The sequence below is a fragment of the Fringilla coelebs genome (genome assembly GCF_963513975.1).
Source record: "Fringilla coelebs genome assembly, chromosome: 7".
Taxonomy (NCBI): domain Eukaryota; kingdom Metazoa; phylum Chordata; class Aves; order Passeriformes; family Fringillidae; genus Fringilla; species Fringilla coelebs.
Window position 1 is genome coordinate 17,910,262 of NC_140035.1, and position 227,824 is coordinate 18,138,085.

Below are 227,824 nucleotides of genomic sequence, written 5' to 3' on the forward strand. Positions count from 1 at the left end.
GTCTGAGATGATCTTGTGCTGTCTGTGAAGACTATTACATGTCCAGATAGAGCAGGAATAGAAAAAAAGAACCTCTTCACCAAACCTACAGCTAGAGCCAAACAATTTAAACTCACATCATGATTCCTGGGGAACAGAAGTTCTTTGCAAGAATACTGTACAGAGGTACAGTGTATGGACAGGTCACTTTGTTTGTTTTAAAAAGAAAAAACTGGAATTATTGAGTTTATTTGATATTTTGAGCCTGTAGGCAAATTATGCATTTTTAAAAATAATCATCTGCATTATGAAGTTTGTGACATCATGAATGATTCTATAGCGCACTTTTTAAACTGTCCCAGTTATATATGTGAAAAGAAACTATAAAAACCAGAATGAATGAACAATTCTTAAATTAGTACAAGGGCAGAGCAACAGCTTTTTTCAAAAATGGCTTTTATGCTGAACATGTTTGCAGTTTTCAAATTTATGGGTGTAGCTGTCAACATGTATATTCACTTTTAGAATATCATCCTGGCTTAATGAGGTCTCCTGGAATTATTTATTTTAATAAAATTTAACATGCTTACATATGTGGTTTCCACCTTTCTACATTTTTTTTAAATATCTAAGCTACTCTTCAACAGAGACACCACAGCAAAGTTTAAAAGTAAATTTCACAGCACATTCAAATATTTCAACACTTCAAAGTCAGCTTCCAATAAAACTTTCAAGTAACAATTGTCAAAACTAACTCCTAACAAGGATAGATCCAACTCTTCAACCAGAAAACTAAGCCAGAATGGAGTCACAAGACAGCTGCATTTTAATTACAATTACATAGCATCACACCAAATGATGCCAAATGAGTCTCTTCTTCTTTGCTCAGGCCTCACAATTACAACCCATAGGATGTGTACACCTCACTTCTGTCTCGCCATCTTTCCACCTGTCTCCAGTTTATACTGTTTCTGTTAGGCAGAGTATAAGATGTTTAAATTCAGATAATCCATACAACCCCCTCAGAAAAAAACCTCCCCGACAACATCCGGCTGCCGAGTGATGACTGAGAATCATCCAGTAAAAATACCAGTGCTTCACTAATTCAGAATTGCTCCATGAGACTCCACAAGTCACTGACAGAGTGGATTTCAGATTCATACACATCCCTTCAAGAATGTCTCAGTTATGGGTCAAACAGATTAAGACTCCTCTCCACCCCAAGCAGCTGAAGTAGTTGTTCTTCTCTAATATATTCTAGTTCATCTTCTCATTCACTTTTCTCCTTTTTAAGGTTCAAACTTCTGGAGATCACTTGGCTAAACAGCCATAGTTCTCTAGCTTTACTTGGAGATTGTTTCCTCTAGATCCCTATTTGTTTAGTTTTTCTTCTCTTGTACACCCCACAACCACTCTGATACACTAAAAAGGCAAACCATTCCACTATAAAAATGTTCAATTACCTGAAAAGTGATTTTTTTTTTAATTTGGTCTGTATAACCTAACATAGCAGAATTTCTCCACCATCATACCTATTTGTGAAGAGTCTGTATTAGATCAAATACACATTTCTCCTACTGCTACAACTTTAAAAACATCCTGAACAGTACATACACATTAATCCAAAAAAGTATCATGCTTTCAGCACTAGATTCAGCGATTACAGAACCAATACTGTTTCCAGCTTACATCAAAAATTTGTTCAGAGAACAAAAAACCTCTTTTCTAATGAAAAACAAAAAGGAAGATAAATGACAAAAAATACTTGAGAAATTAATTTCTGCAGCTAATAAAAATATAATTATAATTATACACACAAGACAACATAAGTTGAAAGCTGAGAAGAACATCAGTAGTTAACACTCTCGCAACTCCTTGGATAACTGTAATGGCAAAAGCATATTCATTCTTCCCTATGTTTCTAAATCCATGCTGAGTGATATGGCCTGATTTCAAGTGGAAGTAGAAGCAGAAGTGGAGCACACATTCCTGCAGACAAATAAGCATTTCACTTCACCACAGAACAATCTAGAATTTGTTTGTTGCAAACTCCCATTACCTTTACAAGTGGTAATACAACTGACCTGTACCTCTTTTCCATGGGAAAACCCTTTTAAGCCCCACCCGTACTGCTGGTACTCTGAATCAGCTTGTTAGTTTTATTTCTAGCAAAGCAACAGAAACAATTAGATCATTCCTTTACAGTGATGAGGAATGAAGAACTTTTTCTTTAAAAGTGTCACACATCTCACACTTTCACAAGGCCAAGGCCACTTCAAATATAGATTCCTACTGCAAATTCTTTCCTTATGGGACACTAAGGGCCAGCATGAGAGAGGTTTGGTTGGGGTTTTTGAGTGTTTCTTTCTTATGCACACACAATGCAGGATAATGAGCATAAAGAACAATACCAATGTACAAGAGAAAAACATTCTTAATTTTTAGTTCAACTTCATATACTGCTCTTCATTTACTTCAAAAATAGAGATGGATATTGTTCAGTCACAGTGAACCCAGTGACCACAGTCCATCATTAAATATAATATCAGCTACAATTTCCACTTCAGCACCAATTGAAGTATCACCTTATTACACTTTGTAAATTTCCACAAGCCCTCCAAGTTATTTTTGACATCTTTGACTCTGATCCTGCCAACACTTACACACATTATCTTAAGCATACAGAAATCTGTAGCATTAGTCACAGCACACAAAGATGTACATGCATAATTTAAAAAGTGAGGACTTCTAATTGTTTTGTACAGAAGCAAACCCCTCCAGACGTGATGTGTACAGGTTAGGAAAAATCACTCCAATAGCGTATCTATTGTTGTTCCAAGTGTTAGCATCTCTTAAAATTCTCTCAGTACCCTTCCATCCTCCTACACATATCACCTCCTTTACATTCTCCTTAAATGCCTAAAAATAACTAGCTATGCATATGGTCTGAGCACCACAGCCCTATACCATATAGCTGGGAAAAAAATATTTTAGTTTGCATAGTTGACCTCACATCCATCATCAGAAGACATTTTTCCATGAGTTATTTCTCAGAACTTGAACATTTAGTATAGGCTGCAGATTTGGCAATTGCCAAGTTCCACACTATTTAGCAGAACAAGTTTTTTTGTTAAAAAATTACCACATCAAATGAAAAATTAACAACAAAATAAAACAAACACACAAACTGTGAAAGCTTTACATGTTTTTTCTCCCACATTGTAAAGGGACTTAAAATTCTATATTTCATTTCCTTCAGTTTAAGGACTTTTTTCATTTTAGAAAGTTTTCACTGACATTAAAAACCAGTCTAAACTCATGACCTCAGAGAACAACACAGCATTCTATGCCATATTCAGGAATGGGGAACTAAGCACTCATTCTTTGTTCAGCTTCAGCCACAAGGAGAAAAGCAGGAAGCACCTCGGTCAACGTGCTCTCAACATTTTTCTATCAACATCCTTACTCTAGCAAATGCTTTTTCATCTGCTCCTTCCCTGTCCCCAGGCAGGTGACTGGTACACTAGAAGGGGAAGATGAAGTATCTTTGTCAAAAGTGGTGTTTTGAGTTAGTTCAGAGCAAGGACATCCAAGTACAATGCATCTCCGGGAGCACTGCAGAAATGCTTCCCAAAGACTGCCTTCTGCTAAGGAAGTTCCTAGGCCACAGTCTTAATTTCTCACCATCAAAGAGGCACACCTTCTATTTTACCCAAAGAACAGCCATTTTTACTTAGAATTATCCTCCCCAGTGAGCTTCTAGCCATGCAAACTCAGTGGGGACAGCAATGCAAACACTATTGTTGGGTCTCACAGGGGTAAAGGCTTTGCTGCAGTTGCGCTGCCTTCTACAGCCAGGCCTAGCAACACAAACCGCACTTGATGGAACTAAGGCCTAAATACTGCTACACAGAGCTCAGCGCTTGAGAACAAAGGCTTCATAAAAAGAAGAGAAAAACAAAAAGGGGCAACACAACAAACACGTGACATGTGTTTGTTGTCATTATTTCCCTTTCCCACCCCAAAGCCACAGTCTAAAAAAAAAAAAAAAAGACCAAATAATTTTACTCACTTTTCATAGCACCTTCAACCCAGCACACACCTACTGCTCAAGCCCTGCTCACACATATTTTTTTAGGGCAACTCATAAACTCTGAGAGTTTCCAGCTGGTGGGGCTCATCAGCATCACTGAGGGGCAACTGCTGGTGCTGTAGGAGGTTGGGCAGCTCCAACCCCCCATGTCCAGGCCCTCCAGGAGAAGATGGGGCAGGCCCTCACCTTCCTTCGAGCCTCGTCCACAGCACCGCACTCCTGTGGTGTGCCTGGGGCCACCAGCTATGGCCTTTGGTGGCACTGCACCAGGCAGAGCTGGAAGGAGAGGGAGAGAACAGAGAACTTGGGCTCTCCCTGCTGCAGAGCGCCAAGCTGTGCTCTCTGCCCAGCCCTGCTGGGATGGCAGCTCGCAGCTCACCTCAAAGCGTCCCTCACGCCCCCGGCATGCTTCAGCTCTCAGTGCGGGGCCAGGGCTTATTACCTCCTGAACCCTCTCACAGAGGTGCTACAAACCAACTCACACCCCACTGCATGTACCAGCAGATGCCAAAAGCCGTGTCAAGTCTGCAGCCTCGGCTGGCATCAGCTCCCCGCAGCCACAGCTAGTGCCTTGAGGGCTCGCTTCTCTCAGGAACGTGGGAGGCAAGAAGCCTGGTCCCAAGACTGACTTCTGCTCCAGCTACTCCTTGAGGAGCTGTGAAATCATTTCTTTTCTCACCCCCTTGGAAAGGAGGACGGGCCCACCTCCTGAGCCAGCCCTGCAGGTTCTACAGAGCAGGCCGGTCCCGCTGCCGGCGGGCTCGGGGAGCCCCCGCTGCCCACCCAGCCCCGGCCCGGCACAGCCGGGGCCCGGCGCCCCTGCCGCCCCTCGGAACCACGGCCCGAGGGCAGCCCCTCCCTCGGGAACCCAGCCGCGGCTGGCCGCGCTGCCCAGCGCCACCCTGGGGCATTGATGCCCCTGTGCCTGCCTTCCCCTGGGCTTCTTCACATGCCTAAATCCAGCATGTGCTTAAATGTTGTAATTGTAAAGTTTTGGGGAATCATCTGTATTAACAGTGTTCGTTGCATCAAGTTCTATTTTGAAAATATGACTCGCTAGTTGATAAGAGTTTTCCCAAATTGCTTAAAAGATTAATAAAATAATCAACTTAGCAGAGGGGAAGAAAAACCACAAACTATTCCTGTAAGGAAATCACTTTATTGCCTATACATGTGAATGAGCCGTTTTAATGCTCAGGTTCACTGCCTCCTCTGCATTTAATCTCTTCCCTTTTATGTCCTACTCTGAATTTTTTTAAAAGACTTTCAGGCTTTTATGAAATTAATTATACAAATCATTAGTATTAAAAAGGTAATATAATGGTTTCAAGAACAAGCTTCACAGACTATCTGCATATTTAATCATCTCTGCTAATAAATTTTTAATCACTCATTGAGTTCAGGTTCTTGTCTTGAAGCTTAACTTGATAACAAACCTAGCAACTGGTAGAACTAATTGGTACAGAGTAAGTGAATAATTTATAAGAGGAAAAAGCACTGGGTGTTCTGGAGGTGTGCAGAGACCACAAGTCACAGATATTTCTGGGAGGAAGCATGAAAACAGTGGCTGATTGCAGGAATTTCGTGATACACTGCTGACATCCAGAGGCCAACAGTCAATACTGTTCACATATGTGAGCCAGGCTGTAAAGCGTGCTGTAAAGTCAGATTCATTAAGTTTTAAATATTCATGCATTTCATTAAAGTTAACATTAATTGCACTACCATACACATTGATTATGCATAGACCATAAGTGTTTAACCTTTGAAAGCTTGCAAGTATATTCAAGTAATGGGGTATGTCCTATCTTCGATGATTTCAGCTACAAAGTTGAAATTAGAAATGGAATGCATTACAGTGTGAGTATTAGAATAGTACTCTGAAATACCAGAACAGTTATAAAAATAATTGTTTTTTTAATCAAACAGAAATGCTGATGTAAGCTGTATATTGCTTTGTCTTTTTCTAAACTAATTAAATAAAGGTGACAAAAATTATGTGTAATATTTCTTACAGACAAATGCTAGATTGACTTGCAAGCCACAGCTAATAAATAGATTTCAACAGTTAACACTAATTGATGAACGAGTGGCTTCTGTTTAAGTAAAGATGAGTAGCTTTTAAACAACAACAAAAAAGGCTATTTCTCTTGAAATAAGCTGATTTTAACTTAAAATGAGATACTGCAAGCCCACTATGCAATAATTCTACCCACAGGGAAGCACAAAATGCTACAATTCTTAAACCAGGCTGTAACAGACAACATTTGACAGAAATTCAATTATCCTTGCAAGATCCCACTTGTAGTTAGTTACATACATAATCCTCTTTTATTTAATGGGTTAAAGCTCTCCTTCAAAACATTTAGTTGGATGACTCGAAGACTCACTACATTTCAAAAAATTCATCAAGTGACTTAATAAGATTGTTAAGTAAAAACACTCAGAAGTTTAAAAATGTCACTTAATGCTGCCCCTGCAACCTTAATTCCGTCCGTGTATGTATATGCCTTATGAAACAGCAGTGAATTAACTTTTAATCTCCTTTGAGCCAAGAAGATTTTTAGATTGGAAACTAAGGCACAAAGGGCATGCCAACAAATACAATGCTGAGCTTTAGCACAATCTCTGCACTAGCTCACATCTCACAGAGCATACCCCTGCAGGGCTAATTACCCCAGATAGCAAGCAAGGCTTGTGCACTTATACTGCTTTTGGTGCCTCTACATGGCAAGCTCAGTTCTCTCTTCCTGGCAGTGCACTACACATAAACACTCAGAGAAGCATAAAATTTTTAATCTGAAGAAAACATGAAGAGTTTTTCAAATACTATGCTCCATACCTAGGTGTTTTGGCATCAAGTAAAGGTAAAAACATGTCATTTAAGTATTAAAAAGCCTTCTGCAAATAACACCAGTTTCCACTCTTCTGTTGTTTGCTTTTTTAGGTTTTGTTTTTCCTTTAAAAGCAGCCCATAAACATTCAGTGAGGTAGATATAAAAGTTTCCACATTTTGTAGAGAAGCAAATGTTGAAGACAGATAGACTGGCTTGCCCAAAATAGTACTGACTTCTTCCTAAGCTGTTAACAGCTCCTGATTAGCCAGTTCTCTTTGTGAAGGTGGGCACCAAAGTGTAGTATTCCTAATTAGAAGTGACAATTAACACACTGAAATTCTGTCTAAATAGCATTGCCTACACCCCCAAAGAACTTTATGGTCAGACATATCCTGGCTGATCTCACAGAAATTCCTTGCTGTTTTGTTCTGACTGGTGGCAAGCAAGGATCTTGAAAGTCATATATCAACCACTTGCACCATTTAGGAAGAAGTCTGGGATATCAGAATACTTGAGTTTTGACAGGTGGTGTTTGGTTTTTTGCTTTACACATTAAGACTACCTCCTTCATGTTTGTTTCTTGAGTAATATTTAAACAAGGAGGTAGCCTGTGAAGTTATTTAAACAGCAAACTAGATTTTATTAGTTTTACTGGTTTGTTTTTTTCTGGCATAGTCACAAACAACAGCAGAGTCCACAAAAGGTATACGCATCATATAAATAGATTATGTATTCCCAGCAACATTTCAGTTTAGATTTTAATTGAGAGCTGTCAAAATGCAGGAGGAAATGCTTTGCAATTTAAGAAAGTTTTGAATACTTGACAGCTCAAATGTTCAAATTCCATGCTCATTAAGCAATACTTGATTTTACTTGGGCTTTATAATTATTATTATTGTTATTTTGGTTTAGTTTTGTTTTTTGGCTTCCTTCAATTTCACTTGTGAAACAAAAACTGAAAAAGCAGGCAAAGCTTCTTGATGGTTGATGCCTCTCCACCATGCGATATAATCCCTACATTCTTTTCTTTTCTGATAGGTCCAAAGGTGACAGGTACTCACTCACTGAGCAGGTGGCTTCTCTGCCAAGCGTGCATACATAAATACAGATAAAAATTACAGCAAAGCTTTCACATGCCCAAGTAGAAATGGACTACAATAGACAATAGAAATTTGTCAAGAGATGATTAAAAAAAGGGATGCAGCGATTGTTTCTCCTTATTCTACATCAGCATCTGAAATAAAACTATCTGAGAAGTAATCACATTATTAAACCAAACCTGAAGAGGTTTTAATTAATATTATTTTTTAAGTACAATTTGAAATTATGTTTGAGGTTTAAGAGTTAAATTTATTAGACTGTAAAGATTTTTACAAAGCTTTCCTAATGTAATGAGCTTAGGCACCACATATGTTGCATCTTTGGTACACATTAGGAAGAGTTGCTTTTTTAATGAGCTTTAAAAACTGCATTTGCATACCAGAGGAAAAGGTCAGTGATGTGTGGATCAAGTTGGTAAATTAAGTATCACAGTATTATGTTATTATGCTTGCCTTCCAGAGACACACAATAACAAAACCACAGGCTACAGTTACCACACTGTTCTAATGCCTCCACGTCCATGACCTTGTCAGCTGACACATCCCAGCTCCGTGGTGCCTCGGGCCCCACCGGCTCCATCTCCCACCCGGGCCTCCCTCACCTCCTCCCCACCTCCTCCTGCAGCAGAGCAGCTGCTATGGCTGGAGTCATGGAACTCAAGCAAGCATGGGAAGGGGAGGCTGCATTCAGTGTGATGGCCCATCTTCAAACACTGATTTTACTCCAGCCTTTGCCCTTTGTAAAGATACCCAGGACAATGTCCTGAATCCTCTTAACAAGATCAAATCTCTTGGGCAGCAAAGCATCAGGATGGGGACGCCTCTTTCCCCAGTCCCATTCCACTCGAGTTTTTGTTCAAGGATACAACTTTCAAAACACAAACACCCAAATTACTTCTAATGCTGTGGTGCAAAATTTGATTTGATTGACCGGCAGAGTTCTTTTTAGCTGGAATGTTAGATACTTGGTAATCTCTACAGATTGCTTAACTGGTAGCTAAATTGACATTTTTATTTTATAATAAATAATAAAATGATCTAGGAACTGACTACAAATACACTTTCATTAAGTTTTCAGCAAAGTCCACTGGATTTACCTTTATTTGTAAGTATTGTAAATTACTGATAATTTACAACTATTATAACATTACTTTTATTTTTTAAGGGCAATTGGAATAGATTCCTTCCTCAACTGTGCAAAGATCCACAGTACTTAACAAGTCTTTCTGCCTCTCTTTGTGTCAGAGATTATAGGTATACACTAAACCACATTTTGTATTACATAATAATTATGCATGTTCATACATTTCACAGCCAAGTAAGTGACAGTCCAGCTCTGTATGAAGATGTAGATTTAGTCATTAGATTAGAAAAAAAATCCTTTAAAATATTACAACAAGAATAGCACAACTCAATACAACTGAGCAGTTATAAGTGGTTTTAATGATTTTTCACTTTTTGGATATGATAATCCTCAAAGTAGCATTCAAAAATATAGTGCAAAATATTTATTCATTTTATTTACAAATAAAATGTGCAGTTCAGCTTCTGATCCTTGCCACAGTAAATGTTATTCTTTTATGTGATGAACAGAAATTATGAGAAACATTTATAGAGAAAAAAGTTAATTTTAAATCTTAGAACAAAGATCTTCCTTTAGTTTTATTCTTGTAGGAGTTACACAATATTTTTCAAAACTGTTTTCAGATGAAAAGAAAACCCAGCAAGTCCAAGACAACACTAAAGAATTACATAGGAAAGAATGGTTTTTCAAAACCATAAAGTTAATTTTGCTGTGACAATCACAAAGCAAAGTTCTTATCTACATAGAATATAAATTATTTTTTTTTGCAGCTTAAACATAGAATCTTTACAATGTAATGGGTTTCCCCCCCTTTTTGCTATACAAATTGCCTTTGGGGGAAAAAGTATACTAGTATCTTCCTTTCCCTCTGATGAAACAACAAATGCTTTGGTTAAAGAGCAATCCGTGCACAATAGTGTTTTAACTTGCAAGGCAGCACTCCTTTATTAAGTTGATAGAATTCCACTAGCTGGATGAGATCAGTAAATCTGGTATGACCATCATCGAGGGTATAGAATAGCTTCCCATCATCTTCCAACTGTAAAAATGGAAAAAACAAGATTCAATAAAATCCTCTTTTGCCACGGTATTTTTTTTTGACTGGAATACTTGTTTGACGAATGTTCTTACAGACCAAAATATTCATAATCTTACAACTACTGTGAGCAGAAAAAACACAGCGATCATTTACATGTCTTAAAGAAAAGATTTTAAGATTTTTTTTAAAAAAGACCAATAGGAAAACAATGTATTATTTGACTTCAAGTACACACCTAAAAGGAAAGAACAGTTAAATAAGTATAGGAATACTCTTTCTGCATTAACAATACTACTTCATGCCTCTGCTTTGGAATTATAGCTGGGGTAAATACCAATCCTGAGTTCTTAAGAGCAACATGAAGCAACCGAGTTTGAAGTTAGGCATAGATTTCAACTTTTGTTCCATTCACTTCCATGATTTTCTATCACTTTTGTAAGGTGTGATGAGGCTACACACCAGTGCAGTGGTGTGCTGGCTAGTGTTAGCTACACAAGACACTACCCATCACAAGAGTGACATGCTTGTTCTAGCAGCTCTTTTTTGTAGGGGGAAGAATTGCTGCAGCTCCAAACATGTATTAACACAGAGAAGAGAAAGCAGAAACTTAACAGATACCTTGAAAGATTCCTTTTGACTATTAGATGCTTAAAATTTTGCAATCACTATCTCCCTCTTGTAAGTTACTGAATGTTAGCTCTTGCACAATTGGTATTGCACTGCTGACTATATAATTTCTTCATTTAGTTCCTCTACTGCTGATATGTCTAATATCAAGGGGAATAGTGAAATAGTGACTAATTGGTATTCATGCAAATACAGGGTGAAAAAAAATCTATTCAAACTATTTTTAAAAAGAAAAGAGAAAAAGATACAGGATTGAAAGGGTATTGAACAGAGGATCCTTTAGTAGGGCTAGCACAGAGTAGCAGATGGTGTGCTAGGCAAAGATGCAACTACCCTACTTGAATACATGGGAAAGGAGAAGATATAATTAGCTGTCTTACCTGTAATTAAGAAGTTTTATCTGAAGCACCTGTTGAACTGCTTATGACTCCTGGATTATTCTACCCCTTTCTACCATGACTGGAAGTAGTTTGTAATTTCTTTATTCTCAGACTTTGGTCAAACCAGGTCAAACTCTGCTAGTTAAGGAATTACCAATGTGAGAATGTGTGAAGTCCTGTGCTCCAGCCAAAAACCTGAAAATGGATTATCATTCATTGGAATTTCTTTATGCATGCAATTTTCCTGCCAACACACTGCAGGCAAGGAGAGTTAACAATTCAAATGTCTGTTATGTTTCTACTAAGTTGATTCCTTGAAATGAATACCAGACAGATTGCTAATTTTAAAGCTATCAATATTTTGCAAAGTAAAAACTCATATCAAAGTTCTGTTGCTCAAGAACCTAGCCTGCAAGATAGGAAGGCTGTTATGAGAAAATATTTATAAGAAAAAGACAGTTCCAGAACTGTATATCAACTCTTCATCTTTCATATGGATGAAATTTCAGGATAGAATCCATTGAAGTGAACTTGCATCAGCTCAGAATGTAAAGGCTGAAAAAATACCTTTAAAATAACAAGCTCTCCAATTTTCACAGTAGATGATCCCAAATGTAACCCAGAGGTTTCCTTCTGAACTTTTTACAATCAATTCCCAACTGCCCACCTGCAATACCTGTTGCACAGGTTGCCAATGTTAACACAAGGCACCTGTTTACATGGGTGAGGCATGAACAAGCAAGCTGCATACCCTGTCTAAAAGGAGACATTTTTTAAGTGCAGCATAACCTGAAGCAACCTTAAATACAAGAGAAAAATAATTCATTTAGAGATTGGATTGTTTTTACCTTGTAAAAAGGCTTTGTAAATTACATTTATTTGTTTACATTTAGTAAGAAAGTTTGCCTTTACAATGGCTGGAAACAGGTAAGTGTTTAGAGCAGTAGAATTTGAAATTCAAAGAGGTAACCATAATCTTCAACTAATAAGCTATGAATTTACTACAGTAATATAAAATGCCTTGTTTCTTAGAAAATCATCACTACATTTAGATCAGCAGCAACTGGAACCAAAACCCTTCCTCCCTTAAAAAACAATTTTCTGAAATCTGTAAAGAGCACTGTTCTAGCAAAAACAGAGCACATTTAAGTCAGGGTATTGAGAAAGCAATGAGGGTACTGAATGCAACCAGAAACTGACAGAAAGGAACTGAAATATGCCAGTATTTGGGGGACAACAGCATCCATGCTGACACACTCTCTCTGAATTAAGCTGTTTTCATCATGATTTATTTTTTCTGGCTACTATCATAGGAGAAATTGCTTTACTTATAGAACAATTCAAAAACATTTCCTTCAAGTAAGTCAAGTTTTGCAATGAAGTGATACAGGTCTTCTTGATGAACAGCATGGCAAATGTGACCCAAGTCTGTAGACAACTATATCAAAACTAAGAATTCCTGGTTCATCCAAAGATTCCACAACAGGAGAGCAAGGTTTTAGCACATTCTTATGAAGGGAAGAAGAGAATCATCTATCTGGGAAGAAAGTGAAGATAACTGCAGCGTCCTGCTACACCTGAGCGCAGAGAAGAGAGGGTCTGTTTCGTGATAGGGAAAGTGGTCTCTTAAATGTGAGACTTAAAGGACATTCCAATGAACTAGAATCACATACTCTTTGTATGGGGTTCAGAGGATTTTCTAAACCACACAACAATTATACCAAAGTAAATACTAGAAGTGACCACAGTCAATGAATGCACAGAGATTTTATACCTGGGATTCTTATCAAGGATTATATGTTGATGATCCCATGGGATCCAGTCCATAACTATCGCTTTTGGATGAAGGAATCCTCCATACTCTGTACCTAAACACAACAAAATCCTATGCAATTCTTATAGTTAATCTGATCAACTTCTTTCCTCCTCTCAAAGAATGTTTTTTTATTCTACATGAACTTTTTAAGTAGATAATATCAGCTACAAGCCCTAGGTAAGGCATACAGAAATTTGGTGAATGATCAGAGAGAATCAACAGACAAAGACAAAAAAAAAATAGTGCCACTTGACTAATTTCTACTGAGAAACAGCAGAATCTGCAAGAAACTTCAGCAGGAAGATACATGGAAGCTAGAGTAGTATGTGGTCTGGAAGAAAGGTTCTTGTAAAGAGAGATAAAAAAGCTCTGGGTCTGCTCAGTTATGTCAAGCATCTGTGGCCAAAACACAAAATGCTCAAGTATTTTTCAACTCAAGAGATGCAGCATGTAAAGAAATCCACATAAACCACCTTGTGAGAGAGTGGAAGCAATGAGGATGGCTAACCATCTCACAGGATAACCAGACAGTATGTTCAATGAAAACTTAACAGAAATATGATTTCAGTTTAGTAACTTCCAGCTTACCTATAAAGCAGCTGGACTAGATAATGATTTTTTTTTTTTTTGTTCCTCTGAAGAAATCTGTACATGAATATCCCACAGTAACAAGAGAGGTCAACAAAATATGTCTGACTACAAATATTGAAAATATCCTTAACAGAAGACTCAGTGAGATAAGGATGCATGATGGAGGCAGTCCAAAGCAGATGACTTAGAAATTGTGTACATACTGAAAAGTAAAATGAAACATTAACTCTATTAATACACGATTTTCATGTCATCAGGGTTGCTTCTATTCCAGTTGAAACAGATTTGTTTAGTTTTTCAAGAAACTTTTGAGGATTTCATAATACTAGTCAAGCTTTAGAACAAATCAAACAGCAAAGCTCAAAAACGTTCAACTCTACTAAAGAATACTAATTATATTTAGTGATACAGGTATGATGTTTACATCTCCCATAATACAACAAAAGAAGAAAAAAATCCATCCATATTCTACCACAGTTCTTCAATTTTTTGGCTTTACAACTCCATATATTAACTGACAAAACTTACTTACTGGTACAATTTGAAAATGTTTTATTTTTAATCCATGACTCAGTGACAATACAAATGTTTTGGGGTTACTTTGGCTATCGCGTACCAGGAATACCCTAAAAGAGATCGAAAAATTTCAAAGTAAGAACATTTGAAATCCTTTTATAAACATCCAGTTAGAACTGTTCTAAATTCATTACAGCAGGTATTAGTGAAAAGCATAAATAATATCAATTATATAAGTTAGGCTTTTAATCAGTATTTCTTTGCAAATGTGTCACTGGGAATACTTTCTCTTAAGTTCTTCTTCACCTTGTCTATTATGTGAAAAACATGCATTCTCAGAATAAATGACACTGTAGGCGTTAGTTTTTACACTGCATAGAATTACAATACATTTCTTCAGACAGAAAAGCACCCTCAAAGTTTGTGCTTTGAACAAAATTTTTCTTTGGACTCTGACTAGAGAAAATTTGAATTTTCTAAATCACAAGCATTATAAGTAAAATTCAAAAGGTAGTTCAACAGGAATTTTACAGAAAAGATAATGCAAGGCACACCAGAATGTTCTTCACATCTGGCCAATCCTCATAAATGCACTCTCACTTCTGCACAGCAGCAAAATTCCCAACAAGACAGAGCTACACTCTGCTTGCTTTATGAAATGATTATTCAAATCATGACACTCTGAATGGCCAACAGTGCCACTGCAACTAAAATTCACTGATAACTAATTCCAACCAGAACATGGACAAACATAACTTTGCCATAGTCCTGGTAGAATAATTTGGTAAAGACAAAGGATGATTACCAGCATGAGACCGTTTTCACTGAATCACCTGGCTTGGAATATTGGCAGAGAACAGTTTGGAGGACAGGGAAGAAACTGGTAGATAGCTTTGGAATGGAGAGAGTCTGAACTGCTTGTACTGAGCAGGTCTGGAACAGATATAGCCGACCAATGTACCAAAGAAGAGACATGGAGGGACAGCCACTGGCAAGCATGCTCCTCTTTCAGGACAGAAAAGAAATTGGCAAAATGGACTTGCAGGTTTCAATCAAGCGAGCATTAGTGACCACCTAATCATGACTGTTTGCCCCACCACACACCAGAAATGAGAGCCCCGGTACTACAAGAAAAGAAAGAATTTCAAGGGGGAAAAAAAAAAAAAAAAAAAAAACAGCCAAAGGTTTGCAGTGGATTTTCACTGATTCCAGCATGCATTCAAAGTACTAACTTCATCCCCAAAGTTTTTAAGAGTTCTATTTTCTCATAGTAAGAAAATTCCTGGAATTGATAAACTTGGAGTCCATACTCATTACCGTTTCTGTCAAAATGCCCAAGCCCCGTTAGTGACGCAGTTCCTCCCGAGGGCTGCTGCCAGCCCAGCGCTCGGCTCGGCAGGGACAGGGACGGGACAGGGACAGGGACAGGGACAGGACAGGGACAGGGACAGGGACAGGGACAGGGACAGGGAGAGCCGGAGCGCCGGCAGCGCGGCTCCGCACGAAGCGGCTCGCTCCCACCACCTAGCGGGCTCTCCCCCTCCCCGGGACACGAACGGCGCTGCTCCCAGCGCTCAGCACAGATCCCGTGCACTAACTCCCGTATTTTACATGCTTGTCATCAATGACTGGCACTTCATATTTTTTTTTCAGAATGTAGGAATGTGCCACTTTGTAGATATCCAAAATGGGGTTTCTATACCCGGTTACGAGGATGCACATTAAATGATACACAATGTAATAATTTTTATTGGTTCTTATTCATCAGTTCTTTTAAAGTACATTTTCTTACTTCTTTCCTAGTTTTATCACAAATATAAGGAACATTTCTTCTCCTTCAGATAAAAAGATCATTATTTTCTAAAATAATCACAATTACCTACTTTACCTACTTTAGTTGTCAAAGAACCTTTAAAATTTGTGTTATGACAAAAGAACTGTAGTTCACAGAATCTCAGAAATGTTAGCTGGAAAGAGCTTTTTAGACATGCTGGATGAGCCCAGTCAACTTCTCCCTCAGGAACTTCTCTGAATGACGAGCTGGACTTTTTCAGGAGCCTTTTGGTAATGCTCTTATCCCTTTCATCAACTATTTATCACTGAAAAGTCTTCAAATATACTTTAGGGGGTAAAATACAAAATCTACAATATTACCATGTGAACTGTTTTAAGAAAGTTGGTTTAACACCAGATCCAAAAACTTTCTTCCTTCGTAACATGCCTTAAGATTGTTGCTGTCCCTAATTCTGTTATTGGGTTATCCAAATTCTAAAACTACTGCAGCTAGTTTATATAACTGTCTCCTTGCCTTCTAAAAGCCTTCACAAAAAACATATTTGTTAGTACATATAATATTACAGAGGCCCTACTCCCTTGTCATATATGCACGAGAACTACTTGCTCAGGATCACCCTAAAAGGCTCAATATAGATTATTTTCTCTGCCCTCACTCCCAGAAATGAAAGTCTTATTTTTCCTATTAAAAATGGCTGCATTTCTGGTGATAATTCATGCTTTCAGCTCATCAAAAGATGTCACATGATGTCATATGTTCATTACTTCACTGTAACTCCTGAATATGTATCTGACAGCATATGAGTACTCCTACTACCAGTGTTCTAAATAATTCTAGATAGTCCACACAAAAGTTTCATCCTCCTCAAAATCCCACTGCACAGCTATGAATGGCTCCAAGAATATAACAAACAACACCGTACTAAACTGATGCTGGCAAGGTATTCACTTGCTCATTTCAGTGTGTGTGTGTAAGAAATGCACTGAAAGATACATCAGGCCTAGACTGACATCCTGTTCAGAAATGTATCTTGGATTCAGCCCCATGTCCTGTCCCACTCTTCTAACAAGTGCAAAAATAAATGCAGAGAACCAGCTTCAAGATGATAAGCCAGGCATAAAAACAAGACCCAAGAAATTAAAAAAAAAAAAAACTACAAAAGTGAAAGTTCAATTAACCATCCCTGTGCACTTTTTTTTTTCCTGGAGCCCTTTCTGTGGATGTAGAAAACAATATTACAACATACTTAATCTAAAACTGAAGGAATTTAACCAGCAATCTGATGTTTCCACCTAACTGGAAACAGACTCAAGGAAACTGAGATTTTTATGGAATTACTCATTGAATGAAGGAGGCCCAAGTTTACATTTAATACACGACTAAGGATAAAATTGCAGGAATGAAAAGCAGGAGAACATAAAATACCTACTTGCTTTGTCATTTTTTAAATTATTATTTAAATATTTCATTTAAAGTATTATCCTATTAAAGGATGACAAAATTTTCAGTCAATTTATGAGAAAAAAACATACTTTTTTTCAATGTCTTTCCCAGCACAGTTCATCTTAGAATACTGTTTTCAGGCTTTCTTTCACTCTTTTATCACCAATAGAGATACAAAAGAGTGGTGCCAAGGCTGACAGCTCCAGAGACTCCTGTGCAAAGACACAGCTCTAGTGCTTGGCTCTGAATGGACACAAATAATCGGTCAGTGACAGAACCGAAGTCTTAGATCACCACTTCATGGTTTCCAAATGATATCAAATAGGAAACAACTGATCCCCAGATAGCTCTATATAAAAGAATTTTCATTCCTATTAGGCAAGTGCAAACTCCTTGCTCCACCTCCCCCCAGTAAGAGGCACATGAAAACAGGAGTTGTTGGCTAGAAACATGTCTCAGAGAAGCTATGTAAAGAATTAACTTACCCATCTACAAGTCCATGCTGCAAAATAAGTCTCTGAGCCTCTTCTCTAGAGATTTTATGATGAAACCATGACTGAGATCTGTGTATAGCTGTAGAAAAAAAGATCAGTGAAAAAACATTTTCCCTTTATTGAAAGAACCAGTTCTTGCATTTCTCTGGCAAGGAATTAAGTCACACATACCCATATTAGACATGGCAATAGGACTACCATGTGAGTTGAGTCGGAGACACCCTCTCCTCTGTATGAGAGAGAAGCAAAAATGTGACTTCAAAGCTCTTTTGCTAAAAAAACAAACAAAAATAAACCCCACCAAAACAAAAAATACTATTCTGATAAATCAAAGGTATTTTACCCGCCACGCTAATCCTTCTTCAACTGCAACTGAAAGGGCTTCTGTTGGATTTTCTATAATTCTGCTTCTGTGTCCAGAGAAATCCATTGCTACTAAAGAATTTTCTGAAATGCTTCTCTGCAACAAAGAAAAATAAATTTAGTTTGCTCACTTTTTACAAGATTCATCATTTTAAAGCGAGCTTCTTAGAAAACATTATGTTTTGTAAGTGATATTTCAAGTATTGGCAGTGTTTCTCATCAGAGCCAAACTCATTTTACCCCAGGGAGCATTTATAATTCCACTATGCTGCTGCAAAGCTCAACTTTACAGTCTGGCTGGACAGACCATCTTTTTGCATTACTGCAATGGATGACAAATACATCACTTTACCATAAACTGTATTTATATTTTTAACTATAACTAGCCCTTTCCATGTCAAAACAAGGCTGGAAACTGTTATTAAGATGTCCAAGTAACAGGGAAAAAAAGGTAAAATACAAAATTATTGAACATAATGATCCAATTAAAAATATTCAAAATAATTCATTAGAAATGTCAGATTTATATGTTTTATACATAAATTTGCATTCAGTTTACCATATTTAAGCATTGAAAACAGCAATGGAGTATAGAAAAACTCTATGGAGTAAAACTTCTATTTTAATATATCCCTTCTAATTCCTGTTACAGACTCAATAACTGCAGAATCTGTTACCTAAAAATGCTTGTGTTTTTTTCTCTCAGTGAAGATCAATTTTGTAACAATTAAATAAGAACATTGAGGTTTGACAAAACAGTTCTAAAAATCACCAAAATGTTTCTCAGAAACCAAGGTTTACACATCAGGTTTTATAAGAATTGTGATGGCTCAAATGTTGGCAAGCACTGGAATATCTAATAAATAGAAGAGCATTCTATAAGTTAAAGCAACATCTGGACACAAAAGGCCTGAAGGGTTAGAAAAGCTTCCCAGTCCAAAACCAGAGCAGCTCTGGTTTTTTGGTGGTGGTTTTTGTGGATTTTGTTTTGGTTTTGGTTTTTTTTTTTCCTTGCTTGGTTGCAATCATGAATATAACTAAAGATGGAAGACAGCAATTCTGTAGTTTACTGTACACTGTAGACTAAGGTCTATCTGAGTAACTGTAACCCGTAAAGAACTTTGCAAAAGTAAAAAAATAAGGGCAAATTAAGAGAAAATGTTTGCCTCTAGCAGGGTGGAGAGAACTCTCTGTAGCTGACATGGTTGAGAAATGAAGGAATGTGAAACGTGGAAGCGGCTTCCTTATGAAGTATGTTCAGCAGCATGTGCACTTAATCCGCGATTATTCAATTTGCTGTTTTATTCATGAATTATACACGAGTAGAAAAACAGTGCCATTGTTAGCAGTGGGGAGAGATTCTGCCTGTTAGCAGCTATGGGAACTAAAATGCACACACCAGTAAAAGGGGAGACAATCAGTAGTGACTCCCTGATCCATCATAAGAGCAGCAGCTGGCTATTGCAGTAGCTTCACATAACACAAGCTAAGGCACAGGCAGCATATTAAGCACATGCTTAATAAGCCATGCTTATTAGCAAGATCACTGAAAACTACTTTTGTGAATACCTGTGATAGCAAATGCATTTTTTAGGCATTTTATCAGCAAAAACTATAATAAAAGCTAAAAAAAATTCACCATAAAATCATTGCCACATTGCAACAGTAATTTTTATCCAATTTAGCCAAAAACAAAACACAAAAGGGATATAAATCATCCATGAAAAAGTCTGAAATCAAATTACTCATAAAGAGCTGGGATAACATAGGATATTAAGAAATGGACAACCTCATCCAATCCCAACTATCCTACTGAGAAGATGGACATGATATCTAGTATAGGCTGTTTTTCCTCCAAAACAGGGCAGACCATCTGCCAAATTATGGTTTTCCCCCAAAGTCCAGTCATTATTACACCAGCTCAAATTAATCTCAAGTACTTAATATTTTATATATTTTTTTTTTTAATTAAAAGAGGAAGTATACCGAAAAGGATTTGTTACAACCTTCTTTTTCATCAGCATGTGTAACCTTAAACACTTTGCTTTGTTTTTAATGCATTTATGGTCCTGTTGCTTTGTTTTCAAAATCTTCTTTCCATTCAGCAGTAATAACTCCCAAAATACTGACGATTTTACCAAGAGAAAGCCTTTTAACTCATTTGTTCTAAGAAAGGAAATTAATTATTTAGCTCTCTAGTAAACCCTGGCAGCCCTAAATATTTAGGCAAGCGTTGGCACATGCAAGGTTTTGAAGGAGCAGGTCAGTAGTGTAACTGACACAAGTTACTTGAAAATAGCACAATGGCAGAAACATTCATGGAGCTACTGTGGGACATACCATAGGTGTTATATTCAAAGGGCTGCAGCCACTTCTACCTTGATATGGTTGCATGTAATTCTGATACAGCTGCATCCCATACTAAAACCAGAAAATAACATGGTTAGCATTTTAAATTATAAACCTAAGCCAAGTAAGGTTTTTTCCAGATGAAAAAGATAGCACACGCTTTTTTTACCATTAAAAACCAGGGAGAAAAGCTGTTAGGCTAAGGAAATGTACATCATCACTGTTGCTGCTGCCTTTATAAATGTACACTTTGCATTAAATACCCATTTCATATACCAACTGAGTTGTTCCTATTTTGTCACAAACAGTCACATTTTAAAAACATTAAAGTTCCCTTGTTTTGTATTCTTGTTGCTTTGTTCAACATTACTCAGCAATCTCACTGAATTCAACATGGTTACACAGAAGCACATGCTTAATGTTAAATATTTTCAGGACTGAGGCATCATTCCATCCCATAAAATGATTCCAGGACTTGAACTCTCTCTTCTTGTGGTGATGAAAAAAAAAAGATTTTGAAGTACAAAATTGATACTGCTACTGCATGGGAACCTAAAATGATGTTACCTCTCTACTCACAGCATCAAAATATCACATAGCACGCTTAAGCAAGAAGTTAACTCCACACAGAAAAATTACCTTGAGTAACCTAATTGCTGTCATCCAACAGGTCCTACTTTGTTCATCATCTGCACAGAGCTGTTTCAGGTCTCTGGTTCCTCCTGATTTGTTAGGCTAGAAGGCCACAGCACATTTTTTTAGCATTAAAGCATATCTTGAAGATAATACCTGTTGAAATAAAAGCCACTAATTCTCCTATTTTATAATAGACAGCTGAATATTGCTTTCAAAGCCTTAAAGAAACTTAAGCTTACCTAAAAACTGTGGCTTGGTTTAATATGTATCAGAATAATAAGCTTGTACCTTAAAGCAGAATCCATAGTTTGTTGGTGCTCCAGAAATCTTTTTGCCTGTTAAAGACATGTACATATCACTATTGCTGAATTCACAGAAAAACTGCAGATGCCTTGGCTCCTAAAAAGAAAAGTAATGTAATACAGTTAGACTACTTTTAGCCAGCCTCTCCAGATAAGAAACTTGGAAGAATACAGTAGTTATCCTGTTCCAAAATACAGTCTTACAAACTGCAGTTTTAAACATGACATCATGAAGTCTAAAAAGAGGCAACTCAATATTCATTTCATAATGCAGAGGAAAAAGAAATCAAATCAGTTAAAGAGTTTATTCTTCCAGAGGGGAAAAAGCCCCCAGACTACAACTTATATAATTTCTGAGAAAACTTCCACTAGATTCAAGCAATAATAAAATTAGAGTAGGAGGCAAGTTTTGAGAGCAGTGTGCATTTCAAACATCAAAACAAAATAAACTTTCATAAACTGAAAAACAACATACTGTTATAATTATTGCCCAGTACTATTTCTAACCATTATCTCTACTCACTAAGTTAATTATGTCAAGGAAGCAAACAAAAGAAATTTGCCAAAGGATACAAAACAGCTCAATGAAAACTCTGGCAGGTAATTACAGAAAATCCAAAACATGAATAAACATTGGTTTGAGTAGTTTATGTAAAGGCTTTCTCAACTCCAATGTTTAATACGATAAGGCTTAAAGTACCACCACCAAAAATTTGAACTAGTAAAATGAAAAGGTGTCCAGGGACAAATTTTGAGAATTCCCAAATTAATCTGTAAAAATTATTATTTTAGGTAATTAATTACTATATCCACTTTTCAGAACATCTACTTATACTTCATAAATTTAACTAGTATTTGACAGTTTGTTTTAACAGGTACTCTGTTATGAGAAATACCAAGTAGAATGAAGCAAACTTATCAGGCAAAAAGAAACCAGAGTTTCTAAGACAACACCTTTCCAGTTTTGGATCTCCATATATCTCTAGATTTTATCTATATAAAGTAGATTTAATTTATATTTTTATCACTCTAATTTTAATTATTTGGTTATAAAATTTGGTTGTTATTATTACAAAAAATGATAAATACATACATATTTGCTCTGACTTGACAGTTCTTGCTCTCTGTCTTCTTTTTTTCCCCCTTACCTTAGATGTACCTTTAGTGGAAAAATAAAGGCCAGATCTTCTCAAAAGAAAGTACAATTTTTTCCATGATTTTTTCCCCTGCTCCTTTGCATGCAAATAACCATGAATCTCAGGATATGTGCTGGAGCTAAGGAACATCTGAAAGAAAGTATCAGACATGCATTTTTCTTTTTGTCAGAAATCAGCTTTGTGTTTCATTAACATCCTCAGAGCTAAGGGGAATAACTCCTAAATACACTATCACACCACAGTAATTCAGTTATGATCACATCTAATCTCATCAACAGCACCTCTCATTTAAGGCATGTAAGAATGTTACATAACTCCAAGGTATGCTAAGCAAGTTACATATTTATATGGAACCATATGGTTTGAAATGAGAGCATTACTTCTGCAGTATGTGAACTTCTGCAACTAAACCAGTGTAAGAAGTACTGATCCCATGCCTCAGACCCTATTTATATAAAACTGCTAATCGGTGCTAACAACAGAAGAAAAAATTACGTCCCTCCCCTCACCCACCATGTTACAAACTAGAGAAATTAACTAACCTGAGTTAAAATTAATTCAGCAAACCACAAACTCTGAATTACAAAACCATGCATGTTGGGCAGATATTAGCATTTTCAAAAGTAGGGAATAAAGGGCTCTGCACTTGAAAGGGGCTTAAGGAGGAGCTTTAGTTGAACCAAAACCAGAGAGACTGGGCCAGTCCTCAACAGAGCTCCTGCCTCTCCTCAGGATATTCAGTGACTTCTCTTCAGCCATTTCATCAGACATAGTCAGAGTGCAACACAGCTCTTATCTTGCTGAGACTTTGACAGTTCTACTCAGTCTTGCTGCAAAACTACCCACTAAAAGTGAGCAACCACGCTAACTTTACCCTAATTCCATGTAATGCATTCATTTTTATCACTCCTCTTCCAACAACACTACTCAGAACTATGACTCTAAACATATTAATCCAGAATTCTTCTATTTCCATATACACCACAGAATCTGTTATTTCTGAGCTCTTCTAGGAACCTTGCCCCAGGACTGGTCTGTGGTATCATAAATTCTGTCAAGGCTTACGTACAGGTATGGCACAAAGTATTTTCTGGTCGATATCTGCAGTTTTCTTTGCTGAATTTTCCTCCTACACACTTCTATTTTTAGAAAATCTTATTTGAGGATTACAAGGCAAGAGATGCACTGGCCGGTACTGAACTCTAGCAGAATGAAAGACTGAACGTTATTTTGGAAGCAAACCGAGTTCTCTGACCATTAAATACTACTGTCCAACCAAGAGATACAAAGTTTCTTTGACTTTTATTGTTTTTCTGCCTTGCTGTGAGATGCATGAGTCCCAGCTGCAGACCAACCAGAGCTGGTGTGAATGCAATAACACGAGCAGGGCTCCACTGGCCAGGGCAGTGCCCCAGCCCACCACCAGGACTGCATTATGAGCAGCTTCATTGCTATTCACCTGACCAGCTCAATTACAGTAAGCCTAGGTACATCTAGCTACACACACATCTGCTGGCACACAGCTGTGTGCAAATGCAGTTAAAGCTATTTTAGCCACACTGAAGCAGGCGGGTAGGTCTTGGTACATGTTCCGGCTGTTCAACTTCCCTTTTGCCATGTACTAACAGGTTCACTGGTGGGAAATATGCAGGCTCAACTGAAAAAGTATAAAATCCATAAACAAAGTCAAATTAAAGCCTTAAGAAAATCTAAACAAGCCAATGTATGCAAAAACAAAAGAGCATCTTTTTAGGCTTTAATGTCTCTGCTGAAACTAAAAGGAGTGGTTGGCTTCCTGCCTGCACAAGTGTCTTCCCCAGGATTTCTGCCATAAGAGCTTCAAACCAGAAATGTTGTCATGAAAAACATTTCTCTTACTCAGCAGACCAAAGTGGAGGAGCAATACAATGCTAAGCTTCGACAAGTCACTGTTGTACCCATGCTATCAATTAAAATAAAGTAGCAGTAATGCTAGGGAAAAGGCAATCTTAAATCCATCTTTTCCTTTCTAAGGAAAGACAGCTGAGGACTATGTGAGAAAATAGAACATGAACAAGCTGTAGTCAAAACCATTAACTGTCAGAAGGATGAGCAGTAAAAATATTTCAGAGTGAGAACTGAATGTCTGTAATAAATGCCAAAAATGAATTATAGCAGGAGAGAAAATTTCCTTGGGTTGTTTTTTGTTTCAGCTTGGTTTTTGTTGGGGTTTTTTTGTTGCCCCTTGTTTTGTAGGGTTTTTTTTTTTAATGGAGGTACATACAAGTTTGTTATAGAAAGGAATGGATCCCTGTTTATGCAGATAAAAATAAGAAAAATCCTTAGTACTGGAAGAAGAGGGGAGAGCTAAATGACAGTACACTGCAGACAGGGACTACTAGTCACACAATATGCAGAAATAAACTTGCACCCTCTTTCCCCACACAGTGAAATATATACCCTGATAAGCAGAGTGGTGTCAAATGCCACCATGTCCTTCAGATACTGATATAGACAGCACTAAGGAGTTGTCACATATGCAGTGTTTCAGGGAGTTAAAGAAGCCATCATTATACTAGACTTTGTGAATCATGTTGATGACTGATTTCTTCTAAGATGTGATGACAGCTAGCCATGATCCAGACCAATACTACTGGGAATGAGTTGGATTTTTACCTTGAACTTGCTGAAAAATTTTGGGAGCACCAAGTAATTCTAGTGAAGAATTGATTCTAAATCTCAATATTGTGCCCTACAGACTTCAGTCCACCTGAAAGGTTTAGACTGGGAGGCCAACAAAACCTAGAGTGGAAGACAAAGTAAGGCAATGGGGAGATTAAAACAACATCCAGGAGACTGGCAAGAGACTGAAATGCAGTGCAGGTCTGTTTCAGCCTGAAGCCTGGAATGGCATCATTTGAGAAACCGGTGAGGGAAAGAGGGACTTGCTATGGCAGAGAGATTAAAGAAATTAAAGCCTGGCTCTTAATAATGATCTTAAAATTGTTCATTTTTGACATCTATTAAAACATCCAATCTGCAAAAATAGCCTAAAGCAAGTTCCAAATGACCCAGACTGCCTACACTACACATGCACATTGTGTCTCAGAGCTGCTACGCCCTGATCAATACAGACACACCTCCTCTGTAGGCTAATTCATGGCAGCAATTAAACCTCCCTCTGGTATACACAGACACTCACTATATCCCAGACCTAGAACTTTTACTTAGCACGTGCTAAATGGATAGGAGACTCATGAACTTCTCTTTTGTTTTTGTGGCACTGTTCTACAAAGATGTTCTGATTCAAAATCATCAGCCAAAATACTCACTCTTCCACTTTCAATGAGAGTTAAGAAAAACAGACCTTGAAAACATTTTACTTGCTTACAGCTCAAACCATAAAAGAATGTAAAAGTATCAGAAGTGATTTTTTAATCACTTGTAAGCATTGAATTGTCAAACTAATGTCTCTTTTGATACTTAACCAAGCACATCACAAATAATAATGCAGCCCATTAACTTGTCTTAATGAAAGTTTCCAAGGAGATAGTGACTCACTGTAAACAATTTACCCAACAGTTTCTGCTGAAATGTGCACAATGGCTGCACAATCCACCAAGGTATTCTCTACTTTGTGCCTATTCAGTTTTATTTGATGAAATACAATTAAGCATACAATGCAACACAAAATAGCAACAGAGGAGAGCTTGTAACATGTTTTTCAAGCTACCAAAATGACAAGTAACTAGATATATATTTAGAATGATTTTTAAGTTTACCTAGCAGCTTTGAACATATTCTGGGTCTCACAATATGGGCTTAAAGAAGTTTTGCACAAGAATATATGACAAACAGTTCTCATTATTTTTGAACTACTAAATTACATTTATGAGGAAAAATATTATGTTCTATTAACATAGGGGACAGTATTTTCTAAATTAAATGTTTATGCTAGACTGCAAAATCTGTATTATGTAGGTGGCAAAAGGGAAACAACTTTCATTAGATTTGCAGCACTTCTGAAATCACAAAAAATTTATTTAGGTTTGTAAAAATTACTTACAGAATCAAGTGTCAAATCTAATTCACAAAAATTTTTACTATATTTGGGATAATCTTAACAACTTGATTAAAATCCACTCTTATTAGGATACAATTATTTAATATGAAAGAGTACTTTGAGAATTAGTTACTTAAAATGGTTTTCATTTACTGGTGGATGCAAAGGTAGACCTTATCATATAGATTGTTTAAAAATTGTAATTTCTGTGTTTCTTTTGCTTCTGCCCTAAATATCCTGTGTTATGTTGGTTTTCCAATCATTCTTTATTCCCAAAACTCATGCATAGGGTTGCTGTCTTAAGACCAGTGGAAGTTTTTCTTCTATTATTTAATTTTTCTAGTGACAAGCAAACAAGAGTGATGTGTATGTTTCCACCTTTATTAGTCATTTTTCCCCTCTTTGAAAGTAAGACAATGATCCCTGATACGGTCATTTTGTATTATCATTTTATTATTCCCACTGTAAATTAGAATCTTGTGTCTGCTTAAAAGATGACTAACACTGAGTGACCTACCATAATTTTTTTTGAAGGCTACAGTAGCCTTCAAGCTAACAAATCATACTAGTCAGTCTAAATTTTCTACTTGTTACGTTTAACCATTTAACTCTTCTTTTATATCCATTTGTGTCACATCACCAATATTTTGGTATTCTACCACAGCACTCCTCCACCTATTTAAGGAAAAAGTGTCTTCCACCTGAAATACCCAGTAAAGGCATTTAATGTTTTCACTCTATTTCCTTTGTTTTGGTGCTTCTTGATTCTTAAAGGACATCCAAGTTTCCAAGTGTGGACATATAATAGCTGCTAGGAAGGGACACATTGTTTCTTATCTCTTGAGGAAAAAAGGTATTAACCATGTCTTGAGTTATTCAAAACCTAGCAACAGATCCAACAGCAATAAGGAACTATGCTCACAAAGCACAGGTAATGGGAAATTATGATTTGTGCTGGTTCATCTTCATTCAAGGATCACATACCTGTAATATCCCAGAGTGGCTTAGAGCTGCATTGGTCTCACTTGGAAAAGATATCATATGGTCTGGAAAAAAGCTCTGTAACAACAAGAACTTGTATCAAAGTTCTGTAGAAAAAAAATAAAAAAACTTTCTCATTTGTATGCGCTATTTAAGTTCTCAGTGCAGTGCAAGACACTGAAGATTCCCTGATCCAATAATTTAAGCTTACCTTAATATCATCCCAAAATTTGGCACATGCTATATATTATTTGCTGAAAAACACAGAATTTTGAGAAAACATCAATAGTCTCTGGAACAGGATTTCAGACACCAGTGCAAATCACATTGCAATATTTGGCCCTTAGTGTTGTTTCTGTAGCAGTAATTTCTATTGCTGTTGACATACAAGACTTGCCTGGGGAGTTAATATTCTACAAAGTAAGGAGGTTATACACCAACATGCTGAAAAGTGTATTGTTTTCTATTGTTTTCATTACACTAGAAACCCAGTAAAATATTTTGGAATATCTTCCACTAACACAGAAAGAGTTCTCTCTTTTTTTTTAAGGGTTTGACCATCACAAATAATGTTTTCTCAAGGCCTGGAATAATTTGAAGTTAATATTCCCTTGGCCACCCAATGTCCAGGAATTTCCATTTTTAATGAAATTGAACTTCTGGTAGGTAACTCATTGTGATAAAGCATTCTTGCTATAGCTGGGAGCAGAACACCCAGAAGAACCCTGCTTAGCTATAGCTGCTGAAGCTGGTGTAGCTGCAGGTCCTCCATGCTCCACACCAGCTCCCCTCACTGGTTAAACAATCCATAAACCTAATTTTTGGAGGTGACAGACAGAAACTCATGCATAGAAAGTCCCCCCTGAATATAAGGAAGAACTTCTTTACTACGTGGGTGATCACATCCTGGAACAGATTGCCAAGAAAGGTTGTCAAATCTCTCTCAATGGAGATATTCAAGAACCCTCTGGAGGCAATCCTGTGTCATGTGCTCTAGGATGACTCTGCTTGAGCAGGGAGGTTGACCCTGTGATCCTGTGAAAGCTTCTTTACTAACTGCAGACCATCTCAAGCTGAAAAATTTTTCACTGGTATAGTGATATCTCTATATCTGGGACAAATATATCATAATTTGTCCAGAGACAGTTCAATCAAACAAAAAAAAATCCCAAAACTTATATTTCTTATTATCTTTATATTTACCTTCTTATAATTTTCATACATAGATAATCTGAGTTCTCTTTCACTTTTTATCTTTTAAGCTCTGACACAGTTCTGTTATTTCTCCCTTTTATATCTGAAACAAGCTGGTTTTATAAGAGACAGCATTAGGAGTTGTCCAAATACACCATGGAGCAACCAGATGGTAGGTTCCTTCTGCTGAGCCAGGACTGCTTCCATGGCCTTTGCCATCAGCCAAGGTCTGAATCAGCAGCATTAACCTTTGGCAACGGCCCTGAGTTACAAGATATCTGTGCTCTCTTTCCACTCCTTATGTATGCTAACTTTGGCTTCACTTTCACTTACCCCTAATAGGTTATGGCTGCTCATGGCCTTTTGTGTCAGTTGTCATTTAGCTACAGCTGGGAGAAGCTGCAATTTGGCAGTGCTGGGTCAGAACATTCAATTTTCACTTCAACAATAAAATCATCTTTGCTACAGGTGCCCCTCCTCACACTGCTTCATTTTATATTATGTTGTCACTTGATGAAAAGTTCACTGAGTTGCAAAAATTTGATTTTCTTTTATGTCCATGTGCAAATTTCAATACAATTAAACCCAGCTGTTGCTCCCATCACCCCCAAAATTAAAAAATTAACATGGCTGTTTTACAACTGCAAGAAAGAGACCAGCCAATGATGACATGCACTACAATACATTGCTGTATTTCACATATTCCCTCTTGATTATTCCTTTTGACTCCTGCTACACTAAAAAATTTAAATTCTGACTATCAGTGTGCACCAAAAACTTCTTTTTTAGAAACAGTAACTGCACTACTTCACAGATAAAATGTTAGGACTTACCAGTGGATTTTTAAAAAACTCATACTTTGCATAATTTTTTCTAAAATACAGTTTGGTTTCCTCTTCCATTACCCAATTTGACTGGACTTCCACCACTAATTCATGGTCTTCTATAGCTCTTCCTACAAGAAAACCAAAAAAAAAAAATTAAAGAAAATGCAAAAGCAAATATCAAGCTCATGACTAGCAAAAGCCAAAGAACTCTCATGATCTACAGAAAAAGCAGAGCAAAGTTAAACTTCCATTGAATTTAACTCGCTCTTCATTGAATTTAATCAATTTTTGAGTCCAAAAAGACAGAGATTAAGGATGCTATATGAAAATCCCATTTTGTAACCAGATTAAATGAAGCAAATAAAACCATAAAGAAATTCAGAAAATAAAAAAATACCCAAAAATAGTGAAAGGAAAGTCAGCCTTTTGAAATCTTGCACAGGTTGTTCTATTCCAAAACACATTCTTCAGATGCAAGGGCAAAGAACTGAAGCTCTGAGTTAAAACCAGCATTTTTTTTCCTTCAGTTTTATAGAGAGAAAGTGCTCCTCTGAGATGACATTTAAAACTCTTAAATGCTTGGCATTGTGACATTTAAGAAAACACCATTTCCTCAAGACTTACTTCTTGGTAGAAAAATATGACATTGTGCATCACCCCAAAAGATGGGTAAAGGTGCTGATATTTCTTTATTTTTAAGGTGTCACAGCAAAAAATATTTTATAACTGAGTAAACTGACTTTTTTGAAGGAACTGAAACACTGAGTGCCCTCCAAAAACACAGCCCTGTAATCAAATCCTTAAATGCTGACATGAAAAAGCGGCCCTTCTGTTTAGGTACATCCTTTTTGTCTTCCAACTAGACTGGAGAATATCTACCTACCCTTCTATCATCTCTTTATTATTACTATCTCTAAAATGAGGAGCACCTGCTACAGTCCACAACAGCCTCCTTAGCTATGGAAAATATTTAATGCACATGAAAGATTTAATATTGGAGTACATGATAGAACACATTTCAAAAAGCCTCTTCTCCAGCCACCCAGCGGGGAAAAAATTTAAACTAAATAAAAAATAGAAAAACATTGCTCAGCACTATTACACAGGTAGTGCTTTATGAATCCTCACAGAGTGCCTGAAAGAATGCAGAGTGAAATCAAAATGAGACTGAAGGATACTGATGTGCCTGGCCAAGGCACTGCCCTCTACTCAAAAGAGGAGCCTTAGAAAATGTGTGTTCAGCTGCAGAAGCAAACAGAAAACTGTTTACAGCCAGCAGAAACATTTCTCAGTAGAAAAGGAAAAATTTCTGGATGAAGATAGTACTTCCCTTACAAAGGAGAGCAGTTATGGATAACTGTTCTGTTTTCAGAGCCTGCCTTGCTCAGGGGACTTGCAGTGGAAGCATGGGACTTAGAGCACCAAGGTACTTGGTGGTAGGGATGACATGGCATCATCCTAATTTAGGCACACTTCAGCTGCTTTCAATGATCTTAGACATTGTGAAAACCATTCCAGTTAACAGAACATGTACCAGAAAGACACGGTTCTGAAATATATTGATTTATGGAGCTGCAGGAATTGCTGAACTTCAGCTATTTGAAATAGAACCCCCACTGCTGCAGAACCTGGGAGGTGGGGAGGAAAGCTGAGCGTCCAGGCTGCCAAGGCAGCAGCAGCGAGGGCACAACCATCCTTAGTGCTCAACAATAGAGCTCTGCACCCAAGGGCATAGATGTTTGTGAAAACTGAAATACAGAGACCGTGGGTTTATGCTTTGCTCTAGGTGGGAGTTTTGTTGGGATTTTTTCCTTTTTAAACCTTCTCAGCAGATACCTCCACACAGCAATGAAGGCACAATCCAGCAATGTAATTAATGTCTGTCTTGATTAAAAGTAGAACACTGTGCTCAGCTCACTGAGATTCATGCAATTATATCTAATTTGAGAGTATTCAGACAGCTGTTAGATTTTAAAGAAAATGTTCACTAATTGATGGATGAATTATTAATCCACCTAATCCTGGAGTTTACATAGACACACACATTTGCTCACAGCACTTCTCCTTTCAATACCAATTCACTTAACTTATGAGATGAAAAAGACTTTCCAAATTTACATGGGTAAAACATACAGCAGTAACAAACAGAAAACAATCCCAAACTAACTCATAATTTGAAAAGTATTTGTTCAAACTACGCTTCCATTGCTTAAGAATATACTTAAGGCAAGTCAAGATGAATACCTTAACTCCTTCTAACAAAACCAGATCCAAAGCAGCATCATTAAAATAACTCCATTATCATTCAGTACTCTAAAAATACAGAGGGGATATCTAAAATTGTTCCTTTCCTTGGCCAGTAATGTTGAATTTCCAACCTCATCATCTAGGAAATTATTTTACTTTTAAAATTAAGCATTCACCTTTTTCTAGAACTACACTGAAAGCAGCTGGAGCAATTATAAGATTGCAGAGTGAATGAAGGTCTTCAGCAATTTCGAGAATATCAAAATATTAGGGAAAAAATTTTCACTAATTATTTGATATTGAAATCTTCCAAGAAATTCTCCAGATTGAAGAAAATGCACTACTTGTCAAAAAGTGTACTGGGCCACTCCAGAAAGCTGGAGAAACAGTGCCACTATTGTTCTGGCATGGTTGCTCAAAGGCATCTTCTTCAATAGTTCCAACACTACTTGAACACCAGCTACACTACAAAATACAGAAAACACTTCTGCTGTTTATATAGCACTGCTTTCTAAAGCCATTTTGCTACCTCTTCTATAGCAGTCATTTTCAACCTCGACCCAGATTTAACTCTGACCTTCCTCTGAGTTGGAAGCATCTTACAGTTGATACATTCAGTGCAAAAGGTTACAAATATCTTTGATATTTAACAAAGCAAGAAAAGAAATTTGAAAAACGTTTGTGTCTACCTTCATAGGATAAAGGAGTATAAAAGGGCAGAAAATAGTTTTAGCTTTTGTAGTTCATCCTTAAAATACAGCTGATAAGCATAACTGAGTCAGAGATGCACAGTCAAGTTTATTTTCAATAAATGCACAAGGCTGGATTCCCTAGATAGATCCAGAGGAGGAAAGGGACTCTAACAATAGCTTTTAGCCACATTTAAATACACATTGAGGGGGATGGAGAGAGTGGCCAGGGAGAATGTTTGTGGGGGTGTTTGATTTTTGTTCCTGGTGTGTACATTTTTTTTAATCAACAGCACTGAAGTTACCAGGTACCAGTACAGTCTCTTTTGAGAATTAAGAACTCCATGGAGTTTTCTATGTATTTTAGAATGCAGGAAGGCATCCAGAACATCCTCTTTTTCAAGCCACACTTTGCACTAGCAGATGGAACTGCCCTTGAAGTTGCAGAAGTACTACCTTTTTTAGCTCTAGTACAGTGCCAAAGTTCAAGAATAACATGGAAATTTTGAGTGATGTGAAACTATAACCATATTTCTTTGGCATTTGTCTTCTAGTAGATTTTTTCTAACATAATTTCCTATCAAAAGCATACACAACCCAGTACTGAAACACCATGCTCTAAAAGCAAGTAAGATTGTCAAACTTGAGATTCAGTTCACTATTACTTTCCAGCAGTGGGCTTCTAAACTCCTCTCTTGCTAAGGAAAGCCTTTCCTGTATTCTACATTTTTTACATCTCTGCAAACATCCCCTTTCTCCCTACAATTAATTTGCTTTATGTTTTTTATACAGCAAAAGTACACCTATACACATCAAAAGAGAACAGAGATCAGATGTTATATTTTGAAACCACAGATTACACATTTTGAACTGTATAATAGAAAAAGAGAAGTCTTACTACACTAGAAGAACACTGACAAAGTGAAAGAATTTCAGAACATCTTGTTACCAGCAACTTAAAGTACTACACATGGCATTGCTTCAATACAGTTCACTGGTCCTGTGTGGAAGTCTGGAGGAATGGTTTTGTTTTCCTTTTAAAGTAGAGCTGTCCCAGAGTCTCCCATAAATCTAGCCAAACTGAATGTAGTGAAGGAAAACACTGACAGTATTTTCTGAAGGAAAATACTGACTATACCACTCTGATATTATTTCTGAAAACCAAATTCTATAGTAAAGATAAAATAGTACTGTGTAACCTCTTTCAGTCCCTGATGTCAGATATTTCACTCAGGTGTGTTAGGAACTAACAGGATTTTATTTCCAATGAAAATAACCCAAGTCTTTCTAGAGATAAGCAGGAAATACCACCCAAAAAAGAGAAAGAACTGCCAGATAAAAACAAGGGAGAGCAAGGAAGAATTTGCAGTGAGAACTTCAACTGTTAGTGTCTTCCAAATCCTTCTCACAGATGCAGATCAAGCAGTGAGAAGCAAATGTACCATGAAAAAAATCTAGTTTATACCTATGCTTTCAAAAATAATCAGAAGCAACAAGCCCAAAAATAAAAAAATCAGGAGAAACTTCCCATCATTTTGCTTCCAAGCCTTTCTATTAGAATTGTACTCCCATGTGAAAATGAAAACCAAACACCTCATTTACCATCATTTCATTATATATTATTAGTCTTACCTAAACCTGTGTGGGTAAGTTGTTCAAAGAGAGTCCAGCTGTGATCATCAACATAGTGGTTCTTCAATATCAAGAGCTGACACACATCCCTGGCTGTTATATCGCTTGGTACTTCCAAAGCTCTGCTAGTATCATCTTCACTATACACTTTGATTACCTGCAACAAATAAAAACTCTAAAATATCCACAAGTTTAATCTTTGCTTCAGTTACTCCATGTATGTTGCTCTCTCAGTTTCATGACTGAGACAAGAACCCACACACACAGAGTGCAGCATGAAAGACAGCCATTCTTCTCTAGTGCAATGGCATAATTGAGAACAGAACAGCCAAGCAAAGCATATTCCACTACTAAATTTGGCCACTGGATATCCCTTACCACAGGACACTGGCCAGATTGGTACATTAGCTTAAAAAAAAACAGTGATGGAGAGATAAATAAATGCAGTGAAACTGTACATTCTTAAGTAAGCTGAAAAAGAAACCACACAGCATAAACAGTGAAACTCAAGAATTCTACGACTTCAGAACTGTAGAAAGATTTGATAAAGGAGTTAGCTCAGAGAATGGCAATCAGACTCAAGATGCTCACAGTTCTGTAGACAATAAAACAGGAGATGTTACAGAGCGGCTTCAAATTTTGACAAGCAAGAACTGGAATTCTTGCACACACATCCTCAGTTTAAAGGGTGCCCAAGATACTTTTAACTGACAAAATACTCCTCTCAGTTTATTGAATTTATCCATATTCATGAGAAAGCAAGACAAAACTCTCCTGAAATTTATGCACAAAACCTAAATACCATTGTAAATCCCTCATTAAACAGCAAGATACAAGTTCTCACTTTAAAGACAAACAAGCCTGTTACTGTCAGTCATTCCTAAAGAGCTGCCTTACCGAATACACGCTCATTTCAAGCATCTAATAAACAAGCAGCAATGTATTGTGCCCTAACTTGACAAGGCAGCTCCGTCTCTGGTTTGTGCTGAAGTTGGTAGGAAAGTGAGCAGGAAACTCCAACTGTATCTCCTACCACCTGCATCTTCCCAACAACAGAAAAAATCCAAAACTAATTTTTTTAAAAAACAGGTTCTCTCACTCATGTTTTCCAATCAGATCAAGCAAAAAGGACTCAATTTGTAAACCACACTGAGATTTTAAAGCAAACTGATGGCCTTACTCCTCTAAAAAAACCTATTTTTTCAGTAGAACTAAAAAGATACAGAAGTTTGGTTTCAAACTTTGGCCCTGTACATTAAATGAGTATGAAGCCCATGATAATTTGCTTTAATCAATGTTGACAGTTCAAGAGTTCCACACAATATTCAGCCATCCTTGCCACAACACCAATCTTCGGGATATGGCAAACATTAAATTCATGCTCCTAAAGTGCTGAAAAATCTCTCCCTACTCATGAATCAACCACCTCAAAGCTGAGACTTTCAGGGGAAATAGCAGACCTCGGAGAAAGAAGATCCAATGTTTCCACAGACCTAGGATGCAGCCCAACATTTCCATTTAATCCAAAAGGCAGAAAGACCACATTGCTACTGATTTTAATGCTGCCAAAGCAGCCATGGGGGATGGCTGTGGTTGGTTTTGTAAGACATCTATGCTTTGGCAGTGTTCTCACTGCTAAGCAAGAGAGACCAGCAGCAATGCAGCCTGCCTGCAGCAGAGCCTGGCTCCACACACACAAAGTCCCACTCCAGTCACAGAGAAATTTTGTTTGGCCATTCAGGATAAACCAGCATGAATTATTTTAATTCCTGCAATATTTACAATGATTCAAAGATGAAATCAAAAGATGTGTCTGGCAGGGTGCACTGTGAATGGGATAGAGGGCTGTAGAGGTGACTAGAGGAAACAGCATCCCATCACCTTAAAAGAGGTCCTACTCTGGGCAGCACTGAGGGTCACAGACAGCTTCATTAGTCTGTCCAGCAAGTCTATGTCAGGCTGAACCTAAAGGATTTTACAGGCTGAAATGCCAGAAAGGAGAGAGACAGTGGAGAAGGTGAAAGCAAAGAATTGAAGTAACTTTCCAAGTATTGACAATTGTTCTAAGTCCCTTCCAACTGAAATATTCTGTTCTGTTTCCTAATATTCTCACAATAAAGGCAGGGTGGGAATCCACGTGAGCATGCTGGCTAGGGACTCTATGGCACAGAGCAGCAACTGCAGTTTTCCCCAGGCACTCATCAAGTTCAGTGATATGCTTATTTTACAGCAAGAGCACGTACAGCCCATGCTGAGGCTCTTGACGGATATTTTAACAGAAATTCTTTTTAAAAGGGTTAAGAGTCGCAGTGCAGATGACTTCACTCTTATTGCTAGAGAAACAGAAAAAGAGTTTTTAAAATGCTGGAGACAGCAACACAAGTCATGATAATGAGCTGCCTGTGGCCATTCAGCTCAGGGAGTGGGAAGCCTTGGAGGTGGCCTTGGACTACTGGAGCTCAGCTAAAGCAAAATAAAACAACACAACAAAAAAAAAACAATGAGAAAAAACCCAGTTTATATTCTCTGTGAGTATTCTCACTCAGTTTTCTCAGTATAGGGAAATAAATCCTGCTCAAGTCTAGGAGAACACATCACCCCAGCTCACAGCTATGATGGTGTACCTTACAAAACATAAATGCTGTGACCTTTTTCTCTTCCTTGTAAGGGATTCAGATGCAGCAGGAGACAAGAGTCACCTAATAGACACTCATCAAGTTCTGTCACACATTTTGCTTAACAAATTGGTGTAAATCTCATCACTTAGAGTGATCTTTGAGGGTTTTTTTTAATTAGAAGTTGCTCAGTATGCACTTGGTGCTGTGTTTGAAGCAAAGTCTCCTGTAAGATTGGTGGGAATGTACTTATTCCAAGGGGAGTGGATTAGATGAAAAAGGATAAATTCAAAATCCCATTTTTCCTTGGAAATATGTTGCAATACTTCTCTTCCTAGAAGGAGAGGATGCTTTGAGAAGTAAAGGGTGGCAGAGTTATGCTAAAGATGCAGCTATGCTGACTTCCTATAGAAATGAGTAAGCTTGAATGATCACTTTACTTTTTATTAGGTCCTCTCACCATGTATTTGACTGGCCAGTCATCTCCACTTTCTTCCATATTTTTTTGCCCTGAAAAATTTGTCTGAGAAGTACACAAGAAAAGAGCTGCTAATTGAGAAGAAGCTCTCATTACAGTTTTCATTACCCTACACTCTCAAACTTTGCTCCAAAGCAAGCTGTTTCACTTCCCTTGACTATACCTATTAGTAGGCAGAAAAACTTGTCTCAGCAGCACTGAAATCTTCTTTCCAGTCTAGTTTATAAATACAAGGAGATTTTAGTTCTTCTCAAGGCTAGAAAAAGAAACACCTCAATAGCTTCTATTTAAGTCACTGGAAGTAAGAAAAAAGCAGCTCCAAGATTTTCCTATAAGAGGAAAACACCAAGCTCAGCATGACAAGCATTAATCATTTTCACTGCCTATGGGAGCAGGCAAGGAGGTACAGCATTCCTACATGTTCTCTTTCAGTTTTTCAATATATTAAAAATCAGCCAAGATCCCAGAAATATGTGCAATGCATCTTTATCCCTCCAAAAATTATTCTTATAAGAAATGCTGCTTCAAAATGAAATATATTGTTTTTTATATTTCACTAATCAAATGAACTCAGAATGTAAAATAAATGGTGAAAAATACAATCAAATATTTAACAAAGAAAAATGGAAAGAAGACTATAGTTTTTACATTAAAAAGTAACCAGAAGAAGCAAAACCCCAGCAATTGTATAAAAGAATAAGTAACAGTGCACATAAGGTAAGCAGTGTGGGAGGAGGGAGGAACAAGAGAAGCAAAGCTGGACTCTACTCCCCCGAGTCTTCTTCCCCACTCAACCGTCATCTCCACTACAATAATTAAATAAAGTGTTCATAGACTTTTAAGAGAGGGTGTCCAAGTCTGATTCTTCAGAATCTTCATGCCATCTGTTTCGGAAGTTCCAATCTGCAGAAACAGCACAAACATATGCCCTGCACTGAGGAATTTAAAATTTCAAACCAAAGTCCTAACGTGTGAAAAAAGCCAGGTAGAACCCACAGAAAAAGAACCCCTAGCACACAGATTCCAAATTTAGGTGCCTACACCAATATGACCTGACATTTATATGATTCCTAATGCTTCTGTATAGCCATTGACACAGTGGGTAGTCAGCACCTTTAAAAAAAAAAAAAAAAAGCCACTTTTATTTATAAAATAAAAGCCCCTAACTTTAGCTTATGATTTCTAAAATTATTTGGCCCTTTCCCCCAAATAAAACTGCACATTTTTGTAATTACATTATGATTTCTGTCACATTTTTGGTAAATACAGAATTATTGTATGCAAAACCAGGCTTTGAAAAATGTTACACTCCAGGGTGTCATACTTCTCCTGAAATGCTGGCCTGATACTCTGCTAACCCCTCTCTATAGTTTAACAATCAGGCTTTTTGCCTGCAGCATTTGTTCTCCAACTCCCAACCCTTCTGCCTGCTAGACAAAATTTTTTGCTTATTGATACTGGCAAAGGGTAGAGGAATTTGGAGTGTATTTTAACTACAATGGAGGCACTTAGAAACTTCTAGCATTTTGAACCGGTTTATGACTTCTAGCAACAGTCTGTCTTAGTTTAGTCAGAGTCAGCAAAATTCTGCATTCATAAAAATATTTAAGAGGTTAAGTCATAGCTGTTGTTAGAAACAAATAGCATGTTAGTAGAGTTTACTGTGTTCTTTATCAGCTGTGAATGCAAGACTTTCTGTTCAAATATCCCTATCTACAGTTAAAATGTCAGCTTTTAATATTTCCTCCAAAGGGAAGATTTCCAGGCTAAAGGATTCACGCAGCTTCCAAAAATCTACATCTGTCATTAAAACAAGGTGCATACAATGTCTAATTGCACATGTCTTGACTTCTCATTTGGAACACAGTATAGCCTCAAGAGGCAGAAGGAACACAGCTCCTATTTTCTGTCTTGCAATGAAACCAAAGTGCAAAGAAGGAAGAGCAAGGTATAGGAAAATTGGTCTACCTCTCCTTCCACAACCTAGAAAAACCTCATGCTTTTTCCATAATCAAACCTTTTTTAAAATGACATTTCAAAGAGCAAAAATAATGTTAACTTCCAGCCTCTATTCTAATGTAAGATGACAGACAAGGTGAGTTTCTCTAGCAATTAATAAATTTCTTGCCTCAAAACATAAAAAAAAAATTACACCTAGATATTCTTCTAGAAAGTATTAATAAACTTGTAAAATTTCATGTTAAAAGTATGCATATTTTATCAATCAAAACAATTTCTACTTATTTTCTGTAATATTCTTCTGTTGCACTGTACTTACAGCACTATGGCAACTGTCTGTATGATGCAACTCACAGAGCCACTCCCCTCCTTCAGACTCCTGGTACAAACTCCATGCCCTACCTAATCCAACCACCCATGACCATCCCAGGAATTACAAAATTACACCAAAAATAGAAAATGAATAGCAATACAAAGAACTTTATATTACCTACAGGCAGAAAAGTCCAATTCTTACTTTCAAAAGACATACTTGCCCCCTGACTTTGGGCAAGTCAGCATTAGTTCCTCAGTTTTGCTTTTAACAACATGAGGCAGGGGAAGTGAAATCTGTTTCTGTACAGCAAGGTAAGAGACTGAACTCATTAAGATTGGTAAAGCACTTATACATCCTCACTTGACTGCTGCTTCAGATGTGTAAATATGTTGTATTATAAAAAGGGAGCTTAAATTATGCATATCTCCAAATTGTAATAGGCTATGTGTAAAAATATACCAACAAAGTTCTTTCAAACAAAGGTTATGACAATCACATCACGATACTGGAAAAAATGGCAGAATGAGGACAATATGACAAGCAATCATGGCAAAGACAATGTCAGTGAAACTGAAGAGAAACAGAGTTTGAAAGACACAACCGGGAAGTTAAAATACAAATAGAATTACTTAATCCTGAATTTGATACATTCAATTTTACAATATTGGTCAACAGAAACAAAATGTAGTTATAGATAGTAATAAAATAGTTACGGAAGATTTCATTTCCCTGCATAAAACTGAACAAAAAGGCAAAGTCTAGAAAAAGCCACTGCCATGTGTTGGACAAACTCTTAGTACAACTACTTTTAGAGCCGAAAGTGAGATTCTTGTAAACTATATGATAGTTAGATGACACTTGGTCCAAAAAAATTACAATAATTGAAGGATAAAATAGCAACAGCAACACTGTGAAGCTCAATCTCCTGTAAGTAGGAATGGCAGTAATAAATAGATTAAAAGTGAAAGACTTATCACCATCAACAGCCATTACCACAAAGGACCAAATCAGGAGTGAGAAATACAAAGGGATCTACAGAGATAAAACCCACAATAAACTCCTTAAAAAGAATGCACATTATTTATAAGGAAAGGTAGGAGTGGATCAAATAATTTATTTAAACAGAGAGTCTCAAGTTAATCTACCTTACCAAAAATCTTTTTCAAAATATGGAGATTCCAAACAAAGCCAGTGAAAGACACTTCAAATACAACTGCTAAGATGTGTGTAAATATGTGAGGAAATATAAATATTATCATCAAAAAATTCAAGTAATGCACTTCCATGGAACATCAGAAATGAAAGAAAATTAGCAAACTTGCCAAATGATTAAGCTGTCAAAGGAGCACTTATACAAGATAAACACACCGCAGAGAAGCTAAATCATTTATCTGCATTAATTATTCACAATGCATATGGAACAGGTTCCCAGATCTAGTCTTTATAGGTGAAATAAAATTGTCTGTTTAAAGTGGTAATAAACTGGAAATAAAAAGGCAAATAGTTAACAGGAGGTTATACAGTCTAGCATTTAAATGCCAAACCTCAGCCTATCCTAGCACCAGTAGAAATGGAGGCTTAGGCTCCATCTATCACTTCATCTGCTGTGCACTGAGGATAAAGTTCTGCTCACACTTGAAAAAGGGGAAAAGCCCAAGGGCTAGTGCAGCAGATTAACTTTGGGTATTGCTTTGCAAATTCATGAGTCACCAGTGCCTACCACCAGGCAGCTAAGAAAGAATCTACTAACATTACCTAAATCTGTCTCTTCCTAGAAGAAAACCTACACTTACATTTATGAAAACTTTTTTCCATCTTGTTCATAGCAATTCCTGGAGTGATTTAGAGTAACCATCATAATGCTGCAAAACCTCAGTGGGGTAATGCAGTTTACACTGACTGGTATCAATAATTTTTCCCAGGTTCTTCAAAAGAAGAGCTATAATGCAAATTAAACCATTATGAAGAAAGAGACTACAGAATAAAGATAAACTTGGAATACACAGTTAATTTTCAGAATAGCTGTCTATAGTCAAGTCATTTCAGGCTCTTATTCATATTAACCCTCTAAATCAGAATGGAAGAACCATGTCTTACTAGCTGTGATAAAAAAAAAGTCTTAGTTATTTTTCATTGAAATATTAATAACACTAATTTATACATTAACACTTGACACAAGGCTATTTGTGCACTCTCTCAACTCCAGTGCACAGTATGCATGGCTTTTCAATCAATCTAAACCCAATATGTGGATGATCAGGAAGGCATGAGAGTTTTACACCTTCCTATCCACTAAAAATAAATTAATTAATGGTTAAATTTCCATGAAACTTGGGTAAAATTCTTTATACAAGGGAAAGTAATTTGAAAACTCAGCTGAGACCATAGCATAATCCAGCCACTGAGTAAATGTACACAGGCTATTCTCCCTTAAGCCAAGCATCACTGCTTCTTGGTGTTGGAATCACAATGCTCCTTCCTAGAGTTCAGCTCATACAGTCCTCCTAACACAGCACAGTTGTTTAGGCTAAATGTATATGCTTTATGACCCATTATTTTCACTCAGATCTTCCTTATAATTTCTCATTAAAACCACAGAAGATTGCTAAAAAAAACAGCAAGGTACAAAAATCCCCTAGCTAAGAGTTTTTGCCCTCAAACCAAGTCCTTTCTGTTAAAGGTTCAAAAATCTTGTTGTCTGACTTAAAGAGATTAATATTCAGACCAAACTTGATTATTTAGGTTAATAAAAGTGTATGTTTACATGAACTATTCTTAAGGAAAAGTTAATTTAGTGGAGCTGATCAGCGTATTAGCCTTATTGATAAACTGATGGTATTACCATCTTCAGTCCTTTGTTTCCACACTGCCTGCAAAGTCCTAGCTTTAAATAGTTTTTTATATATTTAATAGTAATATGCAGGTTTACATTTTACTAAATACAAAAGCAATATTTAGAATTCACTTATCATAGACAGAAAACCTCCAGGTAGACTAACTGAACTTAAAAAGAGGGATGGAACAATCATGCTGGAGGATTCAAAGAATCTGACTTAAGAAGGCACTTCAGTATTTCTTTTTTTTAAAAAAAAAGTTTGTCAAACAGAAAATGAACAGAAAACGAGTCATGTCGGAAGACAGAGGAAGAAAGAAATTTAAATACGAAGGCACTAAAATATAATTCTGTTTTTTGTATTCTGTGTACAACAAAGATCAGGGCAAAATGTTATCAGCCTCATGTTTGTATAGCTTGTCCCTATTTATGTCAAGGCACTAACATTATTTAAATGAGGCTTTCTGTATTTAATAGTGCAGTTTGTCCAACAGATCCTTCGCTTGTCAGAGATAAATAGAATGCTGTGTTCCAGCACAAGAGAAAGCAAATCTGTTACTGCCGTGTTCTGGCTGCAGTCTATGTTTCTGAAGAGATACCAGCTATAAAAAGAAGTACCTATTGTTTCTACCAGGTTTTTCACACCATGTTGCTGGTTTCTCAGTAGAGCAGATCTCTTGCAAAGCTGAGAAAGACCAAGTCTCTGAATAACACTTTTAAGAGACCAATTAGCTTCCTATTTTATTTGCAGCAGTCCTGAAATAGATTTTTAAATAAGAAAAAAAAAAGGAGAACAGATTTTTTCTTAAAACTCTCTTTCACTTTGGCCATTTTAAACAGAAGCTTTGGCTTGAACTGTAACACAGATTAAAAGAGAATAATGCCTTTATCATCAACTATATCAGCTGTGTATTCCCCTGAATATATAGAGGAGAAAATCATGTAGACTCTGAGACAAAGCAAAGTTTAGATTTTTTAGCTGAAGATACAGTTTGGAAAATTTCTCTGTATTTCTGGAGTGGTACAAGGAATGTCCAGAGCAAATATGACAAAGGCCATGTAGGGTAACCCACTGTAATAAATGTAATTTGTTTTACAATGCTGAAATACTTTGCCACTTGGTACATGACAAAAAAACTTGCTTTGCTGGGTCAGACTTCCAGTCCAGTACTGTCATCTCTGGGTATCTGTTTCTAGCCATCACTGGAATGTAAGAACAAGGTTTAACTGTTGTAGGATAGGTATTCTGACAGAAAATTTTATTTCTCAGCACTTCTGAACATTTTTTAAAATTCTCATAGCATTTTTCCCTCTGGCCAAAGCATAAAATCCAAATAAAGAGTAAATCCTGCAGTAAATGTAGTAAGTCTACTCAAACCACGTAAAACCTTCAACGATACACTGTTGTGTTATTACAGATTTGTCAGCAGGTTTTGCTGGCAAATCCAAACACATAAAGGAAAAGAAAAAAGATGAAGGGCATCTGGGCGTGGAAACCAGCTCCTGTATCTGTTGGCAAAAGTGTAATAGTCACCACGGGCAGCAGACTAAAACAAGGGAACCAAGTGAAAAGGAAGATAAGTGGGTGATGTCGTTAAAAGGGGGTGATAATTTCAGAAATTTAGTCTCTTTGATAATGTTTACCTCTAACCATTTGTTCTAAAATGAAAATGAGATATGTAGACTGAGCAGTCTTCAGTCACACAGGAAAACAGAAGCCAGCAGCACATTTCCCATCTCTAGGCTTGTTGTGATACCCTACATTCAGAGGTCTGCTGGGTTGTCTGGCTGCTGCTTCGCTTGCCCACACACAAGCCATGCTCATATTACCATAAATATATGCATTTTATTTCTGTTATGATCATCCTACAAGTCTTGTCAAACAGGATACCCAAAAAGACAGTGACAGACACCAATCCAACAAGTTACAATCAACAGGACCAAAGGAAAAATAACAACATTGAGGACTTGCATATGCAGCTGATGAGTATGATGAGCTATGGAAACCTGGCTTTCGGGCCAATACAAGCTGAGGGCTCAATTGCTATTCAGTCTAGATATCATTTAATTGCTAACCTCTTGGAGAACAGGATTGACTAGCTCAGAAAAGCAGTCCAAGTGGCCTAAAAAAAAAGCACAACTTTGTTAGGGCAAAGGTTGTCAGTAGAAATTATCCAATTGGCAACAGGCGTGATGAAAAGACTGTGAAGAAATCACAATGCACTAAAGAATAGTGGGGGGGAAAAAAGGGGATTCTAGTAGAAAATAAAGGAAAAGCATTAAGGGTGTAAACTGAACACCTCTTCCCAGGTCTCGGTCCTCCATATGAGTTTTAGTGGTGCCAAACAAAAAAGGTATCTGCAAAAACACCACTTGCAAGAAGCAGCAACTGCAGGGATGTGCAAAGCATGGGAAAGAACAGAATCAAAGATGTCTCTCCAAGTGATCATTTCTGATGCCCAAGCATGAGTTTTGGTGAAGATATTGGTCAGCAGTCCAAGACAGCCATTTGGATCTGCCAGAAAAAGGAGATGAAAGACGAGAACTGTGATGAAACATGAGATACATGCCAAAGAGCCTAACAACTCTGGGTGAAGAAGGTGGATGTGTATTCTTGGAAAGTGAACTTCAAGTTTGACTCGCCTTGCTTTGTACTGTTCCCAAGGCACCCATTATAAACTGTACTGCAGCAGAGTAAATCTGCTCTTATATAACTACTTCAAACTCTGAAAAACTGGTTGCCTTGAAATAATGTAAACATAAATAAAGAGTTGAAAGCAACTGAATATGGACGACTTCAAAACAGAAATTTTAAAAAGTCACTACCAAGGTAACAGACTTAGACAGACTGGAACTGGGCTAAACTTTCCAGTGTTACCACAGAATTGTATTGGTTGAGGCATTTTGATCTGTGGTTGGTTGGCATTTTCTAGACACCAAAGCCACTCTATCACTTGATAGAGTTGATTATGGGGTCAGCCTAGGAGCCAGCTAGCATTGGACATACAGGGAACTTTCTAGAAGCTCCTTACAGAAGCCATCCACGTAGAGCTCCCCTCCCCCTGTTACCAAAACCTTGCCATGCAAACCAAATACATGATTAAATAAATGGTCATAACTTCTTTAGGTCCTAAAGGCAGCTGTTGTTTTGTTGGGCTGGTCTTGCCTGTGTTCCTGACCAACAGGCAGAAAAACAAGCAGTGAGGAAGAATGGGGCATGGGCAGTACCTATAGCAACTGCATGAAAATGAGGAAGAAAGCACATCTAAATATGAATAATTCCTTGGTTCAATGTGATAAGTTTTCTTTGCATTCAGCGATGTAGCTTCAAAAGTAAATTTATCAAAAGTAAAGAAAATTTTCTCATTTTTCAGGTACTTGCTTATGCATGTAGAAAGTAACATGTAACAGACTTATAAGTAAGGGAAATATGATCTTTTGCATAAGACTCACACCTTGTGTGCCGTTTGTTGTTTCTCCCTTCACATACAGCAATGCAGCATAATCGGTATGGGGTTTACTTTAGCAAAAATAGCTATTCAGCAGTAGCTCTTGATACACTTCAAGGCCAGATAACACAGTCTGAAGGTCAAGTTCTGACTTCTTGAAGCCTAATTTATTCAAGAGGAGACTAAAGTACTAGAGCTAGAAAATGGCCAAGCACTTTCTTCAATTGATGAAAAAACTGGTTTTCTTCCAAAGGATTTCTGCCCACAGAAGAGGATTATGATCAGAGTAGGGCACTAAACACTGCCAATTTCCTTGGTTACTGTATGAAGAATGTTAGATGTTCAAAGAAAGCAAGAAGAAACTGAAAAAAACATATCAAAGATCTGTTAAAGAACTGAAGACAGAGAGGAGACAAAGTGCAACGTTAATTGTACCACTGAACCCTGTCAAACTATACAAAGGACAAGTAATGGCCAAGTGCATTAAACCACTGAGATTTTAAAAGACTTTTAAAAAGCTCAATGCACTTAATACTCACCCTCTCATAGGCACATACACATATACATCTCTATCTACCCTTCATGGCAACTATGCAGCACAGTGCTTTACATTTTAATTTTCAAGACCACTGATGGTTTTGTGTACAAAACACTCTAGAAAATCTGATTGCTTGTAGAGACTGGAATCCCAAAGGATAGGAAAAAACTCCCTTTCCCTGCCTGCAACTGAACCATAGAGACTGCTAAAGTTAGTCCCATTTTGATTTCATTTATACATGTGGGATCATTTTTGTACCCAATAAAAACAGAAGGAAGTCTTACTGGTTTCATGCTAGTCAAAGGAGGAACTATGACTGGTCAACCAATATATGATGACTATACCAGAATCCACTTTTAGGTGCCTGCTTGAGTATAAGGAGTAGATATTCAGCGCAAAAATTGGTCTAAAATTCTTTTCAACAATAGTTTCTAGATTTATTTGGCCTACATCATAAAAAAGGGGATGAGTCCTGCAATACCCTCCCTGGAGGAGGGTCTGTCAGTAGCTCCCTCCTAAGCAGTTCCTGGACCTAGCCACAGTTCCTCCACAATGACAGAAAATGCTGGACTGCCACCCTCCTTCTTCCCTATCATCCATCATTGAATCACGAGCCCCTCCTCATCCTCTGTCACAAGCAGGTGACTTAGTATCTGTAAATACTGTACAACAGAAGACTCAATATCAGGCCATTTATTAACCCTTCAGAGCTAACATGAAAGTTGCATGCTCCCTCCAACAAGGATCTGTGGTAGATACTTGCAAAGCAAGTTTCACAAAGTTTTATGTATTAGAGGAAAGCAGGAATTCCAGATGTCCCCAAACAAACTGCAGCTATCCTAGCACATGTTAGATACACAAAGCTGGCAAGACTTTTCTGCAAGCCTACATCCTAGCTGGGCCTTCTAGCAAGCTTAAACAGAAACTTCTTTCAAACAACACACTACCATTCTTCTGAATTCAGTTTGGGTCTCTTCCCATTCCCATATATATTCCTCCTTCTCAACCTTCCTTAACTCTTTTTCTGTCTCAAAACCTTCATTCAATTTGTAACAAACTGCAGATAAAGAAGTACCTTATCGTGATGTTTTATCCCAGTAATTTATGCCTAAGACATAATTCTGTACTGGATTTAAATAAAGACTTAAAATTCAAAAATTTCACCTCAACCACCACAGTTTTTCTGACCACTGCTCCTAAAGCCTTTAAAGCCCACTCAAGTCCATCTCCCACTCCTTCCATCTCTAAGAAACCTTTCAGATGTCTTCAGAACTTTGCAGGATGCTGCCCTTACATTACTCTATTATAGAAAAATTTTATTACAATATTATAGAATCAAAGAATCCTAGAAAGGCTGGGGTTGGAAGGGACTTAAAAGATCATCTAGTTCTAGTCCTTCTGCCCCGGGGACCTTCCACTAGACCAGACTGCTCAAAGTTCCAATCCAGCCTGGTCTTGGGTTATATTATTCATTGTTGTATTTATTATTGTATTTCTTTTATTTCTATTACTGTATGAAAGACAAAAAGGACACTGGTATTGTTTTTTATTTTTAAACTACTATTTTTCAAACTGTCCTTATGAAGAGATGTTTCATACATGAATGCTTGGTCTGTATCCAGTAATTTTATAAAAGGTATCCATTTAATGACACCATTATCATGTCACTTAAAGTGCCTTATGTAAAATTCCTGGATTAGCACACTGGCCTTTCATCTCAGGGGTCCAAATGCAAAACTGAAAAATTACTTTCATGCTCTTAGCCTTGCAGATAGACATTACTAATTCTCAGTACAATTTGGCTTAAGTGACCATTTCTCCTTGGGGGAGGGATAAGTGTTGATTAAAGCAGCATGTGATTTTGGGCCAGAAAAATAGATGGAATAAAGATGCAAGAGCATCTTGAAATTTTCATGCCCAGTCCTAGATCTGAGCAATTTAAAATCACATCTTCCTTTTGTCATATTTCTTCCAATTAAAAGACACTACACAATCTCTTCAAGAATTGCTGCAAATTATTCAACTGCAACACATATTGACTATGTACACAATGATTTTGAGCATCATCTCACTTAGTGTGTCATGAAGTTTACAGCTGTTGTGAAAAGAACTGCAAGTCTCTGTTTATACACCTTGCATACATCATCAAGTGCCTAAGTCTTCTACTTACCATGTAACAAATCTAATAGACTTGTGTTTATATTGAAGAAATCTTTGGTCTTTCACTGTAAAACAATGTCTTGAATGCATTATAACCTTTCAAATCTAATTTTTAGAAGAGTATGGAGCTAATCATACAAAAGATAAAAACATTTCCTCTGAGTTGCATTAAGTATATGTCCATACATGCAATAAATCTGGTTGTGATAGCACTCAATATACATAATTCCCTATGTTCATTAAGCATGTCATTTTCCCTGTGTTACAAGACCCCTTGAAACCTAAACAAGACTTAGTAGCTTTAGTTAAAAATACATTACTTAAAACACATCAACTGTGATAAGTACTTCTCATCAGACTTCAAAACAGAAAGTATAAAGTAACTTTGGACAAAGTATATTAGACATTTTGAATGAAAATGGGAAAACCTAAGTGCTCAAGAAGTTGGCAGAACAGATTAGCACATTGACAATGCAAACTTTTACTTTTGTGAGATGGACAAAGAAAGACTTGCAATTTTTGCAGTATTGTGATTAAACTAGACTTCTTACACAATTACCTACTCCATGAATTTAAGAAATAATTCTTTGTAATGACTGATATGCCAGAAGAGTATTTCATGAGTTAAAACTTAAGTTTCTCTTGACTATGTAGTGTTAATGTAAAAAACCTACTTTTCCAGGTCCTTCAAGTGCAACAAAAAGTAGAAATTGCACCACTTTAGGTCAAAGGTTCTAATGTCCATGAGAAACACAAACAAATTTACACATGCACATATGTCAGTCACCCCTCACCAGCATGGCTCTTTCCTGCCTACCTTCCTGCCTTCCCTTCCCCCAGTATTCTAGTTCTAGAAATTAAGGCATTGCTACAGAAATAACAAAGCCCCTTCTGTAGAGGGAAAAGATGCTTTCAGAAGGAATTCTACATGCCTAGATAAAACCATTCTACATGCCTAGATAAAACCATCACAAGCCTTAACAAGCCTATTAAATTTGGCACACAGTGAGACCTCAGTGAGGACACATGCCTTCAAGAATTTTTTGAAACAGTGTGCAACCCGATAGCTACCCACCTAAGGCAACACCCTATGCTGCTTCCTCCTACTGCTTCCATTAATTTTATTTTGGGCTTACAGAGTGCATAGATAAAGAGAAGTAAAGCCAATAACTGTTGGCAGCTAATTTGATAACAGCAGGAAAAAAAAAAAGAGAGAGAATGTGCAGAAAATTATCTAACTGAGAATTTGTCAAAAAACTCTTGTATTTTCTCAGAGAACTATTATCTTTCAACATCAAAAAAATAAAAATCAATCCACTGAAATATACACTACAGTTAAAACTGAGTTTCCCAGCCTTCTGAATGCTAGATTGAGTGAAGTTACACCTCTCCCCTCCCACACAGCACCAAGTACTGCTGTGTGAATACCACAGGAGTCTAACACAACTACACACTGCAAGAACAAAGACCTTCCTCTCCCAACATACAATTAACAAAACCCAGACAAAAATAAAATAACTATGACAACTCAAGGTCTGAGCTCTAAAGGGGTGTTAAGGAGAGGAAGAGAGGACTGGAGGTAACCACAAGATTGAGAGGATGAGAGCTCAGAAGTTAAACCACAATTTTTAAAGGAGTATTTTTGAGAAGTGTAACAGAGATATTGCAAATTGTTAGATAACACTGTGTTAACACTGTGCACATCTTGCACGTATCTAAATGTTACATTTTTTATACCAAAAAAATAATATATTATCATGCTAGTAAAACAGCAGCATAATCTAATCTGTACCAAACCCTCCCAGTTATGTTCACAGGCTGCCCTTCCAACTCAAACAACGAAATAATATAAATGAATACTGTTTATACCACAAATCAATAAAAGTTATGTGTTTATATACTTCTTTAGACCCAGAGGACTAATGCCATGAATATAGGCTGCATTCCCCATAAACTGCTCATGAGAACCATTTAATACTGTAGCAATATTTCAGTGAACTTTCATTTTTCACAATGCTGTTACATTAAAAAGCCACTGAGTAACAGAAGAGTCTATTAACAATGAGTTAAGCACATTATGCAGCAATGAGGTTTTGAAAAATATCTACACATTTACAAAATAAATCGAACTAATTAATAACTTACAACTTGTTTGAAATAACTTCTCATAAGTTAACCTATCTGGCTCAGCAGAGAGTCATATTTCTGTACTTCATTTCCGTGTGTATTTTTAACTTCACAGATATCCCCAGCGCATTGAGTTACACTAGGCAATCCTAGTGCACACAGATGTAATCCTTTTGCACTGCTTACACTTTTTATTGAGATAACAAATAAAGGCAAGCTACAGTGGCTATGTAAAAACACTGTACAGGGTCACCCTGGTTCCCAAAATACATGATGGGCCATCCACTATAAAGGCATTAGCCAGAACAGGTCAGGAAAAAGCAAATTGTGTTTAAGGCTGAGGCAAAACCTGTGGAAGCAGACTCCAGTAATCCTTTGTTAGGAATAGTATCGTAGCCTTCAAAAGAGGCATATTTTAAAGCAATCATGACATTTTAAAAACTACATTAATCTGTAAGAAAAATAATTTCCTGCACAAAGTACAAAATTTTAGTTGCAAAGAAAAGAGCACCAGTAAAAAAATTCAGTTGTGGACACATATATATTTATAAGCAAACATATTTCACATAATGAAATCAAAAATTTCTACATTTATCAGAAAAGAAACATTATTATTACACTAGAGAAATTTAAGAAAAGGTGAAAAAATAAATACAGCCATGTTTAAGCATTGTTATCAACCCATACTAATTTCAGAATTAAAATACTGATTTAAATGCCATACCCTTTTCTGCAGAGTTATTGGCATAACTGCAGGCAATGTTACTCTTCTGGAAGACAAATTCATGTCTGCTTTTCACAGAACTTGCCAACCTTCATCCAGGTGATAACACGGAGCAGAACAAAGCAGTTAGCAATATTTCTTGAAACCTAATTCCTCATAACCTAAATATTGGAGAGTCAGCACAAAGACTAAGGCTCTAGTAAATGTCATTCCATTTATGTGAATTCAGTCCTACTCAAAGCCAATGACAGAACACACTGGGGTAGGACAAAACAGAAATCAACCAACCAAAGAGCTTGAAAACTTGTGTTCTGTCCTTGGAAATGCCCACACTATCTCTGGCTATAAAAATAAGCAGAACAACATGCATTTCTATCACTCAGAGCTTTGTCTTTACTGTCAAAACAAAACCAAATCATTAAAGACTGCATTCTAACACCTCACACTGAGTGGTTACAGACTTGGGGCTTTTTCTCTGGCTTTTTCCAGGGAAACAAAATATTCTTCAGTGCTTCTGATCTTTGAGTTTCAGAGCAGTAACTGAGCATGAGAATAGATTTAATGAATCCATGGAGTCTAATTATATGATTCTTAACTACCTTTATTCAAAGCAGAAGCAAAACATCCCTTTTACTTTAAGTAATGCAATTACTACCTTTTCAATGCAACCAAGGCCTGAAAAAGTGACAAATAAAATGTTACAAGGAGTGACATTTAAGACTGTTTTATGAACCCAAGTTTTTGATCACCCCCATTCACATAATTATTTTATGTATCAAATATTTGCATTTAAAAATCTGTTTTCATTAACATGGTTTGACAAAGGAAATCTGGGGTTTTTCTTTCCTTCTTTGTCAAAAAAGGCAACATTTTGTATTGCTTAAATGATAAGGCAAGGTATAATTCTTTTTAGAGGTCTCATAATGCACTTAATAACAGATTTTTTTTTCTGCTTTTATGCAGCATGACTAAGCAACATTCCTGTTGTAAACCAAATTATTAAACAGATGTTAGATCTGTGATATTGGGTATTTCTTTTATAACTCTTGACCAAGCAGTTCTTATCAGAAACATTGCTTTTCGTAGCTGAAGACTGCAGACATTTAAAAAAATTATTTGAATTAAGCATTCATAGCTTCCTGAAGAATAACATATCAGCTATGCAGGCTGCTGTATTTCATAGGCAGTCACTGCAAGGTGTGTATTATTTATCATACACCTGATGTATAGGTCCTAAAAGTATTTAGGACTGACTTGGTAAATATTACAATAATCCACACTAAATTTCACTAGAACATATTTATAGGCTTTTCTTCTTTTCCCCCAGTGGAAATGAGCACACTCTGTATGATTCCCAAAGTATCTAGAAAAGAATCTCATCTCCAAGACATAAGAAACTGTACAATGACAAGTTAAAAATAAACAATTTTATTTAATGGGCTTTTCTGATTTGAGAGTTTTCCAGATGGCAAATACATAACAAGTCTCTGGCACCACTGAGATAATTCAGAATCTATGAATTCAAAGCATCTCTTTTCATGCTAAATCACCTTTCTCAAATTCTAAAATCAGTAGTACTGAAGGAAGTTCTGTTGATGAACAAGAGGAGCAAACACCATAAATACAAAAAATACGGCTCCCTCCAAAAACTAAAACCTGCATTGCACTGGCATTTTACCAGCAGCTCTCAAATAGTAATAAAATACTGCCAAGGAATAGGAAGTAAAGATAAATATTTTCCTAAAATTTCAAAACCTGTTGTCCTTGATTGAGACACACAGGATGGAAAAAAACTGATAAGAAACCTATGCCAAGTCACAAAGAGAATTTCTTTAGAGACAGACATTTGATCCTCGTTGTTAGCTTTAAAACAAGAGCTTCTAATAAAACCATAAACCAATTAAAATACAGCATTATTATTAAACAACTCATTTTCTTGCCTTGTAATAAAGGTTCACTTTTAACTTTGACTCCTTTTACATTCAGTTTATAGCAGCAAGAGATCCATAGCAACTAATCTTTTAGGTTTAAGGTATTTATTCCATTTTATTTTTGCTCAACTCCAGTCCAAAATCTTTATGATTGTTTTGATAAAATAAAAAAGTACTTCTGAGATCAAGTTTAAAGTGTTACTTACGTAACATTTGGAATTAACATCCTTTTCTACTAGAGATAGCTATGATAAATGTCAAGTGTTTGCAATTAGGTTTTTACCTTTCAGGCACACAGTTTTTATTTCCTGTGGGAGCATGTTTTCAAAATTCTATAATATAGCTCCAAAATGTTGCTGTAAGAGCCAGAAAAAACCTTGTGGTACCAGAGCCCAATCCCACAGGCGTTTTACTCAAGGAATATTAGACATGCACATAATTGCAGCACCAGGACAAAAAACTCCCTCTACTCTTTTTCCCTCGGATCTTATGAAAAAATGTTTGGGTAATAGCAGCTGTAGAACTTGCAGCATTGCATTAGTGACTTCACTGGGAAAGAAACAAAAATAGCCTAAGCCATTTTTCCTTACCCCTGGGTACTGAAGGTCCTTGGCTCTTGAAAGCATGTGCAGCTTTTTGCTCTATGAATAAAATTGACCCATTTGTCTGCAAGGTGAAGCAAAGGCTCATTTTCTTCAGTGAAATTATCTGTATTGTATCTTTTCCAACCAGAGGAACAGACCAGACCCATTCAGAAAGTAACCAAAAACTTGTGTCGCGTTTGACTTGACTAATAAAAATCCAATATTCAAATAATAATTAGGTTTAAAAAAATATATTACAGTAATTTATGTATACTGGTGAAAGTAAACATGTTTGCATCCAAGAGTACTAAAAATAACATTAAGAAATATTTTATTTTTTTAAATTTCACACACACACTTTTAAGAAAATAAATTGAATAAAACACAACTTTAAGTGCAAACCTTGCAGAATCACTTCACCATGTGAAAGTCAAGAGGAGTTCTATTGATAAATGTGAGATACAGAAAGGCTTTGAAAGCCAAATACGCCTTCAGGGAAACATATATGACCACTTAATTTTTTTTCCTATAGATAAAAGATTTTACTTGTCCATGGCAGGTCTGCAAGGAATTTTGCTGGTGCTGGTAGACAGGAAGGAAATCAGATCCAGCTCACTTGCTGAAATGACTATGTTTATGCAGCTTTTCACTCCTATTTTTGTCACTAAGCTACCAGATACAGTTGTGAAAACATTGTGCAGATACTTTTTAGACACTTCAAAATATAAACCACTTCTACTTCTTGCCACTTAAGAAAGCGTGACTAAATGGAGTGGGCAAGAATTGAAATGCCCTTAGTAAATTAGTAACTCCAATAAGGGTTTTATAACAACATATGGAATAGAGATATCCTGCTAGAAGAGGAAGGTCAGTGATGTCCTTAAGGCACAGAATACGGAGTCACAAGAGCTGATCTATTCCTAGCTCGGCCAGATATAATGCAGGAATGTGAGCATTTATATGTAACAAGAACAAATCAGACTCAGCTTTTGCTTCTGTAGACAAAGAATTAAAATCCAGATAATATAAATCCAGCAAGGTTTATAAAAATTTTTGATGCTATTTTTTGTACGTGTCTTTGAGCTAAGGCAGTAGTTTATTACACAAGACCAAGGTAAATCAGGTAAGTTATTCATGGTGCTATTTGCCCTTCCTTGTGAGAGCTAGCTCACTTTGTCTCTTTAGAAGAAGAGCCCTTTAATATGTGACCACAGAAACACACACAGGGTGGTTTTTGCAGGGGTACATTTACATACAGTCGACAAGTAACTACTTACTTTAAAACCACCCCACAAAAGAGAAGTTTCAAAATGATTGAGGTGTTGTTTTTCTACTCATATAGTCCCTTACACAAAGAGAACTAATAGGTCTTAGTCTTCACACAGAGCACACAGTACACCATTCTGGAGGGTCAATAAGGACTGGTGCAGATGCAGTTGCACTAAAACAGACAGTATTACCTGTAAAGCAACACAGACATTACAATGTACCTAGGAAATTCACTAAGTGTGAGCCACAAGGAACATAATGAAGCTTTCCATCCTTGCCAATTTTCCTCACAAACTGGGGGGATCTTAAAGCATTTTACACGTGCTCCTTGCAAAGCTTTTCAGCTGCCTATTTTTGTGATCAATAGGTTCAAGCCTGATAGAAAAGCACACTGATGAAGTTCTGTCAGCTGAGTTTTTTAAGAAAACCCTCGTATCGTATGGGCTTCCCTTTCACTACATAGCAATGAATTCTAGCAATTATGAGAATAAATTCTTGCAAACTTCCAGCCTGTTTCTCAACAGCTGATACCATTTCTGTGCCATTATCAAGAGCTTGCAGCTGTTCATAAACACCAAGCCTTAATGTAATCAGTAACATGAGTTATCATAACATAGCTAATATAAAAAGGCTATTTATAGCCCAAGAATGCAGTAATTGAAAAATCCCATTCTGATCACAGGACAATCTTTTGTATATTGATTTTCTGTGGATATATCAAGAGAAGAAGCTAAAAGACAGAGCTACCAGTATGCAGTATAAGCATATCAGAAACAGGCAAGAACACCTCATCAGTATCCTAATTAAAAGCACAGGCACACAACTAAGATAACCGATATATGTTTCTCTCTTGAGACTTCAGTATTAAATATCATGTACACTATTGGGCTAAAATATGAGCTGATTAGCTGCAAATGAATGTCCTGTGACTTGAAACAGGAGAAAAGCAACTTCACATTGTTACTAGAGCAGAGGTCTAATTTCTCCTCCCACAACCGCCCTTCTTGAAAGATTTTTGTTGGCCTGATTAGCATTTTTTTTTAAATATTCCCATTTGAGGTAACTCGCATCAGGACTATAACATGAGAGGCATGCTTAAACACTATGGCTTGAAATCCTCCCTTCTGTTCATTCCCAAATCAAAAGCAGTCATAAAAGTGCAAATGCCTTTAGAAGTAGCAGCTTTAAATATGCTGAAAACAAACATGAAGAACATGAGCATTGGTCAACTGTTATCCCCCACTTATCATTCCCAAATTTCACCACTTGCTAGAGATACAAATGCCATCTTCTTCGTAGGAATAAGCAACTGCTAGAAAAGTTTGGAAACTCTGAGCCCTGAAATCCCCAGCTGGAAGCTGCATCAGCTACTGCCTCTGCACACACACAAAAAGAGATCAGCATGAATTGTCCATAAGAGGATGCCCTTCCACTGCCTGGCCATTGGTGTTCTTGCTATAGAAGCAACAACAGACAGCTCTTATCCTAAAGATTCTCACCTAAGTGATTTGCAGATGTTAAGACACAGATATAAGTTGTCCTCTACTGCACAGTGTGGTAAGAAGGGTGAGAGATCTCAGGGTTATTGACAGTTTCTATAAATTTTCTTATGCAAGGGGAACTGAAAGCAGAGAGTGAAGCAGGATATCAGCAGGCACCAGAAAAAGGTGAGGAGTTCTTTTCCTGCCCTAACAGTGACATCTCCAATTGATCCAGTTTTCATTACAACTCTAGCTTGATCTCTTAACTACACATGTCACAGAGTAAAGATTACTGCTGCAAAGAGTTAAAAAGTGCATGCAGCAAAACTCATGGGAGAACAACCATACTGTATTAGTGGCTCTGGAATGATCATGTGAAAGAACAGGCCCTCAGTTATCTACTGTAAATAGATACAAGAAAATATGAATGCACAAAGAGTATTAAATTATTTTATCAATCACAAATATTCAATATTATTCTACATGGATGATCATGTTAATTCCACCTAGTAAAAACTGGCCAGGTTGAACAGTGATGTTTATATGGAGGCATGTGGTTTTTTAATATAAAATCTAAATTATACTTATTGTGTCAACATTTATGCACATAAGTAGGATGGGAACATGCCTCTGCTTGTTTCTATAGTTCTCAAGCTCTTATTTGAAAAGATAATAACTCTCAGAACATCAGAAATACAGTAATTCAAGGATATGCTAAAAACTGCACCAAAACTCCTAGGAAAAATTGATCTGAATGTGAGCTCCATTCTTCAGTTAATGCCCCAACTCTCGAATCAAAAAGTTTTATGATGATAAAATCATGAAAATTCAATCATCTTACACACTTTTTAGTACTGTAAAATGTATGGTAAAGTACCATGTATTTTCTCCTTCTGTTGCACTCCTTTTCATTCAAAAGGGGTTGTAAACCTTTATTAAGAATCATCTAAGTTGTCAACTTTACTGAACCTGTAAAATTTAAATAATTTAACTATTAATCATTGACTACTCTAGTCTCATTCCATGCAACTATAAACTGTTTATGATATAAAAATAGCAGTAGCTGATGTAACACAGGTGTTTAAAATACTGTGCAATGACACAACAAAAGTAGACCAGAAAAGAGCAACAGAAGTTTTAGAAGACCAGAAAAGAACATTGAGGAAAACCAAAATCGAGGGAAAAAACCCCACAAAAATACTTAAGGCTTCATCTAATTTTAGGAATATTACTAAACATTATTCTGATTAATCTAGACTGTGTGTCCCAGGAAGTCAGAGGGGAACATGTATCTGTTCTGATCAAAGACAGTTCAGACAACGGTCCATAAAAAGAAGATGCTAATAGTGTTCTGCTGTTACAATACTGACCTCTTGCATGCCCTCCTTAACACACTTACCTTCACTTACTGACAGTGCCATCATTGAAAAGAAACCTCAAAAAAGATCTGTCAATAAAATATTTCTTTAATCACGGATCTGTCTATGGCAGGCATGGAGTGGCTACAAAATGACCCAAACTTTCCAGGTCTCCAGTCTAACCCTAAATAAAAGCACCCATGCCTGGGAGTAATTATAAATATAAACTGTGCTAGTATCTATCACATCTCATTTCCTTCTGAAAATTACGAGGATTCAAGCTCCATTCATGAGAGTTTAATCTTTTAACGTCAAATTCAATAAAACCGAATTATCAGAAGTGACTCAGCAGCATAAGAGAGTTCCCTGCAGTTTCACTTGGCTTTAACTGACAAGTTTCTTGTATATTCAAAGTTGATAATGTTGGTATCACCATCTGCTCCAGACACAGAGACATGACAGGGCCAAAATACCAGGTAGTCAACCCAGAATTCAAGAGAGAAATATTAAAGGTTCACTCCTTGGAAAAATCAAGGTTTCCAAATTTACAGAGGTTTTTCTAGACAAGTTATTAGATCTACTGCAACATCACAGAAGTTTCTTATTCAAAATAGAAGTTCCCAAATAGCACAGAGGAGGCAGTTTCCTGTACTGAGAAAACTGGCCAAAAAGAAAAGATAAGCAACTTCAGGTTTGACTTTTAGGCTCCAAAACAATCAAAATCCAAAGGATTGTTAAAACTATTCCAATCTGACAAACGCTAGCAAAAATGTCTACCAAAATCTTTGCCAGTACTGATGATTTTTTTTTTATTTTATACAAGTAAAAACTGTAAAACTTAAAGCCTAACACCTTCCTGATGTTACAAATTAAGCAAAAAGCTTGCACAGGCAGTATCTTAGTAACCACAAAAGTTAAAGTGCCCTTGTTTTCTTGCCTATTAGAAAGGGGGGGGAAATGCTATTTTTGTGAATTTAGAATGTTTACAGTCTTAATGTTTACAGTCTTTGAGTTGGTTTTGGACAGTAACAAAGTGAAAGGAAACACTGATGTGAAGTTTGACAGAAAGCAACTAATTTCAATGTAAAGAAGATAAAGTGAAATACAAAAAGAAACAAACAGGTGATTATTCTGAAGTTTCTCCAGGCTGATATATCAGACAGCTTGTGATAGGGCACCTCCAGTATAAACCAGGCAATATTCCTGATTGCTAAAACAAGAAACTGTTCTACCTTGCCTCCTGATTTTTACCTATGTGGACAAGTGACTGTCACACTGTTAAGGTGACTGAACAAAGTACAAAGGTACCTGCATTAAATAGCAAGTTTTAATAGTAATAGGGCTCTAAATAGTTCCAATCTACTTTAATATCATAAATCTTTCCTTGGTGGGCAGGTACAACCATAAAAATGAAGAACAGAGCACAGGAACTGGAGCAGACCACCAAAAGAAACATCACAAAAAGGAATCCAACTGAATCCTTTTTGCAATCCTTATATTAGAGACTTCACTGAGCTCTTTAAGTGAGTTCTGTACAAAATGTTTTTACTGTTCATCTATAAACTGGTTGGAAGGACTTTTTCCTTTCCCTTCTGACTTCAAAATCCTCAGTCTTTTTTGTGTAATTTAAGGGAAAGCCATGGGGAAAACAGATACATGTTTAGAGGCTGTAAAGAAGAAAAGATTTGAGAACTGATAAAGGAGAACGTGCAATTGTCTCCAGCTTGGAAGAAAATCTGGTAAGGAACACACAGACTGGAATTACAGAGTAAATTCAAGTTATGCCTCTTTTGGTTGGTAATGATGTTGCAACCCTTGGAAATTGGTTGGAAATTTATGAATCATTGCATTTAAAAAAACCCCTTTTTGTTTTTGCACTGTGTGAAAGTCAAGAGTGAACAGATATTTCGGCAAAAAATCTGTGATGAAAACATTTAAGTAGCAAAGAATTATATATGTCTGCTAGTAGAATTATATGCAGTTATGGAGAATGAGGCTCCAAGCAGATACATTAGAAGACCCTGAATTATTGCTGTTAAAAAAAAAAAAAAATAAAAAGGTGCTCCAATTACAACAGTCAATGCTCAATAGTATTCATAAACTTAGAACAGTACAAATTTAAAAAAATATCGGTTCTTAAACAAAAAGTTCCTGTTGGCTCTTCTTTGTCAAAGAGCTTTACATTAAAATCTTTATGAATACAAAAAGTAAAGTCAATTCCAGTACAATCACATGTATTTGAGGTCTCCATACAACTGATTTCCTGGAAAGAACATTGTGGGAATATATTTGGATTCAATGTGATAAAAATATCTACTTGTTTAGAACATCAAGAAAGACAAAAGAGGCAAGGTAAAATTTCAGATTTTCTTCACCTTGAGATTTACTTGGGTTTTATTTTTGCACTTCTAATTTAATTTAAAGAAACAAGGCACTAATTACCTTGAACTACTTTTGTCATGAAACACTTTTTGGCTTATCCTTGAGCAGGGCAAGAACTGACACTGCAGTGAAAATATTCAGGTTTTGTTTTCAGAAAGCAAAAACACTAAGCTTCCATAAAGCTACAGTAACCTCTTCTTAGTTCGTTTTACCAAAGACAACAATTACAGAATAAGTTTTCTTACACAATTCATACTTTTCCCTACTAATAATTATTTTTATCATAATTAAAGACAGAAGTGCAGTGTTTTATATTTTAAGTTCCTTATAACTTCTTAGAGAACACGAGCTCTGAGGCACAATTAGATTTTCTGTGTGAGTTCATGAATTTCACCTAAAAGCAGCAGATGCTTGATTCCTCAGAGGAAGGCAACATTTCCCACCATCCACCAAACTGACCATACCGTGTTGGACATGAGGGGAAAGATGGGTTTTTTTGGCCTGTTCAGATAAAATTCTACCACCCTGAAACATGAAATTCAGTTTATCTGAACACATTTCATAGAATCAGAGAATCACCCGGTTTGGAAGGTACCTTTACAGTCTCCCAGTCCAACCATCAACCCAAGCACCACCACCGTAACCCCTAAACCACTAAACCATCACCCAGCGCCAGGTGCAGACGCCTCTGAAACAGGGATGATGACTCCACTACCACACTGGGCAACCTACTCTGATGCTTGACCATCCTAACAGTAAAAACATTTTTCAGTTATCTAATCTGAATTTGCCCTGCCTCAGCTTAAGAACACTTCCATGTGTTCTCTCACTGCAGGCACTGAAGAAGAGACCAGCCCCAGCCTCACTCCAGTCTCTTTTCAGGGAGCTGTAAAGAGCAATGAGCTCCCTCCTGAGACTCCTCAGGACTAACCAAAGCCAGGTCCCTCAGCCACTCCTCACAAGACACATCCTCTAGTCCGTTCATGAGCCTTGTTGCCCTTCACTGGACGCTCTCCAGTATCTCCACATCCTTTTTCCAAGTGAGGAGCCCAGAAATGAACTGGTCTCACCAGTTCACCCTGGCCCTGCAGGAACCACTATTCCTGATACAGGCCAGGATGCCCTTGACCTTCCCAGCCACCTGGGCACACACTGGCTCATGTTCAGCTGCTGCCAACCAGCCCCCCAAGGGCCTTTTCTGCTGGGCCACTTTGCAGCCACTCTGCCCCCAGCCTGCAGCCCTGCACGGGGTTGTTGTACCCCGAGGGCAGGACCAGCAGTTGGTCATGTTGAACCGCATGCCCCTGCTCTGGCCCATCCATCCAGCCTGTCTAGGTCCTTCCACAGGGCCCTCCTGCCCTCCAGAAAAACAAAACCTGACCCAGCTTTGCACAGTCTTTGAATTTGCTAATGGCAGGCTCAATGCCCTCATTCAGATCATCAGTGAGGATGTGACACAAGACTTGGCCCAACACTCCTCCCTGGGGACATCTCCAATGACCGGACACCGGCTGGATGCAGCAGCACAATTCACCATCACTCTCTGGGCCTGGCCATGCAGACAGTTCCCAGCCCAGGGAAGAGTGCACTTGTCCAAGCTGTGGGCTGCCAGCTTTTCTGCATTTTTTGGTGCAAGGGTTGTTAAGCACTGGAACAGGCTGTCCAGAGAGGTGGTAGAGTCACCATCCTTGGCAGCGTTCAAGACACTAAGGGACATGGCACTGAGTGCTATGGTTACTCAAACGCGGTGGTGTTCAGTCAAAGGCTGGACCCAACAATCTTGGAAGTCTCTTCCAAACTTAATGATTCTGTGATTCAAAGATATAACCCAAAACTCTTCCAAACTGCAAGGGGAGAAAAGAGATGAACAGCTGTATTGGTGAGGCAAACCAAATAATGTTCCAAGACATGGACACACCACTTCCCAAGCACAGAGGCAAATCACTATTCTGCTATGTGGCTTTTACCAATTTGCTTTTATAAACTTATTTTCAGTAAGTCAGCCCCACAAACATGCTGTTCAAGCAGCATGTTCAACGTTTTGAGAGGCTTATAATAAAAGATCATTAGAAGACAGTAAGAATTCCAGCTTAGAAAAACAAGAATTCAAAATAACGTTAATAATCTATTTAGAAGTAGAAAGATTTCAGATGTCACAGGTGCTATGAATAAAAGAGCAGATATTCATGACAACTTCTTTCTTCTACAGAAGCAGAAAATCTCTTTTGGAGAGAAAAACAAGACAGAAGAGGCATCTTTTCTCTTTTTTTTCTTTTAGAAACACCCATTTTGATAATAGTTACCTACAAGACATAAGTAGAAATTCACTCTGCAATTTTCCTGCCCTATGCTTGAAATTAAACGCATAGAAGAAAAAGAAACTAAATCAAAAGCAAGCAATCTAAAAGAAGAATCACTGAAAACATATGTAGATCATCAGAAGAGAAAGAATTCTGGCAGCTGTCAACGCTATGCACAAAAAAAAATTCTCAAGAGTAGCTGGTGTCTCTTAAGAGTTAGTGAACTATCAAAATGTAACAGTAATATTCATGAAATTTTTGTATACAGATACATATTTGCACACAGAGCTGCTACAAAGTTGACAAAATAAGGACAGGGGGTGGAAACACAACATTTCCAAGCAGAGTTCCACAGCCACCTGTGAGAAGCCAAAGTCACAGCCAGTTCACTTCTCTTTGCACACCTGCTTAGCATTCCTCTCTTTTTAAACCTGAGTAATTTTTAAACCTATTGGAAGACTTCAACCTGAATTTCAAAGATAAAAGTTTAATTTGACCATTGTCATTTGGCCTTAACTTTAATAGTTTTAGATGAAGAATGCAACAACAGTCATGCTGAGTCTGAAAAATGGTCTGCTTGGCCTAGTATAATTTCTAATTTCTCCTTATAATTTCTCCTGTTTATGGCAGTGGCCATAAACAGACACCTAGGGGACAGAAATCATAGTCTTGTTAAAATGCTTCCACAAAAGTAGCAGGAATATTTCTCTCCATTTTTCTGGTAGCTGAAAAACAGGTCAGGCCCTCCAACAGACACCAGCATTATGTTAGCTCACTTCTGTCAGGATACCTTTTACCAGAAGAAGCACTACATCCTTAAATAAAAATCCAGGAGAAATGGAAGGACTGTGAGCAGAAACCATCACAAGAAGCACAAATGAACCTTTAGGAAGAAGCAGAAGTAAAGTCAGTGAAGATATGAACATCAACTTCTGGAAGACTGAAGCTAACACTTAGCTGGTTTAACTGATCAAGCCTGTCAGTAATGTTAAATATGACTGGCCACAAAAGCAGTTGACCTTTGTGTATCAAATCATGCTTTCCAGTTTCAAGTCCAAAGATTACCACAATGATTGCAATTTAGGCCTGCAACATGACGAATTTAAACAACATTTTTTAAAATGTGACTTTTAGTCCTTTTGTTCTTAAAGATAATATTACCAATTCAGTGTCTTTCCTGCCTCTGCAGAGACAGTCAGTGCTTCCACTTTACCCAAGAAGACGAAACTAGAACAGTTTTATCCCACTGTGTTAGCAATATTCAGATGCACAGCAGCCAGAATGCATCAGATTAGTATTGCTATTGTAGGATAAGTACTAAAAGCAATAAAAGTAGTCCAGAAAGACACCACAGCTTATAGAGAGACACCATGGTGGACATGCAAAATAGGGCAGGATCGAATCAGGGCAGTTTCCCAGACAGATACATGTTTTTCACTGGAGAAGAGAGGAGAAGGTTCCTCCTTAGGATACTAGCCACAGCTTGGCTAACAAAGTTCTCTAGCAGGTGCACAGAAACAGCTGTGGCAGGTTAGCTTCAGAAAAGGTAATACAACTACAAGAAACTTCAACTTCCAGGCATATTCTTCATGCAAACCTAAAAACAGAATAACCGTTAAGGTTAACTTCTTACACCTCCAATATCACTCTTAAATCTGTTAAAACAGGGATCATGCAGACCACCAGAACAGAGAGTGGGAAGAAGGGAGTAATCTTAATCCCACTGATGTTTCTTGTCAGAACTCTTTCCAGTCTCAAGAAGGGCAGAGAGAATGAGACAGGAAAGCTTTCAAAGAGTGAAACTGATCTTCGACACCAGCCATCTCCATTAACTGGAAACTCTGTCTCAACAGTACTGCCAGGTCTTTCCGCCCACTCAGATCTCCCCCTGGCTTACAGTTTGAGGTCTTTAAGGAAATATAGTAACAGCAGCCATACACAGAGAAACACACAGGCACGTAACACATAGCCAGGTATACAGCATCTGCTCCTTCCCCATCCATTTAGGGTTTTCCCATTATCCTGGCAAAATTGGAACTTCAGAAAAGCTGTTCAGTGACTGTTAAAACCCTCTGTTCTGTAACATTGATGACAGTAATTGGAGGTGGGGAGGAAGGGAAAAAAGAAATTAACTTCTCATTTAAGGACATAAAGTACTGCCTGCCTGCCCCTGGTTCCACTTAAACTGAAAAATCTGCAGAGCCACACACACACCTTGTGAAAGAACAGTCATGTCTTAAGTCACAGATTCCAAAACCTCCTTTTCTACAATCATTGATGACCTACAGAAAAAATTTCACCAAATTAAAGAAATATGAACACCTCTAATAAAATAATTTAATAGGCAACTGAGCTTTTCCTTAAGCTTTCATTTAACCAATTTAGAAACTGTCAAACAATAATTTATAAATCTTACCTGCTTTTTTCTTGAAGTTGCCTTGGGCAACAGACTGGCTGACAAAACTGATGCAAACGGCGAGCAACACAGCTCAGGAAAAGGATTTGGAATCGATGGGTTCTCCAAAATACTGTCACCTTTCTTTTTTCTCCTATTTCAACAGAATACATAATATCAAGCAATAATTGTAACAGCTGCTGTTAAAATTGCAATATCCAACCACAATATATGAACAACTAAGGCACTAATTCCATGATGCTTCCTGGTTGCAGTAATTAGCTTTCTTTTTTGGAGTTATTTTATTTAATCAGTAGGCTGAATATATTAACATACAGTGCCTAACACTACTTGAAAGCAATCCAAGTATTCAGCTCTGAATATAAAGTTGTTTGAATATGCGTAAGTCCTTGCAGAGTAAGAGCAGAGATATATTTATATTGGCTTCTAAGGACATTAGTAAATATTTTGTTGTCCCTGTGTTTATGCCATTCCCTATGTACACATATTACAACAGTAGATGCATGTAACTTCTCAGCAAAACTTTCCAAGTATACCACAACAGAATTTTAAACAAATGAAAACTTTTTTTTTTTAACCAGAATCGAATCAAAGTGACTGACAAGAGAAAATAGTGCAAAGCAATCCATTCATTTCTGTTTTCAGTTAGTTTTGTATTGGCATCTCTGCAGCTCCATCATAAAATGAATGTTTCAGTTGTTGCTGTCTGCTGAAAGAGGATTGTGTCAGAAGTATCAGCAGCCAGCATTTGCAGGAGTAGGGAAGGTAATCACTACTGCACTTGCCTAAGAGCTCAGTTATGCACGGGTTTAAAGTATCACATTAATAATGTGGTTGTTTAGACTGCTGTGTACATTACAGTGCATGGTTTTCTCACATAAAATATTGAAGAGCACTTTGTCTACTTGATTTCATCTGAAAACCTGCACCCAAAGCACCTGATGTATTTGCAGCTGCCAACATATTACAAGAGTTTTCTACGTGTGTGAGTTAATGCCCCCAAGCTTCATATTTTCCTTTATTACCTTCTTTATTATCATTCCAGATTGATTTCATATTGTAATTAGTACAAAGTGGGGAAAACCATCAGAATAAGGTTACAATACAGAATGAAGGTACTTCACTTACGGAAGATCCTCACCAAACCGGTGAAGATTCATTTAAAGTGATATTTTGCTTTAGGAGGAGCAAAAAATCCTGTAATGCAGTATTTTAAGATTTTGTAAACTTCAGTCTACCGAAACTCATCAGATGCTTCATGAAAAACCCAGCTCATAGCTTCCTTTACTAAGAATAGAGACCAATGCCTTTAAGAACAGCCTGAGAGGCAACAAACGGGGTCCACACCGCTGACAGCGGCACTGCTCCCGGTGAAGCGGTTCTATCTCACCAACACTCTGAGAAAGACACTGCAGGGATAAAGTAGCTGCTGGCTCAGCCTGACAAGGCAGGCTCGGCACTGCCGGCTCCTTTCACCTCAGGCTGAGAAACCTCAAAAATAAAAAGGGGGGTGGCGGGTGGGACACGCACGCATCCGCAGCGGCGGAAAGTGTCTGCAGGGCCGGGAAACAACTTTTGAGCTCCAGGGAAGCGCGGGCCGGTGCAGAGCCAGGCCGCCCCCGTCCTGCTTCGCCCCCTCCCCAGGCCGCCGCACCCCGGCCCCGCCAGCCCCGCGTCCCGCCCGCAGGGCGCTGCCCGCCCCCCGACGGCAGCGGGCGGCCCTCGAGGGAGCGGCAGGGCGGCGGCGCCCGCCGGGCTCCGGCCTTACCTGTCGGGGGGCGAGGGCGGCGGGTCCCCCCCGGGGGGCCGGGGGGGCGGGCGGGGGGAGCCGCGGGGGCCGCCGCCAGCGGGCTCCGCCGCCCGCCCTGCGCCGGGCGCACCGGGCAGCGGGGCGGCCATCGGCGGCGGCGACGTCCTGGCGGGGCGGCACGGCGGCGAGCGGCCCCGGCGCTGCCGGGCGGAGGCTGCTCTCGCTCCCGCTGCGGAGGAGGGGGAGGCGACGGGGAGCGGGGGGAAGCGCCGCCCGGGCGGCACCGAGCGCCTTCCCCGGCACACGTGCGAGGGCGGCGGCGGCGGCGGGGGCGGGCGGCCGCCGGCTCCGCGCAGCGACGGGGAGGCAGCGCGGGGCGGGCGGGGGCCGAGCGGTGCCCTTCGGCTGCTCCGCCAGGCCGGGCGGCGGAGCGGGGCGGGCCCGGCAGGTGCGCTGTGGGCCCGGGACCCGAGGCCGCGGCGTGACCCGGCGGGGCCGGGGGCGGTGGGGCCCCGCCGAACGGGCCCAGCCCCGGGCGCCGCTCGCCCCGCGGCTCTGCGCCTTCGGCCGAGGGGGCACCGCGGGCAGCACGGCCCCCGGCATGGCCGAGACCTCCCGCCCCGCGCCGGGCAGCGGGCTCCAGCCGCGCACCGCCGGACGGGCCTGACACGCGACTCAGCTCCTGGCAAATCATTAACTAAAGTGACACATCCCTCTGTGCATCGGGAATTTATGGACATGCCTTGGAGAAATAGGGAATGACCGAGGCCGGGGAACAGACCCGTCACCTTGTGCCAGAAAAGCGGCTCGTGAGGAGGCTGGGCTGCGGACTGGGCCCAGCACCCACATCCAGCCACAGCCTGGGGCACGGTGGATTGAGAAAAGGTTTTCCCTCGTGCCCGGGGCTGCTCCGCAGCAGCCTGATCCTGCTCTGCTTTATGTACACAAATCCCTCTGTGGCAATTACACGGCTGTCCTTATCAGTGTTCCTCCGATTTCAAAATAAAAAATCCCCCTTGCTGTATGAAGAACAGTTTGATGGCACCAAGCAGAGTGGGTAATACTGTTTAGGTCAGTCAATTGGATAGTCAAAAACTGAAAGCCCCTGGTGAAGACAGCACCATATAGAAACCCTCTGACTGTCCTTGGCATGGCCAGGGGCAGTAACTGAGATGTGAGACTGGTAAAAATGTAGAATGTTTTGAGGCAAATCCTTTGCTGTTTTCCTGAATCCGCTGAAAAAATCATCACACGCAAGCCAAGATTTCAATTCTGGAAAAAGATTTTTGTATCATAGAAGCAATACTCGCAGTTTTCATTTTGGCTGAGTCACAGATGATTTTGCAGGACATTCATTTTCAATGAAATGAAGGATTCCTTGTCCTCTGAACAGCTCATTCTGTTACACTTAGAGCAGAAGTCGAAGTCTGAGTTGATTAACAGTTCTTATATACAAAGTCTGGCAAATATATCAGGAATTTTATAGTGTCAGATAATTGACTGGATTTGCTCGTTTCTTGTGAGCATCTATTCTTTTATAAAACTGCAGAGACCAGGCCACTGGGGTTTTTTGCCTAGTTGATTCACAGGCATAACTGTGACATGTTAAACCTCATTGTCTTCAGAAGAATAGAAGGCAGGACAAATGGTAGAAGTGCTCTAGGTAGAAAACTGAGATTGTAAAGAGATAAAAACCTGCAAGTGGCAACTGTATGCTGATATTCATCAGCATTTAAAAAGTTCAGCCACAAAAAGAAAATATATTTTGACTTTTCACCTATTCTGTGCAATGTATTACAGAGCTGCAACCTGACATACATGGTGTGTTTTTGTGTCTTTGGCTTAGTCATGTAATTGTTTTAAAATGCCAGGCAAATAAAAACCACAATTAGAATGAATAACAGCAAATAAATATTTTATTTTTCAAAAAAACTTTGGTGGTAGTCTAATTAATTATGACAGCAGCAATGCCACTTCTAGAAAAAAATCAATAAAAATGTCATGCTATTATAATTTCATTTGCATGTTGTAAGAAACAAATTTACTTAAATTGGTTTTTTACATATCTCATAGCCTGTCCTGATGCTTGCTGCTGTCAGTGTTTTCTCTGGGAATAGCACTGCATGAGGGAAATGCAGTCAGTGGAATACTGAGGCACAGAAGGACCTATGTGATTGTTCCAGTGTAGGCACTGGAAATATTGCATTCATGAGAATATGAAACTGAAGGTTCTTCTTACTGTCTCTCTTTGCAAACAACTGTAAGAATAAAAATGGTTTCCTGAGCTTGGCTAAAGATATCTGAGAGCATTTGACCTAGGATCTGTTCAAGTGTAGCCTTTTTTAACTCCTTTGAATAAGTACAAACCCAGGAACCTCTAAACAGTTAATAGAGTTGATATTAAAGGACTGTGCAGATTTCTGCTAAGACCCAACACCAAAGCATTTGTTGAGCTGTGTGACTTGGTTTCCTTTTCATCATAAATACACTTAAGCTGCCTAGTGTGGTTTTTTGATAAATGCTATGCTTGTGCAGCACAGTTGTTCTTGTAAGATTTACCATTTCCCAATGTCCTGGGTTGGCTATACGATGCTTGTATCCCCAGTTTTCTGTTCTGTTTATGTTGGATAATAAGTTTTGCACCTTTAAGACTGGTTCTGAGAGCAAGGTGGGGAGAGAAGACTAAACAAAATTTCTGTGTATTCTTCAATACTCAACTCAACTAGGCTTATTCCCGGTCTTTTAATTTTTACCTTTCTTGGTCATAATCACATCCAGGTGTTTATCAAGTAAAATTAAAATATATATTGAGAAAGATTGCAACCAATTCAAGCTATTCAGTATGCACCCCACTTCCAGAAAATCAAGCTCTCCAGTTCTCAAAAGCCTGTATGCTATTTAGAATCACAACACTTGATTAATGTGACAAAATTATGCCTTTAATTAGAGTAAACTCAATTATTACTGACAAAGTGGAGGTTCAAAAAATCCAAACTACCTCTGATTATCTTTGAAAACTGTAGAGGATTTTTCTTGGGGTTTTTTTGTCACCCTTCCACACATCCTCCCTTGTTTTTATCAAAATACTCGCAATATATGTATAATAGTTTTACCACAAAAGCGTCACTGCCCTAAGAGAGCCAACAGCCTGCCTTTACACCATCATTTGTTGTAGCTGCAGTAGTAGAGAAAGGAATTATTTCTATTCAAGTACTAGATTGAAGCCACAGAAATAGTTACTTTTTCCAGTGCAAGGCTACAACCAGGCATGTCTTGTCTCCCCATACATTTTCTCCAAAAGCTCCCCAAAATAAATTGCATCAGCAGTAATGCTGAGGATCACCCTAAGAATACAGAGGATCACCCTAGGAAAAAAGTAATTTGTTCAGTAAAAAAGGCATGCGCCAATTTATGTGTATTTATTATCTCAATGCACTTAAAATGTGTCGAACAAATGAACCTCATACAATGTGCTGGGCATTCTGGTTCCTTCTTGAGCATTTCAAAAGCCCAACTTTGAAAATGGGCTCAAATACTTCATGAGAGCCAAATTTATCCAGTGACCACAAGTGGAGATACCACTAGCCAACTTCCTGGCAGTAGTGCATAAGTCTTTGAAAAGTATCTGTTGAATGTTTTGTGAGGAGTCTTCCCTATTATTACTGTTAAAATGTGTATCTTTTATTGGAGGTAAGGAAAAGGTTCTGAGGGATTAAATCAGTACCACAAGTCTCAGTCATTTCTCCAAGCTGCTTTTCAGTCTAATCTGAAACTCAGTGTACTGCTACACAAACCACAGCACAGTAAAAATCCAGTGTTTCACCTGACTACATTCCCTTTTTTTGCACTACTGTAAAGAAGCAGATTTGCGCTTGTTTTCTGTTGTTGTTTGGTTTTCGACTTTTTTTTTTATCAATTGAAAAGCATGAATACTTTAGCATACTTTTGTAACAAACTTGAGTAGAGAGATGGATTTTATGGCCAGCTTTGACAACAGTGTTTGCTATTTCAACAGCAAGTTCTGTGATTCCCTGTGATAGCTGTCAGAACATCCCTCTGATGGAATTTTGCCCTGAACTGTAGCACAGGATTGGAATGAAATCCTTTGCAGGTTTTTTTAGAATAAGAATGATACCCTTCAAGTCTATCAAATTAAATGAAATCAAGAGCTTGTGATTTCTGAAATGTTGTTGTAGCTAAGAGCAGATAATGAGGTTCAGGGCAGGGTTGACTGAGTGGCATGTAGGACTTGTGAGCTGCAGGTCAGACATGTGACGTGCTGGCTTCTGCTCCCTCGCACTGGGGCTGCATGAAATCAGTCACACAGAACGTCTGTAATAAACAATGCATTAGGTGATGCAATCTGCACTGGCCAACCTTGAACTGAGGCCTAAAGTTCCTTCCTAGAGAGAACTGTAATAGCACAGGGTGAGTGTTGCATACGTGGGGGTTACAGTGGCTACATCTGCATCTAATGGTAGTTGGAGGCGGTGCGCTCCCTTCCAGAAATAACTGCAGCAGAGTGTTATGTGGTTCATTTGGCCATAACTGCCCCCAGTACCACAGCAGCTACTGCACTAGATGTAATCTTCTGGAAGGGAATTGACAAGTGGATGACTTTAAACATCACATAAATTATTAACCATTTAGATAAATTAAACAGGCAATGTTTCACAACAGCAGAGTGCTGCTGATACTTTATACGGCCCTGTTTCTGGAGCTCCACCTTACACAAAAAATGTAATTTCTGACCTCACATGCCTTTGGAGTACTGCACAAAAACATGTAATTATTATGGAAGGAAAGGTTGCAGGCAACTGTGCTATCTAGTATTCCATGTGTTTATCAAGCACATAGAAATTTCGTTTCCGTAAAGTGAGTTGTTGGGAAATCATATTCGAGATCCTTTAACACTAGTCATTTTGTAGAGTGGGGAACAAAATACAAGTATTAAAAAAAAAAAAAAAACTAACCAAAACTAAAACAACAAAAATCCTCAACCCCCCCCAAACAAACCCAAACCAACCACGAAAAAGATAAAACCAAGAAATGTAGAGCTAAAATGACTTTTCATAAACAGCCACACCACCCATAAGCTCAGCCTTCTCTGAGCTGCTGCCAAGGACACTGAAACAGTAGAACAAGACAAAGCACAGTAAGAGTCTACAGATACATGCAAAAAGGAAGGCAAATGTAAACTTCTTTTGGTCTTAAAGAAACAACTTACCAGGTCAGACTCAAGTTGTGCAGCAATCCACTTTTGATATTAGAGTACAAGGCTGATGTGTGCAATTGAAAGACAAAATGAATTCTGGTTTTGGAGTAATTGATGTAAAGAGATTTGTTTGCCTAAATGCAGACATTTCATACCAATTTAGATCCCTACTCTACCACGCCCTAAGATGGCACAGATTTCCTGTTCTATGTCACACAGGTCTGTCCTGTGGGGATGTTTCAGATATCACTGGGTATTAAATATATCACCAGTCACTTGTATTTAGGTGCCTAAACTTCACTCATATTATTTATTTTCTGCTTCTGTAATATTCAGCTTGCAGAAAACTAGCCATGGCTTTAAGAAACAAAGTTTAGGAACATCAGACATACTGCAGTGTGAAACTGGATTTTGAAAGCTTTCATCAGATCTAAGGAGATTTTCTCTAATTCTGGGAACAGTAAGAAATTTGAAATGTGTTCATATGCATATCGGCATACATGTGAGGGAAGGAGGAATTTTTCTCTTCCAAAATCACTGGAAGAATCTAGCCCAAGATTTGTACCCCCAAATTTGTACCAGCCCTGGCTGAGCAAAGCAATTTCCAAATCAATCTACCTGTGCATGTGCAATTTAGAATGCCTTGAAAATGGGCTATGAAACGGAAAGCTCTGCTGAACCCTGATGATGGAGTCATTATGTTTCTGCCAAGTGACAGAAACCAAACAAGTGCTCATCAGTCCAGCTGGAATTCTGGAGGTAGTGCCACTGTGTGATAACATACCTGCCACCATTTTAATACATCACTTGGTAGGACATTCGGCACTCTTTGGAATGAATTAATCACACAGAGAAGGCCATTTTCTCTGTCTCAAGAGTTATTCCAAGAAATCTATATTCGGGAAATGAGATATTCAACAAACATTTGAAAAACCAACCTACCATTCATATTTTAAAAGCATTATGATGACTACTTGAAGTTATTATATTAAAAGGTTATTAATGCAAATCTCTGTAATTCAGGAACCCTATCTAACAATGCCAATCTCAGCACTTTTTACAGACCTAATTATCACAACATCAGTGCACCTAACATTTTAATGTATTTATTCCCTTCATACGGATGAGTAAGTATTTGCATCTTTATGTGCCTGAACAGGTTTAAAAATTAACCCTGAGAGGGTACTCAGAGTACCTGACTTTAGACAACTATACCATGTTAGATTGGCCATCACAAAAGAGAGAAACAGAAGACTCCAGATGCCAACTAAAAAACACAGGGGGTTTAGCACTGACAACCATCCCAGAAAAACTTTTTTTTCCCCTCTGGATACATAGAAAACCTTAGGAAAACTGTCTTCTTACTTAAACATCTCTGTTTGCTGTTGAAAATTAGACAGTGCAATTAATTTGCTAAGTGATTTTCTTAAAATCTAATGGAATTTGTGGCTCAGTAAGAAATGCAAACTCTGAGTCCAAAATTAGTACTCTAACACTCAGGCTGTCCTTCTTTGTATAATGAAGGATTTTTGTTTCTAAAAATAAAAAAAGGTAAAATGCATTAATGCTTCACCACTTCAAACAATAAATCAGCTTTAAATCTGGTCCAAAAGGCATTTTTCCTTTGAGCTGGAGAAAAAAGTACCTTTTCCTTTGATTTCATGCTTATTGAAGCTGTGCTCTGGAGTTGTTAAGTACCTACTAGAATTTAATTTTTTTTTCTAATAGTCATAATTTTACCATGACAAGTAGAACAAATTCATAACACAAAATGTAAGCAACTATCTATTTTGCTTTCATGTATTTAGGAAGGAGATACTTTCACAATATATAAAAAACAACATAGAAGATAATTCCAAACAATTATGCTACACATAGTGACCTTATAAATTCTGTTTAACAGTTAAAAAGTCTTACAGAATTTCCCTTGGGGTGGGGAGGTAAGGGGAGAATGAAAAAAATGCTGGCTGCTGAACAAGTTCATAAATAATTTGCACCTGACTTCAAAGATATTTAACATTTGGTGTATCTGGAGTATTTGGAAAGAAGGAGTACAAACTGAGATCATATCTAAAATTAAGAAAATTATTATTGCCACCCAGTCCTTTCAAATTCAACCTTCAGTGTTCTCTTCCACGTTCATAAATTCATCCCAAACCATTATACTTGTCTCAGAATTATAACATAAGAAAGCAGAATGTTTTTTCTTCTTTTTTCACACTACTTGAACTTACTTTATAAGACAGCCACAGTGAAGTTTTCAGACTTAAGTCCACTTGAGCTTTCATCCTATCCATCAGGAAGAAGCGCTGGACTAACGCATCCCCTTTCTATAATGTCCAGGTCTTTATGCATCCACACTAAACTTGGTATACTTTCTTATGACTGGATTTCTGTGCTTCTGGATCACTCAAGATGACATATCCATCCCACAGATGGACTAAGCACACAGGCACAGTTCTGTCAAATTTGCCACAGCACACGACAAAGAATCTGTAGTAGCTTTATGGTTTTTCTGTTCTCATTATGGGCTGTGGGAGGACAGACAGTAACTAATCTGGCAAAAAGCCTACTGGTAAAAGTTCAAACCATTGAAAGTCTCTTAAAGAATTGGAATTGACAAAGTGAGTTTGAGGATTCTTCTTCCTGTGGTAGCTCTTCAAGGCCTCAAGCCCATTTTAGCATTTTGTCAAGCCTTGGCCACAGAGCCAATACAATCTATTAATCATGTAAAAGCCAAGATGTATCACTGAGGGTGATGTATTCCTGAGTGACATACTGGACTTTATGCAAGTCCCTTAACCAAATTCCAATTAACATTCCCAGCCTGCATGGTTTTATTTGGAGAAGGTACTTTGCAGTGTAGCTGGAGGTAGCCCATTGAATATTGCATTTGATCCAAAGGTAATTGCAGGTGAAGGGAGTTAATTCTTGCATGGGCTGAATTTTGCCTAATTGCAACTTGGATTCAGGCAAAAGCTGTTTGAATTTCCACGGGGAGTAAGAAAGGTGTATTTTAATATCTTTTATTACCACAGTCCCTTCAGAACATTTCTCCTTTTGTTTATTTAGAGAGAAAAATCTACCATTAAGTGATTTGTTAAAATATTAAAATCTCAGTTTGGCTGGCTCTCAAGCAAGAACGTAGGCTTCTATTATAACATATTGGGAGCTTTTAAACCAAAGCAATTCATAATAAATTTATTCAAATTGACACATTTCTGGTTATAATGTCTTCATTATTTCTTCAGAGTTATGAAACATGAATTATATCACTGTAACCACAACACTAGTCAAGGAAATCTAATTTTCTGTGAAGTCTGTTTGAACAGTCATCATGTAGCTCAAGGCATACATTCAATTGTTTTTTTCTACTGTTCCTTATATTGGTGTTATTCCAAAGGCTATAGTAATATTATAACCTCACTGCATCTCATTCTAAAAAATATTCTTACTTGGCAGGTTCTAAAAATATACAGCAACATAAAAAATTAAAAATAATTACATCATTATCTATTAAAATCTATTAGGCATACATTGAAGAGAAGTGCATTTCAGATTATTTGGTATATTTCAAACACTTTCTCTTTAAACAGTACATGGATTTCATCATCATAGCCAGCAAGCTAGCATATATTTTATTCAATTCAGATTAAAACTGAAATAAATTAATATGGCATAGAATTCCTGAATCATGAGATCAACAGAAACCAAAAAAAGAACTTTTTAAAGCAAAATTATAAGGCTCTCCATAAGAACCTTTTCTGTCTTATACTTCATTTATTAAATTCTTTTAACAATAATGAAGTGAATTATAATTTTAAAAAATAAAAAACACAACAACAAAAAAACCACCCACCTCTGATAGCCTCTTTTACAGTTTCTTAGGATGGAAAGACTTTTTTTCTCTCACTTTGTTGTCAGAAATGAAAGCCTGAGCTGCAATTTGCATTTTTCAGCAATCCAGAGAAATGAGAGCAGGTATTGTTATCATCATTATCATTATAAAGTTCTGTGGATTTTCTAAGAATGTTGCTGGTCAGCTGTTTGTCAGATGCCAGTGATCAGATAATCTTATAGTAGATTAAAAAGAACAGCAAATTAAAGTTATAGCTTTGTGAACAAATAGCTGCTAAATCCTCTATAAACTCAAGTAACTGGATGCAGTGCCTAGTGCTAGAAGCCAACACAGAAAAAACTGCCAAAGCTAAAAATAAATTAATGGATTTGTTTGTAAATAGCTGGTAGAATCTTGTCTCCTAACACGGTCCTCTTTCCCTCCAATCCTCTTTGTTAAGACAGCTGTTGGACAACCTCACAGAACTAAAACTCGCCTAGACCTCTCCAGCTTACTGTATTTGGAACAGGGATTTGAGGATGAATATCAAAGTCAAAATGACCCTTGATAAGACCCTGCTGGCTTGAACTACCAGTGAGAAGGATTGACGACAGCGTGCAAGATCCCCTCTGGAGCAGTGGAAGGCAGTATCTTCTCTGCCACAAGTCAGACCACTTCAGATGGCTCTCTGAGTAACTGAGCTGATTGAGTAAAAGAGGCAAACTCGGCTTTATTCTATGAATGAATCTTTACAGACCTGCTATGGAACCTGTCCAAAACCAGCTCAAGCAGACACCCCCAGAAACAGTGTGTCAGTGTGTTATCTGCTAAAAAGTATCCGGAAAAGTGGAAGCCAAGAAGTTTACTGTTCCTAGGGAGGTCTTAAGTATGCATATTTTATTTCTATTTTCTCTTACAAAGCACCTTTATTTGTATTATTTTTTGCTATGATCAGATATATGTGTATCTGTAGTTCCCATGAGGAGTCAGTCTGGAAAAGCAGAGTCCAGCGCAGCATCCTTTGGTAAGTCTGGGCCCTGCTTAAATACTGTTGCTGTAGTGGTTACTGTGGAAGACTTCAGTGCAGGGCTGCCACGGGCAGCTTTTTCCAGCCTTCACCCCAGTGCCAACACACAGCCCGTGTTCAGCGTGCTACCACGTGGAACAGGAGTGAGGCAGTAGGGCATCATACCTGTGTGGCACTTTGGAGGTGAGGCAAAACTGTATTTTTCTGTACAGACAACCAACACCACGTTTGCCTCCTGGTCCTGCACAAGGTGGGAGAATAGCTGAAAGACAGTGTCTGCTTTTGGCGTAGGTTCCCTCACCATCTCTTTGTCTACCTCTGGAAGATGATGGCATGGCCAAATGCTCTTGGTACACCTTGCTGCAAGGGAGTCATGGATGTGCCAGAAGGGCCTCCCAAACATGAGGTGGTGTGGTGTTAGTCAGGTATTGGAACTGCTTGGCAGCAGTCAGATAGGGCAGGTGAGGTATTGCCATTGCTTCCAGAGTTCAGGGAATTAACACATTTCCAGTGTCCGGTGGCTGCATAAGGAACAGAAATAATTTTACAGCTACTGCAATTTGTTTTCATACTAGGATTCCATTTTTCAGGGAGTAATAGTGAGAATATATCAAATTGTTGACCCTTTGCAAGTGGGCTTCAACATAAATTAATTGTTGCGTTAAAAAAACGAATTTTATGTTTACATTGCAATTTGTCCCTGAAATGGAGGCTCAATTAGAGTTTCAATGATTTACTAAAGACGTTTTAAACATAATGTCCAAACAATGCTACATAAATTAAACATGATGTAATTGAGTGTAACACTAAGTGGCTCATCACTGTTGATTCATGTGGAAATCACCGAAATGCTACTGATCATTATGCATTCATTCAGTATTAATGTAGATACCATATGTGCTTCCATGGGGATTCTAGTGTTACTCAGCATTCATTAAGTTTTAATGTACCATTAAAAAGGCATCAAAAGACCCATCTAAAAACACTGCCACAAAGGTAGTTCATTTAAAGACAGTTAAAGCAGCATGTTTCACTTAAACATTGCAATTCAAAGTAAGGTAACAATGAATCAGCAGAAACAGTTCAGGAAGAAATAGCGTTTGATAGCCTGCAATCCAGGCTAGAGTGTTTGAACTAAAGGCAATACATTTGCTCTGTTCCAGAATTTTGGACAGATGCTGTATTTGTAGACAACAGTACTTAACATGCAAGTACAGTCTTTTAAGTTGAAATTAATGACTAAGTATATATCATATCCTTAAGGTTTTAAGTTCTTTTGTTCACTGTCCAGAGAAGTGAAAAATCACCTGTGAATGGGGTGATCACATCTCTGAATAAATAGGATTCACAAGATTCTATTCGGCTCAATGTTTAGTGCTTTAGAAGCATGATTCACAAACTTTTCTCAAACTTTGATCTTGTACAGAATAGGTATATCCTGTAGGTGACTTGCTATAGCAAAAGGAGACAGATTAAAAAAAGAGAATGTGTCTAATAAAAAAAATCCTCTTCCCAAGATATTGAGAGAAATAAAGCATAGGCATGCTCAGACCTAGATATTTGTTTTGGCAAACCTTGCTGATATATAATTAATAAAATGGCAAAAGCATGTAAGCCTCAAATGACTATGGCACAACTCCTGCTGTTATGTAAGGATGTGAGTGGCACAGAGAGCATGAATGGGGATTGATGAGTTAATATCTCTTTCATGAAAAGCATTGGAGAGGATTAAATTAGGTTAGCAAGTAGAAGTTCACAACAAACAAAAAACTGTTTTTCAGACAGCGTATCATTAAGTTGAAGAACTCCATATCACACAGGAATGTGTCACTGTTCAAAATTTATGGAAGCTGAAAGAATAAGCTGCCAAGCTCTTGAACAAGACTATTTAAGACCATTAAATACATAGAAATCATCTTCACTTTGGCATTCTCAGAGCTAAAAATTGTTGAAGGTTTAGCATAGTTGGGGGTAAGTATTACTTTGTGTATTTTATAATCTTTTATTTCTCCCTGAGAATATACTTCTGATCATTGTCAAAAGCCAGATAGCCAGCTAAATAAACCTTCAGTTTGACCCAGCATAACTATTCTTCCTTTATGCTCTAAAGCTAGAGCAGCCTATGCTTGAAGGTACAATGATTAATCACTTGCATTCATGAAGCAACTTTTGTCTTTTGTGTTGAAACACAGTTATGTCATCCTAATCAGTTTTCCCTTTTTTTTTTAACAAAAGCAACCCCATTCCTTTAATCTCTCTTCACATGGTTTCCAAAGGTCTTGTTTTGTTCTCTCACCCAAATTGCCTTGCACTGTTAGATAAGCAATTTAAAGAGTCAGAATTCAATCTGAAATTCTGCTGCTTTTAACATCTTTATTTTTCACTTGAAGATTTGTTTGATTCCTGCTTATGTTGTTTTTCCCACTGATGATCAGGCAACTCACGTTTCACATCACCTCCAAATTATGTTTTTAAAGTTTTTAATAATTACACAAGACACTCCTACTTCCTTTTCCTGACAATATGGTTTAGCAGACTCTTCCTTACACCTTTTCAGCCTTTTATCTTTAGTTGGCAGGAAAGGCTATGTCTTTTATGTCTACTGAACTTCCAAGCACACCTGACAGTCTAATATATTTTTTTTTACTTCAGAAATTTTCTTTAAAGAACACAACAGAGTTTTTCTGACAGAGTTTGAATAAAGTGGAAAAAAAAAAAGTCACTATTTACAGGTAGAGCCTTGCAGCCCATGTCCCCCAGACCTCCCTCTCTCGTGGTTCCTTTTCCTCAGGAGCCGAGCCCTAGGTGAACTTGATACATAGAGCTTGTGCCTGTGTCTCATGGTAGCTTCTGTTAAAGCTCTTAACACAGCTCACAGTAGAGCTCAGGTAGAGGTTACACAAACGTCTAAGAAATGGTCAAAACATGCTTAAAGAGCTGGGGCCACCAGCAGCTCAAGTGTCTTCTGGCCATTCAGGCACTAATGCTGCTCTTGAGAAGGGCTGACAGCATGCTAATCCTTGACCATGAGGCACCTACCTGTGCAGCTGCCTGGGCGCCCAGCTTGCTCCCAGTCCTCTGCCATTTGAAAAGGAAGTTTTCTGCAATCCACTTCTTCAACCTTTGCTTCATGTCCTCGTTTCACTTAGGTGCTGAAGTTTAGAACTGCAGCAGCTTGGTGTTCACAGCGTAGGGATTTCCTTTTTGGTACATGCACTTTGAAACTGCAGGTGGCCAAATACACTTCAGTTAGCAGAATGCAAGGTTTTAATTAGCTTTTAGCAATTGAAGCAATGGAATACTGTCTGCTGATCAGACCAATCATGCTGTTTAACAAAGGGTGACCAATTTCAGCTCCTGCATTCCATCTCCTCATTTAGTTCAAGTATTTAATTTAGAAAACTGCAATCAGCTTAACTACTTAAAATATTCTTTTTATTGTATTATTGATAAATCAGAGCTATAAAAAGCCTTAAGCGAATGTGAAATAAATTCATTTTTTCTTGCTTTGCCACTTCAGATTAAGTGTGACTACAGCCTGTTAGATTGCAGTCTTTCTTGCTCAGGATCACATAGGGGGAAAAAAAGGAAAAATACATTAAACAGGCAGACAGACATATATAGCTGAAGGAAAAGTACAAAATTTGAGTCCAGCTGTAGTTTTTTAACTAGAAATATTCTAACCATTACTAAGTACTCTAGTGGTTAATGTACACCAGCACTAGCACACTGAGTACACTAGCACTTGCAAACAGCCACTGTTGCCCAGACATTTTTTAACAGCTGTTAGAGGTTCTGTGGATGTAACTCTCCCTCTGCCCTGGGCTGATTGTATGCTTCAATTCCTTTACTCCTTTGGATGTTCACCACCACATACACAAACCCAGTCTTTCATATTTGCATTCTTTAAACTATTCTGTCACTTGTGAAGATTTCCTTGGATTTCCTTGCCCGGTATTTTAGCATGTTCTTGTTGCTCTGGCTGGGATGACATCAAACGTAACAGGCAAAGCAAAATTTGCCCTGCTTAGTGCTGAGAACAAGTGGTAAAATAGATGAAGAGGCTAAAGAAAATTTATACCATCAGTCTGGAAGACTAGGAATTTCTGAAGAATGCATTCTATTCCTCTGTAGAATAAACCTAAAAATACATCTTCTATAATAGCTAACAAGATCATTTTTACTAGCTTACTCTTTGCTTTGCTAGCCCTCCGTAACTTGAAGGCCCTTGAGTCTGAACTGTGCACGGTGCTATGTGGATACCTGCTGCTTCTTCAAAGAACTGGCACCAGTAGGTTATAATGCACCTTCACTGGGGCCTGCTGTTTTGTCTGGACAATTACACTGACATTTCATTCAGTATCCTGACTTTCAATCCCAAACATTTTGACTGCCATGCAAAAGCAAGGAGATTATAAGAGGTATGGTGTAACTAGCTGCCTCCTGTTGGAAAACATCTGTGATACATACTGTCCAAACTGTAAGTATTCTTGGGCTCAAAAAATAGTCTGTTTACCCTACGTGTAAGGTATCCACAACAAAAATGAAATGCTGTCTAGCTTGGACTTGCAGTTACTAGAAACACTTACTTGTTACTTGAGCAGAAATGTTTTTATGATTGAGTAATGAATAAACACATCAAGTTCATCAACAAGAGTTTCTCTAGTAGACTTTAATAAAAGAGTGTAAGAAAAAAAAGCATCTGTAGAAATATAATAGCAAGATTTAAAAATGTCTTACATAAACATGTTGGAAGAAGAGGGAAAGAGAAAGTAAAAACAAAATTGCCAGCTAGTCACAAGTCTCAATGAAGAGTTTCACAGTACTATAGCATGTGCAGACATTTCAGTTAGTTATCAAGCAAGTTCAGTCACACAAAGAAGAAACTCTAAAATTCAAGCAAGGTGGTTTTAATCTCTGTTACATAAGATGATATTTGCCTTCAGGAGTCCGCGTGAAAAGGCAGTTTATTTTTAATACATGGGACTAAGAAACATACAGTAGTACAGTTTTGTTGTCAAAACTAAAGAAAAGAACAAAGTATGGTTATTTGACCTTTCCCAAAAATAAGAAATTGGACTATGTTGATTTGTTTGAAAAAGTGAAACATAATTTATATTTGTATTTGCACAGATGGAGATTAAAATTATTTTATTAAATAATTTTGGTCACCTTGGCAGAGAATACCAACATCTGAAAAAAACCCTCTAACTCCCACACACCCAAAGTAGAAGGAAAAGACTCTTTTCACAATGCAACCCCTTCTCTGGCAGTTTCAGATCAGCATGATGTATAGGAATACCTAAAACACAGACTTCAAATATCACAACGAGCACAGACTAGAATCCAGGGAGCAGGTTACAATTGTCAAGTCTGTCCCTCAAGACACCATGAAATCTAGAATGTGAGCCCCAGTTAGAAACTAGAAAAGCCCCTATATCTTTTATCTCACTCTTTTCAAGTGAAGGTTGAAACTTTCTTTTGCAGTGAGACCCTGAAACAGGTCTTTTGAACTACCCTGTGAGCTTCCCCCACCCTCAGAATGAACTCTTGATTGGAGGCAAGAACAAGGAGGACGTGGCAGTGGTAACACACATTGACAAGGGATTAAGATACAGGAGAGAAAACAGGAGAGAACAGCAATGAAAAAATGTTCTTCAGATCTCTTTATGAACTTCTATTTACTAAAACATTCCTTAAAGGGTTTCAGCATTAAGTTAACACCATAACTTGTAATTGGTAATCGACTCTGTACTAGGAAAGTAATTAGACCTCTTTGAGATTATTGCACAAAAACCTGGCAGCAAACAATTTGAAAATGCACATATAGATCAGTTTCTGAAACTGAGTTACACAATGTTTCCAAAATACAATACATATATATATAATTAGAGAATAGAAACTAAATACAATTGCTTAATTTTAAATCAAGTCCAGCACAAAAATATTTTAATATGGCAAATACCCCAGGACTTGCTGCATGCAATGTAGCTATTTCATCATGAGTGTGATCATATTTCCACCCCTCCCCCAAAATGTATAATCTTGACAAGAAACTCAAAATAGATAAAATATAATGAACATTTTCTTTTAATAGCTATTCCTATTTTTGTATTTAATACTTAATCTATAAATATGATATCTGACATAAGCATGATGTATGTGGTTTTGTGCTGTTTTAAGATTGAAATATCTTATATTAATAAGTCCAAAGCAGTTCCTTTTTTAGTTATACTTCTAGTGAAAAAAATATTCTATTTCATTAAGTATCAAAACTGGAATTTGTTTTTTATTAGTGACTATAATTTGATGGTTACTTAAAGATATAATTAGTTCACAAAAATTATTGCTTATCTGAGTGCTAGGTAAATACTATATACAGATATTTAAAGAGTAGTTGAGAAACATCATGTCATGCTACTGTTAAGAAAAGGTTTTGAGTAGTACAAAAGTTTCCAATAATTTATGTCCTGATTTTTTGTGTGTGTGCTACCAGGAAAAACAATTACAGGAAAGTAAAAAAAAATAATCCAAATACATATCCCAATTACTGTCTGCTAAAGGAACAAAAACATCTTTTTTTTTTAGACAGAAACAAAGTATTGCATTGAATTAAGATTTCTACTAATTAAAATTGTAATTTAATAAAGTAATATGGAGGCAGCATGTGGTATATTTAAGTTCATACAATCTGTTAAAGTAATACACAGTCGAATATTAATTATTTGATCTAAACCTTTTAAGTTGCTTCCAATCTGTAATTTCAGCATAGTGCTACATATTGTTCAGTCCTGAAGGCTAAAATCAAGAATCTTCAATTCTCATTCTATCATAAGCAAAGCTCACCTACACCTTGTCTTAAAAATTTTTAGCAGCATAGTCAGCTTTATAAAGATAAAAAGGTAAAATATTACTATAATTTACATATTCTAATAATCTTTTCAAGGCATCAAAAGACCCAGCTTGAAACTGTTATTACCATTGACAAAAATATATTAACATATACTTGCATTTACACTTTCAAAAATTTGTAGTTAGTATTAAGTTGGCCTATGAAGCAGTAGTAAAGTGCAAAATATTTGGTATAATATCTAGGGATTAGCCTTAGCTTCTGTGGAATACAAAGGATTAAGCCTGGCTCGTCCATTGACAGCTATGGTGTTTGATGGAGGACCAACCTAGAGGCAGGGTGGGGAAAAAAAAAAAAAAAAGAAAGAAAAAAAATATTAGAGAAATGTTAACCTAAATTTCCAGATTTTTATCTCTCTAATATGTTGTTACACAATGTTATTTCATTTAGTGTTTTTCTCATCATTGCAATGGAAGACCTCCTATATGATTTCTTAAGTAAGCATATATTCCACAGAATAGGAAACAGAACACATTACTTAGAAACATATTTTATCCTGACTACAAATTTCATGTATAATTATTCAAAAGACACATAATTTTGTCTTTCTCCACACCTGGTTGTAAAGAAGTACTTTGAAAACGTCACTAAACGAAACGGTTTTATTAAACATTGAAGACACCTGATTTCTCACTAAACCTTCTACCTACCTACTAACACTTTATACCATGGTAATGTTTCTTTTATCCGAAGCAAACTATAAATTTTAGCAGAGATAGCCAAAGCCTGATTTTCAGTGGAACTGCATAACCCAACAGTTCCAATTGGAGTTAATGGGGGCTGTAGATGCTCCACAGGCATGAGAACCACATACCACAGCACACAGTTTACTAAACACAATGGAAACATTCTCAAGAGAAAAATAGTTAAAAAGAAACCTCACTTGACCCATTTTAGGTTAGTAATTACTGAGGGCCCTATTGAACAGGAAAGACCAGCAACACAAAAGGCCACAGATCTCAGCACTGCATATTCACAACATATTAAGTAAAACAGAGGGTGAAAAAAAATTAAAGAACCTGGCAAGTCATACCAGGATTTTATTTTTTAAATTGCTCTCAGAGCTGCAAGAAGAGAGATTATGGTAAGAGGTAAAAAGAGAAGCAAGTACCCGACAGACATCTCTCATTGTTCAAATGGATCAGATGATTACTCCTTTTCCTGACTGCAGCACGATACTGGAAGCTATGAGGTGTATGCATTCTAGAAATCCTCTCAATTCTCAAAAACACTTTTGGGTACAAATAACTTATTGATACAAAATGCTTCATTTCTCTGTCCCACTACTGCCAGTTCTCCATGTCAAACATAAAATGAGACCGTGTTTTTATTAAATTTGCTGTAGGCCAAAAAAATCTTTCTGCTGTCAGACATACCTGTACCACAGCATATGCACTCTGGGAGTGAAAGAACAGCATGTACAATTTTATGCTTGGCAAAACTTCAGTGAGTTCTTCAATGCATTTTGTTTGTGTTCCAGGGGTTTTTTTAAGCCTGGTTCAGATTTCTGTGCTGCAGACTGCTCTTCTTTACAGAAGAATAATGAAGAAGGTTACAGCTTCTTCATTATTATAATTTCTTCTTAAAAAGTACAGTCCTTTCATCACCCCAGTCTCAACATGTAATTTACTGACAGAGCACATCTCCCACCCACAGAAGAGAAAAAGAGGGGAAAACCAATTTCAGTCATTATCCCTCTTCCCCTTCCCCATGCCATTCTTGTACCTAGACTGATAAAGACTATATGGGTCAACTCTACACTAAAAACATTTCTATTAAAAAGAATGAATAAATAAATGAAGTGTCATATTATTCAGAATGTAATTATGCACTAGAAGAAAAAAAAAATCCTAAAAATATATGCAAATGAAATCCAAACAGTATTTCTGGTAGAACAGATTTTACCTCTAACGGATTTTGAACAATAGAGCGTTTCCTTAATCTTATCCTGTTTTTAATATGGTTACTGACATGTTGTTAGAAGTAATTCTACAGTGTATTATATACCATTTTTACTGACTAGAGATCAAACCCTACTTGAGCATGCTTGCAACTTTTCCAGGAAACTCAATCTTCCTATTCACTGTAGAAAGGATGGGAGATTTACAAGCCTCAGAGAGGCTGTTGCACTTCTACACTGAAACAAAAACCTATGAAACTGAACATTCCACTATCTGACCATTCACTGTGAGATTTTGACCCGAGAGAATCAAAGACTTCCATAAAACAAACAAACAAAATTGTCCCTTGTATCCACCTACCACACAGGACTAGGTTCTTTCATGTGGAAAAGGAAAGAAAAAAAAAACTACTGAATTTCTTTGACCTTCTGCAATGAAAACTTATTCCTCAAAACAGAATGCAAAATACTAATGTGAAGTCAAGAAAACTTTGTGAGACTATGATTTTCTGGTTGCAAAATTAAAACAGTACAGATTTTAGAAATATAGACTGTTTTATCCAATGAGAGATAACAAGGTTAATTTTAGGAGAGAAAGTTTTAAACCAGAGGGGGAAGGGGAAGTTGGCCTTCCAGGACTGTTGACAAAACATTGAGAAATATCTTAGTTATGATGCCTAACATATTAAGGACCTGATAAAGTGTAATAAATGGGAAAATTGTCTTCAGAACTGTGTGTTATCTGCCTGCAAAAGGTTGCAGCCATGGTCTAGAAGAAAGCTGCTCAGGAGTTTCTAAGGCCACACCATTTCAAACCATGTAAACACAAACAAGTCAGATATTATGGAGAAGATACTTAATGATAACTTAGAGATTTCTATTTCATTTCAGGAAGATTTTGATTACATATGAAAATACAGGCATTTGAAGCTCTGTGGGTGCATTCACCAGTTTATTATGCAAAACTGACCCTCTTCCCTACCTCCCTTCCCATTGTTAGGAGACCTCTTGGCAGCAGTTTGTGCCAAAACTAACTGCTTTTAGAATCAGGCATTAGTATGGTAATTTTGAAGGAAGTACCATGAGTTCTTTGTTTTGGATGCAATGATGAAAACTCACCCTTTTCAATTTGGCAGCAGCTTCTCCAGAGCGGATTGCAGCCAGCAGGCTCTGGTGGATCTGTTCGGGGTCAGCACGCGGGAGCGTCATCGCGGTTTGTCTCTTAGTGACAGGGCGTGGGTGGTCAGGGGAAGCACCTGACTGCGCCTGACTCTTCTGCTCACTATGCACATGGCTGCCTTTCTATAAAGGGAGGAAGTGGAAGGAAAAGAAGCCAAAAAGTTTTCATCTGAATTAGTTATAAATGGAAATCTGAAACAACCTGGCACAAGGTTGCATAGCAAACTGCTGCCATTCTAGTGCTTGCTTGGTTCAAGATTTCTGACATCAGCCACATTTCCAGCATAGCACATAGTTTCTCTCTCAAGTAATTATGCTAGCAAAACTTTATAGCTCCATTCAAGTGTGCTTGTGGCATGACCACCTGAAGCCAAATGGATCATACCGCTCAGAATTAAATTTCAGAAAACAACACACAGAACTATAAAGAACAAATTGTAAGCACTCCAAACATAAGTATTACACAGGATATATGAGTATTTAATTTACAGTTCTTTAAAGCAGGGGATGCTAATTATGGCAGGAAATAATTATTTCCAATCATCTGAATTATGCTGCTTTCATTTTTAACATTCCCTGTGTATTCCTGCACTTTATTATAATGTTGTTCTGCTGGTGGACACCAGGTGGACAGGGTGTTTTCCTTGCACAAATACAGCACTTTCTGGCCAGGAAGCGGTTCACAAACAAGCCTTTACATCGGTTGTACTTGAGGGCACTGGATCCACAATCCATTAGTATTAGAAATAAAGTTTACCTTATCCATTAGACTATTTTGTGACCCCGCTGCTACGGTCTGTAAGGAAGGACCTTTCACTTCAGGTATGGAGGTAGCTGAGGAGAATCCAGCTGCCAAAGGGACAGAGGAGAGTTCCACTGGACATTCCTCTCTCGGTGCCTGGCTCGTGATCGTACGCGTCTTATTGAATGATTGTGACCTTTTGACAGCAGATGAGACAGCAAGAGCAAAAGGGGATGGTCTTGAGCTGGAGTATGGCTTTGGAACTGCAAAATTTCTGAGAGTTCTTAGATTCAGTGGTGCTGGAGGACAGGAGGGAACATTTAAAGGCTTATTGCTTTTAATAGGAGAAGTGGAAGATTCAACGATTTTTCCATCATCAACTTTTTCTTGATCTGCAGGAGGAGAGGGAATACTTGTTTTTTGTAAAGCCAAAGAAGTCAAATCAGGTGATGAGATTTTTTTACCCATCTCTGTATTCTTAACTTCATTTTGAATTGAATTAGGAGCACAAACTGTGCTTCTGGCAACTGCAGATGTCACATACTGACCTGACGCTCTTCGCTGCATCTGCAGATAAAAAGAACTAGGCTTCGTTGTAGGACTTAATGGACTTAATGCATTTGACTTGTCCTCAGTCTCAGAAGAAGCATTTGTATTATCCAAGTTTAGCATCAGTGGGACAGGCTGCCTGAAAGACTCCCTTTCCATCTGGTTGCTCTCAGTAGTAATCTCAGCTCCAGAGGTCACAGTATGTTCAGAAATGCTGTTCACTCTCTGCAGCAGACCATTTGCTGCTGCAGATTCATTTTGTGACCCAACCTGTAAAGGACCCACACTTTTTGACAGATGAGGAATTTCAGTTTGCACTATGAATTCTTTGGGATCTTCCAAAGTAGATACCTCTTGATCCTTATGATCTGACAGAACTTCTGATTCCAAGCTCTTCATCATTTCTAAGAATTTTGGAGGTACTATCTTATAAGTAGTCATCCCAATTTTTGGTATGTAATCCCTTGTAATTTCATTAGCAGGTTTGGGTTTAGGTTTGGTGTCCTGTCTATAAAAAGGCTGACCTTTTACAGGAGAATCATCTGGAGTTTCAGCAGTTATTTCTGCTGAAGCAAAATCACTGCCATTTATATAGATGTGACCCTGATCTTTTATTGGAATTACTTTTGTATGAGTAACTTCTTGTGTCTCAAGATTTTGTTCTATTGAAGTATCTTTACTCTCTTCATGCGTTCCATGCATCACTTGAGCAGGGGAGTTGTACTTATCTCTGTTGTGTTGAGGAACCAGTTCACTAAATGTGGATGATTCAACACCCTGAGGAACAGTAATTTCCTTCTGCGCAGTCCTTCCCAAATTGCTATCCAAAGTCTGGATTCCAACATCCTGAGTTTTTACTGCGTCCAAGCCAGTTGCATTTGTTTTGACATCTTGCTTTTCTGAAATCAGTTGAGGATAATTCCTATGACTTACAGAGATGTCATTTTTACATGCCTGGCAGTTTGATAGTCTGTCAACTTCAAGCTTGTTATTCTCTCGAAAATCTACTGTTTTAATTTCGGCTGTCTGAAGTTCTTTCCCTTCTTCTGTTGTTGGAAGGAGTTGTGCATCGCTGTGATCTTTAAGTTAAAGAAAGATTCCAAAATTAATACAAATGCCAAAAAGATTCAAGCTTCCTTATTACATCATGAAGCTCTGCATCCAGTGTATTTAGTAATAATTACTAGCTTCTCGCTGATGCTAATATTTTCCATACCGTTTTAAAGATATATTTATATTTGATTAATATTGTCAAATAATTATATTCTAACTCAAGTATTCTTCCTTAATAAATAGGTTACAGATGCCATGCATTGACTTAATAAAAAAAACTATTCCACAACAATTATAAAAGTGCTAATGAATTCCAGTTCATTTTATGGGTATCAGTGACTCAAGAGCTCAAGGACTATTCAATATCGAGTTAGATGTGGTTTTTATTTAGTTCCACACATTTGTGGCTTCTGTTCTTAAGTTTTAATGTTACAAATCCAACTACACCTTATGTATTTGTACAAGAGAACAATCAAAAAACACATGGACACAAGCAATTTGCCGAACCTATTTTTTCCTATCCTTTAGTTGGCCTGATAATTCAATTTTCTACCCCTGGACTAAACATGTGATCATCTCCCAAACACATGAATATTTTAGTCAAATTGTTTATAACACAATATTGGTAAAAATAAAATTTTTCAGGAATAGTCATATGGAGTGGTATTTTTTAGGGGGGAAAAAAGCCTCATTTCATGTATGTTATAAAATGGTAGTTAAAATTTATATCACATATAAACAGGACTTGTGTTATGATTTATTAACAGAGGTGCACTGAGTATAAAAGACTATAGAAGGCCTAATATATAAATCTGAAAATCAGTGTCACAAAAGAGCAAAATAAATCAGTCAGGCCACTAAATCCACAGAGAAATTTATGCTCCATTAGATGCACAGGATGTCGTCATTTTGTTTCAGATCAGTGTGTCACTTTCTTTTATTTGTGCTTAAAAATATTTGCATTTTCATGCAGAAAACTCACCCTAATTTCAAAAGCAAAGAGCAACTGATGGCTTCGTCTTCCCCAGTGGGATGTGGCAGCCATGTCACCCCAGGGCAGGATTGCCTTTTGTCCAGCCTTCCCCCTCCTCATCACTATCCCACCCACACCATCCTATAACAGCACGACGCAGCTTTGACTACTCCTAAAACAAAAATATATTAAAATCAAACCCAAAAAAACCCCAATTCAGCCCATTCTTGTCACCTCATCTCAAAGAAAATACACTAGAGCTAGAGCAAGTGTAAAGAAAATAATCTGATTATAACAATCCAAGAGTTGATTATATAGCCATTTCTTCAAAGGAATAGGAAAGTTCAAGCTTCAAGTATTAACAAGTAGAAACTACTCACCAACAGTTTTATTTTGATCTAAAATTTTAAGCTTCCTGTCTTTTTGAAATCCAGCATCCTCACTGCTTATCTTAGTCTGTAGTCCTCTGCAAAGCACAACAGTACATTAAATATGCTGGTATCATTCATTTCAGTAAACACAAGGAATGATGCAAGAGAACTGGCAATATTCTCCAAACACAGATGGACAAAACAGAACTGCTCTGCCAAACACTGGAATACTCAACAGAATTGATTAAAAGAAGAAAAAAAAAGGAGGAAATGCTGCCATGATATTTTCCCAAAATGACATGCAGCTCCACTTGCTTCTGTGTAAGCAAATGATCTTACAAAGTCTTCCCTTGTCTTCTCCCCCTTCTTTTGTTTACATGTGAAGGTTGAACAACCCACTTTCCAATAGCAACTCCATTCCAGTGAAGCCACAATGGTTCTTCACTCATATAAAATGTTCTGACACTCCCAATCTAAAATGTGTCCCTGACTTTGAGCCCACTGTGCTGCATGAGACACTGACTGTATGCACACATGAACTGAGCAGTACAGGCTTCTCAAAGCAGTTAGTCCCTTTCAAGAAATATCTTGAGAACGGCAAAGAAACACACATACAACATGTTACTTGCATTCTAAACATCTTGGAAAACATACAATATCTATTTCCCTCATTTTGTGGGGAACAAGAGAACTGCAAAAATTTGGAATAAAAACATCATATTTTCGGGGTGGGGGGGACATATGAAGTCCCTGGCTTCAAAAGGTAAATGAAAAAGTCAAAAATACTTAAAAATTTCTTGATATAAAGTTATTAAAACTTCCAACTTTATTCAAGGTATTTTTATAATATGTAGTTAGAACTACTGGCATTATGAAGATTCCAAATTATTTGCCACATCAAATGCATTAGTTGTCAGAACCAGTGCTTTGAGCTGACACAACTGCTTTGAATAATTTAAAATTATACATTTCTCAATAACCATCCATGCTCGTGTTTTCTGTATAGTCCCAAACACACTGTAAGTGTCCCATAAACTGCTGAACAGGAGCATATGCTCTCAAAATTACTGATGGAAGAAAGTTAAAGCTCAGTCCTGCACTCAGTTCTCTTGCTTAGCTCCATTCTTTTTAACAGAGCTGGGTGACTGAGCTAAAACTATTAACAACAGGCTGAACTAGATTTTTAATAGGAATCCAAAAAAAAATCAAATCAAAACCCACCAAACCCAAAAGCCACAAAACACCATGGAGTATCATTATAGAAATTAGTGGTTTGGACTGGAATATTTTGCATGTATCCCAGGCTGGATTAAGAAGAAACACTTCTCAAAGTAACTAGATCTTATGCAGAAGATCAAAATTATCTTAAGTTTTCCAGAAATATAATGTCAGAGAAACCCCACTCCTCAATCCCCAAGATATTTCAGGAAGTAACTGCCAAACTCTAAAGCCAGAGTGCAGTACCTTCTACCTGATCATCCCCAGACATGAAAGACATGAAAGGTTACTACCAATTCATAGGATGGAAGGGAAAGAAAAATCCCCATGACAATTAGAAAACTGGCCCAATAACACAGGCCTGACAAATTGCAGATTCAAGACAATTTATTAGATCCATAAAGAAGAGAAACACCCAAGCAACTGGGACAATATTCACCAGGACAGAGTATCACGGATTTTTGCAAAGCCACATTTGGCCTCGGACTGACAAAAACGTCCCTTCAAATACAAGTTAAACCTCTCTTTACTACCTTGAAAGTTCTTGGCTACTAGGGCAGTCACACGTTTTGGCTTCAGTACAATAATCGAAATAGTTCTTTCAATTTAATTTGGGAACAGTAGCCAGCTTAGTTGCCCCAGGGAATAGAGAAATAGTGAATTACATTAACACAATGGGACTTCTCTGGACAATCAACATTTATTTCAAGCAGGCACTAACTCATGTTGGAAACCTGCTGAGTCAGGTAGTTTAACAAACATGCTGAAGGGCAAAGGTACAGCATCACCAGAAGGGAAAAAGAGCAGTTAAGGAAACTAATGTGTTTATTCTCTAAAAAAGCTGAATTAACTTGTTTTCCTGAGAGCAAATGGATTGAGACAGGTCAAGACCACATATAAGGAAAAGAAAAAATAAAAATTAAAGCAAAAACAAATATGCAAGCAATAAGAATCATGCCCAAAAGAACAGAAATGGCTGATGTATCCATTTTCCCCCATCTGCAAGAATGAATTTGTACATTTTAATTTAACTAATCAATCCAAATTTTTTTGCAGCATTCTGCTCTAGTAAATACACTGGGCATTTCAGAGCTGGGTTCAGTTTTTCTGGGCTCCAGCTGTTTGAGTAGTAAGGAAAGGGAAGATTAAACAGAACTGCAGAACACTTCATTGTCATTTCTGTTGAAAAGCTGCATGAATTACTGTGCACAGAAGAGTGCTACAATGAAAGCTAAGCATATTAAATCTCATTCCTCTCTCACAATTCTCTGTTCTGTGCTTCACAATGAAACAGCACTCTGCATTTTATTTGCCTCCCCCATTGTCCCCCCAATGCTCCTTTCTTTGTCACAAAACGTACTTACTTGCCATCTGTGCTCATATTTTCTTGTTTTTCTTCCTTGAAGCTTTGTGAGTTGTCTGTGGGAACACTGCCAGGAGCAGGAGCTGATGAAGCAGGATCATTTTTGTCATTTCCCAGTGATACCTCAGCAGAGATGAAGGCTGCAGTAACCTCTCCTATCCCGGGAGAGGTGCTGGTACTTCCACTGTCCTCTCCCTGTTGCACACCTATCTCCTCCCTTTCATCAATCTCTTCCAGGTTGTATTTTGAGCTCCTTACATCTACAATCACAAAAGAAAGGAAAATAAAGTAAAAATACCTCCAGACCAACAAAAACCAAATCAACCCACAGCTCTCAATGCAAATTGTAGATTAAAAGGGACTGTTCAAGGCAGCCTAAATAGTTTGAAGAAGGAAAACAGATTTTTTTTTTCACAATTCAAGTACACTTTAAAAAATAATTTAAAATTTAAGAGATCCATTCAATCTTCACAGAACTCTCTGGTTCTTTTCAATTCTCTCTATTGACACAAGAATATGCTAATCACCATGCTACTGTCCATCTGGTTCTGTATCTGTACCTACTGTAAAACATTTTCTATATTTAACCCAAGTATTGAATTAAGATTGTTGCATATATTTTCATTTATCTCATAACCCCAGATTTCATGGAGGTGGGCAGTTGCTTTTACCCAGACTTCTTGTACTTCCATTAGCTCTCCAGTGAGTTTTAAAACACACAGTTCCTCTGTATTAGAGTAGGAATGTTCAAGAACTGAAGAGTAACTGAAACACCAATTATGCCCACGGTTTGAACAAGTTTCACCATCACTATGAAAAATTTCCCATAACTATCTTAAGTGTATTAAACTGTCTTGTGTAGTGCTTCATGTTACAGTACAAAAATAAAGTTCATAGAAAAGTGCTAATCCATTAAAATACTGACATTTGCAGCCAGAGAACAGTCCAACTAAAAGGCTGAGTTGCTGGATTAGGACACAGATAAATCAGTGTACTTGAACTAATAAATACACCTGACCAGGGTACTCCCATCAGCTTTGGTGACACCTGTTAGAGACAAGCCTTGCACTTGGACAATTAGGTTTCAGTCTAAGCAGCATCAGTAAATTTCCAAGTGTAAACCAAAGTCAACAAAGAAAACAAAAAGGAATACTGGAAAGTCGCAGATCCCAGAGTACAAAAAAAAAAAGTTAGACTGACCTTTCTTAGCAGCTGGTATTCTACAATGCTTGCAGCACCTCTAGAGAAGTACAGTGTTATAGAAAAGTAATAAGAGAATGTATGTATGGGACAAAGGCTCAGTACAGAACAGAAACTTCGATGTTTACAATAGGGTCATTAGATAAGAGTTCAGTAATACCAAAGATACTCATTCAGAGTTACAGAGAAACTACAAAAGCCAAATATTTTATGGTTTAATTCTTGGTTTCATATTGCAATCTTGTAATAGTGCTTTGTAGTTACACATTAAGCAATGTGATCAACACATGTCATAGTGCTGAATACATAGGCAATTTAGATCCCCAAAGAAAGGCAAGACTGCAAAGTGGTGCAGGTGAGCTCCTGCTATGTGGTTTCAGCACAGGTACATACAAATATGTCACACTGGTATTACAGGGACTCCTGCAGGTTTACTAGTCATAAGGGCCTTCTCTTCCTTTCATTGTCCATCAAGCCCTTTTCCACCTAGGGAACACTCATACCAAGCAGCCTCATACTTTGGGGGATCATTTTGGTGATGGCAATATCATTTCATGTGTGACAAGTTCAACATACAGCTGTCAAAATGAAAAACAAAGTGTAACAGAATGTGAGCAAACATTGACCTGGCGAGGATTATCCCACAGCCCACAACTGGCTCTCTAGAACATTGCCTCCATCACTGGCGAGACCTATTATGCCATGGGCCTGAGCCATCACCAACGACAGGAACAAAGACTGAGATTTTCAGACTAAATGCTCTATGGAAACCTGAATTAGACAACAAAGAAGAGCCAGGACTTCTGACAAGAGAAATGGAAGCATTCTGGAGTTGCTATGGCTTTGTGCCCAGGCACTGCTGGCGTTTCTCTGCTGCTTTTCCTCTGGAGAGGAGTGTAACAAAGGCTGAGTTGTAGCTATACTCCTGGGATGGAAACTTAGCTTGGGTTGGTAGGAGACATTCCTGACATTCCTGCTATGTGAAAGCCTGTTCTTTGCTGTGCCAGAAACACTTTCAAGCATTGGGGTCAACTAACCTGACCTACAAATGGGTAATACCAAACAAAAACAGCCCTCACACTTCTTAAGAAATGCTCTACCTCATCTGTCAGCATAAGATCAGCCCTGGTTGCTAGTGGATTTTCATCTGTTACTGGGTCTGGTTCCAGGCCTGGGCCATCACTGCTGCAGAAGAATACATTTGAACACAAACAACATTTAAAAGCCATCCTTCACTTATGTCATGCAGGTAACTCCCTAGGGAAGCACTTCAGATTCTGATTTGTTTCCAAACCCTCACTCTATAGCCTTTACATGCAACATATTGCTAGGAAGAACTTACAGCAATACTGGCCACACACTCTTGCCTTACTGCTTATACACCTTATCTGTAGTTCCATATGTAATATAAATTGCATTTCTACCAGCATATGGTTTATTCTCTTGTCACTGGGTTTTAAGTAGCCCTAAACCAATATAGCTAGAGTTACAGTGTGTCACTGAGAAGGCAGATCTATAGATAAGTACACACACGTATACACATATATACACACACACCCCCCACTGATGACTGAGACACCAACTGCAAATCTCCTTTGAGCTCTAAGAATACCCCATGCCCAGCAGAGAACAGGCTGGTGCTACTCTGTGACCTCTGCAGCACAGAGCTGGAGAGCAGCACAGAGCTCTCATAAAACACCAGAGCTGGAAAGCCTGACTACCATCATGCAAATCTGCCCTTGACTCTACAGCCCCTAACAAGGTGCTTAAGAAATACTGTAATCAATAGGATTATATCAAGGGATTTGTTTGATGGAAATTTTTCTTAAAATCTCCGATTTCAAAATTAATTTTGAATAATGTTTTACTGTCTTCCCTAGAAAAAGAAAGACTAAGCATTAATTAAACTTTGGGAAGGTGAACAGAAATCATAATTGATAAAGAAAATGGTTGTTTATAATCCCAAACATTCACATTACTTCTCTGTCAATGCTTATTCTAGTAGATGTGTGTCCTGAAACTACTTTTGTCAAGGTACACATTGTTTCTACACCATGGGAAAACTGTCATTTCACAAGAGAAATATTGCCTATTCCATACTATATGATGTATATGTGTCTAAGTAGTGCACAGCTAACAGACACCAAATTGAACATTGCAGTGGTTCATTTCAGGGCAAAAGGTAACACTGTATTTGCAGCTTAGGTTTTTCTGCTTATTCGCTGAAGTAACACTGCATAACAGAACCACTCTGGAATGACAGTCACAGCCGATCAAAAACTCACAATGCTTCCCAGATGTCTGACAATCAAAGCAGTATTAATCCAAATGGAAGAACTCCTGGGTTTTGCTAAAGTTAAAATTATGTCCAACTTCACAATTTAAGTGATACTGAACTATTTTATTCATTTAAAACAACACCCAAACAGAGATAATTTTCAGACTAGGAACAGGACAGGTGCACTGCATCTGATTTTGCTGCAGGTTAATATTGTTTCTCCCAGCATGAGGGGCTTTGCTAAAAGGACCCTTTATACATAGGCCTCATGACAGTTTCAGAGATGCCACCAGAGAGCAGCAGTATCCCATGAGAAAAAAAACGAGGCAATGAAGCTGTGCTATGTGACTTAAACGTACATTAAAAAAAACCTGCACGACATTAAGTCTTCAGCAAAGGACAGTGCATGAAGACACGAGGGAAACTGGAGACTGAAGATTGTCACTAACTGCAAAGGTAAATCCAAGGGCTCAACACAGACTGCCCTAAGCCCAGTCAGGATGATTACCTTTTTGTATTTCTTTCCATTACAGCTTAAATTAAAATATTTAATTACAGAACTCAAATGCCTCAAGCAGAAGTTTCTAAATCTATGGAAAAATAAACAAGCCATTTCTTTGAAGTTCAGGGTTGTTTATCTGCACAGCACTTGTTCATTACAGTGATGGGAAAGGCAAAAATTCTAGCAAAGAACAACAATCTTAAGATAGAAACAAGTACAAGAAAACAAAAAAACTTGATTTAAAATCGCAGTACGATAAACTTGCTCATCTTAGACCCACTGCATTTGGATGGACAGTTTTCAACACACAAAATTCAGTGCTAATAAACAAACCACTCACTCGGAATTGGTTATTCTCTTTCATCTGCTGCAACAGCCAAGACAAGGGAAGGTTACAACTTTGTGAGATCTTCAACCCAAGACTCCACAGTACAGGTTCACACTCCCATTTAGTACATTACATATTGTTCCTACTTAATGTCTTTTTCAATAATTTATGTAAAATTGCCCTAAACACAAACCAAGCACAAGTTTACTGATTACTCCCCCTTTGCCAGAGACCTAGCATCCTAGCAGATGACTTTCAGCTCTTGTGGTACATTTTTGTTTACCACTCCAAACAATTTGACTGGCACCCAGAATAAAACAGCTGGAAAGCTACTTAAAAATTCCTGTCAACTAGCACAGTAACTGAGTGCTTAGCCTCATATAATGACAGTGGCACTCCAAAGGCTTAGCATTTATATACTTCATTCTTATTAAATTCATTGAAGAGTTATTTTTTCAGACTGCACTGGCACTGATTATTCTAAAAGCTTTTGCAAATTTTAGAAGACTTCTAGATGTTGTATACTGTAACTGAACCCCACAGTCTGGTGCTTACAAACAACAGTATTTCACAGTACAAACTGCATAAATTTAAAAAAGCATTATGTTCAGCAGCTAAATAATTGTATTTTAAACAGCTATACTTTCATAAATCACATTTTTTCCCATAACACCCAACAAATAATTTAATGTATAAACAGCTATTTATGCATTCAGTTTAGATTTACAACTTATGTTTTCAAAGGCTGTTCAGATGCCAACCAAAAGCCAGGCACAGATTTGCTCCTGCCCCTATGTTATGCAGGTCAAGGGCAGCACAAGGCAGAGTTCTAAAAACAACACTGGGCTTTAGCTTTTGAAAAGCTTGTTACAAGGTACAAAAAAGAAGAAAAAAACCACAGAATTTCTGGATAGTTCTTTTCTGTAACTTGTAAGGAAGGAGAGAAATCAGGGATAATGTTCCATTTATTAAATGTAAAGCATGGATAGCAATACAAAACATATTGTATTTGTTTCTGTAGACAACAAAGGTAAAATATTCTTATTTTAGAAAGCCACAATTCTACTCCAAAGGACAACTCAATTGCTCTGAAGCACTAAAATTAGTTCTATATTTATGACACATCTATAGTACAGTAATTTATTGCTATGAATTATTGTAACTTGCTATTAAGTAAATTTTATCAGTACTTTTGTAGAAACAACCAACCTGTTTCAGGCACCATTTCAGTGGCTCTTCCTTCCACTTTAGTGGAGGCTGATTCTGTTGACTCTGTTACTGCAAAAAGTGAAGCAACAACCTTTACCACCTCTCAGTTTCAGCACCAACAAAAGCTCTAAATAAAATGTTAGATTGTGCTCATACAGACAAGTGATTTCTTCAAGAAACTCCTCTGAAACAATTAGTTCTCATTGTCACATTTTCCAGATATTTTAGTCTCAACTCTTAGGTATTTTTGAACCAGAAAACTGAATTTCTGATCAAACAGAAGAATTGTAAAAAACCAAGTGGACATTCTCTACGATTCTTCTAGTCAGTCCATTTGCTATTATACTGTCCCCGATCCAGAGTAGCTAATCTTTTCTCCCCACCCCAAGCAGTCCACCTGAGTAACATAAATCCAATTCTCTATCTAACCTAACTATAATTAATTTGGTATTATCTGGGGTTTTTTTCTGATCTGCAGGCTCTAAATACCCCTCTTTCTCACACTTATGGGAAAATAACTGAAGATTGATGAGGAGGATTGTGAACACACTCAAGTCACTTGCAGTAGGGGTGCAAAACCCCACATATATGATATTAATTGCTCTTTAATCTTGTGTGTTTGACAAGTGGAACACCTGTGTTCAGATAACATAGGCCTGTGATTAGACTTACAAGGCATCTTATGAGACATGCTGGAGATCCCTGCCCAGCTGTGGGTAAGATCAAAGCACTGTGGTAACTACACCTGTGTGAATCCCTGACACAGAGGAAGGGAGCAGGTTTGGCAGTTGTCTGGCACGGACTGAGCTCTGTGGTGCCGGTGTTCCCACCTGGGTTCCCACCTGGGCGCTGCTCCCAGGCTTCCCCGGCTGGTGCGGTAACATAAATAAATGCATTCTTTGCGTCTGCACTTTTGTGGCTGCTCACTTGAGGTTCTGATCTCATAAGGTGGCGTTACCTTAATGTTTAGCCAGCTATACTTTCTGTTGCCTTCCAATTAAACAGCATAAAAAGATTACCAGGCTCATTACTGCTTTCACTTTGATCTTCTGGCGCTCTGGAGGGTGGCGAGGGCGCCTTGCGCTTCATCCTGCGCAGCGAGGAGTTCAGGGCAGCGGTGTCACTGAGCGGCAGGGAACCTTTCCGCACCAATCCCACAGGGGCCTGCCAAGGGAGACGGGGCAGGAACATTATTAGCAGTCAGTGGAAAACATTGAAATAGCTCCAGTAATTATTCTCCAAAAGTATTTATCATATTCATTTGGGAAAGAGAGAACGTATTACCAGATGTATTGTGTTTTTCATCTTAATTCCTCCAAGGAGCTGTTTTTAAAAAAAAAGATTTTCTCGAGTAATTGAATATATTCACAGATGTGCAACGTAGAGCAATAAAAGAATATCAGTTGTTACATAGAGTCTAAAAAATAATTTGAATTTTTTTATGCCCAAAGGCTATTCTACAAACCCAAAAGAAATCTTTTCTAAAAGTAGCTAAAATCATTGTGGAAAGAAGTTTCAGCTACATCCTACCACAACGACATAACACAGTGTTTCCTTTTCTATTCTTCCAACAGCAGTCCTAACTGGCCTGTGTGCATAATTAACATTATTTTCTTTCCCTCCTTGATATACCTGAACTTTCATAAAAATTTTTAGAATGCCTAATTTCAAAACTTATCAAGTACAACTGTCTTAGAATATTTAACAAAGTTAAATTTAGTAAGTGGCAAAAAAAAGTTATAGTACCTACTGATGTTACAGCATAGTAATGTCCTCATTATTGTGGCAAAAGTAAAAACTCTTAATTCACAAGTAATCAAAACAATTAAAAATGGACAAAAGATACCTGCTGAAGACCTCATATTTTTATTATATAGCAGTCCAATTGCTTTTTAAGCTGTTTTTAGAAACACATTCTCTGTCTCAGAATGACAGTGGCTGTAAATTTGCCTGCCATTCTTAACTACAGTTTGCCTTATGCTGAAGAAAATTATATCTACATCTACTGGACAGAAAATATTCAGGATCAGCAATAAAGGAATGCATTTTGGAACTGGACACAGCTGCCTGTTTCTGTAGTAATTATGATTCCTATCACTCGTCTACTCAACAATAAAATAAAATCCTGCAGTGACATTCATTTCTGTCTAGGATCCACACAGCAGTTGGGTGTGGGGTCATCTCCAGAGAACTTCTCTGTGCTTCAATTAACCAGCCTGCTTCACAAAGCACAATATCAAGGAACAGAGAAGGCATAAAGACGCCCACATATTCTTGTTTCACTGACAATCCTTTCAAAAACATCAGACAATAGAATTGTTGACCGTGTCAATTTCCATGGAAAAAGATGTTTATCATTTAGAAAGCTACCACTGAAAAAATATCCAAAGATTCCACAGTAAGTGGGATATTAAAGACCAAAAGCTACAGCATTTGATTGTATATAATCAAATCTATAAAGAAAATGACAACAGAAAAGATACTGTCACAAGGTGTCATCTGTCAGGCAGTGTTTGGCAGCTCCCACGAGATTGCAGTACAATACCTGAATGGATGAAGAGGGCTTTGAATGAAAAACTATCCTCTGAGCCACCCTGGGCACCTTCAGTCATCTGCTTTGTCCCACCCTGATATCAGGTACCACAGAGCCACAGATACTTGACTGTAAGGAGCACCACTGCCCAAAAACGTACACACAATTCTACCCACCACTCTAACGCCAAAGCAAGCAACTCAAACCTTTCACAGCAAAGCAAGAGTCAGGGTTTAAGGGAGAAAATACAAAGCACAAGGTGAAATGTTCTTTTAAGAACACCAGAGGATAGGAACACAGCGCTCCTAATTAAAAATACTTGCATGTGTGAGTAGTTTTTAAACAAGTCAGTTTCTAGATTAAAATGTCACACAACAAAAAAACATTTTATACTTTTATAATTTCTTATTCACAGTTCCAAAATAGTCCTTAAAAAGTAAAAATAATTAATAGTTTTCAGCCTTTGAATTTATTCAGGAGGGGATATCAAATACAATATTATCTCCCCAAATGAGGGGTTTTTTTGTTGCAGAAGTCTTTCCTCCTTAGAGTTGGGCAGTTGTGTTTGTCTGCTCTCTGGCAGCTGTGCTCAGGCTGCAGCCCCTCTGCTCTGCACAAAGCCACATTTCCCTGTTCCAAGGTCTGCACCTCCTGTGCTGCACACCGGCTCCCTCAGCGCCTCGGCTGGCTCCGAGCTCCGCGCACGCTCGCGCGGCTGAGCAGATGTCACCAGAGTTCCCTTCTGCACACAACAAGTGTGTGTGTGTGGGGAGGGGGAAATGTTCTCAGCACAAGAGCACAAATGCTACCAGAAGATTTTTATAAGCCTTTCTACTGCCCTTTGCATCCAAAGAAACAAACAATTTGCAAAGAGAGATTTCAAGAAAGTACTAAATGTTCCAGTTAAGGTTCAAGTGTTGAACAGATTTTCTCAGGAATTATTCAACATATGAATATTAAGAGCTTTCAAATCCTAACAAAGGCTCTAATGTGAAAATAGTACTTTAAACAGATGGAAAAAAATTAAAATTATGTTATTAAGACATATCTGACAAAGTTTTGGAATATACATCTGGGTGTTCATGTGTCATACCAACTGCCTATGATAACCAGTGCTTTATCAGTTACATTTAAATTAAAATTCTTGTTAGGATCACTAAAGTAATTAACTGTGTTTATGCAGAAACACCAGTGAACTCTGTTGTAACTTCTATAACATATGCAGGAGTTCTACTTTTAACACCATACACCCTCTTCATCCTGCAACAAGCAAGGGCGGATATGAAAACTTTTTAGCCTCAAATTTGGCACCAAATCCCACCCAAAGCAAACACTAGTGGATGCCAGTATTTCCCAAGTTCCAGCCTCTGTAAGCAGGGGCAAACATAATGCCTTGTCCTTCTTTTTATTTCAAAAAAAGCAAATAAAGGTAATCAAGGCATAGTAATTTTGAAGCTGCAATGGAAGCAGAAAAACAAGAAGCATTGGGAATGAATACAGTGGTATGGGGCATTTCAGTGTGCTGGAAAGCCTACCTCATACCAAGGGTCACTAGACAGAGATTTTCATATCACCACATCCTACCTCTTTTGCTCCAAACACCTATGTTTAACAGAGGAATAGAGATGACTGTATCATGTAGGGATAGCAAAGCACATTGCTACTCATATTTCTAATACTTCTTTCTTCCCCTTGTATATGCAAGCATATGTCCAAGGAGTAACAGCAAAAAATATGTATTTGCTCCTACAATAACTCATGCACTCAATTTCTATTACATGGCTTAAGCTCCCCAAAATACTTAAACTTATCCTAAGTACTACAAAGGAAGTAATATACCCCTGATCTATTGGAAAGAAAAGACATAGAGAATATATTTGAAGAAACTCAGCTGGTGATATTCTGTCTAAAAAACCAATATGACTATTTTCTCCTAGGATTTATCTTGCTGGTAGAGAAGCAAATACAATAAAGGAGCAAAGTTATCCATCTGATACACTGAAAAGTGGATGCATTCAATATTCATGACCAATTCTGAAACATTTCAGAAAAATATCAGATTATCTTAATGCAAACTTCAGGTAGTCTTGAGCATTTGCTACCCTGGTTCTACCCAAAACTTCCCTGCTGTCCATAGTGCTCAATGCACCATTGCCCAACTTCTCCTTTAAAGGAGCTGACCATCAAGTTGCAGGCAGACAAGCCTCTGGTGTAGTTTCTTCAGCATGGAACTCACCCCTCACAGAAATACTAACTAAGCTGTCCTGTGACAATGGCTAAAGAAATCTTTTCAGAAGTACTTTATAGTTTAGTTGCTTCCCACCCTTCCCCCATTCTCCCATCTTCTTCTTCCCTTTCTTTTTTAAGAGGCAGCCTGGAGATTTAGATTTCTTCAGGAGCTAGGGTTGTGTAAGTAACAGCAATTTGTATTTCTAGAGTTGAGAACTTCTATCCATTATTTTAAACTGTAAAAGTTTTAACTAAAAATCTTCACTTGTTCCTAACCAAGCATAGGTTACACAGGCTCCTAATAATAACTGTAGACATGGTAAGGAGAGAAACATTAATGAGATAAAATGCAGATGTATCAGTCTAGCTTTTATAAATAAAGCAGTAGGAAGAAAATCAGCTGTGGCATTTTGGGCATAAGCAAATACTTTTCTTTTAAAAGAAGTGTTATTACTAGAAAATTGCAACTACTATTATGAAAACTGTGAAGACACACAGACTAAATTATACAACAACACTTTGCAAAAACCCTTGAGAGTCCTCTCTACTTGCAAGTGTATTTAAACTTGCTAGTTCTAAACATACTTCTGAAAAAAGTCATCTTGCCCAGAACTAGAAGTGACAAATAAGTGAGAGATGTCAATATTAGAGACTAACATGCTCATTTCCCACTTGATTGAAACAGAAATTTGCTGGATAAACATTAACAATTTAAGCTTACTAGGCATCTTCCAAATCTCATGCAGAAAAATAAGCAAATCATGTAATAACTTAATCATGTAATAAGCTATGTAATAACTTGTAAAAGGTACCCTGTCATCCACTGCACTATTTTCTCCCCTAAAAATAGGACCATGTCCCTAAAAACTAATTCTAATCACCTTGAAATGGAGGCAGAAAAAATTCCAAACGTCGTATCAGAGTATTAAGTACTCACACAAAGAGAAAGCCGTTTCTTTAGTGGAAAATTACTGGAGAAGCTGTAGGAGGTAAACATTAAAACCCTTTTTCATACTGTGAGAAACTGGACTATAATATGTTGAGAATTTGAAGAAAGACAGCAGTGAGAACTCTGTTCCCTTAAAATTGGCTCATTTCACTGTTGTCTGATGTTACTACTTTGACACATTTCTCTCAAACCTAGGCAGACAGTTCATCCTGTCTGACTGACATTTCTGTCAGTCTGTGCCTTCCTTGTGGATGTTACAAAAGAGATTTGTCCCTAGTAGGGCCCATGCAGATGGTCATCCTGGACCACAGAAGAAATAAAGTATGTCTCCAGTTTGCCAAGTAAACTGAAGGGCAGGCTATGGAACTTAGGCTTTGTTAAGAGCACTATGATTTGCAATGAAATGCTTTTTGTAAGGGAAAAAGAGATAAAAAATAACCCTAAAAAAAAAAAAGTGTATCTTCACTTTTGTAAATTAACTTCATTGGATACGGAAGTTGCAGTGAAATTCCCAGACATGCTAAATATCCCAGTGAACACACCAATCAGCCTGGTGAGCAACCTGAGAGAGACTAAGTCCTACCAGCAGGACACATTTTCAACAGCAGAGAATATGACAGATCAAATTCTTACACCGTTTACAATGAAATACTTGTGGTTTAGTGTAACCATTGTACTGGCCTCATTTACTGAGAGCTGACCTGGATTAAGTGAGAGCTTTTGAGATAATTTGGTCCAACCTTCTATTCAAAACAAGTTCTCACACTTTTTTATTGGTTATTGCTACAGCCTGTCAAGGAATCTCTTAAACATTTCCAGCAAAGAAGCTTCTGCCATTTCTTATGAGTGACCTATTCCAACAGTCAGTTCTCACAGTGATGAGTTTTATTCTTCAGTCTGAATGGAATTTCCTCTGGAGAAGCTAACACCCATTGGTTTTCAGCCTGCCACATGCACCCTTGTGAAGAACATACTTCAGATTTTCCTGTAGTACCCTCCAGATATCAGAATAATGTGATTAGATGCTATCCGAGCCTTCTTTCCATTAGAACATTTATTTTCTCTAAACCTTTAAACATCATGGTGGCCTGTTTTCAGTCTCCATCTTGAACTACAGGGAACAAATCTGGACACAGTAGTGCAGCTGTAGCATAAAATTACTGAGTACACTAGATTTAAGGTGGATGACACGACCAGACCAGCCTGTACTGGTGCTTACTGGTGCTACTGAAGCTGTACTTCACTCCAGATAGAGAATTTCATAGGCACCTTTTTTAAATTCTCATTCAGCCTGTCACTGCTTCCCTGAGTGGTGGCTGGAGTACCTGCCTCTCTGCCCATTTTGGTGCCAACTTCAAGTTTGTTGAAGGTGGATTCAGCTCCATGACACAGATTGTTTATAAAGACATTTAACACTACTGGCCATACTACCAACTTCTTGGGAACTCCACATTACAACCAGTCTGACTTGAAGCCGTTACCCTCGCTGTTTGAACTGCAGCCACTTTTTGTCCTGTCTGGTGTTTCATCTGTCTTGTTTGCAGCTCAGTTTTTCAAGAAAAAAATTTGAGGTAGACTGTGATGAACACCTTACTAAAACAAAAGGTAGACAACTTCATCCTTTATCCTTGAATTTCTGCTTGCCACTAACTTACAAATTTGTTGCTCAAGACATCTTCTGCCACTTGTAGCACCAGGCTTGCTTTTGCATTCCTAAGAGAACCTCTACATGTCCAAGAAGTATCCATGTATTTCTTTCTGGGAATTGTCCTGCCCCCTTTTATTTTTGAACTTGAGTTCTTTCAGTAGCAAATTTAAATAAGACTGTGTCAAAACATTTGAGTGTTTGTTTTTATGTCTATTCCTATTCCCACTTAGGAGAATGGACTACTCTTGTACTGCAGGAAGGCTGTCTCTGAAAATGTCCCAGTACTCTTCCAAGCAGCAAATTTATTCTCCAAGGAAGTCTCCCACGGGATCCTTATCAGGAGTTCCCTGATCAAGTTGAGCAATATGTACTAAGCCAAATTCATTCATTAGATGATAGGAAGGTAGATACCACAACACAAAATATTTTATTTGGTTTAATAAAATTCAAAAGAAGGAGCAAACATCTGTCCACATTGAAGTCCCAAGCGCTACATTTTCTGATAAAACGCTGCGCAATCAAATCCAAATGAGTGAGAAACCACCTTAAAAAAAGCGTGCCAAAGGCCTCTAAGTTTCATGTGAGTTGCACAAAGTAGTACATAATAGAAAATATACACAAAAACATAACTTGATCTGGATGTCCTCTCTTTGTAAGCTATTCAACATCAATCAGATCACTTTAGATCACTAAGGAATGTCAGCACAAAATAATAAATCTAAGCAATTGTTTGAGTGACAGCCAAGCAGTCATACATTACTTTTAGACATAATAGGATATTAATCATTTAAAGCATGTTAACATTAAAAAGGTATTTTTTAAGAAATTGAACTCAATTAAAAGAGAAACATGGTGAAGTAAAAAAAAAAAAAAAAAGTCATGATTTTCTCATTCTCCCCAAAGAGAAATTCAGAAAGAAACCTTTATCTCCTTCAAATGATACAGCTTTTCAGCAAGACACAATACACAAAAGCAGAACTTCTGTTAAACAGTGCTCTCTTGTGGTTCTGTGCATCAGTGAAAGACTAAATCATTGTATAAAGGTAGTCACAGCCTGAAATTTCTTGTTGCCAAGTCTAACCCAAAATTAATCCCTCAGACTTGGATTTCATTTAGTTCTGTATTAAATTTTTCTAGCATGTCAATAACCTCATATCCAAAGACCACCTTTAGATACTGTATTCAAAGCAAAGCAGGAAATAAATCTAAAAATATAGATAACAAAAATTTTAACCTTGATCTTTTATTGGAATTCCCAATTAACAATATGTGCAATATCAGGATAGCAGCTAATGCATCAATTCTCACAAATTCTATAGGCACAATTTCTGCATGTCATGGGACATAGATATATAGGTTACTCAAATATGTAGCCCAGGTCTTGTTGCTTAAACAAAACACAGCTCAATTTTTAAAATAAAAATCTTACTTTTACTTGCTGGGAACAATATTTGAACTGCTCCCCATGTCCACTTTTTTCTACAATATAGTGTAAAGAACAAACTATTCATTATCTCATGTAATGAAAATATTAAAAGATTAACAGGAATAATTAACCCAAATTACTTGTTATAATAAAGTGAGACCACCTTCTCATATTTAAATATAATAAGCATTCATCTAAAAGAACAAAAAGGCGCTTACAAGACCAATTTATACAAGAAGTTGGTGTTACCTTTTCAAAATACAGCAGCTACTTTTGGTTACAAATTTTAAAAGGAATGCATCATTTAATGTCTATAGTTATTTTCTAGCTAAAATTTTGAAAGCAACTACTTCATTTTTATTTTCCGTTTCTTTCAAGCCTCATCGTATATTAGCGACAGGGTTACCGGGGTTATTGTGTCCGTACTTTTAAAGAGAAGAGAAGCAAACGTAACTGACCTGTTGGTGCCTGTCAAAGCTGTTGGATTTCACAATGTCACAGGCAGGTCTGCCTTGGGCTCGAGCAAGTTCCTGGGGAGCGCTCTGGGAGCTGGGCATGGGTGGCAGGGGAGCTCTCCGCTTCTTGGGCATTTCCGCCGGCAGCGTGCTGGAGTCGTACTGCTTGCTGACAGTGTTCGATCTCGTGATGAATGCTGGCCTGGGCTTGCTCATCAGTGGAGTTGCTGGGGCACTGGCAGCCTTGAGGTGTGGGAAATAAAAAGAAACCCAAGTTGCATATATTTTCTGGAAAATAATCAGCAGTATTGATTGCTCAGTCTGAATGTGTTTCTAGAAGTTTTCCTTATGCAAAGTTACCGCCTTACTTGTTCTCTTTTCTTCTTGTTTCGTTGAAAAAAGCTGAAAAATCCTTTGTTTTCTTTCTCCTTCAGAACATCTATGTGTTCAGACTGGTAGGACCCTAAAATAGAAAACAATAGTTCTAGTCAATGCAGAGATTATTTCTCCTACATTCTTATTACAAACGTCCTGCAATGATACACAAAACATATCATAAATCACACCTATATTAATAATTTTTCTAGGTGTGGCAAAATGAACAGTTTGCCTAGCATCCACGTTCTTCCTCTCCTCCTCAGAACTCAGGGCAGATGAGTTTCAGCTGCTCTTAATACCATCACATAACCCAGCCCACCCCACTTGTCATATGCTATGGCTCATATCACAAAGGGAGTAAAAAGGGAAAAGAGCATCAGACTTCTCAGCTCTCCATTCCTACTGGCCTAAATTTATGGCAAAGTGTGAAGTGGGACAAACCAGGCCCCAGCCTGCACATCGTGTAACTATGGAGAAAGATCACCCAAACACTCAATCAGTGTTTGGGTTGCAGTTACTATAACTGCGTGGCAGTCATAGTAACAACAGTCAAATCAATTCTCCTTATCTTGCAAAATTTATCCTCCTTAAATTGCTTTATTCGTACAGAGGATTTGTAAATCTTATAACTGACTTTTTTTTAATTTTACTAGAATGAACTTTCTGAAAGAAATCTCATTCAATGCACATGTAATGAGCAACAGAAATCAGCAAGTCTGGTAAAAGTATCAATATAAACATGACCCTAAATTGAATAAATTGATCTACGGTAAAAACCATACAAAAATGCTTTCTATATAGCTGTGTATATCCAATTCTGCACTATCATTTGCAATATGCATTTAAGATAGCGCAGAGATACTACTCATGTCACAGTTAAGTAGATGTTGCAATAGGAGCCGGTGCTAATGTCCTGTAAGTGCTAAGTTTCACTGCCTATTTCAAAAAATCATACCTTGAAAAGACGGTAAATTTAAATCAACTGGCGATGTGGCTACGGAAAGGCAAAAAGAAAGACAGAAAATGTGAATCTGAATCAAGGCTGTAGTAACAACATACAAACACAAAAAGCCAAGCTGAATCTTCAACATTAGTGAAAAATTAACCGGGTACTTTGCAAAAGTAAAAGGATGTGCATCTTTACTGCCTAATACTTAAATCATTCCAGAACTTGAGCCTGAAGACATGCAACACAGACTGCAGGTGTGTACATAAGCAGGGTGGCTTCATTTATACTTCTGAAGCAAAGAGAAAAATCAGTATGTAGAATAGTTTGCTCTGGTTGGGATGGTTAGACAGTCCAAACTTGAAAAACAAAGATCAATGTAAAATTAAAAAATAATATTAATAAAATTTGAACTTAAATTCTTTTAAGTAAAAGATACATGTCACCATTTACTTTCATAAAGATAATGGAAAATTCAGAGCTTTGAACCTGCCCGCAAAATTAAAATGCTGAAATACTTATTATTAAGAGAACTGAAGAATATCTAACTTTCCTAGCAGGGCATTGCTGTGTGGAAAGCATATATGCCCTGGTATGAGCCCAACTAAGGATTTTTGGCTCCTTCTTCAAGTAAAACACACATCATATCATGCAAAAAGCAGCTTTGCCAGTCTGTAGATGAAAGCAGTAAATAACCAGACAAAAACCAAATAATGCACTTGGGAGCACACTCAAAGTAACACGTTTAAGGCAAATCAAAATATGTTGGTTTCCAGTGTGGAAGAGAAAGATATTTCGGTTTTGTTTTCTCTATGGAAAAACGAAATACTGTCCAAATTTGTTATTCTGACCTTTAGCAAGTAAGCCAAGAAAACTCTTGAAACTGTAACCACCAAAGAGTACGGTTACCATATTTAGGTAGAAAGAGGGGCAAAGGCAAACAAAACCCCAACAAGCCCCACAAGTTTTAAGCAGAAATAAAATCAAGCAAATAAAACGGTGGTCAATACCAGGAGTGAGTCAATCAATATTATTGTTTTCCACACTGAGGTAAAATTTCCTGTGAGAAATGTCTAAAATGGAACAAACCACACTGTACAAAATTTTTAATTACAGTATAGTAAACCTGTCATCTGTTTAGATGAAGTTAAGATCCGGCCTAGGAATATCTGTACAAAATATTAGAAATTTGGTACATTGTGTCCCTGCTGGACCAGAATGAAAAAGAATTATTATTCCTTCACAATCTATAAAATTAGCAAGCAGCACTCAGAACTAGACATAAAGACCATCCTAATACTCTAATGCTTTTAGGATTTTTAATTATTTTAAAGAAAACTAATTTTCTTGAACATTTGTTCTTTTCAGGTCATCATGATGCTATGTAGGAGATAAGGGAACTAAGGTGTTGTTGGAGTTTTTGGGGAAAGTGTGAGGGAAGGAAAAGAAGGCTTTAATTTAAGTGAGGATTTGTACTCAGCTAACTCTGCTGGTAGTGAACACTTGGTTAGGAAAAAAAACTTTTATACAGCATTTATGAAAACAAAATTCCAGGTACACATGAGTCAGTTTCAATTTTGTGGAAGACCAATGAAATATATATTAAATGTCTAGAAAATATTTTCGTAAGTAAAAACCCAACAACATGTATACAATTATTAAGTAATTATCTTTTATGTAACAGCAATTTACAAAAGTTATCTTACCTTGACTGACATCCATGGCATATAGTTCTCTTAGTCCGAGGTCATTAAGGGATTTTGTCATATCAAGGGGTTCTTGAGACTGGTAACTTTTCAGTAGTAGAGTATGTGAAGGATCAAACTCACATTTGCTGCAGATAATTGATATGAGCTCTTGAAGGGGTGAATGTGGACTAACTCTTACTACTGTTTTCTGTGTCTTCTTGTAGTTTATCACTACCCTTACTGTTTGCTAAAGAGAAGAAAATTCCAATAAGTAACAGCACAAATTCTGAAAGAAATGGCATGTTTACAACGGCCTCACAATAATCACCAGAATTCCACTTACGGCCAACTTGACCAGTGCTGCGGGTTCAGAAACATTACATCAGAGACTACATAAGAAACTATTTTTCTATTCCCTCCCATGCAAGAAAAGGACACGTGAAGCAGACAGCTCTCTCCCTCAGCATTGCCATTTTCCTGTGCAGCGAGGTACGTGCCTGGAGGGTTACACTGGGCAGCTGCAGAATCAGGTGATGTGCCACAAGTGAGTGCCCGTGAACAAGGGTGTGGGAGGAAAGCAGAAGGGCAGCAGAAGAGCTCTCCTGGTCCTCTGTAAGTGCTTTAGATAAAAGTCAGTATTCTTCTACATAGCACAACAACAAAGGTGGAAGGAAAAGATTTAGGAAACACCCAGAAATTAGTTCAGTACTTCTTAAAGCTCCTGCCCTCTTCAAGGTATATAAAAAAGCCAAGAAAGAACAGTACGTATTGAAGGAAAATGAACATACAATCAGAAGGGTACATATATATCACAGCATGACAGATGGTGCAAGACGTTGATTTTCAGTTTGTTCAAGGTTGTCCTCAGCCACACTTCATCTGCAGAATTTTTCAAAAGGCCAATGAAGCATGGGATTTCAAATAATATTGTAAGATCTCCTTTCAGCAGCAAGATGTTTGCTGCAATAAATTGAGATGTAGTTTACCTAAGAGAAGCTTATCAAAGACTAAAGCATTTCACAGAGCTTCAAGGTGAGAGGATGAAAGAAAACAGGAAACACTGAATCAAAAGGATGAACTACCAGACCAATTCGTTGAATACAGCAGTAATTCTAAGTTCTCAATATGCTTCATTTTAATTCTCACCTCTGGTATAACTGGAGCAGGTTTCTTCTTATCCATTTGTTTTGTCTTTAAAATCACCTTTTCTACTTCAAGCATTCCCACTGGTGTGTTGGGTTTGAATTTAATCTGGCTATTTTCTGCTGATACCAACTCTATGGTATAACTTGATGGATTTAAATGATACTGTGCACAGAGAAAGATCAGCAAGTCCATCATGGGCTTCCTGTAAAAGACAAATGGAACTGTCACAACAGATGACAATTAAGCAGGCTATAACAAGATGTTCTGCTTAAACAAACATTTAATTCAATTCATCCTTTCCCTTCCAAGACGAAATAATTACTGCTAGACACCAACTTTAAATATCTTCGAGCTTTAAAAAACACAACTTAAAAAAAAGCCAACCTCTCAGAAAAGCCACTAAAAAGAAAATGAAAACCAGTTTGCACAAAAGTATGCCAAGTACTTGAACAGAGTGGGAACTTCTTGTTGTGTGAAGCTTTTCCTGAGGTCAACTGGGCCATGTGGATTAGTTACCTCATTTGACATTTAGTGGGAACTTCTAACTGTGGTGATAAATACTCTGTTATTCATTAAGAACAGTTCTTTTGCAAAGCTTGGCATTTTTATGTCTATTTTGAGTTACAAGGGACTTTATTTTCAGAAACTCTGTGCATTAGCCACTTGGAAGATGCGGGAGAAATGAAGTTTGAGAAAGTCACATTTTAAGCAGGTTGTGCATTAGGGATTCCAGAATTATCTAGGTGTCTAATACCAATAGCAAGAAATAAGCCAAATGACAACATAGTAGGCAAATGCCATTTCGTGAGAAGCTCTGTGTGATGTAAGATGTCCTTCCCACAACAAAGAATGGCCAACAGAATTTGTCAGATGTAGTCAGTGCCTGTATGTCTGTGTTCCCTCAGTGCTTAAATGAAGAACATGCAGAACAGGGTATTAAGATAGGCTGAGTATTTCCAGCAGATACTGAAATGCTTTTCATAAAGTTGTACTATAAACAGAAACGTTATAGATGTTTAAATGGACCAAAAGTAAGGAGAATGTCCTAACTTTGCATGTTATGGAACTGAATTAGGTTACAGCACTATCAGATCATTCCTCAATAATTTTTTTTGAGTTGGGTAAGGACAATTTCATTGTGACACACTCTGCATCTTTCAGTTACAGCTATGAACAAGGAAATCCATCACCTGCTCTGTCTCACAAGGATATTATGAAAACAAAAGTCTGAAGCAATCAAATGGTATGTTGAAAAAATGCTGAAGTGTCTCTGAGAAAATTAATACAGGGTTAGGCTGGTATGGCTTTATCAGAAATCTTAAATTCTAGATGTAATCTCATAACAGAGGTAAGTATTCTGGTAGCACAGCCAAATGTGGAAATAGCTTCTACAAAGAACCATCAGATGAAGCAGAATTATAGATAACAAAAATCATAAATATATTTATTAAGCAGTAAGTTAAAGCAGACTTTTCATATGATACAGTCCTGTAAAAATAATTAAGAATGACTCAGTGTTAGAAGTTATTGTGAACACTGCATTTTTCCCTGTTGATTTACTCTAGAATATCACTGCTGTTTCCCTTCATCTTAAAGGACAAATGTCCCATAAGCAAACTGTCTTTAATTTCTAACAGCAGGGCTGGACTCTCTGGTGCATATGTGCACTTGCAGAAGATAACTGTTTGAAAGCTGACAGATATTTCCTTTCTAGAGTAAAGCTTCTGCCTGCTTTAGTGGCAGGAGAACACTTGCCTCAGGAGATAAAGGCAGAAGGAACAATAAAATAAACCATACTCCAATGTGTGAAAAAGCAGTTATCAGATGGTCTGAAGTGGTATACGAGAATGCAATATACTCCCATGCTTTCATCTAGATGATATATAACTGCCTGAGGAACACCATGCAAAATGCAGAATAATAACTGCTCCTCCCTTTTCACACTGCTAAACCAGAAAGTTTATTTTAATGCATCTCCTGCATATAGCACAACCTGTGTCAGTTACAAGACAGAAAGAGGGAATACTTTATTTCTTGTACTTCTAATCCCTAATAAAACAAGTATGAGCATCTCACAGTAAGAAGAAAAGGGCTGCAAATGCAAATCTCATCATCCCCCCATCTTGCTGTGGGCAGAGCAGGGCAGGGCCAGCGAGGAGGGAGCCAGAGGAGGCTGCAGACACTGCTTCTGCAGCGACCTTTCTGCTTACCAGTGCATCCAATAAGTTACCTGTTACCATTTTCCTGGTGAATTTTTATACACTGACTGGCTTTAAAAGCTGCACTTCAGTTATTGGAGAGGAGTAAGAATATCAAAGATGACCAGAGCAAGAATTGACAAGCAAGGACCCCAGAAAACCATCCTATGGTTTTGCACCACAGTGACAGGGGCACATCCTCACATTAACCAGTCACAGTAAGTGACTAAGTGAGAAACTGCTGCTAATAAACAACAGGTACATGCAAATTAGTACAGGAGAACAGTGATTCAGGGCAAATTTGCTTTCCAATGGTATTTCCAGAAACAACCTGCTTGACTGGAGGATGATGGACTTCTAAGTCCCCCCCCACTCCACTGGAGGCATGATCTCTTCAACAACGGCTTTAGAAAGATATTCCTTCAGCAATAAAAATAAAAACCAACAAGCTTTTCTTAACTATGTCCTCCAAAACTTGTAAAACTCTTCTTCCCTAAAGCCTTCACGGATTATAGGTGGAAGAATACATATATCACAGTACATTTAACAGCTTCCATAATTAATGTTTAGCAAAGCACCAAGAAGAGACCATCAGCTACCTCAGAGTACGTTGTCTGCTTGTCCTCCTTTATCTAACTTCAGTAAAATATTTATTTGCAACTTAACTTCATCAAATTATGTTTTCTGAAAATCTCAGAGCATAAATGTATTTATGTATTCCAACTTCTACATAATCAGGATTTTTATTTCACTAACACCTTGCTTTGTGCTACATAGCTCTTGTTACCCACTATGCCAAAGCAGGGAGTAAACCAACCCAACGTAATGTGATAAACAAAAGTTTCTTCTAGTGGACTATGGAATTTGGAGCACCCAGCTGTTAAAACTCACCATTTTGCTTTTTCTACTATGAGATTTAAAAGGCGTTCTCTCCTCAGGACCTTCAGAGCTGCTCACCTCCAGTTATGAATGACAAAAGAAGCAAAGTAACAATTTTTCCGTTTATGTCATTTCTAGAGGGGTCATGCCTATTTGATCATGATAAATAACTCTAAAGTCAGAGAAAAGCTAGAACAAGAGATAGTTTGAAATATACTTCATAGTGGACCGCAGGTCCTGCACATCTCCCTCATTCTGAGATGAGCCTAGCAGTGCTAATACTGGGTTTTATTTGCAAGATAGTAACTTATGAAATCAATCACATACAGAATCTTGATTGAAAATTCCTGTAACTGTGGGATAATAAAACTGATTGGGAAACGAGTGCAATTCCTGATAAGCCTGTAAGGCCTGTCTTGAACACAGAGTAATTATACAGAGTGTAATCTGAACAAGTGAAAATAGATGCAACATTCCTTTCTGGCACTTTGTTCTGAGCAAAGCATGAGAGAGGGCCCATGGTACACATCAGCATGGACAAAGGAAGCAAAAAGAACAAGAAGCTCCTGACAGTGTACACATGGAGCCTCATGTCTAAGAAGGTTTAAAAACAGAGGAACACATCATATTTACAGACTGCAATATTCCTTGCTAGAAATGTGCTGGAAAAAACAGTATAAAGCATCAAGTACTCCCATTATTTCAGAAAATGTCTTCTGAGAAATAAAATCTCACATTTAAGTTATCCTGAAAATCACAGAGTCAGGGAGAGATGTAAAAAGACCCGCTACAGCTCTGGTGAACAAGCTGATATTTGATGTCTAAGCAACAACCTCATGAACTCCAGCAAATGACAGTGTGCAAACAGACTCGAGCCAGACTTCAACTCTCATTAAGAAGCAGGTATAAGCACACATTTACAGTACCTGGTTTGAATGAATAAATAAGTCAGCCTGCTTGCTTTCTGTAGGAGAGACATGGGCTATACACTAACACAAGAACATACAAATAGGTTGTCTTATTTCAGCTTAGGATAGCAACAAACTGGCATCCAAATTGTTGTGATCCATACACAGCTTTTCACAGGACTCTTCTTAGCAGAGCAACATTTTAGGTCCCAGGACTCACAATTTCAGCTCACCAGTAAATGTGCAGGTCTTTCTGAACAAAAGGTGACTTGAGAGTTACATGCACAATCTATCATACCAATTAAAAGTCTGAAATATGCATTTTAAACTAAAACCAGCTTAAGAAATCCAAAGTGCAGCTGTAAATTCTTTTTGAAGCATTATAGATTTTGTCTGAAGTGATGACATGTTTTTTGATGACTGCTAGTAGTCTACAGGTAGCAGTGCTGAGCAAGTGCTGAACACATTACTTCGTACGCAAACAGGATGAACAAACTCATCTTTAGAAAGCACAACTTATGTGGAAAAATTCACTGAATCATACAAACTGATATTTTTAAGAGATTTTTAGTGACTAGAAAAAACAACAGGTGTGGCTACACATATTAACAGGTACCATGCAGCATTTCTGAATCTTAAAAAACAGTCTTCTGAAATGGTAGGTAAATGTACAAAGAAGATATTTCTATATCTACCCAAAAATCATAACAGAATCTCAGAATTATTTAGGTTGAAAAAAAACATTAGGATCATCAAGTTATTAACCCAGCACTGCCAAGTCCACCACTAAACCGTGTCCTTAAGTACCACATCTATGCATCTTTTTACACTTCCCTGTGCTGCCTGTTCTAATGCTTCCTCTTTCCACTAAGAAATTTTTTCTAATATCCAATTTAAAACTCTCCTTAGGCCATTTCCTCTTATCCTATCATCTGATACTTAGGAGAAGAGACAAACCCTACCTGGCTACTGCCTCCTTTCAGGTAGCTGCAGAGGAGCAATGAGGTCCCTCCTGAGTCTTTTCTCCAGGCTACAAGGCCCCAGCTCCCTCAGAAACCCCAACCCTCCTAAGACTTGTCATCTTGACACTGCACTTGGCTGCTCTTCTTTGGACACACTTTATGTTCAGGCTTACACAAGTCATGCATTTTACCAAATAATTATAACTTGGATGAAGGTTAGAGTAAACTTGAGCAAAAAAGAATGTTAAAAAAAATATTATTCTATGTAACATACCTCCCATTCACTGTAGTGTACTTGATCACATCTCCTGGCAGGACCACTGATAATTCAATATCTTTATCGATTACATTCTCTTTCTGTTCCATGATGAGGCTGGTTGGCTCTGTGTTATCAAATGGAGAAACAGCAATGGATTTTGTTTCAGATGGAGGAGGTGGTGCCTTAGATTTTCTTCTGAAAAACAGATAAAAGTTAAAAATCAAGTATGCATTTATACTTATGATTTCAAAATGACAAACTAACAAGTCTCAAAACATAAACAAAGAACACTTTATTATTTTCTAAAATAATATGTGCAACAAAGGGATAAGAGAATATCTTAAATATACTATCAGCGGTGACAGAAAACAAAACAGGCTAAGGTATCCATCACGAAAAAAAAAAGAAATCACCCAATAACCATCAAGCCAAAAAGAATTCTTTAATGTACCATGAAAGAACATGGTTGGTTGTTTTTTCCTCCCTTGGGTTATGCAAAGACCCTATTTGTACATTCTCCAAAGAGATTTACTGGATTAGTATAAACAGAAATACTGTACTATGCAGTATGAAGCCAATTGTACTTAATACAGGATAGATACTGGAGCAAATAGCGACACTTTTCCTCCCCAAATTTTTCTTTTGGTTATTAAAATTATTCAAAGAAATCCTAGCAGTTCTACATTGTTTAACTTCTATACAGTAACAAAATAGCAGTACAACCAATTCTACCTTGTTTTAATATTTCCTGACATTTCACTCACAATATGCTCTTGCAAAATCCCCTCACCTATGCTGATCTATTTTAATTTTCTCTATAACATTTCCCATGTCAGTGACCAGACGGTTTAGTTTTGAATACAAGAACTGATCACTAAATAAATTGCACTTATTTAACTAAAAAAGTTCAAAACCAGCATAAAATCCTCTATATCTCTTATATGTATGTTACAGCAAATTCTGAATGCAGGAGTCTCATGTCCTAAAACATCTAGTCCAATATCTCCCTTTATTTAAATAACTCTCCACAATTAACAAATATATTTAAAAGGAAAAGATACTATTAATTAAGAATTTTATTATTAGAAACAAGACCAAGACACAGTCAAGAAACATTACCTAATGACAGATTTTGAACTTATACACATTCTTGAATGGAGCCACATTACCAGGAAGTTAAAATACATTTCAACATAATACACCAAGGCTCCAAAAATTTGCTTGTCATTTAGATGGAGCTGTACCAAAGTTTGTTTACTTTAAACCTAAGGAAATAAATTAACCCCTACAATTGTCCTACAGAATTAAAACAAACAGAGCCTAGAATACAACTAGAAACACACATCTTTCTTGAGAAAACAAAGTTTAAAATCACTCACAATGAAGAGCAAACAAGGTCCAGAGCAGCATTGCAAAAAACAACTGTAACGACGCATCACATGACTGATCTGTTGCTGAAAGTGCTTAGAGTTTTGAACTTCAGAACTCTGTACTGAATAATTAACTATTCACAGCCCCTTGGAGCTAATCGGGAGTACTCAGGCCTCCAAAAACATTGAATGGGGATCGGCATTCAAAATTTATACCTCCTCTCTCAATGATTTAAATTAGTTTGGTGGGCTCTCTGTGCAAATCATGATGTGCAACATGAGCTGAAAATTTGACTTTAGTCTCTACAGCAGCTTGTCTTGGTTGTTTCAGGGTTACACGAACATTGCAAAATGTATAAATCAAGCTTCCTTGTATTTCTCCCCAGCTTCTTTGGGGGTTTTCTTGCAAGATTTTAGCTTTCATGTAACTGCCAAATATAAATTATTAGCAAGTACAGAGCATCAATACAACTATTAGAAATAAATAAAATCCCAAAAACATAAAAACTTACCCCATGACATTAATACCAAAAAGCCCAACGTGAACTAGTCCTGCTTGTCCTCCCTTCTTTACTCTGTCTTACATCTTAAACTTCAAATGACTGTTAAAATCTATTTCTCATAGAGTTTACTCTTTGAAGAAGTGTTACAGAAAGATTTCTTTTCAAATGCTAGGTGACTCATTTTCTGTCAAGTAGACAAATGCAATTTTATCACTGGAACTCTATTATCACCAGAGTTCTTAATGACACACAGCAATAAATGTGGTCTATTCATACAGTGTCCAACTATTCTCATCAAAACACGTGTGCAACAGCTGAAGTTCCCCGTATTTATAAAGAACACGCAAACACACACAGGGTCAGGCAGTCTAACAACATCACTGAAGCCTCGTGTCCCCCACTGCAGAGCCATGTACCCCACCCATTTCTAGGAAATCTGAATGTGCTTTATGGTTAGTTATGCTTACCTGTCCCACCCCACACAAAGGAAGAAAAATCCCAAGTGTACTTTCTCAGAAGTCATGCCAAGTTTTTGGCAACCTCTCATTAAACAACAGGGATCCCAATGCTTTCATTTTCTGCTCCCAGATGCCACGTTTTTGTTCTTCAGTTGTCACTATTTCTCTCATCTCTCTTTCTCAGCTCCAAGGTATTTGCAATTGGTCTCATTGTTTTTTTGTTATTTCAGCCCGTGTTTCTACTTTATCAGGGGAGCAGCTGCCTGACAGTCAGGCTGGGATGCACTCCCAGCTGGGGAACCGGTGCTGGACAGCAAGAACAATTCAGATGGCCATGATTAAATAAGCAGGTGATGGTGGAAATACAGTTGTAGAAGTAGGTTTTACATACAAACCCTCCTCTCCCTACTCTGCAATTCAAGAAGCCAATGAAAGTGATTTTCTCACCAAGGCATCCTCCACACATCATTTTATCCCAACATTAAAATTAACTCCAAGTCTATACCACCAGTTCAAATACTTCATCATAAAGGACCAACAAAAGCCTGGATCTCTCTAGCCTCTTAACCTATACCAAGTACTCAGCAAACTAGGAGAGCTGTTCATTTGTAATGATTTTGCTAAAAAGACAGAGAAAGATGTCAATCTAGCTTCTTCTCCTGAAAACAAAACCTGTTATTTTTAGTGAAACAAAACCCAAACATAACAAAGAGTGTAATTCCCCATCATATAAAAACAACATTTCAGAGGCCAGGAAAAAAGGTGCTCAGTAAGTGGTCCTACAGCACCTTTCATGTTCAGGCAGCTTCCAGCCAAGCTGTTCTAATTTTCAAAATAAACATTAGAAGGAGTTAGAGCAACCAAAAACATGCTTTTCATTTTCATGGCTACTGTAGAATTACAGGAAAGCTGCAGGATGAATCAAGCTGCAGCTTACTTAGCTATGAATTAGTTACTACAGAGAGAATTAAAAGAGAAATTTTAACCAAATGAGGTCACAACTCAATAACAATCAGAACTCCTCTGGAAATTGCACTGCAGTATCCTACACGATGTGGGTCCTCACTCATTCCTTATCCCCATGGGTCCCAGTCCCATCAACTGGCTAACCTTCCCTACACACCAGACACTGAAACTGCCCAAGCCCAACTCTCTGCAAGACATGTGCTCCCCACTCTTTATCACCAGATAAACAATTCCACCAACATATTATCTTCTACATAAATTTTCTGTTTAAACTGCTGCTTGAGCCAAAGAAAACAAAAAACCCAAACAAACAAACAAACAAACAAAAACCCATGTTTCTCCTCTGATTCTTCCTAGCCCTGGACAAGGCTGTCAGAGGGACACCCGCAATGCTCTCACAGGAACCCACAAACACAAAGTGGTGCAGTCTAGGCAGAGTTTCTATTTCCCTTGGTACCAGAGCACCTGGAGCCCACTGCTTATGCCAAGGCATTCAGCTTTTTTTATCTAGTTGGGATTATATTGTTCCCCAGAGAACTGATTCATATCTCTTAGAAATTTAAATTTCTGAAGTCCCACCTGCAATTCCTGCCAGTCTGCGTGACAATACAATTAATTCCTATATCAAAGAATTCTTTCAGCCAAATGCAAATAGAAGACTATCATTTTTTTTAAAAAAACAGTGCATCTTTAAATCAAATCCAAGACCATTAGGTCAACATTTTATGTGCTTCAGATCCTCCTTCAATGGAATAAAATGTCATTGCGGTATCTCAACAACTTTCCTGCTTGCAAAGAAAAAACAGATGTGTCAGTAATCTGGATGCATAGAAACCTTTTTAAAATAAAGGTCTGTAAGTAAATAAATAACACATCTATTTATTTGATTTTCCAAAAAATCCTGTTAGGAAGTTACAAGCAGTATATTTTCAACTATCAGTAACTAGAAAAAGGCACATAAAATAATGAGAAATACTTGAACTTACAGTAACCTGGGTAGTCTAGTTTCCACCAGCATTTCCTTTCAATAAGAACCTCTTTCCCAAAAAAAGGGGAAAAAAAAAAGAGAGGAAATCCATCTGCTAGATTAGTGTGCAATCAAATGCTACAGCATAAAGGAATATTACTGTTTACAGCACTTCCTATTTGGAACACTGTTACATGACAGCTTGATAGCTATACAAAGCGAGCTTGATACCACTCTTACTGAAATTATTTTGAATCTAACCTCCAACATCAGAACCTTTTCTCAAATTTTCTATAGTATTCACCTACCACAGAAAAGGTCATAAGGATCTCACCTGCAGTTCAGTTATCTCTCAGGTACTGAAACAGTTCATTAAACATAGTGCATTAAAAACCTCCTAAGCACAAAAGATACACTTGTTGGTTAATTTGACTTAGGGCACTAAGAAGAACACTGGTTTATTCAAAAAGCAACTAGTTTGGGGGTTTTTTTGATCAAGCTTTACAAAATTAATTTGCCAAAATTACAAGCAGCACTTTGAGTTATTTTCACTCAGAGTCAGAAAAGGCTTCAACTCTACTATGATCATATCATGAGACGAAAAAGTCCACTGTACCTAAGCTCCTTCTAGAGCTTTACTTGTCTTCAACCTCTCATCCTAAGCAAGTATCATAATTCTCTCCTGACTATTGCAACAATGCTGTTTCACTGCTGTGTCACAGAAGCAGACAAACCTCGCACATAATCTTCTCAAACAAGGAACAGTTGAACAAGACTTCAGGCCTATATTAAAAAAAACATTGGTTTGGTTTTTTTAAATGATACATCAGTTTTGGCCAACAGGTATACAAAATATTTAGGCTCCTAGTTTCACCTGTAAGCATCCCCAGCCCAATACTCATCTTTAACAGTGACAGAACAGATTTGTCTTCTAGACTGAGTTTATTCTGTTCCCTCTTTGTGGACAATGGTCTCACAGTATCACCGCTGCAAGGCTTCAAGATCAAACATTACCTGCTAGGAAAAAGCTTGGAGACAACTGCAGCATTATATCTGATCTGCTCCTCACAGTCCAGCACATGACTGAAGCTGACAAGGCAGGTCACTCTAAAAATCACTCCTATATATTTCAGGCATAAGCATCGATGAAAAATACTTTAAAAATAAATTCTATTAATCTTCACTAAATTATTACCAGGCACACAGGTTTCCATACAAAATCTGGGGTGCCACTAAGTGGTTCAAGAAAGGCTACTTTTAAGTTAGACGTATGGTAGTATTCTAATATTTTTCCTTAACATTAAGCGGCCCAAATATTTGCTGTGCTAGCCCCAGAGCATCTATATAACATGACTATCAGCCTTGATACTGGGCTTTCATCTCAACATCAATATCACTGTTTGAGATACAATCTCTCTCTTTATTTCTACTATAAAAGCATCACTTAGATGTTAAGATCAAGGTATGGATCAATGAGAGTCAAACAATGTCCATTCTTAGGTTATCCCTTCAAGCCAGTCTTATGATACATGTAGGATGATATAAAGGAAAAATATTTGCTGTATCTGCTCCAGAGAGAAATAAGATCTTTCAGATTCTCAACTCATCCGTTTAGTTATTTCAGGAAGAACGCGAGGTCATATTGTACAAATACTGAGTCCAGCATGTAGCTCAATAGGTACCAGAAAAACCTAGTTCCAAGTTCAGGAACATGCTTTAATTTCAATTTCCAAGCAGAGGAACAAACATTAACAGTTTGTAAATATTTTGTGGTATCAGGTTATTTTACAGGGCACTTCTCTACACTAATTCCCAAGACTGAAAAGATACAAATATTGTAAATAATAGTAGTATTTTAAAAATAATAGAGAAAAAAAATATGGCATAAAATAAGGCACTGGGTATATAGCTCTGCCAACACAATAATTCACAGTACAACTGGTATATCAACTGACATGGCTGTAGTAATGCTATGGGTGATAATATTACTAATTAAGTGATCTTTGAAGATTATCTCTATAAATTCACTCAGTGAGGTTCCAGCAAACAACAAATTGTCTGCTGATATTCTCTTAGTCATGCCTTTATTCTGATATAAAGAAAGCAAAAAAAAGTGAAATGCATTGTCACACTCTTTCAATAAATAAAGTGGACAGAGAAAAGGAGTCATCCCTGGAATCAGGACAGTTTTTCAAAGATGTTGTGAAAGAAAAGGTTTCCCCAGTCAATGAGATGTGTGGATTTGCCCCCTAGGAAGCCTCATTGCTCTGTAGATTTTTTTTTTCAGTCTTATCCTAGAGAGAAATAAATCACAGGACTGGGACGGTAACCATGACAGTAAGGTGAAAGCTTAATGGAATCTCTGGATGTCTCTGGTTCACACTAAAAGCAAGAAAGCAGCAAATGAATCCTTCAGTTCCCTCCAGACCATTTGGAACAGACACTTGCCCCCTCTGATTATCTGTCCCCATGGCAGTGACAGTCTTGAAAAGAGAAGCAACTGTATTTGAGCTATAATTCATTAAATGTTTTCTGTCACTACAAGGAAAAAGAGGCAATTCTGAGACAACATAAACACAAATCTGTATTATGGGCATGTTGTTAATTGTGCCTCTCCTAGAATTAAAGGGGCACTAACTCTGGTATAAACGTATAATTTAATTAACTAAACAACAAAATTAAAACTTTCCTAGAAAAAATATTAATTCATCGCCCTTCAAAGCTGAATCACAACTAATATTACAATGATCTATTCAAGCTCACTTAAAACTTATGAAAGAGCCAACTCCTGAGAATAGAAAGCTGCTGACAGTGTTGTCTTGTACCATCCAACAAAACACAGTTAGCTCCCCTCTAGGCATAAGAATCACTTTGCTCTTAGGAAGAGAGCCAAAAGCTCAGAATCCTAGCAGGCAAGAGAGGATAAAAGAACAAGAAAAAATACCTTCTCCTCTAAATTAGCATAAAGTTTATTATTATTTTTGAGGGATTATAGAAATGTGTTCTGATACAAAAGTTTTCTTACAAAACATTCTGTTGTGCCAAGAGAAGTACTACTTCTACTTCGGGGAAAAATAAAAACAACAAACCAAAACTAACAAATAAAATTAAATGGAAAATTAGTTCCAATGATATAAGTTCTCAAGCTCTTTAGAACTAAAGACTCCTGAAGTAAGTAGGGCTAACACAAAATACAAAGCACAAACCTGGCATGACCATGTGTGAAACACCTACGAAGAGAGCAGATACTTATATCTATTTTTGCAACCTTTTCTCAAAGTAAAAAATGCAAAAAATTAACCAAAAGAAAGAATAAAAAATCCGAACAGCATTCAAAACGATTAAAACCTTGTACAGCTCAGTTGGCCTTTATTATATTTACAGTTATGAAAACAGCCTGGCAGAAAAGAAGGAGAGCAGGGAAGAAAAAGCAGTAAATCTGTAACAGTAATTGAGTAATATATAACTGGCTGAATAAACAGGAAAAGAAAACAAAGAGCAGCTTGATCTGAAAGGGGGAGCTTAACCTTTGATACACTAATAAATCTAACAAATACTTAAAACTCAGGCAAACGTATGCTACCTCCACTAAAAATAAACCCTCAAATCTTTATCAAGAACTGCTAAAAACAGCTGTTTCTCTTCCATGACTAGTAAGAAAGTTCAATTAAGGGCTTTCAAATAAAACAAAACCTGAATCTGTCCTTCTGGTCGTTACTCCCAGTCATGAAAGCAGGTAAAATGCCACTGCCTTTTCAAAGCCTGCAGATGAAGCACCTAGCTCTGCTCATGGTTTTTCCAGCTGCTATTCTGAACATCAATAAGAATTGTCAATTATCTGAGCTTTGCTGCTGTTGCTTTTTTTTCCTGTTCAAAAGACTGTTTCTGAAGTAACACTGGAGGCAGGGACTGGATAGATTCAGAGGCTGGGAAAGGTAAGGAAAAGCAGAGCTGCTCAGTTTCACAGCAGCCAGGAAAGAGGCTAGTACAGACCCTTCCCTTTTCCCTCACAGACATACATGCCTCAAATACAGGTACGTGGGTGTAGGTGTAGGTGGGTAACAGATGAAGTGCTGCAGGACAGCAGCAAAGAAGCTCTCCACTAACAGGGAAGACAAAACCCAACCCCTCTGCTTTTACCTGCTGTAGAAGGCTGGGCTCAACTACAACAGTTGCACTTCCCAGCTGAAAACTCAGATACAGGAAGAATAATTGAGAAAGCATAGCAATGCAACTTCAGAAATTTATTTGCAATTTATTTTCATTTTTCCTGCAAATGCTTTGAATAGAACAAGCCTTCTCCCTTTTAGAAAGTTCTTCAGTCACCGAAAACTTTCTCTTAGCAGTTATATCCTTTATCCGCCTGGAGTTTGGTAACACTTAAAATCTTTTGTACATTCAGATAACCCAAAAATAGGAGAATTTATTAAACTGAAGAACAGAGATGATGTTAAAAATTGGAAGGGAATGGGACACAGGAAAAGTTTCCTATCTTGAGCAAGATTAAATAGAAATATCTGTGTGTATGCTGTTATACACAGATGCTATGAGACACATGGTGAATGTAAAGAGAGTTCCTACACAGACAACCAGGTCTGTCAGCAAATAAGGCACCCTTGCTCATTACAGGAAAGAAAGAGAAAAAGAGTTAAGTTTAGGCTGAGAAATTGTACTGAACCAAGCATTTTCTTCACTAGATTGAAAGAGAAGCATCTTGGCAGTTAGTATCCAGAAAAATTTGTTGTAATGAAGAGGTTTCTCCGCATATACGAAGACTATAGCTACAGTTCCCCAAACAAACACCAAGCCTCTTTGGCTAACACTGCTTGCAAAACTAAGAAATGCTTTGAGCACCCACCTGCCACCAGATTCTCCTGCCCATCCTTTACAGCTGCCTCCTCAACATTCACTCTCCTGCCCACATCTTCCTCAGAAAGCAAAGTGGAAAAACCTTTTACCTTCAGGAACAGGGTCACATTTACACCTTCCCAAATGCCAGTGCTGCTGCTGGAGCCCCAGCCTCATCTCAGGCACTCTGTGAGGGGCTATGGGTGGTAAGAAGCAGAGCCACAAGTCTCATCCCAGCTCTCTGCGCAGCATAAACCCAACCAGCAGTTCTCACAGCCACCTTTGCAGCCGCTGACAGCAGGAGCTCCCTCCCCTTTGTCCTACTTTAACTTTACCTCCCTCATTGGTTGGCAGCTCAGAGCCCCAAATGAATGCTCCTATTTTGTCTCCAAACTCATCCCCATCTACACACAAGAGCTGTCATTATCCCCTTTCTCTGCTTATATCTGCACACTCAAAATCCCCTGCATCCACTCCTTACCGGATTCTTGCAACAGGCAAGAGGCAAGGAAAACAGAAGATATTCCTTTGAAGAAGGAAGATATTTCTTTGACAAAACCTGGCTCCCTGCATGATGGTAACACCAAAGCTATTTTGGATAACCACTTCCATTAGAAAGCCTCTGTGCTTTCTGTAAAAATGTACAGGCCTTCAGCATTAAATATAAAGTAGGGAAAAAATCTTATTTATATAATAATGATTAAAATCATCATCAGTGCGCTCTGGGGAATTTAAAGAAACTTTCCTGATGAATGCTTTGCTCTAACTACTATAATTCACTTCTATATTCACCCCTGCATCCTTTCCAACTTGCTCTACCACAGCCAGTTTACAGCCAATATACTTCACTGCTGAGTTTTTAACATGCTAACAGATGACACAGTGCCAGCAGCATTCTCTGCCTACAAGAAGTTCAACTGAACACTGTTTCTTAAATTCTTTCTTTGTTGCTGTAAGTGAAGTCCATCTTGGCACTGTGGTTATTTAGGAATTTAGTCTATTTAGGTACTAAAAAATATTTTAATGCTTTCCATGACAAATGAAATCAGTATACAAGATACAAGGAACACACAGAATACACAGCAAGGACTCTGCCATATTAAACACTAAAAGAATCAACTTTAACAAGGTATTACAAGAAAGTAGTGGGGCTTTTTCCCCCAACAAAATTTTAGATCAAAATCTGATGCAAATCAAAGAAATCAGAAAAGCCTTACAGTCTGCATGAAATAACAGCATTCCTCACTTAAAATAATCCCAAAAACCTCTTCTGAGTTTCTAAGCACCAAATATGCAACAGCTTCTAGACCCAGAAATGTACCACTGAAATTTCAGCAGTCTGTCCACACAGATAAACATCTTTACACACCCTCATCTCTTAGTCAGAGATGGGATTTTACAAACTATTTGTAGAATTATTACATACTTTATCTGAAAAATTACAGCTGACATTAATTCTTCTTCCTTTGTACAGGCCTATATTTAAGTTCTGGCAATTTATGTACTGCCCTACACCTGAATTCTGCATTCCCTCCAACAGCAAGGACTTACATGCTACTGATGATATATAACTATTGGTAAATATTTTTTCCTCCCAGCAGGTGTTAGGACAACACAACACAAATATTACTTTAAAGCCATTCTGCTCAGCCTCTAAAGAAGAAGGAAAAATAATAGCTAAAATTGATTACACTACTTTTCTGCCTACCTCCAAGATAGCACAGGTGGTTCTTCCCCATTAATATCAGGTGAGTTTCCTTCAATAGCATTTGGAGGTAGAAGGGAGGGTGTGTGTGTGTGCATGGCAAGCTCTCTGTTGCTCCCTTCCGCTACTGCTGACATCAGTAAGCCTACCTATTTATAATCCCACCACCTGACCAAACAGCCTTCAGAGTACATCTAGAGATTTGTACAGCCTGTAATCCCAACATATCTACTTCAGCCAATTCAAAAGAGAGTATTAAGTAGCTTTGTTATGTCTTCTGTGGCTTTATACCATAAAAAGAATCCAATCTTGTTTTCCACACCCCTTTTGTTTGCACTAAAATTTAATGGGAATTTTTAGAATTAGGACTAGTCCTTTCATCCATGCTTTTTAGCCTTCCCCATTTCTCTGCCTGTGAGAACGGAAGACCTCAGGTAAGCATATCCTAGGGATTAATGGAATATTTAGACAACAGAGACAAATACCCGTTTACATCCAGTTAATTTCATCATAAGTACTACCTGCAAAATTATTGAAATTTAAGATTTTTACAAATCAATTTCACAAGCCAAGTACAATATCTATGCTATCACAAAACCAAAAACAACTCAGAAGTGTTTAAAGTAGGATAATTTACAGAAGCTTGACCTCATTGTCAATTAAAACCAGAAGCTGCTTAAAAGCAGCTTAAAAGCAATTCTTGATTCAGTTACCTCTTCCCAAAGTCAGCCCTAATGCATTCAGCCATGGGAGGGCTGCTTGCAGCTGAGTCTGCCCAGGGACTGGGAAGGAATGCAGTCAACAAACTCTTAGGGCAAGTGCTGTCATCACTGGCAACATCCTGCAGGTTTCTATCATTGGTAAATGTTGCTTCCAGATCTGTATCAGGCCACAGAGTAGTGCTTCAATGAGAGGAAAACATCTGTGTGAGTGCCTGTGTGCTGAGTAAACAACATTACTGACAGTTCCTTACCTAACCTTTCCTACCTGAGACGTCCCATCACCAGAATCCATCCCACATTAATGCCAGACAAAACAGAAATGTAAGTCAGCTTTGCCTAAACGTGTGTAAGGCTGAATGAAACAATTAGATGAATCAGTTGTGTTCCAAGTCAAATGCACTGTGCAACCAAACTTCAATAGTCAATAATAAAAGAATAAAAATCCTTTCCCTTGATTGATAAGCTGGAGAGGGCAACAATGCAGATGCAGCCAGGCTTGCAGGACAAGAGTGCCTGTAGGGAAGGTTTGGTGCATACAGGGAATCAGCATTGGTTAAATCACCAATATATTTCCTGCAGCTGCTATGTCCCACACAGGACACAGTATTTGAGATGCTCACTTGCAAGTTTTAATTATTATCTGGTCTAAGGGCTACAGCTAGAAATATACAATTAATACTCACAGTAATAAATCCTCTGATGTTTTTTTAGTCCTGCTAGTTATCTTGTTGTTATTTTACATTCGATCTATCTAGTTAGCAATATCCTCCTTATGGCTTTTGTAGATTAAGCAGTAAATTTATCACAGCTGAAAAATCACAGGGCTTTCATTCAGGGAGCAACCAACAAAATTTCATACTTTAATACTACTGACCACAAGCAAGTGCCCAACACCTCAGATAACCTGAAAGGACAAAAAGGTTTCCCATTTCTATAAGCATGTACCTGGCCATTTTCCCTTCATCGTACAGAGGTTACTTTTACTTTTTCCCCAGTATCACTCAGCATAGATTACTTGCTTTTTGGGGTTTTGATATTAAGTTCCCAGAATACTTGTGGAAGGTAAAATTGCAAGAATAGTAAAAGACGAGGAAGGAGGAGAGCTTACAAAAGGTATTAGGAAAAAAAAGAAAACTACCATATAAAGGAATGGAATTAAAAAGTTTTCTTAGAGTTTGGTTTAGAATTTTAAAGTGCTTCTCATTTTTTCATGAAGCATCTACTTAAATTACAAATCCTGGCATTGCTGTGTAAAAACAGTTCCTAAACAAACATCAACTGAATAGTATCAGCAATGAAAGACAATGTATGAGAATGCACCATGAAGTGCAATTTATTTTATAATTTCTCATGTGTCTATTTAAAAGAAGCAAAAGAATTCTATTTTGCTAAACAGAATGACAGTATAGGGCTAAATACAAAACACTTCCCAAAGAGGCCCCTGTACAGGCCACATTTGAGTACAGATCTTTCATGCTTTTTAATCCATAGAATTGTTTCCAAGACCAAGAACTTAGGACTTGTATGTACTAGTGAGGAAAAGAAACCAAAACTTTCCCAGTATTCATTCTTAGACCTTTAATACCTTAAGATTCATCTGTCTATAATTACCCAGAACATTTAGTACCTTTGCAAGAGGGAGAAAAAAAAACCCCAAACCACAGCTCCAGAAGCCCAATGCACTGCTAGAACTCAATGGATCTGTATCAATAATGTGTGTATTATGCAAAAACTTCCCAGAATTATCTGGTTTTAAAAATGCCCAATAGGGATGTATCTGTGAAGCTGGAACTCTTTGAACCTATTGTCTCTATTGGTATAAACAAAAGACCGTTTTTTAAAACTATCTGATATTTTATCTAACCCTGAAATAGTAATGATTATTTTTTTAAAATAATATCCATGAGAAACTGATGTCTGAAAGCAGCAAGAATAGCAGGAAACACAGATTACCAGGGTAAGAATGGCATTCTTCCAGATTAAATTCTTGCTTTATTAAATACTCAGTTTCTTCAGTTGCTTTGTACCTACTGAGCTGACATCTCATCTGTGATGGACCAACACAGTCAAGTCTCCAGGGAAAGGCAAATAGTTTTGTTAAATCAAAAAGAATTGGAGAAGAGAGCATAGACAAGAGGCTTCCAAATGGCTTGGAAACAGACCAAGAATTTCTTTTTCTTATGCAAGTCATGCATCAGCAAGGAAAGTTGATTTTAGATTGTATCATCACTCAACAATAAGTGGGACTTAATTATTTTACCATTAGTTAACATTTGGTTTAAGGATTTCATGCATCATCATTAGACAATTCTGCTGCATGTTCTCCTTTCACTTACTTGGAACAGTTAGAACATGACAAACTGGCACATGTGCAAAAGGTAAATGTAAGACCACAATGACATGGTCTCAGCTCTCACGTCCCTTAAGCCATATCTCACCTTTGACCATCTCTCTTGATTCTCTCTGAACGTTCTGTTTACTGCATCCCTGTGGATATGGCAGAGACCAGAATCATGCACTTTACAGTCATTAGAGATTTATACACTGGCAAAATCCTGGTTTCCCTTTTGTTTTCTGCTCCTTTGCTAATGTGCAAGGCAAACTGATTGGTAGTAAGCCTATCTAAAGTGAATTTAATCTCATCATCTATTTACTTCTGAAAAACCTTTCTGCAAGTCTTCAGAGTTGTATCTCCTGTTATTACAATGAGTAATAGATTTTACTGTCATCAAAGTGTCACCTTACTATTCAGCTGCTTTCCTAGATTATTAACATATTGAACTAGGAGTTCCAGCACAAATCTCTATGAAACTCCAAGGTGGCATGGCCTCACCTTCACAGCAGAATATTTCCCATTTCACTGTTGTTATTGGGGCACATTATATAACCATACAAAAGTTTACTGTCTTATGCCATGTTTGCTTAGTTTCCTAAAAAGCTTTGGGGTAGAGACCACGAGAAGCCTTTTGAAGGACAAGCACGACGGTACCAGTGGGCTTTTCCTCATATATTTGGTCAGCTCAGCCCTTAGACTGTTTTCTCTTTCCACAGCCTTAAGACATTTACACTGTAGATACATTGCTACATCAAAGAGTTCCTAGTTTTATTCTAATTATGCTTGTTGCATGAGTCTGCAGAGAAACAGATTTTTATTGTTAAATTCAGCCACCAAATTTAGTTTGTCCCAAATAAGGTAAGAGCCCTCAACAAAGCTGTCCTAGCTGCTGTGCAAATCCGGAACAAAGAAGAGAGTGCCTGATCAGAAAACACCTGTGGACCAAAGGACAAACCTGTACTGAGCTGCCTGTTGACAGTATGACTTTGATAAATTGCTGCCTGACCTTTTCACTTCTCTACCTCTATTACAACTCTGCATCCTCATTTTAACATTAGAGATCCAACTAACACAAAAGGTAATATGCAAACACTAGCACGTTTTTTGACCTTACTGAGTCATTATTTCGTCACGGGTGCAAAGGATCTGCTTCACTATTCCAAAATTGCTTCAGTATTCTCTTCTGTGCCAACTCCCTGTCCCACCCTTCCAAGAGCAAGTTCTGTAACTTTTTCCATGGGACCACCACCTTCTTCTCACCTATGGCTCCACTTGCATTACACCTAAAAACATCTGACAATCAATAATCCATAATATTTCTTCGTAAGTGCAAGGTAATACATGACAGCTTCCCTCATTGTTAAGGTCAAAGAGAATCTGAAATTAAGGGACTTGGGATAGCTTGTGACAATTAAGCTCTACAAAGGAACACAAGGGTTAAGGTAAAAGTTACAAAACCCCCAGCATCTGATAAGCAAAATGCTTCAATTCATGCTTACTAGGTCAGAGAATAAGAGCATACTAATAGATGTTATCCAGAAGTTTTGTTCACTTAAAACCAAAAAGAACTGCAAATTGCAAGACAATCCCCAACTTCTGAGTTTTGGTGATTCAGACATACTTGAGAGAACATGACACTAAAATTAAGAGGTCATTAATCACCCAGAAATTATAATTTTGGGAAGTCAGCATCTCCTCCCCCCAGGTACACACGTTACAGAAATGCCTAAGTGAACCAAATACATCATGTAAGGAGCAAATGACATGTTCCTACATGTTGCTAGGTAATACTGACATGGGATTAATGGTTGAATAAAAGATAAGAAATAAGAGAAAACCAGGGTTGTAAACTGGGGGATTTTTTTTCCAATATTTTTCATATCAATTTAATATAGCTAGGTAACAGATGGTATATTATGTTTTTTCCTGCCTTAACACAATTTAAAAACAAGTTACAGATGGCTATAATGAAATCCTCATTAACACACTTATATTTTCACAGTTCAGTATAGCAATAATGAAACTTTCAGGTCTGGAATTTCCTGTTGGTTAATTAGTGGTTAGGTTAATAGCCTGAGGAAGTGCACAACCCAAAAAGTTTCCTTATTTTTTAATCATATAATTACTATATTCGTATTTCTGGGAAAGCTCTCATGACAGATTTAATATCACAGTAAAGCTACCTTGTTTTGTAAAACAACTGTATTATTTTATTTAGCAGAACACGTGGGCAGGAAAGCCATGAACAAATTTAATTCAGCTGCCTCTGGGAAGTTTCAACTTGTTTTTATTTTGAAGATACGAACTTACAGAATTCTGCCAATACACATTACACCCAACACCCTCTACAGAAAAGCTAGGATCAACAACTATGGATCTATCGCTACAATGTTATCAGAAGATCATTGATTAATGCCTAAATAATTACTTTTTTTAAATCCCAGTTTATAATCATCTACCAAAGCTTGAAATATGACATATGGTTAACACATACTGCGATATCCCTAAATGTCTGGTCTAGAAAGAGGAAAAATAAAATAGAACCACCACAAATCTTGCGCTCAGGTTACTTCCACAAGTTAAGCTGCTGCCAGCTGTAAGTTGTGTTAAAACAGTAGTGAAGGAGGTGGGAATCAGCACTGAAACCGCTGTGGATTTCAGCAGCGCACACTGGTTACAAACTGGTCCCACTGTGCCCTCGTTCCTGCGCTCCTCACCCGGCAGGCAGAGGCTGCAGCCCAAGCCCTGCCCTGCCCGGGCGGAGCAGCCGCACCTCCCGGCACCCACACACCCAGCGACACCACACGCACACCGCGCCTCGCACAACTGGGTCCCAAATATTATTATTGGTGATGGTGCTGAGATTTTTCCGTTTTAACTGCCAGCACCAAAAAACTAAATTGAGACACTGTCACACCCTTGTTAGCAAGCACAAATGGAAACAACCATACGGCTCTTTGAAGTGCTAGAGCTTCAAAAGAGGATAGCCACTGCCAAACCATCATGAAAGCAACATAATGTGGAAAACCTGACTTTTAACTGAAGTTACATAGTTAAAAAGAGACAGCATCTAAATATTTAAAAGTTGTAATGCTAAAAATATCTTTTAAGTCCAGCAAACTCACTTATGACAAAGAATGGCAGAGAAAGAGAATTTGGATTCTCTAAGAAACACACTACTACTACTACTACTACTATTATTATTATTATTTCATATAATAACAATAATAATAATTTGCAGCCCCCAAATGTCTTCAAAACCTATTTTGACCTTTAGGAGAATTGAAGCACTATTATCTTCCTTAACCAGCAGAAGTAGGAGTCATGCACTGCAAAGACTTTCTGGAACACTAAATGTCACTATTGGCCTAAACAGTCAAGTATACCCAGAAACCAACTGAAAAAACCCAGTGTATTTAGAGATCTGAGAGCTACAGCTCCAAGCAGAGTTACAGTGCTTACTTACATCACTCCCAGAGGCCTAGAAAGCCAATAAAATATATAACAGACAAAATAAAGCTCCTGCAATGATTTTCTTCTGGAAAAATCCTGTATTTTAATTCAGAAAATTTCAGATCCAGTTTCACATACAAGTTTCCATTATCATATCCATTCCTTGACAGAACAGTCTGTACAGTGACAGATCTTTCTATGGCAGTGAAAAAATTAGATGTAGCTTTAGTAAGAAGTTCAACAAGTTTCTTGTTCTGAATATTTACACACGGTATAATGTGGTTTTTATAAACCTGTAACACTGGTCAAGTTCAGTAACACTCGCTCATCTCCTTCCAAAAGAAAATGTTAAAAATAATTGCACTGTTTCAATCCTAAACAGCAGTTTGTGAAGCAAGGACACCTTGTGTTTGCTTCACCCAGCACTCTCTCACTTAATTCTTCAGAACAGTGCATGTCGTGCAACAGTTCTCTTAATATTTTGTGTTTCTGTGCTTATCAGACGACAAAAAGAAAAAGAAAACCCGATTATTATATTACAATTATAAACTTTATCATGCAAGTTTCAGTTACTTCTTCAAAGTGGAGTAAACACAAGACAATGGAAAAATTATACAGTTAATTGTACTACAAGGATAAATACTAAAATCTGTATAGAAAGTCCTCCCCTTTTTAATAATGACATCAAACAACTCAGATAAGAGTTTTGTTTTACAGAAACTGAAACTCACTTGAAAGAGGGTCTTCATTCCACAGGGGTAAGAAGTTGTCTGGGGAGCAAAAGTCCATGGCTATAAAAATGGCACGTGGGAAGGAACATGCCTCAGGTTCCCTGCTACCCACAAGATAGGAATGAGGAAGAACAATAGTGTTCTTTCTTGCTTAACACACACACACATAACTTTCTTAATTCAGATAAGCATCTATCTTTGGAATCAGTATCACAGAACTGGGAGTGTATCACACCAGCTTCTGGAAGGGGCAGCTAATCATGTTTGGGGATTCTCTCTATCATTCTGTAGAAGAAAGCTCAAATCAACAAAGCCAAAAAGATAAGTTAAGGAAATATGCCTTCCAAAATACAGACTTTATTCTAGATAAAGCAGAGATTATATGATACCATTACAAAACAGTTAAAAATATCTCAAAAGAAGGTCAAATGTAACAGGTCAGTATGATTAAAACGTTCTTTGTACCAAAAAATACTTTAAAAGGCTCATTCGGTTTTCTCTGCTTCAAACCCTAACTGTAGATTAATATTCAGAAGTGCAAGTGCATTCAGTCGCTATTACATGTGGTTTTGACCCAACACACAGTATGCCCATCCCAGCCATGAGCAGCCACAGATTGTCCAGGAGAATGTTATGGGAAATGGTATCAGAAGCTTTACTAAGGCCCTGGCAAGCAACATCCATTAGATCTTGTCACAGGAATACAATAAGCTGGTCAAGCAGAACCTATCTTTACCAAAACCATACTGGCTGGGACAGATCCCCTGGTTGTCCTGTCCATGCAACATGGTATCACTCCAGATCATCAGCTCCATAACCTTCCCTCATTGCATGGGGCATTCAGCTTATCACACAGTGCCATTCTGCCTGTGCAGTATGCTCTGTGTAATGGCATAGAAATGCTTAACAAAATTTCATATACTAATAAATTCCAAATTCTTAAAAAGCTCTTCAAATAATTGGACCATCCCTTGATTTTCGACCTACGAAGAAAAGATTATGAGAGGAGGCGATACAAATATTCAAATACTTCTATTTGTGTGGACTACAAACACTGAAATTCCACCAAATATAAAAAAAAAAAAAAAAAAAAAAGAAAAAGAGAGAAAGAAGGAGAGAGAAAGGAATATATTCACTCAGTAGCAGTAATAGGCTTCTTATACCACAGCAAGTTCACCAATGTTTCTTGGAGTCTTGTCTTGATGTGCTGCTAGAAAAGCAGGACATTATTATGGTTACAGTCACAGAACATTTGGTCTGCTTTATCTGCATTATCTAGTTTTAAACTTAGGAATACAATATACCAAGTTGCTATGACTCAGTGTTTAACTGTAGCCCTGCAAACATTGCAAGCCTCCAACAGAAAGGCAAACAGTTACAGAAAGTTACTATTTCTGGCAATATTTTTTCCTATAAAACATCAAACAGTCCAAGTTGCAGACAGCATATCCCAGAACTCAAGGAACAGAATGTATAATTTTTTTTTTCCTTGGGTTTTTTGCTGTTTTCCTTTCCCCTTGTTGGCTGTATGTACAATCCAAAATGTGTCTTTTCATAAAGGTTCCTAGACACAAAAAGTTTCAGAGGTGAGCTCTTGTGACTATTTTCTAAATTTTACTTTAAAGAAAGACATAAACAAAAGTACCTTTCAAAAGGCTATGGCAGGGCTTACAGTACAGTCATGAATTTCACTTTCTCAACAGCAAGCAGCAATTTTCTTTCCTAGTGAAAAGCCACCAGAAACACTAACAGGCTTTTATTTAAAATGCTGAAGACTAATGAGACTTTGATACAATTATACAAGTTTTGAACTACATTTTCTTAAGATGCAATTACAGTTCTTTTGTGATCTGTGGTATTGAAGGAAACATTGTGCCAGGCAAAATTCTAATACAGGAAGGACTCAAGTGAGGACCTGTGATACAAAAGAACGTACATTTACGTGTACATTTCCATAGTCTGTCTTCTGTTTTAAGGAGTAATCAGAATTGTCCATGACTTATACCTGAGTCATTTTAAAAACAAAACCCAAAATCTAAAGTACAATTAACTTGTTCCTTCCACTGCAATTTAAAGCAGCCTGAAGGATTTCTGCAATAACTAATTTCAATCACAGACACTTAAGTTTACACACTACCACTACCTCAGAAGCCTGATGTGCAGTAGAAAGACCAAAAAAGCTTCCTAAATAAAAACAAGTAATGAGGAACTTCTCTGTCCCTGTTACTCACATCTACTTCTACCTTTGGCTCTTCCTATGTGGAAATCCAGACTTACCAAAATGTGTATTTAACTGCAAGTATTATAGCACTTAAAACTCTCTGACAAAAATAAAGTACAGTTTTTAACTGTTTCTGGGTAAGCTTTTGTTCACCATCTTGCTAAGATACACACTGCATTTATAATTAAAATAATAAATAAAAAAAGCACAAGCCTGCTTGACAAAGAAGGGAATCATCCTGACAACTCTGAAAGAAAACTGCATTTTTATCTCTCACGATTTAAGACTTTCCAGCTTTTACTACAAAACTTTCCAACAAACAGTACAAGTATGAACTCTAGCATCACATATTTCGATCGCTTGTTTTAAGATTCTGCAAGAACTCAGATACCACGTCCATACAGCTCTACTTACAATTTACATGCAAAATATGTTAATTAGGAAAAAGAAGCATTCACATCCCAAAAAAGACTAAGTATAACTTTTGTAATTAGGAGACAAATGGAAATGTAAGCACCTGCTTATCAGAATATAAGTAAGTATACTTATATATGAGCTCGATACTCACCATGCTCTTCTCACATTGTTCATTTCTATTACTGGAAAACACGAAGCCCTCAGTGAGGAGGCTGAAGCCCAGAGGTGTCTCGGTAATGCCTGCTGAGGCTTGGCTAGCCCAGACTTGATTTGTCCCTTAGTCACTCGCCCTGCCTCCGCACGGCGTGAGCGGCTCTGGGGCAGGCAGGAAACCCGGGCAGCGCCACCGGCCCAGCCGCAGAGCACGCGTGGGAAGCGTCTTTGGTTAAAACAAACACTTCTGCAGCAAGAAAATACTAAAAGCCTGGTCAAAGTACTACAATAAAAACTCTTACAACACTAAGGGCACTGACTCAAATACGTATCCAAACGCTGGGGAGTGCGGGCCAGCCTCTGGGGTATGGGGGAGAGGTGGTGGGCACTGGCCATAAACCCAGGGAATACTGCTGAAGCCCAGCTGAGCAGGGATGTTACTGCTCCCACCTGGGCAGAAGGGCTGTTTCTGCTGTTCCCTGCCAGAATAATAGTAGAAAATACAGACAGGTAAAAACCCTGCCTTTCATTCAGAGATGTTATTATTCCTAAGCTGGCCGTGAGGAAGGAAAGCTTTTCCTCTCCAAGATATGACAAGCAGGTGCAGTGCTGAAAAGTTACTTCCTATGTGCTTGCTTGCTGTGAAATATCTTCCACATGATATTACTTCCTATATATGAAAACCAGTCTTAAACATTCAAGTACTTGTCCCACCAAGATTTGAGCAACTCTATAAAATGGTGCAAGGCAAAGCACTACTACTACAAAACATAACGCTGCTTTTAAAAACAAAGCCTCTCTGACATCCTTCAGTTTGAGTCAACAAAAATGCAGACATCTTGAACATAAAATAAAATCAACTACTTCCATAAACAGTGTTGTGTCTATCTAGACAATCTAATTTTAAAGTTAAACCATCTGCCTAGAAAACTGACTGTTGGAAATAAAATATTTGCATATGTAACATTGCCGGAACTGAAGGAGACCAATTATCACAGTCCTTCAAGTTACTGCTGAGAAGTGACACATTTCCTTTCCAGCTCCACTGTGATCTTTCCTTTTCAATGACCAAACCAGACATCACTTAGTGATTTAATCCAGGAGGTCAATGAAATGGTATTGCTCAGAAATTCTCTTTCTGGTTCTTAATCTAAGCAGGTTTCAGCAAGGAAAAATAATACTAAAGATAGGTAAAAAAAAAAAAAAAAAAAAAAAAAAGTGCTGTACTATCCTGGTTAAACCAGGTTTGCAGCCAGGAGCACAGACATTTTATAGGTTCACAAGTAACTTTCCTGCTGGGGATGAGGCAACAGAAACTGGTTGCTTTAATATAAGCCATGAAGAAGAAAGCCACAGGGTGGCACTGCATGTAGGCTGTATTTTGAAACTACTTGGCTGTCAATTCTTTTCCAGACAAATCAGAGCATATCTAATCCCATCTGTATAAAACAGGAGTGGTTCTGTAGTTTTTCTTCAAATGTTGTATTTTTCACGAACAAATATCCCTAGAATATAAATCACATCACAAAAGGGGCGCCTACTTCAGAAACGTCAGGGTATTTTCTAAATTAATAAAATAGTATTTAAGAGTATTAACACAAGAATGCTATTGTAAATACAGGCTAGGAAATGATACCTATTTTGGGTTTGTCAGTTCATTCTGAAACAATTCAAGAAAAAAAATCTTTCCAAAGCATGCGCATTTTCATACAAAAGCCAAAGAATTTTTTTCATACCATGACTTTTTGTGAAGGTTAAGTTGGCAAAATCTCAAACAGATCTCTCTCTGAAAGGAAGGACAGTATTAACTTTAAAAAAAGTATATGAAAAAATCTTAACACAGCATTCAATACTATCATATGCTTTTAAAACACTTTCCTTCTCATACATTAAAAAAAATCATACTTCATTTTATCCAAACTAGATGACTTAGTACAGTCGTATTTCACAGCTAAATTTAGAAGTCTATTTAATCTGCTTTGTTGGCTTCTTCTCTCCCAAATTTCAAATCCCTGCCATTTGAGTTAAAGCAGAAACATTTGCAAGAAGTGCTATTCCTGTTCATTTAGTGAACTAACCAATTTTCAAAGGAGAGTTGGAGGTCATCCAGGATCACAAGTTACTTTCTACTTTCTAAAACAAAAAGTCCCTTCAAGGTATAAATTTGATATTTCAGTAGCTTCTGAACAACAGACACTATATGACTATGCAAAACAATTTTAGTTGCTGAAGTCCTAGATCAATTTAAGTTTTCAGTTGGAAAGTACAATCAGTAACAAACGAAAATAAACAAAGCTGTATTTTTGTTCAATTGCACCATAATATAAACTAGAACACCAATTCATCTACTATGATTTTTCCTATTCCAGAGGACAAGAATTCTAAAAAAATAGAAAGTTTTAATTTTTTCACCTCAGACAGAAGTTCAAGAGTAGACTGGCAATTATTCCAACTGCCAAGACATTCTTTCTGCTAGGAGACTGCTCCCTGTATTTTTAAAACTATTTGTATACGGAGATTTTTTTGGTCTTAGATAGCATAACATTAATATATGGGCAAAGAAATCCGCCAATATAGCTGTGACTTTAACATTAGATAAGGCAGATGTTTATGTAATAGCACAGATTGCCAAAGCTATATAAATTTGATTTGAGCACATATTTGCCTACTTTGCAGACTCATACGAAAGCACTCTGCATGCTAATAAAGGGTTTCTGCCTGACAAAGACCAAATTAAAAAGTTAGTGACCTGGAAAAAATAAATTAATTTTGGTACCAAAACATCAGTGCCTGGTGTAAATATTGCTTAAAAATCATGTATTTAATTCAAAAGTAATTAAGGCACCTTCTCAAAAAAACCCACAAAAGCACAAAAACCCAAACAAACAAACAAACAAAAACAAACAAACAAAAAAAAACCCCACCAAAAAACCAAAACAAACCACCGGCCAACCACAAAACTCAAAGGAAAATCCTTACTACTATCAATGTTTGTCTGTTATTATTTCCTCTGCTTGGAATGGGAGAGCAAGGACTTCTGTTGAATTGTTGGTGCGTAGACACTGAGTAACTGTACATCCAACACTTCATACAATAACTTCCCAGTTCATCAGCTCCACATCAACTATGATACTGTTTACATACAACACTGCAAGGTCATGTGCTGAATGCAACTAATGGAAGCAAACTTCATCAATTCTAAATAAAGTAACTATTTAAGCAAAAAATAGACACACTGGATGCAATCTAATATGTTTCCAACAGACTACTCTGTGCCCCTCCATTGAAACTTATGCCATTATTAATAGACAGCTAAATGAAAGTGGACAAATTTGGGAAATAGGCACATTGTTCTTCAAGGCTGTATCCTTACAAGTATGAACTTTGAGGAAGCTGTGTCTTAGAAGACATATGGAAGTAACCAGCACATCTTTTGTTTGAATTAAGTTTTCTTCTGCTTTTTAATTTCCTTATTTAAGGCATATTAGCACTGATAGTTAATTTGTACATATTTTTCACAGCTTTGGAATAATGTTTCTGGACAGCAGAAACTAGCCAATGCATTAAGCTTTCCTAGTTGGACATTAGTAACTGGAACAGCACTTGGTCTCTGATGTGTCATTACAGAATTTTGGTGTCACACACATACAATCCAACCAAGGGAGAAAAATAAAAAACAGAGAGCCAAATTTTGACCCAAATCAAATATGAAAGAAAGGATTCTACCAACCCTAGTCCTGTCGCACCCGATATAGAACAAAAAAAAATTAACAAATATAATGTATGTTTTCACATCTTGGGTATCTCAGAACTTCCAAGTTATTTATTTATGCAGATGACTAAATACTTCCCTTCATTTTTCAACTATCCTTGAACAGAAGTATTTGTTCAAGAAGACAAAGGACAGAAAATAAATAGCTGTATATAGCTCTTGTCATTGCAATGCACAACATTTATGTCCAGTTCTTAAAAACTTCAGGATCACACAATTTAACACTCTTCCTAAATCAATATTGAGTCCCAATTTCTACACAACCCACAAAAATTTAGATAGAAGAAATTCTAAAAAGCCAAACAAAACCCTGCACACAACTATTCCTAGCCAGCACTGAGAGGCCAATTCTTACATTCCCATGGAAAGTTAACAGGATGAGGAGCGTGGCTCCATGCTCCCTTGAGGCCAGCCACAACTGAACTACTGGACAGAGAACAAGTTCTGGTCCCCATCACTTGCACATTCACATAGATCATGGGAACTCATTTTCTCTGGGTCACTTGGCTACACAGCTGTGTGTGTGTCATTTGTTTTTAGAACACAAATATTTTCTTTTAAACGAACAACCAAGTGCTACATGATTTAAAAAAAAAAAATCCAGAAGAGATAAAAATATCTATCTGTATGGCATGCTTTACAGCATAAGCTAACCACACATGCAAAGCCAGTTTTGTAATGCTCAGTGAAACCAACTTACAAGTTTGCCAAATTAAGAACTTAAGACAGCTGACCCTTATCATCACAATCCTCCCAGGAGGAGTCCAAAACCTATGATGCAGAAGCCCCATCACACTTTGACAATCCTGTCCCAGTTTCTACCCCAAAGTCACGACCACTTCTTTAACAATTTCAGTAGGACTGAGGAGTGATGGTGGATGGAAAATTGATGCAATCATGTTACTGCCACTACCATAATACATAAGTGGTTCTGTGTTCAAAATTCTGGGACAGCCACAAATGACATTTGTTGGACAAGGCTGGTCTAGTATTGAATTAGACATTTTGATAGGGAGCAGAAAATAGGATACAGCTTTGTCACTTAACTTATGTAAAGAGCCTCAAACAAGGCATGACCTGCTGCTAAGAGATACCAGAATTCACGTGTCAGATTAGGAGTTAGAGTAGGTAAAGACAGAGGAAACTGAGTGATTCTCGAGCTGGTCCACCAGCCTCTCATCATGTTCTCGATCTAAGGACCAGCCATTGGCTACACAACCTCACGGGGTCCCACTGCTCATCAGGATGCAAATCACCAGACCACGTCTTCTAAATACTGACCAGCAGCCCAGCTGAATCTCTTTGCTAAACAAAAAAAAACCCAACCTGGCTAAAAAAATGGATGTTCTTCAAACACTTGACACCAGAGCACTATTCCTGTGCCTAAGGTCACATGGTTTCTCAAGCTCACCATCATTTATATTCTCACAATTCCATTTTCTGCATATTTCTCGATGGGTTGAATGCATCTGCCATAGTAACACTGCAGGCTCTGTGAAACATTTTTTCAGACTGCAAATATGACCCAACAGCCTTTAAAAATACTCGGCTGTCAAAGGTGGCTAATAAGGATATCAGGTGACTGTAAAAGCAAAGAACAGTAGCAATGACAAAAACTTCTGAGAAAATTGCAAGAAAAATTCTACAGCTAGGCCAAGCTGTCATTTCTCTCTATCTTTCTATAATTACAGGACTGCATAACTTAATCACCATTGATATTAAGTGATGAAGCTAAGTGACTGGGTGAAGGAAACAACAGAAGAATAGAATAATTTAGGTTGGAGAAGACCCTTAAAATCATGAAGTCCAATCATAAAATTAAAACTGCCAGGTTCTTATCTTATCCACTGGAGGGAAGAAATTGCTTTTTCACGTTGTCCACTCCTGTTCATATGATTTAATTTTTTTTAATAATAATAAAAAGACTAAATGCAATAATCCCTTCCATTTTGGTAAAAGTATACCAGCTTAGTTGCCAAGGCATTCAGTTGCAGGCCCTGGTACGCCACCTTCTTTTCCCATTTAAAATCTCATCATTTTATTGCCAAATTCAAATCTGAAACTCCCACTTAGGGAAGCTCAAGGGATGTAAATTGTCTGCTTCCTTTCTTGGCATCCTGTGTCTCCAAACATGAGACTGTTATGTTCAAATCAGACTAAATTAGGAAGCCTAGACATTTAAAGTGACATTAAGCAGACAACATTGAGGTCAAGCCTTTCAGTTCTTTGATGACAGCTTTATCTCTCATGAATCTTGTTTATTTCCAACAAAATTATAACAACATAATGCCATTTAAACCAACAAAGAATCCTCACTGTTGTTTCACTGAATTTGCTGTATATCCTTAAGCTTAAAAACTGAATCATCTTACTATTATTTTGGTATTGCACTAACTGCAGCAGGAGTCCTTACATCCACTGACCAAATTAAAAGAGAACTCAGGGTGTATCAGCTGGGACTATGAAATGTTATGGTGCAATGCAACTATTCTACTTACAAGTCAGTTAGTCAAAACAGCTTGGATCAATAAGAATTGATTCAGGCCATGTTAGAGTATCTTCCAGAAATTACTGATGTTTTCTGATGACAAAGCCAACATTTAACAATAGGAACCAGTGATATCCCTGACTCCTGTAGTTTAAAGCTTTAAGTGAAGCATCAGAGATTCTATGAAAAACATTCTCCTTATGTTTTTTTAAATCTTTTTCTTTATTTTTACTACTGAGCATCTTAGCATGCCAAAAGAGAAGTTTGATCAGTGAAAGAATCCATCAGAATTTATCAGCTCCTTGTACTTAATTTCTTCTTGATTTAATTCAAGGATATCAGTTATTTTTCTGTTAATTGCAAGGTCAAAGAGGACCCCATGGAAGCAATAAGCAGCAGGAACTAAATAAACAGAAGACCGGATCTTTAATGCAAATGTGTTTCCTGGAGGAAAGGAGTAAATTAGTGCAGATAATGTAGCACAGAAGCAGGAAAAAAAATTAAAAAAATAAAAATCACATGTTCTGAAACAATCTGTTCAAAAGTTTTCCCCTGGAACATAAGCAGCTCTTCAAAACCAGTGCCCTGCTGAGGAATTTACGTATACTTGCCAAGGTTTAAGTTACTAATCAAAAGCAACAGCTGTTTGCTTTGTGGATGAAAAGTCGCAGCACTTGCAATGCTTCTGGCCTGTTAAAGAAACACATATTTATATGAACAGGTAGAATTTAAAGTTTATCTTTAATAACCAGAGAGCATGACTCTTTAAATATCATGTGCATTTTCCAAAATCACTGTTCAACCCTAAAACATTATCCTTATTTAATGAACCGGTGCTACAGACACTACGACATCTGATAACTGATAAATATGTTTTCAAAAATTAATTTTTGGCCCCAGGAAAAGTTCCCCTTCACAGAAGTTTTTTATCTCTGCATGTAATGTCATATCCTCCCCAGTACACCCAATATAACTTGATCAGCACTACAGAAACTACTTGTATTTAAAAAAAAAGACTTCACACCTGATTTATTTCTACAACTGCTTAGTAAAGAAACGAGACATATTTAAGATGTTGAAACTTCTGCCTCCCCTTTGTGAAAAAGCAGAAAGAAGCAGATTGGAGAGGCCTTACTTCTTCAAAAACACACCATGACTTGTTATTAGAATACAGTCAAATCCTAGTTTTAAATATAAAGTTATTTTATCAACATTTTTAATTTTAAAAATACTGAAAAGTGGGAACCATATGGAATCAGGAATTATGAAAAAGAGATACCAATAGGTTTCAAGAGCCTAAACACAGCTGCCTACAGAGTTCCTGCAATATCCTTCCCTCACAGAACTTCAGTGAAATGTAGGTAAGTGATGGTACATAATGGAATAGTCATTATGAACATCAAACTTCATGAAAACTATGCATTTGAAAGATGAATTTATGTTTCAGTAAAAAGCACAACTGAAATTAAACCAATATTAAGTTTATGCTGTGTCAATATTCTTTAAGGAGTGAATATCTGCTTTTCCCTTAGAGTACTGCACACCTGACTCACCACTGCTGCCTTTTCCCTTTCTTTCTTTCTCTGTTCCTCTGCTTCCATCAGCAGCATGGTTTCCCGTCTGATTCATGCTCAGGATCCTCACTGCAGGGAGTCTAACTCTGCACTTGAGTACAAATGCTAAGAGGACGACAACATCCTACTAATTAGTGTAAACTGTTTCTGCCTAAGAAAAACTTACTTATATTTCCTAAATAACAATCTGGGCCATTCTACAGGGCACTACAGATCTACTACAGGCTGGAATAGATGATCTTCAAAGGTTGCTTCCAAGCCAAATAATTCTATGATTTCCCTGAAGACAAAAAAAAAAACTGGTAGAAATCAAAAGCAGGAAAAGTATTTTGGCATACCTTCTTCCTGAGGAGGGAAAGTATAAGTGCATGTAGTGCTTAGAAGCATAAAAACTATTAAATTTAAAAACAAAGGCAACACCATTCTAGCTGGCATTAAGAAACAGTAGAACTGTACAAACAGAGCAAAAAAAGGCCTGTAAAAGAGAATATGCGAACAAAGCAAAAATGGCTTAGGCTATCAAACTAAAATTTAAAGAGGCTACAAGTGAATGCCAAAAAAAACCCCAAAAAACCCCAAACAAAAACAACCCAGCAAGGATCCTGGCACAGAGAAAAAGCCACCTGGCCATTTCCAGATGCCATGACTAACTGGACACAACTTGAACCAACAGGGTTTAACAGGCACGGGGGAAATATTTCACATCCTCCTCAGTAAAATCACCTTTGACTTAAATATAGCAAAGGGGTTTTCTACTTGCTCTAAGCAATCATAAGGAGGTAAAAATAACCCCATTCTGTTTGTCCTATTGAATAGGAGATTAAAATAACTGGCAAGGCTTTAAGTCATGAGCTTGAGGTGGATTCACCAGGTCACAATTGGAAAAGGAGAACTGCCAGTCCTTGATAAGCACAGCAATTACCATTCTTTTATATACAGAACCACTCTAAGGGAGTACAGCTTCCTTAAACAGCAATAACAGCATATCCTTTGATTTATACAGCAGTCCTGCAGCAATACAACCAACATCCTGTTTTCATCTTAAAGTACAGCTGGGCACTTTGTCTACAGGCTTTATTTATCAGAGTCCCCATAACTGAGTGCTTTGTCATTATAAGAAACAGCACCCTTCAACTTAGCAGTATTTTATCTTCCTGGTTCTTTCCTTAGGAAAATTCTTACATGGTACCCAACTGACCTATAGGGCAAATAGAGCTTTACTGCAAACTTCAACACAATGTGACTAAAGTTTATAAATGTTAACTAAATACAGTAACACACTTCTCCCACCCAAAAAGTCATGTAAAAAATCCACCCAAGAAAATTCAGACAAAAAGGGTTTTCTTACTTCATGGATTTCATTGGAAAGGACAAAAATATCTAAGCTGCCAGTTCTCCTAAAGCCTGTAAAACACACAAATTCCTGATATCTGAAACCAACTCTGTAAGTTCAACCTGGATTTAGAAATTTTCCCTGAATATAACAGCAAATTTCTGTAAAATGCCTAAAAGAATATATGTCTAAAACATTTGATCAGACATAGCATGGATTATTTAATAATTCTGGATCCTGTGTTATCACGATAGTTGAAATCCTGAGAGAAATGCAGTATTTTCCACATTCTTACCCATGAAAATAACCAGCCAAATAGCATTTTGAATTATTTACATGCTCATACTCTGTAACCATGCAGTAACTGATGAACATGCCATTCACATATTGTCACACTCTAGAAATAGAAAGACCAAGAGTGCTTAACTACCACTTTATTTGTTCAAAAGTTTTAGAAGAAATTGTTGCTTACTGAATACATTAAATCACAAAAAACTTATAAAATGAGGACACTTCTGCTAGCTATAAGACAACCACATTTTTTACCCATTTATCCTCAAGCAAGTGAAGTGGTAAGCTGCATATCAGGACGATTGCAGTGAAAACAAAGAGGCAATTACTAGTACCAATATAGGGCAAACCTCTTATTTAGAAGTTGATGGCCCTGATTCAAGAGCAATAGAGAACCTTGGATTTGTCTGGCCAGAAAACAGCCTGTGGTAGGGGCAAAGAACAGGCAAAATTATTGCCAACACTGTGCAACAGAAGCCAAAGTGACAAGAATGCAAATCAGAATATCACCTTAACCAGAGTGTCTACTCCTGCCCTTAGTGGTAGGAGATAAGTCAGGGATGAGCTGCAGATAGTTCATTTCCTAAAATCTCCAAAATTTGTCATTATTTCCCCACAATTAGCTGCAGCATATCAGTGCTTCACTCGTTGGCATAAAACAGAATTTAACAAGTGCAAAACCAGCGCAGTCAATTTGGATAAAAAGTTCATAAGCAACTCTCTATGCAGATGATAGAAGCAGAATAAGACATAAATAAGGGAGCACTAATTTGCACTCAGCTGCAAATCTGTGAACTTTTCCAAAGTTCACCCTCACCCTGCTGAGTAAAACTAAGTGTCAGTAACCTAAAGCCCATCGACCTCCTCCAAGTACCACATTTTCTCTCTCCCAGTAAGTATGGGTTGAGTTTTGAATGCCTTCCAAAAGAAGAAATTCGTGAAAAGAACTCTGGCTTCATATCACAGAAGAGACTGAAATTGTGACTAATGGCCATCCCACTGTTCTTTTGACACACATAAAATGACAATGATCAGAATTTCAGAAATTCTTATTACATGGATATGAAGTCACTAGCATAATGCTGTTAGCTTAAAGCAGAAAGGCTCTTTGGATGCAGAAATTTAAAGCTGACACTTCAAAAACATCACAAACTATAATATCCTACGGTGAATACAAACAAAGAAATAAAAGCCTTGTCTAACATTAAAAGCAGAAAAAGGAACTACCCCAGACTTCCATGATTTGATTACTAGCAACTTATCACAGGCTTCTTCTGAATTAAGAAGAGAACATGAAGTTGCAACAAACTGAATCTACCAGCTCAATAGCAGCAGCAAACATACTCAGTTGAGAACAAGACACACAAACATCTTTCTACCTGGAGAGTCCATAAAGGAGGGAGAAAGGTATGCAACTTCTGCAATTATTCAAAATCCAAACAAAGAAACAAAAAAATGGGGGGAGGAGGAAAAAATAATCTCCATATCCAGCATCAGATCTTTGAATCAGCCTTTCTCATAGATCAAGTAACCAAGCCACTTCTTCCTTGCTGTCACTTAAATATTTAAGTAAAAATATTTGTTAATCAAAGTCACTGGTAAACACAATGGTACATAATAGTGGTACAGCTACATCAGTTTGAGAATGCGGTTCATGTTTTCCAATTGATCTCATTTTATCATCAGAAGCCAAAAGATTTTTGAGCTAAATGACTGCTTACAATTCCAACCAATGCTATGTTGTGTTTAGCCATGCCCTTTTGTCTTTGATAAAGGATCACATGGTCTTTTACAGACAGATAGGAGATCTTTTGACCATGTTGAGCATTTATTCACATGATACCACAAACTGACTCAAGGAAACAGTCAGTGTATGACTGAGATGTGAAATATGATTTGACAGGATGTGGGAAAGGCCAATAAGTTTCCAGATATCATTAAGCTTTTAAAATTATTTTAAAATTCAAGTTAAAACATTATAAAGTACTTCTAAACTTGAAGCTTTTGTTTTCCAAGAGTCCAGAAGGACTCTGAATACTTAACCATTTTTGCCTACTGAAAGCATGTTGCTGGCAAATTAATTGCACCCTTCTGAATGAACTAGGGTAGAATTCTGCAAGAGTGTTTCTACATTAAGTTGTTAAAGCTCATCCAAGTGACCCTGACAAACATTTTTACAAAATAAACAACTCACTGAACACGTCATTTCCTACTGTCCATGTCCACCATGAGCAGGAAGAGGCAGCATCAGCCTTTTAGAGAATACACAGATTTCATTCAGGAAATGTGAAGCTGTTCTTCTCTAGAGGAGACAGAATGCAGGACAGCTGCCTCTTATGCAGAGGGGCAGAGTGCTGACCAACACTACAGAGATCTTTCCACAAGAGCACTCAGGCTGCCAAGACATTTCAAAAACTCCATCTATAGGAGTAGGATGGTAAAGGATGAAATCTTAGCATTTATATTATGTGTCATTATTTCCAAACAGTCTCAATTCTAACATAAAATCTTATTCTGGATTAAGTACTGGCAAGCAGTCTTAAAAAAAAAAAAAAAAAAAATTCTTGTAAATCTGTTTGCTGGTAGGCTCTACATATTATAAGTACAAAATCCAGGAAAATTTTGAGGCAAGTAAAAGCAGGCAGAAAACCTAACAACCCATAAGCAGTATCTTTAAGAACACCATGAGAAGAAAAAAAAAAACCAAAAAAACCCAACAAGAACCAATTTATTTGTTTTAATATTTCTAAAACTATCACAGTACCACATCCCTATTTCTTTTCTAAAATAAATCATTGTATACTTTTAAGGCTTCATCCAACATTCACATTTCATTGCATTGCTCTCCTCCTTTATTAACTTAAGATTTATGGATAAAGATGCATTACAGCAGTGTATTTTGGGAGGAAGACTGGAAAGTTCGTAAGAATGTTTGGGTAGCAGAAATATAAGACCAGTCAAAGAAAAATGCTTAGAAATCAGACAGAGATTCCAACAGTTCAGACAGTGATGTCAGATCCTTATTACTTTTCCAAAATAAGCCTCTTCAGACTCTCTCTTACACCCCTCACTATTGACAACGAGCTCTCAAGAAGTGCTTATAAAATGCTTTGGTTTTCCCTATCTTCTACATTTTCACCTTGCTTTTCTATAAAAGTGAACAAGCATTGCCTGGTGCATTGAGAATATCTCAATACCTAGGACAGGATAGGGGGAATTTTGTGCCCTGCACTGCAAAAGAGCCATCAAAACAAATCACAAAAATTATCTAGATTCCAAAATCCTCTGATCCCTGCACATATCACTTGGCAGAAAACCAGAGCCATCTCCCTACTCCAAAAAACAAGCCCCAGTCAACCATCAGGAAACAAGAGAGAAGTGTGAAGAAGCTAAAGGAATAAAGACATCTGATTGACTTCCATCACTTCATTTCCACAATAGATTCCTGATAATCCATCATGGAGGTATCAAATTTTATATATATGTAATTCTGAGAAAAGACAGCATGTAGTACATGAATAAAATTACTGCTACTGGCCCAACAAAGTCATAGGTAAACTCTGACTTGCTTGAATTAAGAACAAAAAAAATCCTATTTCATGTCTGTAGCTACCACTGCCAGTCTTGAGACCCCAGCTTCACATCCTGCAATGCCCAAGGCATTACTCAACCACAGATAAGTGAGCAGATGAGATCAGCAACTGCAAAGACAGTCAATAACCCCATTTTAAAATGACACATAAAAAGGCCTGGGAAACCCTTCTCCCCTTCAACAATGTAGTGAAAAATATCCTCAATGCCTATATAAGTACAAGGGAATAAGAATTCATTGAGCTGGGCAAAACACAATTTTTAAACACAAAAGCATTATCTATAAAAAGAAGAATTTATAGTTTCAGAGTGAAGATGGGGAAGAAGAATCAGATACAGGCAGAATGGGATAGAGGGAAAACTAACAAAAAAAAAACCAAACCAAACCAAACCAAACCAAAGAAACACCACCAACCCCACCCCAACCCCCCCCCCCAAAAAAAAAAAAAAAACCCAACAAAAAAAACATAGGAAAGACCAAGAGGCAAGGCCAGGCTTTTTTTTTCTAAATGTGAAGATTTAAAAGAACGTACAAAGCCAGAATGCTAAAGATCCACTCGTCTTCCTGGGTTCTTACCCCTTCAGGCAAAAACAAAGTACATCTTTCTTAAGTAGTAGCTGTAGACTTAAAAACTTCTTGAAGATTAAGCAAAAAAGAACTTCCTCCAAGCAGTGAGTACTTTAAAAAGTGAATGAGGTAAATATAGCTCAAGGAGGGTGCCAAGGATGGAATTAGTGAGGCTGATTTGTAATGTGGGTGGAAGGAGAGAATCAAAATCACAGGCAAGGGGAAGTAAGAGACCATGAATAAGAGACCAGCAGAGGATACAGAAAAGCTTAGGTCTGGAGACTTCAGAGGGTAAATTGAAAAAGCAATAACTCATCAGAAATGAAAGTTGGGAACCTGGGAACAACTTTCAACATATAATGATGCCTGACTTATGAGGAATCAAATATCCTGAATTTAATTTTTTTTTTATTTAAAATTTTAAAAATCAAAGCCTGAATAGCTGGCATGGGTTGAATTTCTGATTTTACAGAAATGCCTTAAAATTATCAGAAATTCCACCTACCACACTACTGTCATAAACTAACACATACCTTGTTTGTCTTACTAACTAAAGAAGTAAAAATCTCATCCATCCATGCAAATAATTTCCATGCTCTCAAAGCCAGCATGCTTACATTTTGAATTCTGCATAACATTATTTTTAATGAGAAGGACAGAATGTTGAAATCTGTAGCTATTAGTAAAGAAAGAAGTACTTCATCTTTGTCTCAAAGAGTTATACCACCTAGCAGACAAGTTGTAAACATTTTTTCAACTTTGTTACTAACAGATATTTTGGGTACTCTTTTTTTTAGATCGGAGACAAAGCATTATTCCTCCCACATAAAAAGAGCTTTCAACATTACTGTCACAAGAATAGTTAAACAATAGCCAGCTCAGTAGATTATCCTATACCTGCAATATTGTGCCCAGTTATTCTGTCAGTCAAGTTTGACAGTACAGAAGGACTGAGCTTGGTTTTACAAAAGTCAAGAGCAATACAATGATACTTAAACAAATGGCAAACTAGTGAAAGACAAAAAAATCACAAACCAAACTTGGCACACCATATTCCTCCCTAATACCCTTCAAATTACTTTGATACCTATATATAAAAATTTCTGGGCAAAAGTAACACAACTCTACTGATGGTCCCATTTCCTTGTACCTTCTTATTTAACCCACTTAACTCAGCAAACATCCCAGCACATCAAATGGTGGGGGGGAGGGAGGACACTGACAAAAAACCCAAACAAACCAAGCAAACAGTCAAACTTAATGAAACAAAAAAATGTAATTTGTTTTGTGAAAAAAAAAAAAAAAACAAAAATAGAAGAAGCAGCTTCTCCAGACAGCTTTGTCAATTTTAAGTCTGTATTAAGGGCAGAGCTGAAAATGCTTATGCTCTTCCCACTGCACAACATTTAAGTTACCTGTCAAACCCCAGGTATAGAAAAGCTTTGGAAGAAAATCTATCTGAAGGTCTGACATTAAAGTAAGGTAAAACACCAAAAGGGAAAACTAATCAACAGAAAACCAAGGCCTATAAAAACAAAAAAGAACATTGTTAAACCAATACATCAATAACTCAGGAATATTAGATTGAAAATCGATTTTATTTTAAAGAAAAATAAACACATTTCTAATGCTCTGCTTTTGAGACAGGATGCTGTTTTCCTTGTTAGAGGTTTTTTGTCTCTTTCTGTTGGAGGAAAATTCAAGCTCACAACATTTTTTGTTTAACATAGAGCAAGAGTTTGCTTTGTTTGGGAAGGAGACGTTTGTTGGTCTATTATTAAATAATAATATAAGTAATATAATAAATAAGATTCCAAACCACGCTCTATTTCCAGAAAAGAAATGAAAATCAAATAGGCAGAAAGTATTTTTAAAACACAGCTAAGAAAGCTTCCAAGCTGTATTATTTCTTCAATGAGAACTTCTGTAAAGCTAAAGCTTGCAGCAAAACCAATGCTTTCTCACAGAAGAAAGCTTAAGTCCAGCTAAAAATAATCACATGCTTTATTTTCTTTAACTGAAAATAGCAATCCTAACAACCATAGACATGCAGCAGAGTTGACATTAATACAAGTTCCCAAGGGAGATATTTGATAGATGGATAAAGGACTCATCCTTTAACCACCTATGTCACTCTGATCATTTACAACAACCAAACAAATGGACAAGTCCCTTCTGAACTGGACAACCTTCAAGCAAATAAAAACAAATCCAGAAACTCTGAATTCTGTAAGAATTCCCATGGTATTGCATTTCTTAAGCTATGAAAAAAATACAGTTATAGCCACCAGTCCACCACATGAAGATTTTAAGTCAGAACACATTTATTGGAACTCCAGTTAGTGTTTAAATTTACTTCATAAAGAGCTGCATTTTTAATTGTGGGATCTTACCTCAGGAGAGAATTCAGGTGAAGCATCAGGTTTTTAATTGGTTGCTACAGCTCAGAACAGCATGGGTGGTTTTCCCCTTGAGCCCTCCATTGTTGCAAGCTGCACAGTCAGTTTCCTCTTCATTGTGTTAATGCTGGGCACAGCCACAGAACGCTACAGGAATCTAGGAGCCAACATCTCAGCTTCTTGTCATCCTCTAATGCCCTGACATCAGCTCTTTTAGAGCTGCACACAGTGATACTCGAAGTGAAGAGCAACTTCCTCAAACTGCAGACAGCTATGTGAACTTTACTTAGAGCAGCAGGGCAGCTTCTGGGCAAGTGAGATCCAGGTGAGAAGAAAAGAAAGTGCACAATCAGATCTGGTTTAACTCGCAAGCAGCTGGCTTGCAAGTTAAAAAAGAGAACACCTGGCATTCCTTGTACCCACTACATTAACACAGCAACTCGTTATATGTTAATTTCTAGAAAAAAAGAATAAATATTTAGTTCAGCATGCTAACCTTGTTACAGCTCAAAGGGCTGGCTGGATAATCTGGCATCTGCTGTTCCCCAGCACACATAAAACTACATCAGTGGCAGCCCAGAACAGCAGTCAGGCTAGAAAATCCAGCATGCTCAGAAATTTTTTTCCAAGCTACAGTCTAGATAGTCAGAAATGGTACTGCAAGTTATGAAGGGAGACCTCTTTAGGTGTTGCCAGATTACAGGAGAAACAACTTGTTTGAGACTTTAAAATATTCCTACTCAATTATTTTGTCTGTCAGATGACAGAAGTCCTGTAATCTAAGGTTTTGGTCCCCTACAATGAACTCTTTTCTTCTTCCACTCAACACAGATGGGCCTACTCAAAACAAATAGTGATCTTCAGGTTTAGGAAAACACTGTGGTCCCATTTAAAATAGACTAAAAAAAAAAAAAATCCAGTAACTGCAGAAAGAAAAGAACCTACCATAAGGTAATGCAAAAACCCACCTTCCAGTCTCAAGCACTTTTTCCGCTCAAATGCTTTTGATACCTCACTATCTAGCTCTCATTTTTCTTTTTCACAGGATACCAACACACTCGGACAAAGCTTGGAAATAACTGCTAATCTCTATTTGTGTATTACCCTCCTACACATTTTTTCTCCCTTGTATCCGCATTCCACCCCCTAATGTTTTCTTGATCTCATTCCCACAGCAACACACTCCAACAGGGAACACTACCAGTAACTCTTCCATATGCACCCAGCTATGACTTCAGACTTGATGAAGTTTGAGTAAACAGCTTTTAAATAAAACATTCAGTTAATGGCATCAGTGTCATTCCACTATTTGAGGTTGCCCTGCTTAAGGCAGATACATTAAGAAGAACAACATAATCACCTCAGGAGGTGTTATGTGTACATTTGGAACTCAGCTGGCAAACTGGCCCCTGGAATGATTAGCATTCAAGTGGCTCCTGATGGGCATCCACCCACAAAGGAGCTAACTCCCTGCTTCAAACACCCAGCAAGCTCTATGGTCCCAAATTCTCAAAATTCTTTCCATTTGGTTATTGCTCATTTACTTGTTCTTCATCAGGGTCATGGGGGTGAGAAGAACATGCTATTATCTTGAAGTCCCAGGTCTAAGAAATGAAGCACATCTAAAATAGACCCTTTAGATAGACCCACATCTAAGACAAACCCACTTAGTAGCACGAGTATAAAAGGTCTTGTACTTAATGATAAACACGTGAATACAATACACAGAGCAATGGAAACAGACAGTTCATTGCCAGACAAAAATGTAGTTCCACCCTTACGTAAATTTCACCAAACTGAGCAAATTCAGACACCTACCCAAGTCCCCACGCCCACTCTGGGGCTGTGGCTCGGGCACAGAATGCTTGGTTTGAAGCTATTGCTGCTACACTTGCTGTCCCTTCCCACACTCCACAACAGGAAGGACTTTATACTTAACCAAACCTGTGGCTATGTTGTGAGCTGACTCAAACGAACTTGAAAGAGAAAGAGAAGGAAGAGAGCTCAAATCAGTATCCCAAGCTTGACACCAGACATTTGCCAAAACTGCACCACAGCTGATGTCTCCGTAACATGATTGAAATGATTTCATAAAAACTCAGTTACATACAGGAGGAAAGGTAAATTTCTTGGTTTTCTGAAAACATCTCTTACTACCTGAGACAGCCCTGGAAATCATGTGAAAAAGACATTTCTCCTGTTCTCCTTATATTTTTCAACTTCATCCACTACACCAAGCAACAATCGGAACCTGCAGCCACACAGGAGAAGCGCTTCTGGCACTAAGCTAATCAAAGCTGTTTGGTCCTGCCCCTTTCATCACACAACTTCAGCCCTGGAGAGCAGCTCCATCTCCCCCTAAGCATGGTTTTGTTAGACACACAATGACAATGATAAAAACAAAGGGGGTTTGTTTGCTTGGGTAAAGCAGGTCAGAAGCTGTTATTTTGTATGTAAGCATACAGCTTTATATATGATTTACAGGAACAAATGAAATAACACAAATTTCTTAGAAACATTACAATTGAATTAAAGATGGATCTCAACAGGAAGGCTAGTATTTCAAAGGAGATCAATATAACATTTTCCAAAATTCACATTTGCTCCAATATTCTAATAGGATATTAAGCCATAATACAGCTCTTCATGGTAAAATCCTGTGTCAACTAGTGACATCTACTTGTAATGAAAAAAAAATATTTACTCCAGGTTACGGGACTGCTGTCCAGCAACTGTAGGAAAATTGTGTTCAGAAGGTAGGATACCAACTACAGCCACTCCTTTTTTTTTATTTAAGTATTAAATCACACATTTTCCTATCATTTCATAAAGCAAATTCAGCTCTTTGATGAACAGGAGCAGACTGTCAACTGGCCTGGAGGGAGCTCTATGCTGTGAGTGCTGCTCAGAGTGGGGCTAAGACAGATGAGCTATAAAACTCCCTTACTGTCCAGCCAAGTTTCTCCTGCCAGGAGAAGAAACTGTGTGTCATGGCCAGCCAGTTACTGGTCATACCTCCTATTCATCATATTCCAAAATACTACAGCCAGTTGCTGGGCACAGTCTCTATTCACTATATTAGAAACAAACAAAAAAAACCAGCAGAGGCCATTTTTAAAAAAAATCTTTTCTTATTTACTCTGAATGTACAGAGAGAATAACAAGGGCAAGTTTCTCAACAAATTCACACAAATATTTTTATCCACATCCAGTTTTAATAAACAATTTTTTCAATAAGAAAGCATAATCCTGCATGCAAAAAATAAACAAATCCAAAAACTAACAGGATCCTTTCTCAAACCTTGTCCCCATAGATCTGATAACAAAATATTATTAAAGAGCCACCAGTGATCAAGTTATATAAGAGTTCCAAGTTTTAACTAACATCAGTGCTTGAAAATTTACAAAACACTGCCCTCTTAGCAGTTAGCATAAACAAACGTTCTCAGCTGTTTAGTTACCAGCAATTACTCCACAGAACTTCAAACAGCAATTTAAGAATACATTGGCTGGTAAAGTTTTCAGCTGCAGATTAACAACATTTTCAACCTGGCTAAACAAGCAAAGCAGAGATGTAATGCAGTATATTACATCATTTGGTAATACATTTAAAGAAAAATGCTACTGCAACTGAAATTCTTCCCAGCTTGCACAAATTTTCCTACCATCACAGAGAAGGAACAGTAACTGCGTACTATTCAAAAATGTATCTGTGGACTATTTTCAGTAAAACTGGGAGTTGTCTTCTTTTCTGGTATATCCACATTTTTTCCTCAAATCCAGCATTTCATGAGCAAATGAGACGATCTTACGGAAATAGTTAATACTGTCAATAAAGAACTTTTGTAGCAAGAAAGGCATGGAAATTTGGTTTTCTAAGGACTAAATTATATGTGAACAGCTGAAAAAAAGCCTGAAAATCTCTGTGAAGGGCTAATGCAATGAGCAGTACTGTTAGCTACAGGTATCTCAAAACTGAGAAGTGGACGCTGGCAGATGCTTGAAGTCACATAAAGGGAATTTAGATGTCAAGCAGCACCCAAAATTCACTATAACAAACAACTTTATAGCAGGCAACAGGCCTAGAGGAACTGTCAGAACAGCCAAAGTTTTAATTGTGTCTTTTTGCTTGTTTTTAGGTTCCTACTCACAAGTAAAACTGAAGACTTTCAAGACATACTGTTTTTGCCACTCCCTAACCTGGAAAAGAAACCTATTATCCTACACTCAGTCCTTCCAACTATGCTTAGGTACTTGGAGTTTTGAAAATGTAATAATTATCTATACTATAATTATTACCTTTACACTGATTAACAATATAAAGTCAGTTTCTCAACAGTTACATATAAATGTGGAATGGTGACAGAACTTAAGTGAATAAACACCTTTTATGAGTCTTCCATATTCACTACAGCCAAGACTTCAAACTGATTCGATTACTGCTGCAAATACTACAGTAAATTGCCATAATCTGCACCTGTTTATCCTGTAGCCACTTGGTCAGCAATTCCAGCAATCCATTTTTACAAACAGTATGGAAGCTTCACAAAAATGTTCATGTTAAAAAATACACCCACCATGTATTTTGTCCATTCTATTTACAGATAACTTCAGCAGTCTTACCAGTGTTTTGAATCACTCCAGCTCCTAGCTTAGTCACTCAGTAAACTAATTTTCTTCAAACGTACCTGACTAGTTAAGGAAAAATCCTCCTCCTGCCGATCTATAACTGGGGTAGTTTCACTTAGGATTTAAAAAATATTTCCTTTAACGTTAGATTTTCTACTAAAAGCAATAAAAACAGAGGAGCCTAACACATAAAAAGAAACAAGCCAGCCCTTTTACTACTCCAAACAGATGCTGCTTGTTTGTTTTCTTTTCCCCAGCGTCGGAACTTCCCAGAGCATCGAGGAGGGCGCAGCCCTCTCAGACCGCCGCCACTCTCACCCAGAGCTGGAAGGTGACTCCGCACACCCAAGGATGCTCCGACTGGCAAGTGCTGACCTGCAGCGATTCTCCGGAGGCGCCGATCCCGGCAGGTCCCGCGCCGGCAGCGCTGCAGCCCAGCAGAGGCACCGGGACGGCAGCGCCGGCGGGCGGGTTGCGGCTCGTCCCCCCTGCGGGAATCGCCCGCGGGCGCTGGGCGGTCGGGCACGGCCAAGGCGGGCGGGGCGGCCCGACGGGCAGGTCCCGCAGCCCCTGCCGGCAGCACCGGTGCCGTCGAGGCAGCCGTTTAACGGTCGCTCCGTTCCATCTGCCCGCGGTCCCGCCCGGGGCTTCCGCCTCCCCCCGCCGCAGGAGCCCCGGGCAGGGGCACAGGGAGCACGCCCGCCCCCGGCGCTGGGGAGCCGCCTCTCGCCGCTGGCTGCGCCCCAAGCGACGCACCTCACAGCCAGACGCGCTCAGCGCCGGCCTCCCCGACCCGGGCTGCCCCCTCGCTCTCACCTCACCTCACCTCACCCAGCCCCGCGCACGGCCCGGCACGGCCCCGACTCCCGCCGGCTGTCCCTTCGGAGCTGGGGGGCCGCGCTCCCGCCCGCGCCGTGAGCCGTGCTTACCCGGAGGGTGGCGGGGCGGCCGGCGGCCGAGCGCGGCCGTCCATACCGGCGGCCGAGGGAGCGCAGGGCGGGCGCAAGTCGGGGACCCGCCCGCACAACCGCGGCTCCCCGCCTCACCTGCTCGGGGCGGGCTGAGGAAGGCGGCCCCGCTCCGCAGCCCGGGGCACCGCCTCGCCCCCGAGCCCGGGCATTTCCCGCTGTTTACGGCGCAGACACTGGACGCCTGCCTGGGGCGGCGGCCGCGGTCACGGCCTGCGCCAGGCTCCTACAGATCGCGGAACCACACCTTGGCCGTAGGAGGAAAAAAAAAAAACACAGAAGCAAGGAAAAAAAAAGCAAAACCGAACTTCGCGGCGAGAAACTTGAAATGCGGAACCTTCTCCGCTCCGGCACGCACTGAGACAGAGATTCCCTGTTCCCGTCCCAGCGCCTCCCTCCCTCCTGCCCGCCCCCACACACCCGGCTGTCCCCACACACCCGCCTGTCCCTCCAGCTGCGGCCGGAGTGGGGACTCCGCTCGGCCTCGGCCGCGGGCTGTCAGCGGCCAGCGGGGGCAGGGCCGCTCCTCTCGGCTGGAATTTTCCTCTCCCCGAGCGAAACGTCCCGGCGGCCGCCTCGGGCTCAGCCCTTTCCCATTCCAGCCACCAGGGCGCGAGGCGAAGTCCCCACAGGTGGGGAGAGCCAGGCGCGGAGCCCGGGGCCGGGATGCGGGCGGACCCCGCGGTGGGGAATCAAACTGTTGTGCCCGGCCATCGGGGCTGGGCCGCCCTGTGCCCGCTGCCGAGCGCGCCCGGGACTCGGGCTCACTCGGCTGAGCCCCACCGTGTCACGGGTGACGAGCTCCCGCGGCCAGGAGTGGTTCCAGGCTGATCTGAAGTTTGCTCGCTGAGCATGACGGCACCTCAGCTTTTCTGTGCAGTAACAGCTGAGCAGATCGAGCACTAACGCGCTGCATACCTGTGTCAGCACAGAGCGCCCTTCCTGCTGTGCTGTGGGATCAGATGGCATTGGCCAGTGCATGCAACTCGTTATACAGGTAATATTTTGCCCAGTGTTTAACAAAAGTTGAAAGAAAAATAGCCAGCGTCAAAGCATTTATACCTTTCTTTTTTTCTCCGTAGGAAAAAAATTAGAAGGTTGCATTCAAGTATAAAAGTCCTTTGTCTGACTAGTTCTAAGATTATATATCTGGAAAAATTAATATAACTGACCATTTGAGGTTAATATTCTTCATAGCTAGTGTTATACTGTATACAGCATTGTAGAGATATTGTAATAACATTTTGCTTCTCCCTCATATGCCCTTCTCATCTGCAGTGTGCTTCTTCAATAAAGATTTTTTTCTGCTTTTTTACTGGCGACTAACCCTAAAGCCACCTGTTTTGACAGACCTTAGAGGTTATTCACACCCTGAATAACCACATGCCATTATCAGGCACACCCCATGTGTGTTTCTTAAACCAAAAAATTAATTACTGGTGAGTCAGATGCATTTTCCGTGGTCCAGTTTTCAGAGAGGCAGTGTTCAATGAACTGATCCATTCAGACTCCCAGGAACAATTTCGCTGAGGACCTTATGTAAGTTTCGGCCCTTTTCTCTCTTGACAGTCCACTTTCTATTCCCACACTCCTCAAATTGTTTGTCTAATTCCTAGGTTAGGATGAAGGTTGGTAAATTCTTTTATATGTTGACTGTTCCTGCAATCAGGGCACGGTAACTTTCTGCATTCAGTTTATAGCATTAGTTTAAGTACAAAAGAATTCTCTGCTTCCAACCTGCTACTTCATGAGCAAAACCATTATGTGACTGCACCTTCCAAACGAATGAAATTCCCATGCTGCAAAGGTGTGAGATGATTTAACAGTATAATGATGTTTCAGCTGAAGACCCTGTAGCTGATTGTGTATTACTTAGAATAATTACACGCGTTGGTGTCATGTCACCACCAATAAATAAGGAGGTGTTGTACCACTCCCTTTACAATCTCATTTGGAAACCAATATACGCTATAGTCTAATTCTTTTGGCAAGTATTAATGCCACAAAGATTGCAATCTATTGAATAGCTCACATGTGCCCATAATAGAAACTCAGCAATGCCAGGCAGGAAAGTGATATTAGGGAAATAACATTAAAAAAAATTATTAGTGGTGACAATTTCCAATAGAGCCTGGGGGATTATCTAAAAAAGCAGTTCACTGAATAATGCCAATCTCACTTTAAGAGGGGAGAGGTTATGCTTATTGTCTTACACTACCACATGTCTTACTCTTATCTCTGTTGTTAACTAAGCACATCTGAAATTCTGATCACTAGAAACATTGTAGGCTCTAAACTTGAGTGCCTGCAGGCCGTGTTCTGCAGTGGCAGCTTTACAATAACTAGACCTAAAACAGTTGGATTTTTCAGGTAGTGGAGATGCCATTTCTCTTTGGGGTCTCAGTTCTTTAGAGACAGATTCTGTCCTATGGCACTTTGTTTCTTTATCAATAGAAAATCAGTTCTGTTTTTGAATTTCAAAAGATGTTGACAGAATCAAATGCTCTTTTTAAAATTTTTCTATTTTTATAAAGTTTCCAACTTAGTCCTGAGCTCAAGACATTGTTCATACAAATCAATCATAATTCTCATACACAATAAACAGAAGGCTGCATCAGATAATACCAAGTTAACACACTATTCATTGTCTCTTCTACTGAATAGCCAAAGGGGAAAAAAAACCACAACAAAACCTTTCAAGTTCCCTAGATTTTTCAAGCTGATCCATGAAGATATCATTGTAACAATTAATGAAGTGGTAGGTTATTAATTACACCGTTGCAATAATGTCATCTTTTGTCCATGGTTTGAGGTAAAACAATCATTTATCTGGAGGTATTAATCCATGGTGCAAGCTGTACTAGGTGCTATTGTATATTTAGTATAAATGTTTGCAGATTAATACCCAGTTCTGATTGCTGTTAGCATAACCTTCAAATTTTGTAGGTAGTACGAACTGCTAATTGCAACTGATATTTGAAGGAGAAATTATGTCTTAGGTAGAGACATGAAGTTCTAGGCATATTACTAACTATGGGATTTTTATACAAGTTAAATTATTAAAAACAAAGCCTTGCCTGTTCTAAAAAGCAGCCATATCCCATGGCATTTTTCATAACAGAAGTTGTCCCAGATGGCTTTAGAACTTCTGGTTGCTCTCCTCTGTTCAAGAGGTTGCCAGAAATGTGAATACAAATATTTTTGAATGAACGATGCCGTAGAAATGTAGTGGACAGTATGATTTTCAAAGAGGTAATGCCCATTATGGCAAAGCTTTTTGAAGTGTTAAATAGACCACAGGATCCTTAAAGTATTTTTTGGTATTGTGAGGTCTGCTTACAAGATCTTTTTAAATTTCTTAATACATAACAGGTTATAGTGACAATTTGTGATTAAGGATGTAACCTGAATGCACTCCTAATGTGGTTTTGTACATTGAAAACCATACAGTGTCACGGTATAGTTGTTTTGAATATTATTGTGCAAAGTAGGTGTCAAATAGATTATGGAACTGAAAGGTGTTTTCCTTTTTAAATTACTTTTCTGATGCATAATTAAATACATTAAAAAGCTGAGATATTTATATGATTTACCATGTATAGGAGACACGATAAAAATCAGGATTTTATGCTTATACTATAAAAATAGAGCAAGGAAATATTATATGATTCTTCATTTTGTTTAAATGAAAACTAAACCCATAAGTCATTCTTCTTCCACAGAGAAGTCAGTCAATCAGCCTACGTTGCATCCTGTTGAACAGCTGCTGTTTCTGTGTTTGCATTCCAGAACGCGGGTTAGGTTTTGGGAGCGTGCACACACATGTACATAGCTCCTGAAAGCATTGCTCAGGCACGGGGACAGGTTTGGGAAGCCATTTAAGCTGTGCACTTAGCTGAGGAACACTGTCCCCCATACACAGCACTGCTGAGGACACACCTCAAGTCCTGTGCTCTGTTCTGAACTCCAAGAAACACATTGAGGTGCTGGGGCGTACCCAGCTTTGGCCTGATAGAAAAAGTAGAAATAAGGCTACAAAAAACCACCCCTTTCAGATACAGGACTAAGTAATTTCTCCTTTTTGTATAAGGTTTTCCCAGTAGTCAATACTACACATAATACTGCCCCAATGGTTTTTGCTCCTAATATGTGTACTACAGGCATTTATTTTCTTAGAGGTACATTTTCCTTTTAGGTCATACTTAAGACCTGCATAATGATACTGTGATGTACTCTCACTACTACCACTGTGTGTTCACTCTGATGGTATTTCTTTTCTGCCTTTGGGTCATGAAAGTAAATGTTTTACTGCTTACAAGTCATGATTTCTAATTGATTTTGTTGCTGAGCAGTATTTTGGGGGATGCATTAAATAACAATTAGTGAGGTATTCATTTGGATTAACATTGGAATTGAGTAATATTAGAAAGCTTCAGATGATGCTGAATAATGAGTGATATAAGGTGTAGAATCACATATGCTGTGAAGTATCCTTGCAAAGTTAATTACCTTTTAAAACAGTTTTGTCTAATTCTTTCAAATCATGTTAGCCACAGTAGTTGCAATGAAAGATAGATGAGAATTAATTTAAATGTCAATCTTAGCTGGAGTTTAGAAGAAACTACAAATTCATTAAATTATTCTCATGCACACTGTGCATTTTGAATGCACATAGTGTGCAAAATCCTTAACACCAAAGTCTGCAAAGCCTAAACAGTAAAAAATATTTCTGAAGAAAATCACCTCTGGAAAGAAATATCTCTTCAATTGATTAGTAATTCATTAGCTTATGGCTTGCTGTATCATATATCATAACACTACAAGAAACAGAATCTCCTTTTTATATTAGAAAAATACACTTAGATACAAAGGGAACTGGGGATTTCTTCTACAGAGATAGAGAAAATGTAGCAATAGCTAAGTTATAAGCAGATGAGTTATCTTAGCTTCCAAAATCTATATTGCTGTGGTGGTACTGTGTCATGAAAACAAGATATATTAGCCAAGGAGAAGCCTTGTGCTGCACAAATTTGTATCTCTTGGTACTTAGCCAGCTTGCTCAGAACTAGCCTGGGTAACTTTAAAGCTCTCATGCTTTCTGGACAACCCTGGAGGTGCTACATACATAGAGTGGAATCAAATGCCATATGTTAAGATGCTTTGGAAGCATGGAGAGGGAGTTAAATGCTTCACTTGGATGATATGAACTGTGTACTTTGATTAGACAACTGAATTAATGGGGAGGAGAGATGGCAGAGACACTCCTCCTCTGGAATGCCAACAAGAAAGTGAAGTTGTTCTGTGTGCAGTGTGCTTATTCAGGTGTGCTTTAGGGACCTACAGCTGGAACGGGCCCCACAACCGAGCTCCCAAGGGACACATCACATCTGTTTTAAACACAAGATAGTACTGAGATGTTCAGCACAGACAAGTCATTTTCCTCACAATTGTACACACAGGGAATTCTAAGGACCTGGAAGAATGTATTTGTTGGAAAAAGGCTCATCCCACCTTCATATGCTGGCAGTTTCAAGAACTGCACCAAGTTATATTCAAGTCACATTGTAGGCACATATGCTGCTTCATAGATCCACAAATTATTAGTGTTCTAAGCACATATGCTGCTTCACAGATCCACAAATTATTAGTGTTCTAAGCTGTGAGAAGGTTGTTTGTTTTTTTTTTTCCTAATAAACATTTGAATAGAAGTCATGAATATATACTTACACAAAGGTTTCAGAGTACTGACAGAGTTCACCAACCTTTTTTAAACACACTGGACAGGAGTCCAAGGCTGTGTATTACAACTGCATGTGGCTTTAAGTCTAGTATAAGATTCATCATGGGGAGATGAAACATTAGTTACAGAAATTCTTTGAGATTTTAATCTGAAAATTATTACTGCTCTGAGTTTGAGAGCTTGCATAAATAATTTCAAGTAATTTCAAAGCCCAGCTTTGACTGCTTCTTTTCTGCAGTTTGCCATAGTCTCCTTGTAGAGCACCTATGTGTAGTCAACACAGCTTGTGCAGGCATGTCAAAGACAATTTTAAATTAGCTTATGCGTGAAGCTCAGCTCAAGCTAACAGCTCAGTTTCAGAGCCAGGTTTCTGGAGAATGTAGAAGTGAAATAATTTCTCTCCTTGGCTATGCTTAACAGGAGTACACAGGATAGAATAGCTCAAGGTATATTCTCTGGTAAGAATCCACCAGTATATTTATCACTCTAACTGCCCTGTAAACAAAAAATAGCAATTAAGCAGCAAAGCAATCTTGCATATAGCAATATGCCCCTGGCAACACAGACTGAGAAAGCTGTCTTGCCTTTGTGAGATGGTGTATAAAAACATAACTTGTATCCATACCTATTTGCTATTGATGTACCAAACTGCAGTGTATTTATTCAGCATCATTAAATGCTTCTAATTTAAGCAGTTAAGTTTTAGCTAAGTTTAATTTTATTTAAGAAATGTTCGAAGCATTGTCTAGCACTAGTTTTCCCATTTGTTTTAATGGAAGGATTGTGCCATAGGGTGCACTCTTCCTGGCACCAGAGATGCTCTTCTTTCAATTTTCCTTCCTTCCAAATTGCTGTGCTAAAATCACTGCTTACTATCCACTAAGTAAGGCATAGTTTGGAAAGTTTAATATGGATCTTGCCACAATCAGGATGGGAAAAAAGCCTTAACAATCTAGTTTGGATTTTTTCTGTTTACTATGGCATAAAAATGAATATAACGATGCTTAGAATTCTCACATGCTAATTATTATGTATACAGGCAGCAATTTACATTGCTTTTTCCTGTACATTGACATCTGTCAATTCACTCTAGTTAAGTATTGTGTACTAATCAGAAATGGAAGTTGCATGAAATTGTCCAAATATTTTTTAAAAATAAAGTAAAAATATAAATACAATATCTAATATAAATATGTTAGATAAATATATCATATATATAAAAATAAAGCTAGGATAGGCTCCATATGGAACCTGCAAAAGAAATGCCCTTAGCTCACCCAATCTGACTCGGGCATTAGGCCAGATCTAGAAGACTGTGCAATGTTTTATTCATAGCAGTATGACTGCACAATTAAAACATCTGAAGATTCAACTTTTAAGTAGCTCATTAAAGGTAGTTTTAAGCTTTTCCTTTGAAAGAAAAACCCAACTAAATACAGCAAAAATATTTCGAATGCATCAGTCAGTCCCACTCCATGACCAATGTGTAGCTCCAGTGTCATGGGTTTGTGCAAGGAGATGTGAAATTGCCATTATCATTCTAACTTGAGCTATAGGCCACTGAGCTGCTATAACAGCACTATAGCTACTTCTGACTTTGCGGAACAGGGACAATGTTTTTCTCAGAAACAAAGGTTAGAAAATGAAAAGAGCACTCATTTTGTCTCCCATCTCTTCCTGGAGAAGACTGGTAAAGTTACCAGTAAAGAAATTCATCAAGAGTTCTTAAATACAAAGCACCATCTCTTGCTCAGGAAGTTCCTGAACCACAGAGTCCTTGATGATAGGAATATTTGTGGGAGTATATATGTTTTCCCTTCCTTTTCTAGTGTTCCCTCAACATCCATTTTTGGACATTGCCTGAGAAAGGATACCAGGTTAGATAAGACATTCAGTCTGACACTGAGAGGCCATTCTCACGTTTTGTGGCTCTTTAGATAATTTGGAAGTCTGACTTTAAAACAGCAGGACCTCATTTTTTAATAAAGTTAAAGGAGTGCCATAGATGTATGCTGTTTCTTTGAACCCACTGTAATTATTATTTCAAGATTTTGCCTTCGGTCTTATTTTTTACATTGCAATGCACCACACCTTTGAAGCACTTAAGCATTCAAAGAGCTGGTGAAGGCAGTTCCGTGGTGTTAGAAGGTAAATTACAGCTCTGCTGAATGACTTACTTGGGTATTGACTTTAGATGCTGTGTAAAGTGGCGATGCTGAATGGCCTCATTAACAACTCTGAGGCCCGTGTGCCTGAGAGATGGCACCAGGACAAGGAGACGTTTTATCTCTTTCTAGCAGTGTATGAAATGCTTATTGACTGGGCTGAACCTTAAAAGTCAGGCCATTATAGGCAAATACAAGTTCATGGGCTTCATTCCAGACTAAGATTCACAAAGATAAACGTGTATATGCTAATTAATGCATCAGAGTCTATTTAGGCCAAACAGTTAAAGAGAAAAGACTGAAACAGAATTGAGCTGCCCAGATGTAGAATTAGGAGAAGGAGAAAGGAAGGGTAAATAAAGAGTCACCCTAAGTAGTTTGTAATTTATTTCTTTTTTATTTTAGCACTTACAAAACTGCATTCGAGAAATAAGCAATTGTAGACTGATCAAAATTATATAAATCTGAGGTGAGTCACACAACCACGTTTTAAGTGAACTCTTGTCTCCTGGTTTTACAGACAGAACCCTGCTGCATAACCCGTTTTAAGTAATTCAAGATGCACTTTAGAAAATCCTTGGCCCAAGGGCAGAAAATTTTGGAAACATTTAAAGTGAATGAAAAAGAACAGGAATATAAAGCTGCACAGTGGCTCAGAAGCTGGATTTCTGTGAGGGTAGAAGGAAATAGTTTTAAAACATAGACTGTGCCTATCAAGGTGAAAAGAAAACATGACGTTTCTCAGCATAAAATATGAAGACTGAGATAAGAGAGAGAATCAACAGGTTAAAATGTCTGGCAAGGACAGATTACATGGTTAAGGAACACAAAGGTATAGAAACAAATTCATGGCACAGGTAAGAGTAATGTCCTTGAGCTGGACACATGGTGAGGCTTTAATCCCCAAGTCACTCTGTCCTCTTTAGATCAAAGTGACTCTTAGGATAGATTGTATAACTATCTTAATATTTATACGAGAAACAACAACAGCAACAGTAACAACTATAATAATAACCTGTTCCTTTTCTAAACTTTTTCAAATCACCTTTTTTCCCACTTCATGTGCCACTGATGAAAAAAAGGGAGTGCTGAGTGCATAAAGAAAATTGCTATTGAATTTTGCCACAACTTCATCCTTCTTCAAGACAGAAAGATCTTAATGCTACCAGTCATCAAGATCTGTGCTCCAACGACTTTGATCAACAGTCTTCAGCAAACCACATTTATTACTGTCTCAATAGATGAAAAAACCAGATGCAAGGCAATGCAGCTGGATCAAGTAGCTATCATTCCTATGTAAACTTGAAAGTTATTGAATGTGAATCTGAATTATGTGTTTCAAACTGAAATGGAAGAAACTACTTAGAAACTTCTAATATCTAGACAACTGTAATTTCTGGTTTGAATTACTGAATTCAAAATGTTTTTTCCCATATCTTTCAATAAAATAACATATTTTTACTCCTCCTTATGATAAAAATGTTATCTGTTACAAAAAAGTAAAACAAAAGGTACACTCTAATTAAGGAAGACTTAAACCAGTGATAGTTAACCTGGATACAATTTATAGAGTTATTATGATGCTTCTGAATTGCAAATCAAACTAAATATGTGTTCTGTTGAAAGCAAAGCAAACAAAAGTGAATCTTTTCTATTCTAAGTCACATCACAGAAACATGTAGTGCTTCTCCAGTTAAACATAGTAGAAATTACTCTTGAAAAAAACCGAGAACCTCTTCTGCGCTATTCTACCAACTCACCAATTCAGAACAAACACACACCATGGTGAACTCCAGCCTACTGGCTTCAAGGGCGAGATCAAGACCCTCTGTGATGCCTAAGGATGCAAATTTACCTGATGTCTCAAGGTGCATGCAGAAGTGTTTTCAAGGTTGCTGAAAGTCTTATTTTTCAAAGGCCACAGATATTGAAATCTCCTATTCCCTTTAAATTACACAAAAGCAGGTAAAAGACTGGACTTAAGGATCACCTGGAGAATGATGAGGAAGGAGGAAATAAATTAAAATTATTTTAATTCATAAGGAAGCTTTTAAATTTTTCTTTCTTCCTAATAAGTTTTATTACTGTGGACAACACGTACTTTGCTTTATATACGACGTAATACTATCTTTCATACTTTTTATTTTATTAAGAATTTATGTCCTAATGCTACATACAGTGGGTTTTTTCATGCAATTTGTGACTGAGACTATAACCAGAAAATTGTGCTTGTTCACCTGCACAAGGCAGATAGCTGGAAACTGCTGTCCTATCTTCTGAGCGAATAGGCACTAGGATGTCCATATGTGCAATATACCTGTGCCTGGAAGGTCACTGATAAAAATTACTGATCAGTGCAAAGATCCCTCCTTACTGATGGCTTTTTCAATGTAATTTTTGAACACATGCCACAGTTTAAGTTCAGAGAAAGACTTGAATCACAATGCCAAAGGAGAAAGAAGCCAGGAGGTAGATTTCAGAGCAACAGTTTTGTAATGTATTGAAGTTGTACTGTTAGAGATGTCCATTTTTCTAGTTTTAACTGTATCTCTATTAACTCTGAATTAAATAATGAGGTATATACTGAAAGTTACTTCTGTTTAAGAGCCCTAGAAATCTGAGATTTATGATAAGAGAAGAAGCCCTTTACAATCTTCAGCAAAATAGAATATGGGGGAGATAGTGAGGGCAGCATTCAGAATTCATTATCACAGTCACTGTGGAGAGAATCCTCCCTTAAAAGCTGTGGCAATTATGTGTAGCTAAAGACTAAAACCCAGAAGTTCACCGTGATGACTGTGAAATCAAATATGATCCGAGTAAAAACCAAGAGTACAGCACAGAAAAGGTATCCAAGTTGACTATTATATGACAGAGAACACTAGGAATCTGTAATGTGCTAAGCCATAAGAACTTTACCCTGATGCTGGAAAGAAGAAAGTGAAATAGTATTTCTTAAATCCTTCTATGCAACACAGCTTACCTCTTGTGTTTATCCAGCTAGAATACTTATCCAGCTTACTATCTTGTGTTTATCTGGCCTTTCCAGAGATCTCTCCAGGTTGCACCAGATAGCAGCGAGTACCGCACATAGCAAAATGCCATAGCAGACTTCCATCTGATTAGAACTGTACCATTTCATTTGCAAAGTCTACTTCAGTTACAGATTAACAGAAAGGATTTAAATTATTGAGGGAGAAAATTAGTAGCTGGTAAAAGAAAGGTAAGAAACAAGCATACTGGAAATTATAGGGGAACAACAGGACTTGATTATACTCTATGTTTTAGCTTCTGCAAAGTTTATCATTTTTATATGAGAAGTCTCATCAAGACCAAATATACTTTCCAGAGATTATTAACTTGTTCAGTGAAAAAACATAGGTATTTAACTGAATTGTAAGTCAGCTCAAAGCCTCTGAAGTCAAGTCGCAAATTTACATAGTAGGCATGATGAAAAATATGACCTATTTGGAACAGTGGAATTATATATAATCTATTTAACTTTCATGATTGCCACCATGGAACTGGCAGTAAAGGCATGGGAACTCACAGTAAAGGTTTGAGGTGGTAATGCCTTTCCCCTTTTTTTTAGAAATTTCATTCCTCTTCTGCTTCAAGATCTACTTCACCAGCAGATCCTTCCTGGATAGTAACCATGTTTAGTCTGCAATACATGAAACAGAAAAGATGGTAGAATCCTTTGCCAAACTTAGAACAAACAGCAAGTTCCAGCAGCTCCTCCAGTCCTCCCTTTCACTACCCAAAGGCATACAAAAGTCAGGTAACTGTTGCAATTTAATCTCTTTAGCAACATTTGATCCAGCAGTCCTAAGAGTATTTTTTGTATTCCCATACCTAAATACATGCATTAGGCACCATAAACCCAGTATTATAGAGCCCATTGTAAGGATGAGTGGTAGCTTCTACAGAAAATTATCTGTGTCAGTCAGCAATAAAAGCGTTCCTGAATTTCTTCCACCTGGCATTCACTGTAACCCTAGTCATTTCTCAAATAAGGCTCATAAACTCTTTTACTGGAAGTGTGAATAAGCAGAAAGGTTTCAAAGGTTTCAGTATTAAAAATACGATTAAGAGCAGCAAGTCTTAGCACACCATCTGCAGTGATCGCACTCAAATATTTATTTTCTAAGTGCCACTGAGGAATAGTCAATGAGGTTTGTCAGAGAGCTGAGGAGAGTTCAGAGGAGAAAGCTGTGTCAAGCAGCTTGTGACAGTATAAAGAGACTACAGAAATATATGCATCCAAGGGGAGAGCTTTCAGGCAGTGGAAGCTGAAATATAGCATTCAGTCACTCTCGGTTTCATGAATACACACTAGCTTATGACATGAAAGGAAACTGCAGTTCCAGCAATTCTGTGTACTGCAATCCAGGTGCGTTTTCGGCCAAGGATGATCTCCTGACAAACACCTTATTTTCATCTCAATGTCCTGGATTCTCAATTACATACTTCATATTCACTTTGACATAATGAATACAGACTTCTAGAATATTGTCTGATAGTTTGTCCTAAGAGTACATCCCCAAAAATAGAATGCCTGGTCTCAAGAAGAGGCCGAGACCACTGTTGTTCCTTTGTTTCTTGAAAGTCTGTTCTCAACTGTTAGACTGCTAACTTTCTAACTGTCACCTTCACTTCCAGAAGCATGCAAGGATCAACAGCTATATTATGAATAGGTTCTCTGTGCTTCAGGTTGTCTCTTGTGCAGACTAATACTGCTCTGCCAGTGTTTATTCAGCAGTTGCCATTGTCTGATACAATGGGCCTGGGTTACCATTTATCAGACTTGTTCTTCCAGCTAGTCTACATTCCTTGTCCTTGCCACTTCCAGGATTGGGAGATACTTTATGAAGATACTTCCTGAGCCTGCTAAAGGGGCATGCTCCCCTCTTCAAAAACAAGAATCACTTTCATACTAAATTTAAACTGAAACAAATGCTTTGAAAAATATTTGATTAATAGCCCTGATATAATTATCTTTTTCTTCTTACACTTCTTGATTCCAAGAAAATAAAATATCACCTTTGTTCATTCCAGCTTGATTTCATTATGTCTTTTCCAAAATTTTCGTATTTGTAACTTTTGCCACTCTCTGCAAGTTTGGTACAAGCTTTGTGGAGTAGCTTTATTGAAAAGGAGTTTAAGCATTTTGTACTATGCACAAACTACGTCTAAAAATTATTAAAATGCAAAGGGCTATAAATTAACAACAATAATTTAAAACACTTTATAACTAAAATGAAAAAGTAGTTCAGCTAGCAAAATGTATTTTTGCTCAGGGAAATCTCTGACCAGCTTTCACCACTCTTCTCACAACCACAGTTTTAGTTTGTTTCATATGTACTCATCCAGAGGTTCTTAGAATCTTGACAGAATACAGGTATGCTCAATAAAGCAATTATCATAAGGCTCCCGATTCATGCACCCGTAACTGAGATAACCAAAACCAATCCTTTCACTGTCAACTGGACAGTAATGATGTACTGAACGGTATGAATGCCCCCTGCAGGTAGAACACAAAACCCACTGTAATTCTGACTTCATTTGCATCTGCCTATTTAAGTGGGAGCTACATAAACAGGTCTGTGCTAGTCCTTGTCAGCCTGCTCTGACACTGTCTAACAATTGTAAATGGTACATCTCCAGGTACTGTTGACAGGGGGTTTTTAATCTATCACACACTTCACCAGTCACCAAGGCAGCCTGTGCCTATACTGTTGAATTAGACAGGAACATAGAGCAAGCCCTGATGTGGTTTGACTGTACCAGCTACTATTCTTTCCCATACTTTCTGTACAATGCTACCTATAAGCCTTTACTAGTCACAGGAGGTGTTGTACATCCTTCCCTTAATTCTAAATATTTGCATACACAAATTATGCCTGAAGCCAAAGCAGTGCTCTATTTTGTTCAGGGGACATCAAGGGCCAACTGATTCATACTGTGGATATAATCCATTCTGTGCCATTTGGCCTCTGATCTAGAGACCAGTTTCCCCTCTCTAAAGCCTCAATAACCTACTGCAAGAGCCAGGTTTTGAAATAATCAATACTGCATTTTCCTGAGAGGCCAATTTAGTGTGGGGGACAGCATATGTTATGTAGCACACAAGCAGCAGGTGAAAAGAGCTTCCTGTTGAAGCTGTAATCAAAACAGATGCTAAACCAACAGGCCTGTATAGGCCTGCTCTGAGCCTACTGCTGTCTTTGTCCACTACATGTTGCCAGAGGTTTCACAGCCTGTGTCACAGCCATCTCCTATTCTTTACAGGAAAACAGCAGTCAGCAACAATTGCATGCCTGAACTCCATGACCCTCAGCCTCATGATCTCCATCTCAGCATATTCATGCTGGTTTTCTGACTGGTCAAGTCCACTGTGAATGAGATCAACAGAAATGTAAATATATGCACTCAGTTTAAGAGAAGGATGATCTCATCCCTTAGCCAAAGATGAATGTGAAGAAAACTGTTTGAAGACAATTATGAAATCAGAGCAGGAAACAAAGTTTTAAACACCATCTTTACTGGAACAAGAAGACTGATGAACATCATGTGGAGCACAGTAAATGTCAAATGCAGCAAGAGTAACAAAGCAACAAAAGCACTAACAATCAAAACCAGAAAAAGACAAGTGTGACAAGAGAAAGATCTATGGCTATGCTTAACTCAGTCGTATACAATAATTTTTGTTATTTTCACAGGAGCTTCTGACCTCTTTCATAAGAACATGCCCAAAACAGCTTGCTTTGGGGTACACTGGCTCTAATGGATGGCTTTGACTTCCAGCTGCACATGAGCTGCAGCTCTAACTTCATGTGCAGTACAGAGTATTAGGTGTATTCAAAGACTCCAGATGTACAGACAAATTACTTGCTTGTACTTGTCCCTAACTCTGCCATGGAAGTTCAGATAATTCATACAGTCCACAAAATCAGTACACACAACTACAATTCCTGTTTGTTTACTAAAAACATGAATAAATTACTTTATTCCTGCATTTGAGAAAGCAGAGTGCTATTCTACATACAAGAGCCTCAGTTGCCAGTAGAGTAAGAACTAAGAAACAGAAAACCATTTGATCAGCTTGGAGCTCAAAGACATGCCATAGGATATGTAACTTCCAAACTGGATTACTGTGACATGTCAGTTACAAAAATACTTTTTTTTTTCTGTCTATACCTACAGCTTACCAGTCAGGTCCATTAACATTGCTTTGGACTTTCTGGGTAGTCTGATTCATTCTCAGTTTATCGAAGGTCTTGAGTCACACATTCAAGTTCCATGAAAATCACGTTGTATGTATGTGTACACAGTTCTGAATTGAATCCTGATGTACATTTCAGCTTTTTTTTTTTTTTTTTCTGCTGGAATGACAGCAGGCTCCATAGCTGACATCAGAAAACCTAACAGAGACATGCTTCTCATGGATGCTGCAGGTGTGCCAAGAACTAACCAAGGCGAGTGCAGATCAACTATGAGAACTGTGATTACTTGAAAATGCTTTTCTGAAGGTCCTGTATTGTTTCATTAGCATTAAGGTACCCTTAATGCAAAACTGTATTAAGGTCCATCCTCTTATGTGCAACCTAACAGAGAAGAGATAAATCCTTACTTTTTCTCCCCTGACACATTTGTTGAAACACTAATGGAAAGATTCTTTTTAAGATTAAGTGTATGACAATAGGCTTAGCAGCAAGAGACAAGACCAGTACCTTGTTTTATTTGTATGTTGTTTTGCAAGTTTTTCTTGTTTCTAAGCTACATGTTCTGCTTTCCAAAGAATGCACAGGTGGTTTTGATTTTGTGTGTATGCCCATATAAAATTTCTACTTCCCAAAATCCAGTGTAGTGCACACTACTTGCATTTTCCTGAAAATTATGAAGCCCAAACTTTGTTACATGTCATAGACTTCTTACATTAATTGTGAATTCTGTAGCTGTCTCCACTGATATGCAAGTTAGCACTATACACAACATGCCTTTCCTGCCAAAGACCAATCTAATTCATCCCTCCTGCTTAAATGCCACCACCACTACACCACTTGTCACTTGTTTTATTTTTCATTAAATTTCTCTCTCCACTCCACAATAACTACTTCAAGGCAGTTACTGCCAATATAAGGCTTTTTAATATTCAAGCAAAACATCTTAATTAACTTGCCAATATATTTAATTAAAAATAGACTATATGCCTTGGGTGGGGCTTACACAGCTCCCAAGTTAGGTTCATCTTCACACTCTGTAACATAAACTGAACTGGGAATTTATCAAGGTGTCTGCGCATGAAATATCCAAGAAAGCAGGGACTGTAAAGCTGCCAAGTTTCAAAGCACCTGGAGCATACCATCCACAGAATCTGCAATATAGCATGTCAACAGGTTGTCACAGCCATGGATTGAGAGTTAGCAGTATGTAGAATTTACTGCATTTTAACACAGGCCAACGCTAATTTTCTGAATACAGCATTAACACTGGATTTTCTGATTTGCAGAAAATTTTATGTTTAATGGACTGTGTGTAAAATTCCCAAGGCTCTTAAGATTACTGTGTATCATTGCAGCTAAACTTCAGTTCAAACAGAGAATTTTTCTATTTTTTCAAAGAAGTTAATAACCATCATCTGCATCTATCATCACTCCTCCAAATATTATTACATTTATGCTTAAATCTACAAGACAAAACATCTCAGTCTGATTATGAGAAAAGACAGAGTTTACAGATAAAGTTGTTAGCATTTGAACTGAAATTAAATAATACAATAAGATAAAAATTAAACCCAAAAATTATTGCTAGGAAAAAAAAAACCAATAATAATTCAGAGACAGAATTCCACAAATTGCTGGGTATTCTGTTCTTCCATCCTTATTTACAGTTTCATTTAATGAAGAAATGTGTGTAATAGCCATTCTATAAACAACAAAAGCAAACCCAAACAAACAAAAACAAATGAACAAAAATGAACTGAAAATGCACCACTCGATTCTGATGCAACTAATTTTCGAGCACCATCTGCTGGTCTGCTTCTAAAACAACAATCAAATTTCCCAATAGCTGGTAACACCTGGATAACCATCAGGTCTGTATTGACTTACTTGTTAAATATTTATTAAAAGCTCCCACAAGTGGGATCATCAATCATTGGCATCATACCAGAGGAAAGAGCAGAATTCATGTAATAATGAATGGCTGTAGAGAGAATGTGTTGAGAAGTTTAAAATGCCTGAAGTTACAAATACATTCTGAATTCCCAGTTTACATCCAACAAAAGAACAACAGGAACAATGCTGGGATTTCATTTACTCTAGTCTTGAACGCCTTAACCATCAGTTGAGAGTATCTGCAAGTTTTCAATGAAGTTCCTTACTAAGTTCCAGGAGACTCCTCTTTTGATGTCCTACTAAAATTTCAGGATGTTTTTCTTGTTGCATCCTGCTTTAGTTCCAAGATAGAAGCCCTTTTGGAAGCGCCCTACAAGTTTCAGTCTTCCAAGGGAAAAAATTAAAACAGAATATCCATCTAAGGTAGAAGTGAACTTTCATAAAAGAACATGGGAACAGACTACCATTAATTAATAATATAAAGTAGCATGCAACAGAACTCAGAAAATCTTACAGAATAAATTCTGCTCTAAGAAGTCCAGACTTCTTAACGTCTACAGATTATGTGTGTATTAGTGTAAATAGTATTACTATCTACTATTTCTGTCTATTTTCTATTGCATTTTGAATGCTCATATTGATATCCTGGCTCAGCTGGTGTTTAATAGCAGCAGAAGCTGCCAAAATGAAAGATTTGTTTCAGGTTTCCTGCCATCTTCCTGCATTTCCCTGCCCTTTAAGGCAATGGTTGCAGTGGACTTCAGAGTAGACAGAGGCGACTAAATCAATCCCAGATTTTGTTTACACCAAGCAGAATTATTATTATCTTTCTGTTGTTATTCTTAGGCAATACAAGACTGGATATTCACAGAAAGCAGATTAAAATATTCAACCTTTATTTAAAATAACAAGCTTTCTCTGCCACGCTATCTGTACTTTTTACATCCATAAAATTAAATGTATTCCCTTGTTCAGTTACACAATGAGTAACTTCTTGGTAAGTACAATGGCATGGGCCTTCAGAGCAGCTGCAGATCCACAGGATCCACAGCCACACCATTCCCTCTGTTCAAGCTTCTCATGCTCTCTTCTCTACCTACAAAGTCACAACACTGGTCCAGCTTACTCACTCTCATGGTCTTTTCCTATTGCAGTGCCCTGTAAACCACTTCATGCAATAGATTAGAAACACAGGGCTGAAGGGAGAGACTGTGAGGAAGAAATGTACACTTTGCCAGGGATTTCCACTTGCTTTTGTAGCTGAAGCTAGGAAAACTGACTGTGCTACATAGCTCTATGATCTAGATTCCCCTTCCTTTCTCCTCATGGGCTGTTTTAAGACTACTGCATCCACATGCTTTTCCCACAGCTGGGACAGGTACCCACCAGAACAACATGATACTAAAACCACCAGCAGCAATTTGATATGCCATCAATTCTGTATTTGCAGTTCACCATTGAGGCCCACTCTTTTATTATAAAATCTGGATTAAATTATATCTGATTTCTGAAGGATGGAAAATGTCAGTTATCCTGTGATAACTGGGAAACTGTACACTTGTCCCACCTTTCCAGGAAGGCTCCATGGTGGTTATGAAGTCCCTGGAAGGACCAGCATACTACAGATTGTTTTTGGATAAATATTTCTGCACAAAATGAACTATATAATAATAATATTATTATATAGTATAATAATAATAATAATAATAATAATAATAATAATAATAATAATAATAATAATAATAATAATAATAATAATAATAATAATAAATATACTATATATAATATATATCTTCCATGAATTATGTTTGAATTCTTCAATCTCCTGTTTTGCACTCTCAATACATTTGTTCACTCTGCCACTTTTATTACTTTCTCCCATGTTCGCACCAGACTCCAAGTAAATCCTCACACTACTTTAAAAGTTCTGTTCTCCAGTGAGTCACAAATACTAAATAGTGTATATAGTAAATATATATCCTTCCCCTATCGGATGCAGAAAATATATGCAATGTATATATGCTATATGAGATATAAAAATGTTGTGTGTGAAAAATATACAGAAATATGCCCATTTAGCAAACGTGAGCCATTTTTCTTCCCTCTCCAGAGAGAAACTTGAGGAGGAAGGAAAATTCCCTAGGAAGTCTCAGGTAGTACCTCGGGTTTAGTCATCTGAAAAAATTAGGAGGAAGCATTTTGTGAATGCTCAGAATTCTGTGACTGGTAAGAAGCACTTTGCTCTAGAAAGTCATAACTGTCTGCTTAGCTCCTGTGAGAATGGTAATTGTACATCTGGTGTCCCAAAATGCCTTCTCAGCTGGAGAGAGGAACTTGGAGAAATAGTGAGTCACACTACCAGCTTTTGATGTGAAAATCCTGCCAGTAAGTGATTGTGGAACATTCTTCTCCCTCCATGCACTCTGTGGAGTTCTGTCACCACAGAGCATTTGGAGTTGGGGATATTGATACTCCCAGCATACCTCTGCTTGAAGTACTAAGATTGTGGTGAGATCCTGCACATGCTGAGGCCAGTGAGAGGTTCCCAATAGATTTAACAATTTTATTTTGGGGAGTCTTAAGTGTTTGCAAAAAACAATGGTTATCACAATTTTTGTTATGATGTATTAACTTTCTGTACTTGGACCTCCTAGGTTCCAAGAAAGAATTTACCAGATTGCTATTTGTCATTTCAATAAAGGTAAGTTTCACTATGGAATATTGGAAAGGAAGGATCGTGGGTTTTATAGTTTTATATATTTAGGCAAATAGCAGTTAACTTTAAATTCTGGCATCTCTGACACCCAGCCTCTCATTTTCAATATACTTATGGCTGGTAGAACCCCATCATCACCTGGGAAATTCACAAATTAAAACCACTGAGCATATGATTACATTAATTCAATTAGTTTTGACAAAAGAAACTTTTAAGAGCAAGAGAAACTTTAGCAGCAATGAAAGCATTTAACTGGCCATTACTACTTCCGATTTTACACTTCAAAAATTAAAACAAACTGTGAAAAAAAAATTCTTTACATTTTAATTTATAAAGGAGAAAAGCATATAAAGACTCATTCTTCAAAAGGACTTGCAAACATGATGTAATAACAACACAGCCTCAGTAGAACGAGATGGAAATTATTCCATCGACACTCTATAGCAAAGACAGTTTATAATTAATACCTGAAACAAGGTAGCCTACGTTAAAAGTAAAGAAAAAAAAATACCCTGAAAAAAATAACAAAGCTCATGAAAGAATTATGATTGATCAAAAAGATCTCCTTAGCTGTCACAGGAAATATTATTTGAGTTTGACTCCATTTGGCATAGAAGAAAGTGAATCTATTCAGTAATAATTCACCCACAGCTAAGACAAAATCAGCTATTACTGAATCTAAACTGCTGAGAAATATTCTTGGTGAACAGTATCAGGTACCTGGAGAACAAATAAATTCTCACCCTCAAAGTTGACACTTTGTAGAGAAATGAAAGCCGAGTAATACTCACACTTCTCTCAAATTGCTTTACAACTTAAAAAAAAATCCCAAAGAAACAACAAAAAACCCCAGTATATTTAAAGTATTTATTTTGGAAGCACTACTTTTAAAAAGTGTGTTTTCTTACAAGTATTATCACCATCTAGTGACCCTTGCTTACACATCTGTTTAGCTGGAAGTCTTGAATGATATAGCTTTGTCATGCAAGATGAAGACAAAATCCATCCTTATTAAGCAGCATAAAAATGAAGTAGAACTACACATCTAGCTGGCATGACGAACCACAAGGATCACAATAATGCAAAAATTACCTCATGTACACATTTTGATTTGGTAACAAAACATTTTCAATATGACAGCATTGATATGACTGAGGATACTCATATTACTCAGCCTCAAATTAGTCCTATTCTATAGGCATGTGCATCTATTTTTATATATACTTATGCATATATGTATCTTTATACATATACATGTATATACATAAATCCTTGATGTTAGACGAATTTTGGAAAACGTAACAAATCACCAAAATTTGACAAACCATGACAAAATCATTAGTCATATACTGAAAAGAAACAGAGGACTAGAATAATAACCAGCTTTAGAATGTTAGTTTCAATTCAGTTTCAGAAATAATGAATAATATTATTAATGTAAGAACTGAGCTGCAATGTAATTTCCTTCTTCGTCAATCCTGAAATTTTTACAAAGACTGCCTAGTTGAATCTTTTGAAATCCACTCTTGTGGATTTATTTGTGCAATATCTTTCAATTACAAGACCACATATTGTAACAGTTACAATTAAATTGTATCTGTTACAGTTCAGTCAGAATACAAAATTTCCTTTGACTCAAGATCCAGTAAAAGGGAAGCTTTCAGCTCTAAAGCACAGTCACAGCAAAATCAAAGACCGAACTAATAAGAATTATTAGCAGAATTGTAGTACACAGAGATCCAGAAATACTTTTTCTCAGGACTTCAAAAATCCCCCATACCATAGTGTGCTAATAAATACACGTGAAAAATTATAAAATTAATAAAAACTAAGTTAAATCAATGAAACATGGGAAAGGTTTTCCAAAACATTTAATTTATCGCTTTTAAACAGAATTGAGGACTAAGGTTAAAAAATACAACCTTTTTGGTAGGCTTGAGAGTTATTCAAGTAATGTCTACTGAAAGGCACCTCTGAGATTTTGTGTTTCAACAGTTAAAACTGAAGTGTCACCTGAAAAAAGATGGCAGCATAAAATCAAGTATGTAAATAAGTACCTATGGTGGAAGTGTGCTGTTGTGTAAAGAAGCATTACTAGGGGAGCAGTAGAACATTTCTTTTCCATGGCTACATTCCTGGGGATGCAAGACAGTCATGACAAACCCAACTGCCATCACTAGCACACCAAGAACAAGAATCAGGCAGGATATGAGGTTATCTGAATGGTTCCACCGCTCCTTGGACAGCCTTAGATAACACGCTGATGGGATGATAAAAACAAGTGGGGTAGCACTCAAAACTCCCTGTGTGGGGGAAAAAGCAATAGAAAAAACCTCATAAGCATGCTTATTTAGATATCAAGAACAAAAACCTAAATTTTTTAAGAGTTGTGATTTGACTGATGCAACAATAAAAACAGAGGATAAAGGCCTTTTCCAGTGTTGCTATATGGAAAACCTTTTCTCCTAAAACAAAGGTCCAAAAAATATGCAAAAATATCTGTTAAACTATTTCTAATAATTAAGATTTGTTTAAATGCTTTTGCTTTGCTGATACAGAATAATATTTTAACATGGCAAGAAGCATTTAATCTTATTACCCAAAGTTTCTCAGCTTACGAGATAGAGTATAAGTCCAAACATACTTCTTCAAGACTTGAATTTAATTAAAATATTTAAGATAATTCCATGGAGGAGTACACTGCCTTTAAAAGGAATAAAATTTTTGAAAAGTGGAAGCATCATATAGCAGTTCAAAAAATTCTGATCAGTTTTGACATTTATAACCTGCTTTAGGTTGACTTCCCTATGAAACCAAAGCTTCTTTTGACAGAGTAGAACCTTTACTCTCACTAAAAATTCAGCTCCTCTTTAAATGCCCTCTTAGAAAGGAACAAACAAAAAGCACTTTCAAAAATTCTTTTTATAGTAAAGCCATTGCATATTAGCATATGAGTTACATGCCAAAAGGGAGCAATTTTATGTAGAAATTTTGAATGTTGATTTAGTTACATACTTAACAAATAATATGTTTCAATTTAATTATGGCCAGATAGAAATCCAGCCTAAGTAATAACTTTACATCATCATTTGTACAGAAGTTCCAATATTTGTACGGTAGAACCTGTTAACAGTGATCAGTACAGACATCAGAAATAGGTACAAGCACAGAGTATCTCCTCCATGAAAATTAAGCTTTAGGTCTGTGAAGTAATACAAACCAGCATCCCAGTAAAAGAATAACAAAGAAAATTCTGCGGCCCTTTAACTCCCATATGACCCAATAGTTTCCCTGGGAAATTACCACCAGGCAAACACAATAGCTTGTGTTTTGTTCTAAAACCAGGGAGCAGGGGAAGAGTAAGCAGGGTCAGAGAAATAGTATCAAATGCCATCTGTGGTGAAGAGCCAAAAGACAGCTCTTCTGCTGGACAGAAAGTCAGCTGAAAAGATAGATCACCTTTCTTTCACATCTAAATACCCTGTCTATTCAGTTTTCCCTACTGCTAGATTTCAAGATTGAACAATCTTTCTGAGCACAATTATTACATCCAATCAGCTTGACTACTGACTAAGGAAAAACCCCACTGCATTGATGGAACGCTTGGTTTTTTTTGCTTGCTTTTGATTGCATATTTCTAGTGACCATCTCTGTGGTCACTACTGCAGTAGCTGTGGAACCAGCTGCTACTGGTTCTTTCTTTCTACGTCCCTCTATTTTTTGCCCCTGTGGCACAAGGCAGTCACTAGAATCTGCCCCAGTGCTAAGTAATTTGCCAGCTTAATCAGAAGCAGGGACTAGAGAAAGAAATGCTAAATTCAGTACCACTAGACAGTTTGGATGAGTATTTCAGTGATTTCTGCTGCAGCTTAACACATTTTGTAGGTCATAGCCACTTGCCTTATCTACAAAACAGTTCTAAAATCCTCTCCCAACCATATGAATTTTACTTCTTGAACTTCCTTTCACCCTTAGTTATCTGGTTTTGAAGCAGCAATTCCCTCTTCTAACACTACTACTGACTATGTCAAATTACGTAAGATTTTCAGTAGAGCTGTAGATTTTAAAAAGTTCTTATTTACTAATAAGTGATTTATTAAATAAAAGAGTAGACAGGTTCACTTACATTCAGCTCTAAAACTATTCCAAGGCAATCATACACTAATGATACACCAGTCGCCACAGCAATGATAACAACTGTCACAAAAACATGGAAAACTGTTGAGAGGTTCCCATGGAAAAACACATTGGCAATCACCTGAAATAGAAATCACAATTTTAAACCTTGATTTTTCTCCCTATGTTGTCAAAGAACTTATTCCAAACTTTCTAACCTTAGGAAACTAAAGGAATGGGTGAGAATGCACTGGTTGAATTTTACCTACATGGCTTCAAGAAAACATCTTCATCTGCTTCCAAAAATTACTCATAACAATCATTACTAAAATTGCAGAACACTTGCCAAATTGACTTAGTTATACCTGTAGGATTTCAAAATTTACTCTTTTCCCATTTGCCTATTACAGAATAAATCCACTTACAATTATTCACTAAATTGATGAATTTCCTAGATGGAGATACTTCTAAAAAAAAAAACTATTAAGATTGAAAAGTATGTATTTTTGGCTATTCTCAATACAGTAACAACAGTGTCACTTATGCCAAACTTGAAATTTTAAGCAGTCCTGATATTATAAAGTAATTATTAATATAAGGTTGACTAATATTATAGTAAATGTAAAACAACATTATATGGCCAGTGTCTAAATAGTAAAACTAGTCCCCCATACTCATTACACATAGCAGGATAAAATATGCTGTTATTTATCACAGATCAACCATAGACTTCTACTACAATATGTATTAAGAATGTGACACTATTATTAATATATAACAACAGCGTTAAAGGGAAAATGTAATCAATTCTTACCTCTCTGGTCACAAAACATTCAAGGGGGAAGGTCAGAATTACAGTAACTCCATAACAAAACCTTCCAAATGTAGCAAGGTTGTCATCTCTACAGTAGTTTTCAAATATATCTCCTGAGGCATAGCAAAACACCAATTAGCTTGAACCTCACATCATTTACCTGTATTTGCAACTTGAAGTGCAGGTTACTGGAGTTACTGGAGTAATTGAGATTTTCTGATCCCCTCTTCTGACATGTAACTAGAAACTAGTTGCAGTCACAATTTATGTCCGGGAGCAACTTTCAGCTTATCCTGCTGGTTAAGAAGTGTTTTTACCTCAAGTAGAATTTATCTTCAAAAAATATTTTAAAATATACGTATCAGATTTTGTCATCTGTTATCTTTCCCATAAGATAGATTTTGTATGAGGTGCTGGTGTTTGATTAAATAAATATGTGACAGATTCAGAAAGAAAGCTGACATTTTTGGATCACTTTTTGGTTGTTAAGTAACAATGAGGAAGGTCCTATTTCTGCCCAAATACACTATGATATTTGCATTTTTACAGTCACCAAGATGTTTACAGAAAAAATCAGACAGGAAGGCAGACACATGAGGATTATAGCAAGCACCAAAATTGAAGGAATAAGCAGTATACCTTCTGTGTATCCTGTAAAAGTCATATATCCACCGGCAGCAAACACTATACTGATGATAAGAGCAAGGGCCACAGACATATGTGTGACTTGAGACCAATTCTTTAATGTGGGTTCTTCCAGAGACCCATATATTAAAAAGCTGTTATGATGGCAGATGAATGCTGAAACACATGCGACAGTTAAAGCAAATGTATGAATTCATGCATAAATGCATAGAGACACAGCACAGTTTGAATTCACTCATTATTAAATACAAACATTAATCTTGCAATGAGTGGCAAAGATAAATGGCTTGAACCTTTCCTTGCTTAGTTGATTTGATGAAGGTTTATATTAATCCTGAGATGATTCTGATTACATTATCCTTAAATGCTATGCCATTTCCCACCCTCCACATCTCCATTCCACAGTTATTTCTTCCTCCTGCTCTTCTTTTACTTAAGAACCCAGCAGCAGATTTGAGAAGTTGTTTTTTTTTTTAAATCTACAGAGCCATTTGCTATTTTCAGACTTCATATGGCATCCATTTTAGGCAGCAGCAATCATTGGGAGGCCTCAGATTATCACAATGCTAACAAGAAATAATATAGCAGATCCTGAAGGCAGGAACAGATTTCAGAATGAGGACTTTTCTGTAAGAGGTTACCCAAGGGAATACAGAATAATCCCAGTCCCCTCATTTTATCTGTTAGACAAACCCACTGATGCAGGGGCTTTAGGATGACCTGCACAGGTAAGGTGCACTCACATGCACACTGTCTCTGCTATGGTGGCAAGCCTTCAGGGCCAAATGGACAATGGATGAGGTTAATGTCTTACACAATAACAATGACATTCATATGAATCATTCACACAATTTCCTTTTTTTCAACACCAGTTTAACATGAATATTAAAAAAACTTCTAATTTCAAAATATTAAATAGTTTCTTACAATTGATTATTGAAAAAAAACCTCAAACAGCAAAAAACACTTACCAAATGACATCACCCCAATGGCTTGTACTGCATTTGGTTTTGCAAATATCCATGCATTTTCTGATTTGGGTCTAGAACAGACATTTAAATAGGTTACCCTCTTTTCAAATATCAGTTATTGCTCTCTGACACAGCCCCAGTGTTTATCAACGAGCTAAAACCAGGGAGATAGCTTTCTCATCTCCCTTGTTTTGATTCAAGTAGTAATTCAACCAGTGTTTACAGTCAAAAATGCCAGCCTGTTTCAGTTTTGTAAATAAACTCTTCAAGTCACCATATACCAAGAAACAGCAAGATGGAAGGTAAAAGCTGTTACTGATTCTGACTAAGGTTATCTCAACTGAAAATGTCCTCTGACTATTTAGAGGCAATTTCTACCTTTGAATTTAAACATGCAATCGATGCAGTCTAGAGATACCATTTCACTAGACTACAAATCAAGTGAGGGAGTTTGCCCTTCTTTACACCTCTTCCAACTGTTCCTCATAGTGAAGAGATTATGCTACTTCCCAAAACATAAAAAAATTCTAAGAGAGTACATGAAGACTTTTACAATCAGGCAAGAATGTAATACTCCCCACACCACCTCCTCTAAGATATGCTCACAGATTTTGACCTGTGGTAATTGCAATGCTTAGAGGAGGACCATCAGCAAACTTTGTTAAAAACCATTTACTGCATGAACTTCATCTTGGAATAAAGAGCCAAAATGAAAAAACAGGGGAGGACACAAAACATCCCTTTCCAGAAATACAATTTGCTAAAAAGATCAAATGAAATCCACAAGCTAGTTAATTATTGGATTTGTAATATTAAAGCACGGACAATGAAAAACAATCAAGCTTGCTCTTAAAAAGTTGGCTACTGCTAACCTTGATTGCTCTGTTTTTATTTGGAGGGAAAGCTGCTGCCACCTGAGGCCTTAAGATGCTCTTTTCCTACTGCCCTAGGAAGCAGTATGGCACTCAGGCCAGCTCTGTGAAGGTAACAATGGCAGCTTTATCTCTCCCTCTCTTTGGTGATCTCTCCCTCTTGCTGGTTTTGACAGCTGCAGTGGCATATGCTATACCAGGTTTCATTGCTTTCAAATGTTTAAATTACACCTCCAGCCCCTAAAAATAAACAGATTAAAATAAAAATAATAGTAAAAAAAAAAAAAAAGTAAAAAAATGTTGCCATTTCCTCTTTCAGAACTCATATCTTACTGTTTCTTGAGTTCAAATAGTCAATCCTTCCTTGTTCATATTAATAAAACCCAGATTTAAAGTACCTAATGCACATTCAGTTCAGAATTACAGCAGCTTTTCAGCTCTTAAGCTGTGGTTGCAAAGCTTAACTTTGAAATTAACAGAACCGGAACATAAAATCAAGTTCCTTTTTTTGTCCTCAGGTATATTGTCTTGAACTGCTGTAACATACTGCAGCTGAATATGGCCCTCCTAAAATATTCTCAGACTCAGCAAGTAGATGTAAAGCACTATAAATGAAACAGAGCTATCTGGTACTTGTCTTGAGAAATAGGAGTTCTGACTCTCTATAGCTGCTGTTGTTCCTCATATAAGCTCCCTTAATATTACAGTGCCACTGATTTCAAATCACTACACCTAGGGATGTGTCTGAAAATTAATATTAATAATTTTGAATGTAATGTTTTTAGGGAAAACATTCACATCTGATTGGAAAAATTGCAATAATATTTCAAAATAAAAAGAGTATAAAGGAAGCTAACACTCCATCTGTTCCACTCTGTAACCACTAGAGGTCAGCTTTGATAATAAACATACAAAATGAAAATTTGTTTAGTATTTTCCTTTGACAGCGGAAGTTTTCTTTGGTTCTTTCTTATTAATAATAAAGTTAGATTATCTAATACCTTATAAACAAAAATATTTTTAAACGCAAAGAAATAAAGAATGCTTTTGCCTGAAACAAAAGACATTTAATTTCAATTTCAACAAAAAACACTTAGTTTTTGTAAAAACAGTACATCCTGTGCAATGTTATATCTATATTATGAGGTCCTACAAATACAGATTTAAAAAGGGAGTTCAGAAAGCATACTAATTTCACTTGAAACACTTTTAATAAAGTGGCCAATTAATAAAAAAAAAAATATCACAGGAGCTGGTTTTCCCCTTGCACAGCGTTAGCTTATGCACTAGCAATATGCAAAAGACTAAGATACTGTTTTGCTTTACCAATGAATGACAAATCAGATTAGGAGTATTATTGGGGGAAAAAACCCAAAAGAACAAAATCCTGCTTATTTAAGAGCCTAAGAAGATAAATTCCTTCCATTCTAGTAGCAGAATAGAGGAAGAATTTCAGATCCCGGATTTGAACACTACAAGCAGCTTGTAATATCCTACAATGTATTCTGGTACAGATGTGCTGTTTTCTTCAGTAACTCATATACTGCTGCATGTGCTTTGAAAAACATTTTCATATTGTGGGAATATGAAAAGGGGGACCTCATGCAGTGAAAGCACACAGCCAGAAATTTCATTTCTGAGTGTTTGGAACTGAGAGTCAACATTTCTAGAACTGTGATCACATCAGTAAGAAATTACTCCTAAGTTCAGTCTGCAGAACAAACAGACATATGAAAAGCTCCTGGGAAAAAGTGCAGGTGACATGAAAGTGTCTATATAAAATAAGACTTCATAGAAAGACTTCTCAGAAAGAGAAAACTGTGCCAGAAAACAGTAGGTGTTAGTTATAGAAGAGCCATATAGTGAACAATCACAGAAAATCACTCACAAGGCAAAGGGCAGCTAATGGAAACATCATCTGTCAAAGTAAACAAACACAAAAACACAAATTGATTTAGTATATGCATCTCTGTAGGCAGATGCATGCACGCATTGAAAGAATATCACAAGAATACAGGATAACTTGTGGTTTTTCAATCCTGCTGCTACTGTTCAAGATGGTTTTTTTTTGAGGGGACTTTTATTCTGACCTACATTCTTGTTAGGAGTTATTAGGGGAAGATTTTAACTGCTGCTTATAGAAGAATAGTATTAGCTGTGAAAATCCGTGAATGAAAAAAATCAGCCAGCTCTCTGCTTCTCACTCAGTGTATAAAAGCATAGGCTATGCCTGCATGAACAAGAAGTTTTTTTCACACTGAAGAACTATTAGTTAGATGAAACAATGAAAGGTAAGAGAAGAAATACAATTTTGAACTAAATGCACTTGCTGACAGCTGTACTGTCTATCGTATATAGTAGAAGCCGAAACACAAAGTAAAACCTGAGATGTCATTTACATGTAGTTCTTGGAATAAAAACAGTAAAACATTGAGTAAAAAGACAGTCTATCTAAGGGCGTTCCCATGCAGGGAAAAAGTCTTAGCTGAAACTAAGACATAAGCAAGACAGAATGAAGGTAGTGAGGCCTAGCACTGGAGAAGAGACCTAGAAGGTAAGAAAATAAGACTGAACTGAGTTTTCAATATATGTAAGTGAAAATATACCATAATAAATATATTAATGAGTTCTAAAAAGGTTTGAAAATATTCATGTTTATCTACATAAGAACAAGGAAATTGAGAAGAACAAATGAACCAGGCAAAGAATAAGACATCCTAACAGGGTAAGCATCCAGATCATGAGTAAGAGTTGGGCAAATTTGTTTGGCAGTCTAAGATGGCCTCTCTTTTACTTCTTGAAAAACACTTGCAGCATAATTGTCCCCATTTTAAGAGCGATGCTATACAAAAATCCTTTCTGTCACTTACACAGAAATGCTGCAGTAGAAGAGTGCATGAGAAGCAAAACATCTTTAATGAAGGCAGGAGAAAGAAATATCCCTGATTTCAACCAGCTTGTGGCTATGCAACATTGACTAGAAAAAAGAAAGGTGACTTCTAGATAGGAACAGTTGTATTTTTGACAGGGGAGCTACATGTTGGAATGAGCAAGACTTCCATTGTTTTGGACTGAAGATCAGTGTCAAACTGTCAAGTTTAGGTGCAAACCAGCGGTTAACAATATAATCCAAAATCATCTCATAGATTCATTCAGGTTTAATTCAATGAGTTAAACATTTAGGAAATTAATTGTAACATTTAAATTTAATTCTATTCTAAGGTAAAATACCTTCCTAGGTATTTTTGAACTTTAGAAGATTTAAACATATTGAAAAGTTCATACATGCTGAATATAACTTTAATCAATATAATGGAAAGAAAATGAGTACAGCTCACATTAGCCTTGGATTTCATATTAATCAAAGTCATCTTGTGAAAGAACACAGGCAAGGCAAAGCTATTATGTCAGCCCAACTTAGATACAGCTATGTCTACTCTTCTTTCTTCCTTAATGAATTACTTAACAGTTCTGTAAATATAAAGTAGCTTAGTTGGTTTTTTTTTTAATTTCATCACACATTAAAGTTTACCTTTGCTTACTACTGGATTTTTTTATATAAAGGAGGAATCAGCTTTTTACTTTCAAGTGTTTTTCCTGAGCCCTTGGTGTTTTACTCCTGGAATCAGCTGCCAGTTGAGTAATTCTCACATCCTCTTTATGTGCAGCAGATGCTCTTGAAGTTTTTCATAGACATTTATGTATTATGGAGACACTGACATCATAACATTCTTGCTAAAGAACACTAAATTAAATTAAAATGATCCCTCTTTATAGGCTACATAAAATATTTCTTTTTACAGCAAGGAATGTTAGTTTCAGGCTAGAAGCATGAAGCTATTTCATGCAGTATTAACATGCTGCACGTTACAGTTCGAGTTAACTCTTACCTATTTTTTCTGATCACATTACATAAATACCCAGCCATAAGCAGATGGCCATAGAGATCAGGTAAAAATGTATTTTCATCCAACATTTTGAAATACTGAGAATGAACTCTCAATAATCCAGAACACTGTATTCTATCTGCAGGTTTATTGTGTCATTCAGTTAACAATAATCATATGGATGGTAGTTATCAAACCAAAAACAGAAAAAAAGAAGTACCTCAGTTTTATATTTGTCATAAGAGGAAATAAATTAAAACAAATAATCCCTCATCTTAAATGCATTTTGTTTTTCTCATCAGAATGTGACAGTAACATTCTTAAAATGTCCTTGGACAATCAGTCCCACACCCAAAGAAAATAAAGAGGAAAACAAACAAACAAAAAAAAGAAGCAACATTCAAAACCTTTTAATTCCTGTTTAAAATAGTAATAATCTTATTGTTTCTTTGATGGTCTAAAACATTGCAGAAAGTTTCAGATTATTGCAAAGATATCCTTTATTGCTTTTTTGGTCCAAATAAAATTTAATTTTCAACTAGATCATGAATTGCAGTTAAGCAAAAAATGTTTTATCATTTCCACATAATGATCCTGTACCTTTCAAAGGGAAGAAGTATTCACCTTGAAAAATCTAAAGGTAAACGAAAACTGATTACTGCTCAGAAAGTAATTATCAAAGCAGGAAGATATCCAAATGGGATTCCAGTGGAACCTGACCCGAGTCCAGTACTTTCGAATGTATTCAGCAATGACTTGAATATGGAACAAAAAGCAAAAAGTGTCCTTAATGGAAAGCATGAAATGTGCAATTAACACAATCATGCTAGAGAATGGGATGAAAAAAGAAAAATCATAAATATGTTAGTAAATGGAGAAATCATCTGATAAAACAGCATTCAATTCTGTAATGAAAAATTCTACAGTTATGCAGGGGATAGAGAAGCTTCACAAGAACAAGGCAGAGAGAACAAACAAACAAACAAACAAAATCCCAAACTTCATGAGAAGAGTATCAAAGAAAGGAAAAATCACTGGCAAACAGTTCTGCAGACTATCTCGTGCTTGGTAGTTCCACTAGACTGCAAACTCAAGGCACATTCATGATATCATGCTATTTTCCAAAGAGGCTAACATCAAACTAGGTTATATAAACAGAGGCATGGCAATCCCCAAGGGATACAGTTGAAAGAGATCTTACAACACTCTGCATTTAAGATACATCATCTTCTCTGCTCCTCAGAGGAAATATCCCAGGCAGGTGGGGCACCATGATTCCACTTTAATTTGCAGAAGACTTAAGGCAGCCATTGAGCACAATGAGAAGCACAGGAAATGACAAGGAGAGAAACCCTAAAGGAAATGTGCCTATTTAGTCTATAGAAAGGATCCCCAAAGGGGGTCAAATTACAGCTTTGTTAGAGGTGTTTTTCAAGTACTTGAAAAAGCATAAATAGTTTGCTGTCCATATCCATATCCAAGAAGCAACCAATATGAAATGGAGTCATACACAGGAAAAATTAGTAAGAAAAGGCTAGTTAAGGATTGGAATGGGAAACCATGGAATTGTCTAGTTTGTTCTTGGCAATCATCTGTCATAAATGGCAGGCACATAATCAGTTCTGCCATATAACAATTGTAGGGATTAAATATTCTTGTCCCCATGGAGCCTTTATCCAGGACTGTACAAACTCTTTTCCTATATGACAAATACAGGGACTGTGCTTTCGTAATAATGATTTTTAAAAATCTCTTTGGGAACTCTGACTTCTATTGTATTTTAATAAGGATTCAAAGTAAATGTGTTCATTCAATTTTTTCACTTGTAATTAAAATAAAAATAGCAAAGATAGTAAAAAGAGACATTAACAGAATGCTGGTGAGGAAAAAAAATTACCAACTGTTTATCAACGTTCTAGATGGATTTTTAAAACAACTATAAAGGCAGAAATGGAAGTCTCTAAATAATTAAGAAGTAAAACTTCAAGAATCACTCAAAACCAAGTAGCATGTATTGTAAGAAGAAATAAAACCATGCATTCCATATTTTTCAGTGCATCACAACTGTGGAGAAGAAATGTTACCATAGTAACAAGGTTATCAGTAACTATTATATATAGCTTCTTCCTTTTTTAACAGGGAGTTTTGAGATTAACCTTTTAAAAACCCCTTTGACACAGTGTGAAAAACATGCTGCTCCAGAAATATGGTGGGGAGGGAAGCGCCACACTGTCCTGAGAGAGAGATTTTGTGGATGATAGACAACATCATGTGGTACAACTTAAGAAACTGCTATTCTAGGCAACCTCCTACCATTAAACCTGAATACCCTGCAATTAACCCATGTATCATAGCAGTAATACCACTGAACAATTGCACCTAACACTGATGAAACAATCCTGGTGGAAGAATCTACTTAGGGAAACCTAAGAAGTAGCACATAAACCTGTTCCAATAAATAAAAAAGCACATTCAGAAATAGAATTTGTCATCTTTATTAATGTATCTATATATTTAAAGGATGAGAAAAAAGACAGCCCTTCTAAGCCTTTAAAGAAAAATAAGATTCATAACACTTTCTTGCAATATAATCACAAAAATATTGTTACAACACATACTTTTGTGTACTAAATAGTCTAGAACACTCCAATGTCCAATGTTAAATATTACTTTCAGAGTATGCGTAAGAGTTTTTCACATTATATAGTTTTCTCAAATGAAAAAATAAAGATTTTATTCTGTGTTGTTATTTAATAATTCACAGTATTTGTATTTTATGTTTATTATTAAATTATTATAGTTATCTTATCAGAAATATTCCTAAGATAGTAGCTATTTTAATGAGTGTAAATATAGGCAGTCTGACAATAATGGAAAAAATAAAATAAAAAAACCCTCAAATGACTGATAATCTCACGTGCCAATTCAGGACCCACCTGTTCATCCATAATTCCTATTTATCTCTAGGGGTTTTGAGACTTTCTTCAAATTTGCTTACACCCAATAGAAGAAAAGATTAAAAAGAATGAAGTATATTTAACTGTTCATTGTATTACTGTTGATAGAGATTTTCAAAAGCAGGCATGTTCCACAGCTAGGCAGGTAAATGCAACAGGGAAATAACAGATTATATATGAGTGGAAGTTCACTTTGTGGCAAGTGTAAGAATACTCACACTTGTGGACTGAAGGTTACTGCTCTCACCATCACAACAACCAGGATGACAATGGTCAGAATCAGAGAAAGAAGAGATACCTGTAAAGGTAAAAACATGACTTCAGTCAGTAAGCTGCCGAAAGGTAGTCCTTTGAGCAGCATAATGCATTTGTTAATTATTTACACAAAGTTATGACTGACACTTATTTTCAATGGCATACAGAACAATAAACCAAAAATCAACTGCTGTTATGATTTACCTTTCCCAATTTTGCTATGTCTCGATATAAAGATATAGGTAAGGTAAAGATGATGGTGGTAAGAAGAATTATGAAGTGACGGTCGGTAAGCACGTTATCCACCCCAACTAAAGCAAAAAAGAAAATAATTTATTTCTTTAAGAGACTAACTCTTGGAAAAGATTAGCTACATTTGAAAGGTTAGCTACATTTGAAAGGTTGTTGGTGATCAAGCTTTTATTCCCTTTACTCAGGCTAAGTAATACTGAAAACTAGGCATTAACCAATACTGAGAAAGCCATGCACAGTATGGGCATAAACACAAGAATTCAGCAAATTCAAACCAAATGCATAACATATGGGATATATTAAATCAAAATTGCAAAGTCTGGATTCCTACATATAGATTGGTATTAACGTCTCTATGTCTGGGTCAATGCTGGGAGACTGCAAGTAAAAAATTCTACTACTTCTTTCTGCCATTTAGTCTTGAGAACTTTTTGACACTCTGGGTCGACTTCAATTACTGTGCTGTTTAGGACAGCATTGTTCTCTAAGAAATGGCCTAAAATAAGTTAATTTTGAGGTTTCTTTTGGGCACCTTCTTTCCTGCCATCAACCGGCTTCCACTTGAAAAGTGAATTACCTTGTGAAGGCAACAATGCTGTTATAATATTCCATGCAATCAGTGGGACTTGTTTGCATAACTGGTGGGTTTTTCCAAGACAATGACAACTCAAAATAAAACATCTCCAAGTTTCAGTGAGACCACCATAAATCATTGGCTTGAATGAATACTTGATGAAAAATTATGGCTGGAAAGTGACTGGCAAATGACATGGAAAACTCAGCGTTCTGTTCTCTCTTTTCTTTGGGAGATGATAAAGCTTTCCCACCTCTTTCCAGGAAGGTATTCTACCAGATAGTTAATAAGATTTGCCATGCTGGGGATTCCCCTTATTACAGAAGTCATATTATATATAAAGTATTAGATATTCACTGTCACTATCAATTTGATGAGGTATTCACAGAACAACACAGTGTGACAGTTAAAACTACATCCACACCTTTCAGGTTTCACATGCTGAAAATTACAGCTCTCCTGTGGAAATGCAACAGTTCATACAAATTCACATTTCCACTTCATTACAGACATGTTTTCTTTCAGTTTAATCTCCCAGTGAAGAATGTTTTAACTTAGCTGCTTTTGTGCTAAAGTAGATATCAAACACGTACATAAATTGCTCCACTGATGTTGCTGTGAAAACTTAGAGCACAGGAAAGGAAACAAGGGGCATGATTTAAAAAGCATTATATTCATAATATTATTTGCAACTTACCCAGAATTATTCGTTAAATGAAGTACAGTTTCACTATTTCAATTATTATGATTATAATGAAGTAGCTAAAAAAAATTACAAAGCCCAATAATCTTGTAAACACCCAACTGTGGAAGACTCACTTCTATTTGCTTAGTATTTCACTGAAGCATCGGGTCTCTTCACTGACACTGAGTCCACTGATAGCCAAGGACTAGGATTCATAGTTTTTATTTGGGAAAGGCTTATTAAAGAAAAAAAAAACAAACTCAAAAAAACCCCACTCGTAGTCATATGCTTCAAGTTCTTAATTTGAACTAAGCTTAAGAGTAATTTAGAAGCTATATTACAGGTAATTGCAAAATACTTATGCCACGCTTCTATCCAATCCATAATCCCCTACTCTTAAAATTTTTAAATGCATCTTACCTCCAGGAATTCTCTGAAAAACTTTAGTTAAAGTGTCTCCTGTTATTATGTTGTAACTGATCATAGCTTAAAGAAAATAAGTTTTTTGTTAGTACAAGTCATATCCAAAATATCTGATTAACAGTGAATACACACATTTTGCAGACTTCAGGATTACATGCCACTATCCCTCTAATATGAATTCTTGCTAGCAGCAACAACTTGAAAGTTTCAGGTTTAAAAAAATAATTATTTAACACTTCCTTTTTTTTTTTTTTTTAACAGGTACAACCTAAGCATTAATACAGCCTGATAAGCAAGACCATTGTGCTGAGTGGCCATATAAACTTACTTCAGAAGAGGATAAAAAAGGCTTCCTAAAACTGTTCGTTTCAAATAGCAATTCTTCGTCAGTTTACTTTCAAGTACTTGTTTCTTTAGTATCTTTGCTGAGTTAGTCTACCAATCAGTTCTGCAATTAAATGCAAAGAACTTTCTAGCTCATGCAAGAAGCCAGCAAACTCTTTAAACCAGTAAAAAGAAGGAGAAAATAGTTTAAGATATCAGATATGGACTTTGATTCCTCCCTCTCATTAGTAAGTGCTGTGGCCTAGCACTCCTATTTCATTGTTATCGAACTCTACACTAAGAGCACGTAAATTTGTGCACATGTGTATACATACACAAAATATATCTACACACTCTCATGGTCTTCAGCATTTAGATAGCACATATTTAGGTATTGACCTTAACTATACAGAAATATTTAGTGTTGTGAAATTTTAAGTCATAAACTCTATGTATATAAATTAATGCAAACACATACAAGAGCAAAACCATAGCTCTGTGGTAAGGACTAAGACATTTCCAATTCTTTTTCTGTATTATCAAGGGAGTACTTGATTTACAAAGGAGCGTAATGAAATGTGCAACACTGTTGTTTGCACTAACAGCAACTTGCCACCCTTAAAATTCTTAGGTATCCATAGCCAGACCCAAATAGGAATTTTTATCTGTGACTCTGTGGTCACCAAGTCCAGACTCTTGATATCTCAAGTCATCATATCTTGCAGCCCCACATGTGAAAATATCAAGATTATTTAAGATTCGATTTAATTATGTTGCTACAGCAAGAGACAGATTCAGAACAGAACTTTATTTCAAACTTCTGCCCAGATTATACCTTTTTGTTCATTTACTATTTCCTCTTCCAAAAGGTCTCGACTGCCTAATTTCCTAGTACTTCGTTAGGTATGAGGCTGAACTAATGTTTTTGAAGAGCAATGACAGCACATAATATTCTAGCAAGACCTAAACAGTGGCTTCTCCAATTACAGGAACATTGCATCTCTGAAAATATACTAATTCAGTATACTCCTAAACTTGTATTTTCCTTTTCTTTCAGATACATCAACTTTGTGCTCTGCTACTCAATCTAAAACAGACTCTCCTGTGCTATTTTTCTAGCTACTTTTGTCATTAATTTTCGTACATGTGATCACAAATTGCTCTAATACATTTTAGTTCATTTCTATTATTCTGATCCTTCAATTCATTGAATTACTCCTCAGTCATTCTTCAGAACTCACAAAATAAATTTAGTTTTTTTTTAAATAGCAAAGAAGCATTCCTTATATAGGTACATTCTTTATATAGGTATTAATATTCAATCAGTGAAACGATGAAATAATGTGAAAAAGCTTGTTACTTATAAAACTTAAACATTTATGTTTTATGTGATCTTACCAATAAATGGATATAAAAACTGAAGAACTGAAAGGATTAGATAACCTACAAGACCATACGTTTTTTTGACCAGCTCTTGATAGGTTTTGGTACTGGACAGATTTCCTCCTTTGATCAATAAAATAATGGAATAATCTGTTAAAACATAAAATTAATGTTAAAGAAAATATGAGCAAGGCTGTTGTTGATTACTTTTCACCTTATTTCACTCCTCTAACCAAAAAAAAAAAAAAAGGCTCTAAGAAGAAAAGCAGTGGCACTAAGAGCAGGGATGAGAAATCTCACAAAATCTCTCAATCCACTAAACCTAGGAGCTTCAGGCTCATATCAGAAGAAAAATACTTAAAATCACAGTACAATCAAAGGTTTTCATTTTCTGGTCTATTTTTAAAAGTCATATACAACCCTCTCAGGATTCAGTCTCTTAATTAGTCCAGTCCTAACAGTGGACTCAAACAGGTGAGTATGAGGGCACAAATAAGAACATTCTTTTAAATGTAACCTTGATTAGGAAACTAAGGCTTCATGAAAATAAATGGAGTCAAAAAGCAGCTTCATATGCTGTACAGTGTAATTCTCTACTTTTACTAATCTGATGAAAAGATTAGTGAGGTAAGAAAAAATTAGTCATTTTTATTGTCATAGATATACTTGTTTAAGGTATCATTAAGCCCAAGATAAGCTAAAATATTGCATGACTAATTTTATCTTTACAACAGAAACTGCCTTTAGAGTACCTGTGATCAAGGCAACCACAAACAAAAGCAGTATTCCTAGAGGGAAACCAGCTTCCTTCATTGAATATGGCAATCCTGCAAAGAAGAAAAGGAGAGATTCTAGAAGACTCTTTCCAAATATTTATTTGTGAGAATCAAAATAAAGAAAAAGTCAGATTTTAAAAAATGCTAGTAATCTCCCAAATTGGACCAGCTTGCTTAATAACCTCCAAAATATAATTTTCAGTGGACAAAGTGTTGCTTAAGTATGAAGTTCAGTCAGGACCTGCCCAACCTGTCTGACCATTATGGCCAAGAATCTCTGGGTATTTATCACTAAGGTGTGGACTCAACTGACACTTCAACATTTTTGCAAAGTAAGCAAATAAATACAGAGAAAAATCTTTAAAAACAGCAGCAGAAAGTAAGGAATCAGTGTTATTGTCCAAGCTGGATAGTCATGCATGAATAAACAAGGCTGAATACAAGATCGTAAAGAAAAGTAGATTTACCTATAATGCCTGATCCTATGATTGAATTAATAATGTTAAATCCAGCTGATGCCAGATCACTGTTTCCTCCTTTATTCCTGGGCTTACTAAGGAGAGCTATTTGGTCATCTGTTTCTACCTATTTCAGGAAGACAAGGAAAACATTATACATTAAAAAAATAGGTGAGAACAAATATTTTTCATATAGCATATTAAAGTTTTTTTAAAATTTCAAGACTCAGATTTGTAGAGGTATTTTGAAAAGTAAATCCCATTTTTTTCAGTGAGAAATCAAAGGGGTATTAAGCAGCTAATTCCTCCATAAGTCTGACCCATAATCTTCTGCAATTCTCTGAAAAATAGTAAGTGTAAAGAGAGAAATATATATAAACTCAGAGGTAGGCAGCTAAACAAAGACATTTTTAGTCATGTTTCAAAGGCAGAAATGTGAGTATTTTTGAAAATATTTTGGCTAATACAATTGGTCAATAAAAAATCTTCCTGAATCAGGGAAATTAAATTAATTTCAAGATTTACAAGTAAAGCATGCCAACATCTTAATATACTCTAATCCAAGGTTTTATCCAGTATTTTAAATATTTCTCTGCCATTCAATGCTTTAGTTAATTATGAATAGTTAATGACACTATAAAATCAGCTGGTTCCAGAAAGTTTCTGTGGGAAAGAACCAAAGTTCAGAGCACAATATGTAGCCAGTACCTTCAAAAATTAATGTTTGTATCTTTGTAAAAGAACTTTTTAATAAACATGCAGTTATCCTTAGATCACCATCGTGCTGCCAGAGAACATTTTGGAATTATCCATCAAAGACCGTATTTTACCTGAAACTGTGAAATGCAAGAGCGGAACAAGCATTTAATGAATAAAATGCTTGCCTGTGTTCTGTGTACTAAGTATGAAGGTAACACCACTATTTCATGGATGCAGAAGCCTGTTGAACATATATAGCAGGTAGCATAAACTCAAATGCTTGCCTCTAATATTCATGGGAAAAAAATTAAATTACTGAAAAATCTAAGTCATCTGTAGACAGACACATAAACTGACAAGCATAAGACTGCCTGCTCTAGTATGGCGACACATTTAAGTGGAACCTTTAATCCTTAAGCAGCACTAACATAATGCTGTCTCAGATCAAAGCTGAGTATAGCGAGGTATCCCATTTCTGACTGTGAAAGGTGCCTAAGGAAATGCACATGACCACAGAAGACAGCTAGTTAGCAAAGAATTTTCCTCTCCCAGCTTTCCTCAGTTTGTGTATTTCAGACTTCCCAAAGTGGTTGTGTTCTTGGTGCATCACACTTCTAAATGGACAGCTGCTTGATTTTTACCTTTTTAGAAACTGTGTGTAAGTTTTAACATCTACAGTGTCATGTGTCAGTGAATGTCATGTTTTAATTATGCATCCTAGAAAGAGACAGGTGATTTAATTTGTTCTGAATCTACCATTCAGTATTTTCATTTGGGTATTCCCAAGTCTTTTGTGTCATCACAGAGAAACTAACCACTATTTCCTATCTTCTTCATATCACATGGTTCCATAAGTAACATTCTCCCTCAGCTGTTTCTTATCTAGACTTCTGCTACATTTTTATTTCACTACTGATTTCAGCAACAGAAGCATCACTGTCATTCTCTCCTGAAATTCTAATGCTCTCTGCTAACAGTGCAGTACAGGTGAAATTGTACTGAATAGAACAGTCCAGTTCCCTCTCTTCAGTTGTTACAACAAATTAACACAATATGCGTTGCTAAGCCCTAGTCCCTTTACCCACCTGGAAGGGGCATATTTCAATGGGCAAAAAGAAAACGCAACAAAAAATTGTGACACAGGTGAAACAGCTCCTGTGTGAAGAGCAGCGCTCCCGAGGGTGTCCCTGGCCCGCAGACAGGGAGGGATGCCAGCTGGGAGCCCGGCCAGAGAGCTGTACAACGCGGGAGACATGAACGCGAGGCGTCTGCCTCTTGCAGGGTCCTCTCCTGGGGCCCCCTGCGAGCCAGCCAAGGCCACCCGCTAGGGGAGCGACAGCAGCGGGCAGGGCAAGAGATGATGGGGCACGGCCGGAGATGATGGGACGCTCCCGCTCGGTGCTCACGCGACACCGAATTTCAGCCGTGCCAAGCAGCCGCCCTTCCCCTGCCTCACAAGGTGAGGTCCCCGAGACCGCATTTCTCCCCCTGCGTGGTACCTAGGACTCTTTCTTCCTCCTACGAATTCGGGGGCAACTGAACAGAGATGAAAAGGCCATCGCTGCCGCCCGCTCGACCGCGGAGCGGGGACGTTCCAGCGGCCGGTCGTCCTGAGCCGCCGCAACCGGCCGCGGTGCCCCTCACACCCATCCCCGCCCCACAAGCCGCAGAGCGCAGTCCTGAGGGTGCCTGCGGGCTCGCTGAACCGTGCACAGTCCCACACCTGGCCTGCCCCCAGTGTCCGCCCGGTACCTGGCGAGCGGCGGCCGGCGGTGGCTCGGCGGCCGGCGGCGGCTCCATGGCCGGCGGGCCCGGGGCGGGCGCGCCGCGTCCCTCGCGGCGCCGCTGGGCTGGGGGGCGCCGGTGCGGCCCGGCCCGCGCGCCCGGCACGGGCTCCCCTCAGGCGGGTCGGAGCGATCCCGCGGCGCCTCCACCGTGCGGGAAAGGCGGGCGTGCGCCCGGACCGACCCGACCCGCGGCTGCAGGGACCTGTTGGACCGCGGTCGGGTGCGGGAGGAACACCGAGGGCAGCCTTGGACGGGCGGGCGGGCGCTGTGAGACGGCGGCCCCTCCTCCGGGCGGCCCCTTCACTGGAAACATTCCAGAAAGTAAGCGTTTCTCTGCCTTCAATTTCTAAGACTTCGAGTTCACCCAATCCTTGTTTACCCCGAGAGCGCCAGTAAAGCTTTCTCGGTGGGATAAGTAACAAAAGCCAGGTCCGATGTCGCAGCTGTTAATTTGTGGTTGCTTTTCAATATCGGTGTTGATGGCAAGGCCTCGCTATTCTCCTCAGGGAGGGTAGTCTGCTGTAAAGAGTGATCAGATAAAAAACATACTGAGGTTCTAGTCAAAATATGGGAAGAGGCCCAACTACTTAAAAGATGCAGAATGACGGTGCTGAAAGTTTAGTCACTAGATATCGAGCTGAAACCAAGCAGCGTCCAGCAGAAATATGCTTTGGAAATATGGAACAAGCCACACAAAGAAACATGCATCTTAAACCAAAACCCATAGGAAGTAGTAGGCATAGATAAAAAATTGGAGGCAGTAATTAATTTTGTGAAGTATTGCCGAACAAAAAATTTAGGGCCTACAAGAGTAAAAAATCTACCTAACATTAGGAACTTGCTCCAGTTACTGGAGGGCATCATCAGGATGTGGACCCAAAATTTTCAACAAGATTAAATCACGATGGGGAAGAAATGCCTGAGATATGACAACTAAATAGCAGAGAAAATAGAGCATGCTAATTTCCTTTCTATAGTCTTAAGAACTCCTATATTTGATAATACTTTGCTAGGGTAAACTGTGCTGGTTAAAGGAGCACATGTGCTGTGCATCAGTAATTTTGTCCTTAAAGATCTATGATGCATATGATTTAATATGGAGAACAAAGTGCACATAAAGAGCATATATGACATTTTTGTTCAATAGCTTAAGCACATTAGCTTCAGCTCCTTCAAAAAAATCCCTAATCATCTCCATGACAAGCTACAAACTGACATGTATTCTTGCGTGACTAGTCAGATGACATGACTCAGCAAAGAAACTTTGGGAGGCCTAAGATGCAATTCCTGTGATTTGTAGCAATGTTATTTTCTTTCTTGGACTGTATGAAGAATTCTGTGTGAAACTGGAGAATTAAGCTGTTTTAAAGCCGAGTGTGATAAGCCACACAGTAGGTTTTCAAGAGAGTCTTCTACCAGACTCTCTATGTTTAGTACTGCAGCAATTTCCTCACAAGGCCTCTGTATATAACACCCACATGCTCTACAATAGTGCCCTGAATAATGGGATTTTGTTTTAATTCTTGTTTGGAGTATGTATTAGTTACCTTAGAAAATAATTTCTGTTTTGTGCAAATACTTTCTCCTGTATAACCTTATAATTAGTCAGACACATCCTTCAGGCTTTTTTTTGACAAATTAAGTCATGCTCTCACTATGCTGCTCTTAGTACATAAGGGGGCTGGTGTCTGAATGTGGCATCCACATATTTAAAATTTTACTTCTATTGGTAACACTGGCATGATTCCAAGTAGTGTTTATAAACCTATAGTTTTATTTCAGTATAGTAACAGTGAATTAAGGAAAGGAATAAACAGTTCCCAAAAGATTGTGCAGAGATGCTTTTCCTATACTATGAAAGAAGTTTTTGATTTCTTGGATTGCTCTGTGCTTCTTGTGCTTTGGAATGTGGTTATTGTCTAGAATGCTTAATACTGGTTTTAGTCTTAGCCTTAAGACTTGCAGTACATTGTGAATAAAATTCCAGGGTGCACTGCAAGTCCATAATCCACTGTTTACATTAAGTTCTTTGGGAGTTTGCTGTAGGACAGTTTGTACAATTGTTTACCCACTGGTTGTAGGGCAGAATCAAGCTCTCAAGGATGCCAACACAATTAAACCACAGGAGACAATTATAAAAAAAGCAAAACAAACAGATGGCACATTCAAAAAAGATAGGCACAAAGGAATTTTCACCTAAAAAAGGAAACAAAAAGAACCATAAATTTTCGCAAAAGGCAGAAACATAGTAAGGAGGCCAAAATTAGTTAGAGCAACAAACACCAAAGAGGAATCTTTATTAGTACCTTTAGTACTTATGAACAGAAATTCTGCAAGAGAATCCTGGAGATCCACAGAAGTGTGAGGCTGGGTGGGAAGAGCAATCACAATAAAACCAGAACAGACAAAGTAAACAGGGGTGGTTTTTGTTTACTGGAGAGTATCTTGGGAAATTTTCCATGGCAAAACACTTTCCACAAGGAGGATTAGAGAAAGAATATGCCCTAAATTGAATTATCAATAGAGTGACTGGAAAATAGAAGCAATAATGATTTGGGATTATCACATGTATTCATTTTGAAATCATAAGTTAATTTGTGGCTAGGGAAGGTAGTGCTAACTTTTTGCTTCATGTCAATGGTACTAGTGGTACTGGAAAATGGCACATGTACCATGAATATAGGTGCCTGAAAGGACTCCAAGAATGATCCAGGAAACTACATACAAACATGCCTGCCATCCCCACTGGGAAAGGTGTACACACTGTAATAAATAATAGGATGAGGTGGCGTTGAACGGTGTTGGCAGAGCTTTGTGGAGAAGCCTACACTGTTGGAACTTCTGCTTTGCCAGTGTTACTGCTTGAGAACTAGATTTCTAAATGCCAATGAAACCATTGTCATCTTTCACAAGCATTAAATATATTAAGGCATTAACAAAAACCAAAGAGTCAATACTATAAGCTCTTTGTGTACTCCAAGAATGTCTGTATCATCTGAAACCATGTAAGATCAAAGATATAAGATTAGACACAAAGTAGGCCTAGAGAAATAAGTCATGGGATGCAAATTGACATATAAAGAAGACTACATTTCCTTTTATCTCTAAATGAAGGAATAAAACAGAAAAAAAAGAGCATTCTTTGTAAGGAATGATTGTTATAATCACATGACACTTTAATGTCAGATTCTTTAGTCCTTTGTAAAAAGGTCAGTAAACTTTTGCTTTTTAATAATGTCTTTGTGTTTGAGGCAAACATATTTAAAAAGGACTAATGTTTTCAACAGCAAATAAATTTAGTTGTGAAATACATAACAGTCTGCCAGAAAGAGATTATGGACCATTTTTAAAAAAGATTTTGTCAAGAAATGTTTGGTGATGCATGTGACCAATGAGTGGAAACTGTCCAGCTGTGCCCCCTGCAAGGACAATCAGGACTACACGGGCATGCAACCTCCTAATATGACAGCTATGGGCAGTCTGCCTCTGTTGCTTACCTGATGAGCTTCATATATACCAAGTACCTGGTCTCCTGTAAGGGTGTATAGAACCTTACAGAAGCTACTCAAAAGAATTATGGTTTGAGGAAACTCCTTTTAGAGCAACAAAGTCTCTCTTAAACTCCTTTTAAGTTTATATCTTAAAACTTCTAAGCTGGTCTTCATAAAAACCTGTAGTATTTGTGAAGTTAGTGGACAAAAGCTAAATAGCTGACCTGAAAGTTATCAGTACAGCTTTTCCTCTCCTGCAAGTTGAAGGTACCATAATCTGTTTTGGAGAAACAGAGTCTTTAAGCTTATTAGTGATAAGTCTTGTGTAGGCAGTGTTGGTAACCTTTTGTTGATGGTTCTGATTGTGGATCCTGAGGCTTCAGTCTTGCGTGATAGCATTTGCTGCCTCCTGTCAAAGGAAGCACCATGGAGAGAAAACAAAATCTTGAATTCTAACTGGCTATGCCTTACTAGTTGATACTGTTTATTTAATTTAAGTCTCCCATGAAACCAACTTGGAGAAATCGAAGCTTTACATATGAATTTTTCTTATTGCAAATTTGAAACGTAAACTCATTGTCTCTCTGAGTCATTAACTTAGGAGATCTGTAGCTGGGAAAATCAAAACTGAAATTCTTCTAGTTCAAAATAGCCACAATGAAACCTAGAGAGCAGGCACACTGCTGTTGGAGAACCATACTAAGAACTCATGATTCTGAACTGGGAACTACCTTGCTGTGTTACACCCTGTAACTCTTCAGCTAAAGTGTGTGAGTCCAAAAAGAACTGGTTATTTTCTTTACTAGAAGTTTCTTTCATCTTTCTAGAAGCTTGGAAGTTTTTTCCTTGTGTACTTTTGAATCACAGCAGCTCTACTGTTGTTTCTTTACTATAATTGAAAAAGTAATTAAGAGAATAAATGGTTGCTTAATATTCCAATTACTCGAAGGTGAGCGCTGTGACAACCTGTGGATTAGCAGCTAACTGTGCTTGTGTGTAACTAAGGGTCTAGGATTAAAGGGGTACCACATTTTTACCTGCTGGACTACCCTTCTTGGGGGAGAAAAGAGGTTGAACAGGAGTCAGTTGTGTTTCCTTGATTGTTTACTGGGTATGAGCTAGAATTTGAGTGAGGAGGAAGCTACTAATATTGGGATTTGCTTGAAGTATCGCTGTGAAAGATTTTAGATGAGAGGATCTAAAGAGAAGTAGGAGAACGAGAGGCAAGAAAGTAAGGTACAAGTGACTGATAACTTACTAGCCATCAGCTTGCCGGAAGGCATTCAGTGTTCAGAGAACAAAAGGTAAGGCCACAGATGCATTTGGCAGGCTTATATTTCTATTTACATTATATTTAGAGCTGTTTTTGTGAAGTATTCATAGTTTCTTTGCCTCATGCATGGTATTAGACTTATGCTGAGTGTAATGGCAGTGTTACCCATTTGTTAGCTTAACTGATTAGGTTCTGTTTCTGATCTGTAGCAGAAGATGCTAATATTGCATGTGCTGGTATTTTGCTGGGTGTTACTGATTCACTGGGAACGTGAAGCCGTGTGCAATCCTAGAGCTTTCACTATGGTATTTTTCCAGTGCCTTAACAGATCCTATCCAGAAGTAAAACAAGTTTCTTTGATAACTGCTTATGTGCTTTTATTTTCAAAGGATTAAATTAGGTGTTACAGTATAAATTTCTGTTACTAGTCTTTGTTGTTTCAGCTGTGCCTTTTGTTCTTTCATCCTTGAATGTCTTCAGAACAAATCCTAGTCCCTGGACTAGGGATTCTCTTCCTTTTTAGGGAATATGATTCCCTTCCTTTTTAGGGAATATATCTTCTATCTTTTCCCAAGTGGACAGTGAACCGTTTACTTGTAGTAGCATAAAAATGCTGCCCTTAATATGGTAAACTCCTGGTTTATTTGAAAAACTAAGGTCAATTTACTCAAAGTTTTTCTTCTAGTTTAGAACACAATATGCTGTTGAGTATAAACAGACCCCTTTCCTGATCTTTTGACATGCAAATCCCTTGTATCCTTAACACACAATACGGATTATTTCCTGAAGTTCTTTACTTTAATTCCTCCTTGCAGAATGGAGTGGTTCTTGCTCAGGTCTATCCTCATACCGACCATTTCTAAACTGTACCGCGAGGAGCTCACCCAGCAAGGGTTGAGGAGGACAGCTCTTTTACTGGGCCTCGGAATTCCGCGTTACCGCCCCGGCCAGACCCTGCCCGGCAGGAGCAGCGCCGGCCGGGCACCAGGGGGCGCTGCGGCACCGCGCTGACCGCGGCCCGGGGGCGCCGCCGCCCGCGCTGCCCACGCACAGCCACCGCAGGGGAGGGAAGGGCTTTCCGCCGACGCGCTGGCACTGCAAAGGAATGCTCAGAGCAGCCTCTGAATCCGTTGTGGGCGTTTTGCCGTGCTCTAAAAGATTAATCAGGGATGGAAAATAAAGATAAGAATCAAGTGATAGAGGGTCGTATTATAAAAACATGACAAAACTTATGTAGAGTAATTAAGATGATTGTGTCAGAGATTAGTCAAACTCCTGTCTTTTGTTCAGGACCGTCTTTGTAAGTTGGCATTCCTTACTATTGCCTGTCCAGTTATGAATCTTGACCACTTTCAAACTCATGTTTCTCTCTGTTTCTGTGCAGAGCGGTGAGATAAAATATTGCAAATCTGATCAAGGAAGTTGGTGTTTGAATGATGCAATGTAAGTATTTGGCGTATTTATGGTGTAAAATGTTACAATCAGTAAACTGATTATAGTTTATTTATTAGGTACCAAGGGGGAGAATATTTCTGCTATCCTTTTGGAAACTGAACTCCCCATACGTATTCACTTGTTCATTATTTAAAAATATGATTTATAGAGACAATATAATGATGAAACCTTGGGCAAAGAGCAGTAAGTGGTGAAACTCCTAAATGTTCTATGGTATTGTATGAATATAGCAGAAGAGCTAACCAAATCCATATACCTGTAGGATGTAATGGATTACTTTGTTATGATTCTTATGAGTTTTTCTTATTTGTAGATGTGGCACACTTGTTTGTATGTGTCCCATAGTCGGTTCTGCAGTAATGCAGGACTGGAATCCATTAGTAAGTGAAAGACTGATTTCTTTTGAGTAGGAGTAGAACAGCTAGTTTTTGTTCTGCCAAAAGGACTAGCCAGGAGAAGGAAGAAAGAGGGAGAAGACTAGAAAGGACTGTGGGAAGGGATAATTTTTAAATGGTTGGGCAAAAATAAGTAGGAGGCAATCAGGCTTATCAAGTATTACTTTGCTAATGACTTCCCTGCCATTTAGCTTCTCTTTTGACTACATTTGCAACTTCTTCCATTTTTTCTTTCAGAAGCATTTTCTGATTTGCCAATCTTAATGTTTTATCTTAGTTAGGTGATTAAGTGCTTCCCAATCACCATTCACTTCGTAATCATATTTGATTGCTAATTTTAATCCTAAATTAAAACACTACATTGTGAAATGCAGCCAAGAAGTATCTGGCAAGAGCTGATGATTTTATTTTAGAGGTTGAAGAGCTAGGTGCAAATATAGTTTCCACTGAAGTTCAGTAAAACAGTAGATCTCCTTTTAAGTATCTACTTGATGTAAACCAAGAGATTTGGTAAACGTATAGAGAGCAGTGTTTGGTCCAACATACTCCTACTGGTATGTAGGGGCTCCTACAGAGATTTTCCATTACCAGTAGGATTGTGGATGTACCTTGCAAATTTCTCCTCTTTGTCAGAGCATGTATGACAGATGGTTACAGTGACACCTTAGTTCTGTCTCCTGCTTCAAAATAGACTTGCTGTCAATTAATTCAGACTAGGAGTGAATTAAATTTGGTTATCTGTTTTTTATTGGTTACTTAATACATATTATTATTAGCTTTTCCAACTTGTTTGTTTGTTAACATTTGGCAGAATAAATCATGACCCATAATTGAGCTTCTATCTATTAATATAGTGAAATGAATTAGATCAAATAAAAAAGTTGCATTCAGCACTCCATTAAATTAACATCATGGAGCAACAGTAAAAATATATAGCAATATTTTCCAAAACACTGGAAATAATTGGGAATGAAAAGGATTGTATCTTCAGAAAGGTATTCCTGATTTCAGCATATTCTTCTCTTATGATGTTGCACATGCAGTTCACACTCTGTACATGAATTTTCTGCTGCTAAAATGAGGGCAACGATATTTTTCATTTTATGGAACTACTATGAAGAAAAATCCATTAATATTTTATCTCAGATATTAATGTGATGTGTGCTATTGAAAATGCTTCAAGTAAACAACAACCAACCACCCCCCACCCCCCCCAAAATCTACTACCTTTATTTGAATTTGGAAAAAAAAGAAAAATTAAGTATTTTCAGTAAGAAGTTAAAGAATAAAATCCCTTTGAGCATTGAGCTGAATTTTCTCCACTTTTGATCGGTTTGGAGAATAACTTATGTAGGAAGAAATCTGAGAGAAGTTAGAAGTTGCTAATGTGGAGCCTGCATGAAGTTGCTAAAAAGGAAAGCTATGTAGGAAGAGCCTATAATTTTCATTCCTATCTTTGGACTTGGATTAATGCCCGGAATAGTGACAAATAGAGCGTCACTGGGGAAAGACTGAGAATAATCTCCATTGGCAATAGCAACTAACTGAAGGAATGGATAACTGTGATTATAATAATAAAGTATTTGCTAATAAAAACAATTGCTTTATATTTTCAGTAAAGATAACTGACAAGAGAGACTTCTGTAGCATTTTCAGTTGGAAAAGTTGATAACTGTTTGTATGTGCAACTGTCTGACTATATGTGTGATACATATATATATGTGTCTTTGTTCAACAGTTCAGCTGGAGGTATTACAAAATATCCTCCACCTCTCAAGGCCAAAAATACAGTTTTTTAGGAGAGTTACTGAAGAAGCACTGTTTTGAAGAGCTTGGCGTAGCGAGTGCATATATACCTGAGAATGTTATTTTCATAGATGTAGGGGTGGCATGTAATATGGTAGTAGTATTTATTTAATTTGTGCTCTCTGTAATTTTATCTTCTTTGTTTTCAAAAAAATATAGACAGACATACTCTAGTTTAAGTGTTAAGTACTTCCCCACACATCTTAGTCCCATTTTGCTATTAATGGTATCCCTTCAGAACCCTGACTTTACCCTGTGTTCCTCAAGAAACACTACCTCACCTGCTGCCCTATTTCTGCCTTCCTTCAGAAGACCTAGGCCTACAGAAAAACACCATGTGCTGTCTGAGTTGATAATAGCCTTTGAGAAAAAGGCTAATGGACTTTTCTGGCTGTCTTTGAAGCCTGAAGGAACAACAGTGGCTGCTGTAGTTCTCATATCACGAATTCAAAACTTAAGTAATTCTGTCTCTTTGTTTTGCAGGTAATGTGTTTATGACCGTAAGATGCAGTGGCCCTGACTTTCTTTAGTAAAGGTTTAAGAAAGTGAGGCTCTGGGAAAAGAACAACAAAAAGAGGTACAAATGGAGCAAAATTGTAGTATTTTGTGATAAGTGACTACACATATGATTTTTAAAGCTTTGTAGAGCTTGGTTTTGGTTTTGTTTTTTCAACATGGTTGCATATATGGAAAGGGAAAGCGGACCATACCAGCTAGGTTTGTGTATGGAACACAGTGTTACTCTAGCACTGCGTGAAGAAGAAAAGTTCCCCTTGTGTGAGGAGGTAATAGTTATATTAAGTTTGTGGGTTTTGGATTCCTTATGGTGCTTTTGAAGCATGGTTGGCCTAAAAGGAATGTAGAATTTCAAGAGATCCGCTGCCAGTTCTGGCCAAAAGCATCCAGAAAAAAGACATGGGATTTGAACAGTGAAGGTACTTTCCTTATCAAATGGAGAATTTTCTTACAGAGATGTCAGCTTTTAAGTATTTGTGCCATTGTAGGTTTGTCTGACCTTATGACTTGTGTTATTTATGAATGTTGTCACTGTCTTAGGAAAAGGATAAGTCATGTATGAGAGAGGGTCTGTGCTGGTTGGGTCTATGTTGAAAGATGAGCAGACCACTGAATTCCCTTCATGTTTGTTATAACAGAAAGAAGTCTTCCAAAACATCTTCCTTTATTATAGAAAAATATGTTTATGCAAATATGTATGTAAAGTTAGATAGGTTATTTTTTTGCATATCCTGCATATTCTTTCCTAGTACATATAAAATCTGATTATGACTATTGAAACAATTACATTTTCTTTAAAGAATGTCACAGTCTTATCTCTTCTATTTAGGGTATTCCTTACTGTGCATATGGAGTAAAATGAAAGAATATATAGTAAATAATTAAAGTAAAATATAGTAAATATAAAATTTTAAAATAAACATCTGTAATTTCAGGAGCAATTATCACTATGTGATCAAATATTTTAGACAATTTAACATATCTGGCTTGCTTCTACATATAGGGAGGCAGAATTATTTAAGGCAAACCCATCTATATATATTTATATATATGTACTTGTGTATACTTTTATAGTAGAATCAAGGGTTAATAGGTACTAGCTGGTAGAGAAATCTACTTTTGGGCTGAAAGGCTGCAGTCACAAACTAGTGACATTGCTGGGGAGGTAAAGACATGCTGTACATATTAACTGGTATGAAATACCCTGTTGAAGCCTGTTGTTGACACCCGTTCTTTAACAACAAGAGTCTGTTTGCAAGCAGAAATAGGAACATGTCATGATGTGGCTGAGTAAAATACAGTTCTCCATATTATGTGCAGTTGCTAAGGATATAAACCTATCAGTGATATCTCATTTTAGGAGTTCAGAGAATGAATAATAGCTCTGTGACTAACTATTAATGATATAGATTGAAAAAGAAGAACCGTTGGGTAACAGAAGGTAGAATCATTTTACTATATGCTGCAATGAACATTACCTTGCACAAACAGTACAGCCTTGAAGTAGGGTGGGTGGAGGTGCAGCTGGGTGGGAGGCAGAAAAGGATTGAGAGAATATGATTTATGGGTGAGAAATTTTTGCATTAGAAATTTAACACTAGAGATGCTGCAGACTGAGCTGTGAATTTCCAGGTGCTCTCTGCTTTCAATTTTGTATTAGTGACAATTATTTCCACAGCAACCATTAGTGACATTGCAGAAAGTACTGTACTGAGAGTTTTTCTGTTGTTAGACATTGTTGTGGATTACAGCAATTTTATTGCTATTTAAGGTGACCCCTTATCAATCCGTTTCCTCTTTTCCTCAAGACATGTTTTTAATGAATATAATATATGCAAATAAGCATTACAATTGCATAATCAAAAATTAGCTAAACAATTTTGCCCAAGGTTTCTAAGTGTTGATTTTGTAGCATAGCAGTCGAGATAGGACATTATTCAAATGTTTTAAAAATTATTTTAAGATTCCTGGTGCTGCCTTAAATGCCTAAGTACAATTGAATATAAAATTGGAAACATCTGCAGGATTGAGGTGATGGCAGGATTGAGGTAATGACAGTAGGTTACTGGTGCAGTTAGAATAATAGAATCCTTAAGGTTGGAAAAGACACCCAAGATTATTGAGTCAAACCTTTCACCAACCACTACTATGTAAACAACTCACTAAATTTGGTCTAGAAGTGCACCAAAGCAGTCACAGTTATTATAGGTAGGATAAGCATAGGTCTGATAAAGTCAAGAAGCACATGTTGTTATGACGGAATTGAGTATCTCACTTCCTGTTACAGCCAAAAGATTGAATTGCATGAGGAGTTGCAGTAGGGTCTTTCCACTTAAAATGAGTGTTTTGTTATTATTCTATGAATAATTATTGTTGAACCATACTGTGATAGTAACAACTTGTCTGACTACTTTCAGTCAGTTTTATTTGCAAAATTAATATTTAGTTGTCCTGATCTACAGTGCCAGTTCAGAGAAGAACACTTGTGTTAATAATTTTTTTTCTTGCTGAATCCTCCAGCAGCAAAAAATTAGGTCCAAGGAGTTCTCTCCCGTGCTGGTAACTGCCATGTCACTCCTTTCCTGTCGTGCATCTCTGTATAGAAGAGACTGTACAGTATTGAAACAAATAGTAGTGAGCTATTGCATTACCACATCAGCACACGAGAGTGCAGTGTAGGGGCTGCACAGCCAAGGATGTCGCAGCCAAGAACACAGTGTAACTCATATAGTAAGTCTAATTTTAGGTGCAGGAGTCTCAACAATTTCTTTACAAATAACAAGAAAGACTTAAAACTATCTCAGTAGATATTATAAATGAGAAATGTTCTTTTTGGTGTTAATTTTTTATCTGTCTCGAATTTGTATTTTGTGCATTGTGTAAAATTTATTTAGAGTTACTTAATTCACTTTTTATTCTCATATTGTAAGATAATTCAGTCACAATTTCCATATTTATTTTGCAGCTATCTGTGTGTTTTAATAAATTTCACTGCATTACATATTTTTAATTGTTGTTTAATAATATAAGCAAATACTTATTTCACTGACGACTAACACAGTTTACAAAGCAAATATCCAGTATGACACGTTTTAAAAGCATTTTCCTGTGGGCTTTCTTTTAAATAGCTGTTTCTGAAAATTTTATTTCCTTTAAACTAGCAGCAGCTTTTGTACGTGCAGCATTTTGAGGTGTTAAGACATTTAGTTTAGTTCTGCAACACACAGGTTGAAGTACCTACATAGGCATAAACACTCTGAGTGAGCACAGAATGACACTCTGCCAGCCACATATGTAAAATGCCCACTTCAGTACTTGCCAGATCACCAAAAATAGCAAGAGATCAATTCATGAATTTAGCTATTGGTTAGCCTTGGTTCCAGGAGTGTAGCTCACCTTTTACCATGCTAATTGCATACATTGGATTCAACAAAATGCAATTCTCTGTGCCTTGAGCTTGATGGAGAAGGACCTTTTCATTAATACATCCTTGACAGCAGAACTGTGCTTAGTATTGTAGAAGTTGACCTGGTCCTTCCTGAGCTGCCTGAAAGCACTTAAGGCATGGGAGATTAAAAAAATATATTTTCACAAGATTATTTCTTGGGTTGTTACTTAATTTCTCCCTTTACATCACCAATCTGAATGGACCCGGGAGTGGGTTCTTTTCTTTCTTCTAATTTTGTTTTTGAATTGCACTTATCTTTAGATCTATTTGGTCTAAAGGTCACTAAAGGGAGTTAAAACTTGAGAGACACAGTCCTTTATGGTGTTGGAGCACCTAAACATACATCCAGAAAATCCTGACACCAGGCACGTGACATCACTAACTTCAACAATTTCTGTGGATAATCCTCTTAAAAAATACATATGTAATTAAAATTAAGAAATTAATTTATAAATGGGATTATGAATAGTAAGACACTTTAGTGTCATAGCAAGGGTCCATAGCCTGTAGAGTCAAAATTTGGGCATGTTCCCTACTGCTTTATTAGAAGTTCAAAGCAGAAAAAGTGGTTCATAACAGAATTTGATTTGCTTTCAGGAGGAGTCCTAAAATTTTGGCTTCTCATTGCAGTACTATTACCAGAAAGAAAATCCAGCATAACCTCCTTATGTAATACAAGGTCTATAATGGTAAAACCAATTGCAGTGTTTTAGATTTATATTTGAGATATTTGCTTTTAAACACTTATACTCTGCTTCCAGATTTCTGTGTGTTTGTGGAGACCTAGTTCTGTCAAAAGGGAAATGGTGATAAAATATGCATAGTATTGTTAATAGTACAAAGATAACCCAGTACAAAAACCTCTTTAGAAATTTGTGCCACAGATTGACACAGTAACTTAAACCTGTCTTTAGATAGGCCCTATTTTAAATCTGAGTGCTCTAAGTAAGATAAGACTTTATAGTAGATGAATTTTTTTTAATAAAATTTGATTTTTATTGTTATATATATTAAAAATGCTTCTGTTTCTTTTGCTAGGCTTTTTCTACTCAGTTATAAGCATGTATAAAGTGTCTGTTTTCTGCTATAGTAGATAGAAATTTTCTGCACTTGTAGTCTACTGCCAATGGTGCAGCTACTGGCAGTAGATAATGTTTTAAGCATTTGCATCAGTGAGCACATTTTACAGGCACTTTGAGCTATCCTACCATACATTTGAAGGAAACATTGTGTGTCTTTTGACCACAAATTGAATTTACTTGCAGGTCTCCATTTTATAAAATAGAAAAAGATTTCTGCCAAATTCGGTTTTGTGTTTTAAAGTCTCTCTTCCTAAGACAAACTGAAAGGCATTTTGAATCAGGAAACCCTTGCTTTTCTGTAAAAAAAGGGAGGTTCAGTATGTGATATGAAAACTGGAACGTATTGGATCAAGGATTGACCTGTAGAATTGTTTTTAAGTTTTTAAAATGACATAAAATTCAAACCCAGAAGTTGGTAGGAATTAAAAATTATTTTGATTTTGCAAGATAAATTTGTCTATTCCCCTCTTAGCCCATTTTTGAAAATATATTATTCAAATCAACTCTCTTTTACTGTCCCATTAGGTGCTGTGTCATGAATTGTAAAATTCTATCAGATCCAGTGCTGAGTGCCATTTTTCACCTTCTCCCATTAACACTGACAAGAAACTAATATATTGAGAAAGGAGGTTAAAAATATGGGAAAGTTAATTTTGTTTTCATTTTGGAGGCTATCATTAATTGCTTATATTTTTACAGGGACTTTTTAGTTATGTGCAAGGAGCACTTACCAGGTCTAAAAAACTGCAAAAATTGGAATGGTAGCCTAGAGAAGAGGGAGTAGGTCCATTGGAATTTTTTCAGTTTCTGGAGTGTATTAAAATAGCCATGTAAAAGGCATAGTATATTTAAAAGGGCTGGTTTGTGTAGGATGCTGAAGAATGTTTTGGGGTTTTAACTATCCTTGCAAGACAAACCTCTGTACAAAATGCTGTATGTTTTTTGCCCGTGATGATTTATTCTCTGGGAAAAAAGCCCAGTGTATTGTCACAAATTAGTGAGATTTCAGTGAAGAATGAATAAACAAATAACTTCCCATGTTTTTGTGTGCACTGCAGTGTCTGGTCTAGTGGTGTCAGAAGTTTATGGGTCCACTGCTTTTTATTTATTTATTTATTTAGAGCACTAGTGATCTTTATAAATTCTGCCAATCCTGTACCTAGGTCTGTCCTCTCTCTCTGAGTCCTGTAGGGGTTTTGAAGTTCTATTCCTAGGAATATTTGTTTATGTAATCCTATATATAATTAAGATTTTTGTGTTTTTACAGTTGAGTAATGTCAACCTGTTAACTTGTCTAAAGTTTAAGTATCTGGAAAGCAGCAAAAAAATGTTGATATATCCTTATTTTATAGATAGATCAGATTCTTACACTCCTGAAGCTATTTAAGTAACTTGTTTGTTGTAAAAAGGTGCATTTCCTTTTGCAAGTTCCAAATTTAAAATTCTTTAGCTCATAGAATAAAACTGCTTCTTATTTCAGTTAAAAAACAGGTGTGATCTAATATTTTATGAACCAAAATCTGTTCATAAGTGTTTTTGCAATACCTTCTGAAATCTTTGCAAAACCTTTTATGCTTCTTGATAAATAACATCTGTATGTGAAACTCATATGCATCAGGACTTGTGATACTTTTTTGTCAAACTGAGTTTTGCAATGTATATTTTTATGAGTGCTAAACTCATAAAAGTGAAGTGAACTCCACATGGTGTTTCCATTCTGTAGCAGAGAGTAGGTGTTCACCTGCTCTGTTCCTGTCTCTAATGTAAAGAGAATAGGGAAAGACCAAAGGGATCATGTCAGCAATCTGTCAGCTAACCCAGCAAACAGAGATGGAAATGTCAGCAGCTTATCTGCCAGGAGGGATGAATCACTTGTGTCCTGTCTAGGGAGAATCAGGATGGAGTGAGCTGATTTGCCTGACCATGTGCCCAGAGGTGCTGCCCAGGAAGGGAAACTGGCTGTTGGCTAATAGCCACCATGCTGGCCTATAATCTTTTCTCAGATGGTACCACAAGCAAATGAATTGTCTAAGAGAAGGAGAGGATGGTAGAATGATAAAATCCAAACATAAGTTACACTAAGGCAGAATTCTTCAATGAGATGTATATTATTTAAAGAAATATCTGTTAATACATAAATCTGTTCTACTGGTGAAAAAAATACTGGAGTCAAGCAATTTGAACTCCAAAGCGTGTAATCCCATGTGCATGATAATGCCATTGAATCCGAAGAGATGTTTTTATGTATGGGTTTTTTAAAAAATTCTAATTCTTGCTATTTTATGTTCTTGAAGGGATTTTTATTGTTTTTTTATTCTTTTAGGTTTCTAGTAGTAATTCTAATAACTCCTCCTTGTGAGAGTAAAAGAAGTTGTGTAAATCGTAGTAAATAGAGTGATTTTACAGGGCTGGAGTTCTTATGCAGATATTCTGAGATTGGGCTTTAGACTTTGCATCTATTACAAGATTATGGTATTGAAGAGTATGCAAGCCACATTATCTCAGTGCATTCTAAGAATGTAAAGGGAGTATCTTCTGCATGTCACAGGTAGATGATAATTGCATTGCTTTAGTATTCAGTTGGATAGTTGGTATGTGAAGCACAGTTTTCATTTGTCATTATTTAAGGTCTAAAACTGTTCTTTGAATCTTTTTTTTGGTCTTTTTGTCTTATAACTTTGACTTTTTCAGCTTCTTCTCTTTTTCTATTGAGTGAGTATGCCAGAATGTGATAGAGGACTATGCTCCAGGCTATAAATAGGTCTGTGTTACTGTTGGACAAAACCAGCCACTTATAATCTGCATGGAAACACTCCATTGTATTAGAAACATCTCATCTACATTTACCTTTGGATGCCTGTATTTTATATATTACTGATTTTCTCTTTCTGTATCTCAGAATGTCATATGAATCTATTAGAAGACTCTGCAAGGCATTTGATGTCAACACAGTTACTTTGATCAAATAAACCTGTATTCAGAAAAAAGTGATGTTTGGCAAGACTTAGTTCTCCTTAAACTGTTTCGATGCTGATCAGTTATTTAAGCATCTCCAATTCTAAACTGCAGTCTTTATTTTCTATTCTATTCTATGAGTTTATCCGGTATCAGTGTCAAAGTAAAATCATATATTTATATGTCTGGTGTCTTTTATGATTTGAAAATACTTTGTATTAATAAGAGCAAAAGGTCTGAGTAGATGGTAATTAAAACAATAAAGAAATTGCAACAATATGAAGACTGAATTTAAGATAAATATAAGGAGCAGAAAGTACACAAATGTAGAGAAATGAAATAGTAATATTTCTGTGCTGATGGCAACCTATTCTTCTACATTCCTTTAATGCACCAAGATCTGATATTTATGTAATCAGATCAGGCATTTGTATTTTTGAATAATATTTGTTTTAAATGTACGTTCACAAAGAATGGCCATACATAGTAAATTTTAAAAGTGGGTTAGTGTCCTGTGACTATTCTATTTCCTATCCTTTATCTTTTTCAGTTATTCGTTTTATGAATATTAGAGTCTGTGGAAGCAGAAATTTTGTGCTTGTAGTATTCAGCATTTGTCTGTAGAATGCCACAATTTATCATCATTTATATGCCTTACATGGAACAAGTAGACTTTCCATGGGGAAAGTCTAGAACACTTCTTTATGTAAATGTAACATATATTTGTGTAACACCTACATTTGGACTCTTAATACAGATAGGAGTAAAGAAAATAAGTAATAATCTCAGCCACAAGTCTGAAGTCCTGCAGAGAAGCTGGTAACTGGATACAGTCCTGTTTACTTAAAGCATTTGTGCTTTAACTAGAAAGCTATCCTTTGAAGCAGTGACAGGAGCTGAATTTACTCAGTATAGTTTGTTTAGTATAACATATATTAAGTTTTTGCACCTTTGTCTTCCAGAACATTTTTCAGGACATGAAGTATAAATTACTTGGGTTCCTTAGCTTCCTCTTAAAATGGGTGCTATAATGCCCTTTGGCAGTTTTTCTTGTGTTTTCCTGTAATTTGGTTTACAAGCTCTTTGGAACAGAAATTATTTTGATCTGGAAAACCTTTCTGCTTGTAATAAGCATCATGTTCAGTAACTAACAGCAAATCCATCCTAGTTAAATAGTAAAAGATGCAAATACAATGAAAAAAATTGCTATCAGAGGAAAAGAGGAATGAGTTTGTCTCTGTAAATACTGATGTTTGAAAGACAGCTTTTATGTGGAGTGTTTGTCTGTTGCAAGTGTCTGGATTTTTAATGGATTCCATACAATATTGCATAGGTCATTTAGTTCATTGGCTCACAGCTTATCTCTTACCTGAAGAATGTCCTATGAAATTACACTTTCTCTACGTGGTTTATAATTTTAAGGGAATTGCCCAACCTAATCTGAATTGTTTACCCCTACTTTCTTTTATATTTTTGTGTATGTTTTAGTATCTCTCTGTCGTTTGTTTTGGTCTAAAAAATACAAATACTAATTATCTGCTGTTATTTTCAGTTCTGATGTAGCTTTGTATTAAATATTAGTTAATGTGTAACTGGGTTTTTTTCACAGAAATTCAAGGAAAATAAGAGTTTGTTCTTTCACACTTGTTTAAATTTTAATTGCCTTTCAAGTAACAAACAAGCTTGAAGCTAAGACTTGCAGATGTTGAAAACTAGGTCATCTTGTTTATGCACAAACTCTGCTTGCTGCACTACAGAGTTATGGTCTAGAAAAACACATTGGAAGGATTTTACTAGGATTAGGCAAGTCAATAAGAATTTTAGAGTATCCTTATTGCAAGTTGCCATGAAATAACCATTATTTTTTATTGGTTATTGAGCTACTGTAATCTGGTTTTTACTTCATTGGATTTACTTTATTCATCCAGAATACGATCGTTAATTTTTAAGGAGACTCTTCACTAAAAATGTAATCCATGAAATCAAAGACTGATATTTAACCAGAATTGATCCCGTGGTTTCCATAACTTGAAATCATTTGTGGGACACCTTTACACAGGTAACCACAAAGAGAACAGGGTTGTGCAAGACCCCATAATCACACATGGCCATTACACAGCCATATTTTTAGCCATGAAATTAATTTAGAATGTGGTGATTTAAAGTCCTGCCTTCTGTCACCTCATGTTAGTCAGATCATATGCTGTCAGTCATTTGGTTTGCTAAAGCGGTGCACAAACAGGCCAACAGTTTTGCTCTTAACTGCAAAATCTTTTATTTGACCATTAATCAAGAATAGAGGATAAGAGGTAAAATGGTGACATCACAACTACACATGAAATAGATCTTTAGTGTCACAGCAGCAGTTTATACATAGTTTATAATGGTTTTTAGATTTAACCTGTCAGTTATTGAGAGAGAGTAAAAAATTTCAGGATCACTTATGGTAAACTTAGAGTAAACACAAAGGCACAGTGAAATTTTTGAAAATTTTATTCTTCCTTATCTGTTCTGCCTGGTCACAGCCAGGATCATCAGTGTCATGAGTTAAAGGGCAGCCTGGTTTCCTAATGAAGACCGACATGCAGTTGGGTTTTGTTTTCTTTCTGAGAATCTCTTACCATTTTATGGCAGTAATATTAAGGATATTAAGAAAATTTTATTGGATTTCAGAGCTTTTTATGTCATCTTGGTAAATAGCACAAGATTAGAGCTTCATTTACCCCTACTATTATCCAGCCTTGTTCAGAATAAATAACACAAAGCTATATGAGAACTGAGAAAAACTTGTTAATGTTTATTAGTATTAAGTCTTCTGTATTATTTATCTCAGATTCTCTAAATGAGCAGAGTGCTCATGCTACTAACCATATTAATATGAATTCAAGAGTCTCAGTGTTTGTCTCCAAGACTTACCTCCCTTTTGTAATTTTTGTATTTCATATTTGTCACCTTTTTATTACTCAGAAATATGATAAGAATAGTTAACCTGGAATCTTACTGCAGTGCTTGGTAGGTTGAGTATATTGTCCACATGAAAGGCTCTCTCCGTTTCCCTGCTTCTCCTGTTCTGCTTGATATCTTCCTGTCTGCCTCTGCTTTACAGACATGAATGTATGTAAATAGATGATCTTGTGCTCGTTGTGTTTATTTTTTATTTCTTCACTTTCTGATAGTGTGTAAGTGTACTCAAAACAGTAGAATTTTAAACTCAGTGGGGTGATAGAAGAGGAATGGAGAAAGTTGACTTTGTTGTTTAGAACATTGCTCACTTAGAAAATTTATTTTATTATTTGAGATGCAATTTGCAAAAACAACTAGGCTAGGTTGATAGCTCTATTTTACACCAGATGACTGGATTTTTAACAAAACCTTTTCTTCATGACAAATTTTTATCTCCTTTGACGCTAAATAACTGTTAACTGGAAATGATCCTGTTTTCATCTGAAATTTGCAGTGTTTGAATGTGAATAACACTGTAGTTAGTAAATCATTATCGGATTTGATGTCACTGCTTTAACTTTTCTTTGTACACTGGATTCTATGACTTCACTATATGGTCTGCTCTCCCTTCTTTCCCCCACTTAATTATGAGGAAAGAAATAACATTTCCTAGTTATTTTATTCATCACTCCTTTACAAATCAAGACATATTATAAAGAAAAGTTTAAGGCACATGTAAGAGCACATTTAATAGCAGCCTGTTTAAGGATTAAAGCACAATTTAACCCTTGCTAGTATTTTATTGATGTCTAACCCATGATTGTTTTTTTGTGCAGAGATCTCAGTGGCATCACTTAAGTAGTTATGCAATGCAGTCTATACTGATGCCATAAAGTGATTTTATAGGATCTCTTCATCTCATCTCTTTCAGAATTATTAAAACAACTATACAGACATACTGGCTCCTATGTCTTGTCAGATGCTAGATTGGAATTGCAGGTACAGGTGATATGTTTTCTTGGAACAATTAGTACAGTTCAAAAAGTAGCAGTTGGTCATAGAAGCCCCTTTTATGGATCTGAAGGAGAACAACAAACTTCAAAATTAAATACCATTGCAAATAATTGGTCTCAGATCATATGAGAAAGGAAATCGTGATAACTACAGGGAGTGCACAGAGAAAGGATATAAACAGGGAATAGAGGTGCCAAGATTATCATTTACTTGGGGAGAGTAATAGGTGAATTGTAGCCTGTGGAACAAGAACGGAAAACTCAGAAATAACTTAGCTTGATCTTCAGAATCTGTTTCTGGAATTTGGATTTGGTATGGAAGGGAAATACACCAAGCCACACAATTTAGTGAATGATTTACTTAAATTTGCCCAGTTTATAATCCAAGCAAATATAATTTGCATGAGCACCACTGAAGCAACACTATTATTTTAGTGCAATTTTAAAGGCATTTTCTTCAGAGAAGGCTTATAGTTGTTTAAGTTCCTCTGAAATGACTTTTCGTGTATTGTATATGCATTGCAAGGAAAATATAAGACTTGAATAAACTGGGAATTTTTGTTTGCTGGGAGGTTTTGCTTCAGATGTTTTTCCTCTTTTCTGTTCTAGGATGGATGTCTTGATAGTATTTGTCTTATAACAGTTGACTTGCTTTAGAGACTGTTTAGATTTGTGGGTTCTTTGCCACTGATCACAGCCCCTTGAGACCTGCCGTTCAGCCAGTTCTTAATCCGCTTCACCATCCACTTGTCCAGCCTGCACTTTCTGAGTTTGCCTCAGAGGATATCATGGGGGAGAATGTCAAAAGCCTCACTGAAGTCCAGGTAGACAATGTCTCTCCTTGTCTATCCAGTCACTTGTCATTGTATAAGGCAATGAACTTAGTGAAGCATGGTTTCTTTTGTTTGTTGTCACCTTTGTCTAACACTGCTGAATCATTATGAAATTTCCCAAACTGCATTTTGTATACATATATATATAAAAAACATGCATGTAATGAGAAAAGGCAACTGAGATAACTGTTCAAATTTATTTCATTTGATATTGTCATTGTGTGAAGCCTTTTTAGAATATGATTGTATTCAGATATCACACCAACACCAATTAGGAGGCTACTAACTACTAACAGAATTACAGCAAGAATTTTAATTTAAAACTATGTCCCATATGTAGAATTTGAATTTGCAAACTATACTTAATTTTAAACTAAACTGAACAAAAAGCATGGCAGTAATTCCCTTGAAAGATTAGTAGATGAAAACTCATGTCTTAATTTTATGGCAGGCTTCAATTTCTGATGATACATTTCACTGAAATTAATCCATACCCCATAATGTAACTGAGACAACACCCATAAAGGAGCAGACACAATTCAGGTGGATTGTATAAATAAATATAATATATAGATTTTTCTTAGCTAAATCTGTGTTATATTTGAATTTGTATATCTGTTGTAGTACTTTATAAATGTGGAAGAAGGCATTCTCATATTTGACCTAGTAGGTATAACAATTTTTTGCATGGAGGAAGGCAAAAATTTTGACTCACCAGGCTACCAAGCTAGTCTTCCTTGAAAATATTTAATGTCAGCATTAAACCCAGTATTATATTCTCTAATTACCCCCTGACATCCACTTCTCCAAATCAGCTACACTGGAGGTAAAAGGTGACTCTAAAGAGGTCTTCCATTGATGTTGTTCTCCCTGTGACGTAGCTTTGCATCTAGGCAGATTCATTCAAGGACTCAGAACAGCAGTATATCTGCAATGCTTTCATGTCTATCTACTGCTGAGACTGTCTTTAGGTAAACAGCCAAAAGCTCTGAAGACTTTGTCCCCAGTATGAAAATACATCCCAGGTGTTCATTAGAATTTTTTTTTTTTTCTCTTGAACAACATTTTGGTGGGACATCATAAGCTATTGAGACATACTTTCCATTGCTATTTCTTCAGATTTTATTTTATTTTCTTAAGTGAAGATGGCTATTTTACTGTAGCTAGCCCATGAAGATTCCAGGTTTCCTTTCCAAGAATGAAGCTAAATCCTCAATCCTGCTGAAGAAAAATGTGAATCTTTACTACAATACTTGCACAAGTGACACACAACATGGCTCTAACAATAATGGTTTAAAACGCTATTTGCCCCTTCTTTAGGTCCATTTAATTGTTTTTATTAAAACAACTTAAATACTTTTTGTTAAGACATAACCAGAGTTTTGATTTCCATTTGTTCAAAAAGCAAAATGTTTCAGATACATGATGTCTCCATACTAGTGTATTACTTCTATCTAGTAGGAATATTCCTATGAAAGCACCTCAGTGTTATACCTTTGCAAATAGTCATTATCATGAGAGAAGAGGAAAAGTGTCTTGATGGATTAAACTGAAATAAATTATCTGTATATAGAATAGAATCAGTGTTTTACTGTTAATTTTCTAAAGAGTTTCCATAATTCATGACTAGGGAGAGATTTTTATTTGAGTAAGAACAAATAAAGGACATGAAGCATAATAGAATTTGGGAGTTTCTGCCAGGGATCAACATTTCACGACACTGTTGAAGTTAATCACCAATTAAACTAATATAATTTCTTTATATTGTCATGTATTAATGTAGCAATATTCCACACAGAAAGAACTGTTTGCATTTCAGAGCTCTATTTAAGCACATTTAAGAATTGGTTTTCTTTGATGGTCATAATTTGCTGGAAAGTTTTATATATCTGTGGGGGTACAATTTTGATATTTGTACCATTGCAGATGCCATTTGGACTTCACCTTTAGATTGGCACTTGCTCTATGCCACATACAATTTAACTGGCAGCCAAAGCAGTAATGAAGTTGTTACTCAGCGCCTCATGACTGGTCTTTCTTCCTGTGTTTAAAAAAGAGTTTTGGGTTTGTTTGTTTGTTTTTTTTAAATTACACTAATTTGTTATGCAGTTAATTCATATATTGTTATTTGTTTCAAAGTGACCAAGTTGCAATCCTAGAGTGTCTGTCCAACTAGAATTACAACTGCATCTTGGGTAATATTCCTCTGTGGTTACTTCTTTAGAATTACAGTAATCTTTGCATATGTCTTATTTACCAGGTAGTAGGTTGTATTTGTGTCTCCCATTTTTCATTCAGAAACCTTTAGGTAGTTTATATACAAATACAGAATACTAATTTGTCTGCAATAAATTGTATGGTTGATAATTTTAAAAACTGTATTGTGATATATACCCACAAGATGGCAGATTAACTTTAGCACATGTGACCTTTAGCATTTGTTGAATATTGGGTGTGAGCATGAAGATTTTATGTTTATTGATGCTGGAAAGCTTCTGCCTGTTAAATGGGTATATGTTGGAAGGAGAGTGACTATGGGCAGAGTGCATGTGCAGTTGTAAAGATTAGTCAAAATTGAATCAATTTGTACCTGAGAGCACTGAAGCACTCCTAATTTCTCCTGACTTTATCAAAACTGTGCCTTTTCTGCTAACCACTTGAAAAATAAAATGTTTGCTGTTTACAAATGATGTAGTAATTGACAGAAGAACATCTGATGTAATTCTATGACACCTATGACAAGGTGTGTCAGCGGAAGAGGGAAAAGGAGCATGTCATCTACCTAGGCATTACTGAAGCCTTTGACACTGTTTTCCACAGCATTCTCCTGGAGAAACTGGCTGCTCCTGATCTGGATATGTGTACTCTTCTCTGGGTAAAAAACTGTCTGGATTACTAGGTCCAGAGAGTGGTGGGGAATGGAGTTAAATCCAATTGGCTGTGGTGTTCCCCAGGACTCAGTACTGGGGCCAATACTGTTTAATATCTTTTTTTATTATCTGAGCAAAGGGATTCAGTACATCCTCAGTCAACTTGCAGATGATGCCAAGTTGGATGGGAATGTTGATCTACTTGAGGGCAAGAAGGATCTGCAGAAGGATCTGGGCAGGCTGGATTGATGGGCCAAGGTCAATTGCATGAGTTTCAGTAAGGCAAAGAGCCAGGTCATGCACTTGCGGTACAACAACCCCAGGCAGTGCCACAGGCTTGGGACAGAGTATCTGGAAATTTTTTCAAGCAGAAAAGGACCTGGGGTGTACTGATTGACAGCAGCTGAACACGAGCCAGCTATGCCCAGGTGGCCAAGGAGGCCAGTGGCATCCTGGCCTGCACTAGCAGTAGTGTGGCCAGCAGGTCCAGGGCACTGACACCCTGTACAGGGTACTGGTGAGGCCACACCTTGAATCCTGTGTTCAGTTTTGGGCTTCTCTGTCCCAGAAAGATATTGAAGTGCTGGAGCATGTGCAGAGGAGAGCCAGCCCTCATGAATAAGAGTTCCAGGTGTCTAGTAGCTCTTGCCCATATAGGAAAAATAGAGGTCCAGCCCAATTCAACAGCCTCAGAAAACATATGTACCATCTCTGATGGTAAATTTAAACCACAGAACAGGGAATTCTGCAGCTTGCTTTTTAGTCCTCACCCTCCAGTTCACCCATTTCAGGGAACTTGCTGAACACTGAAAATCCTTACCAGTCTGCATTTCTTTCTTGGGGAAACTCAGTGTGCTGGGAAGATAAGAGAAAGGAGATACTCCCATTGTGTCTTGCCTAGTGCAAGCTCAGCCTGAGGTAGGTGCACACAGCCACATCTGAGAGCTGTGAGGTTCTGCCTAATGTATGCGTAACCTGAGGTATAAGCTAGATATCTGGGATGAGGAGGAAATGCTCTGCTCCCATTCCATTTAGGCCATGTCCTTTCTTTGCCGAGATGCATTTCACCTGCCTATTTCATTATTTATAATGCTTACTGCTGCTCTTCACTGAGTGGTGTTGTGCTAGTACCTTGGCAGGTTCTCTGTGATTTTTGGTCAGCTGATGTTTGGAGTCAGTACCAAAACCAGCAAAATGCTGCAAGCTGGACATTGTTAAGAGCAGTTAAACAGTATGTAATAGTCTGTGAGCATTTTCACTGGAATAAAAGCAATGTGTGTTAACAGTTGCAGCCTATTTTAAATTCTGTTTCTGTAATGTCAGCATTTTCAGCTTTTGGTCATAAAGCATCCTTTTTTATGGTTTTATGACTAAAATTGCATTTTGAAGAGTCTGAAGCATGTTAATTCATGTAGATTTTCAAGCCACTTTGCTTTATTGATTCATTTTCATAAGCCATTATTAATAAATCTGGAACTTTCTTCAGATTTTATGTTTTGAAAAGTATTGTCATTTTGTTTGGTTTCTGTTTGAATCAGGCTATTTGAAATGTGCTATATGCATTCAGCAGCAGCGAAACAAAGCTTTGCATTCTGGCTCATTGCCTCCATTGCAGGGGCAGACAGGTGGTGATGTCTTGTCACCATGACTACATACAGCCCTTAGGGAGGGCTCTTGTAAGATGATAGTAATTCCTGAATGGGGGAAGGGCATGACGATATTCTCCTAGCTGTGCGTTCTTTTGTATGGGTTAAACATGGTTACATGCCTACCCTGTCCACCCTATTATATGTGTGTGTGCTCCCTGAAATGCAGGAACAGGAAAGAATCGATCACTGCAGACAGTGTGATAGAGGCTGCTTGCATTTGCCATTTAAAATCTTTACGTGGATTGAAAAGGCAAAATGACAATCACAGTTGGACTGCCTGAGCCTTTGCATTGTATTGACCAAAGGTTTTCCCTGAGTCAGGCACTTCAGAAGGAAAGGTATACCTATATGCTGAGGTGAAAACATAATAATACAAGAGTGGTTTAGGACACTGGTCTGAATAAGAAGGGAGAACTCTGTGGCTATGACCATGCCTAGCAGCAGAAAGTAGACACACTTGGTGGAAATGTTAATGAGAATAAATGGGAAAAGTCCTTCATCTGAGTCTTCCCACAGTATATCCCAGCAAATTAGGTAAGTAGAAATACAAAGTTGGGCTTTGCTTAGGACACACAGTCTTTTGCTTGTGAAAGAGGTCCTAAAGCACTTTCAGTGATGAAATATGGTTTGACCTTGTCAATGTCATAGCAGAAAAATGTGATTGCATCTTCTT

The 227,824-nt window shown here is 37.4% G+C and overlaps 3 protein-coding genes across 5 annotated transcripts; all 3 read right to left on the reverse strand.

The window, feature by feature from the left end:
• Positions 1–9,449: 9,449 nt before the first annotated feature.
• Positions 9,450–67,032, reverse strand: GRB14 (growth factor receptor bound protein 14; the record flags this gene model as incomplete). 2 transcript variants are annotated; one of them, XM_084209022.1, is made up of 14 exons in its annotated part: positions 9,450–10,132; positions 14,079–14,172; positions 17,786–17,873; positions 17,966–18,023; positions 18,138–18,254; positions 20,498–20,578; positions 21,146–21,241; positions 21,431–21,541; positions 22,593–22,730; positions 27,628–27,702; positions 29,652–29,773; positions 34,214–34,370; positions 65,134–65,266; positions 66,902–67,032. In XM_084209022.1, the coding sequence occupies 14 exons, from the start codon at positions 67,030–67,032 to the stop codon at positions 9,986–9,988; spliced, it is 1,548 nt and encodes a 515-aa protein (XP_084065148.1). In that variant the 3' UTR covers positions 9,450–9,985. The 2 variants fall into 2 exon arrangements, with proteins under 2 accessions (XP_084065148.1, XP_084065149.1); XM_084209023.1 differs by lacking the exons at positions 65,134–65,266; positions 66,902–67,032 and adding an exon at positions 51,413–51,493.
• Positions 67,033–81,652: 14,620 nt separating this feature from the next.
• COBLL1 (cordon-bleu WH2 repeat protein like 1) lies at positions 81,653–160,282 on the reverse strand. 2 transcript variants are annotated; one of them, XM_084209118.1, is made up of 14 exons: positions 160,243–160,282; positions 117,358–117,537; positions 112,137–112,338; positions 111,009–111,237; positions 109,312–109,350; positions 108,347–108,441; positions 107,982–108,221; positions 99,758–99,902; positions 98,739–98,807; positions 93,223–93,481; positions 90,650–90,735; positions 87,710–89,322; positions 86,893–87,075; positions 81,653–84,141 (listed from the first exon to the last, which is right to left on the reverse strand). In XM_084209118.1, the coding sequence occupies exons 2-14, from the start codon at positions 117,447–117,449 to the stop codon at positions 84,055–84,057; spliced, it is 3,339 nt and encodes a 1,112-aa protein (XP_084065244.1). In that variant the 5' UTR covers positions 117,450–117,537; positions 160,243–160,282; the 3' UTR covers positions 81,653–84,054. The 2 variants fall into 2 exon arrangements, with proteins under 2 accessions (XP_084065244.1, XP_084065243.1); XM_084209117.1 differs by lacking the exon at positions 160,243–160,282 and adding an exon at positions 159,766–160,230.
• A 21,319-nt stretch (positions 160,283–181,601) lies between these two features.
• SLC38A11 (solute carrier family 38 member 11) lies at positions 181,602–199,054 on the reverse strand (the record flags this gene model as incomplete). Its single annotated transcript, XM_084209264.1, has 11 exons — positions 198,946–199,054; positions 198,455–198,529; positions 197,718–197,852; positions 195,993–196,058; positions 194,266–194,372; positions 194,025–194,104; positions 186,091–186,161; positions 185,114–185,275; positions 184,475–184,587; positions 183,671–183,802; positions 181,602–181,847 (listed from the first exon to the last, which is right to left on the reverse strand). The coding sequence occupies exons 2-11, from the start codon at positions 198,513–198,515 to the stop codon at positions 181,602–181,604; spliced, it is 1,173 nt and encodes a 390-aa protein (XP_084065390.1). The 5' UTR covers positions 198,516–198,529; positions 198,946–199,054.
• Positions 199,055–227,824: the final 28,770 nt, after the last annotated feature.

What these genes read in the sequence shown, in the direction of transcription:
- COBLL1 (XM_084209117.1), bottom strand. Translation starts at nt 159,809, where the DNA reads ATGGACGGCCGCGCTCGGCCGCCGGCCGCCCCGCCACCCTCCGG. An exon ending in AATATGAGCACAGATGGCAA is followed by an intron (nt 90,736 to 93,222) that starts GTAAGTACGTTT and finishes TGTGCTTTGCAG; the next exon opens with AGGACTACAGACTAAGATAA. An exon ending in AGATCAAAATAAAACTGTTG is followed by an intron (nt 89,323 to 90,649) that starts GTGAGTAGTTTC and finishes TTTAACTTAAAG; the next exon opens with ATCACAGCGATGCACAACTC.